The sequence below is a fragment of the Eschrichtius robustus genome, chromosome 10 (assembly GCF_028021215.1).
Source record: "Eschrichtius robustus isolate mEscRob2 chromosome 10, mEscRob2.pri, whole genome shotgun sequence".
NCBI lineage: Eukaryota > Metazoa > Chordata > Mammalia > Artiodactyla > Eschrichtiidae > Eschrichtius > Eschrichtius robustus.
The window spans coordinates 70,819,225-71,107,582 of record NC_090833.1 but is presented as its reverse complement, the minus strand read 5'-3'; the positions used below and the strand labels follow the sequence as shown (position 1 = coordinate 71,107,582).

The window sequence follows — 288,358 nt, the reverse complement described above, 5'->3', positions numbered from 1 at the left end:
TAGGTGCCAAAAGCCTGAGGTGGTTATTAGAAAATGGTTACCGCCTCTGATTGTCTGACTACAGTCTCTTCATCACCAGGAAACTGCTACAGCAGAACCCAGCCAAAGCAATCACTGCTCCCTTAGGAAGCATTCACTGTTCACTGTGAGCTCTTGCTAACATTCCCGCTGTTTGCAAGTGGCTAGATGGGGATATGACAGCAATTCCTTTTGTCAGTGAAAGAGACATTGCCCAACGGGATTTTAACTTTTAACTGGATTTCAGCCATGCTGTTTCCTTTGGTTACCTGTCAGCTGAAACTTCTTTGGTATCCAAGTTCTAGTGCATTTCGTTTCCATGGTCATCAGAGCAGTACAAAGGAAGAAAAACTGGAAAGGGGTCAGGACACCCCAGCTCTGTCCCTAATCAACTGCAAGGCGTTTAGCCTGGCCAAGTTGCTTCCCTTTTCCTTTAATCATAAAATGAGATAATATAAAACCTATCTCAGAGGGTTACAGTCATAGGAGAGAACAGATGAGCAAAATGTTATAGAAGGTTTATTCATATGTAATACTTAAGCGTGTGTGTGTATGTGTGTGTACATACAACTTTTTTAATGTTTTTCCAGTTGCATAAAAGTGAGGTGTAGATCTGGCAAGTACCTGGATAAGAAAAGTGACACAGACAATCTGGATATTTAAGAACAAAAATGCCTCCCTTGATTCTACAGGGAAAAAATAATTGTCTAAATTGTTCAGACCATTTTTCTTCTCCAAGTCCTAGTCATGGAATCTATACAAGACTGAATTTCATGATTGCTGGCAGACAAAATATTTTGAGGAAAAAATAATACTAGCTGTTGATTATTAAATGTTTACTATATGCTGGCCAATCTGTGAAGCACTTTACAATTACTTCACTTCCTCTTCATTACAATCCCATGAAATATGTATTATTTAATAACATTATACACTATGCCTAAGTTTAGGAAAGCAATTATACTCCAATAAAGATGTTAAAAAAATACATTATGTAAAACCTTCCAACACATTATAAATTGAAATGTATTTAAACTCATAGCCCTGGATTTAAAAATCAGGAAATAAAACTGTTTCTCTTGCTGAACTCAAAAAAAAAAAAACAAGAAATTTATTGTTTGAACTAATATTTAAATTCAGGTCTGTCTGACTTCAGGACCCTTGGTCTTAATCAGAGCCATTACAGCTCTGTGAAGGAAATTATGTTTCTCTTTTGCCCCAACTTTTTGCAGTTACTATTAAAAGTTGGCCTGTGTGCTCTGGCTGGCTGGAGGGGCAGTCCTTGTGTGGCCCTTTGTATAAGAGCTGACAGTTACTGGAGGCCCACATAGAGGGAGTGGTATGAGGGAAGAGTTCTAAACGGAGAGGGAAAAGGAACTTCATGGGTAAAGGACCTCTGGGACTTACACTCAGTTCTGAAAAGCTGCATTTCATGGGTAAATGCCACAGAGGTTTGTCTTTAGACAGAACAGGAAAGAGTCCCAGAAATACACCCACACTTATATGATCAATTAACCTGCAACAAAGGAGGCAAAATTACACAATGGGAAAAAAACAGCCTCTTGAATAAGTGGTGTTGGAAAAACTGGACAGTTACATGCAAAAGAATGAAACTGGACTACCTTCTCACAGCATATACAAAAATAAACTCAAAATGGATTAAAGACAAATATAAGAACTGAAACCATAAAACTCCTAGGAGAAAACATAGGCAGTACACTCTTTGGCATTTGTCTTAGCAATATTTTTTTGGATATGTCTCCTCAGGCAAAAGAAACAAAAGCAAAAATAACCAAATAGTACTACATCAAACTAAAAAGCATTTGCTCAGCAAAGGAAAGCATCAATAAAATGAAAAAGCCACCTACTGAATGGGAGAAGATATTTGCAAACAATATGTTCCATATGGGTTTAATATCCAAAATATATTTTTTAAAAAAACTCATACAACTCAATAGCAAAAAAACAAACAACCTGATTAAAATATGGGAAGGGAATCTAAATAAACATTTTTCCAAAAAAGACATACAGATGGCTAACAGACACATGAAAATATGCTCAACATCACTAATCATCAGGGAAATGCAAATCAAAACCACTATGAGATATCACCTCACACCTGTCAGAATGGCTGTTATCAAAAAGACAAAAGATAACAAGTGTTGGTGAGGATGTGGAGAAAAGGGAACCCTTGAGCACTGTTGGTAGGATTGTTAATTGTAACCGCTGTGGAAAACAGTATGGAGATTCTTCAAAAAATTAAAAATAGAACTACCATATGATCCAGCAATTTCAATTCTGGGTATTTACCTAACGAAAACAAAAACACTAATTCAAAAAGATATATGCACCTCTATGTTCATTGCGGCATTATTTACAAAAGCCAAGATATGGATGCAATGTAAGTGTCCACCAATAGAAGAATGGATAAAGAAGATGTGATATACACACACACACACACACACATATATATACACCTTCATACATACATACACACACAGAGAGAGAAATATTACTCAGCCATAAAAAATGAAATCTTGTTATTTGCAACAACAAGGATGGATATATAAGGTATTATGGTAAGAGAAATAAGTCAGAGAAAGACAAATACCCCATGATCTCAGTTATATGTGGAATCTAAAAAACAAACAAGGCAGAGATTGGTTCAAGATGGTGGAGTAGAAAGATGTGCACTCACTCCCTCTCGCGAGAGCACCAGAATCACAACTAACTGCTGAACAATCATCGACAGGAAGACACTGGAACTCACCAAAAAAGATACCCCACACCCAAAGACAAAGGGGAAGCCGCAATGAGATGGTAGGAGGGGCGCAATCACAATAAAATCAAATCCCATAACTGCTGGGTGGGTGACTCACAAACTGGAGGACACTTATACCACAGAAGCCCACCCACTGGAGTGAAGGTTCTGAGCCCCATGTCAGGCTTCCCAACCTGGGGTTCCAGCAAAGGGAGGAGGAATTCCTAGAGAATCACACTTTGAAGGCTAACGGGATTTGATTGCAGGACTTTGACAGGACTGGGGGAAACAGAGACTCCACTCTTGGAGGGCACACACAAAGTACTGTGCGCATCGGGACCCAGGGGAAGGAGCAGTGACCCCATAGGAGACTGAACCAGGCCTGCTAGTGTTGGAGGGCCTCCTGCAGAGGCAGGGGGTAGCTGTAGCTCACCATGGGGACAAAGACACTGGCAGCAGAAGTTCTGGGAAGCACCCCTTGGCATGAGCCCTCCCAGAGTCCGCCATTAGCCCCACCAAAGAGCCGAGTAGGCTCCAGTGCTGGGTCACCTCAGGCCAAACAAACAACAGGGAGGGAACTCAACCACACCCATCAGCAGACAAGCAGATTACAGTTTTACTGAGCTCTGCCCACCAGAGCAACACCCAGCTCTATCCACCACCAGTCCCTCCCATCAGGAAGCTTGCACAAGCTTCTTAGATAGACTCATCCACCAGAGGGCAGACAGCAGAAACAAGAAGAACTACAATTCTGCAGGCTGTGGAAGGAAAACCACATTCAAAGAAAGATAGACAAAATGAAAAGGCAGAGGACTATGTACCAGATGAAGGAACAAGATAAAACCCCAGAAAAACAACTAAATGAAGTGGAGATAGGCAACCTTCCAGAAAAAGAATTCAGAATAATGATAGTGAAGACGATCCAGGACCTCGGAAAAAGAATGGAGGCAAAGATCGAGAAGATGCAAGAAATGTTTAGCAAAGACCTAGAAGAATTAAAGAACAAACACATGGAAGAATTAAAGAATAAACAAACAGAGATGAACAATACAATAACTGAAATGTAAAATACACTAGAAGGAATCAATAGCAGAATAGCTGAGGCAGAAGAATGGATAAGTGACCTGGAAGACAGAATGGTGGAATTCACTGCCGTGGAACAGAATGAAAAGAAATGAAGACAGCCTAAGAGACCTCTGGGACAATATTAAACACAACAACATTCACATTATAGGGGTCCCAGAAGGAGAAGAGAGAGACAAAGGACCCAAGAAAATATTTGAAGAGAGTATAGTCGAAAACTTCCCTAACATGGGAAAGGAAATGGCCACCCAATTCCAGGAAGCACAGAGAGTCTCAGGCAGGATAAACCCAAGGAGAAACATGCCAAGGCACATAGTAATCAAACTGACAAAAATTAAAGACAAAGAAAAATTATTGAAAGCAACAACAGGGGAAAAATGACAAATAACATACAAGGGAACTCCCATAAGTTAACAGCTGATTTCTCAGCAGAAACTCTACAAGCCAGAAGGGAGTGGCATGATATATTTAAAGTGATGAAAGGGAAGAAACTACAACCAAGATTACTCTACCTAGCAAGGATCTCATTCAGATTTGACAGAGAAATCAAAAGCTTTACAGACAAGCAAAAGCTAAGAGAATTCAGCACCACCAAACCAGCTCTACAACAAATGCTAAAGGAACTTCTCTAAGTGGGAAACACAAGAGAAGAAAAGGACCTACAAAAACAAACCCATAACGATTAAGAAAATGGTAATAGGAACATACATATCAATAATTACCTTAAACATGAATGGATTAAATGCTCCAACCAAAAGACACAGGCTTGCTGAATGGATACAAAAACAAGACCCATCTATATGCTGTCTCCAAGAGACCCACTTCAGACCTTGGGACACATACAGACTGAAAGTGAGGGGATGGAAAAAGAGATTCCATGCAAATAGAAATCAAAAGAAAGCTGGACTGGCCATACTCATATCAGATAAAATAGATTTTAAAATAAAGAATGTTACAAGAGACAAGGAAGGACACTACATAATGATCAAGGGATAAATCCAAGAAGAAGATGCAACAATTATAAATATACATGCACCCAACATAGGAGCACCTCAATCGACAGTAACACAATAATAGTGGGGGACTTTAACACCTCACTTACACCAATGGACAGGTCATCTAGACAGAAAATTAATAAGGAAACACAAGCTTTAAAAGACACAATAGACCAGATAGATTTAGTTGATATTTATAGGACATTCCATCCAAAACCAGCAGATTACACTTTCTTCTCAAGTGCACACAGAACATTCTCCAGGATAGATCACATCTTGGGTCACAAATCAAGCCTCGGTAAATTTAAGAAAATTGAAATCATATCAAGCATCTTTTCCAACAACGCTGTGAGATTAGAAATCAATTACAGGGAAAAAAACAAAAAAAACACAAACACATGGAGGCTAAACAATACGTTACTAAATAACAAAGAGATCACTGAAGAAATCAAAGAAGAAATCAAAAAATACCTAGAGACAAATTACAAAGAAAACATGATGATCCAAAACCTATGGGAGGCAGCAAAAGCAGCTCTAAGAGGGAAGTTTATAGCAATACAAGCCTACCTCAAGAAACAAGAAAAATCTCAAATAAACAATCTACCCTTACACCTAAAGGAACTACAGAAAAAAGAACAAAAAAACCCAAAGTTAGTAGAAGGAAAAAAACCATAAAGATCAGAGCAGAAATAAATGAAATAGAAACAATAGCAAAGATCAATAAAACTAAAAGCTGGTTCTTTGAGAAGATAAACAACATGGATAAACCTTTAGCCAGACTCATCAAGAAAAAGAGGGAGAGTACTCAAATCAATAAAAGTAGAAATGAAAAAGGAGAAGTTACAATGGACACCGCAGAAATACAAAGCATCGTAAGAGACTACTACAAGCAACTCTATGCAAATAAAATGGACAACCTGGAAGAAATGGACAAATTCTTAGCAAAGCACAACCTTCTAAGACTGAACCAGGAAGAAGTAGAAAATATGAACAGACCAGTCACAAGTAATGATACTGATACCGTGATTAAAAATCTTTCAGCAAACAAGAGTCCAGGACCATATGGCTTCACAGGTGAATTCTATCAAACATTTAGAGAAGAGCTAACACCCATCCTTCTCAAACTCTTCCAAAAAATAGCAGAGGAAGGAGCACTCCCAAACTCATTCTATGAGGCCACCATCACCCTGATAACAAAACCAGACAAAGATACTACAAAAATATATATTTTTGTAGTATCAATATCAAATATCACTGATGAATATAGATGCAAAATTCCTCAACAAATTACTAGCAAACAGAATCCAACAACACATTAAAAGGATCAAACACCATGATCAAGTGGGATTTATCCCAGGGATGCAAGAATTCTTCAGTATACGCAAATCAGTCAATGTGATACACCATATTAACAAATTGAAGAATAAAAACCATATGATCATCTCAATTGATGCAGAAAAAGCTTTTGACAAAATTCAACACCAATTTATGATAAAAACTCTCCAGAAAGTGGGCATAGAAGGAACCTACCTCAACATAATAAAGGCCATATACGACAAACCCACAGCAAACATCATTCTCAGTGGTAAAAAACTGAAAGCATTTCCTCTAAGATCAGGAGCAAGACAAGGATGTCCACTCTCACCACTATTATTCAACATAGTTTTGGAAATCCTAGCCATGGCAATCAGAGAAGAAAAAGAAATAAAAGGAATACAAATTGGAAAAGAAGAAGTAAAACTGTCACTGTTTGCAGATGATATGGTAGAGAATAGAGAGAATAGAGAATCCTAAAGGTGCCACCAGAAAACTACTAGAGCTAATCAATGACTTTGGTAAAGTAGCAGGATACAAAATTAATGCACAGAAATTTCTTGCATTCCTATACACTAATGCTGAAAAATCTGAAAGAGAATGTAAGGAAACACTCCCATTTACCATTGCAACAAAGAGAATAAAATACCTAGGAATAAACCTACCTAAGGACGTAAAAGACCTGTACTCAGAAAACTATAAGAAACTGTTGAAAGAAATCAAAGATGACACAAACAGATGGAGAGATATACCATGTTCTTGGATTGGAAGAATCAACATTGTGAAAATAACTATACTACCCAAAGCAATCTACAGATTCAATGCAATCCCTATCAAACTACCAATGGCATTTTTTACAGAACTAGAACAAAAAAATCTTAAAATTTGTATGGAGACACAGAAGACCCAGAATAGCCAAAGCATTCTTGAGGGGGAAAAACGGAGCTGGAGGAATCAGACTTGCTGACTTCAGACTATACTACAAAGCTACAGTAATCAAGACAGTATGGTACTCGCACAAAAACAGAAATATAGATCAATGGAACAGGATAGAACGCCCAAAGATAAACCCATGAACCTATGGTCAACTAATCTATGACAAAGGAGGCAAGGATATACACTGGAGAAAAGAGACTCTCTTCAATAAGTGGTGCTGGGAAAACTGGACAGCTACATGTAAAAGAATGAAATTAGACCACTCCCTAACACCATACACAAAAATGAACTCAAAATGGATTAGAGACCTAAATGTAAGACCGGACACTCTAAAACTCTTAGAGGAAAACATGGGAAGAACACTCTTTGACATAAATCACAGCAAGATCTTTTTTGATCCACCTCCTAGAGTAATGGAAATAAAAACAAAAATAAACAAAATGGACCTAATGAAACTTAAAAACTTTTGCAAAGCAAAGGAAACTACAAACAAGATGAAAAGACGACCCTCAGAATGGGAGAAAATATTTGCAAACAAATCAACGGACAAAGGATTAATCTCCAAAATATATAAACAGCTCATGCAGCACAATATTAAAGAAACAAACAACCCAATCGAAAAATGGGCAGAAGACCTAAATAGACATTTCTCCAAAGAAGACATACAGTTGGCCAAGAAGCACATGAAAAGCTGCTCAACATCACTAATTATTAGAGAAATGCAAATCAAAACTACAATGAGGTATCACCTCACACCAGTTAGAATGGGCATCATCAGAAAATCTAGAAACAACAAATGCTGGAGAGGGTGTGGAGAAAAGGGAACCCTCCTGCACTGTTGGTGGGAATGTAAATTGATACAGCCACTATGGAGAAGAGTATGGAGGTTCCTTAAAAAACTAAAAATAGAATTACCATATGACCCAGCAATCCCACTACTGGGCATATACCCTGAGAAAACCACAATTCAAAAAGAGTCATGTACCACAATGTTCATTGCAGCACTATTTACAATAGCCAGGTCATGGAAGCAACCTAAATGCCCATCGACAGACGAATGGATAAAGAAGATGTTGTACATTTATACAATGGAATATTACTCAGTCATAAAAAGGAACGAAATTGGGTCATTTATAGAGACATGGTGGGATCTAGAGACTGTCATACAGAGTGAAGTAAGTCAGAAAGAGAAAAACAAATATCGTATATTAACGCATATACGTGGAACCTAGAAAAATGGTACAGATGAACCGGTTTGCAGGCCAGAAATAGAGACACAGATGTAGAGAACAAACATATGGACACCAACGGGGGAAAGTGGCGGGGGGGGTGGTAGTGGTAGGATGAATTGGGAGACTGGGATTGACATATATACAGTAATATGTATAAAATAGTTAACTAATAAGTACGTGCTGTTTAAAAAATAAATTAAATAAAATTCTTCCCTGGTGGCGCAGTGGTTGAGAGACTGCCTACCAATGCAGGGGACACAGGTTCGAGCCCTGGTCTGGGAGGATCCCACATGCCATGGAGCAACTAAGCCTGTGAGCCACAGCTACTGAGCCTGCGCGTCTGGAGCCCGTGCTCCGCAACAGGAGAGGCCGCGACAGTGAGAGGCCCACGCACCGCGATGAAGAGTGGCCCCCACTTGCCGCAACTGGAGAAAGCCCTCGCACAGAAACGAAGACCCAACACAGCCAAAAATAAATAAATTAATTAATTTTTAAAAAATCTATAAAAAAAATAAAATTTAAAAATTCAAAAACAAAACCAAAAACGATAAAACAAACAAGCAAAATGAAAACAGGCTTATAGATACAGAGAACAAACAGATGGTTGCCAGAGGGGAGGGGGTAGGGGTTGGGCAAAATAGGCACAGGCAAAGAGGATTAAGAGGTACAAATTTTGACTTATAAATGAGCAGGGATGTAATATACAGCATAGGGAATATTGTCAGTAATACTATGATAACTTTGTATGGGGACAGATGGTTACTAGACGTTATGCCAATTACTTCGTAACGTTTGTAAATGTTACATCACTATGTTGTACACCTGAAACTAACATTATATTGTACATCATCTATATTTCAACATATAAAATATTTTTTAAAAGAGCAGGAAGGAACATTTCCTATATTCTCTGGTCATTCTCATTTAGACCCAAACTGTTCTTCAGAAGTGGCAATGAGCTGTTCAGGAATTTTATTCAATTAGGATTAATTCAATTAGGATGTCTAAAAGGTTTTTGTGTCCTATCTCCCACCAGTTACCTCAGACCATTTCTTTGGAGTTAAATACATTCCAAATAGGTATCCCAATTTTTTCCTCAAAAGCAGTACTGACTCAGGAAAGGTTTCTAATATCCTTCACAGTAATGCTTGAACCCTAGAAGAACCACATAGCTTATTAGCCTAGTTATTAGATTTTATTTTAAAACTCCAACTGGGAAAGATTTGAACAATAGGAGTTCAGAATTGAGAGCAGTAATCGTTGTACAGCTGATATTTATTGAGCCCTTATAGAATGGAAAACATAGTGCCACACCTCTTATACAAATTATTTCATTTGAATCTTACAATATCCCTATGAGGTAAACACTGTTATGATTTTCATTTTCAAATAAGACTAGATTTGTCATTAATATTTCTTCAGGTCAAGTGGCCACGAAGGACTTCCCTGGTGGCACAATAGTTAAGAATCCACCTGCCAGTGCAGGGGACACAGGTTCGATCCCTGGTCCAGGAAGATCCCACATGCTGCAGAGCAACTAAGCCCATGCGCCACAACTACTGAGCCTGCTCTCTAGAGCCCGTGAGCCACAACAAGAGAAGCCACCGCAATGAGAAGCCCGTGCACCGCAAGGGGAAGAGTAACCCCCGCTCCCCGCAACTAGAGAAAGCTGCGCCCAGCAACAAAGACCCAACGCAGCCAGAAAAAAATGTCCACCAAAATGACAAAGGGGCAGAGTTAGGGTAAGAGTAATAGAACATTTTTTAATATATCCCCCTCCAATCCCCTCACTTCTCCAATGTTCTCTCAAATATCTTATTCCATCAACCAAGGTGGTTCAAAATTCATTTATTTGTCCTACTGCTTCCCTGACGTGGATTGGTTACTAGATATATCCCTGAAAATTATCCAGGAAAAAAAAAAACAAAACACAGTAAAACCTTAAAAGAGTCAATTAAAGACATTTAACTCTTTAAAGGACCCAAGAATGAAATATGCCTCCAAGAAAAGAGTATATGCAAATTATGAAATTGTGAAAGCTAAAAATCCAACAGAGAACCTAACTGCCAGGCTAGCCCCATGAACAGACTCTTCCATGTAATTCAGTGGAAATGATTCCACTGGAGTTATGCAAAAGAGAAGGAGAAAGAGAGATTTGCTGAGAAATGTAGGATCAATTAGGCCAATATAATGAAGAGCTTTGGTTGATATGCACCCTTTGGCCAGCTCCCTCCCTCAAAGAGAAGGCCACAGCTGAGAGATTTCTTACAGAGGCACGTGACTACCTGGGGCAACGGAGTTAGTACAAAAACACATTTATAAGATGACAGTGACAAGCTAGCTGATGATGAAATCCAGCTCTAAAATACACCCAATGACTTACATCACCCTTGGAGTTTCCAACTTAATATTTTCTCACAGTGTCTAACCGCAGAAAAGCTGGATCTCAAAATCTCCATAAAGGGAGAATACTTAGGAAGCAGTTACATAGTAGATCCTTGTTTCTATTTTTGTTGTTGTTGCTGTCGTCATCATTAGCTATGTTTTACAATATATCTTCTTTAATGGAGACACAATGTTCTTCAACTCACCCGTTCTTAGAAGTATGGAGTTGCAACAGTGGTGCAGGTGTATCTTTTCAGTGCTCAAGTCAGAGGTAAAATAAGTTCTTCTTTCTCACTGCTCCACCAGCATCCAGACTTCCCCTATAAAACTTGTGAGGATGAAACACTTATATCAGCATATAAATGAATGCAAAGAATCAGTTGCATTTATACATAGTTGCAGCAACAGTATACATATACAAAACTCTAGGGCTTGTGAAAAACTGCTGGTACAGAAAAAAATAAGATAAAGAAAAGAAAAGAGAGGAGAGGAGATAGAAAAAGAGGGAGGGAAGGGGAGGGGAGGAGAGAGGGAAGGGGGAGGAGAGAGAGAAAGGAGAGGAGAAGAGAAGAGGGGAGAGGAGAAGGAAAGGGAAAGGAAGAGTTCTGGGCAAATACAAGAGGTGAAAAGACTTCATTTGTTTTATGCTTCTTAATGTCATGAGTTTATCTGTATTACATGCATTATATCTGTATTATAACTCTGGAGGTAATTTGGGTCACCCTCATTTTTCAGAAAGAGAAATCGGTGCTTAAAGAAGTAAAGTAGGCTATGCTACTAAAAAGCATCAACCCCAGGATTTGATCCTAGGTCTCCATGATTTTAAAACTACCCATTCTCTTTCATTTTATCTCATTACCTTTCTTCCCAAGAGAATGCTCCTTTGATGCACACTTTCAATTCTGTAAGTGCAGATAACATATATCCAGTGGCAAGAAGACGGAAGTCTTTTCATTGATTCAGAATGAGGTTATTCTTCTCATCAAAAGAGAGACTGGATGTAGGAGAAAGAGGAGGCAAATATTCATCCTGTGATTTGGCTATGACCTAAACACAGACGATATTTCCTGATCCCTCTTCCTAGGCCCCTTTATCACCTGGACAGTGTGTAGAGTAGAGAAATACATTGAATATGGTATACCTCTACTCAGTAACTAGAATACAATAGTTCCGTCTTCCAATTGTAGCAAATTTAGCAAATAAACCTGTGCTCCAAATCCTCTTGCCTTTTTCCTCTCTTGAAGCAACTGTCTATACACAGTCAAGTCTTTATGACAACCTTAGCAGTTCCTTGAGAGGGTAGGCAGACAGTCCAGTGGTTAAGTCCATGGGATTTGGCATCATATCTAGGTTTAAATTCAGGCTCCATCATGGATGTGGCCCTGGGGCAAATTATTTTACTTCTCTTCTCTTTCTGTGGTTTCTCAATCTCTAAAATGGGGATAATAACATCTCGGAGTTGCTATTAAATTTTTGTAAAATTATGTGCATAATGTTCCTAGCACAGTGCCTAAGACATAGAAAGTCAGCACATTTTTCTTGAATTATTGCTCTGATCTAGCTCAATAAGCTGTCGAGGAGACAAATTACAGTACTTTGAGTTAGCTTTAAGGTCTAGGGAATTATTCTGATGGCTTCCATTTGCTACAGTGAAGTTTATCTGGAGGAAAAGAAGCTGTTCAAAAAGCTTTCTCAAGAGACCTGAGCTATTCAGGTTGTCCCAATTTTTTTCCTATGTTCTAAGTCTAGTGCAAACAAAATTGCAACCTATTAAGTATTTAGTATTTAATATAGCTGATAAATTCATTTTAGGTCCAGTTTGTGATACTGCAGTATGGTATTGTATTATTGTATACATATAATATTGTTTAATGAATGTGCATAGTGATTTATGAGGATTCTAAAGAGCTTTAACCACAATTTTGAGCAATTTACATCATAGTAGAATTTTAAGTGTCATATCTTCACCTTTACAGCATATTGCTCAGTCTATATGGTTTATTTAACAACAAGATCTCGGTGAAGAATACAGCCTCCAAGGATAACATTAGACTTTAAATGATCTGCTTTTGACCTGCATTGTAGGAAAGAGCAGGGACAGCCCATGTATTTTACTACTTCCTCCATCAAAACCACAACTACCGCCAGTACCCAACAATTACTGCTCCTCCAACCTATTCTACTTCTTAAACATTGACGGTTGGAAAAAAATTGACTAATTTAGTGAAGCTAAGTTATTTGTATGTTTGCTGAGATAGTACTGTGAATTACCATAAAAACCTGTGCGAAAAGCAAGATATAGACGTTGTAGTGGTGATCAGAGGGTTCAAAGCCCATTTCCAACACTAATTAACAGTGTGGAGTTGAATAAATTAACCTGTCCAAGCCTCAATTTCTACATCTACAAAATCTAGACAGATTCAAAACAGTGATTATTCCATTAGATTAGACTAGATATTTTGATTAGATAGTGTTAAGTGTTCCATATACAATAAACACTCAACAGGTAGTAGCTACTCTATGCTAGAATACAAACAATTCATTTTCAAATTATAATTCTACCCCTATTTCCCTTTTCCCTTTTTGAAAAATCTACATATTTTTCCTTTCCACTCTTTATCCTACAGTATTATTTGTGTTTATAAAACCTCCTTAAATCCTTTGTGGAGGGAGACTAGGTATTAAGAAAAATGCATACACACAAGTAACTCAATAACATTTTTATCTTTCTTCAGAGAAAAACTTTATAATCTGAGTATTGATCTTGTGATTTCAAGATCTTGTGATTTTTTTGCACAGTGGCAGATCATTTGGTGCTTTCTAACTTGAATACAAAGTGGTGTCTCAGGAGAGGGTCAGGAGGGTTGTGTGAGGACCCTAATGAAGAATACTCAGGCATCTTTGCCTTCAAACCTCTTTTCCCAGCCAAGATGGAAAATGTGAGTTAAACACTTCCACTCTAACTGACTCATTTGGCAGAAAAATATGTCCAAGTGCCAAGAGGAATAGAAAACAAAAACAGAAACTCGTGGGGAAAAAAGCACAGGAAGAAGGAGGAGAAAAGAGAAGCATGTTATATTCCATCAAGCTATTAAAAAAATTTTTTGAGGATTAAAAAGGAAGACGCATTGACCTTCACAGGTGAAAGCAGAGCTCTGGAAATACAACACTTCTTAAAGTACATTTCACACCAAAGTATCTCTCAAATACACTGTCTTTAACCCTTTTATGGGAAAGATAAATAATGGAATGAGGTTTAAGTATCTAGAAAGTTTATGTCAAAGAAGAATTAAAAGACAGGTTTATGGGGTATATTATCCCATTTAATCAAAAAACAATTATTTAGCACCAGCTAAGTACAAGGCATTCTGCTGAAAATGCAGGTGAGAAACAAACAAGGCATGGTTTGTGCTGGGAGTTTACCATATATTAGAAGCAAAATTCAGGTATGCAAATAAAAACATGTGCATGTCATAAACTTTAGGATGGAAATACCAATTATGCAAACACAGGGAAATATTTTCTAATTATTGCCAGGTTTGGACTTTTTTTCCTCTGTAAAGTGAGGGAGTTGTCTTAGGCTCCTCAGGGCTCTTCCAGCTTTAATATTTTGTGACAATATATTTATAAAAATATTTATTTCACTACTTTTTAGCAGAGAGCTAGAAGAATTTTGCCTTTAATAAATTAGGCACTTGTACCAGAGAATGCAGAGGCTTTTGAACAAATGCCTTGGTTCAGTAGGACAAAGATATTCTCACTGATTAGCAACTGGAGAAACAAAAAACAATTAGCCAAAAAAAAAAAAAAAAAAGTATTTTAATCTGATTCCTTCCACTTAATCCTGCATTCTTAGAATGGGTTTAATTGACACTAACATCCTTTTTCTGGGATTATTATTCTGTTTGACTAACAGCAAATATATTTGATAAAAAGTGTTTTAATCTGCCACCATCACACTCCAATTTTTGTAAAATAATCAGGTATGAAATCTTAGCTAACTAAAGAATAAATACTAAAATATTATGGCATGTATTAGTTACAGCTGCTCTAGGCAAAATGAAGTTTCACTTCCACTGTTCCCTCTTTCCTGCCCTTTTGCTTCACATTGTGATAGGCATGCCTGTGAGAGTTGCAGAGATTAAATAAGATAAAATTAAATGACACATGTAAAGCCTTTAATAAATAATAGCTCTTGTTACCGTTGCTATGGTTATTATCATTATTTATGCATTTTATTTTTTTCTGCCATTCCTCACTTTCAAAGGTAACTCCTACATGTAAAGCTTCCCAAAGTATGATATGTGTAGTACTAAGAGCACTTGAGAAGACTTGGGGATGCACACAGACACACACAAAAATATTTAATTTAGAAGTCATATATTTATATTAAAGTATATTTGAAAATTTTACAGCTAGCACATTAACCTAGTGTTTTAACAAATATTATTATTATTAAATAAATGTAATTAAGTTAAAAACAGTATATTTACAGAAGCACAATAGTACAGGTGGTATGTGAATATAGCAAAAATTATGAAGATGGTGCAGCAACAACTGAAGTTTGGGAAACAAATAAAGCATAAACAACTGCTTTCACAATCTAACAAGTAGGGAAGGAGTGCCACATTTTGAAAGAGGCAAATCTCTCCCCTACTAGATTACAAATCTCTTAAGGGAAAATTCAATCTTCATCTGGGTCAGTATGTTAACATGTGCTCAACAACTGAAAGCTACCTAAATTTGAAGGTAATTAAAACTGTGTGTGTGTATGTGTGTGTGTGTGTCTTTAATCAGAACATTCCCCTTATTCAGAGAGCTCTTACTGGAGAAAAATATCTTACAAAGGCAGCAAATATGGACAAGGCTTAAACTGTAATTCATACCTTATTCAACACCAACGATTTCTTACTATTGAGAAAAACCTGTGAATATGAGACAATCTTTACCAATGTTTAAAATGCATGGATTAAAAAACCTTTAGATTTCTAATATATGTGGGGAAACTTTTAACCACTCACTCTTCACAACATTGGAAGAGTCTAAGCACATAGTAGCATTCAATACTGTTTTGTTAAATGAATGATTAATGTGGATATTATACCAACAAATAACCTAAAGCTTCACAATCGTATAAAGTACAGACCTGATAGCCCTTTACAATTGGTTGGGGAGGGAGCTAAAAATTAAAAGAAACAGATGGAATTAAAATTCCTATATAAACAATGTTATAATAGTGTTACAATGACAGCCTATTAATAGGAATGTCATAAAAACTCTATTGTAAATAGATTTTCAAAGCATGTATATATTTCATAAACAAGGCAACACATTACCTAATCATAAATATTATAAATTTAATTGATTAGGAGGGTTTAAGAATATCATTTAGCATCAATCATTCTTGTACGATTATGTAACGAAAGAGACTTCAGAGACTCTTGCTGAAGCATAAGGGCTTTTTGAGAAGTAGTTTCAGTCATACCTGCTTTTCTTTCTTTAACATGATAAGGCCAAGGTGAATATTCTGGTAGAATATTTTAATCTTACTACTGGGTCTGAGTACTTGTGAGACAACATGCTGAAGACACTCAAAGACAATGTGGATTGAGACCCCTGAGAGTGGTGCTTCCAGCAGCGCTGCAGTGGTGGCCTTGTCTAAGACAAAGTTGGGGGGTATGGCAGGGAGGGTGGGGTTTACTCTGGACTCACAGTGAAACAGATGAACAAGTCTTCACACATCTGTGAATTTTATATGTTCAAATCTATAGATACTCTTCCATGCCATACCTTTCCAAAGAGCATTTGAGCACTTTGTTTTTTAAGAGACTTGGATTATTGAGCTCTGCAAATGGTAATATTTTTCACTGAGTACTACAATTATTCATCACAGATCCTCAAAGGCAGGAAATGTCTGGTTCACTATTATATTTCTAGAGCCTAGGTCAGTGCCTGATACATTATAGGTACTAAGTAAATATTTGTTGAATGAATGAATGCATGAGTTTGGAAATGAATGCTTCAGTCCCTAGAGAGTTGGCAGAAGAAAGCATTTGGGAGAGGGAATAGGAAAGAGAATTTCTGAAATCCAAAGTCAGGCCATTTATTTCAGTTCCTCTTCCGCCTACCAGGCCTAGCAATGAGAGAGCCAAGCAGTGATCTCACCTGTAGAACCTGCTGGGCTAGTCCAGTCAGCAAGTGAGGTGAGTCCAACCACTCATCAAACACAGTAAACTTGGCTAATAGATTCCCAGAAGTACAGTGTGACTGCTCTCTCCATCCAAATATGCCCTGCTAAGCTAGATCTAATTATCCACCATGGAATTCGGCCAGTTACACTGAGATTATGGTATGTTGAGAAATTTGAACTTTAACCACACATAAATAAAAGCATGGGGATCAGGGCCACTGCTTCTGTGTGATTTTTGAATTTTTTTCAAACAGAAAACAGTTGCTTTGGAGCCTGTGAGTTTTCAACTAGAAGGAAATATATTGTAAGTCAAATTGATCCAATTTTTTAATGTAAAGTGTCTTCAAATGTCTTTATTAAAATAATTTAAATTTATTGAATAATATCCAGATATAGCTAAATAAAAATATCTAAATAAAATACAGCACCTTTTATTAATCATCAAAAAAAAAAAAAAACCTTTGTTAGGTGCAGAGAAAGAAACAAAGTAAGTAAAATACAGTCTCTGGTGCTGCCTTTTTCAGTCAGATTTCAACTGAACTAGTTCAAAACCCTAAGAAAATGCTCTCCTTCCTCCTCCGGCAATAGATGCAGAAAGGTTAAGTCTTTCCAACTTACAATAGAAGGTCATCATGAGAATGCCACATGTCCCTGCAGTAGAATTAAACAAATTTTACTGTTTCTCTTTAAGCAAATTTTCCTGGTAAACAAAATTTGTCTCAGGGTTATGCTGATGTGATATTCTCAACCTTTTTGGGTATAACTGGGCAAAGTCCTCTCCAGAAACGAACTAGAGGTTGATCAGAGTTTTCTTCACTTTGAAAAATGGTTCCCAGTAGGACCCCAAAGGCTAGACAATTTCCACAGTTACACTTTCGTTCGCCTTATATGCAACTCCTCCGGATGATACCTATTGAAGAGGTTCAGGTGCGCATGTAACATTTGTTCTCCTCACTACTTCAGAACTGACTCCGAAGTTTTCATTTTCTCTCTTTTCCTTTCCTCCCAATGTATCCCTTTTCTCTTTTGCAATAATGGACACCAATTTGCAACATGCCTTCTCCTTATCTCTTTTCTCTCTTACACCGTTAACTCTCTGGTACATTTGTTTTCTGTTTTCATGGGAATTTCTGCCTTGCCTGAGAGTTATTTAATGACAAGGAGGGAATGGTGTAAAACCACAGGAGTGACTAAGAAAAGTCAAAGAAAGCAAAGCTAGTTCTACTGGCAGTGAGAAATGATGGAAAGAATGCTGGATTGACTTCAGAAAACCTAGGGATTGGTTCTGGCACCAAGGATTGCCTGGTGGACTTCGAATTCAGGGAACCTCTTGTATTTCAGTTCCCTCACCTACATGATCAGCATGCTCACACTGGCCCTGTCTACCTGACAGAAATGACAATGAAATTGAATCAGACTGCAGAAGAGTTTTATGTTGCATTCATTTAGAAATTGTATATCTCTGTATTACATGAGATGTGGTTGTTAATGATATTAGATACCCAGCTGCAAAGGGGGCAATCATGCACACCAGCTGCCCCAGCCTGCTGTTTACTCTTACCTAGACTGGACTAACTCAGGGATATTTAGGAGTTCATTCTTCAGGGTACAAGTAATCCATATATATGAGCAATCCTACCATTTTTAGTATACTCTCTCTAGTTGGTTGACTTCATAAAGCTTCTCCCAGCTTGCTTTATTGACAGTCTGATGCTGACCATGATCTCCTTTTCAACCCATAAGCACTGCCCACACCCCCAGATGCAATCTGGTTGTTTGTGAGCATCTGGATTGGACTAGAATTGAGCAGGGTGATGTCGCTCTGGAGTCAGATTGGCTTGAGTTCAGACACTGGCACTATAATGAAATAGCTGTGACACCTTTAACTTGTTATTTAATTTCTCTGAGGCTACATTTCCCAATTTGTACAGAGAAGCTACTAATATCTACACTGTAGATATTACAGTGGGATGAGTAAAAAACAATAAAGATTTATTATAGCCCAAGAGCTAAAAGTAACATACATCACAAATATGGGTATTTGGAATTGTCTAGATATTTGAGTTATAGTCTTAAAAACAAAAGATTTTAGAGAGAAGCAGCTGTGCAATTAGAGTAAGATACACTTTGTGGTTTCTTTGAGCTCATAACTCTTGAGTAGGTTATCAAATCTGTACTGGCACAGTAATTAAGCCTAGTAGGTACTTAATTTTTTTTGATAATTAAATGAGTAAATAATTAAATGAATGAATGAATGAATTCTTCTGAAGTAAATTTGGAGAAATGTTGCATTTCACATCTCTCCTCTAGGTGGCGAAATGATACCTCCTATAGTGTATTGCATTTCCTTGTCTCAACAACTGACCTGAAAATTGTACTTTAAAAATCCCTAACTTTATTTCTGTCCTAGTGTAGAAGTACAGTCATAAATCTATTTTCTTCCAAAGTTATCTCTTTATTTGTACATCTTTAAGATTTTAGTCCAAAAAATTGTTTATAGAAAATCATTCAGAAATATGATTGTGTAAGTACTATAAAGAAATTGAATTGTGCAAGAGACTTTTCAAAGCACTTGTGCAAGATTACTTTGGGTACTTTCAATTTTCACGGAGTACTTACTCTTAGGAAAACATTGTTTTGTCCAAAGTTCATTATTATTTTTCTAGGGAATTCACTTTCCCCTAAATAAGAAAAAAAAAAAAAAAAAGCAATTCTACTAAAAACGATTTTTTAAAACTAAGCCCCAAATATATATTTTTTCTTCTAGATTCATTGTGACAGGAACAGATAAAACTAAGAGCTGAATGCATTATCCTGTAAACTGAATACAGAAGAACAACTAAATGAGATAAATTAACCCAAATACCTCGCTTTAATTTTCCTTTGAGCCAGGATATGAGCTTCCTGAATGATTTAAATAATGTCCCCCAATTTCCACTTCCCTTTATAATGACATAGTCTATATTTTCTTACACAAGAAATACAACTGGAAGATATCTTGGAGTGCCGTGAAAGCTAAAAGGCAAAGCTAAAAGCCACCTGAGAGCACACCAAACAGGAACAGCAGGAACTGAAGACGGGAGGGGATGAGTAAAAAGAACAATGACATGTTATAGCCCAAAAGCTAAAATTAAATGCATGTAAACAGTTCTTGTTGAAACTAGAAGCCAATGTAGATTAGGCAAACCAGGCAAAGAGTTCTTTCCTGCCAAAACATGCCAGCATAAGAATCACCTAGCACTGAGACACGGCTAGTGATAGAAGTGAGGTTAACATTGGAAAACCACAGAGGACTCTGAACTTGTGTGGCAGCTCTTAAATTCTACATAGTAAAGTAGGTACCTAAAACCCATGTTTCTTCTTTATCCCACCCAAAAAGTTGAAAGCCAGTTGTTCAGATACAGAAATATGAATGAGAATTTCTAGTGGTGGTAGAAACTTTCAAAAATACAAAGATGAATAAGGTATGGTCCCTACGCTTAGAGGAGTGAAGAAGCCAGACATGTACACAAATAATTATATGAGAGCAATCAAGAGAAAGGAAGAGAAAGGAAGGAGCTAAGGCCAAATTGGTATGTTGATATGAGAATGTGGAAGAGTCACGTTTGAATCCCATCCCACAGGTGCGTTAGCAGGAACTTGTCTGACCAGAGTCCAACCATAGTATTAGTTTTTGCTGGATTTCCAATTACACCTACACTGCTGGGTCTCTGATGCAGCTAAATCATGGAAATAGACCTGAAGTAGATATAAATATATATAAAACACCTTTCCAAAAGCATCTTGGGCTTGTTTCATGAGATCATTCTTAAAGGCATACAAGAAGCCAGGAGTTATGGAAGAAAACACCACCCATTAAATTAACGTACAATTCCTAACTTTGTCATGAGCACACAAGTGTAAAACCTTTCTAAGTAAAATAAGAAACAAGCTAAATATCCATTAATAGGGGAGTATAAATAAATTATAGAATATCTCATACAGTGATTTTAAAAGAATGAGGTAGCTTAGCATAGAGACATGTCCATATGTATAGAAGTGAAAGAAAACAATCAGGAGGAAACAATCTAGGCTAAAACTTGCTTTGTTATTTGATGCAACTTAAATACTTTTTCTAAAGGTTAAGCAAAAGCAGAAAATGGCACGAATACGTAAATAACGTATGAAGTATTATGCATTCTTTACTTGTCACTATCATGTTTTATCTCCAGGGTTATAATGATTTACAGTGAATTTTTTTTTTTTTTTTAGATTTATTCCAGACTTTTATTTCTTAATTTCTTTTGAGACAGGTATTCCATTGAAATCACTTCCAGAAACCCAGATTTATAGAATTGCCATTACATGATGCTATCTTTTTTTTATTTTTAATTTAATTTAATTTTATTTATTTATTTTTGTCTGTGTTGGGTCTTCGTTTCTGTGCGAGGGCTTTCTCTAGTTGCAGCAAGCGGGGGCCACTCCATCGCGGTGCGCGGGCCTTACACTATCGCGGCCTCTCTTGTTGCGGAGCACAGGCTCCAGACGCGCAGGCTCAGTAATTGTGGCTCACGGGCCTAGTTACTGCGTGGCATGTGGGATCTTCCCAGACCAGGGCTCGAACCCGTGTCCCCTGCATTAGCAGGCAGATTCTCAACCACTGTGCCACCAGGGAAGCCCTACAGTGAATTTTTAATTAAAAATTTTTTGAGTGTTTGGATTAGTTATTTTAACTACCAAAAAAAATATTTTGTCTTAAAGTATTGTCTTAAAGTGCAGTGTGTAAAGGCTTTTAATATTATCCTTAAATATTACTAGGTTGTTTTAGACCCTTTCTCTGGAGCCACTTTTGCAAGCTTTATCTTCATTAATGTTTAAAGCCTTCAATCTAATTAGCCAGTGCACACTATAATTTCAAGTCAAAAAGAGAAAAGTGAACTTTGACCCAGTTTCTGTTATTAAATGGATATCTTGCCTTCATACCAGCCCAAAGCACATTTGTTATCATTTGTCTTTAGTCTTCATTATAAGAAAGGCAAAAGAAAAGGAGAGGAGGGAAAAAAGCTCAAGAAAAAAGAGAAAGGAACTGACCATCTTTTCGATAGTGGGAATTGAAAGTCATCTGTTAAATGTAGCCCCTACATTTATGATAAGTCAACATCCCAGGCCCCATTCTGTGGCTTCTGCCTTACTGTACAATTCTCTCCTCTAACAAAACATTCTCTTTGAGTAAGTTCATGTCTACAATGACTCAAGACCTTCAGATGTGATCATAGCCTTCTTTCCTTCTAGGGAAATTCATAAAGATATAGAACTAGAATCTCACTTTCATGAATCAAATTCACCTCTAGAAATGAGGCTGCATGCCACAGAGAGAAAGCCAGTACAGCATGCACAGTAGGTGAGACTCAGCCCAGCAGCTCAAATCAGCCAGTGAGGTTTCACAAAGAAGAAAAAGGCAAATACACAGAGAAGCAGCCACTACCTTGATGCCCATGTTACACAAGTGAAACAGGTACATCCACCCTCTCCTGGTGCCAGAGCCCAAGCCAGACACGCCCAGACTCTCCCACTCCCAGGGCCACCAGGGCTGGTCTGAATTCAGTCAATAGAAGCTTATAGCATGGGGAGAGGTGAGAGCTATATTTGATGCCAATCAACATATGCATGATTACCCAACAAGGAAAATGAAGAAAAGCAACACCTGTACCCGTTTCTATTAAATTGTTTACAAAGGACTTGAGGTAGAGAACTTAGAACTAAGAGAGAATGGTATTAGCTCAGTAAGTACGAAATAAGCACCAACCCTCTCTAAAGCAACTTTCCAATTCCAGTAGAAGAATTTTCAATGATGAGCCAGCAAAACACAGTTCCAACTGCCCTCAGTAGCACTTATTGGTTTGCTGTAAATACATTAGTTAGACTGCTGAAACAACTGAAAAAGACTGAGAGAAATTAAAATAACAGTACTGTGATGATGATGATAATAATTATAGTTACAATTTATTAAGCACTTATTAGGCACCAGTTTGCTGTATTTAGCTATGTAGCTTAATCTTCATAACAGTCTGTGAAGTAGGTTTTATTGTTCTCATTTTACAGATAAGGAAGCTACATCAAATGTAAATTAAATATCTTTCCCAAGAATAGTAGCTAGAGTTAAAGAGCCATACTCAAACTCCACCTGAACTGTTTCCGCTTATACCAGGGGTCAGCAAACTATGACCCTTGTGTCCAATCTGTCCTGCTGCCTGTTTTTGTAAATAAAGTTGTACTGGAATGCAGACATTCTCATTCATTTATGTATCATCTATGGTTGCTTTGGTGCTATAACAGCAGAATTGAGTGACAGAAACCATATGGCCCACAAAGGGTAAAGAGTTTACTATCTGGCCCTTTAGAGAAAAAGTTTGCCACCTTCTGCAATGCAGTATGCCATTAAGAATTTTTAAAAGGTTGAGTACAATAAATACTTTTAGAGAATTATGAAATTCTAAGAAATGGGAGTACACTGCAATCAATTTCGTTGTTAGGGCATTCTGCCTGTGCATAGGTCTTTCTTCCACTCCTTAAAAACTCTGCTGGGGAAAGAATATTTGTTTCAAAAGTTAGAATCTGAATTTTATCAGGTAATACCAGTCCTGCTTCCAGCTCCTTCTCACTTTAAGTTCTCACAGGACATCTCATCAAACTAGGCACCTAAGAGAGAAAGAGAGGAAATAACACAATGAAAAAATAGTGCTATAGTTTCAGGGAACTTCCATTCCATTCTCAGACCCTGACTGCCTGCCACAGGGGGACTCCAAAGGAACAGCATGCCAAATTGCAGGGTTTACTTAGCTTAGGCTTGTCAGATTGGTGCACCTGGGTGGATGAATTTATAGACTAGGATAATAGAATTTTAATATGGAAGGAACATTAGCTAATAACCAACTGAGATGATAGAGTTTATCAACTTGAAAAACAAAAACCCAGCAAAGCTGGGTAACTTGTCCAAGATTAAAAACATATCAACAGAGAAAAGGCCTCTCTTATCCATTCTACCACACATTCAATAGGATCTATTGAATCCTATTCACCAGTGTCCATATATTCACTAATTTCATGTCCTTTATCAAGGTCACAACTTCGATGGAAAGAGCACCTTTGGGGAATTAGGCAGACTTGGGTCCAAGCCCTGACTTGGTCGCTTACTACTTGTGTAAATTTAGGAAAATCAGTAAACCACTTTAAGCCTTAGTTTTATATAAGTAAAACATAGTTGATTGTTCCCTAACTTTAGAGAAGATAAACTGAGATAGCACATTCAATGCCTAACAATGTTTCTGGCACATAGTAGGAACTTTCTCAATATATGGCAAACACTAGTATTGTTCTTACAAGATGAGTAAAACTGCATCACCTCAGTCTCCTTTTGGACCAAGGTCAGTAGGTATTAGCATTTGGACCAGGTAGCATCTCACTGTTCAAGTATAGATGATAACCTGCTAGCTGCATAAGGTAGAGGTAAAGAATTCACCTGAGAAAGCTAACTTTTACGTTTCTAATCAAGACTTGTACCAGTTGCATATAATTGTTATTATATGTATAATTTATGGACAACCTTGTTTTTAATTACAAGGTTTTTATTGGAGAGACAGGTTTTGGGGTGAGTCTGCCATCTGACTTGCCAGCACTTGTTGGAAGTTTTTACGTGATTCATTTACGTGTGTGTGTATGTGTGTGTGTTTAGGAGTGCTATTATTAAATTTTGCTGGCATATAGTGAGGAATCTGTGATTCAAATTCGTCCATATATACACCTCCCCTACAACCCACTCTATCCCTTCACACACCCCACCCCTCCCCCATTTATCAAGGGCTGGTTTCAGATTATTTTCAAGGTCGTATACAGATAGGCTCACTTGGAATGGTCCTTGCCTAATTCTCTTTAGCTACTTGTACATGGGAGATAGTAGCAAACACTGCTTAAAATTGAAAATCTTTTCAGTAAGATGATGTAAAGCATGCATGTTATTTCTTCATGCTCAGTGTTGTGAATTTTGTAGAAAGAGTACCTGCAGAAAAAACCATCTTCCCATCGAAGTCAGCAAGTGGTACTGATAGATCAGTGCTATAAACTGCCTACAGAGGAAAAGAGAAAACATGATTATACAAAGCCCACAAGGAATAAAGACACCCTCACAAATAGAAAAATGAAAACAAAATGGAATGGACAGCAATGAAGCAACTCCATGATGACTAGATAATACCAACAGCCAAACCTTCGTTAAGTACCTCCTGCATATGTACATGAAGCTTATATATGAAGCCCAGGGCAAGACATTGTGGAAAAGTATACGTGATAATGTTTTGCAGGTGGAGGAGTTATCTTTTGTGTTGCTATTGTCTTTAAGTTTCTAACTGCTCCATTAATTAAAAGCATAGGAAAGAGTAGAAGAAATGAAGAGAAAGAGGGAAAGAGAGAGGGAAAGGAGGAAAGAATGGGAGAATGAGAAAGAAAAAGTGTCCAGTGTTAGATATCACAGTCCATTAGAACTGCAAGCACTTGGGGCCCATGCACAGCCATGTTCACTTGATCCCACCTCACTGAATCACTTCTTAAAATGACCACTGTGGACTTATGTTATATGTTGCTGAATAACAAATTAAATCACCCCCCCTCCTAAAAATGAATGACTTACAATGCCTGTGGGTCAGGATTCTGAGGATGGTGTAACCGGGTCCTCTGCTTCACAGTCTCTCACCAGGCTGCAGTGAAAGTGTCCATCAGGGTTGGGGTCTCATCTGAAGGCTCACCTAGGGAAGGAGCTGCTTCCAAGTTAACACACATGATTGTTGGCAGGGTTCATTTCCTTGAGGGATGTTGAACTAAGGGCTTCAGTTCCCTGCCAGCTTTGGCTGGAGACTGCCCCCAGCTCCTCTCTCCTATGGCAGCTTTGCTTCATCAGAATCAGCAAGAGAGAGAGTCTTCTAGCAAGATAGAAGTGATAATCTTTTGTAAACTAATCAGGGAAGTGATACCTCCTCTAAGTTGCCACATTCTATTGGCTAGAAGTACTAAGTTACTCAAGTGGAGGGAATTACACAGGCATGAATCCTAGGAGGTTGAGCTAATCAAGAGCTATCTGAGAAAATGCCGACCACAACTTGGCAATCTACTCTCAGTATTTTTGTTTGCTAATTTTTTTTTCTGTCTGATCGCTATTCAAATTACCACAAAAATTCCAAAATTGTCATGGCTAAATAAACAAAACTTTACCTTTGGTTCTAAGTTTGTGTTCCTTAGAAGAGGTAGTAGTACGTTAGAAGCATTGGGTTGATATAGAGAAAGCATGCGTACAGGCCCAGTTCTGGAAATTTACTGGCTATAAAATTTTATCCATGAACCTGATTTTCTCATCTTTGAAATGGGAATAATTATACCTTCTCTGTTTGCCTCATATAACTGTTATGAGGACCAAGGAAGATCACGTGTGTCAATGTTTTCCAAAGTACAGTAACATAGCACTGGAGGTGCTTGAGATGATTATAGGTGGTACATGGACTATAGGAGGAAATTTTTTCAAGTATTTGTTTTTAGAGTACATTAGAAAAAACATAACTTGCACAGCAAACCCATGATTTTACAGCTAATGTTGCTTAAATAAGACAAATGAAGTTGGGGAAAAGGTGAGTCAACTTGAAGAAAAATATTAAGAAAATAATATAATAGATAGTCTAAGAATAGGGCAAACATTGTGAAAGTGGTATACAAATGACTGCATAAATTTTAACATGCTCAATAAATGCATCAAATCTTATTCATTAATTTATGCCCCATGATTCTGGTTTAAGAAGGTAACTAGATATATTCTTTGTTACTAATGGAGCAAACCTAACTACACCTGGTTAAAGAGATGACTGCTTGGAAATCCAATTCTAAATTTTTTGACTACAAATAATCCATCACCTTTTTTATTAATAAAACATTTGTTCCCTGTGCATTTTCTTTTCCTAGCAATGTATTAATAATAACTTCCATTTATTAGGAGCTTACTGCATGCTAAAACGTGCGTATAAAATTTCAATTAATACGTATCCTATGAGGAAGATTGTATTATCATGTCTTTTGAATGAGGAAACTGAAGCTTAAAGAGATTAAACAACTTGGCCAAAATAACTCAGGAAGAAAATAGCAAAGCTAGAATTTAAACTCAGGTCTACCTAGCTCCAAAGCCTGTTTTAATTCTACTCTGCCAGTAATGTCTTAAAGGACTGAACTTCTACTCATTATGCCCACACCTCATCTTTTTTTGACTTCTTACACTTTTACATTTCAGCATTCCAATTGTTTTTCCTCTGGAATGTGGGAAAATATATCAACACCAGGGCATTCAAACCAAGGTCAGAGAACGAGTTTTTTTTTTTTTTTTTTTTTGCCAGATACCCAGACAGGACATACACATTAAACAGAATAAAAGAAGCAGTTGCTTCCTGGCCCAAACTCTTTCACCCAACCCACTCCAAAGGGTAGAGGAGCAAACAGAAAGATAAAGTTCAGGCACTTCCTAGGGCTCCTTCCAGGCAGGGATGTTGGTACTCACCACTTCCTCTGTATGTCCTCCCAACCAAGGACAAGTCTACAAGCAAAGAACAAGCACATTACCCATGGGCTCCAAACACCTGGTGAGCTATTTAACTGCAAAGAAGTCTTTCCTCAAGAAAAGACAGCATCTGCCTTTTGCTTTTTCAGTATGACATGTAAGTTCTGACTAAAACCAGATTTTCCAAGTAATAAGGGTAACTAAAATATGTTTAATTCTCTTTTCAAGAAAAGCTTTGAGCTTTATGTCTTTAGATCAAGAAAAATAGACTTGAAAATCTACTTTGAGAAAACTGATTACTAAAGTTACAGCTCATGAACCAGTGGGAATTAGAATTCAGGAGATTGCATAGAGTGGAAGGTCCTAGATGAGAAATATTACTTTCTATACTCAGATTATCCACTATCCATTTTGTAATAGGAAGCAAGTTTTTGCTTATTTGAATCATGGTGTATTAATACCACAATATTCAGACCTTAGTGATCACATACAAGGTAAAATGTACTTGTAAAAAGACAAAGTTAGAAGTAAATACATGAAAATGGAAAATTATAAGTAAATATTTGAAAACAGGCCATTGGAATGTTCTCTAATAATATACAGATTAAATTTAGAAGAGATGTCTTCCCATTGCTCTTCTCTGCCCTCATAGCCCTGGAAGATGACCACCACTAGCAGTAGGTGTGTGCCTCAGTGGCACATACCATACTGACTACCACAGAGTCTTGTGGGTTGGGGTATACACCAGATGGGAGGTGCCATCATAGCATGGCCACCAACATTCTCTCTTCTCTGAATCCTTTAAAGAGTCCTGGCCAGTATTCCTGCAGAACATCCAACAATCTGGATTGGTTAGACTGTCTCCTCTGTGATTGGATTCACATCAAACGTTCCATCAAAAACACCATGTAGATGAACCTCAAACTGTACTAACAAAGTATACATCAAAATCAGTAACATTGTTTTATAAACATTATCTAATACTTCACTGTTAAATTTCAAGTGCTAATTTGAGATTAGGGTGCCAAATTTAAAATCCTAAAATTGCCTTTATATTGCTTATGTTTCTGCTATCTCTTTGCTTGAATTTGTTTTGAAACTTTCATTTCAACACTGCCTTGATTATAACCACATCAAACACAATTTGAGACTAGAGTGTCAAAATTAAAATCCAAAAACTGCCATCATAATGATACTGAATTTTGGCTTATGAGAATTGTTTTAAAACTTTCATTTCAACTACGCCTTGGTTTATAACTGTATCTAGTTCTTCAACACCGAATTATGAGTACTCATTTAATATGGGAATAGCAAAATTAGAAACCCAAACCCAACATGCCTTATTCTGGTACCTAGGTCTGTTTCTTGAAGCTTTTATTTTAACTCTACCAAGGTTTCTCTAAGATGAATAATAATTTTGCCTTCAGTTTATGATTTTTGTGGAAATGGTTTTATTATTGATTCACTCATATAACAAAAATTCTTTTTAAAGTCTTTATATGATGTGGGTATTGATTTCTCATAAGCCAGACCTTGTATGTTTGAGGGTGGAGTATAAAATATGAAGTATATTCAATTTTAAAATAACCTCTTTTAAGTGTTATTTCTATACTTTGATTAACTTTACAACAAAAATTGCTACTCCTGCTAGAATATAAGAGCCATGAAGATGGGGATCTTTTACTATTTTGTCAGTGATGTATCTTAAGAGCCTAGAAGAGTGCCTGGCACATAACACTCAATAAATATTTGTTGAGTGACTATTAGATGAATTCAACAATCAAAACAGACTTGCACACAGAAATGAGCAACCATGAAGAAAAGCATTCCTCATTCAGAAAAGGCATTATTTTTAGATAATTTTCTAATAATATTGCCTTGCTCACTATTTTTTTCACTTAGTAAGAGTGCATATATAAAGAGAAACTGTAGAAGAAACTCGTATCAGGGATATTATGTGGTAAATGCCTTCTCCTGGCATTGTTTCTGAGTGTTTTTTATGTAGTTCTCTGAATTTTCTCAAATAGATTATTCCAAGTTTGAATTCAATAGATTATTCTAATATGAATTACAGGCATACCTCATTTTATTGCACTTCACTTTATTGTGCTTCACAGATATTGTGTTTTTTATAGATTGAAGATTTTTGGCAACCCTGCATCAAGCAAATCTATTGGCACCAGTTTTCCAACAGCATTTGTTCACTTCGTGTCTGTGTGTCATATTGTGGTAATTCTCACAATATTTCAAGCTTTTTTATTATTATTATATTTGTTATGGTGATCTGTGATCAGTTTCTCTGATATTACTGTTGTAATTGTTTGAGGCCACCATGAACTGTACCCACAGAAAGAAGGCAAACTTAATGGATAAATGTGTGTGTTCTGACTGTTCCACTAACCTGCACTTCCCTGTCTCTCTCCCTCTCCTCAGGCCTCCCTATTCACTGAGACATGACAATATTAAATTTAGGCCAACTAATCACCCTACAATAGTATTCAAGTGGAAGGAAGAGTTGCAGTTCTCTCACTTTAAATCAAAAGCTAGAAATGATTAAGCTTAGTGAGGAAGGCAGGTCAAAAGCCAAGACAGGCCAAAAGCTAGGCCTCTGCACCAAACAGTTAATCAATTTGTGAATGAAAAGGAAAAGTTCTTGAAGGAAATTAAAAGCGCTACTCCATTGAACACATGAGTGATAAGAAAGTAAAAGAGCCTTATTGCTGATATGGAGAAAATTTTAGTGGTCTGAACATAAGATCAAACCAGCCACAACATTCCCTTAAGAAGCCTATCCTAGAGCAAAGCCCTAACTCTCTTCAATTCTATGAAGGCTGAGAGAGGTGAGGAAGCTGCAGAAGAAAAGTTTGAAGCTAGCAGAGGTTGGTTCATGAGGTTTATGTCTCCATAACATAAATGTGCAAGGTGAAGCATCAAGTACTGATGTGGAAGCGGCAGCAAAATACCCAGAGATCTGGCTAAGATAGTTAACAAAGGTGGCTGTATTAAACAACAGATTTTCAATTTAGACAAAACAACCTTGTATTAGAAGAAGATGCCATCTTGGACTTTCATAGCTAGAGAATAGAAGTCAATGGATGGCTTCAAACATTCAAAGGATGGGCTGACTCTCTTGTTAGGGGCTAATGCAGCTGATGACTTGAAATTGAAGCCAGTGCTCATCTACCATTCTAAAAATCCTAGGACCCTTAAGAATTATGCTAAATCTACTCTGCCTCTGCTCTATAAATGGAACAACAAAATCTGTATGACAGCACATCTGTTTACACGTGGTTTACTAAATAAATATTTTAAGCCTGCTACCGAGACCTACTGCTCAGAAGATTCTTTTCAAAATATTACTTCTCATTGACAATGCACCTGGTCATCCAAGAGCTCTGATAGAGACGTATAATGAGATTAAGGTTGTTTTCATGCCTTCTAACACAGCATTTATTCTGCAGCCCATGCATCAAGGAGTAATTTTGACTTTAAAGTCTTATTACTTAAGAAATACATTTCATGAGGCTACAGCTACCATAGACAGTCATTCTTCTGATGGATCTGGGTAAAGTAAATTGAAAACCTTCTGGAAAGGATTCACCATTCTAGATGCCATTAAGAACATTCATGATTTATGAGAAGAGGTCCAAATATCAACATTAACAAGAGTTTGGAAGAAATTGATTCCAACCCTCATAGATGACTTTGAGGGGTTCAAGACTTCAGTGGAGGAAGTAACTGCAGATTTGGTGGAAATAGCAAGAGAACTAGAATTAGAAGTGGAGCCTGAAGATGTAACTGAATTGCAGCAATCTCATGATATAACTTTAACAGATGAGGAGTTGCTTTTTATGGATGAGCAAAGAAAGTGGTTTCTTGAGATGGAATCTATTCCTGGTGAAGATGCTGTGAAGAGTGTTGAAATGACAGCAAAGAATTTAGACTATTACATAAACTTAGTTGATAAAGCAGCATCAGGGTTTGAGAAGACTGACTCCAGTCTTGAAAGGAATTCCACTGTGGGTAAAATGGTAGCAAACTCCATTGCATCTACAGAGAAATCTTTCGTGAAAGGAAGAGTCAATGGACACAGCAAACTGCATTGTCGTCTTATTTTAAGGAATTGCCACATCCACTCCAATCTTCAGGAACCAGCACCCTGATCAGTGAGCAGCCATCAATATGGAGGTAAGACCCTCCACCAGCAAAAAGATCATGATTTGCTGAAGACTCAGATGATGGTTAGCATTTTTGAGTAATAAAGTATTTTTTTAATATATTTATTTATTTATTTTTGGCTGCGTTGGGTCTTTGTTGCTGCACACGGGCTTTCTCTAGTTGCGGTGAGCGGAGGCTACTCCTCGTTGTGGTGCACGGGCTTCTCATTATGGTGGTTTCTCTTCTTGCAGAGCACGGGCTCTAGGTGCGTGGGCTTCAGTAGTTGTGGCTCACGGGCTCAGCATTTGTGGCTCGCGGGCTCTAGAGTGCAGGCTCAGTAGTTGTGGCGCACGGGCTTAGCTGCTCCACGGCATGTGGGATTTTCCCGGACCAGGGCTCGAACCCGTGTCCCCTGCATTGGCCGGCAGATTCTTAACCACTGTGCCACCAGGGAAGTCCCTTTAGTAATAAAGTATTTTTAATTAAGGTATGCACTTTATTTTTTTAGACATAATGCAATTTAGCACTTAATAGACTACAGTGTAGTGTAAACATAATTTTTATATGCACTAGGAAACCAAAAACTTTGTGCAACTTGCTTTATTGCGATATTTACTTTATTACAGTGGTCTGGAACTAAACCTACAATATCTCCAAAGTCTGCCTGTATATTTATATCTTGGGAACATGTCCTTATATACAAATAATCAAAGAAAATGTTAAGACTACAATTTTTTAAATAAAAAAGAATTAACAGTGTAAAGAAGTGTAAAAAGATCTTCAGAGTGATTAAGCAAATTTAGGGATGGAAGAGGTGGTATCAACATATTTTATCAAATTTTTTTGCTGGACAAGTTTCAGAATTACTATAACATCTACTATTTTTTTCTGAAAAATAAATGAATCTTCCATGCTAAAATTGTGACATAAAATTTCACTTCTACATTTGTCAGTATAAATTAGTCTATATTTAAAATTTGCACTCCTCTCTGAGCTCTAGACTAATATTGAACATCTTTCAGCTCTTTCTAATATTGAACATCTCCACCCTGGATATATCACCATGTCTCAAGTTCAAGCTCTCTGAACTCAAACTTGTGCTCTTTACCTCAAACTGCATCCTCATCCAGTGTTCCCTGTTTTGGTAACCATGATCACCAACCCCTTCAGTTGTACAAACCTGCATAACATCTTCCTCTCCTTTATCTTCTCTCTCAAGATTATTGCTAAACACTGTTGAAGTTATTCCTTAATTGTTAAATATATCTTAAAGCATTCTACTTCTCTCCATCTTGCATACAGACACTTTAGTTCAAACTACCATAATCTCTCCTCTGAACTCCCAGCCTGCTAGTATCCACTCTCGCTTCTTCTCCAAACCATTTTCCAACGTGCATCTAAAGTGATTTTTTCTTTTTTTATGTAACTGAAAATCTGATCACATCACTTCGATGGCTTCTCCTTTTCTTAAGATAGAGATAAAAATTCTTAACTTGGCCTATACTGCCCTGCAAGATCTTGCTGTGCTTCTTTTTCCAACCACAGTAGCCATACTCTCCTCCTCCATCCCTATGCTTAACCATAACTCCTTCAATATGTCCATGCTTTCTCCCACCTCAGAGCTTGCCAGTTGCCAGTTCTTTCAGCCTGGAATGCAACTACTGCCCCATTCCTTTGATTAGTTAATACCAACATAATCTTGCAGATCTCACCTCAAATATCCCCTTAATTTCCTTGACCACCAGACTAAGTCAGTTCCCTCATTATGCATTCACAGAGCATCCAGGACATTTACCTAATGGCAGTTACCATGTTTTGTAGTTAATACTCTCTGATTTGCTCATCACTTACACCTAGCGCATAGTATCTGATATTTAGTATGGACTCAATATCAAATTTCTTAATGGATAAGTAAAATATTTTACAGATAGCTAATAGCTCAAGATTTTATTTTAGCATTGTTACTGAAAATATGGATGAATTAAATGTGGATTAAGAATGTATTTTTAGGAAGATATGAACATGTTGGTATTATTTACATCACACACATGACATATTGGTAATATATGAGAGGACAGCTTCATGAGAGGCAAGAAAGTTAAAAGCAGCAAGAAAAAAAGAGTCCATCGGGATACAAAGCTGCAGAAAGAAACTACAGTCAGATGAAGACTGAGATTATTGTATCTAGCAACAAGAAAATCATTGATTACCTTGCCAAGTGGTTACCCAGATTCTGAATGAAAGCCAGATTACAAAAGATGGAGGAGTGAATGGAAATAGAGATAACATTCCTTTTCCAAGGAGCTTAAATTCTGAATATGTAGCTTCTCTAGCAATGCATAAGGTAATTATTTGATTGTGTCTGTGCTGTGTGATTAGATCTATAAGAGCAACAATTTCAGATGAGAAAAAAAATCCACTTTTCATTTCACATTAACTCACGAAGATGGAGGCCTGAATGTAGGGCTGGCTCCACAACATATCATATTAATCAAATCTTCAAGCCAATTCATCCTACTGAGATATTTGTATATGTGCTTGTATAGGCACATGCATTTTTTTAAACAAAGAAGCCTCGTAAAATTTTTAAAAACGTTCTAAAAAATTACTACATTTTATAGCGAGGGTTTTATGCCAAGAGCCCTGGGGGGTAAATATACTTCAATAGAAATGTATGAATCATGGATTTCCCTGGTGGCGCAGTGGTTAAGAATCCACCTGCCAATGCAGGGGACACGGGTTCAAGCCCTGGTCCGGGAAGATCCCACATGCCGTGGAGCAGCTAAGCCCGTGTGCCACAACTACTGAGCCTGCACTCTAGAGCCCGTGAGCCACAACTACTGAAGCTTGCCAGCCTGGAGCCCATGCTCCGGAAAAAGAGAAGCCACCGAAATGAGAAGCCCACACACTGCAATGAAGAGTAGCCCCTGCTCGCCCGTGCACAGCAATGAAGACCCAACACAGCCATAAATAAATAAATAAATAAATTTATAAAAATGAAAAAGAAATGTATGCATTATACCTAATGAAAGATTTGTACTAAACATAGCTCAGAAATAACATATCTCTGAGGAAAAAAAACCACAAATTAAATATGTAATTTATGCCAAATAACAATCTTCAAAAGAAAACTAAGATAAAGTAAAATTCTCAATTCACTGATCTTTTTTAACATATTTCAAGAAATTAAGTAACTATCTCTACTTTGAGAAAATGTTTTTCAGGTAACTCAACCTCTCATTCCCCCTCCTGATATTCCATCTACAATAGTAAGAGTTGTGAAATTCACCAGATCCTAACATTAAAACTAGACATCCAATATAAGAGAAAGACATAGAACTTCATGTCACAAGTAATTACTGACTCCTATATTGCTGTATTATTCAACATGTCTAAGTTGAGCAGTAAGTTCTCTGGACATTCATGTAGGTGAAAATGTATGTAAATATTCTGATCTAAGAAACTAATTATGTTTTATTTATAAACACAAAGGCTTAGAAATACTATGACCAACTGGGTAGCAATAAGGGCCCCAGCACTCAGGTTGTGCTTTTTAAATACCATTTCCCACTAAAAAATAATTAGTGCTCCTTTGAGAAATGGTTGATACCATGCGTAGTGCAGGAAATGTACCAGATAAGAGTGGAATATATTGTCATACCAGAAATCCACGATTCTGTCAAAGACTACTGAAGTCATGTTAAAAAGACTCAAGAGCCAACTTGCAGGAGCTCCCAGTGGCCAAAGATAGGGCTTGAGCATCAATAGGAATGATAATTATAGTAAATTGAAACACACCAATTATGTTTAAATGCATATGTTTACAATAATTTAAAAATCAGTAATCACCTTTGGAAGAGGCTAGGGACTCAACTCACCATTTTGAAAACTTGAAAATAAAGTATTCATTCTGTCTCTTATATATACCTGAGGGCAACCAAGTAGATAATAAAGAAAATTTTCTCTTTATAGAAGTATTCCAGCTAGTAGATGAAGAAGTGTTGATAGGATTAAAATATCACCATTTTGCAACCCCTAAGGAAATATTAGATCTAAGAAATAATTATCAGTGGCTGCTGAAGTCATAGAAAAAGAGACAATCGATTATGTGCCTCTTGGTGGAAGTTTATAATTCTCCTTATGAAGTATTTTTGCCAAAATATCAAACCTGAGTCACATCCAAACTCTAGATCTAAATAACAAATGATAAGAAATACAAGTGACAGAGAAAAATGTTAAATGTCATCATGAAGAAGCGTTCTGTAAAGTCCAGACTTCAGAAAACTACAGAATTAACAACTCAATTCCTGCAACAAATCAATTGAAAGGGAGAAGAAGAAGGAGAAGGAGAAGGAGAAGAAGGAGAAGGAGAAGAAGAAGAGGAAGAAGAAGAAGGAGGAGGAGGAGAAGAAGAAGGAGGAAGAAGAAGAAGGAGAAGGAGAAGGAGAAGAAAGAAAGAAAGAGGGGAACTGATAGATTAGAAGAGACACAAGAGACTGGTAAAAATTTCAATCAATTTCAATGTGTTGATTTTATTTTCATCCTTATTCATATAAATAAATTATTAACAACAGTTTTTAAAAAGCAATGAAAAGTGATATGTGTAAAAATTAGAAGAGACTCCATATGGACTGAATTGTGTCCCCCAAGATTCATATGTTAAATCTCTAACCCCCAGTACCTCAGAATGACTGTATTTGAAGGTAGGGCATTAAGGTGATTATGTTAAAATAAGGCTGTTGGGGGGGGGGGTGCCCTAATCCAATCTGACTAGTGTCTTTATAAGGAGAGGAAATTTGGACACACTAAAGAGACACCAGCAGCTTGCATGCTCACAGGGCGACTATGTAAAGCGGCAGCAGGAGAGAGACCATCTGCAAGCCAAGGAGAGAAAACCAAAACTGAAAAAATAAAATTCTGTTGTTAAAGCCACCCAGTCTGTGGAATTTTGTTATGGCAGCCCTAGAAAACTAATACAGATGCTAAGATGATGTATATGTCCATCATTCAATTAGACTTAGAACCATTTATGGAGATATAGAAGGAGCTATACTGTGGATCCTGGAGCAATAAATCTCAAAGGATGAAACGGAGAGAATCAAGCCTCCTGGTGAGATGGGGGTCATACATAGCTTGAAAAAGCCACGAAAATGATTCTGAATTTCTTTCTCTCCCAACTTAGAATCACTGTCTTAGATCCAACCAAAACACACACACACACACACACACACACACACACAAGTGAGGACATGATTATGGAACTACTTCTCTTGGTCACTCAGCTGATTTTATTCACACTTTTATAGTGAGTTCATATATAGTTTCACCAACTAGAATATAAACATTTTCACTAGGGATCTGAATTATTTATAATATTGAAACTGATTCTATCCCTTCTCTTCTATTAACCTCCTAAATTCTATGCCAATTTACCGTTTACTTTCTCTCCCTTCTCACTTGTAAATAATCCGCCCTATTAAAAGGCAGAGCTGTGACTATTCCAAATTTCAATTGCCCACTATGTTCCCAACCATTTCATCTCTTAAATGTGTTTAAAGCATTAACAACAGGTTGTGTTTCACCCTAGAGACAGCTGGGTTTCAGGAAGAGGTAAAACGTTTCATTATCTCACTCTATTGTCCAAGACAAATGTGCTATTGTATTATGTGTGAAAAGTCACCTTTGAAGTCTATTAAGGATGTGTTGTGAGGTGAGCCATCTGGAAAACACAGTGTAGACTGAAAAATAATTATAAACTAGTTTATTGTGTTTTCTTTCCAGTTAAGCCTACAATGACAGCTGCTAAAAACCCTATGTAGTGTAAATGGTAGAGGCTCTGAAGCCACACAGGTTAGACTACACCTCCAGCAATGATTAGCTAGTATGCAAGTGACTTAACTTCTCTTTTGTCTTGCCTGTAAAAGTGAGATATGAGTGCATGTTGCATAAGAGTTTTATGAGGATTAAATAAAATAATACTTTAAAACATTTGGAACAGAGTAGACAAGTGTAATTTCTCCTCTCATCTTTTAAGCATAGAGGATATTTAATACTCTTTACATAGAGAATATTAGAAAATCCAATAATATTTGGAAACCAGGTTGAGCAGGTTGGTTTTGTAAAGAAGTCCACTGAGCTTCCATGTAGTTTCCTTTAAATTTCAGCGGAGAAAAAGGCCTTGGAAAATCAAGTTTGAAGCTTCTTCAGGAATTCTCAGTTTGGAGTGGGTTAGGACCACCCAGATTTTGCTTAATAGAGAAGCGCTGTCCGTGGTGCTAGTAACCACGCATACCCCTGGTAAAGTTTTTCCCTGCCCAAAGTTCTTTTCCAGTCAATTTGTCTAGTGCAGCTCACATATCTGCCTCTGGGAAGATTATCAATATTTCTGCTCTTTGGGTTTTTTCCTATCTTAACATTCTTTGCTATGTCTCCTTCAACAACAACAACCATTCTCTTCCATCTTATCAACTTCAAATAGTTATTATTTTTTAGACACTTTGCCCATACCCACCACTTAAGAAGGTGGCTCAAATATTGGCTCAAGCTATATTTTACTAACCTTTTTGTTACGTTTTAGAGAAATCCAAGGCTCAAAGCAAGAACATAGGAAACAGTTAATTTTCAATGCATTCTTTAAAGACTCTCTTCAGCTGCAACCCTCTAAGGAAATTCCCTGCACTTTTTAAGTTCCCCCTCTTTCTTACTTCCAAGGTACCCTGTAGATGTATCTCTCAGTAAAGTTATCACATTAAATTGAAACTCTTTATTTGTTAATTTTGAGTGTCACTAGAAAGAGTTTCTTAAAACCTAGGAGCCTTTTTTATTTTTTAAGCACTGGCCAGCTTGTACCCACTCCACTCTTCCTCTCTTCTCCACCATGTCATATCTACCTATGCTGATGAAGCATGCAGTTTCAGAAGACTAGGCCAGGAAAATTCATTTCAGTTTAAGGAAAATTTATGATCTTAGCTTTCATGCTCAACTGGATTTGTAATTCATGCAGCCATATTTTTATGCAGTCATACAAGTATTCATTTTAGAGTTGTATACTTATATAGTAGTAGCAATAGTCATAGTAGTAGTAGTATATTCAAGCACTGTTTTCATCCATCCCTACGTCTACCTTTTCAAAAAGCAAATCTGCATATAATCTGTTGTTTTACATCTGAGTTCTTGAGTACCTTGATTATCCATCGCTAGTAGCCTTTCCTTCAGTTCCTCAATCCTAATGCTGTCTTGTCATAGGATAGAACTCTCATAAGAGTAAATTCTATCCTGAACTCATTTTGGTTGGGAAACCTGAAACTTTACCTAGGTTTCCTCTGTTGTTCTGTTCATGAACTAGGATTCTGTTTCATCCTGGATGGCCCTCCTCTGGAACCCAGACATCACTACCTCTCTGACCATTGCCAGGAGTGGCTCTATTTATCATATTTTGTAATCCACATGAGGAATTCATATTTTCCATCCTTACAATTCTAATATCTGTGGCCTGGAAATCTTGGTTCATATAGAGGGAACAATTTTACCATGAGCTGTTGGAAGAGTCCCATTTAAGCTCTAGATGCTGCCCAATCACTTCAGGCTCTTCATGCTAAGAGACCAGTTAGGAAGTAAAGGAGTCATCTCTCCTAAAGAGGATAATTGATCATGTTTATCAGGAAAAGATAGGGCTTCTGAATCTAGAAGCATTCAGGAAAAAAGCATTTGATATCCAGGTAACCCACTGGAATATCTCGATATTTATCTGTCCAATTGTGATAGTAAATGGACAAGTATACCAGCCATGGTCTGAAAAGAGCATGGTTACTAGCTCACAACTCTCAGGAATGGGGGTCTACTTAACCTACTAAGTTAGACACTTAGATAACTAGATGTGCTAAGAGTGAGGGAATCTAGAAAGGGAGTTGAAGAGGGAGACAAGGATTATTAGTAGTGGCTTTGTAACCAGCTGCAGTAGCAAGGGCTGTAGTTGTCTCCCTAACCTTCACAAGTATTCTGACTTGCTGTAGGGGTGAACTAGACTTCAAATTAGAATATACCAAAGGAGAAATTATAGAGCTGAGAAAGAGGAGACTGTTATTACAATAAAAGTGGGAAATACGTTTTCTACATTTATTTAAACTAAAAAAGAGAGAAAGTTCAAACATTTTTCACACACCCCCACCCCCTGCCTCTGGTACCACCAATCTGTTTTCTGTATTAATGAGCTTGATTATTTTTCTTTTGTTTCTTGGGGGGTGGGGGATTGTTTTTGTTTAGATTCCACATATAAAAGAGATCATATGGTATTTGTCTTTCTCTGTCTGACTTATTTCACTTAGCATAGTGCCCTCAAGGTCCATTCACATTGTCATGAATGGGAAGATTTCAGTCTTTTGCGGCTGATATATATATATATATCAAGTTCTTTATCCATTCATCCATCAGTGGACACACAGGTTGTTTCCATATCTTGGCTATTGTAAATAATTTATATGTCTTTCTGAGTTAGTATTTTCATTTTCTTCAGATAAATACACAGAAGTGGAATTGCTGGATCATACAGTAGTTCTATTTTTAATTTTTTGAGGAAACACCAACTTTTTTCCACAGTGGCTGCATCAATTTACATCCCACGAACAGTGCACAGGGGTTGCCTTTTCTCCACATCCTCACCAACACTTATTATTTCTTGTCTTTTTGATAATAGATATTTTAACAGGTGTGAGATATCTTACTGTGGTTTTGATTTGCATGTCCCTGGTGATTAGTGATGTTAAGCATCTTTTCATGTACCTGTTGGCCATCTGTATGTTCTTTGTAAAAATGTCTATTCAGACCTTCTGCCCATTTTCTAATTGGATTGCTTGTTTTTTTGCTACTGAGTTGTATGAGTTCTTTATACGTTTTGGATATTAGTCCCTTATCAGATATATGGTTTGGAAATATTTTCTCCCATTCATAGGTTGCCTTTCATTTTGTTGATGGTTTCCTTTTCTGTGAAGAAGCTTTTTAGTATGATGTAGTCCCACTTACTTATTTTTGCTTTTGTTGTCAAAAGAGTCAAAAAGTCATTGCCAAGTCCTATGTTGAGGAGCTTACTGCCTATGTTTTCTTCTAGGAGTTTTATGGTTTAAGGTTACATTCATGTATTTAATTCATCTTGAGTTAATTTTTGTGTATGGTGTAAGATAGCTGTCAAGGTTCATTATTATGCATGTGGCTGTCCAGTTTTCCCCATACCATTTATTGAAGAGGCTCTCCTTTCCCCATTGTATATTCTTGGCTCCTTGGTCATAAATTAATTGGCCACATAAGTGTGGGTTTATTTCTGGGCTCCCAGTTCTGTTCCATTGATCTATGTATCTGTCTTTATGCCAATACCATACTGTTTTAATAACTGTAGTTTTGTAATGTAGTTTGAAATCAGAAAGTATGATGCCTCCAGCTTTGTTTTTCTTTCTCAAGATTGCTTTGGCTATTTGGGGATTTTTGTGGTTCCATAGAAATTTTAGTACTATTTGTTCTATTTCTTTGAAAAATGCCACTGGAATTTTGATAGGGAGTGCATTGATTCTGAAACTCTATTTGTTGGTTTAAATGCCACTAGGGAGAGTTTCTTAAAATCTAGGACCCATATCTTATCCAACTGTGAACTGCGTTATAGGATATGCTGAACTAAGTTTTGTTGAACTAAATTTAATTACTGAATCCATTAGAGGGAAGATCCAACAATACTCCTTTAAAAGGCAACCTGCCTTGTTGCATTTGGCTGTGCACTAAATTTCACAGTAATCAGGCTGTTCTGATGAAGATATTCTTGACTAAGCCCATTTGCCACCACACCCACCGATATCAGTCTAGTGACTCAGCCCCTCCAGGTAACTGGCAAAGAAGCAATGCCATTCATTTCAAAGACTCTGGCTTTCTACCGTCCATCTTTTCTCTTCCTTCTCCCGTTCAACTGGCACACCTGTAATCCCCAATACACTGTGCATGGGAACTGGCCTCTAAGACTAGACAAAAACAGCTCATCCATGCTTTTCACCCAGCAGTAGACTTCTACTTCTGGCCAGACCAGAATAGAATCATCATCAACAAATAAAAAGACTTTTTTCCTAGATAAGAGTGGAGATTCAAATAAGAGTGAAAGGTAGAGGGAAGAGATATGGGGACATATGCATATGTATAACTGATTCACTTTGTTATAAAGCAGAAACTAACACACCATTGTAAAGCAATTATACGCCAGTAAAGATGTTAAAAAAAAAAAAAGAGTGAAAGGTAGAGGAATTAAGAACCTGAAAACTAAGAAATGTGGTGTGGTGAGAGAGAGAAAAATTGTTATTAATGCTGCCCCCTTCCCTTCCCCATCCAGGTTAATTTCAACTCTGTTGAGGCTCAGTCAGCAAATCTTTAGCCATAACCACCACTTCCATGCCACCCCCTACCCTGTCTGTAAAGAACTCTTCTTTATTCTACAGTGGATTGGGAGGAGGGGAATCCAAGCTAAGATATGCTAAAAGAAACATGTGGAGTCTCTCATTTGTGAGTAAGCAAGCAATTGCCCTCCCTTTAAGATTGTGTTTCTCAGCACTCTAAACCAAAAATGATGTTATAGATAAGAGCTGTTAAATGTTAGGAGCATTCTCATGTAGCTCCTCACCAAAGTTTTCAGGCAACAGATACCTAACTTGTGGTTCTCTTCCTATTTCAGTAGAGCACCACCTGTAATTTTTTTTAACCTTAAAAGCAACGCATATGTTAATACAAACTCACTGAGGAAGATTAGGAAGAAAAGCAAAGCACTTGGCCTTTAAATCTTCAGAAGTGGGTTTAATTACAGGTTCAGCCTGTTTAATGACAGGTCCAGAACCACATCCCTGTTTTATTATGTTTCATTATTACTGCATAATTTCCTTTATTACCCATGATAAATGGAAATCAAATACTTGCTGAGGTGGGTTTAAACAGGTAAGAGTGCAAACAAAAATAGACTGTTCAAATATCATGAAACTGGGATCTCAGATTCTTAAAATATATATTTATATTTTTAAGTGAGGTACCAAGCTATAACTCTCAATCTCAAACTAGCTGTGTGTGAGAGATGTCTTTTCGTTTTTCTTGTTTTGTTTTGTTTTAGGATTGTATCCATAATTCAAAGATGAAAAGAATAAAAAGCACATTCAAAGCAGGATTCTCAGGATTTTTCACTTAGACTGATTTTTGGCTCATTCAAGTAGGAAGATACCCCCGCCACACACACACACACACACACACAAATTGCTAAGGTTGATGCAAGACGTGAAGCTAGTGAAGTTCAAGTACCGCCTGGGGATGAATTTAACCAGCATGACAGGTGCAGAGCTGTCACTTTAAGACATCTTAAGAGAGACGAGGTTATTTTAAATGTCTTTTTCTCAGCCTTTTGATTACACAGGGAGCGACTAACTTCTCCTAGTGAAACCAGCTGGCCCGGACGGAAGGAATAGAAATCCTCTGCTCCGCCTGCTGGAGGGAGGTGATTAAGGGCTGAGTGCACTGATTCGACCTTTCCAAAAAACGTAGCCTAGGATTGCTGGACACCCCGCAGCGAGTTGCGCAGCGGGCTCCGCTCTGCGGTGTCTGGCGCGTGCGGCTGGGCACCTTCTGGGCTGCTCTTCCTGGCCCCTAGCCTCGCGGCTGTAACGTCAGCTGCCTGCCAGGCCTCCAAGCCAACACAGTGGGACATGCCCGAACGGACAGGGGGCGGAGCCTAAGGAGGTGGGAAGCACCCAGCCCGACTGCCCAGCTGGAAACGAACTCAGTCCCTGCCGGCTCTCCACTCCGCCAGAGTGTAGCTCGGCGGTGAGGACGCTGCAACGCGCGCCCACTCTGCGGCCAGAGTGGATTCGCGCGACGTTGCGGCTGCGCGAGGGGCCTTTTCCTGGAAGCCATCCGGGAAAAGCCCGGCTTAACTACGGGCCTTTCGGCCATTGGACGGACCCTCCAAGCCGCAGAAGGACGGCGAAAGGGGACTGAAGCTGAACTGAGCTCTTTCCTAGTGGGGAGAGCCCGCTAGGGCGAGGTGGGAAGGGGGGGGTGGGGCGTGTTGCGAAGCTCACGGCCAGCGGTGGATTATCCGGGACACTTTGCGCCTGGGGGCTACGAAGTGAGCGAGGAGGACAAGGGCATGCTCAGTGGTGGCGGCGGTGATGCGGGCCTTTCCAACGCCGCGGCGCGGGGGCAAGTGGAGGCTGTGCGGCAGCTCCTGGAAGCCGGTGCGGATCCCAACAGACTCAACCGCTTCGGGAGGCGCCCGATCCAGGTAGCTGGGGGCCCCGGGCCTCGCCGGCAGGGGGCGCACAAACACGGCCCCGCGGCCTCCGTGGGCAGCGGCTGGGGACTGAGATCTCCACCGACTTAGACCTTTGTCTCTCTTGCTGGAGTATTGAGCTCAGTTGTACAGCAGGTTTTCACCCACAAAAAAATCTAAAGAAAGGTATTGGAAACCCCACGACTTGTTTGGTTTTCTTTTTAATGAGGGAAAAAAGACCAATATCCCCTCTCCCATTTCATAAGAGATGCAAGGGATAGGTTCAACTGGAGAGGAAAGGGGGAAAAGAGGTTATTTGGGAAGGAAAATTGTTTTGTCTTATCTGTTTGTCTTTCAACAAACAGCGGCCAACTTTCAACGATAGAGATAATTAAATTACAAGGTACACATTTTGGATTGAATTTAAGGAATCATACAAAATCACAGCACGTGAAAAAAAAATCACCCTGAATCTTTAAGCTGTGATGTGAAATTTTGTATTCTTTCCTCATACAGACGAATTGAATACAAAGAAAAAAGACAGGATTCCTCAAGTACAATACTTAATTCTTTTTATGTTAGCAGTGTCTCTTGAGTGTTACATAAGAAAAAAATGTGCTTCTATATATTTTTGTTTAGTTATACTGAATGCTTGGATTACATAAGCATTTGCTGCAGCTTTGTTAAATGGCAAAGGGTCTTCATAAATAATTAGCCTCTTCATTGTTAAAATTCATTTATTCAATATGTTTAACTATTAATCCCACTTTAGTGCTAAATATATTTTTTAATTTCTTTAAAATCTAAAGTAATGTTTTGTGTTTTACTGTTGACTATTATGGTCATATTTCGTATTCACCTCACAATCACCTTCCAGAACCAAGCCGTTATTAAGGAATCTTGTTAATTGTGTAGATTTTAAAGAAAATATGTATTCATTCATTTTGAATTCATAGAAAATATTGGAAGAAATGACGGATTGTTTAAAGCAGCAACAATATGTAAAGTAGCTCTTAAAGACTTCAAATTATATTAATTGTAGAAAGAGGTTTGTCGTTTTTAATTCACCATATTCTGAGATATTAAGAACCACTTTTCCCCCTCTTCTCTATGTATGAAATGCCCTTTACATCACTAATAGAAATCATATCATGGTTTCTAAGCGAGGAAATAGATGTTTTTAATATCCATGAAACAAACAAAAAAATTTTGCGTACTATCTTTTGATTCCGTGATACATTTTAAAACATAAACTCACAAGAACATATAACAACATTTTGTATATTTAATTATCAAAAATTATTTTATTATATATGGAATCTAAAAAAAAAATGGTTCTGAAGAACCTAGGGGCAGGACAGGAATAAAGACGCAGATGTAGAGAATGGACTTGAGGACACGGGGAGGGGGAAGGGGAAGCTGGGACGAAGTGAGAGAGTGGCATGGACATATATACACTACCAAATGTAAAATAGATAGCTAGTGGGAAGCAGCCACATAGCACAGGGAGATCAGCTCAGTGCTTTGGTGCTTTGTGACCACCTGGAGGGGTGGGATAGGGAGGATGGGAGGGAGACGCAAGAGGGAGGAGATATGGGGATATATGTAAATGTATAGCTGATTCACTTTGTTATAAAGCAGAAACTAACACACCATTGTAAAGCAATTATACTCCAATAAAGATGTTTAAAAAAATAAAATAAAGGAAATTGGAAACTTGAATGGATAAACATTTTAAAAATTGTTTTATTGTTAAAATAAGAAAGTAAATACTTGCATAATGTACATGTACACAAATGGATACTATAGGATTACTGCTCCAAAACATCCTTTTTCTAAATTATGCATTGCTCTGATGTGACTGCTAAGATCCAAGCTCTTTTTTAGATAGCGAAATGTTTACTATTCAACATTATAAAATCCTGTACAATGTAAATATAGTGTTTATTTTACATTACCTCAAATATATTATCCTCTAAACTTTAGCCTTTATCTATAATGTTAAATATTAAAAGTGGTGAACCATTCATTAAAAACAAATAATTTGTTTTCATCATCTTATAAAACTATGCATGACTTTACTTTTTGCCTTCTATCTCCAATTTTGGCTCCAATTGTGGGACTGTATTCCCTTTATGAGCAGAGACATATACAACAGTGAAAAGCAAACGCCTTCCACAGGGGATTTACTGCAAGAACTAAACAAAGTAAACCTTGTTTTAGACTTAGTTGTTTCTTATTTTCTCTCCTAAAGCACTGCTCTTAACTTCTAAAATAAATATATCAGCTGACTGCCTAGTAAATTTTTTAGACTGGGATTATGGCTGGGGTAGAGGGAAGAAAAAGGAAAACAATTTAAGACTTTAAAAGTCTTTTAACTCCACCCATAAATCATTTAACAAAATAGACTCCCGTTTCAATGGAAATTTTAAAGAAATCTCCCACAACGGCGATAAGCAGTTTATCATCAGCTCTTTCTTGTCTTCCCACGTTTGGAGAATAAAATGGAACTAATTAGGGCTGAGTAGAGTATAATTGGGGCTGGGGCTGGGGCTGGGGCCGGGGGGGTGGGGGGGATGGTATTGCGTCAGCAAATGAAGCTTAACTAGACTCCTGAGGCTTGTAAGAGCCTCTGGTTCATGAATAGGTATTTCTTTGAGAAGACTCTACCTGCCCCCACCCCGGTCCTGACCGCTCTGCTCTCTCCGGCAGGTCATGATGATGGGCAGCGCCCGCGTGGCCGAGCTGCTGCTGCTCCACGGTGCGGACCCCAACTGCGCGGACCCCGCCACCCTCACCCGACCCGTGCACGACGCGGCCCGGGAGGGCTTCCTGGACACGCTGGCGGCGCTGCACCGAGCCGGGGCGCGGCTGGACGTGCGCGACGCCTGGGGCCGCCTGCCCGTGGACCTGGCTGAGGAGCGGGGCCACCGCGACGTCGCCCGCTACCTGCGCGCGGCCGAGGGAGACTGATGGCGCGTGCACACAGCCGCCCCAAACGACTTTTCTTTTCTCTCCAGTTCCCCACCCCAACTTAGTTCAATGAGGTCTGCAAACATGGAGCGGCGGAAGTCTTCCTGGGCGACCTGATTCCCCGCAGGGAAGGAGGGGCAGACCGGGAAGACATTTTTTTTCTCTTTTTTTCTCTGGGTGGAGCCCTCGACACTCACCGTGAAGTGAAACGCAGAGAGGTGGGGCAAATGGATTTCCAGCGAGATTTTGGAGCCGAATGTGGAATTCCCAGGTTTATTTTTCAGGGTTTTCTGGCGAAAAGTGGCACGTGAAGAAATCCGCGAAGGAACCCAAGTGCTGCGAATCTTCACACAAAAGATGGTGAGGCGGAGTGGGAGGCGGCGGTGACTGGCATTCGGGTGGGAGGCAGGTGATAACGTTCGCCCCACTGACCTTGAAGGAACCCCCCTGTAAGCCCCCACTTCAGGCGTTAGGCCCTGGGGATATGAGGGCAAAGCTGAAGACGGAGGACCAAGCAATGATGACGGTCGTCGTGGGCTCTTTCTTTACAAGCTGCACGGAGCAGAGCAGGTCACGTGCAAAACGCTCCATACTGGAAGCCTTGGGGACTCGCGCCCAGCTCCACCGGATAGTGACGGGGAAGAGAGGACCCGGAAGCCACCTCGAACTTGCCCGCTTATTCTAAAGTCCCCAGGGCAAGGTGGTTCTGAACAGCTCTCCGAGAGGGGCGCTCGTTTGCTGTTGTTAAATCAAGGCGAGATTCTTGCGGCGTTCCAGCAGAGTCCGCGCGCAGAGTGAAGTCGGGGATTGTAGCGAGAGCAACTGTAGGTAGGCCGTTAACTGTAACGATTTGTTTAATCTATAAACGGTAGGATACAGAGAGCCCCCTGTAAGTTGCCACTTGAAAAGATTTCGTGATATTTTGTACTTCTGGGTGGTTCTTCAGTAGCAGTCTTACTTACGGAGACTTTAAATAACAAAGTAACTCGTGGCCCTTGGAAAAGAGGTGAGGAAGAACTACAGTTTTTACGAGAAGCTATGGCAAAGTGGCAACGCCCAGATTACTTTGATCCTTAACCTATTTATTTCTTTGTTAAATTTTCTGTTTCCTTTACTACTGTCTCAGGGGGTCAAACTATGAAATATTACAAATGTATTTCAGAAGATCCATGCACTTACCCAGTAAATTATCTCGGGATATTTCCCAAAGGACTTTGCTAAAAGTGTAGATTGAATATAAAACTGTTGAAAATATATGATGATGGCTCGTGGAATGTCTTAATATCTGCTGAACAAACTAAAGGTGTACCGTTTGGGGATTTAATTTCCAGTGTTGCTTGATACATTACAGCATTGGAATAACTGATATTTCACTGTTTAATGTAAAAAAATTGAGATTGGACTCCAAGATTTTGGCTTAAAACATGATTCCATTCCTAATTTAAAGAAGTTGTGGAATCTGATGACAACCTGATATTAAGGGAAACTAAATCAAGAAAATGTGGTTGGGTAGTATAGGGTTCTGTGAGATCCACAGCCGTATATATATATATATTATATATATATATATATATAATATATATATATATATGGCAAAACCAAAACATCACACATTATTGGAAAATCAAGTACCACCTGGTTGCACTGAAATAGTAATTTATGAATACATGTAAAAGTAAATTCAGATTTCAAATCCACCTGGTAGGCAGATTTGGTCAATGTGCTTTATCAGCAGCACAAGAAGTATATACTGTTAAATCTGTTTAAGATTTCACTTTGAAGGATACATGCAAGCAAATATAGCTCTATATACATGAGCCCTGCTTCTGGCTCTATCTTGCAATTACAGAAAAATATACATGTTAATTTCTGTATCTAAATCTAAAATATTATCAAGGTTTGTACACATCTTACTACCTGACCTTCATTGTAAGATCTGGAAGTGAAATAAATTCAGAATTCAATAATGTATTAATTTGACCTCATTTTTATATTTTTTTCAGCCGAGTGAATGGATGAGAAAACAAGGATGATTTACTGTGAAAGCAAAATCTATTTAAAATTTCCTGTGTTCTAATGGCTAAAATTAGTAATTTCAGATATAAGGAATGAAATAGATTCAAACAGAGAGCTCAAGATCCATACAGCTCCAAATGGCTTTGGGAAAGTGTGTTCATAGGAATGCTTTATGATATTTTATTTCTATATTATGACAAAAGCAATATGAATATGGTGTCCAGGACCAAATTAGTTCATTTTATGAAGCTAGGTAACTGACCTTCAGCAAATAAATAAAACTAATTTTACTTAGACCAACCACATTGAGATTCTATATTGTCCTTCCTTTATGGGAAATGTTAAAAACAAACTACTTGTGTGTTAATATGTAATAATGAATAGGGATTTTTTTTTACCACGTCTGCAAGTATCAATTATTTTAAAAAAACAAAAGAAATGCTTATTTTCCTTTTATGCTTTATCAGAGGCTGATTATTTTTATGATAGGGTGTAATTTTTCCAATGTTCAAGACGTTGCCACTCTACCAAAAAAAAAGAAAAGAAAAAAGATCAAGTAGAATTAGTAATCTTCAAAAATGATAGAAATAATATTGGAAGCACTCTTATGGACTGCCTTCTGAAACAAATGCAAAAGCTGGTGTCATTTACAGTCATCTTCTTAGCAGACTAAGAAGTCTGCTTTGTTATTTATGTCAGCAGCTAATCATAACCAAAATCTGACATGACTACTAAGTTTTCACTATCAACAAACTATTTCATTATCTTGTGAAAACTTGAAGAATAAATTTTAGGTTGGCATAATTTCACAGTGTTCAATTACCAAGCTTAAAAATATGGGAAGGGGGAGAAATACATAAGAAAATAAGAACATTTTAATTTTAAAAATTACTTGAAGGAGCAACAAGAGTTGAATCACAATACTTGCAATATCTTCTCCTGTTCTATTTATAATCCCAGGGAAGAAAGAGGGAATGAAGCAGAGAGAAATTAGGACTTGATTGGAAGGTAGAAAACCTGGGTTCTGGTATTAGTTCTTCAACTAATTCAATATATGACCTATGAAATCATGTGACATGATTAGCCCCAATTTCCTCATCTATAAAAGATGGGAGTTGGACTAGATTACTTCTAAGCTCCCTACCATCACTAAAGTTTTATCGCTTTATAAGTTTGTTGCATACATGACTGTAATGGGGCCTTATATTTTATTAGTAATGATTTTGCCATTTTGCTTGTCTGAGCCAAGAAAAGCTATATAAAGGAATAGAGAGAAGAGATGCATTTTTAAATTCTGGAGCCCTGGGGGGTGGGGGATCTTCATAAGCACCACCTCCACCAGTTAGTTGAGAAGTTACCAACAAGTTTGTGGAAACTAGCACAGAAAAGATGCTTTGCAAAATAAATATGTAGTTTAATTTTAAGCTCTTTCTTACTTCGTCTTACCTCTGATTTTTTTTTTCTGTTGCATTTTGCATTTCTCTCACGTGACTCATAGCCACCAAAAGAATTCACTTCTTTAAGTGAGATAAGCAGGTAGACCCAATAAATTTATTAAAATAATGCTGAAGTAGGTGTTTACAAACTAATGTAAATGCTCTGAAAGAAACAGTGTTTTTTAAGTAAACATATAACAAGTGATACTGACCTAAATGAGGTTGGTATAGGAGTTGGAACCAAGAAAAAATGTTGGGGGTATTGGAAGGAATAGAAAGTGCAAAGGCACGAGAATGCTAAAATATGTAGAAAAGTCATTAGAAGATGAATAACTCTCTGTAAATAGCTGCTGTGGAGTTTACAGACCCATTTCTAAAGGTCCGTTCTTTCTTGTTTGTTTCCATTGGATTCCATGAAGTTTTAGGTCCCTAAATGTTGTCTGGGTGATAGTAGGAACCAGCTGGTCAGGGAAGAGCTCTGTATCACCTCAATATCAATACATGTTGATTTATATTACTGTGCTTAATATGTAATCCATGCCAGTTACATATTATTTCATTAGTAGCACTGGCTTCAAAGCAAAATTTCCTGTATTACATAATTAACAAAGGGATGATATATACAAGTTACCATTTCTATAAAGTATTTTTTTCCTTTATGGAAGGAATGCTATTAAAGTCTGAGTGAGGAATTCAAGAGGCCAAAAAGGACTCCTACCATTTGTAAAAGCTGATCCTGAGAAAAGTTTTATAGAAAATCAAGACAGTAGGGAATGAGCAGATTCCCATTATTTCAGGCCTGGGAATATTTCACAAACCCCACCAGCGTGTAGACCATAAGCAGTTTGTTTTGGTTTTATTTGATTAATTCTGTTAAACTACTGATCCATCTTCCACAAAACACCACGATGCCTCTCCTCCTTCTATTCCTTTTGTTACTTTCTTTTCATCTCATTCTCTGCCCTCCTGAAATGGCCGACTTGTATTATAATTTGAAGTTTGCAATCAATATAAACCAAAGATTTTTCTGGGGAAAAAAAACTATGAAGATGATACACAGACTGTCTCACAGATATCTACGTTTTATTGGAAATTTACAAAGGAACCCCAAACACCTGTTAATGCCCTTCTCATTCAGAAGCCCCTGACATTAGACCTCCAGTAGATCTATAGAGTCAGTGCTGGCACATAAAATGTTTTACAACAGAGTTAAAGTGAAAACTTTAAGAGCAATTACAGTAATTAAACCATGGCTCATTTCCCTTTCAAATTTGGCCTTCTCCCAAAATGCATAAACTATTTGTCTATCTTCTCTTTGGAATACTCTACATTATGAAAGGATTGGTGCTACTTCCTTTGAACCCTTTCTTGTGTGACCTCAGGGTCTCCATTTCATTTTAACCAAACGCCACTCTACCTTCTTCTCACTTTACAAATTTCTTCATCCCCTTGCCTTAGCTGAAAACTGGGTCTCCCTGAGAATTCCACTTTCTTCTGACCAAATAATAGGTACTGAGCTGTGGATAAGAGTGGGAGTCAGAACCAGTCATGAGTGTCTGCTGTTTGGGTGGCTTTCAGTATAGTCCTAAACCAGATAGGTAAAGGTTATTCATTGTTCTTCAGTTTTCACTCATCTCATAGTATAAATAATTGCATTTTGTTTTCCTTATCAAATTAAGTTGTAAATAATTTCAGTGTGTGTCATTATGTATTTTATAATATGTTTATAAGAGATAACATATAAACATAAAACAGTAAACATTTTTTCTGTTCACAAAGCCACAGATAGGTCAACAGATTATGACAACACACAGAGTTTTCTTCTGAAGGGTGAATGTTGGAAATATTTATATCCAATGGCTTCTCATTCTGTCTGTGGGTTATGAGTACTAAGCTCTATCACCTTTCCTAGGGCACAGCAGTACCCTGTACAGTCTCCTATATCTGCTCCCAATATGCCACCTTAGAGTTATAAGCTATAAACTTGCCTAAAATATTTTGTCATCCTCTACTACTCTCTAATGTCTAGACTGCCTTGGACAGTTAGAGATATCATATATGGATCCATTCCAGAGCTGCAGGAGCCTTTTGATCTGTTTAAATCCCACCTTGAACAGAAGAATTTAATGTCATCCCCTTTCTAGGGAAAAATTACATGACATTTCATTTTACATTCACCCCCAGGTATTTATTATATCTGTACAATGATGGTGCTGTCCCCATCAGTCATTTGAGACCAACATATAGGGAAGTTGTTCTCAACCCTGGCTCTCAATCATTCATGTTCTAAATTTTGAATTCACTGACCAACTTCAGGACTACAAAATTAGAATCTCTAGTTTTGGAGCCAAAAATTTCCATAGTTGTTACTCTGAAATTCTTGTTCATGGTAAACTTTCAAACAGTACAGAAAGTAAACAGAATTAATATCTCCTGAAACCTCCCTATCCACCATTCTCACTATCTAGGAGTAACCACTATTTTTAAAAACTTTTAATCAACTTCCCAGAAATATAGGTACACATAATTGTAAACAGCCCTGCCCCAACACACACATTTAGGAAACCATTCTGCAACTTGTTTTTTTTGATAGTAGATCTTTGACAACTTGCATTAGGAAATAAAGGTGCACTTCATTTTTTGTATAGCTGCATAGTTTTGTATTTTATGGATAAACCCAAATTTTTTAAAACCAGTCTCTTATTGACAAACATGTAAATTATTTCTCTTTTTTTTTGCTACTACATGTGCTGCTATAAAGAACCTTTTTTTCATCCTTGTATGAGCAATCTGTAGCAATTTATAGAAGTGATATTGCTGAGGCTAAAGGTACATCTCTCTCTTTTTCTCTCATACAAACACACACATACCATGTATGTCTGCACATATGTGTGTGTGTAAAATCTTTCCATACTTATGCATGTATATATATGTGTGTATGTGTATATCTTCAATAATATATATACATGTATATATGCATATATACTTTTCATACTTAGATGAGTTATAGGAGTGGAACTGCTGAGTCAAAGGGTAATACATATATACATGCATATGTAATATGTATTTCTTTCCATACGTATATACACACTACATAAACAGTATACATATTTCCATACATCTATTTATGTATGTGTATATTTGCATACATAAACTCAGTGGAATTGCTGAGTCAAAGGGTATGTATATGCACATACAGTTTTAATAAATACTGTAAAGTTGCCTTCCAAAATGAATGTACCAAGTTACAATAGTATGTAAGAAGATTGTTTTCTGACAACTTTGCCAATGTTATCACTCTTTTTATTTTTGCCACACCTGTAGGTATATGTCAGTGTTTTTGTTACATTTCTTTACTAACCAGTAAAACTGAATATATTTTCATAATTTTTTGACCATTTGACTATTTGAATATCCTCTAAACTGCCCATTATATTATTCGCTAACTTTTCTACTGGGTTATTTTTTTACTTATTTATGTATTTATATATTCTATAAATTAATATTTTATATGTGTTCAAATAATAGTTTTAAAATCTTCTAGTGTTTTATGTCTTATACCTTTGGGGTTTTTAGTTTGAGCATGTGCAATATTAGGGAAGTTTCTCACAGAATTTTGATAATCAAGAGATACCTGAGGTGGTAAGACGGGAATAAAGACACAGACCTACCAGAGAATGGACTTGAGGATATGGGGAGGCGGAAGGGTAAGCGGTGACAAAGTGAGAGAGTGGCATGGACATATATACACTACCAAACATAAAATAGATAGCTAGTGGGAAGCAGCCGCATAGCACAGGGAGATCAGCTCAGTGCTTTGTGACCACCTAGAGGGGTGGGAGAGGGAGGGTGGGAGGGAGGGAGATGCAAGAGGGAAGAGATATGGGAACATATGTATATGTATAACTGATTCACTTTGTTATAAAGCAGAAACTAACACCACTGTAAAGCAATTATACTCCAATAAAGATGTTAAAAAAAAGAAAAAAAGAGATACCTGAGGGAAAAAGCTAGTGTCCTAGGACATCACGGCTAGGGGGTAGTTGGGTGGCGTGGCACAGACAAGGTATTAGTAAAATGCCCTCTCCTATCTCTGCCTGTGGGATGAATTTGCTGATCGAAAATAAAAAATCATTTTAAAATATAGGAAATAATTTTCCTCCATTCAAAAACTCAGATCTGCCAAGTCAGTTTTTAGGCCAAAGGAAGAGAGCAAAGAAAAGCTCCGACATTCAATGATCCTTTTTCTGCAAAAATGACCCATCAATAGCTCACTTCCTATTGACTCTGTTTAGTACAACAGAAAGGGCACAAGGCTTTTAGTCCAAAGACCTTCTTAATGATTCCAGCCCTGGCACTTGCTGGCTATAAAGTATCTAAGATTTGAGTGCCTCTAGGCCTCAGTCTTCTCACCTGTAAAATAGGGTAGTAATCCCAAATTCAAAGAGCCGCTGTGAAGATAAGTAATACAAGCGAAAGTGTGCACAAATAACACTGCTCAGCTCTTGATCATACTGTTCTTGAAGAACACAAAGCCAAAGTCATCTGGAATTCCAAACGTGTTTGGAATGCCACAAATTAGTTGTGTTGCTAAAGATTCATCTTCATAATTGTATTTTGCTTAGTCTAATATTAAAATTAGATAGAATTCCCCTGCATACCACAACTAACAAAGCACAGGTGTTGGGTAGCAGGGGAAAACCAAGATGGAGTTTAAGTTTTAAATTTTATATTCATTGAACACAGAGATTACTGTATAGTACTCTTACTCAGTGCTCTTACTCAAATGGCATTCCTCTGAAGTGGGTAACTCCCCTTATCCCCAGAACAAGTTTGGGCGGAGAGGAAATGGTTATAGGTTAAGCTATACAGGCCCTATCAATACAGACAGATCCCAGAATTTAAACTTGGTTGGGAAACTGAGGCTCAGCAGACCTTTCAGGCATAATAGGATAATGTGAGGTTTAATTTTATGTGTCAACTTGGCTAGGCTGTGGTACCCAATTGTTTGGTCAAACACCAGTCAAGATATTGCTGTAAAGGTATTTTTTTAGATATAATTAACATTTAAATCCATAGACTTTAAATAAAGCAGATTATCCTCCATAATCTGTGTGGGCCTCATCCAATTAGTTGAAGGCCTTAAGTGAAAAGAGGTTGCCCAAGGAAGAAAGAATTCTATCTCCAGGCTGCCTTCTGACTCAAAACTGCAACATCAACTCCTCCCCGGGTCTCCAGCCTGCCTACTTGTCTTGCAGACTTCAGACTTGCCAGCCCCACAACTGGGTAAGCCAATTCCTTAAAATAAATCATACAAGCGCACACACACACACACACACACACACAATTGGTTTTGTCTCTAGAGAACCCTGACTAATAATTTCAAGAAATGTGTAATACAGGTTTTCTCACCCTCACGCACCATGGTTTACTGCCACAGCTAGTAACTCTGCCTGGGTCCAGGAAACCCTTCTCTCTTCCACTTCTCCAGGGTCCTTAAATGATACTGTGCTGAAACTGGGCAGCATTTCCCCTCCAGGATGCTTTCTCTGATCCCCCACCTCCTAAAGTACCCCTCTTCTGTTTGCCATAAAACGAAATCCCCTCATTATAATTGTATGTTTTTACTAGTCCATCTCTCTCCTATGAAGTTTTTTTTGGGGGGGGGGGAGGGGAATCATAGGTGTGGTGCAAGACCGAGCAAGACTCGCCTTCCACGGAGTTTACATACTAACTACTGACAGACAAACAAGTAAACAATTACTTATGATAACTTCTATATGGTAAGTGCTTTAGGGGAAAAAAAAAATACGGTGCCTGGAGGAAGAGCCTCTGAGGGGGGCGGGGGGGGGGGAATACCTGAGAAGCGACCTGAAGGAGTAGGAGCTAGCCTTGTGAAGAGCCAGAAAGCGCATTCGTTCTGTCACAGAGGAGCGGCAAGCAGCCTCAGCATGGCGCCTGGGTGTTCCGTAAATTCTGAGGGAGTCCTACAGGAGAGGGGAGAGGTGCATTTGTAAATGTTATTTAGAGTGGCTATTTAAGCCTGCTCCCTAAGTCTCACTCCAGCCGGCGGGTCAGGAGGCTACGTCCTGTGCGGAGGTGAGGGGTGGGGAGTGGAAGCAGCCTGCGTGCCGCTGGACCCAGTCTCTCGGTTACAGTTCGGTGGCTTGCACCATCCAAGCCTCACTTGCCTCCTCCAGATAGCGAGAGGCTTGGCGTCTGATTCATAGGACCTGTCGTCTGTCTCGCTACGGATCCACTCCTGCAGCTCGGCCAGTAGGCTCGGCCACAAGTGAAAGAAGCCACTTCGAGGCGGGCCACCTTTCAGGCTCCGAAGGCTGGGCCTAGTCCCACATCCTCTCTTACACGCCGGGCCGGCCAGGCCGCGCCTCCAGCCCGCGAGGCTCTCGGCCCATCGAGACTGACTTCAGGCCCGGGAAGTTGGGGCATCGGGTCAGCACCGCCCGCCTGAAAGAGGCGTCCTGGGCTCGACCACTCGCCTTCGGGGGAGCCGGCGAACCCGCGCCAAAGCTCCATCCAGCCCGACAGCCGGGACCCGTCAGTCTGCGCTCTGGAACCCGGCTCCTGCGTGTCCTCAGGCCGCCTCCGTGTCCTCGACTCACCCCTCCTTTATGCGGCTCTTCCCTTTCCTTCCCCCGCTTTTCCTGTGCCGAGTGGACCCCAGCAGCGCGGGGGGGCGGGGGGTGTCCAGAAAGAAAGGGTCAGTGATGTGGAAGAAAAGAGGGGGAAGAGGGAGGAGGGGAGGAGAGAGGAGAGGGACCACGCTGAAGAGTCAGGCAGCAAGAGGGAAGGGTGTCGGAGCGCCGGGCGGAAGGAGGAGGAGGAGGCTGCGGGAGGAACGACCAGTGGACGCGGGGACAACGGGAGAGCGGGGAGCAGCCGTGGGGGAGGGGAGCACCGTGGCAGGAGGAAAGAGGAAGAAGCGTTCAGATGCTTCGCTGAGCGGGATGTTAAAACCGAAAATAAAAATTGCCTGGTGAATGGACTGCTGGCCTAGCCCAGAGCCCTCCGCAACGCGGGGAGCAGGCAGGGGAAGGGGCGCCCCGATCCAGCAGGGGTTGGGGTTCGGCTCCGCCTACCTGGTCCGGCGCGGGGCCCGCCGCCCCAGCGGCGCCAGCGCCACGCAGTGTCCAGATGTCGCAGCAGTTTCCTTTAATTTCGCTCGTTTCCCAAATCGAGAAGTGGAGCATAGCGCCATTTCTTTTAAAACTGACATCCAGCCTCCTGAATGGCGGATAGACCCATGAGATAAATTTGCTTTTTTTTTTTTTCTTTCTTTTTCTCTTTTAAATAATCCGGTTTGGAGAAAGGAAGAACCCCCAGCGTGGGGAGCGCGGAATAAAGGAAGGGGGACAGGGAAGCAGGGACGCGAGCTGGACCGCGGCGGTTCCTGATATGGCAGGGTCAGGTGACGGATGTTGCGAGGGGGCGGGCTGCCTGGAGATGCGTTGTGGCGTCAGGACCTTGAGCTGTCACCGCGTGGGGCGCCCGCGCGGAGGGTGGGAAGGTGGCGGCGCGGGCGGGGGGGACGCGGACAGGGCGGGAAAGAGGAGGTGGGCGGGAGGGAGAGGAACCTAGGACGCTAGCTGCCCGCGCGCGCGCCTCCAGGCGCCTCAGCCCGCCTTTCCCGCGCGCGCTGGGCGCAGAACGGTTCTGGGCTCTGAGGAGGTGGGGGGCTAGCGGGCGCGCGCAGGGAAGGCGGGTGCGCGCGTGCGGGGCGGGGATGGGCTGGGGGCGGCGCGTGGGTCTCAGTTTGCTATCGGGGGGCGGGCGCCGAGCTGCCTACCTCTGAAGTCAAAAGGCGGCGCAGCGACCGCCGAGCCCGGCGGCGGCAAGAACATGGTGCGCCGACTCTTGATCACAGTGCGGATTCGGCGCGCGTACGGCCCGCCGCGAGTCAGGGCTTTCGTCGTGCAGATCGCGCGGCCAGCGCGTGAGTGGGCAGCGCCGGTTGTGCGGGCCGCTGCGGACCTCGTGCTGATGCTAGTGAGGAGCCAGCGCAGAGCGCAGCAACCGCATCCTAGACCAGGTAGGAAAGGCCTCGAAAATCCCGGGCGCAATCGGCCCTTGGGTGACTTTGATGTAAGCTAATACACAGATAAATCATCTCCGGACGAGGTTGGAGGAGGTTGTTTCGGGGGGGTGGAGGCTCCTTCCACTTTCTCTCCATACGGGTTACAGTTACTTAGAGGTGCTGTTCTCCCATTATGTGGAGCCCGGAGCCGCCTTCACACACCTCCTAAATCCCGTGAAACTCTGGGGGAAACCGGGAGATTCTAAACCCACTTTAGAAGTCAGTCACTCCTGAATTTCCTGAGTGGGAATCAGTAAACACACACACACACACAAGGTGTATTTCTAAGGCACTTTATTGTGCCCTGGAGGAAAGTAGCACTAACGGTCTTAGTTTTCTGGAGGCCGCCTTTTTTCTCCCCAGTCTGCCTGCCTGGTCAACCCTCCCTCCTTCCAGTAGTGGAGGACGTTTGAGGGTGCGGGCTCGCACAGAGTTTGACTTCCCGAAATAGTAACATTGATCTTGATCGAAGGATCAGTAACTGCTAAGAGGAGCAAATCACTTGCTTTTGCAGTCAATGGAGAGTCAGACTTTCGCAGTGAGATGGAGGTTTCTTCTTTAGCGGCCTGGTGTATCTAAGTACTTGGGACAATGCCCGTATGTTTAGCAGAAGACAGAACTACAGTGGGGAGTCTAAGGATCACACCGATCATATTTTAGTCATCTCAGGCCCCAATTAACAGGCCCCAAATGAGGCCTACTTCTTGAAAGACAGAATTCTAGGTAGTTTTGTCCCCACAGAAGATAAATCTTTACATAGTCGATGTAATTTCCTATGACCAGGATAGTTGAAATATATATATAGTTACAATATATAGAGTCCCAGTTAGAACTTGGGTAATGAATCCAAAAACAATTTAATGAGGCTTCATTTTTGTGACCTTCCTCGTGGCATTATTTCCCCATGAATATGTGTTTTGAAAAAGCAAAGGTCAGCAGAGGGGGAATTATTTTTTATTGTAACGTTAATAGACTTTTTGACATGTAAATGTAAAACTGTTAACACTATCAGTGTTTAATCAGGTGCCTCAATTTCTATTGGCAAAAATCTACAAACAATTTATAGGGAAAATACACATTTTCTTTTTCATATTATTATTGAAGTTCAGAGTTTTTTTTGGAATTAGTAGAAGGAGCTTGTAAAGAATTTCAAGGCATGTTGCTGGTCTTGATTTCAGTTCATTTTAAAACATTAACAGGATCCATTTTTTTTAAAACGGTGCTTTATCCGTACCAGCAAGCATTTAGCCACTATGATATGTTTTTGAATATCTTAGTTTTTAATATTATTCCCTATATAAAGTTATTTTATTTAAATTATTAAGTTGCATCCAAAACTCTAGAGTAACAAAGTAGAAAAATTTAATATATGTAAATACTATAATTATGTGTTTTCTATTTTAGGAATACATAATATAATATTTTGCTTATTTTAAGTTAGAGAAATATTCATTTTATAATATATTTATTGTATAAGTGTTAAAAATATAAAAATGATAGATTCATTGAAAATAGCCATTTATTTCTTGTTATTTAGGTATAAATCAATTTTCAGGAATGAAAGTTATTTTTACATGCATTGACTATGTGAAAAGCCCAATTTTCAGCAAATATCTGAAGACAGAACACATGACGTAGATAGAATAGAATATGTTTTGAAAATATGTGCAATTCTCCAACTTCATATATGAAATTTTACACATATACAAACATCTGGAAGTATTAATTATAAGTGACATGTAATTATATATTTCACATTAATATATGTCTATGGTTATACTGATTTAAGAATATATATGGGTGGTAATTATGTTGGGACTCATACAATTCCTTGAGAGCAACAGTGCTAAAAACTAACTTGTATGAATTATTTAATACTAACGCAGACCTGTAAGGTGTTATTATTTTAACATATTTTTAGAGTTTTGCAAACATGTTCATTATGACTTTTTTTATATAACTGGAAACTGTATATAATAAAATTCCACATTACTAGTTTCTTATCCACACGTGCCTGATGAATTACACTAATTGACTCGTTACTTCTACCTTGGTGTGTTTACAGACTAGTCATATTTTTCTGAAATTAAATATTTATTTGTTTACTGTTACGTGGGAACTCTTAGGGTTTTTCCGCTCCTTTAACAGCATAGTGTCCTCTCAAGGTAAGCACTATATGGTTAGCATAAACCATTATTCCCAATGTGTACATGATCCCTAGCTTGTATTATGTTCTAAATGAACAATAATTCTTTCAGACATCAAGACTTAATATTCACTTACTTCTTTGGGGACTCTTGAATTTTAAAAAGTCCATTCTCATCCTAAGGTAACAACAACACAGCCTATTGCTGTCTATGTCCAACAGTATTTTACAGGTCTGCTAATTACATGTTAGTTCATCACAAGTAACTAACACGGTAGGGTTAAGCTAAACCATTTTCCCAACATGTGAATGACACCTGATAGTAAAGTGATCTACATCATCTCAAAAATACCTTCTTAAAGGAAGGCTGAACATTTGGCCCAGTGTTTTTGCTCTTTTAAAACCTTTAGTCCTTTTTGAGAAGCATGACAATCTCACTTGCCCCAGTCCATCCTAAAACACCCTAGGCCAGAGAATCCTTCTCTCTGCTACAAAATCCAACCTCATAAAAAGTTTTTGTGGTGCTTTATTTCTACAGTTTAAATAATATAAACAATGGGTATAGTTCCATTTTCTAAACATATAATTATAATATTGAATAGCTTTAAAAAAAAACTACAGTTTTCTAAATTCTGATTTTCACATACCTGATGACTAATATTGCGTCTGTTTATTGACTGAAGATTAACGCACTTTCCTAAACACCTCACTGGTAAGAACATTTTTACATTATGTATCAAGAACTTGTAAAATATCCATATACTTTTATTCAGTTTTTCTATATGTAGGCATTATTTTAAGGAAAGAAAGATTCTGACAAAGAGCAATACAAACAGATAAATAGTAGCAGGAAATTGAAAATTGCCTAAAATTCTAGCAATCACATTGTTAAATTATGTTCAATTATACCTATATTCTGGAATTATGGTCTGAAATATTTCAGATCTGGAATATAATAGACAATCATCATGTTTTTGAAGAATATTTAATAGAATGTAAAATTATTACATTATAAAGGTAGGTGATTTCCTTTTTTTTAAAAAAAAAAGCAAGATTTAAAGCAATAAACAATTCTTATTCTTGCTTTTCCTATCCGTCTCTCTCTCTCTTTCTCTTGTTCTTTCTCTACACATACACATACATACACACACACACAGAGCAATGTATCAAAATATCTATAGTGGCTTCCTCAGGATGGTTGGTGATCTTTATTTCTTCGTTACACTTTTGTGTCTTCCAAAGTGCTATGACCATCACCAGTTAAAAAAAAAAAAAGGAAAAAAACCGTTATTTTCATACAGTACAGATGAACTAAGAGCTTACTTAGCGTTAGTTGGGGAAGGAGTGAGAAAGGGTGAGGAAAATAAGTTGTACACGTATCCTATACAAGAAGGTGGCTTTAAGGTCTGGAGAAAGCCTGAGAGGGTTCTGACTTCAGACTGTAGGGCACGCTGTGCCTATTCACAACGTAGTTCGTTTTAAAATAAATGATAAATGCGTGGCTATACCTGTTTCCAAGGCACCTGGGTGTTAGGCCTCTCTGGTCCCAGCACTTGCCCCTCCTCGGGATCCCCTTCTCCCAAGTCCTCTCTGGACGACTTCAGGGTGGGGCTCTCCACTTCCCAGAGCTGGGCTGGGGTCGCAGCGGGTGTCCCCAGGACCCCAGAGTAGGAAGTGAGACTCGAAGTTGCTCGGACCTCGCCTCCTTCACCTCTCAACTACAACCACCCTCCTTGACTCATCCCTCACCCTCTCAATTCTTAGAGATGCTTCGGATGCCGGAGATTTTATTGGCCGCTGAGGTAGGACACAGGCCCACTTATCACCGAACTCCGCGAACGCACCCACCCCTTCTATTTTTAGCCTCCTCTGGGCCTCGCCCCTCACCCCAACTATTTCCGCAGGTAATATTTCATTAGAGTAACAGAGCAGAGCAGGGGTTAAACGCAGAGCAGGATGGGGGCTGCCCTGGGTGAGGAAGGGGTGGGGACAGGCGGAGTCTGAGTGGGCTTCGTGGCTTCCAGAGGGGTGCAAGGTATGACAGGGGACATCTCTGGGTCACCTCCCCCAGCGTGAAACTGACTAGGCCTTTTTTTCTGGAAGGGAGGGAGCGGGATGGGACAGGTTCACTCCGAGGGACGGAACGAGAGATCGTGAGGTGCACTTCCAAGCCTAGGCGGCTATTCCATTACCTCCCAGGCTAGGTGGCGACCAGAGTATTGAAAGGCCTTGTTTTCTTTGTTTCTCTGTCTGGGGTGCAAGGTGTAAAGAATGGCCCGTCATATTTTTCTAGTGATGATGTCTCTCAATAGTTTTCTTCTTATACTGAAGCTTTCCTCATGTTTGAAAACTTTCTCCTTTAGTCAAGACATTCAAATAAAATCATTTATTAGAATGAAAAAACATCAGTCAGTATTAAAATAAGGTCAACTTCTATGTCAGTAAGCCAACCGATGGAGAAAACCTTAGGAATAAATAAAGGCTTTGTTCAGTAGGAGAAGGAAGGTCCTTTAAAAGACTGCTCCATCTTAGAAAATGCCCACCAATCTGGGGTCTCCGCAGAGTCACCATATCCTAACTCATGGTATTTCACTGTGTGTTCAGCAATCCCATGTGTATTGACAATTGTTGAATTTACTAAATGTCAATAACATTTGTTTTTTAAAGAAAGGAGGATTGAAGAAAATCTCTGCCTGTCAGTGCAGTTTTATATTTCATAAACCCTGGAATGATTGTTGCAGTTGGGTAGAACTACATAATCAGAAAGAAGTCATAAAGGAGAAAAAATTAAAATGTCAACTACAAGATTTAAAATTACAGTGCCTCAGAGGTCCTTTGAAAAAGAATAAGTTGATTTTTATTTTTTATCACAAATGACTTTTTAATTCTTCTTCAACTAGCTCTCAATTTCCCCCTTTACCTTCAAAAAGAAAATCTCAGAATTTATTTAAATGGTTGCGAAGCCAGTAGGAGTTTTTTCTCAGGGAAAAAAAGTTTTGTAGATTGTAGAGGTTCAGAACTATATGAACAAAGACATGTAATCTCTTAAACAAATTGCAACTAATAAAATTGTGCAATCAGAGTGGTGTTAATAAATATGCCCTCACTTTCTTAATTTAAGCATGAGAATAATGTGACGTCAAAGAAGTAAGGCAAAGGTTATCAGCAGCATCCTTACCTGGACTGCTGTTTAAAATACATATTTCTGGAGCTCACCCTCAGAATATCTGATGCAGCAGATTTGCTGTGGGTCCCAAGAATCTGCATTTTAAAGCATTTAAGGGGGATTCTGTTAGGAGGTGGCTCCTTGGGACAAATATGGCCAACATTGCTTTTTTAAACCTTATTTTTGCTCACTTATTTTTGAATCGAGGTTCAGGCTTTTAGATAAGATTTAAAATTTTAGAATCACACTTTGGGTGTCAGGAAGGACACTGAGAATCTGAATAAATCATTGGAGGAGCTATTTTACCAAATGAAGGAGACCCTTTATTATTATTATGTGATCCTTCATCTGAATTGGAAAAGATTATCTCTTAGATGCCAGATCTCTACAATCAGAACACATTTTGGCGCGAAGAATGTAACAGGATACACTTGTGCATTAAAGCTTGTAGCACCAGCCAGAAAATTTCCACAAAAGACATCACCTTTTTGAAACACTACATACACTTACTGTTGTTTACATAGGATGGAGGGTCCTCGATAGATAGATAGATAGATAGATAGAGTAATAAGTAATAAGGGATTTCTTTTATTTTACTTTATCTTCCAAACCAGAAACCAGGCAGTAAACATAACAACGTAAAATTATGTAAGAGAAGAAAAAGAAAACATAAAAGTATTCCACAGATTTAAATTATATTTATTTATGATCAAGGCAAAATTGCAGTAGAATGTAGCCATAACAGAATAAGGCACTTATAGACAAAATGAGGGGTCTTTGTGTCTATAAAAGCACATTGATGAGGGGGAAATATATAGAATAATGTAAGCTAAAGAATAATTTGCCGTTTAAGTAAAACAAAAATATTATGCCTTCCAACTTATAATTTTTCTGCTTTTAAACTACATTTTTCTAATGTTACACCTATTACTTTGCTGATGTATTAGGGGGAAAAGCTTACGTTTTACTTTCTTTTTTTGAGTGCCACCATTTTCTTGCTCTGAATCTCTCAGGCTGCCAGACCATCTGACTCAGCAATTGTACAACTCTTTCACCCAATTTAAAGAAACAGCAACTATCCAAAAACAATGAATCCCCCCAGTTGCAAATCTTTCCCAACCTGTAGAACTAGCAGTATATTTTAATTCTGAAATAATTGTTAAATGTACATACAACATGGGACACTTGAATTTTACTCCATTCAATTTGCATGCTGAATAATTGAAACTGAATATATTTTATGTAACACAATTTTTAAAAGAAGTTTATTGAAACTTTCTTCTAAAAGCATATGGTCAAGTTTGCTTTCTCTTTTCCCTCAAAATAATTATGAGGAGCTTAACAGTAATAGAGCACATCAACTTACATTATCTTATTTAATTGTCACATTATCCTTATGTTTTAGGGGTTTTATTCTCTCATTTCATAGACTGGAGACTGAGGCTCTGATAGGTTGCATGGTCTGTCAAAAGTCATTGACTAGTAACTCGTGCCAAATTGAACTAGGTGTGCTTCTTGCCCCAAATGCCCTAACTTAGCCCTTTATAACTGCCTCTTGAGTGAATACATGTTTTATATATATATATATATATACACACACACACACATATGTGTATATATATATACACATACACACACACGTGTGTGTGTGTATATATATATATATATATATACATACACATATATATACCTATATGTGTGTGTATATATATATGGTTTCAGTTCCATCTCTTATAGTTAGTTGTTGTTTTGTAAATTGCTTAACTCCCTTGGATCTCTGTTTTACTCAGCATCAGCCACATATGTTCTAGCAAATATTGATTAGGTGAATGAAAAGTTCTGAAAAATAAGGCAGTTTAATAACGGAAGTCCTAAAAGCCATTGAATCTCATAATAAAACAAGAAAATTAACTTCTTTCAGAAATTCATAAAAGTAATAAAAGTAATTGAAAACTCCCTTATAAATTAAGTATAAATTACTTACTTACACTTCGATTTAAGAGCAGTAAATAGGAAACCTATGCACCAGCATAGGAATCACTTGAAGCACGAAGTAGAAATGTCACTTTCTTGGAATATATGATCTGTGATTAGATTCCATTTCCTTTACTTACTGGCTGTGTGGTATTAGGACTAAGTACTTAAAGCTCTCAATGCTTCCACTTTCTTATCTGTAAACCTAAGGTGGTACCCTATAGTACTCATTCATTAAGAACTAGATAAAATAGTATATGCAAAGATATGTTGTAAACTTTCAATTCATCACATACATTTGTCAATTATTGTTAAATTGCCTAATTAAACTAATCCTTAAAAGCACATTAGTTTACTTTTACAGTAAATGCCTTCTTAACTATAATTTAATTATTTAGAGTAGCTAGAAACTCCTCAACTCCATTTTAAAGAATATCATAATAAAAATATATTTATTCAAATCCCTGGCATATTCCAAGGTGTCAGGTAAATTTGTACAAAAAATCAGTGTAAACTTGTACAGAAACCCTATATGATGGCCTTTACAGTGTGATTCTAAACTTTTCTAGTATTCATAATTACTAAATAGCTATTAAACGATAGTCATGAACTTCTGTTTTCTAAGATAAGAAATTAAATTAGTTTTAGAAAACTGAAAAAAGTTATTAACTTGCCTTCAATTTATGAAAAAATTCAATAACTCCAAATAATAATTTCTGGAGGGAACACTGAGATAATGGGCTCTCGATTCCTTCAGAACAGTTGCTGCAGTCTGAATATCTGAATCAATAGTTTCGGCACAGAATTTTCTAAAAATTCTTTAGTGTGAAGAGTGTGCATGCGTGCGTGTGTGTGTGTATGTGTGTGTGGGTGTGTGTGTGTGTCGTGGAAGGAAAGAGGGGAAGAAGCATTAAAGTCATCCTCAAAACCTCCAAAATGTCTGCTTTGGAAGGTGGCCTGCAACTATTCTTATTCACATTTAGTAGGATATCAAAGAGACAAAATATGTTAAATATACTTCCTTAGGCAAAATTGACTTAGGTATATAAAATTAGTGCAGAGAAACATAAAGTATGCTCTGTTATCATTGCCTTTAAAAAATGAAGTCTGGGAGTTATCATCTTAACCAGAAGAAAGAGAAATATAAAACTATACCCTCAACCCAGAGACTCAAAGGAAAACATGAGTGGGAATGTTAAATCTGTAAGTGAAAGATGCTAAAACATGAATAGGAAGCATTTTCTGATTTATTCAGGATTGATGTATATCATCATGAAGTTGATTCCTTCCAGAGGAGTTTAATCCCATATTGGGTGAAGAATGTGACTCCAGGAAGAGTGAACCAACACAGAAAATTTTCTTATGATCTTTTACAATATCAGAGGATAGTTTGGCTTTAGAATTTTCAGAAGTCCAGGAAAGGCAAAAAAAAAAAAAAAAAAAACATGAAGATAACAGACTCTAGAGCCCAAAGAAGGCAGGCTACTCTTAAGGGATAGTTGTGGGGAGGGTGGTAACTAGGTCTCCCTTTGAAGAGGAAAGCTTCAATATAGATGTTTCCCCAAAATTAGAGTATCCTAAATCATTGTTAAACCCAATCAATCAACCATGAACACTCAACTTCCACCAAGAGTGAAAACTGAACACAATATTACTGCTCTGTGAGTTTCACTTTCTCAAGGCAATAATAGCACATACAAGCATCAGCAGGATAGGCAGAAATGGAATACTGTATGTGTTCAAGGTTAGCAATTAAGAGAGCAACACGTGTTTGAAAGGAGAAAATCTGTGCAATCAAGGAGGAAAACGAGGGAGGTTGGGAATAGAGGTTTAGAGAAGGTAAACTTCATAATTTCTCAATTTTGCCTATAGTTTCCCCATTGTACTTTCTACTTGAACTGCACTCCAAGGAATGGTTGTGGGTAGCAATGAATGCAGAGGAAACATTGAACACAGTGACACACTCCATTGTCACTTCCCATGATTTAATGAAAGTTTTTGTGGAAGTACTTTTATTATAACACAGCCAACTTTATTACAAAGAAGCTCTGTTTTCATGGGGTTAGAACTCAAAGAAGACAGAGTTAATCACACCTTCTGGAAGGGAGTTTTCTTGTTCAAACCACAGATACCTGCCAGAATGTATAGTAATGAGAAAAAAATACCCAAGAGGAAATTGACTTTGATGGCCTAAATGAATAAGAAGATAGTAAATGTCATATCCTTAAAAAAAAAAAAAAAGTAAGTTCCATTTATTGAGAGCCCACTGTGTGCCTAGATTTTTCTATATCTGACATTCTTTATTCCTTATAATAACCCTATGAAATATGTTTTATTCCCCACTTTGAGAGGTGAGGATATGGAGGCTCAGAAAGTTTATTCAAGTCTGCAGAACTGGTAAATGAGGGATGAGGGCTACCTGAGTATGAAGACTGAGATTGTCCCATTACCTATGCTGCATTTGTGTCTTCTCCAAGATTATTATTTAAGGCTGTGGTTGACATCCTCACCAACCACATTTGTCGCAGTCAGTGTAAGTAGCTGTGGCCATAGAAAGAACGTGAAGAGAGGACTGGGTTTAAGACCTGCAGGAAACACTTATTTGCTGGGTAACCATGGCAATGCACTACCCCTCCATTTCCTTGTCTATAAATCATAAGGGTAGCTTTTTGAAAAGCAATTTTTCAATATGTGTCACAAGACTTAGACTCTTTGAAAACCTGCAGTACTATTTGTTGTAGCAGTTAGAAGCACCTTAAATATCTGACAACAGGAGCATCAGTAGGTAAACTGGAGCTTTTGTCCCCCCGTGGAGTATGTTGTAGCTTTTAAAAGTAGTGTTTATAAAGCAATTTTGGAGAATTTGGGAAAATGCTCTAATGATGAGTGAAAGGAAAAACTCATTTCAAAATTGTATTATATCCACAAGAACTGAGCAAGGATAGAAGACAGGAAGGAAATACTTCAAAATGTTGTTACTGTTTCTGTGTAGTATAATTTTTCATTTTCTTTATGAAGCTCATTTCTTACATTTTTTACATATGTGAACTATAATCAGGAAAAAGTCATTCAAAAATGAGGGGACTGGATTAAGTCACTCTGAGGGACTTCGAGATCCAAATTTCTATCACTATGTGTATTATTATCCAAGAATAATCACACAGAAGCACAGTAATTCCCAAAGGTGGAAATCCTGTCACCTTGGTCCTGAATTTACAACCTGCCTGATGGCACAGTTCTCATAGAAAAGGAAGCATTGCTGAGTTGTCCACCATGTCCTGTACAAATCAATCAGCAGGGAAACATAGTGGGGAGAGTGTGCACCTCTCAGACAGAACTGGGAACCGTGGGCTTGAACTCCATCTCCTTGCACCTTGTGACTTAAGCACTCTGGGCTTCTTTTTTTCTAATTAATGAAGAAAGGATACTACTCTCTATTCCACAGGACAGTCGTGGGATTACAAATGACATATGTAAAGCTGCTTAATGCTTATCACATAATTGGGGTTCAATAAATGGTAGCCATTATGATTTTGCTGGCAACTTTAAATGAATTTTCTGTTGTTTCTGTTTCTGTCTGTCTCTCTCTCCTCTAATTATATGCTTTACTTATTTTGTCCCTCAGGATGAGGCTAATTCTAATTCTCCATATCTGTGCATGTAAACAAATTATGCACGTATGCACACAAATACATACTGTATCTATTGATATATATATACATACCATATATATATAAAGCAAGAGAGACACACACACACACACACACACACACACAGTGCTAGTCTTTTAGTTTTTTTCAACTGGCCAAGTAGCCACAGATAGGCATAAGTAATTCAACAAAAGAAACTTCTCAACAAACAAAAACAGACATTTACAAAACAATTGAGTTAGGGAGTGATTGTTTTCATGAGCTTCAAAGCTTCCTCATTTCACAAGCCTCCACTCTAGAGACATTTTTAATAGTAAACTCCTTACATAGATTTAAAATTACATTTGTTTTGCACACAATTTAGAAAAGACATCTGCTATATAACAAGTTATCCTCAAAATGATCTTGGGAAGATGATGATAGATACTACAGATTCTATACCCAGTTAATACTTTGGAAAATAAGACTGAAAAATTAGGACTTACCTATAATTATGTATCAGGTTTATAATAAGTTAAAGGGATTTTGAGTTTTGTGCTCTTTGCCCAAGTCCTGTTTGAGCAGGAAGATAAATTTTACAATAATTCTGAGTGAAAGTGAAAAGAGCTATCATAGAGTCCCTAAAAGAGTGCCTTATTCATAGCAGATACTCAATAATTGTGCTGTATTGAATTTAGTTAGAGAATAGTAAAAAGGAAAAGAAAATATCCTCCACCTTGAATTTTCCAAAGATCTAATCCTTGGGGGCACATTCCCTTGTCTTAACTAACCTGTGACAGAGGTCTGCTCTTTTTCTCAGAGGTCTCCCTTTTTGTTAAAGTTACCTTTTATCCTTGCGGAAAAATAAATAATTAAAGGAAAACCTTGCATTCGTTGCCATTTTTCACCCAAGAAAGTCCTTCTTTCCCATTTAAAATACCCAGATTGGACACTGAGCCCTCAGAATTCTTACCCAGGGGCACTTTGAGGGGCACTTTTCTTAGCTGAACAACAATCTCTTGAGGCACAGTTGCTATTATGCCCACTTTGTAGATGCAGATTTCAAAGCCAGAGTAAAGTATTACTTTCTCAAGGTAATAAAGCCGGTGGTGGAGCTAGGCCTGTGGTCTTTACTTTGGTAACTCTTTCTATATTAAAAGGGGTACATGAAATTATTCTTCCGTTGCTTTAGTCTTCAAATAATCCTCTACCGCACCCAGCATTCCACCCTAGAGCCCATCTATTCAGGCTTAACCCAGCTATGTCCAGAAGCTCCATTAACAGAGCATACCTGCTCTGATAAGCTATTTCATAAGGAGGTCTTGTTAATTATCGGATCCTCTCCAGACCCTGAAATACAACATCTTTTTCCTAGTAACACAGGTCTGAAGTGTCAGTTGTCAGAGTGCATCCTCCTTCTCCTATACTGTTAATGTAGGCTCCTCTAAAGCATGCATTCCAATTCCAGACCAACTTCCTCCTCCAGAGAATCAAACATGTCGATGGTTGTTACCAATTTACCCTACCCTTGGCTAAGGACCCTTCTTTTTTTGTATACACAACTGAAAGCCAAGTGCCTGACATATAGTATGAACTCAGTTACTCTTTCTCAAATAAAGTTATGAATGATGGTTTTCAGAAAAGCAATGCTCAATGCTTATTTGTCTAATAAAATGTATTACGTTTACTTAATTAATTATATGGCTAATATATGCATATAGTACAAAATCCAAACAATACAAGTTGTAGAGTGTGACAAGAAAATCACATGCCCATCCCAGTTCCCCATTTCTTCTCCCCACAGTTAACAGACTTTTCTATATCTGTCCAGAGGTATTCTATATATATTTTATTTTTAACCTCAAACTATATTTTGAACAATTCTTTTATAACAATACTAATATTAAATATGGTAAACAGATGTATGCTTTTGTGTGTATTGCCTCACTTGATACAATAACCTCATGAGATATAAAGGTAGAGCAAGATAGAGTCCATTTTAAGGATATGGACATTGAAGCTAAGAATAGCCTCAAAGGATTTCACAATCAAAAAGCATGTTGTTAGATAGTCAAATCAGGACTGTCACTTGGTCCCAATTCAGAGCTGTTTATCCAATACCCTTTATTTTCCTGATAAAATGATGTTAGTTTACATATGATGTATTTGCATATCATGCATATCATACCTTGCCAATCCTGCAGTGCCTTGTAAGAACCAGAACCTAATTTCAGAATACTACCTTCTCAAATATCTTTCTTTCTCTTTCTGGTGATGTGTTGAATTAATGTTCACATCTAGAATTACTATTCTTGGATTTGTAGGGTCACAGGAGCACCATCATTGCAAGGCTTCCTTTAATTTAAAGAGTCAGGTGCTCCTCTAGTGTCACCTACCCTCAGCTGGGTTCTCCAGGCTGATGAAAAGCCTTCTAAGTCCGACTTAGCCCATCCCTCTTTCCTCATAACAGATATCCTAAACCTTCACCACTCTCACTTCCTAACCCACCATCTTATCATCACTGAAAACAAGCCAGCCTCTTTGTTCATGGAAGGAAGTGTTTCAACTTCCTCCCTGCCCTGACCTTTTCTCCCTTCTCAAATCTAGCTGAATCTCCTGCATCCAAATTTGTAATGACTCCCTGTGCCTTATATTCCTTTGCTTCCTTACTTTTTAGGTGCCTCAGGTCCTCAGAAATACCCTATCTTGCCTATGTCCTCAGTTTCTCTTTTTTTTCTCTCCTAACTGTTCTTCCTGTCACCTGGCACTTTTCCTTTAGGGTACGTGTGTGCTCAGGCCTCTTGCACCTTCCCTCTGCCTCCCCTCACCACTCACTGCCTTGAGCTGTCACAGCTAACCTGTGAAAGAGTAGCCTGCACAGAGCGTCCCCACTTCCTCGGCATCCCATTCACTCCTGGTTTTCCTCCTGACAATCTGAGCAGCACTTAGCAGATGCCTTTGCAGGCTTTTCTTCCAGAAGTTTATTTTTCCAGTTTCTCACCATGCATCCCAGTAAATTACTTTCAGTTTTCCCAAACTTCTTTGCTCTCACTTCTGCCTGGAACATCTTTCTTCTTCTTTTCCATCTTTATACTCCTACACTTTTCAAGACTAAGGTGAGCTTTCAGCATCCATGAAGACTTTGCCTAAGCCACCAGAATGAGTTTGGTTCCATTTGCATTTTCTTGTGTCACCCTCTGCTTCCCTTTGCTCTTCTACACACATTACATATAATGCCTCATTTAATCCCTACAACAACTGTTTGAGGCGAGTACTATTATCCCAGTTATACAGATGAAAAAACTGAGGTCCAGGTACATTAAGTTACTTTGTTGTAGAGCAATTAAGTGAAAAGTCTAATCTGAACCCAGGCATTCCAACTCAAGCCCATATGTTTAACATCTTCTACCCACCCCCTGCACTTAATACTCTACCCTTAACCTGTGAGCTTGTTGAATGAACATTCATTTTTTTAAATGAATAATCTTAAAAAACTGATCAGAATTGAGACAGATTTTTATTTCATAGTATAGATTTTCAAAACTGCGAACACAGCACAAACCTAAATAAGGCCATGACATCCTCAGGGAAGAAGAGAAGAAAGAAAGTTTGAGGAGGGTAATGGAAATAACCAACAAACTTTAGAATTTTTGAAGCTTTTTGACATACATCATCTTATTTTATCAATCCATGAAATATATTATGACTCCATTTTACACATGGGGAATCTGAGACTGGCATAACCAGCACCAGGATCCTGGGCTTTATATTTTATTTCTTCTGAGGGTTTTCCCCTCAGGTCTGAGCTGATATACATGAGTAAATTGGGAGTTTGGTAGTTCTTTGAAAGAAAAACTAGGAAAGCTTTCATACTATTATTAACTACTTATTTACACAAGATTTCCAGTGGAGTATGGGATCAACTTCCAGAACAAAGGGGCCATACTCAAGGATACCATAATCTTTGGGGAACTCTACTGTAAGTGCTGGAGCTAATGCATACCTGTCTGAAACCTGCTCTTGAAGAAAGTCAACCTCCATGTCTGTATATAACGCATCCAAGGGATGTTTTTTGGGTTTTTTTGTTTGTTGTTTTTTTAAAATTTATGGCTGTGTTGGGTCTTCGTTTCTGTGCGAGGGCTTTCTCTAGTTGTGGCAAGCGGGGGCCACTCTTCATCGCGGTGCGCGGGCCTCTCACCATCGCGGCCTCTCTTGTTGCAGAGCACAGGCTCCAGACGCACAGGCTCAGTAATTGTGGCTCACGGGCCCAGTTGCTCCGCGGCATGTGGGATCTTCCCAGACCAGGGCTCGAACCCGTGTGCCCTGCATTGGCAGGCAGATTCTCAACCACTGCGCCACCAAGGAAGCCCCAAGGGATGTTTTTATATGATTCCATCACCCATTTCCTCCAGTAACCGTCCAATATACTGCATGAGAGTTTAAAGAGTTCCTGATGTAGGAATCGATAGTTGAGTTTTAGAGGAATTTCTGAATTCCCTAAAAGTTATATGTGCCAGTGAACACAATTTTTAAATAAAATTGCATACTTTATTTTTTGAGGAGAGGATATATAGCTTTCAACAGGTTCTCCAAAGGGCCTACTCTCCCTGCCCTAAGATTAGGAACCATCTTTTTAGTGATGAGAACTAATTTTGATATTAGTCTAAAAAGCCGGACATATTACAAGGGAAATCTGTTCCCTCCATCCCATCACCACAACGGCTATTTTCCCCTCCCCCATGATACAATACCTTAAGCTACATTAAAAGAATTTTATGTTCTCTACCACAGTTTGAATTTTCCACACCATTGTTGCCCTAATAATTGAGAGGTGCCTGGGGGAAAATATAAATGGCACAGTGATGGATTTTTATAATGGATTTGATATCCCATACGTGTTTTAATTGGCATCACTTAAAACTTCATGTGTTGCCTAATCTAACAGCAACTGAAAGTACAGTCAGGTATTCTGGGTCTTCAAGAGGAGTCAAGTCTGTCATACGGAGTGAAGTAAGTCAGAAAGAGAAAAACAAATACCATATGCTAATGCATATATATGGAATCTAAAAAAAAGAAAAAGGTTCTGAAGAACCTAGGGGCAGGACAGGAATAAAGACACAGACGTAGAGGTTGGACTTGAGGACACGGGGAGGGGGAAGGGGAAGCTGGGATGAAGTGAGAGAATGGCATGGACTTATATATACTACCAAATGTAAAATAGATAGCTAGTGGGAAGCAGCCACATAGCACAGGGAGATCAGCTCGGGGCTTTTTGACCACCTAGAGGGGTGGGATAGGGAGGGTGGGAGGGAGAAGCAAGAGGGAGGAGATATGGGGATATATGTATATGTATAGCTGATTCACTTTGTTATAAAGCAGAAACTAACACACCATTGTAAAGCAATTATACTCCAATAAAGATGTTAAAAAAAAAAAAGAGGAGTCAAGCAGGTATTGAAACATAACTTTTAAAATAGAGCTGGGTTATATAGTAGACAGATGAAGCATGTGATTAAGGCATCTGCAAAGCCTGAGCAACCCAGTCTTTTAAAAAAGTATATATGTGTGTGTGGTGTGTGTGTGTGTGTGTATATATATATATATATATATATATACACATATATATGTATATATATATATGTAATAACCACAGGATAAATTAGAACCTTGTTGGATTTTCTTTTGCTTATTATCCTCTTCATTTTGTTTAACTTTTCATTAAACATGTCGGTTTTTGGAGGATGTCTATCATTGTTTCGGTGATTAAGGTCTTCTTGCCTTCCCTTTTATATAATATTGATAATTCTACCCAAAGCATTTTCTTCTTTGTGTCTCATAACAGGATTGCAAAAGAATCCTCAAAATGGATAATTTAAGAGCTAACAGGCATTACCTTAGGATGTGTGACACTGTTCTAAATACTTATGTGTATATCAATTCATTTAAAACTCAGAACAGTCCTATGAAGTAGGGACGACTCAAGACCCCCCATTTTATAACTAAGAAAATTTTAAGGTTTTTCCAGTAGGAAGGAGAGGTGTAGGGGGCGAGACAGAAGCGGCGCCAGGACAGTGTGTGAGCCTGGTCTCTGAATCAACTCTGAATGCAACTCTGCCCCTAAAGCGCTGAGCACTTTTTCTGATCTAGGAGGAATTATTTATTAAGAACGGAGCCTATCAGCCCAGTGACTCCCTTGCCACTTTCCTATCTGCTTATACGCAGAAATCTCCACCATCCCTGTTAAACAGACCTCATCTTCTCGGAGCCAGCCCGTATACTAGGCACTAAGTACCAGGCATTGTGTAAGCCTCGGAAACGCTCTCTCCCGACATCCGTTTTCATGTGTGTGGAGGGAGGGAGGCACAGGCTGGCGGGTGAGCACTCTCCAAAATGAACGTTTGAGCTAGGATTTCTGGCACAGCAGAGCCAGCGCGCGAAATCCAAGTGCAGAGTGTTGGAGGGGGAGTGTGTCGTCTGAAAGAAGGGAAGCCTCATGGTGGGATGGGTGATACCGATCCTCGGCTCTTACCGCGAGGACAGGCTGGCTGTTTCTTCTGATTAAAAGAGGAAGCAATACTTTGCCTAGGACACCAAACACACTGGTTCGAACTTGGCGGTTAGGAATCCCGTGCAACTCTCTAATGCCAGGCGGGGTGTACACGCGAGGAATTTCGCTTTGGTGGAACGAACTCGCTCAGAGCTGCGCGTGCGCCTCTGCTGGGGGTGGGGGCGCAGCGCTGGGAGGAGGGCGCGGGGGACGCGGGGAGGGGGCAGGTGGGAGGGCCCTGGGCGCCCTCCAGCCGGGGCTCCGCCGCGCTCCAGGGGCGGGCCGCTTCCGGCCGGTGCCCCCGGGCGGGCGGGCTGAGGACTCGTGACTGCGGAGGCATGAAGTGGGGCCCCTTCAGAGGTGTCTCATTTGCAGCGCGTTGGGAGCAAAAGGCGCCTCCTGGAAGAACGCGCGGAGGGCGCTCTCTGGAGTGGAAAGAGTCCGCGGGAGGAGTCGAGGAGCCGAGTCTGGGGGCCGCTTCCGCGGGCCCCGGAGGAGGAAAGAGGAGGGGCGGGCTGCTCCCGGGCGGCCGGGGCGGGCCGCCTGCACTCCAGGGAGGGGGGAGCGAGGGAGCGAGGGGTGAGCGTTGGGGAGCAGCATGGAGACCTCGGCTGACTGGCTGGCCACCGCCGCCGCCCGGGGCCGGGCTGACGAGGTGCGGGCGCTGCTCGAGGCGGGGGCGCCGGCCCACGCGCCGAACCGTTACGGTCGGAGCCCGATTCAGGTAGGTCGGCAGGCCTGCCGCGGGAAGGTGGCGGGGGGGGGGGGGGGGGATGGCGGACGACTTAGAAGGACGAGGTTGGCCAGTGGATCGGAACCAGGTAAGCGATTCTTGGTAAAGGGGAGACTTCCTGGGGAGTTTTCAGACCGAGGTCGGAGTCGGAGACCTCCTTTCAGCGACGCCCAGGGGGCTCAGGAAGCCACCGGAGGACTGAAAGGCACATGGGGTTCAGATCTGTAGACTGGTATGAAGATCTAGAGGGGAGAGCCTATTTGTGTTCATATAAACCGAAGTATGTTCTTCATCAGATGCGAAATTGACGAACGTTTGGGGTAAGAGTTTAAAGAAATGGAAGATTTGCTGGACCACTTAACCCCGAACTCACTGAATGGGGAATGGAGCTGATCATCCTCTTTGTTGGGAGTGGGGGGAGGGATTTCAGTGGAAATCTCCTGCTGTGTATGTTGGAATAAAGGTCGATTGAAATTTTTCAGAAGTAACTACACATCGTGTTTATTTTTTTTAACCGAGTAAGGAAAATATATGCTTGTTAGGAAACAGACATATCTGAAGAAAAACGTTAATGTAACCTTGACTGAAATAATGCTGTCAATTTAGTAAACCACTTGGGGAGTATCTCCTATCATTTTGGGTATTTTAAACTTACTTGATGTAGGTTAATTTATTTGAGAGTTTTCAATTCCTCATAGTTTAAAAATGTCATTTCTCCCCTCCCCACTCCAGTTTTGTGTGTGTGAGGGTGTGTTGAGTTCGTTTTTCTGTTGTTTTTCGCCTTCACTAACTTCCTAAATCTGAGGCTAAAGACACAATCTTCCTGGCAGTCACTACCCTTGTTTTACGCCCAGTTTCGACAATGATTTCTGATTCTGAAAAACAAAAGTTATATGAAGCAAATGCGCATTGCAAAAACTCCAGTCTAACAAGACAAAGGAAAAGTAACTGCACTTGGAACTTAACAGGTTTCACAAGTGAATCTTCCTTTCCTGAAACTATGCTACATAGGATAAATTTTACACACTTTTAGATACAGATATAGAAATAAAACTAAAATGCCTTCAAATTTGAGATTATTTGGGATTTGAAATGTGGAGAGATTTGGGGAGAGAAAGGTTGAATGGTTGTAGAAGAGAAGCATTGAGTCCTTTTTAAAAAATGCATGCCTGAGTCATAATTAGATATCTCTAAAATTTTGCCAGCACCTTGCAGACTGGGCGTTCAGCCTTCGAGTTCTAGAAGGTGTTAGATGAGACCTTATTGTTTAAATACAAAAAGAAAGTTGGATAATTAATTTTAAATCATTTTTAAATAAGATAAAAGCATAGACAAAAGGGGGTATGATTTTAGTTTTGAACCCTAACCAAATTTGTGCTTAATAGAAAAATACTTAGTTTATAGAAAAATTTTAATTACTAAATTAAATTTAGGTCATCAGGTTGACTTAGGCACCCTATAAATATTAGTTTGTTTGATTAAGTTTCTTTTTGCTTTGGATTGCTATTATTTAAATATTTAAATGTTATGTTACTTTTCAACCTTTAATACTGTGGCATATAATAAAACATTCAAAACCAGTTTTATGACTAAAATGAAGGACTTTATTTATCCAACCCAACTAATATATTTTCACCTGCATTATATACAGGCATGGAAGTGTACATACATGTACTAGCTCTGGCACTTGCAGTAGAGCTTCCAAAACATTATGACATCATCCTTGGGTGTGGCCCCTTTGTTTTGGAAATTAACCCATAATCTATTAGAAATCTAATAGTGTAAATAAGTAGTTAATAATATTGTGACAGTTTCACCAGTTTTTCTTTTAAAACAATTCTTTCTTCTAATGCACTGCATTAGTTTTTCTTTCTTTTTGTAGCTGTAAGTTGGTTCACTTATATTTTCTCTCTGTCTTTTTGAAAATTAAATCAGTTTCACTTTCTCCAGGACAGGAATCAACAAACGTGCTGTAACTTGTTATGATTCCTTGGTTTGGACAGATTCATTTATGTTTAATACAGAATGTAACTAAAAATAAGTAATTCCTCTTTATAGTCACTATGGTCTTGCTAATATAACCAAATAATGGTTACCCTAAAAAAAGAATAGTCTACCACCACCACCCACCATGTAACACTCAGATTGTAAGGTTGCTGTGATTGTGAACACCATTTCAAAATTCCTCTTTGGTAATGGCTTTGTATCAAAGATTATTTAGGAGCCAAATGAAATGAGCACCCCCTACTTAGTGAACTCTCAGAGTGTAATCTTGGAAAGTGTCTGAGTTTCCTATGTCTGCTATAACAAATTACCACAAATTTAGTATCAACATAAATTTATTATTTTATGGTTCTGGAAGTCAGAAGTCTAAAATGGATCCACAGGGCTGCACTCCTGTTGGGAGTTCTAAGGAAGAATCCATTTCCTTGTCTTTTCCAACGTCTAGTGACAGTCAACTTTCCTTGGCTCTTGGCCCCTGCTTCTTCTCTCTGACCTCTGCTTCCATTCTTATATCTTCTCTCTGACTGTGTCCTTTTTTATAAGGAAACTTGTAATTAAGTTGAGCCCACCCTGACAATACAAGTTAATCTCCCTCAAAATCCTTAATTTAACCACATCTGCAAAGTCCCCTTTGCCATATAAGGTAATATATTCACAGCTTTTGAGTGTTAGGAAGTGGACATCTTCGGGGGGCATTACTTAGTTTACCAGAAGAAGGAACTTTAGGACTGGTTAGACAAACTTTCTCATTTTATTCTTAAATTGAAGTTTAACGTTCAGGGAAACCAAGGGTAGCTTAAAGTTTTGCAAGAATTAAGTTTTTGTCGGTTTTTTTTTTCTTTTTCATTTTTGCTTTTAAACAATTACCACGTTCTGGGCTTGGATATACAGCAGTGAACCATACAAAATCTCCGAGCCTTACATAATTTCATATCAAAATGAGGAAGAAAATACAGGAGGTTAGGCTGTAGTGAAAGCCAGTTTGTTCTTCACCCTTTTGCTGTTGTCTGTGACTCTGGCAGTTTTCTGTGCGTGGCTGGAACCCTGCAAAACGTTGGAGAATATAACAGAATGTGTACAGGAAAATGGAATAGGTAGGAGAACTGGCTAAGCGAGTTGGTAACTGAAAGAAAGTAGTACCTAGACACCTATGGCTTGTAAGGGCGTCTGCAAGTTCTGGGGGCTCCGCAAGTAGTTTCTTTATTCCTGCCCGTGCCCCCACCCCGGTCCTGACCGCTCTGCTCTCTCCGGCAGGTCATGATGATGGGCAGCGCCCGCGTGGCCGAGCTGCTGCTGCTCCACGGTGCGGACCCCAACTGCGCGGACCCCGCCACCCTCACCCGACCCGTGCACGACGCGGCCCGGGAGGGCTTCCTGGACACGCTGGCGGCGCTGCACCGAGCCGGGGCGCGGCTGGACGTGCGCGACGCCTGGGGCCGCCTGCCCGTGGACCTGGCTGAGGAGCGGGGCCACCGCGACGTCGCCCGCTACCTGCGCGCGGCTGCAGGGGGCACCGAAGGCGGGAGCCACGCCCGCGCAGACTCCGCGGAAGGTCCCGCAGGTGAGGTGGCTGATCCACGAGTTTGAACTCAGCTTCCGCAGCCCAGCGCACTCACTTTTCGGAAGAGAAAGTTGGGCCCAGGAGACTAGGGTATTTGGTCCTACCTCAGCTCACCCTGCCAACCCGTGGGACAACTCGTCTCCCGACCGCGCTGCCTCGTTAGGACTGCAGACGGGAAATAGCCCAAGATGGACTGTCGCACGTTAAAGCCCATCCCATAAACCGTGCCTCCCATCCCCTAAACACTTGAGAACCAGACGGTGGAAAATTGAGCACTCCGGAGGCTAGAGGTCTAGTGGCCCCTCTTCCTGCAAATTAGCTGGCTAGCTGCATCCTTTCAACCTTTCAACGGCCCCCAGTTTCCCCATTAGTTTAACAAGGCCGCTGAACGAACCCTGGAATTTCCAAAGCCAACTGCGCGTGGCATCATCTGGCAGAGATCTATCATTCCCGGCTTTATTGCAAAACTCTACTAAATCTGACCTTCCGCTCTATGCGGTGGAGTTTTTCAGAGCTCCCCCAGTGGGTTCTGAGGGCGACTGGGATGGAGACCTCGCCAACTCTCGCAGTCTGCACACTGGGATTCGCTGCACTCTCTGAGAAACAGAGACACTCTCTTAAGCTTTTCCCTCTCTTAAGCATTCTGTTATGATGGATATGCGGACCTCCTTGCCTCTTCCTACGACCACGAAGACTTCTTTTCCCTTGGCCCATTTCCCCCACCTCACTCCTACCTGCTTAAAGCACCAACTTTACTCTGACTTTTTTCTGAAGGGGGAATCATTTTATCTACCTATCTATCTACCTACCTACCTACCTACCTATCTATCTATAGCAATATACGAGATTACGCGAAAATTTAAGGTAAACCATGACTTCGAAGAGACTGAAATCTATCGTATTTTGGCTCAGAACTGGGGCACTAGGCTCCCTGTGCCTTAGGGGAGCCTAGGAGGACGGAGTGGAAAGGCTTGCTCTGGACGTTTGGGAGATGTCTTGAGTGCTAGGCCTTGGGTGTGAGAGGCACCCATACCTCCTTTAGCCTGCCACCCTCTCTCTCCTCCAACTGAAGCTTCCGTATGGAATGCGGCGTAGGACTAGGGGCCAATCACAGGGCTGTTGGGCGGAGCAAGAACTGGGAGGAGCTGAAGAGGAGGAGGATTTAGATGATCGAGTTGGTCCACAGGCAAATGAAAAATCAAACCTAAGATATTTAACCCAGGTACACACGATCCCTCCCTCCTTCCCTCCCTCCCTCCCTCCCTCCCTCCCTTCCTTCCTTCCTTCCTTCCTATTTTTTTTTTTAAGTTCCTACTTGCGTGATCAGCCCCGTTCTAGATAAGACACAAAAGTGAATAGGACAAAACAGGAATCCTGCCCTCATAGAGCTTACATTCTGGGAAGTAGATTTTTAAGCAATATAACAGTGTATTTCGAAGAGTGAGTTTGTAAAACCGATGTGGTGGATAAGAATGAAGTGTGAATAGGCGGGGAGACTGTCTTAAGAGTGGTCAGAGAACCTGAGTCATGAGAAGAGATTAGCCACGGGAGGCAGAGCAACTCGAGTGCAAAAACTTACGTGAAAAAGAACTTGGCAGTTTAAGAGGACCCAAAGGCCAGCTGGAGCGAGTACGCAACGAGAGCAAAGAGGAGGGCAGAGGCCAGATAACGTAGTGGCCCTGTAAGTCCAAAAAAAAGGATGTTAGATCAAAACATGGATTTTGTTCTAGAAACGTTAGGAAACCATTAGCAGGTTTGGGAGACAGGGTCTGGGAAAGAAGATAGGACTGGAATCGAAGGTTCTCACACTGCGGAGCGCCCCTGAGCCTGAGGTGCTCTCTGGTTATGCGAGTTCGCCGAATCGCTGTTACCTGGGGACGTTCGAAGGGCAAGGCGACCCTTTCACCTCCAGTCGCCTGGCATTCTGTGTGGCAAACAACTTGGCACTCGTTATAGACCTGCTTGGTTCTCGCAACCCCGCAGGTTGCGCGGCTGCTCTCTCCCTGCCCTCGTCGAGCGGGTCCCGAGCGCGGGAGCGGCCTGGCGAGCCCGGAGAAGCCCAGCGGGTCAAGCGGACGCGCTGCGAGATCGGGGAGGCTCGGGAGTGCGGCGGCGGCTGGGAGGGTCCAGACTCCCTAGACAGACCCTGTGCTGAGGATGGTGGATGTTAAGAAGAGGTGTCTGCACAGCCCGTGGGGGGCTGCGAGAGAGGAGGGAGGGTCGCACGTCTTTGACTTCTGGTTTCTAATGTCGTTTTTCTTTCTGCCTTCTACAGACAGTCCCGCCCTAAAGAATCATTGAAATTTAGAGACACTTCGACTACGTATTTTGATCTTCAGTCGTCGAAGTTTGAATACAAGAACTACCCCCACCATATCTAAGTCTTCCCTGCTTAGTTCCAATTCATCAAATAACGCTTTTTAAAAATTGGAACTGCCTCCCCCTTCCTTCCCTTAAATTTTGCTATAAAATTAAAAAAACAAAAACCAAAAACCGACACTGTTCTTGTCTTTCCATCGGGTTAGAGTTTTCGGGAGCGAGTACTCAGGCTCTGGGAACACATCTAAGCGGGCACTTCCTCTTTCGAGCCTCGCACCCGCCAGGCGCTGAGGTTATTACAGCCATTTTGTGAACTAGGAAAACGAAGCTTAAATGGATTACGTGACGCTTCTTGTGTCAAACTGCCCGCAAGGGGCGGAGCCCAGGCGCAAAAAAGTTTAAAACAAATAGGGTTCTTTCCTTTCACTCAGTCAACATTTATTGAGCACCTATTATGGCACCTTACCAGGGGTATAGTTGTGTGTGGGGGGGGGGGGCGGGGGGAACAGATGTCCCTGGACAGGGCCAGGGACATCAACTAATAAGCACACAACACATAACTAGAAATTTTAAGGCCTATTTCATTGAATCGCAGATATAGCATTGTTTCCGAGACTCACCATTGTTTCACATACCTCTTAGAAAGAAAAACGCTGCAGGTAAGAGTGCATACCATAGAGTAATAAGACACATTCGGATTTCAGATAATGAAATGTCAAAAGCTGGGACTTTAGATCGATGAAAAGGGGTAAAAAGTGATAAATGGAAACTCCAGGGAGATCTCAGATTGAGACTTCCCTTACTTACCTGGCTCCAGAATCCGAGCCCCGTAAGTAAGGTTTTGGGTATTTTGCACAAAGCGTCACAGTCAATAGTAGGTGGCGGAGCCTGCAGAACGTGACCCACAACCAAGCGCAGAGTTCTGCATCCCGCTGGGGCCTGCGTGAGCTGGCCCTCCAGGCCGGCCCAGCGCTCCGGGATTCGCCAGTGGCGGGCTGTGAGGTTGTGGCTGTGACCGCCACCCAAGCCAAAAGCAGCTCCGCGCTTCTTTGCCAGAGCAGGGATGTTGCAGGAACGTAGCTCCAACTTCAGCTGGGGCTGCCTCAGTCTCCGTTGCTTATTGAGGTGAAATTCACATAAGATTAACAATTTTAAAGGGTATAATTCAGTGGCATTAGTACACTCACAATGTTGTGCAACCATCGCCATTTATCTAGTTCCAACATTTTCATCATCCCCAAAGGCGACCCCATACCCATTAAGCATATTCATTAGATCCTCCCTGTTCCCAGACCCTGGCAACCACTAATCTATTGTCTCTATGGATTTACCTATTCTGGACACTTGATGGTAAGTGGAATCATACAATATGTTGCCTTTTGTATCTGTCTTCTTTCACTTAGCATACTTTTTTTTGAGGCTTATCCATGTTGTAGCATGTAGCACTCCTTCTTATGGCCGAATAATATTCCATTGTTTATCTTGTCATCTGGTAATGAACGTTTGGGTTGTTTCCACCTTTTGGCTTTTGTGAATAGTGCTGTGAACGTTTGTATACCAGTATTTTTTTGAATAGTTTTCAATTTCGGGGGTATATACCTAGGAGTTGAATTGCTAGGTCATATAATAATATGTTTAACTTTTTGTGGAACTGCCAAACTGTTTTCCACAGCAGCTGCACTATTAAACATTCCTACCAGCAATGTACAAGAATTGCAATATCTCCACATCCTCAATAACACTTGTTATTTTCCGGGTTTTTTTAAAATTTATTTATTTATTTTATTATTTATTTTTGGCTGTGTTGGGTCTTCGTTTCTGTGCGAGGGCTTTCTCTAGTTGCGGCAAGTGGGGGCCACTCTTCATTGCGGTGCGCGGGCCTCTCACTGTCGCGGCCTCTCATGTTGCAGGGCACAGGCTCCAGACGCGCAGGCTCAGCAGTTGTGGCTCACGGGCCCAGTTGCTCCGCGGCATGTGGGATCTTCCCAGACCAGGGCTTGAACCCGTGTCCCCTGCATTGGCAGACAGATTCTCAACCACTGCGCCACCAGGGAAGCCCCCGTTGTTCTTTTGTTTTTTTTGGTTTTTTTAAGAAGCCATCCTAGTGGGTATGAAGTGGTAACTCATTGTGGGTTTGACTTACATTTCCTTAATGACTACAGATGTTGAGTATCTTTTCATGTGTTTATTGGTCATTTGTATATTTTCTTAGGAGAAATGTCTCTCCAAGTCCTTTGCCCATTTTAAAACTGGGTTGCTTTTCTTTTTGCTGTTAAGTTGCATGAAATCTTTGTATATTATAGATACTAGATCGTTATCAAATATATGATTTATAAATATTTTCTTTCATTCTATCTGCTGTCATTTCACTTTACTGATAGTGTCTTTTTAAAAAATATATATTTATTTATTTATTTATTTATTTATTTATTTGGTCGTGCCAGGTCTTAATTGCTGCAGGGGGGCTTCTTAGTTGTAGCAGTCCCCTTAGTTGCAGCAGGCAGGCTCCTTACTTGCGGCACATGGGCTCCTTAGTTGTGTCATGCAAACTCTTAGTTGAGGCATGCATGTGGGATCTAGTTCCCTGACCAGTGATCGAACCCAGGCCCCCGGCATTGGGAGCACGGAGTCTTATCCACTGCACCACCAGGGAAGTCCCGACTCTGAGATAGCGCGTATCTCTCTCTTTTCCTCCTCCTTTCCCCCTCTTTCCCTTCTTCCCCCTTTCCCCCCCCCCCTTCCCCCCCCCCCCCCTCCCCCCTTCCCTTCCCTTCCCCTCCCCCCCCCCCTTTTCCCTATGTTTTCTTTTTTTTAACTTTGTACTTTATATTGGAGTAGAGTTGATTAACAATGTTGTGTTAGTTTCAGGTGTATAGCAAAGTGATTCAGTTATACATATACATGTATCTATTCTTTTTCAAATTCTTTTCCTGTTTAGGTTGTTACATAATATTGAGCAGAGTTCCCTTTGCTATACAGTAGGTCCTTGTTGAAGATTTACCTCTATGTTTTCTTCCATGACTTTTAGAGTTTTATAGCTCACACTTAAGTCTTTGATGCATTTTGATGTATTCTTTTGCATATGGTGTAAGGTAGGGTTGTACCTTCCCTTGCAAGTGGACCTCCAGTTGTCCTATCACCATTTGTTAATGAGACTGTTCTTTGTCAATTGAATGGTTTGGGATTCTTGTCAAAAATCAATTGAGTATAGATGTATTGGTTTATTTCTGGATTCTCAATCGTATTCCACTGAGATATATGTGTATTTTTAATGTCTGTTCCACACTGCTTTGATTACTGTAGCTTTGCAGTATGTTTTGAAATTGGGAAGTGTATTCCATTTCTGTTCTTCTTTTCAAAATAATGTTGACCTGTTTCAAGTTTGTATCTGGGTTCCCTTGCAATTCCATGTAAGTTTCAGGATCAGCTTTTTCATTTGTACCAAAGAAAAGGCCATTGGGATTTTCATTAGGATTGCACTGGATATGTAGATTACTTTAGGTACTTTTGCCATCTTGACACTATTAAGTCTTCTAATTCATGAACACAGGATGTCTTTCCATTCATTTAGGTCTTCTTTAATTCAACAATGTTTTGTAGTTTTCAGTGTACAAGTATTGCACCTATTTGGTTAAATTTATTTCTAAGTATTTTACTCTTTTTGATGCTACTGAAAATTGAATTTTCTCAGATTCCTATCTGGATTGTTCATTGCTAGTGTTTAGAAATACAACTAATTTTCATGTGTTGATCTTTTATCCTGCAGTTTCACTGAATTTGTTTATTAGCCCTAATAGTTTTTTGTGGATTCTTTATGATTTCCTATATAAGATCATGTCATCTGCAAAGAGGGGTGGTTTTACTTGTTTCTTTCTAATTTGGATGCCTCTTGTTTCTTTTTTTTTCTTAATATTTATTTATTTATTTATTTAGGCTGCACCAGGTCCCAGTTGTGGCACGTGGGCTCCTTAGTTGTGGCATGTGGACTTCTTACTTGTGGCATGTGGACTTCTTAGTTGTGGCATGTGGGATCTAGTTCCCTGACCAGGGATCAAACCCGGGCCCCCTGCATTGGGAGTGCAGAGTCTTACTCACTGGACCACCAGGGTGCCTCTTATTTCTTTTTTCTTGCCTTATTGCTCAAGTTAGACTTTCAGGACAATGCTGCTTACACAATTTTGAATAGAAGAAGCAAAAGCAGGCATTCTTTTTGTTGTTGTTGTTCCTGATCTTAGGGGGAAATCTTTCAGTCTTTCACTATTGATGTTAGTTGTAGTTTTTTTTTTTTTCATAAATGCCCTTAATCAGATTGAGGGAGTTCTCTTTATTCCCAGTTTGTTGAATGCTTTTATCATGAAAAAGTGTTGGATTTTGTCAAATTATTCTTCTGCATCAGTTGAGATGATCACGTTTTTCCTTCATTCTATTGATATTGTATATTACTTTGATTGATTTTTATATGTTGAATCCCTCTTGAGGTAAATATCATTTAGTCATGGTGTGTAATTCTTTTAACATTTTGCTGGATTCGGTTTGCAAGGATTTTATTGAGGATTTTTTGCATCTATATTCATAAGGGATATTGGTCTGAAAATTTCTTTTCTTGTGATGTCTCTGGTTTTGGCATCAGGTAATGTTGGCCCCATCAAATAAGTTAAGAAGTGTTCAGTGCTTTTCTATTCTTAGAAGAGTTTGAAAAGGATTAGTGTTAATTGTTCCTTAAAAGTTTGATGCAGTTCACTAGTGAAGCCATCTTATCTGGTCCTGGACTTTTCTTTGTCAGAAGGGTTTTTGTTTGTTTGTTTTGTTTTTTAAACTACTGATTCAATCTCTTGTTATAAGCCTGTTCAGATTTCCTTTTTTTTTTTTTTTCTTGAATCAGTTTTGGTGGTCTGTGTGTTTCTAGGAATTTGCCCATTTTATCTAGGTTACCTAACTTGTTAGTGTACACTGTTCAGAGTTTTCTCTCATAATCCTTTTTATTCCCTTAAATTCGCTAGTAATGTCCCCATTATGTTGTGTTTAAGTCATCTTTTTCTTGATTGAGGATTCACTTGGATGCTACAAACGTTCAGCTATTTCCCAGAATTCCCACAAAGTCAATTCTGACACTTATCTTTTTGGGGTTTCTGTGTAGGGACGGGTCCGTGCAGCTTCCTATTCTGCCATTTCCATTGACGTCCCTTCTAATTTTTGTTTTGTTTTGCTTTCGAGCAGAATGGCAAAATGCCTCTGATGTGCCAAGTTCCTTCCTCCATACATGCTCTGTGACTGGGACGCAAGTCTTCCATGCCCCGCCTTCCCACCCTCTGGGTTACCTGTCCCCCACCACTTCTCTGAAGCCCCCTCTAACTCTGTCAGCTACTCCCCTCCAAATTTTCTCCACCGCCCCCCTTTCTCTTTTTTGCACTGTTAAGAGCTGGCCCTTCTTTCCTCAACTTTCTTGCACGCACGCACGCACACCCTGCTTTTCTCCTTTGGAGATTCCTCACACGTAGTAATTCCCCAGCCGCTTACCAGCAGGCTGGAGCGCCTCAGGGGCAGCACGGACGCTCACTTGTAAGCCCCAAGGGCCTCCGGCCAACCAGAGCTCCTCCCGAACCTGCGCTCGCAGAGCAGAGCGTGCACGTGCGCGTCTCCCGAGCACGCAAAGCGCCGGCCCGGCCGGCCGCCGGAGCGACATGGAAGTGAAACGCGCGGGGTTGGGCCGGGGCCACCCGAGAGCGGGCCGAGAAACTCGGCGGCTTTCTCTGGTTTAAAAAACAAACAAACAAAGAAAAGAGAGAGCGAGGAGGGTGAGAGAAAGGGAGCGAGAAAGAGGAAAGAGGGAGCGGTTCTAAGCTAGACGGCTGGGGCCCTGAGGCCGGAGAGGAGGCTGCGGGACCGCAGCTCGGCTCGGAGGCCGGAGGCCGGGGCTTTCCCGTAATAACGGACGAAACTTCGGAGCCAATCAGCCGTGGAGGAAAGAAAAAAAGGTACTGCCGGACTGAGGCATTTTTCTAGCTTCAGTGGGGAGCGCGCCGGGTGCAGCGACCTGGGAGCCCGAGGCCCCAGAGAGTAGCCCGGGATTTGGCCGCGTCTCCCAGGTGCCCGCGTAGGCCGGGCGGCCGGCGGGAAAGGAAGCACCTCCTCCCAGAACTCACATACCGGATTGAAGCAATAACGTTCGCGCAATAAGCAAACATACCTATTTTAAAGTGAATATTATTATTCCATTTTTTTCCTATTTGAACTTTTCTTTGAGTGAACTGTCTTACAATAATTTAGTCTGTTTTCTGAAATCTCAATTGTCTTTTCCTTTAAATAGCTGAGTAAATCATCGGGTGTTGCCCCAGTTCTGTCTGTAGACGGCTTGCTCTTAGAGAATTGTTTCTCTTGAGGGATCGCAGCCAAGGAGCAAGTCTGCATTTACATTTTCTGCCTATGGACTGCTACCTGAAATTATTTAAGTTATCTCCTCTGTTTATTAATATCTTTAAGGTATTTATGAGCAAACAGAATAATCATTCCCTAACCTCTGTCTCCATTCAGGTGGATAATGGAGCTCCCCCCGACCCTGTTTGCACTCCAGTTTACTAGGAAAAGATATGTGAGAGCTGAGGGGGAAGAATGTGAGGAGTTCTTTCTCCGTAAGTAATCTTGTTCATTAATTGACTCAAGAGATAATTATTGAGCACATCTTGTATGCCAGGCACTGTGCCAGGCAGAAGGACTACAGGACTCACCATCTCTAAGGAAAGATAAAAACAAAACAGAAAGTACTGGTATTGTTCATGAATCTACCAATGTTCTCTTCTAGTTACCTTCTGAGAAAATCTTTCCCCTCATACAAAGACAAATTTCTTAATGGACTGAAATCACATCTATTTTCCAACCAAGCCAAATAGCTTTGATTTGGTAAAGATTGCCAGAAAGATTTTTGTGATGAATAAGAGAACAAATCAACATGTTATCTCTACCCAGAAGAAGCTAGTGATAGTATTTTTTCTTTTTTTTTTTTAAATATAAATTTATTTTATTTATTTTTGGCTGCGTTGGGTCTTCGTTGCTGTGCGCGGGCTTTCTTTAGTTGCAGTGAGCGGGGGCTACTCTTCATCACAGTGCGCGGGCCTCTCACTATCGTGGCCTCTCTTGTTGCGGAGCACAGGCTCCAGACGTGCTTGCTCAGTAGTTGTGGCGCACAGGCTTAGTTGCTCCGTGGCATGTGGGATCTTCCCGGACCAGGGCTCGAACCCGTGTCCCCTGCATTGGCAGGCAGATTCTTAACCACTGCGCCACCAGGGAAGCCCAGTATTTTTTCCTAATTGGAGGAGAGAGAGAGAAATAGTGCTCCCCTCACTATAAATCATATAATGAAATGATTTTTGTTGTTGTTGTTGATAATAACTCAGGTGAGAAAACTGTTGTCACAGATGAAATTTGAAGTTAGCAATCCACGAAGTACATCTCAGGATCCTTCTACCTGCTAACCTCTAAGTCACTATTAGTTGCTATATAATTTTAAAGCTATTTTAACATGTAAAAAGTTTTTTTTATCAGTTGCCATATTTTCAAGCTTTGTATAGGAATAGTAAGAAAAAATAGATTTGGCCTTAGAAATCAAGGAGTCTATCTTTGTAGTTGGGGAACTGGGGAAACTAGTTTGCACAAAGCTAAATAGTAATGAAATAAAGTGTTTTCCTAAGGAAAACACTTGAGGTGAGATTGATGAAAGAAGAAAAGAGAGAAGAAAGAAATGGGGACAGTGTGTTTATTTTTTGCCAGGAAAAGTACCTCAAGTAAATAGTTCTCAGGAGGAGGCAGTAGCTACACCACAGAACCAAAGGTGGAAATTTCTGGAAAGTGCCCTCAGAAAGTGACCTAGGATTGTGAGGGGTCGATCAGCTTGAAAGGAGTGATATCTTTTAAATAGAAGAGCAGAATTAATAATTTCCATGCCCAGTCCTACATGAAGTAGATCAATCACGTATAAAGTAAAAGAGAGGGGAATAGTTTTCACAGTTTCAGTTGAAAAGTAGTACAGTTGCAGGAAGTGGGGGGTTAATGGAACTGCAACTTGCCCCTGGGCAAGGTTGAAGAAACTACCTTTGGGTGCCAAATGCAAATGAAATAGATTTTTTCTTTTCTTTTTTCTGTCTTTTCCCTCTTGTATAAGAAAATGTTACCAAGTGTTGGACGTGGGGTACGAATAAACATTGCTTGGGGAGAGTGAAATTATATAACATCTACAGAGGAAAATTATCAATATCCATGAAAAATTTTAAGGGACATCTATTTTATTCAGCAATTGCTCCTCTAGAAATTATTCTGCAGATACATTTGCACATGTGCAAAATGGCCCGTGTATAACAATAGCCACTGTAGCTTTGTAATAACAAGATATGAGACAATTTCAGTGGCCATAAATGAGGAGGGATTAATTAAATTATGAGGCTTCTCTAAAATTAATCATGTACAGCTATGGTCCAGAATGTAGCAGATCTAGCAAATATGTAATGATTTCCAAGATACATTGTTGAGTGAAATAAGAGAGGTACCGGACAATGTATGTAAAATGCTTCAAATTAAACTTTAGAAATATTTGTATGTGTGCTTGTATGTACGTAGAATATTTCTGGAAAGACACACAAAAAGTTGTTGACTATTGTCTCAAGGGAGGGAAGTAGATGTACTGAATACAATTTACTGCCAGTTTTAAAAACAAGTGTATGAACTATCTAATACAAGTAAAACAAATAACTAATAAAGCAAGTCAAGTACTGGTAGAAGGAAGTTGTTTCTTGAACTGACCACATTCTGTTTTGTAAGAATTCTGCAACTGTCAAAATTGCATTTACAGGAAGAGAAAAAAGAAAACTCCAGGGTAAGTCATTCAGTTAGTCCCTTATCTAAGCCTTAGTTTCCTCATTTGTAAAATGGGTATGAGGGTGACTACTTTGCAGGCTTGTTGTCTGGATTAAACATAAAGAATATAAATTATCATACATGCTAGCACGTGCATGCGCGCGCGCGCACGCACGCACGCACACACACACACACACACACACTTCTGGCTCAGGCTTCCAGTTTCCCCAAAGCAGTTCCCAAAGGAAGACCAAGCGGGGCTTGAAGCAGGAAGAATTTAGGTACAACCAGGGCATTTTCTCACCAGCACAGGATTTAGCATTAGCAGTAAGTCCCATCCCTTTGGATTTCATTCACTAAACAAACATTACCTATCAAGTACTGTGCTGGCTGCTTGGATATAGTGATGAGCAAGACAAAACTGTGCTTTAAAAAATATTATGCAGTTTATACATGAATGTGTCTGCATTCAAATGATGTAAAACAAAATTAATGTTCCCCTTTGTGCTGCTGTTTTCCCCAGAGGTAATTGCTGATATCCTCATAAAGTTGGGGGAAATACTTTATGACTTTGTTTGGTGCATGTTGTTTCCCCCCTTACAATAGCATCACACAATACACACTGTTCTATAACTGTCTAGAATATCAATATGTCTTGGAGATTTTTGCAAAGAATCAGAAAGATTCTCCCTCATTCTTTTAAACTGCTGTAGGTAGCCTATTGTATGGATAACTGTACGATTTAGTTAATCATTCCCCTAATGATAAGTCATTTAAGTCACTTAAGTCATTTTCTATTTTTTACTAGTATAAAATGGGCTATTAATGTTTGGTTATATATGTTACAAATGTTCTCTGCCGGCTTGTTGCTTGTATTATTACTTTATATATGGTATTATTTAGCCTACAGAATTTTAAAACTTTGATGGAAGCAAATGTATCAGTTTTTTAAAAAGATGTCTTAACAACTTTGTTGTCTTAAGGCCTTTTACACACCCAAGATTATGAACACATTCTCCTACATTTTCTGTTAATGTTTGACATTGACATATTTTGTTCACCTGGACTTTCACTGTGTGTGAAGTTGTGGTAGGCAGTATAATGCCCTTATGCCCAAGATGTCCATGTCCTAATTCCTGGAAACTGTGACTATATTAAATTCAAAATGGAATGGAAAAATGGAATGAAGATTTCAGATGGAATTAAGGTTGGTAATCAGCAGACCTTGAGATGATGGTATATTAGTTTCCTATTGTTGCTACAAGTTCTGTGGCTTAAAACAACACACATTTATTCTCTTACAGTTCTGGATGTCAGAAAGCCAACATCAGTTTTCACTGGGCTAAAGTCAAAATGTTTTCAGGGCCGATTTTCTTCTGGAGTCTCTGAATGGAAAGTCCCTTTTCTTGTTTTTTTCATCTTCTAGTGGCCACTTGTATTCCTTGGTTTGGGGCCCCTTCCTCTATCTTTGAAGCACATCCCTCTAATCTCTGCTTCTGTCATATCTCCTTCACCTCTCTTTCATGAAATCTCCCTCAATCTCTCTCTTATAAGAACACTTGCAATTAATTTAGAGTTCACCCACATAATCTAGGATAATCTCCCCTTTTCAAAACCCTTAATTTAATTACATATGCAAAAGTCCCTTTTTCCATATATGGTAGCAATCATAGGTTCCAGGAACTCAGGCTTGGATATCTTTGGAGGACATTATTCACTCTGCCATGTGTATAGAGATTATCCTAGAGTATCCAGATGGTCCCAATGTAATTATAATTAATATAAATGGAAGAGAGAGGCATAACAAAGAACCAGAGAGCTGGCAGTGTGAGAAAGACTTAGTCCGATGGTGATGGCTCTGAAGATGAAAAAAGAGGGCAGTAAGCCAAGGAATGTGGAAGGCCTCTAGAGAGTGGAAAAGGCAAGAAACAAATTATCCTACAGAGCTTCAGAAAGGAACACAGTCCTGTTAACACATTGATTTTAACTCAGTGAGACCCATTTCGGAGTTTAATTTTAGTAAGAACACTTGAGATTTATCCTCTTAGTAGTTTTTTAAGTATACAATACAGTATTGTTGACTATAGGGTAGATACAGTGTTGTAGAGCAGATCTCTAGAACTTATTCATCTTGCTTAACTGAAACTTTATGCCTATTGATTAATAATTCACACATCCCCTCTCTCTGGCTCCTGGCAACCACCATTACACATTTTGATTCTATGAATTGGACTATTTTAGGTAGCTGGTATAACTGAAATCGTGCAATATTTGTCTTTCTGTGACTGGTTTATTTCACTTAGTATAATATCTTCAAGGTTCATCCACGTTGCATATTGCAGAGTTTCCTTCTTTTTAAAGGCTAATAATCCATTGTATACCACTATGACTCTATTCATCTGTTGATAGACATTCATGTTTTTTCACATCTTGGCTATCGTGACTGGTGCTGTAATGGAGTGTAATGAACATGGGAGATTTCTTTGAGATCCTAGTTTCAGTTCTTTTGGATAAATACCTAGAACTGGGATTGCTTGGTCATATGGTAGTTCTATTTTTATTTTTATTTTTTGGCCACACTGCACAGCATGCGGGATCTTAGTTCCTCGACCAGGGATCAAACCCGTGCCTCCTGCATTAGAAGCGCAGATTCTTAACCACCAGACCACCAGGGAAGTCCCAGTAGTTCTGTTTTTAATTTTTTGAGGAACCTCTATACTGTTAACCATAGTGGCTACACTATTTTGCTTTCCCACCAACAGTGGACAAGGGTTCCAGTTTCTCCACATCCTAACCAACACTTGTGGTCTTTTTTTTTTTTTTTTTTTTTAAATAATAACCATCCTTACAGGAGTGAGGTGATATTTCATTGTGGCTTTGATTTGATTTGTATTTCCATGATGGTTATAGACTGTGGAGCATTTTTTCATATACCTGATAGCCATTTATATGTCTACTTTGGAGAGATGCCTATTCAAGTCCTTAGCTCATTTTAAAATCAGGTTTTGGTTTTTGGCTGTTGAGTTGTAGGAGTTCCTTACATATTTTGGATATTAACCCCTTATAAGTTATATAGTTTGCAACTATTTTCTCTGAGTCCATAAATTGCCTTTTCACTCTGTTGTTTCTGTTGCTATAAAGGAGCTTTTTAGTTTGATGTAGTCCCAATTGACTGTTTTGCTTTTGTTGCCTGGGCTACTGTTGTCATATACAAAAAAATCATATTCAAGACCAATGAAGCTTTTCCCCAACATTTTCTTCTAGGAGTTTTACACTTTCATATCTCTTCTTTAAAAGTTAATCCATTTTGAGTTGATTTCCGTGTATGGTATAAGATAAGGGTACTATTTCATTCTTTAGCATATAGATATTCAGTTTTCCCAACACCAGTTGTTGAAGAGATTATCCTTTCCCCATTGTGTATTCTTGGCACTTTTGTCAAAGATCAGTTGACCATGTATGCATATGTTTATTTCTGGGCTCTCTAGTCTGTTCCGTTGGTCCAAATCTCTGTCTTTATGCCAGTACAGTACTGTTTTGACTATTGTAGCTCTGTAATATATTTTGAAATCAGGAAGTGGAGTACCTCCAGTTTTGCAAGATTGCTTTATCTATTCGGGTTCTTTGGTGTTTCCATATGAGTTTTAGGATTGCTTTTTCTACTTTTGTGAAAAATGCTGTTGGAATTTGGATAGGGGTTACATAGGATCTGTAGATCACTTTGGGTAGTATGGACATTTTAACAATATTAACTCTTCAATCCATGAATATGGGATATCTTTCCATTTGTTTGTGTCTTTATCAACGTCTTATAGTTTTCAGTGCACGGGTCTTTCACATCCTTGTTTATATTTATTCCTAAATATGCTATTGTTTTTTATGCTGTTATGAATGATATTTCTTTAATTTTCAGATAGTTCAGTGTTAGTATAGAGAAATACAACTGATTTTTGTATGTTGATTTTGTATCCTGCAAATTTACTGAATTTATTAGTTCTAACAGTTTCTTGGTGGAGTCTTTAAGATTTTCTATATATAAGATATTGTCATTTGCAAACATGGACAGTTTTACTTCTTTCTTTCCAATTTGGATGCCTTTTATTTTTTTTTCTTGCCTAAGTGTTCTAGCTATAATTTCTAGTACTATGTTAAATAGAAGTAGCAAGAGCAGTTATCCTTGTCTGTTACTAATATTAAAGGAAAAGCTTTCAATTTTTTACCATTTAGTGTGAGGTTAGCTGTGGGCTTGTCATATATGGCCTTTATTATTTTGAGGTAATTTCCTTATATTCCTTGTTTTTTTAGAGTTTTTATCATAAAAGGGTATTTGAATTTTGTCAAATGCTTTTTGTTCATCTGTTGAGATGATTGTGTAATTTTTATTCTATATTCTGGTATTGTGGTGTATCACATTTACTGATTTGTATATGTTGAACCAACATCCTTGCATCCCAGGGATAAATCCCACTTAGTCATGATCTACAGTCCTTTTAAAAAGCTGTTGAATTTGGTTTGCTAGTATTTTGTTTAGGATTTTGCATTTGTATTCATCTGGGATATTGGTCTGAAGTTTTCTTTTCTTGTAGTGTCTTTTTCTGGCTTTGGTATCAGGATAATGCTGACTTCATAAATGAGTTTGGAAATGTATATACTTCTCTTCAAGTTTTTGGAAGAGCTTGAGACAGATTGGCATTAATTCTTTTAAAATGTTTGGTAGAATTCATTAGTGAAGCCATCTGGTCCTGGGCTTTCCTTGGGAGATTTTTGATTATTGATTCAACCTTCATACAAGTTATAGGTCTTGTTAGACTATAGTTGAGACTTTTTTTTTTTGGGGGGGCTGTGCCATGCAGCTTGTGGGATCTCAGTTCCCTGACCAGGGATTGATCCCAGGCCACAGCAGTGAAAGCCAGGAATCCTAACCACTAGGCCACCAGGGAACTCCCTAGACTTTGTTTTTCTTTATGATTGGGTCTTGGTAGGTTGTATGTTTCTAGGAATTTATCCATTATTTCTAGGTTATCCAGTTCGTTGGTGTATAATTGTTCATACTGGTCACTTATGATCTTTTTAATTTCTATGGCATCTTTTTTTTTTAATTCTTTTTTAAATTAATTAATTAATTTTTTGCTGTGTTGGGTCTTGTTGCTGCACGCGGGCTTTCTCTAGTTGCGGTGCGTGGGCTTCTCATTGTGGTGGCTTCTCTTGTTGCGGAGCATGGCTCTAGGCACAGAGGCTTCAGTAGTTGTGGCACGTGGGCTCAGTAGTTGTGGCTCATGGGCTCTAGAGCTCAGGCTCGGTAGTTGTGGCACACGGGATTAGTTGCTCTGCGGCATGTGGGATCTTCCCGGACCAGGGCTCGAACCCACGTCCCCTGCATTGGCAGGCGGATTCTTAACCACTGCACCACTAGGGAAGCCCCTATGGCATCTTTTTAAATGTCTTCTCTTTCATTTTATTTTGTCATCTCTTTTTTTTCTTAGTCTTTCTAAGAGTTTGTCAATTTTATTTACCTTTTCAAAATATCAGCTCTTAGTTTCATTGGTTTTTTTCACTTGTTTTTCTATTTTCGATTTCACTTACTTATGTTCTAATCTTTCTTATTCCCATCTTTTTGATAACTGTAGGCTTAATTTATTCTTTTTCTCGCTTCTTGGGGTGTAAAGTTAGGTTGTTTGAGATTTTTTTTTCTTTTTTAATTAAGCATTTATGACAATAAACTTCCCTCTTAGTACTGCTTTTGTTGGATCTCATATGTTTTGATATGTTGTGTTTTTATTTATCTCAAGGTATTTTCAAATTTCCTTTTAAATCCAATTGTTGTTCAAGATTATTGTTGTTTAATTTCCACACTTGTTAATTTTTCCAGTTTTTTGTCTACTATTGAGTGCTAGTTTCATTCCATTGTGGTCAGAAAAGATATTTGGTATAATTTCAATCTTCTTAAATTTGTTAAGACTTTGTTTTGTGACCTAAATGTGAGCTATCCTGGAGAATGTTCCATGTGCACTTGAGAAGAATGTGTTCTGCTGCTGTTGGGTGGAATGTTCTATACAGTAAGTCCCCTACATACAAACGAGTTCCGTTCTGAGAGCACATTCATAAGTCCAGTTTGTTCGTAAGTCCAACAAAGTTAGCCTAGGCACCCAGCTAATACAATCGGCTATATAGTACTGTACTGTAATAGGTTTATAATACTTTTCACACATATAATTCATAAACAAAAAATAAAGAAAACATTTTTAATCTTACAGTACAGTACCTTGAAAAGTACAGTGCACAGTACAACAGCTGGCATACAGGGGCTGGCGTTGAGTGAACAGGCAAGAAAAGTTACTGACTGGAGGAGGGAGAGGAGGTGGGAGATGGTAGAGCTGAAGGATCAACAACAATAGGAGACAGAGGGCAAGCTGCAATTTTCACTCACACCTGACGATGGCACAGGTTCTGGTTCCTTGCTGGATTTAATTCTGTCTACCCTCTTGAAAAAACGAACCAGTGATGTCTGGGTAGTAGCTCTTTTTTTCTCATCATAGATGACATGGTAGCACTGGATTGCATTCTGAACGGCTGCTGCAACCTTCGTGTACTGTTCTACATTCTGGTCCTATGCCTCAAAAACTAACAGTGCCTCCTCAAATAAAGAAAATCCCCTTGCCATTTCCTGCATCGTGAATCTCTTCGGTTCTTCAGTTACTTCTTCTTTCTCTTGTCTCTCTTCGTCCTTGCTCTGGGCCTCCAATTCCATCAGGTCTTCATTAATAATCTCCTCATGTTGCACAGCAAGGAGTTCAATGAAGTCGTCCTCTTGCAGATCTAGCTGAAATAAAGATACTATACTACTGTACTCTGTACAGTACTGTACAGTAAAGTACACAGAAGCACAACTACTTGTAGAGGATGCATGCAAGTGACAATATACGCCAGACAAGTGAACTAACTTACGTGATTGGACATGCGAACACACGTTCCTATCTTTGAAAGTTTGCAACTTGAAGGTTCGTATGTAGGGGACTTACTCTGTATGTCTGTTAGGTCCATTTAGTCTATAGTTTTGTTCAAGTCCTCTGTTTCCTTTTTGATCTTCTGTCTGGATGTTCTATCCATTACTGAGAGTGGAGTCTCTTACTATTATTGTCTTGTCTTGTCTTATATTGTTTATTTCTCCCTTCAAACTGTCAATGTTTGCTCTATATATTTAGGTGCTCTGATGTGTGTAATATATATAATTCTTATATCTTGTTGGTAGATTGGCACTTTTATCAGTATAATGTCCTTCTGTCTCTTATGACAATTTTTGACTTATAATCTATTTTGTGTGATATAAGTATAGCCAACCCTGCTCTATTTTGGTTACTATTTCTGTGGAATGTCTTTTTCCATCCCTTCACTTTCAACCTGTGTGTCCTTTTTAGACAGCATATAGTTGAGTCTTGTTTTTTTAATTTGTTCAGCCACTCTTTGTCTTTTAACTAAAGAGTTTAATATTTTTTCATTTAATGTTAATTACTGACAGAAAAAGATTTACTGTTACCATTGAGTTCACTGTCTTCTGTTAGGTTTTTTGTTTTTTGTTTTTGTTTGTTTTGTTTGTTTGCTTTTTTCTCTGAAAGATCCTTTTATGAATCATGGTGGAATTACCTGTACCAGATATTTTAAATATGCAGAACTTTATAATCATGAGGTGATTTCAGTGAACAAGAAAAGCTTTCCAAAGTGAACTTAGCCAAAATTGTATTTAATCTTCCTTAAATATAGACACATTTTAGTTATTGGGGAGAAAGTCTGTTGAAATATAACAGGAAGTATTCGGATCCCTCTCTACTACTCCTCCGCCCTGCCCCCTGTAGCTTCACATAGCCCAGAATCCATTTACTTTTTTTTTTTTTTAATAAATTTATTTATTTTATTTTTGGCTGCGTTGGGTCTTTGTTGCTGTGCACGGGCTTTCTCTAGTTGCGATGAGCGGGGGCTACTCTTCACTGCAGTGCGCGGGCTTCTCATTGCGGTGGCTTCTCTTGTTTCAGAGTACGGGCTCTAGGCGCGGGCTTCAGTAGTTGTGCACAGGCTTAGTTGCTCCGCGGCATGTGGGATCTTCCCGGACCAGGGCTCGAACTCGTGTCCCCTGCATTGGCAGACAGATTCTTAACCACTGCGCCACCAGGGAAGCCCTCCATTTACTTTTGTTCCAATAACCATTATACTTTATATTCTTTTAAAGTGGAAACTTTGAAGTTGTAATAAATGGATTGTATCATACTACTCAGTTTGTTCAATTCAGTAAGCATTCATAGAGCATTAGGCATCCCTCTAGTTTAGGTACCAGAGAGCAGTAGCTTTCAAACATTTTATACCATGAAAAACAACATTTTATACCATGACTCACAGTAACAAGTATCAATATGGTTAACATTGTAACCCACCATGTCATTTGTGTGCACCTATACTCATAACTGAAACAAGTCTCATGAAATAACACTTATTGGTATTATGGGAGATATACTTTGATATTTTCTGTTCTACTTTTTTTCTTTTTAAAAACTTTTTATTGAAGTATAGTTGATTTACAGTGTTAATTTCTGCTATACAGCATTGTGACTCAGTTATAAATATATATAATATTTTTCATATTTTTTTCCATTATGGTTTAATCACAGGATATTGAATATAGTTCCCTGTGCTATACAGTAGGACCTTGTTGTTTATCCATCCTGTATATAATAGTTTGCATCTGCTAATCCCAAACTCCCAGTACTTCCCTCCCACATCCCCACTCCCTCTTGCCAACCACAAGTCTGTTCTCTATGTCTGAGTCTCTTTTTGTTCCATAGATATGTTCATTTGTGTCCTGTTTTAGATTCCACATATAAGTGATATAATACGGTATTTGTCTTTCTCTTTCTGACTTACTTCACTTAGTATGATAATCTCTAGGTCCATCCATGTTGCTGCAGATGGCATTATTTCATTTTTTTTAATGGTTGAGTAATATTCCATTGTGTGTATATATACATATATACACACATATCACATCTTCTTTATCCATTCATCTGTCGATGGACATTTAGGTTGTTTCCATGTCTTGGCTATTGTACATAGTGCTGCTATGAACATAGTTTCCAGAGGAGGCCCTCCACCGGTGGGTGTTTGAGGTGGTGGAGGCTCTGCAGGAACATCCTTGGGACCCTGACCAGATCCTCATTGGCTGCAGCTTGGGCCTCATCGTCTTCTGGGACCTGCAGGGCAGCCGCGTGCTCTGTCATTTCCTCGGCAGCTAGCAACTGGAGAATATCTGCTGGCAGCGGGATGGTCATCTGATAGCTGCCATTCTGACAGCAGCTACTGCCAGTGGCCCGTGTCCGGTGATACCCAGCAACCAGAGCCCCTGCACAGCTGTGTGCCTTATGGTCCTTTTCCTTGCAAAGCTATTACCAACATCTTCTGGCTGACCACCAAGCAGGGGTTGCCCTTCACCATCTTTAAGGGTGGCATGCTGTGGGCCGGCTATGGGGACTGCCACTGCATCTCGGTGGCCCACAACAGCCAGCAGACAGCCTCTGACTTCACCTCCCGAGTCATCGACTTTACTCTTCTCGTTGAGATGGACCGTGCGGCTGCCTTTGATGACCCCTACGCTCAGGTGGTGCTGGCTGAGGAGGAGCTGGTGGTGATTGACCTGCAGACGGCCGGTTGGCTGCAGATTTAGCCTCCCTACCTGGCCTCCCTGAATTTCTCTGCCATCACCTGCTCCCACCAAGTCTCCAACATCCCCCTGAAGCTGTGGGAGCACATCATCGCTGCTGGCAGCTGGCAGAACACACACTTCTCCACCGTGGAGTGGCCCATAACTCATAGGGCATGAGGACAGCATGGTGAGGTTCTGGGATGCCTCTGGCATGTGCTTGCTGCTGCTCTACAAACTCAGCACTGTACAGGTGTTCCTCACCAACACAGACCCCAGTGAGAGCCTCACTGCCCAGGGCCAGGATGAGTGGTCCCTGCTCTGCAAGGTGGGCTCCTTCGACCCCCACAGTGACGATCCTCAGCTGGGCATCCAAAAGATTTTCCTCTGCAAATACAGTGGCTACCTGGTTGTGGCCACCACGGCAGGGCAGGTGAGGTTGCTGGAGCTAAATGACGAGGAGGTGGAGCACTCCGTGGAGCAGGTGGAGGCTGACCTGCTGCAGGACCAGGAAGGCTACCTCTGGAAGGGGCAGGAATGCCTGTGTGCCTGCCCGGGGCCTGTGCGCTTTGAGCCTGGCTTTCAGCCCTTCGTATTGGTGCAGTGCCAGCCCCTGGCTGTGGTCACCTTCTTGGCCCTGCACTCCCAGTGGCACCTCGTGGCCTTCGGCACCAGCCATGGCTTCAGCCTCTTTGACCACCAGCAGTAGCAGCAGGTCTTTGTCAAGTGCACACGCCTCAATGATCAGCTAGCCTTGGAGGGCCCGCTGTCCCACGTGAAGTTCCTAAAGACATCTCTGTGCCAGTCCTTCCGCTGGACACGTCGCAGCCGGGTGTCCAAAAGGTAGCAGTGGCCCACTGGCCCTCCAGGAGATGTGCAGGAGGGGAGCACCAGGGCAGAGCAGACCCACATGCAGAACATGGAGCTGGCACCCGTGCAGTGCAAGATGGAGGCCCATTTGGCAGCAGACACCTTCATGGGCTTAGTCCAGACCCTCTACTTCACTGACATCTACCTGAGGAACAACTCTCGCCTCTGCCCCTTGCTGTGGGCTGGCACCAATGGTAGTACCGTCTATGCCTTTGCCTTGTGCATGACACCTGAGGAGCAGAGAATAGATGAGCCGGTGCGAGCGGAGCAGGCCAGGGAGATCCAGCTGTTGCCTGGTGGGCATCCTGGTGCTGGACGGACACAGTGTGCCCCTTCTCAAGTCCCTGGAAGTGGCCCATGACCTGTCAAAGAGCCTGGACATTCAGGGAAGCCACCAGCTACTCACTGTGTCAGAAGAGCAGTTCAAGGTGTTTCACGCTGCCCAAGATCAGTGCCAGGCTGAAGCTGAAGCTAACCACCCTAGAGGGCTTGCGGGTGCAGTGAGTCACTGCGGCCTGCTTCCGCAGCTGTCGAGCTGAGGACTATAGGGAACATCACCTGGCTGTCCTCACCAACGTGGGTGATGTCCAGGTGGTCTCACTGCCCCTGCTCAAGCCCCAGGTTCACTATAACTACTTCTGCTGGGTGGATGTCAGCAGCATTGCTTTCTGCATCTTCACCAAATATGGCCAAGGTTTCTACCTGATCTCACCCTCCGAATTTGAGCACTTCTCTCTCTCCACCAAGTGGCTGGTTGAGCCCCAGTGTCTGGTGGATTCAGCAGAAACGAAGAACTACAGCCGCCCCCGCAATGGATCGGGCCCTGAGAAGGCCTTGGGCGGAGCCAGGAACTAAGCCAAAGTGATGGAGAGGAGAGGAGAGGAGGTCGGCCCGAGATGGAGCATGCTCTGCTCAGTGACGAGAGGGTCCTGAAGGAGATCCAGAGCACGCTGGAGCGAGACCAAGGGCACTGTGGCAATTGGCCATTCTTAGCAAGTGGGTTACAGCCTCAGCAATGGGGGAGGATGCTCCTGAGTTGCTATCACTCTATCTCCTTCTGCGGCAGAGTGAGTGGTAGGGGCATCCAGGCTGCATGATGAGCACACACTACTGAGGCCTCTTCCTTGGGTTACCACCCCACCTGGAGAGGCCCATGCACTGGGCCATGCAGGGGCTAGGGGGACCCCCAGTTTCCACCCTGCTGCTGCTCCTGGCCTCGGGAGAGGAGACACCCCAGGTCCTTGGGGCTATCCCTTCCTGGGCCTTGACTATCTTGGTCCTTTTGTCAATGTTGCACAGTTTTTAAACCCCCCACTCCCCCCTTTTTGCTAGTCTTTTAATTAGTTTGTCTTCCTTTTCCTCTCTTGATGTCTTCCTTTGTGTTTTGTTGTTTTTTTGTATAGCTGTGCTTTGATTCCTCTCTTTCTTCTGTGTAGTTTCTGTAGGTCCTTCCTTCCTTCCTTCCTTCCTTCTTTCATTGGGTCTTCTTTGCTGCGTGCGGGCTTCCTCTAGTTGTGGCGAGCAGTGGCTACTCTTCATTGTGGTGCGTGGGCTTCTCATTGAGGTGGCTTCTCCTGTTGCAGAACATGGGGTCTAGGTGCGCGGGCTTCAGTAGTTGTGGCTCGCAGGCTCTAGAGCACAGGCTCAGTAGTTGAGGCACAGGGGCTTAGTTGCTCTGCGGCATGTGAGATTTTCTCAGACCAGGGCTCAAACCCGTGTCCCCTGCATTGGCATGAAGATTCTTAACCACTCCGCCACCAGGGAAGTCTGTGTTTTTCTTTTTTATTGTGGTAAAATATACATAACGTGATATTTACCATCTTAACCATTTTTTAGTACAGTTCAGTGGTGTTAAAGACATTCACATAACTTTTTCATCATGTAAAACTGAACTTCTGTACCCTTTAAACAATGACTCCCCATTCTCCCCTCCCCTCAGCCCCTGGCAACCACCTTTCTACTTTCTGTCTGTATAATATTGACTGCTCTAAGTACCTCATATAAATGGAATCATACAGTATTTGTCTTTTTGTGACTGGCTTATTTCACTTAGCGTAATGTCCTCAAGGTTCATCCATATTACAGTATATTGTAGAATTTCCTTCAAGACTGAATAATGTTCCATTGTATGTATATACCACATTTTGCTTACTCATCTATCCATGGACACGTGGGTTGCTTTCACATTTTAGCTATTGTGAATAATGGTGCTATGAACATGGGTGTACAGATACCTCTTTGAGACCCTACTTTCCATTCTTTTGGGTATATACTCAGAAGTGAAATTGTTGGAGCATATGGTATTTCTATTTTTAATTTTTTTAGGAACTGCCATGCAATTTTCCACAGCCACTGTGCCAATTTACATTCTTATTGGTAGTGCATAAGGGTTCCAATTTTTCCACATCCTCACTGACACTTGTTTTCTGTGTTTTGATAGTAGCAATCCTAATGGGTATAAGGCTGTAGGTATTTTTTTACATGGTTACGTTGAGGCTTACATACAATATCTTAGAGCTGTAACAGTCTATTTTCAGACTGATAATAACTTAAGTTCAGTCACCTACAAAACCTCTACATTTTAAGTCCCCCACACACTTTATATTATTGTTGTCACATTTTACATCTGTTCATATTTGTACCTTTTAACATTTTAAAATTATAGTTTTTTTAATACTTTTTTCCTTTAACTTTTATACTGGAATTAAAAGTGACTTACTCATCATGATTAAAATATTACAGTATTCAGTATTTGTCTACATGTTTACCTTTAAACAACAAATTTCATATTACCAGCCGAAGGCACCATCTTGACTCTCCTCCACGTGGCTAGATAGTGTTGGACCTGCCAGAGCTCCAACATGAGCAAGAGAGAAGCCAGTCCTTTCAGGAGCCCCATCAGAAAAGCTGGGGAGGGTGAAATAGGTAAAGGGGATTAACTGAATGGTGATGGAGGGAAACTAAATTTTTGGTAGTATGCATGCTGTAGTGTATACAGAATTAGAAATATAATGTTGTACACGTGAAACTTATATAATGTTATAAATCAGTGTTACCCCAATAAAATAAATTTTAAAATATATCAGTCCATCAATTACAGAAAATGTATTAGAGCAATGCAAGTTGTTAATAATAGGGGGAACTGTGTGTGTGTGGCAGGAAATAGGAGGAAGTATATGAGAACTTGGTAATTTTTGCTTTTTTTCCCATGAACTTAAAACGGTTCTAAAAAATAGTCTATAATTTAAAAAATATTTTAAATTATGAGCATCTGCTACTTTTGTAATCAGCAAAGAATCAGCAAGAAAAGAATACGTACTGTTTTTTTGAAAGAGTCAGTATTATGTGTGTTTGGAATTTAGGAATGCGTAAATAGGGAGCTCTGGGACACCACCTTTAGTCATGTACGCAGGGAACTAAGAAATGCCAGTTTCCGGAGAGAGAGACTACATCATTTATGTTTAGTAATCAAAGGCGAATGGCCATGTGGCTCAGAGAAAGAGAGAGAGCCTGAGAGAATGGCTGCTTTTGTTCTGATGGCTTTCTTTTTCCTAGTTTTAGTATCCTTTTAATTAACTTTACTTTTTGCCTAATCTCTAAAGCATCACCCTGCCCCTGAAAATGTCTTTTTTTGAGAATCTTCCCAAAGGGACAAGAAAGCCAGCTTAGTCATCCCCAGCATCTGTAAAATGGAGGCATGAGCTTTATATACGCAGTCATTGTAATAAAACTCCACCATCACGTAAATAGCTGTGGGATCCGCTCCCGCTGAAGTTGATCTATAGTAAAAATGAGGAAGCGTGCCCTGTCTTTAAGGCAACTACAATCTGGTAGGGGAGACAACGCATGAATTCTTGAGAAGTCTATGCAGGCAACAAGTCACCATCTATAACCAACTGACAGCTGTGTACTACATGCTGAGTAACTGATATAGATGACAGTGCTACATACTTCGAGGAAGGAAATAGCACTCAGTTTTGAGTCATGGTGACAGTACTGAATATGAGGGAGAGCTGTAATCACTAAAACTAAATTTAAGTTATGAGTAAATGATTCTACGCAGCAAACTACACAGAAACATCCACTGCATTTGTCGATTATTGTTTTAATTAATTCTTAGTGAGAAACTGAAACCAACATCAATCTGTCTACAAGTAACTTAGGTATTTTAACATGTTCACTAAGTTCTTGTTCTTTTTATTTTTTTTAATTCTGAAGTCTAACATACATACAGCAAAATGCATAAAATATAAACATTCAGTTTCACAAATAATTACAGAGCAAACACCTGTATTCCAACCAACTAGGTCAAGAGATAGGCTATTTTAAGTTCCACAAGTCTCCAGAATGTCTTTTCTTGATCACAAGCTCTCCCTTTTCCCAAAATGTAACCTCTGTATTGACCTTTGTAATAGTTACTTCCTTGTTTTTCTTTATAGTTTTCCATCTATATATTGATCCCTAAAAATGTTGTTTTATTTTTCCGATTTTTATCTTTATATATATACAGAATCATGCTATATGTATTTTTTGTTTTCCCTTTTGCCCAACATTATGGTTTTTTTGAGATGCATCATGCTGTTTTCACTCTTCAATAGTGTTCCATTGTATGGATATACTAAAATTTATCCTTGCAGAGTCAAGATAGCGTAATAGGAGGATGCAGAATTCACGTCTCCACACAACTAGGGCACATGCCAGGCACCAGTGGGGGACCACGGACACCTAAGGGGACAGGAGGAACCCCCAGTTACTGGCTTGCAGGATCTTGGTTCGCAGGCTGGAGGTTGGGCCCAAGCTCCTGTGGTGGGAACTCCGAGTCCAAAGTGCTGGAATAACAGAGAAACTCAGACCCCAGGGAATATTAATCAGAGTGAGGCATCCCGGAGGTTCTCATCTCAGTACCAAGACCCGACTCTATCCAACTGCCTGCAAACTCCAGTGCTGGGTGTCTCAGGCCAAACAACCAGTAAGACAGGAATACAGCAACACCAGTCACCAAAAAAAAAAAAATGACAAAAAAAATGTTACAGACGAAGGAGCAAGGTAAAAACCTACAAGACCAAATAAATGAAGACAAAATAGGCAACCTACCTGAAAAAGAATTCAGAGTAATGATAGTAAGGATGATACAAAATCTCAGAAACAGAATGGAGAAAATACAACAAACATTTAACAAGGATCTAGAAGAACTAAAGAGCAAACAAACAGTGATGACCAACACAGTTACTGAAGTTAAAAATACTCTAGAAGGAAGCAATAGCAGAATAACTGAGGCAGAAGAACAGACAAGTGACCTGGAAGATAAAATAGTGGAAATAACTACCGCAGAGCAGAATAAAGAAAAAAGAATGAAAAGAATTGAGGACAGTCTCAGAGACATCTGGGACAATGTTAAATGCACCAATATTCAAATTATAGGGGTTGCAGAAGAAGAAGAGAAAAAGAAAGGGTCTGAGAAAATATTTGAAGAGATTATAGTCGAAAACTTCCCTAATATGGGAAAGGAAATAGTCAAGTCCAAGAAGCACAGAGAGTACCATACAGGATAAACCCAAAGAGAAACACACCAAGACACATATTAATCAAATTAATAAAAATTAAATACAAAGAAAAAATATTAAAAGCACCATGGGAAAAGCAACAAATAACATGCAAGGGAATCCCCATAAGGTTAACAGCTGATCTTTCAGCAGAAACTCTGCAAGCCAGAAGGGAGTGGCAGGACATATTTAAAGTGATGAAAGGGAAAAACTTACAACCAAGATTACCAAGCAAGGATCTCATTCACATTCGATGGAGAAAATAAAACCTTTACAGATAAGCCAAAGTTAAGAGAATTTAGCACCACCAAACCAGCTTTTCAACAAATACTAAAGGAACTTATCTAGGCAGGAAACACAAGAGAAGGAAAAGACCTACAAAAACCCAAAACAATTAAGAAAATGGTAATAGGAACATACATATCAATAATTACCTTAAATATAAATGGATTAAATGCTCCAACTAAAAGACATAGAGGGGCTGAATGGATACAAAAACAAGACCCATATATATATGCTGTCTAGAAGAGACCCACTTCAGACCTAGGGACACATACAGACTGAAAGTGAGGGGATGGAAAAAGATATTCCATGCAAACGGAAATCAGAAGAAAGCTGGAGTAGCAATTCTCATATCAGACAAAATAGACTTTAAAGACTATTACAAGAGACAGAGAAGGACACTACATAATGATCGAGGGATCAATCCAAGAAGAAGATATAACAATTATAAATATTTATGCACCCAACATAGGAGCACCTCAATACATAAGGCAAATGCTAACAGCCATGAAAGGGGAAATCGACAGTAACACAATCATAGTAGGGGACTTTAACACCCCACTTTCACCAATGGACAGATCATCCGAAATGAAAATAAATAAGGAAACACAAGCTTTAAATGATACATTAAACAAGATGGACTTAATTGATATTTATAGGACATTCTACCCAAAAACAACAGAATACACATTTTTCTCAAGTGCTCATGGAACATTCTCCAGGATAGACCATATCTTGGGTCACAAATCAAGCCTTGGTAAATGTAAGAAACTTGAAATCATATCAAGTATCTTTTCCGACCACAATGCTATGAGACTAGATATTAGTTACAGGAAAAAAACTGTAAAAAATACAAACACATGGAAGCTAAACAATACACTACTAAATAACCAAGAGATCACTGAAGAAATCAAAGAGTAAATCAGAAAATACCTAGAAGCAAATGGCAATGAAAACCTGATGACCCAAATCCTATGGGATGCAGCAAAAGCAGTTCTAAGAGGGAAGTTTATAGCAATGCAATCCTACCTCAGGAAACAAGAAAAATCTCAAATAAACAACCTAACCTTACACCTAAAGCAATTAGAGAAAAAAGAATAAAAAAACTCCAAAGTTGAAAGAAGGAAAGAAATCATATAGATTAGATCAGAAATAAATGAAAAAAAAAAATGAAGAAAACAATAGCAAAGATCAATAAAACTAAAAGCTGGTTCTTTGAGAAGATAAACAAAATTGATAAACCATTAGCCAGACTCATCAAGAAAAAAAAGGAGAAGACTCAAATCAACAGAATTAGAAATGAAAAAGGAGAAGTAACAACTGACACTGCAGAAATACAAAGGATCATGAGTGATTACTACAGGCAACCATATGCCAATAAAATGGACAACCTGGAAGAAATGGACAAATTCTTAGAAAAGCACAACCTTCCAAGACTGAACCAGAAAGAAATAGAAAATATAAACAGACCAATCACAAGCACTGAAATTGAAACTGTGATTAAAAACCTTCCAACAAACAAAAGCCCAGGACCAGATGGCTTCACAGGTGAATTCTATCAAACATTTAGAGAAGAGCTAACACCTATCCTTCTCATACTCTTCCAAAATATAGCAGAGGAACACTCCCAAACTCATTCTACGAGGCCACCATCACCCTGATACCAAAACCAGACAAAGATGGCACAAAGAAAGAAAACTACAGGCCAATATCACTGATGAACATAGATGCAAAAATCCTCAACAAAATACTAGCAAACAGAAGCCAGCAGCACATTAAAAGGGTCATACACTCTGATCAAGTGGGGTTTATCCCAGGAATGCAAGGATTCTTCAATATATGCAAATCAATCAATGTGATACATCATATTAACAAGTTGAAGGATAAAAACCATGTGATAATCTCAATAGATGCAGAAAAATCTTTTGACAAAATTCAGTACCCATTTATGATAAAAACTCTCCAGAAGGTAGGCATAGAGGGAACCTACCTCAACATAATAAAGGCCATATATGACACACCCACAGCCAACATTGTTCTCAATGGTGAAAAACAAAAACCATTTCCACTAAGATCAGGAACAAGACAAGGTTTCTCACTCTCACCACTATTCAACATAGTTTTGGAAATTTTAGCCACAGCAATCACAATAAAAAGAAATAAAAGGAATCCAAATCAGAAAAGAAGAAGTAAAACTGTCACTGTTTGCAGATGACATGATACTATACATAGAGAATCCTAAAGATGCTACCAGAAAACTACTAGAGCTAATCAATGAATTTGGTAAAGTAGCAGGATACAAAATTAATGCACTGAAATCTCTTGCATTCCTATACACTAATGATGAAAAATCTGAAAGAGAAATTAAGGAAACACTCCCATTTACCATTGCAACAAAACGAGTAAAATACCTAGGAATAAACCTACCTAAGGAGACAAAAGACCTGTCTGCAGAAAACTATAAGACACTGATGAAAGACATTAAAGATGATACAAACAGATGGAGAGATATACCGTGTTCTTGGATTGGAAGAATCAACATTGTGAAAATGACGATACTAACTAAGGCAATCTACAGATTCAGTGCAATCCCTATCAAACTACCAATGGCATTTTTCACACAACTAGAACAAAAAATTGCACAATTTGTATGGAGACACAAAAGACCCTGAATAGCCAAAGCAATCTTCAGAAAGAAGAACGGAGCTGGAGGAATCAGGCTCCTGGACTTCAGACTATACTACAAAAGCTACAGTAATCAAGACAGTATGGTACTGGCACAAAAACAGAAATCAATGGAACAGGATAGATCAATGGAACAGGATAGAAAGCCCAGAGGTAAACCCACGCACCTATGGTCAACTAATCTATGACAAAGGAAGCAAGGATATACACTGGAGAAAAGAGACTCTCTTCAATAAGTGGTGCTGGGAAAACTGGACAGCTACATGTAAAAGAATGAAATTAGAACACTCCCTAACACCATACACAAAAATAAACTCAAAATGGATTAAAGATCTAAATGTAAGGCCAGACACTGTAAAACTCTTTAGAGGAAAACGTAGGCAGAGCACTCTATGACATAAATCACAGCAAGATCCTTTCTGACCCACCTCCTAGAGAAATGGAAATAAAAACAAAAATAAACAAATGGGACCTAATGAAACTTAAAAGCTTTTGCACTGCAAATGAAACCATAAACAAGATGGAGAGACAACCTTCAGAATGAGAGAAGATATTTGCAAACAAAGCAAGTGACAAAGGATTAATCTCCAAAATATAGAAGCAGCTCATGCAGCTCAATATCAAAAAAACAAACAACACAATGTAAAAATGGGCAGAAGACCTAAATAGACATTTCTCCAAAGAAGATATACACATTGCCAACAAACACATGAAAAGATGAATGCAAATCAAAACTTCAATGAGGTGTCACCTCACACTGGTCAGAATGGCCATCATCAAAAAATCTACAAACAATAAATGCTGGAGAGGGTGTGGAGAAAAGGGAACCCTCTTGCACTGTTGGTGGGAATGTAAATTGATACAGCTACTGTGGAGAACAGTATGGAGGTTCCTTAAAAAACTAAAAATAGAACTACCATACGACCCAGCTGTCCCACTACTGGGCATATACCTTGAGAAAACCATAATTCAAAAAGAGTCGTGTACCACAATGTTCACTGCAACTCTATTTACAATAGCCAAGACATGGAAGCAACCTAAGTGTCCATCGACAGATGAATGGATAAAGAAGATGTGGCACATATATGCATTGGAATATTACTCAGCCATAAAAAGAAGCGAAGTTGAGTTATTTGTAGTGAGGTGGATGGACCTAGAGTCTGTCATACAGAGTGAAGTAAGTCAGAAAGAGAAAAACAAATACAGTATGCTAACACATATATATGGAATCTAAAAAAAAAAAGGTTCTGATGAACCTAGGGGCAGGACAGGAATAAAGACACAGACGTAGAAAATAGACTTGAGGACACGGGGAGGGGGAAGTGTAAGCTGGGACAAAATGAGAGAGTAACATTGACATATATACACTACCAAATGTAAAATAGATAGCTAGTGGGAAGCAGCTGCATAGCACAGGGAGATGAGCTTGGTGCTTTGTGACCACCTAGAGGGGTGGAATAAGGGGGGTGGGAGGGAGATGCAAGAGGGAGGGGATATGGGGATATACGTATGCATATAGCTGATTCACTTTGTTATACAGCAGAAACTAACACACCATTGTAAAGCAATTATACTCCAATAAAGATGTTAAAAAAAATAAATAAATATTTAAACAAAAATTTATCCTTTTGCATTTTGATGTGCATTTGCGTTTTTCTTCAGTTTTGGACTTTACACCCATTGTTGCTAGAAGACATTCTTGTGAATATATCCTGGAACACGAGTACCCAAGCTTATAATATCTGAAGTCTTTGTGATTCTCTTTCTGTGTCTCTAGTTTCTGACTCTTACATAGAATCTTTCTTTATCTCTGTACTTACTTATCTTTGTAAACTGATTATCCTCCTTGAAAATCATTTGTAAAAATAATTTGAGTTCTGGTATTAAGGTGCTTGCCTCCAGGGAAGGCTTGTATTTACTTTTCCAGGCAACATTGGACAGTTTAGTACAGAACTAACTTAAACCAAATTTCTGGCTTGAGTTCCATGGCCAGTTCAGGCAATGTGACCCTAGGTTGCAAATCTCTGGACAGGTCAGTTTATTTCTAGTTCCTCTGTACCTTGAAAGTGTAACCTCTTGAGTACTCTAAAACTGGAGAAACATGGAGAAAGTCTCCTGTTAGACACTGGAACTTGAGGAGGTCTTGGCTTTTATTTCTAGTCCCCTAATTTTGCAGGGGCATTAAGACAACAGTGAATTTTCTCTGATCAGCAAGTGTCCTCAGGAAAAAAGAAGCTTTTGTGGTGGCTTATCTCTCTGGGTTCCTACTTTCCCGTTAGTCTTTGTCCGGTAATTCCCTACTAGCTTGTTAGCTCTCCAATGCGTTTTAAATGGTTTTAAATCTTTTAATTCAGACTTCTTAGCTGCTTTTTTGTAGGAGCATTACTTCAAGTTACCCAGCTCACACTCTCTGGAAACAAAAGTTCCAGGCTAAGTCATTATGAGGTAATTCTAGAGCCTGCTACAGAGGATAGGGTAAAACTGGATTTGGCTTTCTGCAATCTTGGCATGTAGTACACAACTTTACTAGCCAATGTTCTTGCCTTTTGTTAGATTCTGGTCTTATTCTGCCCATATTGGTCTACAGACATACCCCAAATCCTTCTAGCTGGAAAAGCATTGTCTTGACCTCTAACAGTATGTTCTGTATTTCTTTCTCTCAGAGTTGCCATTACATCTTAATTCTCTTCATTCTTTTCTAAAAAGCCAGACTTTAGACTGGGCCAGAGACCAAAACCATGCTACACAAATGTCTGTGTCTTTAACCATCTTTTTCTTGGTTTTTAATCTGTTAAATATTAGTGTTTTCTGGCTCTCTAGCATATTTATGATCATCCTTCATTTTAATAACAGAAAATTTGGACTATTTCTGTATGAAGACAGTGCCTGGTGAGGCAATTTCTCATTCTTTAGTTTGCATACAGACATCTTTGCTTTCTCTCAGTTCTCTTAAAACTTAAAAACATCTAGTTGTTCTTGAAAAATTCTAGAGATCAATATGGCCTGTTACCAGTTACTTTACAGTTTTTCATTGTGTAGTAGAAACATATAGGGCTGGGGAGGAAGACTACAGAGGTAAAGTGCCATGTTCACCGTATCATAAAAAGAGTACATACTATCAGCATGACTTATCAGTGTTGATGATGACCCTGATCACCTTGCTGAGGTAGTGCTTGTCAGGTATTTTTCCACCACTCTTTTATTTCCCCTTTCCACACTGTGCTTTTCGGAAAAGAGTCACCATGCACGGCCCACACTTAAAGAGTGGGGAGTCATGCTTCATCCCCTTTAGGGTGGAAAAGCTGCATACATTATTTGGAATTCTTCTGCATGGAAAATTGTCTCTTCTCCCCCATTTTTTTGTTTATTCCATCGTTTATTCGGATTAATATAAACTCATGGGTATTTATTTTAGAGCTTGGATTGTAAGCCAATGTTACTTTATTTTATTGCTCAAATGGTTCCATATTTGACCATTGGGAGCTTTTTCAGTTGGCTCTTTCAGTGTAAGTCCCTTTGACATAACTCCATCTTTTGGGTTTGTTGTTGTCAGCATATCTTTACTTTCTGACACTACAAGATACTCCAGGCTCATCCTGCATATTTCCTGCTCTAGTTCCAGAACTAGCATTTTTTCCTAAAGAGCAATAGTTCCTTTTATTGGAGAATGGTATTATAAACCAAGAATTGGATGCAGATGTGCTCATTGTTCCTGGGGTATTGTTGCTTCTAGACCTTCTCAGCTGACAGTGCAAGGAAATATATGTGTATACTAATCCATGTATATGTACATATCTATAAGTCTTTTTATATGTAATCATTTGTATCTACATTAAACTTAAAGCAATTTCATATTAATGTCTCCAAATGTAACCTGTTATCAGAAAGAGCATTCTAGCTTCCTTCCCTTATCTGTAAACTCCCACTCCAACAGTGAGAAATCTGCCTTGCACCATCCCTAATTTACTGTAATTTACTTAATTGTTCAAGTCTGGTAATCTGTATAGAGTATTAGAGTTGTTAGCCTGAATCTCTGTGGAAAACAAGAGTCTGGCCCTTATGGACAGTTTCTTTTGCCTTTTGTCTTACAGACTCCACTCATTTCTGGAAGTTAATTAGGTCAGCAATTCCCCCATTCCCTACGGTAAGGTAATTTCATATATTTGTAAATCAGTTAGATTATTTTGTCACGTTCTGCACTTTTTCCTGGAGTTTCCTGATCTCCTAAATGATTTTTTTTAACTGCATACATTAAGGTTCACTCTTTGTATCGTAAAATTCTGTGGTTTTAAAAAATGCAGTGTCATGCATACACAATTACAGTATCATACAGAATAATTTTACTGCTCGAAAAAAATCCCCTGTGCTTCACCTATTCCACCCTTCTCTCCTTTTCTTGAATCCCTGGCAGGCACTGATCTTTTTACCATCACTATAGTTTTTCCTTTACCAGGATGTCATATGCCTGGAATCACACAGTATGTAGGCTTTTCAAAGTAACTTACTTCACTTAGCAACTTACATTTAAGATTCATGCATGTCTTTTTGAGGCTTGATAGCTCACTTCTTTTTTTTAATCACTGAGTGATATTCTATTGTCTGGATGTACCACAGTTTATCTATTCACCTATTGTAGGACATCTTGGTTGCTTCCAGTTTTGCTGAATATGAATAAATCTGCTATAAATATTTGTATGTTTTCAGATCAGTTGAGTAAATACTTAGGAGAATGATTACTGGATTGTATGGTAATACTGTGTTTAGCTTTATCAGAAGAATTGCCCAGCAGTCTTCCAAAGTGGTTGTACCATTTTGGAGTCCCACCAGCATGAATAAATCCTGTTCTCCACATCCTTGCTAGCAGTTGGTATTCTCAGGTTTTTTGGGTTTTGTTTTGTTTTTTGGTATATTAGCCGTTCTGATATGTAGTAACATCTCACTGTTGTTTTAATTTTCAATTCTTAATGATAAATTATGTTGAGAATCTTTTCATATGTTTATTTACCATATGTATATATCCTTTAGAGAGGTGTCTCTTCAGATCTTCCGCACATTTTTGTTTTTGCACATTTTTTATTGGGTTGTTTTCTTATTGCGAAGTTGTTTTTGGTTTTTTTTAAATCTGTGCTTTTTAATTATTTTATTTTTATTTATTTTTGGCTGTGTTGGGTCTTTGTTTCTGTGCAAGGGCTTTTCTCTAGTTGCGGCAAGCGGGGGCCACTCTTCATCGCGGTGCGCGGGCCTCTCACTATTGCGGCCTCTCTTGTTGCGGAGCACAGGCTCCAGATGCGCAGGCTCAGTAGTTGTGGCTCATGGACCCAGCCACTCCGCGGCATGTGGGATCTTCCCAGACCAGGGCTCGAACCCGTGTCCCCTGCATTGGCAGGCAGATTCTCAACCACTGCGCCACCAGGGAAGCCCTTATTGCTAAGTTTTAAGAGTCCTTTGTGTATTTTGGATACCAGTCTTTCATTGTTATGTGTTTTGCATATATTTTCGCCTGGTCTGTAGCTTGTGTTTTTATTATCTTACCAGTGTCTTTTTCAGAGCAGAAGCTTTTAATTTCAGTGAAGTCCAGCTTACCTTATTTTTCCTTTCATGGATCAAGCTTTTGAGGTTCTGTGTAAAAACTCACAAGACCCAAGGTCAACTAGGTTTTCTCCTGTATTATCTTTTAGAAGTTTTATAGTTTTGCATTTTACATTTGGGTCTATGATAAACTTTGAATTAATTTTTGTGGAAGGTATTAAGTCTCTGTCTAGGATTATTTTTTTGCATGTGGATGTCCAACTGTCCCAGCGACATGTGTTGAAGAGACTGTCCTTTTTCCATTGAATTGCCTCTGGAGCTAATATTTTAAAAATAGGCACAGGCATCCATTCTGGTGAGGATGGATTTTGGGTCTATAAATATAGGAATATAGAAAGATTCTCAAGACTTATTGAGAGAGGAAAAAGGAAATTGCATAATAGTACATAATATTCCGTTCATCTTTAAACATACATACAACAAAATTATACATTGTATATGTGTTTATAAACTTATAGAGAAGGATCTAAAAGGCTATACATCAAACTTTCAACAGTGTTTCTTCCAAGGAGAAGTGATTTGAAGTGGCAATAAAGAAGGATTTTAGGCAAAGAAGTATTTCTAAAAATCTTAAGGAATATTCTATAATGATAAAAATGGCATTTAAAAATATTAAAATATGGACTCAAAATATATAAAATAAAAAATGTCAGAACTTATAAAGTATATAGATAATTTATAATCATATTTGGAGATTTTAACATAGCTCTCTTAGTAACTAATAGAAAAAGCAGACAAAAATTAGTGAGAACATAAAAGATTTGAATATCATGAATAACAAACTTTATAGGCATAAGGTATTCTGTGATATACATTCTTTCAAGTCCATATGGAACATTTACCAAAATAGGTCTTATATTGAATCATATAAGTCTAAAAAAATTTCAAATAATTTAAATCATGGAGTATGTTTCCTGATCACAGTGGAATTAAGCTAAGGATATTTACAGTAAGATAACTAGAAAAATCATCATTTGGTATTTAAGTTGTTTATTTTGAAACAATCTATGGGTCAAAAGAGAAATCACAACAGAAATTTTATTAAGATTTGTTTGATGTGGACCGTTTTCAAAGTCTTTATTGAATTTGTTACAGTATTGCTTCTGTTTTATGTTTTTTGGGTTTTTGGCCATGAGGCACGTAGCCAAAAAACTACATGCTCCCCAACCAGGGATTGAACCCACACCCCCTGCATTGGAAGGCAAAGTCTTAACCAACTGGACCGCCAGGGAAGTCTGACAACAGAAATTTTAAAATATTTTTGTTTGAATGATAATGTAAATACAACATATCAAAACCTGTGGTTTGCAATTAAAGCAGTGCTTCGAGGATAATTTTTCCCCAGTTTTATTGAGATACAATCGACATACAGCACTATATAAGTTAAAGGTATACAGGATAGTGATTTGACTTACATATATCTGAAATGATTACCACAGTAAGTTTAGTTATCATCAGCATCTCATTAAATACAAGAAAAAAAGAGAAAAAGAAAAAACTTAGAGGAAAAAGAAAAAACTCTTAGAGAATAATTTTTTTTTAGCTTTAAATGTAAATATTAGAAAAGAAGGGCTTCCCTGGTGGTGCAGTGGTTGGGAATCCTCCTGCCAGTGCAGGGGACACGGGTTCGAGCCCTGATCCGGGAGGATCCCACATGCCGCGGAGCAACTGGGCCCGCATGCCGCAGCTGCTGAGCCCACGTGTCACAACTACTGAAGCCCACACACCTAGAGCCCGTGCTGCACAACAAGAGAAGCCACCATGGTGAGAGGCCCGCACACCACAACTGAAGAGTAACCCCCTCTCACTGCAACTAGAGAAAGCCCACACGCAGCAACTAGAGAAAGCCCGCGCGCAGCAACTAGAGAAAGCCCGCGCGCAGCCACGAGGACCCAACACAGCCAAAAATAAATAAATAAATGTATAAAAAAAAAAGGAAAAGAAGGCAGACTGAAAATCACTGATCTAAACATTATCTCAAATGGCTAGAAAAAGAGCAGTAAATTAATTGTAAAGAAAGTAGAAGGAAGGAAAAATTGAAGAGGAGAAATCAGTAAAAAAATCAAATAGCCAAAAGAGAAAAAAATCAATATAAAAGTTAAATCTTGAAAAAATTAATAAAATTGATACCCCACCCCCAGCTCCACAGCAAGACTGATAAGTGTCTTGTACATTTGCACACAACTAGGACATCAAAGAGTTAGGTGCAGAACAGACTCAGGTGTTAAGAAGAATAAATTGCATGAAAGGGCTAGCACCATGTATGGCACAAAACAAGTGTTTAGAAAACTTTTCTTGAGTTTGAAACATGCCTATATTAGTTTCCTGAGTCTTCCATAAAAATTACCACAAATTGAGTGGCTTGAAACAATAGAAATATATTCTCCCACAGTTCTGGAGGCCAGAAGTCGAAAATCAAGGTGTTGGCAGGATTGGTTCCTCCTGGAGTCTCTGAGGGAGAATCTCTTCCATGGCCTGTCTCCTGGTTCTAGTGGTTGTCAGAAATCCTTGGTATTCCTTGGCTTGTAGCTGAATCACTCCAGTCTCTGACTGAATATTCACATGGCCTTTTCCTCTGGGTCTCTCTGTGTTGTCAAATATTCCTCTCCTTTCTCTTATAAGGACGTTGGTTATTGGATTTAGTGCCTCTCTAAATCCAGCATAATCTCATGCTGAGATCCTTAATTTAATTACATCTGCAACACCCTATTTCCAAATCAATAGGGGGTAGGACTTGGACATACCTTTGGGGAAGATGCTATTCAACTTACTATACTGTCTAATTATTCTAGACTCTAGAGAAGAAAAGAGGCATACAGGACCAGAAAGAGATTTTTTCAGAGACTAAACCCAAAGATGAAAACTCTTACAAGATCAGTTTAAGACATCCAGGATCTCTGGGGAATAAAATTGGGGCTCTGACTGGATATGCATTTTTAGAGTAAGCCCAAAGAGGATAAGGATTTCCCCTCCTCCATGAACTAGAGTGAGGACACTAGGAATGATCTCTTAATAGGACCAGGTAGATTAAGGAAGATAAATTGGCACACAGGTTTAACTTATACTGGGTAAGAGGAGAAAAGTAGAATGGAGTGGAGCTGCTTTCCTTATGCAGAGTGGAGGCTGCCTTCTTTATGCACCCTCCTGTGGTGCATTCAGACGCAGTCACAGGACACAATCTTGGCTCAGTATAACTAGGAAAATTGACATTATTTTTCTGTTTTCAAATCACTTTAATAAACAAGATTTCCACAAATTTTTGCAACCCCTTATAAGGCATTGCTATTCCAACTTTAAAATCAGGAAATAGAGAATCTGAGAGATCATACAATTCGCTGAGGGCATGAGAATCCTCCAGGCCTTCAGTAGTGATATTGAGATTTACTGCACAAGCTTCCTCAACTAAGAGTTATTGCGATACCCATCTTGTAAATGAGGAAGCTGAGGCTTAGAGAGGTGCTGTACCTGGCCCAACCACATACGTCTAGTGAATGGGAGAGCCAGTATTTGATCCCAGTTCTGTCCAGGAGACCATGGACTATGACCCTTGAGCCTGATATTGCTCTAGACTGGGAGGTCTTTTGGCCTTTCTCAAAAAGGCATTTGAGATTAAAGCTATCTTGCTTCTTATTCCTGTTTTCATCACACAGAGACCTCAGTATAAGTAAGTACTCCTGACCAATTTCCTCTACCTGCCCTTCATGCTCATAATTGTCTATAGTCCCTTGTCCTTAACCCAAACCTCTCCCACCTCCCAAACTTTCCACTGTGTTCCCTCGTATTCCTACTCCATAATCAGCTAATGCCCTGTAGCCTCAATTTCTTCTTAGTTTCTGCCTCCTTCTTAGTATAAATGCAGTCCAACTCTCCCTTGAGGACACGGAATTTCCTGAAGGTCTCTGAAGTGAAAATTTTTATTCTCATTAGCAACCCATCTGAAGTCAAGAGGTGAATTTGAGACCCTTTTTACTTTCCACTGTAACTTCCCCAGCTGTTACGGATTGAATTTTATACCTGCAAAATACATATGTTGAAGTCCTACCCTCAAAATGTGACCTTGTTTGGAAATAGGGTCATTGCAGATATAGTCAATTAAGATGAGGATTAAGGTGAACCCCTAATTTAATATGACTGGCGTCCTTATAAAAAGGGGAAATTTAGGCACAGATATGCGCACAGGGCGAATGCCATATGAAGATGAAGCAGAAAATCTACAAGCCAAGGAGCACCGAAGATTGCCAGCAAACTGCCAGAATCTGGGAGAGAGGAATGGAACAGATTCTCCCTCACCACTCTCAGAAGGAACCAATTTTCCTGACACCTTGACTTCTAGCTTTTAGAACTGAGACAATAAATTTCTGTTGTTTAAGCCACCTAGTTTGTGATACTTTGTTATGGCAGCCCTAACAAAGTAATACACCAGCTCTTCGGTAAAAATCCTGTTTCACTTTAAGGCTCAGACCATTCAACCCAACTCATCCTTCAGATCTCAGTTTAATGGTTATTTCTTCCAGGATACTTCCTTGATTTAGATTCTTTGGTATAAACTCTCACAAAATGATTTTCCTTCTTTTTGGAACACTTATTTACCTCAGCTTGTAATTGCACAGATGTTAGTGTTGTTTGATTGATATTTGACTTTACCTCTAGCTCCTAAACTCCATGACCCCAGCAAAAGTTTCCCTTGTGCTCACCATCATATCCCCAGTAGGTGCTTAGCAAATATTTGTTGAATGAATTAAAGCATTCCATTGTTTCAGAAGTTAATTTCTTTTTGAAATACAAATAACCTTTGGCAAATATAATCCACCAAGCCTTATCAGTTAACTGATATTTAATATGTACATGAAGGTTAAGTCCAAGAGGGCTCTGAGTTTTATGTTATCAGATAATTGCTTCCTAAATGACACTTGGCTTCTTTTTGAGTCCTATCTCTTGCTCTTGTCTACTTTGACAACTATTTCACTGACTTTTTTTTTCTGGCTTCTTTGAATTTTTTGTTGACAATCCCATGGTCTCCAGAATCTTCTTTATCATCTTTTAGCATCAGTTGCCTCAGGTACTTTTGGGGGATTTCTTGGCAGCTGTTGTGACATTTTAATTTGTTGTAGCCATTACATGGCATCTTGGCCGTACTCCTAGATTTGGCCATGTTTGTCTTCTCGTCAAGATTTTAGAACATTAAAGAGGTAGATGGCCTACCGTTATTTTTAGCCCCAGATGTAGGAAACTTGCTCTTTTTCAAATGGTAGTAACAAATAGCTAGTGCTGTCTTGAAATTAGCCAAGGATGCACCAGTATACAACTTGGGGCAGACAATGCCTTGGTGATAAGTGTGAATGCAAGAGAATGACAACCCATGAGGTGTTTCTTGGATTTTTTTAAATAGGTGTCTCTTCCCAATTGGAGCTGGGATGGCAGATGTTGTTCAGGTGTTTCAGAAATGATGGTGGATTAAAATACTAGACAAAATACTAGACAAAATCAGAGGGGAGAATATCAGAATTCAGCTGCATAACTGGTACATTCTAAAATTTTAGTACCTATTCTACTTCTGGGGTTCAAAAATCAAATATTACTACATGGTATTGTGGCATAATAAGAAATATATTTGGTCTTTGCTGGCCCCACCTCCTTCTCGGCACAGAGCTGCTAAAACCCTAGGAATCTCCTGAGAGATAAGAGCGTTTTTTATATGCTAATGAGATGACTCCTGACTGGGACTCCTACATAGCTTCAGATTCGGGGCTAGAAAAGATCAAGCCAGAATAAGAGGGTTTGATCTTTCAGTCCCCCATCCCCACCTCAGAGGAGGAGAGGGGAGCTGTAGATTGAGTTCAGTCACCAATGGCCAATAATTTAATGAATCATGTCTGTGCAATGAAATGTGCGTACAAACTCCTGATCAGTGGGGTTTAGAGAACTCAGTTGGTGAATATGTTGAGGTCCTGGGAGGTGTGCCTGGAGAGGGCATGGAAGCTTTATGCAGCACCTCAACAAATACTCCTCATTCACCACCAGCACCTGCCAGTACCTTTCCCTATGCATCGCTTCCATTTGTCTATTCCTGAGTTGTATCCTTTATAATATACCAGCAAACATATTTGTCAGTTGTGTAGCCCAGTGCCAAATTGATATACAAAATGTGGTATCATTCAGCCCTAAAAAGTAACAAAGTACTGATACATGCTACAGTGTGGCTGAACCTTGAAAGTGTTACGCCAAGCAGAAGAATCCAGACACAGAAGGCCACGTATTGTGTGATTCTTTTTATATGAAATGTCCAGAATAGGCAATTCCATAGAGACAGGAAGTAAATTAGTGGTTTCCAGGGGTTAGGGGAAGGGTAAAATGAGGAAAAGCTGCTAAGTATGGGGATTCTTTAGTGGGTGATGAAAATACTCTGGAGTTGGATTGTGATAATGGTATCACAGCTCTGAATATACTATAAACTACTGAATTGTACACTTCATTAGTGTGAACTTTATGGTATGTGAATTGTAATACAATAAAGCTGTTATTAAAAACAAAGGAAAAACCCACAAAGACACCACTGTCCCTCAAAAAAAATCCCAAAACTTTTCAGTGACTTTCATGCCTATATATGTCTCTTTACCTCATCTACTGCTACTCTTCCACTAGATCATTTTGCTTTAGCCACACCAGCCTCCTGGCCATTCTTCAAACATGCCAGGCCCTCCCCAACTTTGGGTCTTAGAACTGTCCTTTCTACCTGGACTCCTCTTCCCCCAAAACTAATTCTCTCATCATCAGGTGTCATTTTCTTATGCTGACTGTTCTATTTAGTGTTGCTTACAGCCTGCACACTCCTCTGCTGATCCTTCTTACCTACACTAGTTTTTCTTTTTCCCTAACACCTCCACTTTCCCTAAAACCTTATGGATTTGATCCTGGTTATGCCACTGTTAACTGTGTGTGACTTGGGCAAGTTACCTAACATTCTTGAGCCTTAGTTTCCTCATCTACATAATGGGGAGTTTAATAGTATCTGCCTCATGGATGTGTTGTGAGAATCAAAATATTTAATACTTGTTAAATGAATAGCATACTGTCTGGCACACGGAAAGTGTAGAATGAATGTTAGCTATTGTTACGCTTATCACATAGTATTTTTATGCTTATCATAGATCCTTCTCCCCGTTGTAAGGGGGAAGGTGACTGATCAGTTACTCACAAATATAGAAGAAGCCATTTATATTGCTGATGTTGGTGAATAATGAGGATGTCCAAAGTTCAGAGAGAGTGCAAGAGAATGAAAATAATCCACAGTAGAATTAACTTTATGTTATAATGGAGTATTCTATGATGGTTTGCTATTAAGTATAAAACTTGGAATTCTCAGGTTTGTTTTAAAAGGGCAATGTGAAAAATTCTTGTGGTGAAGGAAATGTTGTGTTTTGACTGTATTAATGTTAATATCCTGGCTATGATATTGTACTATAGTTTTACAAGATGTTACTGTTGGGGGAAACTGGATGGAGGCTTCCCAGTATCTGTCTGTATTATTTCCTAGAATTGCATGTGAATCTGTAAGTCTCTCAAAATAAAAATTTTAATTAAAAAATAATAAAATAGGGTATACTTGGAATATTCTAAAAAGCTGATAAATGTTTTCTTTGGGTGATGAGATTAGAGGAAATACAAATATTTTTTCTCGTGACTTGTGTATATTTTAAAAATTTTCTACAACACACAGGAATTACTTTTGTAGTAAAAAAAAAAAAAAAGTATCATTTATGAGAAAGAATAGCCCTGAAAATCTAATCAAACCATTTGAAATACATTGATAGCTTTATTTTATTACATATAAACTATTAAGCATTAAGAATATTATGTGACAGGCTTTACAGGTCAGTGCATTAGAACTTTATGTAAATTAAACACTGCTGACCACCATTGTGTCTCTCTTGTCTAAATAGCCAAAATCTAGGTTAGTTGACCCCAACATCTGGCATTGTACTTAGATATCACATGCTGTTTCTTCAATAAGCTTTTTTCACTTGACCATTAACCCAGGCACATTCCTTCATAGAATCACATAGCCTTAATTAGTGGAAAATACCTGTGATTTAACATTTGTTTCAATTGCTGGGTTCAGTTTTCAGTTGCCAGGCTATTCTTCTGATTTACAGAATTACTGCCAAGCAATCTTTGACAGGAAAAGAGATGACTCAACTTCTTTTTTTCTTCTCAAAAAGAATTCACTTTTAAAATCATAGGGCATAGTTCAGTGTATATTCTGGTAATTCTTTCCACTGATTTATGACTTCTATTGCTGATGATTACAAATCTGCTAGTATACTGATGAGTGTTCTTTTGTAGGTAATCTTTTATCTTTAGTTGTTTTTAAGAATTTTCTGCATTTTCAACAGTATTTGTCTAGGTATGAATTTAATTTCTCTATCTTGGAACTTATTTTGTTTCCTGAATCTAAATATTTATATTTCTCTGTAATTTTGGTAAACATTTCAGTCTTTGTATTTTTCTCAAACATTGCCTGTCAGTCCTCTAGTCTCTCATTTTCTCTGTTCTTTCCACCTGGCACTTCTATTAGATTTTATGTTAGTCTTCCTTTACTCTGTGTCTCTTAACATCTCTTGCATATTCATTCTCTTGCTGTCTCTTGCTCTTTCGCGCTCTCTCTCTCTCTCTCTCATTTTGGGTAATTTCTTCAGGTCTATTATACAGTTGACCAACTCTTTCTCCTCAGTTGTGTTCACCTGCTGTTTAACCCTTCCAATGAGTTTTATTTTTAATGACTATATTTTTATATCTTTCATTTCTATAATTCTACTTTGTTTTCTAAAGTATATTTAAAAACACTTCTTTATTTTTATTTTTAAATTGTCATACAGCAAAATTGATTTTTTGTGGGTGCACAGTGCCATGAATTCAAACACCTATACAGATTCATGTATCCACAACCACAATCAGGAAACAGAACAGTTCCATCACTCCAAAAAACTCTCTTTGTAGTTATACCCTCCCCTTACCTCTAACCCATGGCAACCCACTGATCTGTTTTCCATCACTACAGTCTTTTATTTTCTGCCCAATCACTGTTGGTTATACAACTCGTTTTGGTATTCAAAGTCCCTTATGCTATTTATTAGACCTACATAATTAGTTTCTTTACAATATAGCTCCAGAAAAAATTTCTCTCTCTATATATGTTAGCATATTTTCCATTATGCTCAAAATTACTTGTGTAATAGGATTTATGTAATTAAGTTCTCCATTATCTCACATTCTTATGAATATAATCTGGCTCTCTCTTTATCTTTGCTGGCATTTCTTTATGGAAGATTGTTCCCTTTTGAGTTTTGTATTTTGGAAAATGAGTTCATTTTAAGTGGGGCTTTATCCATAAAAATCCTATGTAGCCTGGGTTTTAGGTGAATCCTTCCAAAGCATTTTGCTTCTGTTTCTTTTTATTTATTTATTTTATTAAAAAAATTTTTTTGGCCACGCTGTGTGGCCTGTGGGATCCTAGTTACCCAACCAGGGATCGAACCCATGCCCCCTGCAGTGGAAGTGTGGGAGTCCCAACCACTGGGCTGCCAGGGAATTCCCAACTTCTGTCTGTTTCTATCAGGCCTCACAAAAATATTACCAGTCTGTAATTTGTTAATTTCTTGACTTGGAGTACCCAGACCATGCAACTAAAATAAATACCAAACCAACCTGAAGGCAGACTTTCTCACAAGATGTTTCTCCTGACCCAAAGCCACTTATGGCAGCAAATGGCACCATCTTATGCATTCTCATATCCCCCTGTAATATTTTCTAGGACCTCCTGGCCATTGGTTTATAGCTCTTTAAGAGATCCAATTCTGTGTGGGAATTTTGATTCCGATGTCTTGCTTTCTTGGTTTCAAAGTTTTATCTCCGTCAGTGAGTGGCTATTACAACCCAAATCTTGATTCCTGATATCAGAAGCTCCCCTTCCCATCCTATTACTGCTTTGTTTTTCTGTTCCCTCTTGTTTTGGGGCCCTTGGAAATTCACTTTATTGACATCTCGCCTATACACTTAACAGAGTGCTGTATTTGTCAGCATTTTTAACTTTCTGTGGTAAAAGATTTTCACATCTTTTAGTCTTCCATATTCTTGGAAAAGAGAGAGAGTGTGTGTGTGTGTTGTAATTAGGAATACTAACAGAAAATTGGGGGAAAAAATATCACCAGCCTAAACCGATACCTTTTTTTGAAGGTATGTTGACTTTATTGGCTTCTATTAACTAAGAAATAATAAGTAGATCAAAATCTCGTAATGTTAGCTCTAAGCAGTTTTCCATTTTTCACAGTAAAATGACAACCTCTGAATAGTGTTAACCCCAGTGTTGTTCTAAATGGGTTGAGAAAATTATATGTTGAAAATCTGGTATTAAAAATAAATCCTTATTAATCAGCAGCAATATCAACCAAAACAATCTCATGCATTATCAGATAACTCTCTTTCTGCCCTGAATTTTTTTCTCTGCTTCAATCTGGCTATTATGTTTAATGTATATTTTTTTCTTTTTAGTGAGTCAGGATTGTTTGTTCATGATGTTCAACAGTTACCGAGGCCTGTCTGTATTGCTGGTAAAAGTGACTCACATACAGCGCTTGGGTTTGTTAAGCAAGAGCAGTAGAGAAGCGGTTTTGATGAAGGTATGGAGAGAAGCCCAGACTGCCCCTGGGACAGACAGCATCTCTGTGAGCAGCTGAAAAGGGCTTTCTTCTCTCAGCAACTCAGATTCATATTTTCCATCTCTTCCCTTTCCAGGAGCATTTCCTTCTAATTCCACATATTATGTTATCAGTAGAGGACATTTTAGATACTGGTTAAGCGTTGGACCTGGAGATTTCTGAGGGGTAGTCTTAGGTTACATGTTTCAGGCTGATTTGTCCATATAATCCAAGGATCATCATCTTGCAGCAAGCCTAAGCATGCCTCACCCATCCTCACTGGCAGCCATACTCTAAATAATATACTGTCCCTGTATCCACCTTTTGAAATAGCCTGCAATTGAAGTCATCTAGCAAAGCAGGCTCCACTCAGTGCCACAGAGAGAAGCAAGCAGTTATGGAATCTTCCTTCTCATCTGCAGTCACTACTCAGTCACTACAACAGAGCACACTTTGTCTTTTGAGATGGTTGTGCATGTAGTTGATTTAATCTTCTCCCCAGTAGCTTTTTTATTATTTTAGTTTTCAATTCTTCGTATGCACCTCTGTCACTTTTGAAATTTATCGTTTGGTGGGAATTTCAGTTTCTGTTCAAATAGTGGCTAATTTCATTTTAAAGTAAACAAATGTTTATTACATGTTGATATTTCTGCTCTTAACCTAATCATTTGCTTTTTTAACTGATGGATTCAGTTTTATTAAGAGCCCTTTGAGATAATAAGAAGGATTTGCTAGTCTAGCCACTCCTTCAGGCATTCCGGGTTCTACTCTTGGATCAAGTTAAATTGATCCAATAAAACTACATACATGGATGTATTAAGAGCCTCTACTGAAAACAGTAAATAAATGCAGGATTATAATACATCATTGGATTGAGAAGAGTTAGGTCAGTAAGTCAGTATGGAACAAGGAACAAGTTGCTATCTTAGTTAAGCCCCTCCCAGGATGGACTTCATTTATTATAGAGCAAACTCAGAAGACAGTTATGGTTATTGTCAGGAAATTTATCATCTGTTTTGGCTGCCCGCAGCAGAACCACTTTTTATGTTTGTGGAATTCCTAACCCCAAAATTATTTGGTTCGTATGGTAGGGTATACTATAGGAGCTAAAAGTGCCAGATACTTACTTTCCCTTCCTCTTTTGCAGCTGGGGCACAGACATGTGACCTAGGCTCTACCAATCAGATGCTGCCAGATGCACTGCACAGCTGCACTAGTAGCTGGAAGTGGCAGTATCCAGTGACACTGAAGGGAGTGATTTTATCTCCACATCAATTCTGAAACATGCTTCCATGTATTTTTTGTTTTGTGGTTTGGTTTTGAGGCTGTATATAAGTCCCTTTTAGTAGATTCTGTGAGCTATCCCACTATCTGTTTAGTGACTTAGCTGGAGATGGCATCTGTTTCTTGCATGTAAGAATCCAGACTGACAGTGATTTCTTATACACTTTACTTAGGGATTTATTGTGAACTTAACGTGTTGCCTCATTTCTAGTAATGATCACTGTAACACTTGTCATACTTTTGTTTTTATTATTCCTGGCAGCTATAAATCGCGGAATCAAATTTGGAACTTGACTATAGTACAGAGAGTAATTCAACTCTTACAATTAGTACAATTGGCTCATTTTCCTTTGCTTCCCACCCACCCTCCGCAGTTTTTCAAATTAATTCAGTTTGTATTGTGGTGTCACTGGTTGTAAGCAGCCTACCAGAAAACTCCACAGGTCTTTTCAGGCCCACATGGGTTCCCCAAATTCTCATTTCTTCCTGGTGGCAGGCCTCTATGTCCTGGTTTTCTTTCCTTCCCCTTGTAGCTGTAATAACCCTTCTTTTCCCCCTTCACACAGCTGGCAAAGGAGGGTGATGTAGTCTCTCCAGCCCCTCACTCTCTTCTCCCTGACTCCTAATAAAAGCTCATTTAAGGATTTCATAGTTAATAACAATAGAAAAAATTATAGCAAAATATGAACATCCAGGATTCTAAAATCTGGCAATTTTGTGTGATGTATGATTCTTTCTGAGATGGTTAGTAAAAGTGCTATTAGGACTCTGCCTCCCTTTTAATTTTCAAGCTTCACTAAACGCCCTCCTACTCTATTAAACTTAAAATTGTTTTGTTATGAAATCGTGCAAAAATTTTTTGAAACTCAACTCTGTCCATTATTTTTAAAATTGGAATTGCATTGGATAGTTTACCTTGAGGAAAACTGTTTTACTAACAGTCATTCCATCCATGAGGACCTCTCTATTTATTTAGGTTTTCTTTAGTGTATTTCAATAAACTTTTATATTTTCTCCATAAATCTATTATACATGCTTTCTTAGATTTTTTCTGAGCAACCTTATTTTTGTTGCTATTATAAATATGATCTTTAAAAAGTATATTTCTAAATGTTATTGATTGTATATAGAGATACAATAGATTTTTAAATATTAACCTTTTTTATTGAAGTAAAGTTGGTTTATAATATTGTGTTAGTTTCAGGTATTCAGTACTTTTGCAGATTATACGCCACTATACGGTATTACAAGATACTGAGTATAATTCTCTGTGCTATACAGTATATCCTTGTTCCTTTTTTAATATCTAGTAGTTTGTATCCGTTAATCCCATACCCCTAACTTTTTGCTCCCCCTTTCCCTCTCCCCTTTGGTGGCCACAAGTTTGTTTTCGATATCCGTGAGTCTGTTTCTGTTTTGCATATACATTCATTTGTATTATTTTTTAGATTCCACATATAAGTGATATCATACAGTATTTGTCTTTCTCTTTCTGACTTATTTCACTAACCACAATATTCTCTAGGTTCATTCATTTTGCTGCAGAATGCAATACTTCATTCTTTTTTATGGCTGAGTTATGTTCCATTGTGTGTGGGAATACACACACACACACACACACACACACACACACACGTATTTCGCATATCTTCTTAATCCAGTGTCTGGTAATGGACATTTGAGTTGCTTCCATGTCTTGGCTATTTTAAATAGTGGCGCTATGAACATTGGGGTGCAGGTATCTTCTTGACTTGGTGTTTTTGTTCTTTTTCAGATAAATACCCAGGAGTGGAATTGCTGGATCATATGGTAGGTCTATTTTTAGTTTTTTAAGCATCCTCTATACTGTTTTCCATAGTGGCTGCACCAATTTACATTCCCACCAGCAGTGTACGAGGGTTCCCTTTTCTCCACACCCTTCCCAACATTTGTTATTTATAGATTTTTTGATGATAGCCATTCTGACAGGTGTGAGGTGATACCTCATTGCGGTTTTGATTTGCATTTTTCTAATAAGTAGTGATGTTGAGCATCTTTTCATGTTAGTCATCTGTATTTCTTCTTTGGAAAAAATTTCATTCAGGTTTTCTGTCAGCTCTTTGATTGGGTTGGGTTTTTTTGATATTGCATTGTATGAGCGGTTTGTATATTTCAAATGGTAACCCCTTGTCAGTCACTTTATTTGCAAATATTTTCTCCCATTTGGTAGGTTGCTTTCCTCTTTGTTGATGGTTTCCTTGTTGTGCAAAAGCTTTTAAGTTTAATTAGGTCTCATTTGTTTATTTTTGTGTTTATTTCTTTTGCCTCAGGAGACTGATCTGCCAAATATTGCTATGATTTATGTCAAAGGGTGTTTTGCATATGTTTTTTTCTAGGAGTTTTATGGTGTCATGTCTTATTATATTTAGGTCTTTAAATCACTTTGAATTTATTTTTGTGTATGGTGTGAGGGAACATTCTAATCTCATTGTTTTGCAATTGGCTGTCCAGTTTCCCCAACATCACTTGTTGAAGAGACTGTCTTTTCTCCATTATATATTCTTGCCTCCTTTGTCGAAGATTAATTGACTGTAGGTGTATGGGTTTATTTCTGGGCTCTCTCTTCTGTTCCATTGAACTATGTGTCTGTTTTTGTGCCAGTACCACACTGTTTTGATTACTCTAACTTTGTAGTATTGTCTGAAGTCTGGGAGGGTTATACCTCCAGCTTTGTTCTTTGTTCTCAGGATTGCTTTGACAATTCTGGGTCTTTTGTGGTTCCATATAAATTTTAGGATTATTTATTCTAATTCTGTGAAAAATGTCATGGGTGTTTTGATAGGGATTGCATTAAATCTGTAGATTGCTTTGAGTAGTATTGCCATTTTAATAATATTAATTCTTCCAATCCAAGAGCATGGAGTATCTTTACATTTCTTTGTATCATTGTCAATTTCCTTCATCGGTGCTTTATAGTTTTCAGAGTATAGGTCTTTCACCTCCTTGGTTAAGTTTATTCTTAGTTATTTTTTTTGGATGCAGTTTTAAATGGGATTGTTTTAAAACTTTCTGATATTTCATTATTAGTGTGTAGAAACACAACAGATTTCTGTATATTAATCTTATATCCTGCAGCCTTGCTGAATTCTTTTATCAGTTCTAATAGTTTTTCGGTGGAGACTTTTAAGGTTCTCTATATAGAGTATCATGTCATCTGGAAATAGTGACATTTTTACCTCTTCCCTTCCAATTTGGATACCTTTTATTTCTCTTTTTTGTCTGATTGCTGTGGCTAGGACTTCCAATACTATATTAAATAAAAGCAGCAAGAGTTGGTATCCTCGTCTTGTTCCTAAATTTACCAGGAAGGCTTTCAGATTTTCACCATTGAGTATTATGTTGGCTGTGAGTTTGTCGTAAATGGCCTTTATTATGTTGAGGTATGTTCCCTCTATAGCCACTTTGATGAGAGGTTTTTTTTATCATGAATGGATGTTGAATTTTGTCAAATGCTTTTTCAGTGTCTATGAGATGATCATGTGGTTTTTGTTTTTCCTTCTGTTAATGTGTTGTATCACATTGATTCATTTGTGTGTGTTGAACCATCCTGTGACCCTGGGATAAATCCAACTTAATCATAGTGTATGATCCTTTTTATGTATTGTTGGATTGAGCTTGCTAATATTTTGTTGAGGATTTATATTCATATAAATATATTCATCAAAAATGTTGGCCAAATGTAAAATAGATAGCTAGTGGGAAACAGCCGCATAGCACAGGGAGATAAGCTAGGTGCTTTGTGACCACCTAGAGGGGTGGGATAGGGAGGGTGGGAGGGAGGGAGACGCAAGAGGGAAGAGATTTGGGGATATATGTATATGTATAACTGATTCACTTTGTTATAAAGCAGAAACTAACACACCATTGTAAAGCAGTTATACTCCAATAAAGATGTTAAAAAAAAATGTTGGCCTGCAACTTTCTCATTTTTTGGTAGTATCTTGGTCTGCTTTTGGTATCAGGGTAATGGTGGCCTCATCGAATGAATTTGGAGTGTTCCTTCCTCTTTAGGTTTTTGGAATAATTTGAAAAGAACAGGTGTAAGTTCTTCATATGTTTGGTATTCCCCAGTCAGTTTATCTGGTTCTGGACTTTTGTTTGCAGGAATTATTTTTAAATTACAGATTCTATATCATATTCAGCAATTGGTCTATTCAAGTTTTCTGTTTCTTCTTGACTAAGTCTTGGTAGGCTATATGTTTCTGGAAATTTGTTCATTTCTTCTAGGTTGTCCAATTTGTTGGCATATAACTCTTCATAGTATTCTCTTACTTTTTTTGTATGTCTATTTTATGTAATGTGTTGTCCTATCAATTGTTATTTCTCCTCTTTCATTTCTTGTTTTATTTGGTTCCTCTTTCGTTTCTTCTTGGTGAGCCTAGCTAAAGATTTGTCAATTTGCTTTATGTTTTCAGAAAACTACCTCTTGGTTTCATTGATCTTTTCTATTTTTTTTGATCTCTATTTTATTTATTTCCTCTTTGATCCTTATTATTTCCTTCCTTCTGCTGACTTTGGACTTTGTTTGTTCTTTTCCTAATTCTTTTGGGTAGTAGGTTAGGTTGTTTATTTGCCATTTTTCTTGTTTCTTGAGGAGGGCCTGTATCTTTATGAACTTTCCTCTTAGAACTGCTTTTGCTGCCTCCTATAGATTTTATAAAGTTGTGTTTTCATTTTCATTTTCATTTGTCTTGAGGTATTTTCTGATTTCCTCCTTGATTTTATCATTGACCCATTGGCTTTTTAATAGCAGCTGGTCATGTTTTTGAGACTCTATGTGTTTGTTCTTTTCCCCTTTTTCTTTCTGTAGTTGACTTCTAGTTTTATACTTTGTGGTTGGGAAAAAAATGCTTGATATAATTTCTATCCTCTTAACTTTGTTGAGGCTTGTTTTATGACCTAGTATGTGATCTATCCTGGAGAACATTTTATATGCGCTTGAAAAGAAGGTGTATTCTGGTTTTTTAAGATGTAATGTCCTATAGATATTAATTAAGTCCAGCTGGTTTATTGTGTCATTAGAGACTTCTGTTGCCTTATTGGTTTTCTGTCTGGATGATCTGTTCATTGATGTCAGTGTAGTGTTAAAGTCTTCTACTATTATTGTACTATTGTCAGTCTCTCCCTTTATGTCCGTTAGTGTTTGCTTTATCTGTTTAGGTGCTCCTGTTTTGGGTGTATTTGTTAACAAGTATAATGCCCTGTTTTTGTATTGATCCCTTTATCATTATATAATGCCCTTCTTTGTCTTTCGTTAAAGGCTTTGTTTTAAAGTCTGCTTTTCCTGATATGAGAATTGCTACCCCTGATTTCTTGTCATTTCCGCTTGCATGACATATCTTTTTCTGTCCCCTCATTTTCAGTATGTGTGTGCCTTTTGCACTGAAGTGAGTCTTTTATAGGCAGCATGTTGAAGGGTCTTGTTCTTTTATGCAGTCAGCCAGCCTGTGTCTTCTGACTGGAGCATTTACTCCATTGACATTTAAAGTAATTATTGATAGGTATGCACTTATTCCATTAAACATCAATCTTATATCCAGTAAACTTGCTGAACTCACATAATAGTTCTAATAATTTGTCCTTAAATCATGGATTTTCTACTTACATAGTCATTACTTCTGTTAATAATAATTTTGATTCTTTTTTCAATCTTTACACCATTGATTGATTGACTGCACTTACAATTTTTTTTATTTCTGAGTATAATCATTTAAAGGTTATAAAATTCCTCTAAACATAAGATTTAGCTACACCTCACAGTTTGATAGGTAACTCACAATTTGACAGGTAATTGAGTTTTCCAAGTACACTTTATTCTTTCACATATTATTATTTAGAAATGTGTTTTTAAACTTACAAATGATAATATTTACTTAAGATTTTTAATTTTTATTAAACTTTACTTTTGTATTGTGATCAGAGGGTTATGCCTCTGATACAGGTACTTAAAAATCTGTTGAGATATGATTTGTGTACTAAAATGTCATCAATGTAATGTGCTTTTGAAAACAATGCATATTTTCTGTCATATAGAATATACTTAATCAAGTTTGATAATTATGTTCAAAACTTCTATATTTAAATTAAAGCTTTTTTTTTTTTAATCTGCTTGATGCATCAATTACTGGGAGAGAAAAATAAAAATCTCTTACTCTGGTGGATTTGTAAATTTCTCCATATAATTCTGTGTTGAATCTGTAGATCATTTTGGGGAGTATTGCCATCTTATAATATTAAGTCTTTTGATCTATAAGCATAGGATGTTTTTCCATTTATTTATATCTTTAGTTCTTTTCAACAGTATTTTGTAGTTTTGAGAGTATAAGTGTTTTTTTTTTTTGGTTGTGGTAAAAACACATTACATAAAATTTACCATCTCAACCATTGTTAAGTGTACACTTTTAGTAGAGTTAAGCATGTTCAAATTATTATGCCATAGATCTCTATAATTTTTTCATCTTGCAAAGCTAAAGCTTGTACCCATTAAACAACAGCTCTTCCATTCCCCTTTCCCCAGCCCCTGGCAACCACTATTCTACTTTCTGTTTCTATAAATTTGACTACCTTAGGAAGTTCATATAAGTGGAATCATATACTATTTGTCTTGCTGTGATGGGCTTATTTCACTTAGCATGATGTCCTCAAGGTTCTTCCATGTTGTAGCCTGTGACAAGATTTCCTTCCTTTTTAAGGCTGAATAATATTTCATTGTATATATATACAATTTTATCTGTTCATGCCTTGATTAACAGATAAAATTGTTCCATATTTTATCTGTTCATCCTTTGATAGACATTTGGGTTGTATCCACCTTTTGGCTCTTGTGAATAAAGATGCTATGACCATGGGTATGTGAATATCTCTTCCAAGATCCGGCTTTCAGTTCCTTTGGTTATATACCCAGAAGTGGTTTGCTGAACAGTAGGGCAACATTGGTTATTTTCTTTCTTTCTTTCTTTCTTTTTTAATAGTAGCCAACTAATGGGTGTGAGATGATTTCTCAGTTGTGGTTTTGTTTTGCATTTCTAATGATTAGTAACATTGAGCACTTTTTATTATGTTTGCTGGCCATTTTATATATCATCTTTGAAGAAATGTCTATTCAAGTCTTTGTTCATATTTTAATTGGGTTATTTGTTTATTTGTTGTTGAATTTTAGGGGTTCTTTATATATGCTGGATATTAACCCCTTATTACATATGTGGTTTGGAAATACGTTCTCCCATTCATATGTTACATAAGTTTAAAAGTTTGATGTGGTCTCATTTGTCTATTTTTACTTTTGTTGCCTGTGCTTTTAGTGTCATATTCAAGGAATAATTGCCAAATTCAATGTCAAGAAGATTTTCCCCTATATTTTCTTTAAGTATTATAGTTTTAGGTCTTATGTTTAGGTCTTTAATCCATTTAGAGATAATTTTCATATATTGTGTAAGATAAGGGTCGAACTTTATTCTTTTCCATGTGGATATCCAGTTTTCCCATCACCACTTATTTAAGAGACTGTCTTTTTCCCATTGTATATTCTTGACACCTTTATTGAAGATGAGTTGACTGTATGTGTGTGGGTTTATTTCTGGGCTCTCTATTTTGTTCGGTTGGTTTGTCTTCATGCCAGCACCACACTGTTTTAATTACTGTAGCTTTGTAATATATTTAAATTCAGGAAGTGTGATAGCTCCAGCTTTGTTCTTCTTCCTCAAGATTTTTTTGGCTATTCTGTGTCCTTTGTGGTTCCATATGAATTTTAGGACATTTTTTCTAAGTCTGAAAATATGCCATTGGGATTTTGATAAGGATTGCTCAGAATTGGTAGATCACTTTGAGTAGTAGGGATATCTTAACCGTATTAATTCTTCCAATCTATGAACACTATGAATGGTTGAATCTATGAATGGATGTCTTTCCATTAATTCGTGTCTTCTTTAATTTCATTCATAAATGTTTTGAAGTTTCCAGTATACAAGTCTTTCACCTCATTAGTTGAGTTTACTCCTAAGCAGTTTATTCTTTTTAGTGCTATTGCAAGTGGGATTTTATTTTTAGGGTAGTTCACTGTTAGTGTATAGAGATACAACTGATTTTTTAATATTTATTTTGTATCCTGCAACTTTTCATTTTTTTAAAATCTCCTCATATTCCTTGTTTATTGAACAGAACCATTCCATTTGTCATTATTTTATATAATATGCATTTTTTTGAACATCTTTATTTATTTATTTTTTATACAGCAGGTACTTATTAGTTATCTGTTTTATACATATTAGTGTATATATGTCAATCCCAATCTCCCAATTCGTCCCACCACCACCACCCCTCCTCACCTTCCCCCCTTGGTGTCCATACGTTTGTTCTCTACATCTGTGTCTCTATTTCTGCTTTGCAAACTGGTTCATCTGTACCATTTTTCTAGATTCCACATATATGCATTAATACACGATATTTGTTTTTCCCTTTCTGACTTACTTCACTCTGTATGACAGTCTCTAGGTCCATCCAGGTCTCTACAAATGACCCAATTTTGTTCCTTTCTGTGGCTGAGTAATATTCCGTTGTATATATGTACCACAACTTCTTTATCCATTTGTCTGTTGATGGGTACTTAGGTTGCTTCCATGACCTGGTTATTGTAAATAGTGATGCAGTGAACACTGGGGTGCATGTGTCTTTTTTTTTTTTTTTTTCCCAAGGACAAATCTGTATTTAAAAGGGATTTGACTTTAGCCAGGTAGCCCTCCTACAGCAGGAAAGGATAATTTAAGTAGCAGTGAATGTCAACAAGTGGCCATGAGAGAATAAGGAAACACATGCGCTTCCTTTATAACTATCAGGTAACAGGGAGAGGTGGGATGATCCTGCCTCCCTGGTCACAGACAAGTTACACGGGAGGAAACGTTTTCTAGCTGCCAGGATGCTGATGACTTAACCTCTGATAATTCTTCTTTATGCCATTTGGTTTCCAAGTCACATAACTGATTCTTTATTTCTGTCTGCAGAAATTCAGGCAAGAGATTCCATTTCTCCTTCACGCATTCCTTTTCTGTTAAACTATCTCTTTCCAAATCTTTGAGCCTCTGACTTAGCACTCCTTACACCTGGAGAACTTTTTGGATAACTGCTTTCATCACAGAATGATCAACAAGTGGATTTTTTTCTTATATCCAAAACGACCAGAGTTCTGTTGCTTTCAAGGGCCTTTAGTAAAGCCTTTGCTCCTTCACTGGTGAGGCCACACTGCTGCAGGTCAAGTGCTCTAAGCCATAAATCCTCACTAAGAGATTCTGCCAAAGCACTTGCACCCAGGTCACCAATGAACGTGTTGCAGTTCAGAGTGATGCGCCTCAAACCAGCCGTACAGTCAAGATCAGGTCTCCTGGAATGAAGACTCTCAGCCCAGGTTTCTTCATGCCTTCCGGTAGCCTGATACTTTAAGATCTTGGCCATGTGATCTGCTCCCTGCCATGTCAGATTACACCCCGTGAAGTTTACTGTCTTAAGAGTGGTAGAGTTCTTTACACCTCGACAAATAACACTCCAGACCACTACTGGACACAGGGAAGAAGTCGGCTGCACTGTCGCAGCGCAGCTTCACTGGTCATCATGGCCCGAGTGCGGCCTCGGGGACGCTGGCTGTGGACACGGTGCCCACACCCGCCTGGGGGCCCCGGCTCGCCTCCCAGCGTGTGCAGGACCCGCGTCGCAGCCAGAAGACACAGGGCCATGGGCCCCAGTTAGGCAGGCCCCTCCATGCTGCGCTCACTTTGGCGCCGGCCTCGTCGCCCTGCGTGCTGGGGGGCTGCTGTTCCAACCGGCAGGCGACCCCGTGGGGGTGGGGCTCGAGGACATCAGTCGCATGTGTCTTTTTGAATTATGGTTTTCTCTGGGTATGTGCCCAATAGTGGGATTGCTGGGTCATATGGTAATTCTATATTTAGTTTTTTAAGGAACCTCCATACTGTTCTCCAATATATCTGTATATTGGCTGTATCAATATACATTCCCACAAACAGTGCAAGAGGGTTCCCTTTTCTCCACACCCTCTCCAGCATTCGTTGTTTGTAGATTTTCTGATGATGCTCATTCTAACCGATGTGAGGTGATACCTCATTGTAGTTTTGATTTGCATTTCTCTAATAATTAGTGATGTTGAGCAGCTTTTCATGTGCCTCTTGGCCATCTGTATGTCTTCTTTGGAGAGATGTCTATTTAAGTCTTCTGCCCATTTTTCGATTGGGTTCTTTGTTTTTTTAATATTGAGCTTCATGAGCTGTTTATATATTTTGGAGATTAATCCTTTGTCCATTGATTCCTTTGAAAATATTTTCTCCCATTCTGAGCGCTGTCTTTTTGTCTTATTTATAGTTTCCTTTGCTGTGCAAAAGGTTTTAAGTTTCATTAGGTCCCATTTGTCTATTTTTGTTTTTATTTCCATTACTCTAGGATGTGGGTCAAAAAAGATCTTGCTGTGATTTATGTCAAAGAGTGTTCTTCCTATGTTTTCCTCTAAGAGTTTTATAGTGTCTGGTCTTACACTTAGGTCTTTAATCCATTTTGAGTTTATTTTTGTGTATGGTGTTAGGGAGTGTTCTAATTTCATTCTTTTACACGTAGCTGTCCAGTTTTCCCAGCACCACTTATTGAAGAGACTCTCTTTTCTCCAGTGAATATCCTTGCCTCCTTTTTCATAGATTAGTTGACCATAGGTGCATGGGTTTATCTCTGGGCTTTCTATCCTGTTCCATTGATCTATATTTCTGTTTTTGTGCCAGTACCATTCTGTCTTGGTTACTGTAGCTTTGTAGTATATTCTGAAGTCCAGGAGCCTGATTCCTCCAGCTCCATTTTTCTTTCTCAAGATAGCTTTGGCTATTTGGGGTCTTTTGTGTCTCCATACAGATTTTAAGATTTTTTGTTCTAGTTCTGTGAAAAAATGCCACTGGTAATTTGATAAGGATTGCATTGAATCTGTAGATTGCTTTGGGTAGTATAGTCATTTTCACAATATTGATTTTTCCAATCCAAGAACACAGTATATCTCTCCATCTGTTTGTGTCATCTTTGATTTCTTTCATCAGTGTCTTGTAGTTTTCTGAGTACAGGTCTTTTACTTCCTTAGGTAGGTTTATTCCTAGGTGTTTTATTCTTTTTGTTGCAATGGTGAATGGGATTGTTTCCTTAATTTCTCTTTCTGATCTTTCGTTCTTAGTGTATAGGAATAAAGGAAATTTCTGTGCATTAATTTTGTATTCTGTAACTTTACCAAATTCATTGATTAGCTCTAGTTTTCTGGTGGCATCTTTAGGATTATCTATATATAGTATCATGTCATCTGCAAAGAGTGACAGCTTTACTTCTTCTTTTCCAATTTGTATTCCTTTTATTTCTTTCCCTTCTCTGATTGCCATGGCTAGGACTTCCAAAACTATGTTGAATAATAGAGGTGAGAGTGGACATCCTTGTCTTGTTCCTGATCTTAGAGGAAATGCTTACGGTTTTTCACCATTGAGAATGATGTTTGCTGTGGGTTTGTCATATATCGCCTTTATTATGTTGAGGTAGGTTCCCTCTATGCCCACTTTCTGGAGAGTTTTTATCTTAAATGGGTGTTGAATTTTGTCAAAAGCTTTTTCTGCATCTGTTGAGATGATCATATGGTTTTTATTCATCAATTTGTTAATATGGTGTATCACATTGATTGATTTGTGTATGTTGAAGAATCCTTGCATCCCTGGGATAAATCCCACTTGATCATGGTGTTTGATCCTTTTAATGTGTTGTTGGAGTCTGTTTGCTAGTATTTTGTTGAGGATTTTTGCATCTATATTCATCATGATATTGGTCTGTAATTTTCTTTTTTTGTCGTGTCTTTGTCAGGTTTTGGTATCAGGGTGATGGTGGCCTCATAAAATGAGTTCGGGAGTGTTCCTTCCTCTGCAGTTTTTTGGGAGAGTTTAAGAAGGATGGGTGTTAGCTCTTCTCTAAATGTTTGATAGAATTCACCTGTGAAGCCATCTGGTCCTGGACTTATGTTTGTTGGAAGATTTTTAATCACAGTTTCAATTTCATTACTTGTGATTGGTCTGTTCATATTTTCTGTTTCTTCCTGGTTCAGTCTTGGAAGGTTATACCTTTCTAAGAATTTGTCCATTTCTTGCAGGTTTTCCATTTTTTTGGCATAGAGTTGCTTGTAGGAGTCTTTTATGGTGCTTTATATTTCTGTGGTGTCTGTTGTAACTTCTCCTTTTTCATTTCTAATTTTATTGATTTGAGTCCTCTCCCTCTTTTTCTTGATGAGTCTGGCTAAAGGTTTATCAATTTTGTTTATCTTCTCAAAGAACCAGCTTTTAGTTTTATTGATCTTTGCTATTGTTTTCTTTGTTTCCATTTCATTTACTTCTGCTCTGATCTTTATGATTTCTTTCCTTCTACTAACTTTGGGTTTTGTTTGTTCTTATTTCTGTAGTTCCTTTAGGTGTAAGGTTAGATTGTTTATTTGAGATTTTTCTTCTTTTTTTGTGCTGGGATTGTATTGCAATAACCTTCCCTCTTAGAACTGCTTATGCTGCATCCCATAGGTTTTGGATTTTTGTGTTTTCATTGTCATTTGCCTCTAGATAATTTCTGATTTCCACTTTGTTTTCTTCAGTGATCTCTTGGTTATTTAGTAACATATTGTTTAGCCTCCATGTGTTTGTGTTTTTTACGTTTTCTCCCTGTAATTGATTTCTAATCTCATAGCGTTGTGGTCGGAAAAGATACTTGATATGATTTCAATTTTCTTAAATTTACTGAGGCGTGATTTGTGACCCAAGATGTGATCTGTCCTAGAGAATGTTCTGTGTGCACTTGAGAAGAAAGTGTAATCTGCTCTTTTCGGATGGACTATCCTATATATATCAATTAAATCTATCTGGTCTACTGTGTCATTTAAAGCTTGTTTTTCCTTATTAATTTCTTTCTGGATGATCTGTCCATTGGTGTAAGTGAGGTGTTAATGTCCTCCACTATTGTGTTACTTTCAATTTCCTCTTTTATAGCTGTTAGCAGTTGCCTTATGTATTGAGGTGCTCCTATATTGGGTGCATATATATTTATAATTGTTATATCTTCTTGGATTGATCCCTTGATCATTATATAGTGTCCTTCCTTGTCTCTTCTAACAGTCTTTATTTTAAAGTCTATTTTATCTGATATGAGTATTGCTACTCCAGCTTTCTTTTGATTTCCATTTGCATGGAATATCTTTTTCCATCCCCTCACTTTCAGTCTGTATGTGTCCCTAGGTCTGAAGTGTGTCTCTTGTAGACAGCATATATATACGGGTCTTGTTTTTATATCCATGCAGCCAGTCTTTGTCTTTCGGTTGGAGCATTTAATCCATTCACATTTAAGGTGATTATAGATATGTATGTTCCTATTACCATTTTCTTAATTATTTTGGGTTTGTTTTTGTAGGTCCTTTTCTTCTCTTGTGTTTCCACCTTAGAGAATTTCCTTTACCATTTACTGTAGAGCTGGTTTGGTGGTGCTGAATTCTCTTAGCTTTTCCTTGTCTGTAAAGCTTCTGATTTCTCTTGTTGAATTGGAATGAGATCCATGCTGGGTAGAATAATCTTGGTTGTAGCTTCTTCCCTTTCATCAGTTTAAATATATTGTGCCACTCCCTTCTGGCTTGTAGAGTTTCCACTGAGAAATCAGCTGTTAACCTTATGGGAGTTCCCTTGTATGTTATTTGTCATTTTTCCTTTGTTGCTTTTAATTTTTTTTTCTTTGTATTTAATTTTTGTCAATTTGATTACTATGTGTCTTGGCATGTTTCTCCTTGCCTTTATCCTTTGTGGGACTCTCTGCGCTTCCTGGACTTGGGTGGCTATTTCCTTTCCCAAAGGAAATAAAACTTTTCCCAAAGTTTTTGACTATAATCTCTTCAAATATTTTCTTGGGTCCTTTCTCTCTCTCTTCTCCTTCTGGGTCCCCAATAATGCGAATATTGGTGTGTTTAATGTTGTCCCAGAGGTCTCTTAGGCTGTCTTCATTTCTTTTTATTCTCTTTTGTTTATTCTGTTCCATGGCAGTGAATTCCACCATTCTGTCTTCCAGGTCACTTATCCATTCTTCTGCCTCAGTTATTCTGCTATTGGTTCCTTCTAGTGTATTTTTTATTTCAGTTATTGTATTGTTCATATCTGTTTGTTTGTTCTTTAATTCTTCTAGATCCTTAATAAACATTTCTTGCATCTTCTCGATCTTGGCCTCCATTCTTTTTCCGAGGTCCTGGATCATCTTCACTATCATTATTCTGAATTCTTTTTCTGGAAGGTTGCCTATCTTCACTTCATTTAGTTGTTTTTCTGGGGTTTTATCTTGTTCCTTCATCTGGTACATAGTCCTTTGCCTTTTCATTTTGTCCGTGTTTCTGTGAATGTGGTTTTCCTTCCACAGCCTGCAGGATTGTAGTTCTTCTTGCTTCTGCTGTCTGCCCTCTGGTGGATGAGGCTGTCTAAGAGGCTTGTGCAAGTTTCCTGATGGGAGGGACTGGTGGTGGGTAGAGCTGGCTGTTGCTCTGGTGGACAGAGCTCAGTAAAACTTTAATCTGCTTGTCTGCTGATGGGTGGGGCTGAGTTCTCTCCCTGTTGGTTGTTTGGCCTGAGGCGACCCAGCTCTGGAGCCTACCCTGCTCTTTGGTGGTGCTAATGTCAGACTCCGGGAGGGGTCATGCCAAAGAGTACTTCCCAGAACTTCTGCTGCCAGTGTCCTTGTCCCCATATTGAGCCACAGCCATCCCTCGCCCCTGCAGGAGACCTTCCAACTCTAGCAGGTAGGTCTGGTTCAGTCTCCTGTGGGGTCACTGCTCCTTCCCCTGGGTCCTGATGCGCACACTACTTTGTGTGTGCCCACCAAGAGTGGAGTCTCTGTTTCCCCCAGTCCTGTCAAAGTCCTGCAATCAAATCCCGCTAGCCTTCAAAGTCTGATTCTCTGGGACTTCCTCCTCCTGTTGCCAGATCCCCAGGTTGGGAAGCCTGACGTGGGGCTCAGAACCTTCACTCCAGTGGGTGGACTTCTGTGGTATAAGTGTTCTCCAGTTTGTGAGTCACCCACCTAGCAATGATGGGATTTGATTTTATTGTGTTTTTGCCCCTCCTACCATTTCATTGTGGCTTCTCCTTTGTCCTTGGATGTGGGGTATCTTTTTTGGTGAGTTCCAGTGTCTTCCTGTCGATGGCTGTTCAGCAGTTAGTTGTGATTCCGGTCCTCGTGCAAGAGGGAGTGAGCGCTTATCCTTCTACTCCACCATCTTGAACCAATCTCCAACTTTTCTGAATTAATTTATTCTAGCAGATTTTTTTTTCTTTTTGGTTTTGTGTGTGTGTGTGTGTGTGTGTGTGTGTTTGTGTGTGTATTTTTTAGTCTAAGGTTTTCTACATATCAGATAGTCTCATCTGCAAACAGAAATAATTTTACCTCTTTCTGTCCAATTTGGATGCCCTCCCTTTCTCTCTCTCTCTCTCTATTTGTGTAATTGCTGTGGCTAGGACTCATAGTACAATGTTGTGTAGAAGTAAGAAAAATGGGTATCTTGCCTTTTTCCTGATCTTTTAGTTTCAGGGAAAGCTGTCCGGTTTTCACTGTTCAGTATGATGTTAAATGTGGGCTTTTTGTGTATGGTCTTTATTATGTTAATGTATTTTCTGTCTATTCCTAATTTGTTGAGAATTTTATCATAAAATGTTATTGAATATTTTCAAAGCTTCTTCTGCATCTGTTGAAATGATCATTTTGGGTAGTGTTTTGATTTGTAATTTAATATCTTCATTTGTTATAGGTGTATTCAGATTGTCTTTTTCTTTTTGAGTTCATTTTCGTAGTTTGTATGTTTCTAGTACTTCGCCTGTTTTAGCTAGGTTATCAAATTTGTTAGCATACTGTTGTTTTTAGTGTTTTTTTAACAGTCCTTATTATTTCTGTAAGATCATTAGGAGTGTCCCTTCTTTCATTTCATTTCTAATTCTGGTAATTTGAGACTCATCTCTTTTGTGTTGATTAATGAAGCTAAAGTTTTGTCAGTTTTTTTAGAGAATCAGCCTTCTAAGTGATTTTCTTTATTATTTTTCTATCCTCTATTTCATTAATTTCCACTCTAAGCTGCTATTTCTTTTCTTCTTGCTTTAGGTTTATTTCGCTCTTCTTTTTCCAGTATCTTAAAGTAGAAGGTTAGGTTATTGATTTGAAATGTTATTTTTTTCACAAAATAAGTATTTACAGCTATAAATGTCTTTATGAGCACTGCTGTTGCTGCATCCCTTAAGTTTTGGTATGTGTCTTCATTTTTATTCATTTCAGAGTACTTTTAGAGTTCCTTTTTGATTTCTTCTTTGATGCATTGATTATTTAGGAGTATATTGTTTAATTCCCATATGTTTCTGAATTTTCCAGTTCTTGTTGCTATTGATTTCTAGTGTTGGAAAGCATATTTTAGTATCATGTCTATCCTTTTAATCTTTTAATTATTTGTATCCTGTATTCTTCATTAAGACAATCTTTTAATTATTTCTGTCTTCTGCACTTTAAATTCATTGAGGTTTGTTTTATGGTCTATGGTCTGTCCTAGAGAATGTCCCATGTACACTTGGAAAGAATGTATATTCTGTTCCTGTTTTGTGGAGTGTTGTATGAATGTTCTATAAATGGTTGGTTTACAGTGTTGTCCAAATCTTCTATTTCCTTGTTGATCTTCTAGCTCATTGTCCTATCTTTTATTGAAAGTATAGTGGTGAAATCTTAAACTATTGTTGCTTTTTAAAAAATATTTATTTATTTTTTAATTTTGGCTGTGTCAGGTCTTAGTTGTTGTATGCGGATCTTTGTTGTGGCATGTGGGATCCTCCACTGTGGTGCGCGGGATCCTCGCTGCAGTGCGTGGGCTCTGTAGTTGTGGCACACAGGCTCTCTAGTTGTGGCCCGTGTGCTCAGTAGTTGCGGTGCACTGGTTTAGTTGCCCCGCAGCATTTGGGATCTTAGCTCCCCCACCAGGGATCGAGCCTACGTCCCCTGCATTGGGAGGTGGATTTTTAACCCCTGGACCACCAGGGAAGTCCCAAACAATTATTATTGACTTATCTATTTCTCCCTTTATTTTTCAGTTTTGCTTCATATGTTTTTATGTTCTGTTAGGTGCACATTTGCTTATAATTGTTATGTCTTCCTCATGGATTGACTCTTTAATCATTATAAAATGTCACTCTATGTCTGGCAGCATTTTTTTAATGTGTATTTTTTCTGACATTAGTATAGCCACTCCAGGTTTCTTGTGGTTACTATTTGCATAATATATCTTTTTCCATCCCTTTACTTAGAATCTATTTGTATTTTGAATCTAATATGTCTCTTCTGTAGATAGCATGTAGTTGGATCTTGTTGTTTTTAATCCAGTCTGACTATGTCTGCCTTTGAATTGTTTAATGTAGTTACATTTAATGTGATTATTGATATAGGCATAATTGGTTTTATTGTGCTTCACTTTATTGCACTTTGCAGATATTGTGTTTTTTTACAAAGGAAGGTTTGTGGCATTGAGCAAATCTCTTGGCGCCGTTTTTCCAACGGCATTTGCTCACTTCATGTCTCTGTGTCACATTTTGGTTATTTTTGTAATATTTCTAACTTTTTCATTATTATTATATTTCTTATGGTGAGCTATGGTGAGTGACCTTTGATGTTACTACAACTTGCTGAAGGCTCAGGTGATGGTTAGCATTTTTTAGCAACAAAGTATTTTTATTTTTATTTATTTATTTATTAAGAAAACACACATTCGCTTTATTATTTATTTATGTATTTACTTATTTGGTTGTGTGGGGTCTTAGTTGCGGCAGGCAGGCTCCTTAGTTGCAGCTTGCCAGCTCCTTAGTTGGCGGCATGTGAACTGTTAGTTGCAGCATGCACGTGGGATCTAGTTCCCTGACCAGGGATCGAACCCGGGCCCCTTGCATTGGGAGCGCGGAGTCTTATCCACTGTGCCACCAGGGAAGTCCCTACTTATTTTTTAAAAATTTATTGGAGTATAGTTGACTTACAATGTTGTGTGCAATAAATTATTTTAAGATTAAGGTTGTGCATTGTTTTTTCAGACATAATGCTATTGCACACTTAATAGAGTACATTATAGTGTAAATATAACTTTTATATACAATGGGAAACCAAAAAATCCTTGTGACTTGCTTTGTTGTGATGTTTGTTTTATTATGGTGGTCTAGAACCAAACCTGCAATATCTTCTAGGTATGCCTGTACTTGGATTTATATTTGCCATTTTACTTTGTGTTTTCTGTGTGTCTTGTGTCTTTTTTGTTCTTCTGTTCCTCCTTTACTGCTTTCTTTTACATTGAATTAATATTATCTAATCTAGCATTTTAATTTCAAAACCCATTGTTTTTGCACTATATGTTTTTAAAGTAACTTTCTTAATGGTTGCTCTACGGCTTACAATATACATCTTAACTTATCAGAATCCACTTCACATTTATATTAACTTAATTCTGGTGAGATTTAGAAAAGTTACTCTTACCTAGCTCTATTCCCTTTCCTATGTTTTCTGTTAATATTGCTATACATATTACATCTATAAATGTTACAAACCCAATAATACATCATTAAAATTATTACTTTATATAATTTTATGTCTTTTAGACTAGCTGAGAGAAGGAGAGAAAGTATATATTTATAATTTTTGTTATATTAACCTCTTTATTTATCATTTCTGGTTCTTTTCATTTATTCTTGCAGATTCAGGGTATCATCTGGAGTTATTTCCTTATTTAGCCCAATACAGCTTTGCTACCATGTACTTCCTTTGTGCTGTTATCAGCAAATATATTACAATTTTATATGTTATAGGCCCAAGAATACATTATATACATAATGTTTTATACAATTGCTTTTTAAATTGGGTAGGAGAAGAAAGGAGTAAAATATGCATTTATGCTGTTTTTATAATTTCATAATTACCTTTACTGGTGCTCTTTGCTTTTTCATAAGAATTGAATTATGACCATTTGGGGTCACTTACTTTCAGTCTGATTAATTTCCTTTAAAATTTCTTGTAAGGAGGGTCTGCTGCTAGTAACAGGTTCTCTGTTTTTATTTATCTGGGAGTATCTTTAATTTGCTTTTATTTTTTAAAGATAGATTTGCTGAATACAGCATTCTTAGTTAATAGTTTCTTTGAACACTTTGAATATATTATTCCACTGCCTTCTGGCCTCCATTGTTTCTGCTGAGAAGTCAGATTTTAATCCTATTGGGATTCCCTTGTAGTGATAAGTCATTTTTTTTTTCTTCTGTAAAGATTTTCTGCTTATCTTTGGCTTTCACTGTTTTTACTATGATGTTTCAGTTTGTGGATCTCTTTGTGTTTTCCTACCTGGAGTTGGTTGAGCTTCCTGGATGTGTAGATTATTATTTTTCAATAGATTTGAGAAGTTGTCAGCCATTATTTCTTCAAATATTGAGGCACTTAATAGTGTCCCACATTTCTTTGAAGTTTTGTTCATTTTTCTTCATTCTTTTTTCTCTCTATTCTTCAGGTTGCATAATCTTTTTTGCTCTTACTTTAGATCTGCTTATTATTACTTCTGCTAATTCAAATCTCCTATTGGCCCTTTTAGTGAATTTTTCACTTCAGTTATTGTAATTTTCAACTCTAGAATTTCCATTCTGTTCTTTTTTATAATTCCTGTCTCTTTATTGATGGTCTCTACTTGCTGCCACATTTCATAATGCCTTTTTTGCTCTTTAATCATGGTTTCCTTTAGTTCTTTGAACATATTTATAATGGCTGCTTTGAAGATTTTGTTAAATTTGATATCTAGTTGTTCTCACAGGCAGTTTCTGTTGCCTGATTTTTTCCCCAGTGTATGGGTTATACTCTCCTGTTTCCTTGCATGACTAATTTTTGTTGGAAATTAGATATTTTAGATAATATATTGTAGCAACTTTGGGTACTGGTGCCTCCCTCTGGTGCTTGTTATTGTTATTTGCTAGTTTATTGGTCAAGTAACTGGCTGTACTCTTTTAGTAGAGTCTATTTCTCTCTTGCACTGGTAAGTTCTGATATTGCTCCTCAGGGAGCATATTCTTGGGTTATGTCTACAGTCACCCTGGGTTAACAGTGGTTCTTTTGGGGTTCTCTTTGGCTGACTCTGTCCCTGACCTTAACCAGATGTTGAACTCTACTAATTGCTAGGTGATTGTTTAATTACTTTCAACAATGCCCTGGTGCATAAATTGCTCACCAGCTGAACCAGTGAAATTCGGAATCCTTTGAAGGGATAGTTCTGGAAGTCTGTTGAGATTTTTTTCTGACTTCAGGCAGTCTCCGCCCAGCTGTGTCCTTCCCAGATTCTGTCACACAAACTAGCCAGCTTACAGTTTAGCTTATATGTCCAATGATTCTACCAATACCCCAATTGCCCTTACCACAACCTCTACTAAATTTGAGAGCACCAGTAGGCTTGGACTTCTCCACACTCTGTTGCAAATGAAGTCAGTTCCTTTTGGAAGAGAATAGCTCCCTGGTTTATGACCTGCTCTCCCTCAAGGCAAAATCTCTGAGTTACGGCTGTGGAGCTGGAAGAGGGGACAATGGCAAGCTTCTCTGTCAGTGACACTCCCAATTTAGGAGCTGAGTGCTCAGTGGTGGTAGGGAGGGGACAATACCTTCAGCTCTTTTTGTTCGACTCTTGTAGCACAGAATCACTGCCTTACAAACCAGGAGAAAGATGACTGGGGCTCAATATTCTCATCAGCACCACACCCAGGGTACAGCCTTCTTGGGGGCTGGGCAGAAGAAGAGAGAGCCACCTCTCACCTACACTTGCCTGTAACTTAGCCTCAGTAACAGATAGGTGGGGGTAGGATAAGAAATACTAACATACTGCCTGTCCTGGGATTGTAGCCCTCAAACTGGGAGCTGGATCCCTGTGTTCTTGGCTGTACCCAGTCTGGAGTAAAGTTTCCATCTTGCTGAGTTAGGAGGGAGGAAGGAGGAAGCAGATCTCAGTTCAAATACCACAGACTCTCAATATTCTTAAATTGTAGAAAATTTTCTTGAATGTGTTTCTCTATTTGCTGTATATGTCCTTCAACCATGTCCAGAGATTTTAACTGGTTGTTTTAAAATAATTTTGACTAGTTTCACTGGTGAGTGAATCCACAGAGTTCCTCATGCTGTAAAGCTGGAGATCAGAGTCACACCACCCACTCTCTTTATTTCCTCTTTCTGGAAAACGAATTCTCTTTAATAAGATCTTTGTTAGAATTTCTGCTACACTTTATGTTTCACGCTGTCATATTTTCCATCTCTTTCTCCGTACATCCTGGGTTTCCCCTTTAGTTCATAATCCAGCTCACGAATTATCTCTAAAACTCTGTCTATATAACTCTCTTTTGAGTTTCTAACTTTATTGATTATATTTCAAATTTCCTTCAGTACTATTTAGTATTTTTTAATTAAATCTGCCTAGTATGTTAAGGTAGTCATTTTTTTCTTGTTTTCTTTTCCTATGGCTTTGTTCTTAATCATTTATCCAATGCATATTTTATAGTGTATATCTGACCCATTCTTAAATTCTAAGGAATTTTGATTTCTTGCTTACTAAGCTTGTTTGGCATGAATGACTGTTAAATTTTATGAAATGCTCTTTCTGTGTAAATTAAGATGTTTTTAGTCTTAAAATAAGGAGGCTGTCATCTGACTTTTCATGTATTTAAATGGAGGTAACTTTGAATTAGAATATCATTTTTTTAGAAACTCATATTAAATTGATGGATAGAGGCATTAAAAGCTGAGGGTGCTAAATCCAAGACAGATGAGACGTTATGTGGCCCTTGATGGAAAAGCACGCCACCTCCTCTGAAATAGCTTTGAAAAAAAATCTGTCTAGATTCAACGTAGCAATTTAGAGGAAGTACAGAGGATAGAGGATTATATTAAATTATGCTATGGGGATGCAGTTACAAAAATCTGGATTATATAAATCTCTCAAGGACAAACAACTGGGTTTCTTCAAATAAACTGTAAGGAGAAAGAGTGCATATGAAAGATTGGGAGAGGGGAGAAAGGAAGAGTGAAAGGACCAGGAAGAGAGGGAGAGTGAACACAGCGATTAAAAGAAACATAAACTACATATCAACTGATTGCAATGTGTGGACTTTAACTGCCTCCTGATTCAAATAAACAATGTGTAAAAAAATGGCATTTATGAAACATTTGAACTTTTGAGTATTCTGTGCATAGTTGACATTAAGGAATTTTTATTCATTTTAATGTGTACTAGTGGTGTTGTGGCTATCTTCAAAATATTTATCCTTTAGAAGTAACAGTGAAATATTCAGGGATGAAATTATATATGTGAAATGCTTCAAAAGAACATGGGAGGAGAATAGTGGGTAGGAGTGTAGAATAAACAAATTGTCTATGAGATGATAATTCTTGAAGATGGGTGATGGATAAGGTTAATTACTGTTTTTTGTATTTTTGCATATATTTGGAATTGACTTTCCTATTACTTACTGCTTTGGCTTTGTAATTTTGATTCTTACAAGGAGGGAATTTGTAAAGTGAGGCCAAAAAGAGTAGTTAACGAGTGCATCATCACTTTCTGATGTGTAGACTTTTTAAGTTTGGATCATCTGTGAAACTGAGGGCATGGTTTGAAAACACTGACAATTTCCTGTTCATTTTCCCTTATATGAAAGCATTCAAATGCTTTTTTTTTATTGTGAAGAAATGTGCTCTGCAACAAAATACCTGTGAAATCAAGCATATCTTTTTTTCAGTTATATGCTGAATTCTGAAACACTTATATGTTTCAGTGTTTGTTCTTTTTCAAAAACCATTTTTTCAGGATCTTATTGATATGATTAGTTGTTCAATTTCCATGTCTGTTCAGTTTAAACTACTGATTGAGGTAAAACCAATAACAATTTATCGGTTGCTCATTAAGTGTAAGGCATGTGCCAGGCTTTTGGGAGTGGCACCTAAATCACTCCACAATTTATAGAAACCTACAATGTCCTTGGGAAGACAAATTACATGACAAGATGAACAACCCCTGAAAGATGTAAATAATTGTCAGGGCAACAGAATGTTATATAATTTTTTTGCCAACTCAAAATTCAATACCCAGAATTCCTAATTCCCTCCACCCTAATTGTTTTTCAACTATATTATACCCTGATTAATCCCCACCTCTGCTAAGATAACAAGGGGGCATTAGTTGGGAAAATAGGAGAGAATGGGAAAAAGGGCTCTATTAACACTAATTAAGGCACCAAAATAAGATACGTACATTCATTCATTCTCCTGGAAAATGTGGACTTTTGGCTTCTGTCATGCCAGAACACCATGATCGTTATCATCAATGGAACAATTACAGGGAGTGGGTATCCAGGCTCATATCTACCCACAGGCAGGTCCCGCTTTGCCTGGGGGGTTCTTAATTAGGACTATGTTGATAAAACATGTGAGACGCTGAGAAGCTCTGATTTATTTATGATAACTGAACCCACTCATCTTTCTTCTCTCCTCCAATCTGGTAGAGAAACAGAAGAGATTTTTAATGCTTGCAGTAAATCACATAGAACACATTTGGCAGCAGTTTTACAGTCTGGTTTGCTCTTTTCCCCTTTAGCCTGATGACTGAAGGATACCTTTTTGCAAAAGGGAGAAATAAGCTTTGTTCTTAATTATTTAGGATCTAGCTTATCACTGATAAATGAAATGAACAAGGTTGTTATATAACAACATTTTGATGAATGATTGATTACTTTTATCTTCAGAGAAATGGACACATACCCTGTACTGATAGACTAGACAACGAATCAGATCTGACCAATTCCAGATAAATGAAGAAGTTTGGGAGACAAGTGACATTTTCATGAATGATTTACTACAAATACATGAAGATAGATGGAGTCGTTCAGAAAGTAGTTTTTCTTTATGAAATATTGCTTTTAAAATCCAGTCAAAAGATTGAAAGAAAGTAGGTTTTTTTTTTTTTAATTAATTAATTAATTTGGCTGCGTCAGGTCTTAGTTGTGGCTCTCGGGATCTGCGATCTTCATTGCGGCATGTGAGATCTTTTAGTTGCAGCATGCAAACTCTTAGTTGCAGCATGTGGGATCTAGTTACCTGACCAGAGGTTGAACCCAGGCCCCCTGCATTGGGAACGCAGAGTCTTAGCCACTGGACCACCAGGGAAGTCCCTGAAAGAAAGTAGGTTTTAACATCATAGTTAAAACAAGAAAAAAAAGTTACATTGGATTATCCAGGAAAATGCAATTACCAGACACAAGATTCAAACCAGGCAATACATTTAATAATTTTTTGAACACCTAATATGTAGGTAATATTCTTTCCCAGGATTCCTGCTCTTCCAGTGTTCGTTATCTAATTGGGGGAGTAGAATTTGTACATAAGTAAAATCATTCTAATAAATGGTCTGTGAGTAATATGGACTTCAAGTAGTTTGGGAGTACAAAGGAGAGACTGTTTACTGTGGGCTGGTCTGCCTAGGGTTCCTAGGGAGAAGTGATTTGAACTAGAAATGAAAGGATGACTGAAATTTCAGTAGGCAGAAATGTCATGGGCTTATACATTTATTTAACAATTATACATAGTAACTCTCATGTGTAAGTCGCTATGCTAAATAGACAATGAATCAGACAGTTATATTGGGTTGGCCACAAAGTTCGTTTGGGCTTTTCCATCAGATGTTAAGGAAAAACCCGAATGAACTTTGTGGCCAATCCATATTAACTGTGTGACAACGTACTGTAATAGAACAGGGTGTTTGTGGAACACAGAGGAGAGACAGCAAATGAGCCAAATGAAGAGGGGTGGTGATGGAGCAAAGAGGACCCTCTTCCAGGTGGAGAGACTGCAGTTAAAAAGGGCCAGAGGCAAGAGGGGGCCCAGACTGCTTGGGAGCTGCAAGCCGAAGACTGCTCTGTCCACTATGGTAGCCCTTTGTCACATGCAGCTGTTGAACACTTGAAATATAGCAAATGCGACTGAGACACTGAATTTTAGTTTTATTTAATTTTAATTAACTTAAGCTTAAAAATTAACATCTGCTTCAGTATACTTGGAACAACTAACAACGTGAACCTACTTTCTGAAAGTAAATTTTATTAAATTTAAATACAGATCAAATATTTCTGATGACAGTTTAGAATCCAAGTTGAGGTGTAAAATTGGTATAAAATACAACCAGATTCCAAAGGTTTAGTATTTGTAAAAGAATGTGTAAAATATCATAACTTTTTAATATTAATTATATGTTGACATAATATTTTGGATATATTAGGTTAAGTAAGTTAATTTCACCTGTTTCTTTTTACTTTTTAAAAAAATTTTATTTTATATTGGAGTATAGTTGATTAACAATGTTGTGTTAGTTTGTGTACAGCGAAGTGATTGTTATACATATACGGGTATCTATTCTTTTTCAAATTCTCCCATTTAGGTTATTACAGAGTATTGAGCAGAGTTCCCTGTACTATACAGTAGGTCCTTGTTGGTTATCTATTTTAAATATAGCAGTGTGTACATGTCAATCGCAAACTCCCAATCTATCCCTCCCTCCACACCCTCCCCACCCCAGTAACCATAAGTTCTATCACTAAGCCTGTGAGTCTGTTTCAGTTTTGTAATAAGTTCATTTGTGTCATTTTTATTTAGATTCTGCATATAAGCGATATCATATACTATTTGTCTTTCTCACTTAATATGATAGTCTCCACGTGCATCCATGTTGCTGCAAATGGCATTATTTCCTTCTTTTTAATGGCCGAGTAATAATACATTGTATATATGTACCACTTCTTCCTTATCCATTCATCTGTCAATGGACATTTAGGTTGCTTCCATGTCTTGGCTGTTGTAAACAGTGCTGCAATGAACACTGGGGTGCATGTATCCTTTCAAACCGTATTTTTCTCTGGATATATGCCCAGGAGTGGGATTGCTGTATCATATGGTAGCTCTATTTTTAGTTTCTTAAGGAGCCTCCATACTGTTCTTCATAGTGGCTGTACCAATTTACTTTCCCACCAACAGTGTAGGAGGGGTTCCCTTTCTCCACACCCTCTCCAGCATTTGTTGTTTCTAGACTTTATGATGATGGCCATTCTGACTGGTGTGAGGTGACATCTCATTGTAGTTTTGATTTGCATTTCTCTAATAATTAGTGATGTTGAGCAGCTTTTCATGTGCCTCTTGGCCATCTGTATGTCTTCTTTGGAGAAATGTCTATTTAGGTCTTCTGCCCATTTTTTGATTGCATGGTTTCTTTTTTTGATATTGGGCCCAATGAGTTGTTTGTAAATTTTGGAGATTAATCCCCTGTTGGTAGCACTGTTTGTAAATATTTTCTCCCATTCTGTGGGTTGTCTTTTCATTTTGTTTATGGTTTCCTTTGCTGTGCAAAAGCTTTTGAGTTTAATTAGGTCCCATTTGTTTATTTTTGTTTTTATTTCTATTACTCCAGTAGACGGATCAAAAAAGATATTGCTGTGATTTATGTCAAAGAGTGTTCTGCCTACGTTTTCCTCGAAGGGTTTTAGAGTATCAGGTCTAACACTTAGGTCTTTAATCCATTTTGAGTTTATTTTTGGGTATGGTGTTAAAGAATGTTCAAATTTCATTTTTGTATATGTAGCTGTCCAGTTTTCCCAGCACCATTTATTGAAGAAACTGTCTTTTCTCCATTGTTTAGACTTGCCTCCTTTGTTGTACGTTAATTGACCATAGGTGCGTGGGTTTATTTCTGGGCTTTCTATCTGTTCCATTGATCTATATTTCTGTTTTTGTGCCAGGACCATACTGTTTTGATGACTGTAGCTTTGTAGTATAGTTTGCAGTCAGCAAGCCTGATTCCTCCAGGTCTGTTTTTCTTTCTCAAGATTGCTTTGGTTCTTTGGGGTCTTGAGTGTCTCCGTACAAATTAAAAAATTTTTTGTTCTAGTTCTATGAAAAATGCCATTGGTAATTTGATAGGGATTGCATTGAATCTGTAGATTGCTTTGGGTAGTATAGTCATTTAGACAATATTGATTCTCCCAATCCAAGAACAAGGTATATTTTTCTATCTGTTTGTGTCATCTTTGATTTCTTTCATCAGAATCGTAATAGTTTTTGGAGTATAGGTCTTTTACCTCCTCAGGTAGGTTTATTCCTAGGTGTTTTATTCTTTTTGATGCAGTGGTAAATGGGATTGTTTCTTTAATTTCCCTTTCTGATCTTTTGTTGTTAGTGTATAGAAATGCAACATTTCTGTGTATCAATTTTGTATCCTACAGCTTTACCAAATTCATTGATGAGCTCTAGTAGTTTTCTGGTAGCATCTTTAGGATTTTCTATGTATAGTATCATGTCATCTGCAAACGGTGACAGTTTTACATCTTCTTTTCCAATGTGGATTCCCTTTATCTCTTTTTCTTCTCTGATTGCCGTGGCTAGGACTTCCAAACTATGTTGAATAAAAGTGGCAAGAGTGGACATCCTTGTCTTGTTCCTGATTTTAATCCTACTTGATCATGGTGTGTGATCCTTTTAATGTATTGTTGGATTCAGTTTGCTAGCATTTTGTTGAGGATTTTTGTGTCTATGTTTCATCAGTGATATTGGCCTGTAATTTTCTTTTTTTTGTGATATCTTTGTCTGGCTTTGTTATCAGGGTGATGGTTCCCTCATAGAATGGGTTTGGGAGTGTTCCTTCCTCTGCAAATTTTTGGAAGAGTTTCAGAAATATAGGTGTTAACTCTTCTCTAAGTGTTTGATAGAATTTGCCTATGAAGCCATCTGGTCCTGGACTTCTGTTTATTGAGAATTTTAAAATCACAGTTTCAATGTCAGTACTTGTGATTGGTCTGTTCATATTTTCTATTTATTCCTGGTTCAGTCTTAGGAGATTGTACCTGTCTAAGAATTTGTCCATTTCTTCTAGGTTCATTTTATTGGTATTTAGTTGCTTGTAGTAGTCTCTTATGGTCCTTTGTATTCTGTGGTGACAGTTGTAACTTCTTTTTCAGTTCTAATTTTATTGATTTGAGCCCTCTCCCTCTTTTTCTTGATGAGTCTGGCTAAAGGTTTATCAATTTTGTTTATCTTTTCAAAGAACCAGCTTTTAGTTTCGTTCATCTTTTGTATTGTTTTCTTTGCCTCTATTTCATTTATTTCTGCTGATTTTTATGATTTTTTTCCTTCTGCTAACTTTGGGTTTTGTTTGTTCTTCTTTCTCTAGTTGATTTAGGTGTAAGTTTCGGTTGTTTTAGGTTTTTCTTGTTTCCTGAGGTAAGATTATACTGCTGTAAACTTTCCTCTTAGAACTGCTTTTGCTGCATCCCATAGGTTTTGGATTGTTGTGCTTTCATTTTCATTTGTCTCTAGGTATTTTTTGATTTCCTCTTTGATTTCTTCAGTGATCCATTGGTTGTTTAGTAGCGTATTGTTTAGCCTCCACGTGTTTTGTGTATTTTAGTTTTTTTCTTGTAGTTGATTTCTAACCTCATATCATTGTGGTTGGAAAAGATGCTTGATACGATTTCAGTTTTCTTAAATTGACCAAGGCTCACTTCGTGGCCCAGCATGTGATCAATCCTGGAGAATATTCCATGTGCACTTGAGAAGAATGTGTATTCTGCTGCTTTTGGATGGAAAGCTCTATAAATATCAATTAAGTCCATCTGGTCTAATATGTAATTTAAGGCCTGTGTTTCCTTATTGATTTTCTGTCTGGATATTTGTCCACTGATAATAGTGGGGTGTTAAAAGTCCCCCACTATTATTGTGTTACTGTCGATTTCTTCTTTTTTAGCTGTTAGTTTTTGCCTTATATATTGAGGTGCTCCTATGTTGGGTACATATATGTTTACAATTGTTGTATCTTCTTCTTGGATTAATCCCTTGATCATTATGTAGTGTCCTTCTTTGTCTCTTGTAACAGTCTCTTGTAACAGTATTTTAAAGTCTATTTGTCTGATATGAGTATTGCTATTCCAGCTTTCTTTTGATTTCCATTTGCATGGAATAACTTTTTGCATCCCCTCACTTTCAGTCTGTATGTGTCCCTAGATCTGAAGTGGGTCTCTTTTAGACAGACTATATATGGGTCTTGTTTTTGTATCCATTCAGCCAGTCTGTGTCCTTTGGTTGGAGCATTTAATTCATTTACATTTAATGTAACTATTGATATGTGTGTTCTTACTGTCATGTTGTTAACTGTTTTGGATTTGTTTTTATAGGTCTTTTTTCTTCCCATCCTCTTTTGTTCTCTTATGATTTGACTATCTTTAGTGTTGTGTTTGGATTCCTTTTTCTTTTCTGTGTGTGTATCTACTGTAGATTTTCGGTTTGCAGTTACCATGAGGTTTTGATACAGCAGTCTGCATATGAACAAGATTGTCTTAAGTTGCTGGTGTTTTAATTTCAAATGCATTTCCAGTTTATTGCATTTGTGCTCCCCTCACAATTGCTGATTTTGATATCATATTTGTCTGCAGATGATTTCCTGTCTGTACTGTAAGTTTGCCATTACTGGTGAGCTTTTCCATTCATAATTTTGTTTCTAGTTTTGGCCTTTTCTTTTCTGCCTAGAGAAGTCCCTTTAGCATTTATTGCAAAGCTGGTCTGGTATGCTGAATTCTCTTAGGTTTTGCTTGACTGTAAAGCTTTTGATTTTTCTGTGGAATCTGAATGAGAGCCTTGCTGGGTATTCTTGGTTGTAGTTTCTTCGCTTTCTTCACTTTAAATATATTGTGCCATTCCCTTCTGGCCTGCAGTTTCTGCTGAGAAATCAGCCAATAACCTTACGGGAGTTCCCTTGTACGTTATTTGTTGATTTTAATATTTTTTTTGTCTTTAAACTTGGTCAATTTGATTACCACGTGTTTCGACATGTTCCTTCCTGGTTTCTCCTGCCTGGGACTCTCTGCACTTCCTAAACTGGGTGAGTGTTTCCTTTCCTGTGTTGGGGAAGTTTTCAGCTACTGTTTCTTCAAATATTTTCTCAGGTCCTTTATCTGTTCTCCTTCTGGGACGCCTATAATGCAAACGTTGGTGCATTTATTGTTGTCCCAGAGGCCTCTTAGACTGTTTTCATTTCTTTTCATTCTTTTTTCTTTACTCTGTTCCACAGCAGAATAAAGACACCACTTTGTCTCCCAGATCACTTATCCGTTCTTCTGTCTCAGTTATTCTATTGATTCCTTCTAGTGTAGTTTTCATTTCAGTTGTTGTATTATTCATCTCTATTTGTTTCTTCTTTAGTTCTTCTGGGTCTTTGTTAAACATTTCTTGTATCTTCTCGATCTGTGCCTCCATTCTATTTCCGAGATCCTGGATCATCTTTACTATCATTACTCGGAATTCTTTTTCAGGTAGATTGCGTATCTCCATTTCACTTAGTTGTCCTTTTGGGGTTTTATCTTGTTCCTTTATCTGGGACATATTCCTCTGCCATCTCATTTTGTCTAACTTTCTGTGATTGCAGATTCTGTTCCACAGGCTGCAGGGTTGTAGTTCTTCTTTCTTTTGCTGGCTGTTCCCTGGTGGGTGAGGCTGTCTGAGAGGCTTGTGCAGGCTTCCTAATGGGAGGCACAGGTTCCTGCTCACTGGTGGGTGGAGCAGGGCTGTGTCAGGGAGTGTGTTTAGCAGGAAGCTGTGTGCTCAGGAAGACTTTAAGCAGCCTGTCTGCTGATGGGTTGGGCTGTATTCCCATCCTGTTGGTTCTTTGGCCTGAGGCATCCCAGCACTAGAGCCTAGAGGCTGTTGGGTGGGGCCCAGTCTTGGTGAGAAAATGGCGGCCTCCAAGAGGGCTCACGCCAATGAGTACTCCCCAGAACTACTGCTGCCAGTGTCCTCGTCCCTGCAGCGAGCCACCGCTGCCCTCCACCTACACAGGAGACCCCCTAATACTAGCAGGTAAGTCTGGCCCATTCTCTTATGAGGTTACCGCTTTTTTCCCTTGGTCCTGGTGTGCACGTGACTGTGTGTGCACCCTACAAGAGTGGAGTTTCTGTTTCCCCCAGTCCTGTGGAATCCTGTGATTAAACCTCACTGGCCTTCAAAGCCAGATTCTCTGGGAGCTCCTCCTCCCATTGCTAGAGCCCCAGGCTGGGGAGGCTGATGTGGGGGCTCAGAACTCTCACTCCTGTGGAAGAACTTCTGTGGTATAATTATTTTCCAGTTTGTGGGTCACCCACCCAGTGTGTAGGGATTTGATTTTATCGCAGTTGCACCCTGTCTGCCATCTTGTTGTGGCTTCTTCTTTGTCTTTGGATGTAGAGTATTTTTTTGGGTGGGTTCCAGCATTTTTTTGGTCAGTGGTTGTTCAGCAGTTAGTTGTGATTTTGGTGTTTCCATAAGAAGAGGTGAGCTCACTTCCTTCTACTCCACCTTCTTGTCTCCTCTCAAAAGGGATTTTTCTTTCCAGTGAGGCATGGTTTTCAGAATCGTTGGGCTGGATGCAGTGAACTAGCTGCCGGGGCTGATGGCTGGCTGTCCACACTTACAGTGCCAGGGTCTGTCTCTTCTGCTATGATGTGGGGTGGCAGTGGCAAAGGAAGGCAGGAGGCAGCAGCTGCTGCCAAACAGCTCCTCAGTTATCTCTTTTTACTTTTTATATGTGACTCCTAGAAGATTTACAATTATATATCAGTGCACATTACATTTCTATAGGATAGCTCTGATCTAGAGTGCCATGAGATATGGGAAGTGAGAGAAGAGGCTGGAGTAAGCCATAACATGTTAGAACATGCCAGGCTTGTGATAAGGAAGGGGAAACTGTACATTCAAAAAGTATTGGCTGAAAGGCTACTAAGTGCCAGACACTGTTCCGGCCATGTGGGATGTGTATCAGTGAATGACAAAATTCCTGCAGAGTTTACATTTTAGAGAAAGCAGGAGGGTCAACAAAGAAGCAAACACAAATGACATACTAGAGTATGCTGGGAACGTTAAGAGCTATGGGGAAAAAAAAAAAAAAAGTTGAGCCAGGTAATTGTCCTCAGGAGTGCTGGGGGTGTAGAGTGAGGATTCTTGCTTTCCTTTAAAGTAGGATGGTTGGGGTTGACCCACTGAGGCTTATTTTGAACAGAGATTTGAAGAAGGTGCTAGTGTGAGCCATGTGGTTATCTGGGGCAAGAGTTTTCCAGGAAGAAGGGACACCAAGCAAGTACTCAAGGAGGAGGCCTGGTGTGTTGTAGGAAAAGCAAGTTTGGTGGTATGGAGCAGAGTGAGTTAGAGGGTGTTAGTAAGAGAGGAAGTCAGAGAGAGAAAGGACAGGTGCTGCTCCCATGGAAAAGAGTAGAAGCTGGAAGACTAGTCAGAAGGTTATTTCAGTATTCAGGTGAGAAATGAGAGCAGCTCAGACCAGAGTAAAAGTAGTAGATATTGTGAGGAATAGTCAGTTTCTGGATATGTTTTGATGGTAGAGTGAATAAAGTTTTCCTGGTGTGAATGTGGGTTTTGAAGAGGCCAGGATGACTCCATGTTTTTGGTCTGAGGAACTGGATGAATGGAACTGCCAACAACTGTGCTGGGAGAGCAGATGTGGGGGGAAGATGAGAAATGGTCACCAAGGAATGAGTGAAGATAGAAAATCCAAAGATTGAGATTAGGGAGAAGAGGAGGAACCAGCAAAGGAGACTGAATAGCAGCTGTTGAGGTAGAAGAAAAACGGAGTGTGGTGTCTTTGGAAGCCACATGAAGAAAGTTTATTAAAGAGCAGGAAGGGATAAACTATCAAATGCTGCTGATAGGAAAAGGGTGAAGTCTGAGAATTGACCAATAGCTTTAATACAAGTGACCTTGAGAATAATTTTTGTGGTATTGGAAGTGAGATGCTGGCAAAATTTGATTTGGAGTGGGCTGAAGAAACAATGAAGATGGGACTTCCCTGGTGGCGCAGTGGTTAAAATCCACCTGCCAATGCAGGGGACATGGGTTCGATCCCTGGTCTGGGAAGATCCCACATGCCACGGATCAACTAAGCCCGTGCACCTAGAGCCCATGCTCTGCAACAAGAGAAGCCGCTGCAATGAGAAGCCAGTGCACCACAATGAAGACTAGCCCCCGCTCGCCGCAACTAGAGAAAGACTGTGCGCAGCAACGAAGACATAATGCGGCCAAAAATAAATAATAAATAAATTTATTAAAAAAAAAAGAATGACGATGAATTGGAGGCAGTGCAAATAGATAGCTCTTCAAGAGGTTATATTTCAATGAAAGTCAAAGCATTAAGACAAACAGTAAAGAGAATTGTGGTCAAGAAGTATTTTTTTAATAGGAGAAATAACAGCATATTTGTGCATTGAGATGCAGTGATCCAGTAATGAGGGACAGTTTGATTACGGAGAAAGGGGCAAGTGCCAGAGTGATGTCTTTGACTAGGTGAGAGTTACAAGATCCAGTAAGTGGATGAGCAGGGAAAAACATCTATGATAGCAGTTTTCAAAGTGTGGTCACCTGGAACTTATTAGAAATGTAAATTATTAGGCCCTATCCCAGACCTCTTGAATCAGAAACTCTGAAGCCCTATTTTATACCTACACCACTCACAAAAATTAAATTGAAATGAATTAAAGACCTAAATGTAAGACCTGAAACCATAAAACTCCTAGAAGAAAACATAGGAAAGACACTTGTTGACATGGGTCTTGGCAATGATTTTTTCAATATGACAGTTAAAACACAAGCAACAAAATGAACAATAAACAAGTGGGACCACATCCAAGTTAAAAGCTTCTGAAAGTCAAAAGAGACAATCAACAAAATAAAACGGTAGCTTACAGAACGGCAGAAAATATTTGCAAATCATGTATCTGATAAGGGGTTAACATTCAAAATATATAAAAACCCGTACAACTGAATAGCAAATAATAATAATCATCTAACTGAAAAATTGGCAACGGACCTGAATAGACGTTTTCCCAAGATATTCAGATGACCAAAAGGTACATGAAAAGGTCCTCAACATTAGGGCAGTGCAAAACCACAATGAGATAACACATCAGGCTTGTCAGAATGGCTATCAGAAAGAAAAAAAAAAAAAAGAGAGAGATAAGAAATGCTGGCAAGGATGTGGAGAGAAGAGAACCTTTGTGCAAGGTTGGTGGGAATGTAATTTGGTATATAGCCACTATGGAAAACAGTATGGAGGTTCTCAAAAAAATTAAAATTACTATTAAATAATAATAGTAATTACTATTACTATTAAAATTAAAATTACTATGCACCCCCATGTTCATTGCAGTATTATTCATAACAGCCAAGACATGGAAACAAACTATGTACCCATTGATGGATGAATAAAGAAAATGTGGTATGTATATAAACAGTGGAATATGGTATAGCCATAAAAAGAAGGAAATCCTGCCATTTGTAACAACACTGATGGACCTTGAGGGCATTATGGTAAGTGAAATAAGTCAGATAGAGAAAGACGAATACTATTCATCTCATTTATATGTGGAATCTAAAATAAAACAGAACACTAAACTCATAGAAACAGATATCGGATTTGTGGTTGCCAGAGGCAGGTGGTGGAGGGTAGGGGAATTAGGTGGAGATGGTTAAATGTACAAACTTCCAGTTATAAGTTAGTACCGGGGATGTAATGTACAACATGATGACTATAGTTAATAATGCTTTATGGTATATTTGAAAGATGCTAAGGGAGCAGATCCTAAAAGTTCCTGTCACAAGGAAAAACACTTTTTTTCTGTAATTGTATGAAGTGATGGATGTTAACTAATCAGTTTGCAATATATACATATGTCATTATGCTATCTTAAACTTACAGTATTGAATGTCAGTTATATCTCAATAACACTGGAAAAGAAAAAGGACTAAAGATGTTCAGGCAAAAGATCTCTTGGAAGGACAGGCTGCCATCCAATATTAGAATTGTGTTGTGTGGAAGAGATTAGATGGCTCCCTAGTAGTTCCAGAGAGGGACAAATGAAAGTTACAGGTAGATTAACTTCAATTCACAAAATTTAAGAAAAAGAATTCTTTCTAACCATCCCCTGTCTACCAGTGGAATGGGTTATGTTGGGAGCAGCCATCAACAAGCTCAGCAGAGGCTGGAAGATGCAAAGACACAGAAAGGGGGACTGAGACACCAGTACTGAAATGTGTGCACAATTTCAAGATGGCTGCAAACCCCAGATTATGATGTCCCAGACTGATGACTTCTAAAAAAGAAACTCTAGGGTGGGATCATGCAGTCTGGTTTAAGAAGCCCTCCAGGTGCTGCTAATATGTATATTGTCAGAAAAGACAACAGAGGGGAAAAGAGCTTGGGGGAGGGTAATGGGGGTATGCCTGGAAGTTGTTTGCTGATGCTTCAGTTTTGTCAGTGAAGAGGGAACTGAAGTCACTTGCTGAAAGTGAAGACGGAGGAGGAGGTGTATGAAGAGCTGATGAAGGTTTTATGTAGGAAAAATAGGATCAGATTTTCACTTAACGCAGATATTCATTGATCTTGTGCTAAGTACAAGGAACAAAGGATCCCATAATAAGTAAAAAAAGATGTTTCCTGCTTTTATGGAGGCTTATCAGTAGTGAGAGAGGTTAGTCCACAACTGAACAGCCCTTTAAATATTCGAAATGCTCACATAAGATTTTCTCTTAAACGGTTAGACACATTCAGTCCCTTTAACCATTACGTACATGGCATGGTCTTCCCAGTTCCCATACGCTTCTTTCGGTGCTTTTCAGGTGGTCAGAGTTCCCCTGAAACTGTTGTGCCCAGAAGTAGACACACTGTCCCGGACATGACCTCACAGAATTCAGTGTCAGGTTAAAGAGGTTATTTTATATAAACTGCTATAGAGCAAGGCCTCCCCTATTCTCCATTCCTCAAAATGAATAAACCAAGAGTAGATGCTTATGGTAAAAAGTCCAAAGAGTACAGAAAGGTACGAGGTAGACAGCAGGTCTCTTGGCTTGTACCTCAGAGGTTATCACTCAGCTTCTTTCCAGAAACTCTGTGGACATAAAGCATAAATATGCTATCCACACACCCACACAAACTGCATTATTTTACTTTACGTATTTCTCTGGTTTCCACTTTTATCACTGACATTGTTTTATACCGGCACATAAAGACGTTATTTATTTGAATCAATGCACTTTATTTAGACCCCCCCCCCCCCGCACCACTGAGAATTTTAGCCATTCTTAAGCTTTGGCCTATTATGAACAAGTCCAGGATGCACTGAAGCTAATTGGCGAAGTATTTTCAGGTCTCAAATGTAAGCCTGCTGTTCCAGCCTTCTCCACTCTTTTTGGTTAACACTGAATATGAACTATTCTGGTTATCTAATTGTCAAAATCATGAACAACAATGCAGAACAAAAATAAGCAGCTCACAATGCCAATACACATTTCTAAGTAGATGCAGATGTACTAATTAGTAACTCAGCGCTCTTCCAAGGGGCTGTCACTAAGCTAGAACTTTTCCATTATGCCCATAATCCACTGGGGAAACTTCAAAATGCTCAAAACTGATCACAGTGTTCACTTATTTTTGTAGCTAAGAAAAGGAGTGAAGTATCATAGAAGTGGGAAGTGTTCTGGGAAGAAATGGTCAGCAAAGTCCTCAAGAATGAGGTAGAAGGAAAATTGTATTATTGGCTTTGTTTAAGGAGTAAATGATGGGTAACAAAACAAGAATACCATGTACTCCACTTGAGAAGTCTAAAAATGAGGCTGCAAGAAAAGGCTACTGGATCAAGAAAATAACTTCTTTAACTTGGGAAGCACTGTACTTGGGGAAGGCAACAAGAAAAATGCCTGCATTTTGGCCTTGACATCCTCAGACACCTACCAAAAATGAAGGAAAGTAAGGCATAGCATATATTACAGGGTAGTAAAAACAATCATGGGGTATAGAGCCAGAGAACCTTAGGTTCAGACCCATCAGGTCCTCTGTGGCTCCCTCATATGCAGAGTTGAAACCACTGCATCAGAGAATCCAAGAGCCATACTCACATGTAACCCAAACAGCTTAGTATTAATGCTGAAGGGTAACTAGTTTATTGTTTACAATTAGCAGCTCATTATCTTGAAGACAGTTTCTTAGACACAAACACATTCATTCTACAATCTCTTTAAACAGACGAGATACATCACTAAAGGACCCAGTAACAGACCATAGTGAGAAGGAGTAATTCTGAGGGAAGAATGATCTCCCTGTGATAAGAAAACAAACCACATTCCTAAAAAATTGACAATAAAAAACAGTAAGAAGCAAGCTTCCATTTTCTTTATTAAAAAACAAAAATCACCAACTCATGTAAAATAATTCATCAGATCATAAAAAGGAGTAGAAACAAAAAGTCAAATGTCAATTTAAAGAATATCTGACACACTAGAATGTGTGTATACAGTCTCTTAAATAATTTAAGATTAGCTCCATATTAAACACCCAGCTTTTCTCACATTGTTGCAAACCCAAGTATTGTTCTGACTATAGTCATTAATTATCTTTTTTAACAAAAATAAAGATTTAACTCAAACAGAACTCCTCTTAGTATTGCCATTTTAACTTTTGCTGCATTACCAGAAACAGTGTGTTTTCAAGAACTGGATCTTTCTAAGCCCATTTTTATTTTTAAAACTTCACTATTTGATTATATTCATTGTAGAAAAATGTGAAGATAAGGAAAAATATAAAGAAAATTAAAAATTTATCCAGTGTCCCTCCCCCCAAATACAATAACAAGAGAGTATATATATTTCTTTCTATTCATTGTACATATTTAAAACAAAATTAGTACTGTAAAATGCTTACATATCCCCATTTCATATTATACAGCAACAATTTCCTTAGTACATTAAATATTATGTGAAACCATGATGTTCAGTTGGCTGCTTCACAATCTAATTAGAGCTTAACCGTGATTACCTCCAGTTGTTGGATATTCAGATTGTTTTGAATATTTGCTATTAAAACTATGTTCTACATCCTTCTTTATACATAATTATTTGTATGTATCTCTGATAATTTCTTAAAGATAAATTCCTAGGAGTAAAGTAACCAGCACAAAGGGTATTTTTTAAGCCTTTTGATACATTTTACCAAAATGCCCTCCAAAAAGATTGTCCCAATTTACAGTCACATCAGTAAATAGTCTAAAAGCTATTTCTTCACATTCCTTGGCAACATAGGAATGTTACTGCTTACCTTTACTGTTACAAATTTGGGGGAATGGTGAAAGGTGTCTTCTTTTTTTCTAATGTGTAAATATTTCCCCACATGTTTACTGGTTATTTGCTTTCCTTCTGTTATTTGAAGCAGTCCAAGTCTTTTAGAAGGCATCTCTGATGTGAGCAATGTCTTATCACTTGTTCTTCCTTAGGGGGCAAGGACACAGAAGCTGCATGTCTCTTCTGTGTTTTCTCAAGCAGGAATTCCCCAAATGATTGGAATTAGAAGGTTACCTTGTCTTCTGAGCAGCCATGCTATTTTAATGTCTTGGTAACAAAACAGAAGACTGGGCCATTTTCTGAAAGAAAGCAGGCACAGATTATGGGACTTTTTGAGTGTAACTCCTAACTTTTAGTTCTTCATTCTCCTTTCATGTAAGGTGAGGTTCAGAATGTTTATCTCAGAGGACTGTTCTGATTCTCACTTATCTCCACCCGCCTTTACATCCACTAGGACATAGTTTATACACCATCCTCCAGCCTGGATTGTTGTTTATGCAACCTCCCTCATTCGCCTTATTCCACTGAAAAACGTCATTGAAATTTCAACGTTAGTATTGCCAAATAGAATAGGAGCTTCTTCATTACAGCGTCTTACATATCTTGACATATAGTGGGTGCTCACTAAGTGTAGTGAATTAATGATGCACACTTCAGTGCTGAGAGAGCTGAAAATAATGCCCTGGAATAAGGGATTATTAGTATGGTGTTCCTTAATGCTATAGAATGGAGGCCATAATTCTCAATTTTGTCTAGAGCAGCAATTCTTCATTTTCTCTTTTCTACACATATTAACCCTCTTAAAAAATGCATATGGGCTTCCCTGGTGGCGCAGTGGTTGAGAGTCTGCCTCCCAATTCAGGAGACACGGGTTCGAACCCTGGTCTGGGAAGATCCCACATGCCGCGGAGCAACTAAGCCCGTGAGCCACAACTACTGAGCCTGCGCGTCTGGAGCCTGTGCTCCGCAACGGGAGAGGCCACGACAGTGAGAGGCCCGCGCACCGCGATGAAGAGTGGCCCCTGCTCGCCGCAATTGGAGAAAGCCCTCGCACAGAAACGAAGACCCAACACAGCCAAAAATAAATAAACAAATAAATTTAAAAAAAAATGCATACATACAGAAACACACAATTTTACACACACTTTCAGAAGCTTCACAGAAAGAAAGGAGAATACCGATTTCTACTATCCAAACATCTTTACTTAAAAATGCAGCTGAAATAATAAATTTATTGCTTGACAAATTATCTTTAAGTTCAAGGGACTATGGTCAAAATGGGGTCAGAAACCTAAAAAAAAAAACAAAAACAAAAAAAACAAACCCAAAACACACCATCCCATCTTGCAGGTTATACCCTCAGCAGCAGCAAAAGTATGAGTCACATTTCCTGCCAATCAACAGTGTGTTTATTTAGACAAGCCAAAGTCATGCTGCTCTATCACATTACACTCATTATGTTTAGCTAAATGTAACTGTTTCTAGTTTAAAGTGACATTCTCCAATTCTTAGAATTTGTTTTCTGTTCCCCTTTTCTTTATCCTTATAATAAGGACTGCCTGTATTTCAATTATGATGAAATACTTCATGGGGGGAAGGGCCTAACATTTACTCATTAAAGAACATTTATCTCCTGGGTATATAGGCTGAAACCAATGGATGTGTTTCCTGCTCCTTATGGATTTAAAGTCTAGTAGGGAAGATAGATTACAAATGCCAATATTCCTGACTTCGCCAGTCCTCAAGGCTGAGAGGCATATTATTACAGTGATGTGCTGGAGCCTGCTTGTACCAGCTTATAAAAACCTGATTATGTACATCACTTCCCAGCTTACCAGTGGCTTCATGTTAGTAGCTTGAAGTCGGCTGTGCAAGAGCATTTATACCACAGCAATCAGCAAACACTACAAATCATGGCACCTCCATGCCCAGCAATTGGCAATCATTTACTACCACATAGTGTCCTTGTCACACTAAAACAGTGGCTCTCATTCCAGGGCTCCTCGGTGGTAATTCAGGTAGAGAGGGCTTTTATCAACTTTTCGAATCTTCTCTCAACTACTTTTCTTAAGACCTAAGAGTACAGATGTGTTCTAGGATATACTTAGGACCTTAGGATATACTGGCTACTAGGTGAATGTAACATCTGATCAATTTCAGGCAACTCCTTATCCAAGGTGGTTAATCAAGAGAGTCTCAAGATGTCCAGATAAAAACCACACATCTCTGAGCTCAGCAGTCAGTTCAAATTATATTCTGGGAATTAATACTAGAGTTGAAGAGCTACCGATCTGCAACCCATCACTTGTTTATCATTAATTACTATCTTAGTTTGACGCAACATTAACTGTAAGTAGACATTCCCTGGCACCATTTCAGTATTGCTGTTGTCAGTGTTTTGGCTTTAAAGGCTGCCAACACTTTGCATGGATCTGCCAAAGAGAAAACAGCCTTGTCTGCAGCATAATCCATGTACAGAGCAAACATTACCAATCTTCTGAAGTAAAACTTAGGGATATACTGCAAAGCAGGACAATGTTAAGAACCTGGTAGACTAGATAATAAAACTCTCCCCACCTTAACTTCCAGTGCTCTTGCATTACCAGCCAAAATGTATATCTATTCCATTTATGGTTAGTAGTAGTAAATGGCATGAAAACTTGTAGAAAACATCTAGCCTAGTATAAAATACATAAGGAGATGGGCCAAGGGTGAAATGCAAATTAGAGAAAAAGGCAGCTGAGGGTCTATGGAATTGTCTGCTTACAGATGGCTGAGGATACTTACCCTAATGTTATGGAGGGTTTCTGACCATTCCATGGATCCTATCTGAGGTATGGTAGTGAGAAGTAAACTTTTGGCTTTATTGGCATTTTCTTTCAGGGTCTTTAAGACCCGGTCCACAGAAACCTAGAGAAACAATAGCACGGGATGTTAACAGCAATTTAAAATTCCACTGCTTTTCACAGAACATTTTCTTGAGTTCCTACCTGATCTGTTAAAGTCAGTTTACCCCAGTTTCAATCCCCTGGACCCAAGCTTTGCATGTATCAGGGAGAGCTCTTGGAGAAACCCAATGACATCTCTGAAAAGCACTGCTCGTTTTCAGTATGGCATCCGAGAAAGTTTCTCAGATGTATAATGTGTTAGCATGGCCTAGAAAGATTGTGGCTCTTCTCCTCATGTCCACAGAATGGATTCCAGTTTTAAAAACTGTTGCTATACTGGATAAATCAGAAGATAAGCACATTTCTCTTTAGAGAAGTCTTCCAGCTAATAAAGAAAAACGATGGGATCAAAGCATCAACCATTTTACAGTCCCAGTGAATTAATGGATGGGCTGTTAACATCACAGAACCAAAAAACCCAAACCAAACAAAGAAACAGTCCACTTTAATGAGCTTCCTTGTGGATTATGATGACCGAATATGATCAAATCTCTAGATCCTGCTGCCAATTTACAGAAAATAACAGAGCACTGAGAAATTGGATAAACCACCCTAAGGAGATGATTTCACCAATTCGGACTGTGGGAAACTACAGGACAAATGACCTGGTTTCTTTTAAAAACACCTGGAAGAAAAAAATCACTTACGCTATTTGAGATAACTAGAAAATTGAACTTTGCCTGGATATATTAAGCAATTATTGTTGGAATGCGATAACGGTAATGTGGTTATGTTAAATGTTTCCTAAAATGTTTATGGATAAAATTATGGATCAGAGTATAGATGAAATATGATTGGCCTTAAGTTGTTATGTTTATGATTGAAGCTGGATGTTGGATTCTTGGACGTTCATTACCATTGTCTGCTTCTGTGTATGACTGAAGTTGCTTCATAAGGAAGCTGAAGAAAGTTGAGTATAAAACAGATGATCAGACAGAGTAATTTTCATGTTTCACTATGCTTAGAAGAAACCCAAGATTCAGGGGCACAATGATTACACCTTTCTATTTCCTGGAGTATCAAGTCCAGACCCCTCCCACAACACTGAGATGTGTTTAGAACAAAATGATGAGCACTGTAGCAGAGGGGAGTCCCATCACTGTGCGAGGGGATCACAGCACAAGGTGGTGACCAGCTTGCTGGGTGCCTGCCAGCTATGAATCTTCAAATGCAGGGTCATGAAACATCCAAGAGATTTACCTTGTATTTTACTCTTTTCCTCACACTTTGTGACTAATACAGATTCTGATCTCCTTTTTCTCTTTGTTTCTGCTGTTGTGCTTCACCCAAAACGTCCTTTCTACTAACTTCCTCACAATAAATTCTAACCTGTTCAACATCCAGCTTAAATCTCAGAAGTTTTCTTCAGAAACTATCCCTCTCCCCCATTCCATCACACCTACCATCTGATGACCACCCTCTTAGGAGCCAGCACTATACTAGATGCTCTACATTTATCATATGGTTTAATCCTCCTAATAATCCTGCAAGGTCAGAAATGTAACTACACAACCCCCACCCACGTGAACGGGTTAAATAACTCACCCAGTATTACAAGTAAAAAGAACAACAGGAATTTGAGCAAGTGTTTAGGCAACTCTAAAACCTTTTTGCCATGCCAGGCTACACATCTGGTTTAAAGCACAATGACACACATAGCTGACTGAGATGATGCCATCTTTGTCTATGTTTTCCTGGTGGCATTTAATATTATTTGCTTTTGTGCCTTACCACTTACACAGAGCTTAGGTTTTTTGTTTTTTTTTTTTCTTTTAACTGAAGTAGCTCCAACTGACTGTTTTCCAAACCTCATGTGGGCTACTAAACGAAAGTACCATTCGCTCTGCATGGGAGACAAATGTTACTAGACCGAGCAGAAAGCCACAGGCAGGAAGCAATCTGCTCTTGGGGAGTGGCAGAGGCTGGAGTCTCCTATTAATTGGAAGCAGCTTCTCAACATCATGAGGCTGAGCTGTCCCTTAGATGACCAAAGCTGCCAAGTCAGGGACTTTTTTGGGTCAGGATTTGCAAATCTCTTACATAATGAACATCCTAGTAGTCAGCAACAGTTTATTACACTGCAGAGTGAGGATAAGACATTCATTCAAAGAATCTGGGTTCATCTACGACCCAAACTCCATACCCACGGATGGACAGGCAGCTAGAATATCTTACTCCATTTTACATGAAATTGGATGGTGAAACAAGCAGCCTGAGATGGTGGTAAGGTCCCTTTGGAGAAGATGTCACCTCCCCTAAGTGTGTTCAGAACCGCCACTCCAGCACTTCTTCCTTCAAAATTTCTTGGCTGGCTGTAGTTTTATCACTTTCTCTTTTTAAAATGAGATAAATGACAAGACAAATGATCTGGTTTTTTCAAGTAAAATGCAAGGAATGAAAAGGGAGGAGAATATTAGAGTAAAAGATTTAAGAGGCATATCGTTAAAATGCAATGTGTGGATTATAAGGGATCCTGATTTGAACAGTTAAAAATTATGAAATGAGGGAAAATGTGACAAATCTGGGCATTTGATTATATTAAGGAATTAATATCAATATTTTTTCATACAACAATGGTGTTGTGGTTTTAAAAAATTATTTTAAAAGAGAGGCCTTTTAGAAAAATTTACTTCAAAATAATTAGGGTAGGGGAGAGAAAAGTGGGTAGGGGCATATAAATAAAACAAGACTTGACATGGCTGATAACTCTGGAAAGCTTGGTGATGGGTAACTGGGGGTTCATTTTACTAGACTCTACTTTTGTAGATGTTCAGAGTTTTCCACAAAGAAAATATTTGTTTTGGAAGCCTGACCTCTGTGGCCCAGTGTCCTCAAATACCAGCTGGATCTTGCTGTCTTTCCTGCCAAAAACCCTCATTGACCTCCCATCTGAAATCCTTACACAGCCTACGTGGCCCTGCCTGCCTCTTCTCCCTCCTCTCCTCTCCACTCCACTCAGGCACGGCCATCTTTCCCATCACACTTAAACCAGGAAGGCTTCCTGGATTTGAAGTATTTGGTTGGGCCAATTTGATATGTACTTCTGTACCTTATCACACTATTTCTTTATAACCCTGCGCCTTCTCACATTGGTTTGCTTGGCCTCTACCCAGCCCCACAAAACCCAGAATGTTGGCTCCTTATGGACTTGTCTGTCTGCTATCATATTATTATACCAAGCACAGTACCCAGCCATGGTAGGTGAGACAGACATGAATACAGACAGACATGAATACAGAGTCCTCTTACCAGGTTGAGGTACATAATAGTAGGGTTTTCCCCCTACATAATAAACAGTAGCACAACATAAAGAACTTATAACCAAGTCTTTATCCTTAAAGTAAGGGCCAAGTCTCAATATAATTCCCAACACACCTACATGTTTACAGTGTACTGTTCCCCTGTTGATCCTTGGATAAAAGTGTCTTTTTATTCTCTATGAAGATTTCTGTTCTTCCAGTGGGAACTACAGAAAAAATCTGTTAATACCTAATGACAGTGTATGAAAAGCTGACTTTAAAACCTGGTAGAATGGCACTTTCTGGAACTAATGTAATATAAACAAAGAGTTAAGACACTCTCTTACTGGCTCACACGGCACGTGGAAGCCCAGGCCATATATGTTCCAAAGAGAATTTCACCTACCACTTCCTCATGCTCCTTCCAGCAATCATAATCTGTTGCCATGGCGATACTTGCGTAGCAAATTCCAGCCTCCTTAGCAAGAATCACCTCTGGAACTGTGGTCATGTTGATAACATCCGCCCCCCAGGTTTGGAACATGACGCTTTCTGCCCGGGAGCTAAAACGAGGTCCCTCAATTGTGATCACTGTCCCTTTTGAGTGGCACCGGAGTCCTAGCTTCTTAGCGGTCTCTATGAGGACCTAGAATGCAAAGAACCAAACTCAAAACATACAAACAGAAGTTCAGCTTAATTTATTTTTCCTCTGATACTTTAAAAGATTGTTACTATAAATACCTAGTACCTGTAGGCCCTCGAAGAGAACCTAGGAGATCACAGAAGGGTGTTTCCTAGACCCTTACCCACTTACATAGTGCTCTGTCCTGCCCCAGCCCCTAGCTCACAGGTACAAGAGCAAACAGTGAGGTTTTTCTACACACCAGGCATTTGTTTACATGCTTTAATCTCACTTCTTAACAACTTTAAGAGACTATCATGGATTGTGAAAGGGGGCTTGAGCCTGAGCTCTTAACCTCCAAGGCTACACTAAGATGCCTTCCTCATTCACATCTCAGAGATGTGCAGAGTGAACTGTTTTCCAGCTCCTGAGAAACTCATTCTCACTGCTCTTTTATACAAAACCTGAGGGCTTTTGTGAAAGCTTTTTGGGGGTAGAAAGTTATTTCATAATCTCTTTTGCCTGTTGCCTCTCTAAAGACATACAGTAAAAAACAGAATGGGGCTGTGCTGATTTCTTCTATCCAGAGAGAAACTTATCTTGGCATCCCTTTAGAGGCAAGGTGACACATGAGTTTAGAAACATTATTTAAAAGTTTGATCACTTTTTCTAGTGTCTAATAATGTACATCTAATCTAATTTCATTTTTTTCTTAGCCTGTGCTTAAACATTCCTTTTTAATTAAAAAAAAAATTAGTCTTTTAAACTTAACTGTTAAAGCACTGCCAAGAATTCACTTACCCTTATGTACGTCCTAGTTATTTCATCTGTAAAATGGGAATAATAATATTATATAACTCAGAGATACTGTGAAGTTGTGTGTTTGTTTGTTTTTTTTTTATAGAATTTATTTATTTATTTATTTATTTATTTATTTATTGGCTGTTTTGGGTCTTTGTTGCTGCATGTGGGCTTTCTCTAGTTGCAGCGAGCGGGGGCTAATCTTTGCTACGGTGCATGGGCTTCTCATTGCAGTGGCTTCTCCTGTTGCGGAGCATGGGCTGTAGGCGCGGGGGCTTCAGTAGTTGTGGCTCGCAGGCTCAGTAGTTGTGGCGCACGGGCTTAGTTGCTCCGCAGCATGTGGGATCTTCCCAGACCAGGGCTCGAACCTGTGTCCCCTGCACTGGCAGGCGGATTCTTAACCACTGTGCCACCAGGGAAGCCCCAATACTGTGAATATTAAAAGAGCTAAGGAATATATATAGCAAGGAATCTAAATGCTTAACTGGTCTTCTAATTATTAACACTGGCAGCCTCTACACATTTCCCAAATAATTTGTCAAGTTTCCTATGATACCAATATATAAAATGGAGTGACTCAAGGTCAATAGAAGGCTCCAATCTAGGCCAAGGTCTTGCCTGCACATGTCTGAACCACATAAGCAAATTAACCTATTTCCTTAAAAATAACACATTATGCTATGGCAAGAGGAGAAAGAATTTTAACAAGAGCCTCGGCAACTCCAAATTTAGAACCACGACAAGCCCTAGATGATTAGCTGATGCTACATCATGTTTATTTATCCTATACATGCTGAAAATAAGATTATGCTAAATCAAAACTTTTCCTTAAGGAGTATAGGTATAAATACAAGGGCTTATTAAATCACTCTTTCCCCTGCTGTCCCCCCTACTTTCAAAATTAAGATATATACAGCCCAGTCCTGTCTTCATTAAATGTCTTTAAAAATCCCAAATAACTGAGCTGTATGTCTCGGCCAAACTTCAGAGTGCTTCTAGAGATGTGTGAAGGAAGATCACAACTATCGCAGGCCAGTGGCAATGTGGCTTGTAAGTCTTCACCATCACCCTGGGCGGTGGGTGCCACGTTGGGGAGGAGGAAGTAGAGGCTTATGGGCCTGGGTGGGCCAGCCAGTGACAGATCCTGGGCCCTTGCCACCTGGACCAGTACTCTGCACTCCCACACGAACAGACAACGCCACCGTAAGGTGCCAGAAATATAAACTACAGGCTTAGAGGTCTCTTTACTGTGTCAGGATTTAGAAGAATTTGTTTCAGATTACCTTTCGACTAGAAGTACTATTTTTGGAATAGGTAATACTTGCACATGGTACAAAAATGTAAACAGTACGAAAGGATATTATTCTGTGACAAGTATTTCTTCTACCTGTGTACTAGCGACCCAGTTTCCCCATGGGAAACCACTGTTAGCAGTTCTTTGGTCAACTTTCCAGAAACACTTTATTTGCATATAAATATTTTCATATTTATCTCTTTTACATACACATATTTCAACACAAATGGTAAGATATAGTACAACCATAGTGTACCTTGCTTGCCACTTGACAATCTGTCGTCGGTACATGAAAGGTCACAATGATGTTGAAAGTTAAAGTCATAATTACGAAGGGGCAACACCACCCACTCTTTACATTTTTTGGACAATATTTTAAAATCTCTTTTAGGGTATATAAGAATAAAGTAATATTCTGAAGGCCTTATTTTCCCATGTTCTTAAACTGCCCTCCCCAGCACTCTTTTAAAGTCTTTATGTGAGGGTCCTTAGCTTGACTAGACAAAATAATAGCTGCATTAATTCGGTCTCAAGGGAGGCCAAACTGCATTACTGGAAACTATCACCCAGCCACCACATTTACATGTGCTCTGCATACATCATTAGCACTTCCCTTACCCACCTCTACTCCTAGTACCCAAATCACTGGGGCAGTACCTCTGATTTCCTACTATCATGCATATTCTCTCCCTAGTCTATTTCTTCTCAAGCTGCCCCCATTTTGAAGTGGACAAAAATGTTATTGCACACATCTAACTTCCCCTGGAGAGCAGATTTATTCTGTGGACAGATCTGAGTTTCAGACATACATTGTTCTGATATTCTGCTGATAACTACCCAGGAACATACACAGTGGATCCTTGAACAACACAGGTTTGAACTGTGCAGTCCACTCATACATGGATTTTTTCCAATAAATTCATACTACAATATTATACAATCTGTGGTTGGCTGAATCCTTGGATGCAGAACTGCAGATAAGGAGGGCCAACTGTAAAGTTATACTCAGATTTTCAACTGCATGGTAGGTCAGTGCCCCAACCCCTCACGTTGTTCAAGGGTCAAATGTATTCTAAACTCACACTTAAAACTTAACCTGCCTTTTTTTTGTTTTAAAGAAGTAAAAAAGGTGCTTTCACAGAAGTCACAGAGAATCAACAATGCAGTGATATATCTGAAATGGCTCCCTCCAACGCCTGGCTTTGGATTCTAGATTTCTGAGACCAGAGTGAGGTTAAGGTGCCCTAGCTCTTAACTGTAAGGAAGCTAGTTTTACATGATTATACAAGGCTGAACATGTACTACTTTCCACATTCAGGTGTTAGAATCACCTGAATGATTAACATGTTTAGGTATATGTATTGTCTAAGTTATTTTATAAAGTAGATTTTACTAGGCAGTTTGTCTCTGACAATAACTTCTGACCTACTGGGTTGCACCTGACTTTCAAATCTTGAGTTATAAGAAAAGTACCATGGATGGACTTTTGAATTGTGGTAGCCATTTTTATTCTCTGAAAGCTAAGGCTGTGATTCCTCACTTTATATCACCATTGGCTTTTGTAGGGCTGCCCCTTTAGTCCTGAGATCTTACTATAATCCTGGAGAGGCAGCTGGAGAGTAACAGCCAAACTCAGCTCAAAGGCAAATGATGCCAATCTGACAATTTACAGATTATTAATAACTTAATTCATAAAAGCAGTTAACAGTCACTGGATGTCTTATAACTAACAGGCATCACTCAAAGCACTTTATAAGTAAATAACTCTTTTATCCCTCACAGTCCTATGAGGTACATGTTATCATCACCTTATTTTATAAACGAGGAAACCAAATCCGAGGTTTTGGTCCAAAGACACACAACAATTAAGCTGAAGCGTAAAGACCTGATCATAAGAAATCTGGTTCCAGATTGTATACTCTGGACATATTATGCTACTCTAAATTATTTTAAAAGGTATCCTGACAGCAAAATCAAAACTTACTTAAGAAAAAAAAAAAAAAAATAGGTTGCAACTTTGAGTGATTCAGCTTACCAATGACTGAGAGTAGTGGAGGCATTATTAGCAAAGGGAAACAACTCTTCATAAAACCTTGAGTAAGCAGCAAGCTAGAGAGGGGAAGAGAGACCACATGCTTGGCCAGTTAATCTACGTCTAGATGCCACCCCAAGCCCTCATGATTTATTCTGGTGCACCTTCCAGAAATATTACGAACCTCTCTCGTTTTAGGGCAGAACGGCTCAGCCATTGGAATATGACACACTCCTCTGGCACAGGAATGACTTCCGTCATAGAAGGTCTGAAGCCTTCTGGTAGTCCTACAAAATAAAATAAAAAAGGGTAGTTTTTAAAAAGCCACCTTTCCTCCCTCTGGGGGCTGGTAATCAGTTGTATCTAGGTCGATATCTTGGTCCTCACTCCAGAATCAATAGTTCTGGATAAGCTGAAGGAAACTGGTTTTTTTTGTTCTGTTTTTTGTTTTTTAAAAACAACAACAACAACAAGAAAAAGAGCTTCTGGATGGTATTTGGCTTTTCTGGCTCTGGGTTGGTGGCAACGTGCTTCCCAACAGGAATTAAAGTGTCTGTGGTCTGGTGGCTGTGATAGGATAACCACACTGAACTGTAGATGCAACTCAACTGTGGGCTCAGGAGGCCAGGTAAAACACTTAAGAAGTCAATATGAAAATTTTCCATCATCTTAGATGTAGAGGATTGTATAATGAACCCCATATATATCTATCACTTAGATTCAACAATTTCCTAAATTTTCTCAAACTTGCTTCATCTGTTGCAAATCCCAGACTTTGTCACTTCACCCCTACTTCAGAAGGACCAAAATATGTGGATTATTCTCCACGGCAATGTCATTATCACAGCTGATAAAAATGACATTAATTCCTCAGTATCACCTAATACATAGACCATGTGCAAATTTCCCTGGTGTCCTCAAAAAAAAAAAAAAACAAAAAAACTTTTTTTAAACCGTTGCTTGATTAGTTTCATGTTCCAAACACGGTCCAAACTTTGCATTTGATTGCCCTGTCACTAAATTGAGAGTAATTCCTGCCCTCTGCCCTCAACCTTATTTTTTCATGCCTTTGACCCACTGAAGAAAGCAGCCATTCATCCAGCTCCACATTTCAGAATCATCTGTCTCTTAGCTCCCTTACTTAAGCTTATGCGTCTACCCGCCAGAATTAATTCTAAAGTCTCATGAAAGTTCTAAAGTTAACTTTCTGATAAAACATTTTTGAATCTGTAGGAGAGAGGGTAAAATTAAGCCAGTGGCAAGTCACCCAGCAACTTCTCTCTCAAAGTTTTCAGAATAAAGCACTTCCTATATCCATTATATTGTTCTAAACTTGAACTCATGAGTAATATAGAAAAGAAAGTCCTCATTTTCCTAGAGAGGGGAGAGCAGGGGAGGGACGGGGCAAGGGAAAACCAACAGGTGAAGGCAAATCACTTCATTTCTGCTTCCGGGGGTGGGAGGGTAGGGAACGGCATGGAGAAATATTCTGGTTCAGTTTACACAGCTGGCGTGTCCACTTATCAAAGTTAACCTGTTACTTCCTCCCCATCACATATTAAACAGTGACACTAGCTGGCACCAAAGCCACCTTGCTCAGAGATTAGGCCTCAGAGATTGGGGGGAATGAAAACCCAGTCTGTGCTCCTCTCAACCCCTTATCATACGTGTCTTAAGGGAAAGGCTAAGTTAACCCCAAAGCAATTTCAGATGGCATTGAAGAACAGGTCAAACGACTCTTCCAGCCTGTATAAACAGAGGCTTTTCTCTTTTTGTAAAACTAACTAATAAAATGGTGCCACATAGTCCAGCTTTGGCTTGGTTTCAGCCTTCAATGAGTCAAGTATTAGCAAAATTCCTATTTACAACCATGATTAAGTGTGAAAACAGGGTCACAAAACCCTTCAGTGGCTATACCCCAATAGACATCTATGCAGTAACACCCCCATCTTATCTATCTCCGTCCCTTCTTTGCCTAATTACTCCTCTCTGTTCTGAACATTTACCTTAAGACATAATATGTATTAGTCATTCCTTATGTTATGCTATATACATGTGATACTAACTGCCTACAGTTTTAATTCCCTCTCAACTGGAACATTTTACATTTTTCTCTTTAAACAAAGCTCCCTAAATCCCACCTCTAAGGCTTATAGCAAACCACCATATCTTCTTCTTTTTTTTTTTTTTTAATTTTTAAAAATTTATTTATTTATTTGTTTATTTATTTTGGCTGTGTTGGGTCTTCGTTTCTGTGCGAGGGCTTTCTCTAGTTGTGGCAAGCGGGGGCCACTCTTCATCGCGGTGCGTGGGCCTCTCACTGTTGCGGCCTCTCTTGTTGTGGAGCACAGGCTCCAGACGCGCACGCTCAGTAGTTGTGGCTCATGGACCCAGCCACTCCGCGGCATGTGGGATCTTCCCAGACCAGGGCTCGAACCCGTGTCCCCTGCATTGGCAGGCAGATTCTCAACCACTGCGCCACCAGGGAAGCCCCCACCATATCTTCTTGATTCTTCATTTTCCAATTACAAAATGTAGTGCTCATCCACCCATTTATAAGAGTGTTATAAGGATTAAGTCAGCCCTGATGCCCAGATATCCCACGGCAGCTCAGAACTGAGGTCTGGGCTAGAGACTGAATTGGGAGTCAGCACCAAGGAGAAGCTGTAGCTGAGAATGGGGCCTCAGAGCACCCAACCTTTCAGGAGGGGTAGCCCCGAGGAAGAAATGGGGACTTTAATACCAGTATTTCTAATAGGTTCAGGGTTATGCTGTTAAGATCCCAGGAGGGAAAGTGCCGATAAGAAACATCTCTTCACGCAGACTGCCCACCTACTTGTGGTGTTCTGCATAACTCAAACAGTGACATATTCAAGGAAAAGTAATGATCTAATTTAAATCACTATAAATACTCCTGTGCTGCATAAAATAATGAGGTAGGATTATGCTGACTGAAATTCAGACCAAGAGCAATGGGGTTTGCAATCACAAGTGAAGTGACTGAAGGACACCACGCAAGTGAAATTCTAAAATGAAAATATATGTGATTTTAAGATCTCCTGTCCTCCCCCTGAGAGTTTTTAAGTAGAAGTGAGAGCTTCCGTAACGCAGCAAGAAGCAAGGGACGTCCCACACGGTGGGGACTGTTACCTCATTGAGCCTGTGTTGAAGGGGGTTCCTGCCTGTTCACTCCCAATTTCCAGTCAAAAGAGCTCTTCTATAAACGAAATAGTAGTTCACCCTCAGGTGGAGTTTTCTGACGGATATGGAGAAAATATAGGAAATGTAGTTTTGTACCTGGATTTCAATCTTGTTACTGATTTTTCGTGTGGCCTTGAGCAAATTACTTAACCTCCCTGAGTTCTTTCTTCATAACGTATTAGCAACATCCACTTACACCCTTGTTTAAAACAGGGCCGCAAAACACCTCCGGTAGCTACATCCCAATAGGCTGATGCAGTAACTCCTCCATTTATATGTCAAATGTGTGTTTGGGGATAAATAGTAATTGTTGCAAAGTGCTACTACTATTGCCTGAGGATCAGTGAGGGAACAGACGCAGCATCCGGCCCACAGTATTCACCCAAGTCACATTACCAATGGACACAGGTGCAGCAGAAGCAAGCACATGGAGGAGCTCATCGGTGGAAGACACTTGCAGATTTTTCTTGAGGGCAGAAACTAGGTGTGCAGCCGTGCCTAGGTGAGCACCTTTCCCTGATAAAGGGGGCCCTTAATGAGATCTCTTCTTCCTTCCATCAAGAGAGAATTGGAATCTCTTCCTGGGCCACAGGAAACAATTAGCCTAGACAACGTCAGACTGGCTGGATCCATTGGGAAGCTGTGTTTTAAGCTGTGGGTGAGAAGAACAGGAAGGATCACACACCTTCCAGAAGCAACCTAGACCAAGGATGAGAGTTTGGGGGTGGCGGCTCTGTCCTACCACGCTGTGAAAGTGGCATGTGGTAGCAAACAAAATAATGCCCCCCTGCACCCCTGAATATCCACACCCTAATGCCCAGAACATATGAATATGTTACCTTACATGGCAGAGGGGAACAGAGGTTACAGGTGGAATTAAGACTGATAACCAGCTGGACTTAGAAAGATTATCCTGGATTAACCAGGTAGGCCCAGTACAATCACAGGAGTCCTGACATGTGGAAGAAGGCAGAAGAGTCAGTACTAGTGATGAAAAGGACTTGACCCGCCATTGCTGGCTTTGAAGATGGAAGGGGGCCAGGAGCCAAGGAATGAAGGTGGCAAAGAGCAAGGAAAGGGATTCTCCCGAGCCTCCAGAAAGGAATGCAGCCCTTGATTTTAGCCTACTGAGACCCATGTTAGACTCCTAACCTGCAGAATTAGATAATAAATTTGTGTTGTTTAAGCCACTAAGTTTGTGGTAATTTGTTACAGCAGCAGTAGGAAGCTAATACATGTGCTCATGTGGTTTAACATAGTTAACGCAATGCAACTCTGCCCCTAACTCTTGCTTCAATTGGTGAAGCCTCCTAGCGAGGCAAAGGGACTGCTAATTTCACCCCCCTCTCCACCATCAGCCTGGGATATCCACTGGAAGTAGACTTCAGGGACTGCCCAACTGACTGGCTTTACTGCTCCCTGGCTGTCTCTGTGCCTCCAGGAGAGAGTCACTCTGACCTGTGTTCACCTTATCAGTCTTCTCATATTTTAAATGGGGAAGTATGAAGGGTAAATACAGTCAGTGTGAAGACTGAATGAGAACACATGAAGCAAGTGCTCAGTCCGAGTAACTACTGCTGGTAGAAAATCTGCTTCTGTACTTCTCGTCTGCCAACTTCAGAGCAGACGTACTCGGGTCTCAAGTCAAGGGTACCCCCAAAACGGGGATATGTGATGAGAAAAGTTAGCAAAACAAACAACAAACTGCGTATGGAAGAGTGAAGAAGACAAAATGATGTTGTGTACTGGCAAGAGAAATGAGTTCAAGGCCATCAGGGAGAGAATACCGGGCACTTTCAGACACAGTGGGGGAACAAAGCCCAGAGAAAGACTGACCAGTAGGTTCTTTCTGGATCAAGATCCTTGAATTGGCACAAAGACAGCCATCTGTTAATAGTTTTCCTTTGAGGAAATGCTGAGTTGCAAACAAGATGAGGGAAAACACTTTTCCCACAGCAGAAGCAAACACACCCGCACATTTCCAAGGTGCTTCTGGAGCACAGCACATGTCCACGAGCCTCAGCACACAGGAACACGAGGCGGTTAATTTACTGGCAAAGCGAGGCCAAGGGCTGCTCATATGCAGCTTGGTTTCGGGGAAATGATTCTACCCACATCACTTAAAGTCTATCCAAACAGTCTATATCATGAGTGCCCCTAAGTGAAAAATGCATTGTTTGGTGCATTTACTCTTAGCACTGCAAGCTGCAAAAGGGAAAGGCTGGTTGGAAAGGCATGCATATTGAAAACTTTAGTAATGTGTCAGATTGCCTTCTATTACGATTCTAACCATCTCTACCAGTAATAGGTATGTGCGTTAATTATCCAGGGCCTAACAGCATCTCACAAGTGGGAAGAACTTAATATTTTCTTTCCCTTCATAATTATCCAGAAATAACTTGACTTCATGTTCAAAAGGCCAGAGATGACCAGATAATAAACAGTAATACTTCATTGGGGAGAGGGAAATGAGCAAGGATGCAAAGTACAAAAGCAGTGAAGAAACCACCACAAAGGGGACAAGATAGTTTTAAGTACACATCAAAGATCATTACCATCAATGACAAAAGGAACTAGGAAAAAATTACATCAAATTACAGGAAGAGCTGAGTAGCTGAGGTCTTCTACACAGGGACAGCCCTTCTCTAGACTGTGCTGCTTATTCAGAAGTCTGCATACGAGCTGATGCTCGGTAACAGATTCCGGGGCAAGGCCTCCCAGAGGGTAGCAGTTGTTTGAGCTTGGTTTCCAGCACTCTTGTGACTGTGTCTTCCTTCCTGTTTTATTTTCCGGGAGTAGTATGGCAACCAGCTTTGAGGGGAGTCAAGCTGGGAGAAGTAAAAATGTTAAGAACTAACCCAGATGAGGGCAGTGGTGACAGACGACAGGGTGGATTCAAGGCACACATGGGCACGACTTAGAGACTGACTGGATGTAGGGGTGACAGATCCACAGCAGCGGTCACCTGGTAGATGGCAGTGCGACGGTATTACCAACTTAGCAACTTACCAAGTGGAGAAGAGGGAGCTCGAGACGGGGGAAGGTGTGGGGTTAGAAGACAACCAAGGGGGAAAATTAATGAAGTGTGAATTACAAAGTGTGAGGTGTCTTTGGGACCTAGTCCTGTATCTAGGAGCCAGTGTGGATCTCGAGGGGGGAGGGCAGAGCTGGAAGTCCATGTGTCAGGAGTGGTTGAGGTCATAGGGTTTGCAGATGAACCTAATTCAAACCCCATAGGTCCCACTTACTAGCAAATGACCAATATTTCTGAGCTTAAGTTCCCTCAATTTAAACTGAGGAAACGACCCGTGTATGTGGTAAATAGGGTTAATTGATTTGTGGCACTTGGTAGGAACTCAAACATTGGGAGCTTACAGCATTTTTTAAGTAACAGTAAGGATATAAGGTAAGAAGGTAGTTTGCAGAACAGAGAGTTAACCTCACACAGGGAACAGCTGCCCCCACTTCAAGGACAGCAGCAAGATGACAAGAACAGGGATGCAAGTAACTGGTGAAAGGGAGGGTGAAGGAAGATGGCGCGTTTGTGCCGAATAGCATCTGTTTTCTTGTAAAGAGGCAATGTTCTCAACCAAGAGCGAAGGATATGGGCAGGAAGCTGTGAGAGAACAGAAAGGGTTCAAAATAGCTGCTGACAGGAATGGGAGAAAGAGCTGAGCAAAGGCTTCCTGTATAATTCTTTATCATAAACCTCCATTTCTATTGTTCTATTGGTAAGAACAAACCCCGTGCCCAAGAGGCTGAAAGACTGAGAAACTGACATCATTACACACCTCAACCTCTAGGCCAACCTTCCAAGGGTGGGTAAGAAGAACTTTGCACTGTTAAACCCCAGGGGAAGCCCAAGGCAGGGCTATGTCTTTGGGAGAGGGAAATAAACTGACATCATCCCTTACCCCTGTGGTTACAGCGGGACTTTCCTGATGAGTAAGTGTGCATCACCAGCCAAAGCTCATCCCAACCCCCAGCCTCTCCTGATTCTAGCGAGAAAATAATTCTCTTAAGAGGGTGGACATCAGAACTCTTAGGAATCAATCCAACACCCTCATTTAGCAGATGAGGACATTAAGTGACACAGGAATTTGGGGGCAGAGCCAGGATACAATTTTGGATGTCCTCACTTCCAAGCTGGGGCTTCTTCCACCACATTCTTTTAGTAGAACCTAACCAGGGGCCTCAGGCCAGTGTGTTAACAGCATTTTGCAGAAAACACCTGGCATTAGGAATTACATCCTGCCTTTTTTTAATCTTAATTTTTTGGTCATACTTTTCTCATTGTTAAAAAAACAAAAACCAAAAAACACCTTGAACATTCCTAATAGAGGCCGCTATTAAAAAGAAAGAATCTTATTCTCATCCTTACAGATGTTACCCAGCCTCACCTTGAGATATTTCTGGTAGTGACAGAAGCAGTTTAAGTGACCCTACTAGTATGCATCTTTTTTTTTTTTTAAACTTAATGTAATGTGGGCATCTTTCCAAACACTCTGCATATCTAATTGTTCCTTTCATAAATATGGTGAGGGACTTCCCTGTTGGCACAGTGGTTAAGAATCTGCCTGCCAATGCAGGGGACACAAGTTCGACCCCTGGTCTGGGAAGATCCCACACGCCGCGGAGCAGCTAAGCCCATGTGCCACAACTACTGAAGCCTGTGCGCCTAGAGCCTGTGCTCCACAACAAGAGAAGCCACCACGATGAGAAGCCCGCGCGCTGCAACGGAGAATAGCCCCTGCTTGACGCAACTAGAGAAAGCCTGTGCGCAGCAACGAAGACCCAACGCAACCAAAAATAAATATATAAATAAAACTAATTCTTTAAAAATAAACAAATGATTTGATAAACAAATTCTTTAAAAATAAACAAACAAATGATAAATAAGGTGAGTTGAATTCCCTTCAATGATGATAATCAGGATTGATGGTGAAAGGAGAAAGGTCATATGTGGAAGTTGCTAGAATCCCCTGCCCATGTGTACCTTCCATGGCATGGAAAGTTACTAGTCTGGGGTGGAAGAGAGGCCATATAATCAGTCCCCACCCCCCACAGACAAATGAATTTCTAGGAGTATCTAACAATAACTGGGTCAACAATGGACGGTATGTGCAACAGAAGGAAAACAGGAAGAGACAACAAAATGCCTCATGCTTTGAAAAAAGCATCTAGGGGAAACAGTGTTGCCTGCTCTATAATAGCAAAAATCTCACTAGAAATCACTTCTATACTCCACTTTATAATGTATCATCAAAGTCAGGCTTTAAAAGTGGGGTGGGATGCGAGGGATGGTTATGTCTTTACCTGCAAGGCTGAAAAGCAAAAACAAAACAAAACAAAAGCCAAGTAAATGCATAGTTATGCCTCTAAATTTCTAAGTCTTGTCTCAGAATTTGGTTAGTCTTATATGGAGCCCTCACCAAACCACAGGCAGGGAGGATCCAGCTTCATAAAACACCTACCACTGATCCTGCTGGGCTCAAAGGAGGGAGGTGCTTCTACCAGCAGGAAGGGAGGTAACAGCAGAACCACTGAGCAAGTAAAGCCGCTGGCTGTCCCAGCTGCTTCCTGGACAGTGGCAAATAGATACAGGAGATCAGAAGACACAAGGATGCAGGCAGGTATAAAGCACAGTAGAGAAACAATCTGAAAAGCCTTAGTGGAACCCTGAGAGTAGCTAAGCTTTCAGATTTCTGTCTCAGTTTCATGTGCAAAGCCAGATTCTGGGGAGGGGGATCAACTTGGATTCCCTATGAGGTCTTTTCTCTCCATCACTCAGACAGTCTTGCTTCCCCACCAGAGACACTGTGAGAGCCAGATGTACCCTGCACGGGCAGAGGTTTGTACCACAGGAGAACTACCCCAAATTATGAATCTTGGGAGTGTCTCCCTTATAAGATCCTTTTAAAGTAGAAATAGCCTCACAATCCTAAAACAGATGAAAGGTCAGACACATTCTCTCCCCAGTTCACATGGACTGTTTAATAATGGTCAAGAAGCAGAACAAGCCCCATTCTTAACCATGTTTTATCATGAATTGCCAAATGACTTATGGCTCTGATGGTGGGGACCTCCACCAAGTAGAAGAAAGGGATTAATCAAACCCAGTACATCAGGAGGCCCAAGGCAGGCACTGAGGACACTTACTGTGGGCGAGCCTCTTACAAGTTCTTGGTATGAATTACTATTTTAAATGTTTGGTTTGTGAAGAATATTGCACATGGGATCCAGGATAAGGGAAGAGTCAGGAAACCTGTCACTGTGCAATACACATGGGAAAATGACCAGAGAACACATTCTTTCAGCATTTAAGTTCTAGATCCACATACATTTTCCTTTCTACAGCAGCCCTAATCACAAATGAAAGATTACTTTCACTTTAAATATCAGCAAAGGTTATTTCCTTGCATGTTTGAGAAACAGATGCAAGGACTGAGTACACACACCCAAAAATACTGGAACCAACTCCTCTCCCCACCTGTCCGCTGTCCTGATTTCTCCAGGTCAGCCACACCCAGGATTCCCCTTTTCTCACGCCGAGGCTTTCAAGTTTTCACAGGCTGGGATGTAGCATGAGCAAACCCAATGATTTTCAGAAGAGAATGATCTTATTTTCTTAAAAGAGCTTTCAGCCTGTCAGACACCTTCAAGGGTATTTTTCATTTTCAGCTTATAGAAATCTAATGATTTTTAAAACAACCATAAAAATCAAAGCTACCTGTCACTCTTAAATCTTAATGACTTCTAAGGTATGCACGGCATGGTTGACAAGCCAGGTTGGTGTTTTTTTCCCCTATGCTGAGCACTGAGGGCAGAGAAAGCAAGATGCTCTAGTTCTGCCATCTGTTAAAAAAGAATAGCCATACTATTCCATTTTGATTCTTTATCACAAATGTATGTCAGGGAGATTAAAACAGTCCCTCTAGTCTTTGAAGACACTTTAGGATAGGATATTTTTTCTACGATGATGTGCTGGCAAAGTTATAGCAGTAGTAAGCAAATACGTGTTTCCAGATCAATCCCTGGAGAAGAACCCATGGACAGTGCAAGGAAAAGGAGCTTAAGTGATGGAGTTCAACCTGTAATTTTGAAGAGAGGACCAAGGCCCACATAGGTAAAGTGATCTGCCTGAGGCCAAACAGAGCCAAGATGACCCTTCTAGAGTTCAGTGCTCCTGCTCCCACAGTTCTAATCCTCTGTGCACCTCTGCAGGATGCTGCAGTCCTATCAAACATTCTGGGGCTGTGGTTACAGCTATGGGCACTGAGGCTGCAAACAGCATAGCCTGCAGCTCACCATTCATGTCTGATGACAGCACTAAGTGGAGGTTCAGATGCCTGCCTCAACACACCAGGATTTACTCTGTTAAAATAAAAAAGTGCTGTCAGTACAACACATGTAGGGCATTTCTCACAAGGCAAAAAGTTCTGATTCTCCTCTCCTGTAAGACATTCTCAAGCCTGGTTAACAGAAACCACACAGCTCAACACAGCAGCAGTAACACTTAGAAGATGCTCTCCAATAGCAAAATAATGCAAGGCACATACGTAATTTAAAATGTTCTAGCAGCCACATCAAAACAGTATAAGAGAAACAGGTAAAATGAGCTTTAGTACCTTATGTAACTTAATATATCAAAAATGTTATTGTTGCAATATGTAACTGATACAAAATTTGAGATTTCATTCTAAATGTTATTTACTTAGGGGATCCTCCTTTTAACAGACCTTTTTTTCTGTTTTTACCAAGTGATGTTAACTAGCAGACATACTCCAGCCCAGACTCACACTAAAGGCATTTATTGGACAGGTACCACATGCTAGATCCATAAAAGGCACTCGCTAGGAACTCAGAACTCCCAAGGCGAGACTAAGGAGGCAGGTTATAGACATGGCACATAGAAAAAAACAGATACCAGAAGATTTTAAGGTCACACAGCTAATAAGTGCCAAGGCAGAAAGAAACCAGATCTGATGGCAACGCCTGTTCTCTTTCTATTCTCTTTGTGCCCCACCTGCTTTCTTGAGAGCCAGTATGTGAAACATCTACATTTACTACATGTGAGAAAAAGATCTGGGAAATGCAACAGTGTACAGTTACACCACGTAAGTAACAAATTAATCCCAGGCTTAGTATCCAAGCCTAACTTTTCTTTCCAGTACCATCTATCATACTTTATAAATCCACATCATTCTAGAGTTTTGTGCACTGCATTATTAAAAAAACCACATTGCACCCATTTTCTTAGGTCATTACCTCCAAACACATGTCTTTGACGGCCATAGAGATTTTGATCAAGATGTCCCCTAAACACAAACGCCAGCCTCCCTCTCCCTTCGAACAATCATGTTCATTCAGTCACTCAAAAAATACTGACTGAGCAACCACGGGCCAGGTAGTATTGTGGGTGTTGGGGATAAAGTGGCAAACAGGACATATGGGGTCTGTGCCCTCACACGGTTTACATTCCAGAGGGGAAGATGAAAAACATATAGTGTCAGGTGCAGAAAAATGATAGGAAGAATGAAAGGGGAGGGGCATGTAATGATTTTAGTCTACCCTCATTATTTATTAGGTTGAACCACATGAAATTACTGATATTCAACCATTTCTAACTTAGAACAGGCAATTTCATTTGGTTCAAGCTAATAGCTTCATTTCATCAGGAAACATTCAGTGCTTCTGATGGACTACGGAATATTTAAATACCTGAAAAGCAGAAGACACACAGACGAGGTAGGAGAGGCGTTGGGTACAGCGAGCCCAGAGTTAACAGACTGGAAGAGCAGGATGGACTGAGGTGATGGTCTGGGTGAATGGATGGGGAATGCTGATAGGAGCTACCAAGTGGTTTACTCTCTGTGGTACTTCTCCCCACCGCTCTGGCTCAAGTAGCAGACTGCAGTTACCTGTCTCCATCCAGAGCATTCTGGGAAGTGGTTACTTCCCCCAGGAATGGGAGGTGGGAGCAGCATGAGGATGGGGTCCCTAGGAGACCACCCATTTTCTTGTGACTTCTTCAACTACTTCTAAATGCAGAGAAAGCCCAGGATCTTGGCAGTCCATTATTGTTGGCAGTCCAATATTTTGGTAAAGGAACATTATAGATTCCTTGTGCAGTTAAGTAACAGAAAATCCCTAGCTCAGGAACCAACTATTGATCTTAACATCACGAAAAGACAACCAGACATTACGTGCCTCCTGATATGATGCAGAAAGATTCTCACCAAGAATTCAAACCTGGTTCCGATCAGGCCTCTAGAGTTAAGCACTGGTTTACGGTAAACACAGGGGACAGGGGAAGACACTAAATGAGACTTAAGGATGCAATCAGTAAAATCCAGCATGTGGGGAGACTATAGGACAAAAAAGAAAAAAAGGCTTCTCTGGACCCTCATTTCAACAAACCAACTACAAAAAAAAAAGTCTGTGAGACAATAGGGAAAAAGAGAACACTGCCTAGACATCTAATACTAAGGAAATATTAAGTAATTTGTTTTTTAAAGAGTTCTTTTAAAGTTACAAACTGATAAATGTTGAAGCTGGGAATTAGGAACTTGAGCGTTCATGATGATTCTTCTATTTTGTATCTGTGGGCCTGTGTCCCCTTTCCCCCAAGTCCCCACACATAGTCCACTTGAGCTGGGAACGATCGTACAGGAGGAGCCTGAGCATTTTAGATGACTGCTCACCTGTCAATGAACTGATCAATAATGACGATATCACCAGGCTGAATCTCTTCCTTCAAGGAACCGCAAGCTGTGGTCACTATGACATGTGTACAGCCCTCCTCCTTCAGAGCCCAGATGTTTGCCTGATAGTTGACTTTCGAAGGCATGATGGTATGCTGCCTCCCATGCCTAAGGAAAGAGAGTAAATATATTAAATATGGTAGAGGAGTGAGCAGGGCATTTTTAATACTCTTGGAAAAGAAAACTCATTTACAGCAGTGCCTTCCAGCCCTTCCCACCAAAATGCTTTCCTTGGCAGAGGAAGAGTGAGAACAGGCCAGGCAATAACCAGCCTACTTTAAGTATAAACTATTTGGTTTTCAAGTGCAGACTCGGGACTTCCCTGGTGGTGCAGTGGTTAAGAATCTGCCTGCCAGTGCAGGGGACACGGGTTCGAGCCCTGGTCCGGGAAGACCCCACATGCCACGGAGCACCTAAGCCCGTGCGCCACAACTACTGAGCCTGCGCTCTAGAGCCCGAGAGCCAAAACTACCGAGCCCACGTGCCACAACTACTGAAGCCCACGCGCCTAGAGCCCGTGCTCCGCAACAAGAGAAGCCACCGCAATGAGAAGCCCGTGCACCGCAAAGAAGAGTAGCCCCTGCTCGCCGCAACTAGAGAAAGCCTGCACACGGCAATGGAGACCCAACGCAGCTGAAAATAAAAATAAATAAAGTGCAGACTCAATTTACATTTCATATTTTACTTTCCTATCAAGAGTAGGTAACAGCTTACTTAGAATTCACTCTCCAGTAAAATGTGCCATGTCTATCCTGTGGGGCACCAACACCCCAGAATCTGAGGCATCTGGTCTCTCATAAGCCATGACACGGAAAACAAGAGGTGCCAAGGAAGAAACACCCAAAATAGAAACTCAAGTTTCCAGTCTAATCTCTCTATTCTTTTCTGCCCGATCACCCAAATAAATTAATGAAACATTTAAAATATTAGATTTCCCAGTTGTTTATGTTGACATCAGCAGCTATGGTCCAAGAATGGATCACCTCACGCATCATTACTGTTATGGGCTGAATTATGTCCCCTCCAAATTCTTAGGCTGAAATCCTAACTCCCAGTACATCAGAATGTGACCGTATTTGGAGACAGGGTCTTTAATGAGGTAATTAAGTTAAAATGAAGTCATTAGGGTGAGTCCTAATCCAACACGAATGGCGTCCTTATAAAAGGACACAGACATACACAGAGAAGAACATGTGAAGATATAGGGAGAAGACAGTCAGGTACAAGCCAAAGAGAGGGGCCCGGAACAGATCCTTCCCTCCCAACCTCAGAAGGAACCAACCCTGCTGACCCCTTGATCTCCGACCTCTACCCTCCAGAACTGTGAGGAAACAAATTTCTGTTTCCACTCAGTCTGTGGCACCTTGTTATGGCAGCCCCACCACACTTAACACAACCGCTGATGATTTCGTGTCACGCTTCAAACAAAATCCAAATACTCTGCCATGGCGCTCGTATCATCTGGGCCCAGCCTACAAACGGCAACGTCAGTCCTTACCTTTATCCCTTCCCACTGGGGCTCAGCCTCACTGGCCTCGCTGCTTAGCTACACTCATTCCTGCTCAGCCTTGGCTCGCACATCACCTCGCCAGAGGAGTGCTTTCCACGACCACTGCATCTCCATCACATCACTACCCCCTGACCTTATTTTTCTTTCTGGCACCTGTTGGCCACTCAAACTATATATTTCCTTCTCAGTGTCCATCTTTCCCACTAGCATCTGCCCTGAGACGGTGAGGCCCTTATCTGTCTTCCCTGCTGGTACCTAGAACTGGACTTGCTATATGAGTAGTTCAATCTGTTGGACGAAAAACTGAGTACTTACACACACACTCTTTCCCCCTATCTTTCTCACACATACCCCCCCACACCCACCCACCCAGTGTGCCAGTAAACAGCCAGTAACGGGAACTTGATTTCTAAAATTATTTTAAAAAATTCACACGTTAGAGAGTATACTTATAAAAGCAGTATTTCACAGAGAGTTAAAATTATCCTGAGCTGCTTGAAAAAGTACGAACATCACAGGTAATGTTCTGACACAGGAAGGCTAAGTGTCAAGAGACCAGTGGTCTTCACATGTGATAATGCAGAAACAGGCTTTCAAGGAAGTAACAACACACAAAAATCTCACTTTGTACGATAATGATTAAAAGTTTGGGCTTTGAAGTAAAACTGCCTGGGTTCAAATCCTAGCTCTGCCACATACCAGCTGTGTGACCTCATCAAAATCACTCAGCTCTCTCAGCCCCCAGTGTTTTTTTTTTTGATCTGTAAAATGGATAATAAAAACCTGCACCACAGGGTTGCTATCCAATATCCCTTGTATCATTCCATACTGATATTTTGAAATAAACTTTAATGTCTCTTCTGATCACCAACAACAGAATTAAGAATATGGAAATAATTTGTACGTAATTGCAGACAAGCATTAGCATATCAGGGTTTTTACCCCAAGGTCATAAACGACCTCTCAGAAGGTGGAAGTCCATGAATGCCCAGAAAGTATGGTAGTCCCCGCTTATCCACAGGAAATGCGTTACAAGACCCCTCTGTGGCTGCTTAAAACTGCGTATAGTACTGACCTCTATATACGCTATGTTTTTTTCCTATACTAACAGGTGGGTAGTGTACACAGTGTGGATACGCTGGACAAAGGGATGACTCCTGACCCGAGCAGAGGGGGTGGGACGGCACAAGATTTAAAACTTATGAATTGTTTATTTCTAGACTTTTCCATTTAATGCTTTTGGACCACAGTTGACTATGGGTAACTGAAACCGTGGATAAGAGGGGACTCCTGTACATGCATTTTTCTAAGGCTGGTCTCCAAATCTCTGATTAGATTTTCAAAAGAAATTCACATATCAAAAGGAGTTAAGAACCACTGCATAGAGTGGTTCACAGTCCGACACACTTCAGTTCAGCTGGCAAGAGTATAAAACCTTCACCATGGGGCTACAACACGAACCATTTTCTCTTACAGTCTGGAAAAAATTAAGCGTTTATCCAGCAATGACCACAGACCAACAAAGAAGGTTGCCTGAAATCAACCCTATGCGACCATCTAGAACTAAAATTTAGTTTTACTGGACTCAGCAAAGCCACTTCCGTTTCAAAAATGCAGTGTGGCAGACAGACCCTAGGGTGGTCTTCATTTTCATGCTCTGAATAATTCCTTCCTTCTCGACTGTGGGTGGACCTGAGATGCTTCCAACCAACAGAACACAGCGGAAGGTGCTGGGAGTCACTCCCATGACCAGGCCCCAGCCTGCCAGCATGCGCTACCTGGCCCTCCTGCTGGCCTTGCAGCAGCAAGCTGCTGTCTCGTGAACTGCCCACGGGGAGGGCCACAAAGCAGGGAACATGGACAGCCTCTAGGAACTGACAGCCTCAGTCCTTCAACCCTGAGGAACTGAGTTCTGCCAACTCCTACGTGAGCTTGAACGAGGACCTGGAGCTCCAGATAAGAACAAGCACTTAAATATACCCATGTGACACAATATATACTTGTGTGACCCTGAAGAGGACCCAGATGAGCTGTGCCCACACTCCGGTTACCTGGAAACTGGGGGATAATGTATGCTGTTTCAGGCTGCTAAATTTGTGGTCATTTGTTATGCAGCAATAGAAAGCTAATACATGCAGTCTGACTAATTTCTAACTGTGTGATAAAATGACTTGCTCTTGTCTTTAGGGAACAGCACGAGCCTTGTCAAGGCAATAAGGGTGTAGACACCACAGAGAACCCACTTCAGCGACCTGAAACCCACTCCCCACAAATCTAGAACTATTACTACACAAGGGGTCATGAATGAAGCAGTTTCTCTTGATCTTGTTAACTAGAAGATAAAAGACAGAAAAGAACAAAAGAAAACATTTCCTCTTGCAGCTAGAACTGAAAGCAGAGCTTCAAGTTTAGTCAAATCATTGCATCACTCATTGGATTGTTCTAAACATTTTCCCAACCTAAGGGGGGATGGGCAAGATCTTTAATCTCCAAAGTCAGTAAAACCTACCCCGAAACCATAAGCGATAAAGATGACTCAGATGCTATGGCTCCACCAACACATTAAAAACTCATACCTGCATCATTACTCTTTTCAGAATTTAAGTTAAATTTAAAATGTCCTTTGGTAGTAACATTCAAAAGCTTGAAATACGTTACCTTGCAAGGAGGACGCAATCAACATTCTTTATCTTCCCCAAAATTAAGGCATCAGAAGGCTGCACATAGTGAAAAATGGTTACAAGTCAGTGATTTAAAAACACATATAGAAACAATCAAAAAGCTGCCATTTCAATTGTTCACTTGTAGTAGGATTCATAGGAACTTGGGGTCTGAGGGTATATTTCAAAGAAGTAAAAGAGTCTAGATTTGATGGATCAACTTAGTCACTCAATGTTTACTGAGCCCTCTCTACCAGTACAGAGATTCGTAAGACTTAGAAGCATGCGTGGGTAGGTACCATTTAGTAAGATCTATTTGTAGCAAGCACCCCTGGGGACTCTGACACCACACTGATCATACACAGATGTGTCAAGGCTATTTGGCAGGTTCAAGAACAGGTGTGGGTGAAATGCGAAAGGAATAGGAGGCCACTATCAGGGAATTTAAGAACTCAGCACTGGAACCATTTGCTGTGTTAACCAGGTCTAAGATGGCCACAAGATGACCTCAGGTAATGGAGGAAAAGGTCTGAGAACCTAGGAGGTTAAGAAAACATGAGGCTAAGAAGTGAGCAAGCTGACGGCAGGACTTGGAGGATACGGGATCAAATCTAAGGACTTGGCTGAAAAGGAGGGTTTGGTTGGGATTGCCAAATACAGGGATCTTCGCAGGAGGATCAGAGGAACCACAGCATTTGGAAGTAGCCCTACGGAGTTAGGAGAAGGCAGACACCCTCACCCTGGCTGGATGACACAAGGGCTGGGAGAACTAAACAGCCTCCTTTTATTTTTATTTTTTATTTTTTTAAAATTTTATTTATTTATTTATTTATGGCTGTGTTGGGTCTTCGTTTCTGTGCGAGGGCTTTCTCTAGTTGCGGCAAGTGGGGGCCACTCTTCATCGCGGTGCGCGGGCCTCTCACTATCGCGGCCTCTCTTGTTGCGGAGCACAGGCTCCAGATGCGCAGGCTCAGCAATTGTGGCTCATGGGCCTAGTCGCTCCACGGCATGTGGGATCTTCCCAGACCAGGGCTCGAACTCGTGTCCCCTGCATTGGCAGGCGGATTCTCAACCACTGCGCCACCAGGGAAGCCCCAGCCTCCTTTTAATAGAAAAGGAGTGTTTTATTTCCAATTCAGTTATGCAGTTGTGTTCTCAGTCCCCCCAAAATCCCCCTTTGGGCCAGGGTGTACTAAGAAAAGGCCATTAGATATTTCCTCCCATTTGTTAAAGACTGTGGTATGACCGATAGGCCCCAAATTAGAAGCTGATTTGAATGCAGTGATCTGGAGAGTACAGTTCCTGTGTTTGAAATGAGCATCTGGCTTCTAGGGGTATAATTAAGAAATTATTTGTACACATTTAAAAGCCATGTTCTCAGTAGTCAAGTCCAAGGCAATCTCAGGGATACTGTCTCAGTTGGCAGAACCCAATAACAGAACTCCTGGCCTCTCTCAGCCTGGGGCAGGCAGCCCTGTGCTGCCAAGACAAAAGCAATTAAAAAAATTTTTTTAACTTAAAAATCAAGGCAGCAGGGAGAAAGAAAAAAGCTAGTATGTCTCCACTAACTGGATATTAACCTTGCCAAATGGAGTGTCCACATATTTTTCGGTTCTTCCTTCTAAGATTTCTGGATCATCCAGGCCTGTCCCACCAATTATTCCAATCTGAAGGAGACAATAAAAAGATATCACATTTGATCAGTTTGCAGTAGAAACAAAATGATTATTTTAAGCAAATTCGTTTATCCATACTCATATGCTCTTCTCCATTCCTGCTAAGCCCTAGTTGTTTTAAAAATCTGAACATTCCTGAAAAGCAGTCATTTATTCAGCAAACATTCGAAAGCCTTCTATATTCCAGAAATAACCAAAGCATGAGTCATCTTTTTGGACTAAATCACATTTTTGCTGACTATTTGAATAACAAATTAGCATGGAAACGTACTTCAACTAGTTTAAATCATAAAGCCAAACCTAAAAATAGGTAAATATGGTTGGAGAAAGTACTTTCTAACCAATTTTATTATCTCTACTAAATGCGTGATGGAATAAATGTTCAAAAAACAACTAGGATAGAAAATATTCAGCATTTCCATTTGGTAAGGATTTCTCCTCATTACCGTACTTGATAAAGAAACGAGAGATTTTCTTTCCTATGCCACTAAAATCAGAGCTGTAAGGGATCACAGATAGAGGAATCTGGAATAGCGTGAAATTTAGCCTCATTTATATTTATGAAATCCAACTGTCATTCATATACATGTAAATGTAAGTAAGTAATTCAAAGGCCTGTAGTTCCAAATTATTTTTAAGTGTCATATTGCATTTTCTAGACATTAACTTAATTGTCCTCATCTTCAGGAAGTAATTTGAGTTTAAAAACCCTGATATTACCCTATAGAGTTAATCTAATTTGATGATTAAGACACCTGAACAAAAACAATTACAGAGATAACTAAATATATTAATAAACTGTTAACTAAAAATGAAATAACTGAAATCATTAGGAAGGTTTCCCTGGGTTGATACTTCCTAAAGGAAAAATACTATTTAAATTGTCAGCAACAGGCTACAGAGATGACTCTTTACTAGAAACCTAATAAAAAGTCACGTGAGCATGTTTTTTTCAATGAACAGCTTTAAATCTATTGTCACTTGAGTAAAATTTCTACTCAAAGAAAGTAGCTCCTTGAGAACAAAACTCCAATGTTAAAAATTAACTGAACATCTGAATTAAATAATTTTGAGATCAGGTTACACAGTTGATTTATACTAGTATGTGGGAAAATAGTTACCTCTCTGGCCCTATTTCCTAGAAAAATAAATCAACAAAATAAGAAAAAGGGCGACTGAGTAAGATTTGTACAAAGAACTGCAGGTACATGATTTAGTACTTGGAAAGCATCCCACGACTTCCTCAAGTGGCTAAACCAGTTTTTGAAGTTGCTGCCACCTTGTGGTACATTGTTGAAACCACAGCAGGTTACATATTCTACAGCAAGTCAACATTTTTCTTTGTTACAACTTAACATCGTAGGTAGAGACTAACCAATACAGGACTGCAGTTTTCAAATCAACAGAAGTGTTCACTTAAGTCAGTGGGTTTAAATTCATTTCAGTTCAGTAGAAATTTTTAAAATCACACTATTTTATGAAATCCTAACCCTTCCTGTAGCTGGTGTCTTTATCATTTCATGTAAGGCCGAAGCACCACAGATCATAGTTGGGATGGGGTAGGGGGTGTAATGAACTGTCCAGCCCATGTCATCACCTCAGACCACCGAACTGAGCTGCTGACTTTGAAATTACTCTCAGCCTACCCTCTGGGGACTCTTCTACTCATGGAAATGTTTGGTGTTTTTTTGCTTCCTTTTTTTTTTTTAAATACTACCACTCTGACTTGGCTGTTTCTGGCCGTTCCCCTGGGCCACGGCATCTCGCATTCTGGATTTAACACTGGATTCACACTCGTATATACAAAACAAACCAGACTTGGTTTTGAAACCACCCTCTGTTTAGGCAAGCCAGCCCAGCCTCACGGCAGTGAATAAGAAATGCCAGTTGGGGTCTTTCTGAAGTTCAGTGCCCTGGAGCCCACCCTCAGCAGCCCCAAGCTTCAGCCCAAACCACGCTGGCTGCATGATGACCATGCACTGGGTAGCTGTTAACTCAGCCCTCAGTGAGGAATATTTAGTACTGGGTGTGAAAACAAGAGCCATTACAGCTCGTCAGAAAGGCCAGGATGTGTTCTCTGGCACTGGAATTATCTGCAGGAGAGCCCGTCCAGTCAAACTGGCTCAAGTTGTTTCTCAAAACCCATATCTTGGAAGGGACACAGGACAAGTGTAGCAACTGAGTACAGCCACACTAGGGAACTCCATCGCTAACCTTTTTCTTGCTGCAGACGGAGGCCAGCAGTGCCAAGATGTGGCAATGTCGCCACCTGCTGGCTCCATGGTAAAGTATAACTATGGGACGAAACTCCCAAGCACTAGTGGCCTAACTGTCATTCCCCTCCAGCGTCTAAATTCAAATGGTCAGCTCAGTACCTGCCTTGATAAAGTAACTGTGTCTTCGCATTTACATGTCACAGGCACTGTGGCCAAGTTCTCCAGGGGCCTTACCTCATTTAATTTTCACATCCACCCTGTAAGATGGGCCCTATAGTGTAACACCCATTTTATAAAAGAGGAAAGAGAAACACAAAACTTAAAAGAAATTTGTCCAAAGAGCAAATTATAAAGAGCAAAGCTGGGATTGGAACCCAGGTCTTTCATACTCAACCACTATGATGTACTACCTCCCAGTATCCCCTGGAATCCTTGATAAACACCACAACCTATTAGAAATTTGTCTCCATGTTATGAAGAAACTGATCCTCAGAGTTCAAGTTCTGGACGAAGGTCACAGAGCAAGCATGGAAACAGCAACTCGGCAGCTGAGTGACCCACCTTGTAAGGGAGGGGGCTGTCCATGCAAGACCTCATGCGTACTTACCAGGCTTTCTAGGCCAGAGGCATCGCCCTCAGTCCAAGCAGTCCTAGAAATGCTTAGGAAAAGTGTTCAAGGTCTGAGATGGAATTTCTGGGCCAATTCTGCCCAGCCAGGACTTCTTCACTACACAAGATAAAGTTCTGAAATAAGGACCCCCTGGTCCATCAAGGCCATTGCTAGATTTTAACAGCAAGTTGATTCATCCCACACTTTTCCACTTGCAGACCACAAAGCCAAACTCCTCAAAAAGAAGAGATGGTTTGACTTCCTCTCTGAGACTGTGTAAGCATTTTATCTAAATGTTGTCTTACCCGGCCAGAATGGTTACTTCCAACGATACCAAAAGGGTTCACACCAACCCCTACCCTGTGTCCACTTCCCCTGGTACCAGCCACAGGAGATTTCACATACCCCACTTGGTTTAAACAGCCGCTCACCATCACTTTATACTACATGGAGGAACCTAGCACTCCATGAAGTGGAGAATTTCATTCTTTTCTTATGGCTAATATTCCATTGTGTATATATATACCACACCTTTATCCTTTCATCTGCTCATGGGCACTTAGGTTGCTTCCATCAACATTTGTTATTTGTAGACTTTTTGATGATAGCCATTTTGACAGGTGTGAGATGATCTCATTGTGGTTTTGATTTGCCTTTCTTTGATGATTAGCGATCATCAAAGAGCAGGATTTGACTATGTTTGGAAATAGGGTCTTTGAAGAGGTAATTAAAGTTAAATGAGGTCTTGTTGGGGGGAGTGCTAATCCAAAATAACTTCAGGTTCAGAACATCCGTGGTTTTTATTTAACCAACCTCTCCTTGCAAAGTCAAGATATTATTCTAATGGGTAGACACCCTCTTTGAAGATACAATTCACCTCCTGAAGTGGTCAGTGACTTTTTGAGGAGGATTTTCCTCCAAGCTTACTGTACTCTGTAGCACTCTCCTTCACTTGTGGAAGGACATAGGATTCTTCCTGGTGCTCCTCCTGGGTCAGCTGCTGGATACTAGAATCCCCAGGGGAGCTTTCAGTACCAAAGCCCAGGTCCCAGATTCCAGATATTGTAATTGAGCAAGACAGAGTTGTTATTTTTCTTAAAGCTCCTCAGGTGGTTCTAACGTGTAGCCATAATTGAGCACCCTTGCGCTAGGGCCCAGATCATAATTTCTAAAATCTGGGCTAGCTGAGCATCATAGGCTGAATAAGGGCTCCTGCAAGAGAGCCTCTCAGCATTCTAATTATGAGAACCTGTGCATGTTACCTGTGTGATTAATGATTTTGAGATGGGGAGATGATTCTGGATTATCTGGGTGGACCCTAAATGTAATCACAAGGGTCCTTTGAAGAAGGTCAAATGAGGAAGAAGGCGATGTGATGATGGAAGCAGGGAGAGAAAAGGCGATGTAATGTAGGGCCCAGAGCCAAGGAACGCTGGTGATCTCTAGAAGCCGGAAAAAGCAAGGAAACAGATACTCCCTTAGATCCTCCAAGAGGACCTGCCCTACTGACATCTTGATTTTAGCTCCATAGGACTCATTCTGGACTTCTGACTGCTAGAATTGTTAAGTGACTACACCTGTGTTGTTCTATGCCATCCAGTTTGTGGTGGTTGTGACAGCAGCCAAGGAAACTAGTTCACTAAGAAACACCTGAGGAGCTTGTTAAAAATGCAGATGCCCAGCCTTTTCAAAGCTCCACGGCCAATGGTTATCACATTTTAGCGGGCACCTGAATATACTGAGGCTCTTGAAAATCCAATTTGCTGCCCACCTCCCCATTTCAGATTCAGCAGGATTGGGGAAGGGCCAAAGAATCTGCATTTCTAACAAATTCCCAGGAGGGTGCAGATGCAGCACAGGCTTTGAGAACTACTGCTTTAGATGCTTTTGAGACACAGACTAGAATACCATGATTATAATCACAATCAAAAAACCTTCCTCAGGGATTTCCCTGGTGGTGCAGGGGATAGGAATCCGCCTGCCAATGCAGGGGACACAGCTTCAATCCCTGGTCTCGGAAGATCCCACATGCCGCGGGGCAACTAAGCCTGTGCGCCACAACTACTGAGCCTGAGCTCTAGAGCCCGTGAGCCACAATTACTGAGCCCACGTGCTACAACTACTGAAACCTGTGTGCCTAGAGCCCGTGCTCCACAAGAGGAGCCACCTCAAGATGAAGCCCACGCGCTGCAATGAAGACCCAAAGCAGCCACACACACATGCACGCACGCACGCACACACACACACACACCTTTCTCAAAGCAACAGCAAAAAAGCCCCCATCTCTGTTTTTCTCTGCTGCTCAGGACACCAACCTGGCTGCTTCTTCATCTCCTCACCAGGCGGTCTCTGTCTCAGGGATTTATAGCCCAGGGGTCCTCAACCAAGTGCTGAGGCTCTCCTGGGAGGTGCCTGGAAATCCACGGGGAAATTTCTGGCTGCCACAATGACTGGAGGGAGTGCTACCAGCATTTTTTGGGGAGAGGGGACCCAGGATGTGTTCTATGTCCTACAATGCTCAGGACAGTTATACTAAGGGAGGAATTGTCATGCCCCAAATGGCATTGTGTCTCTAGGCAAAAAATGAAGGCTCATTGGTCATTTGGTTTCTAACTGGGGCCTGTGGGTTGTCCACCAGTTTCTCAAGGTCACTCAAGGACTTTCAGTGTGAAGGCCTTTGCTGGCCGCACTCAGCCATCGAAAAAGAGAGCTTCAAAGGCCTGTTCTCCAGTCTAGACTTGACCGTCCCCCTTAATATTGATACCATTTTGTTTATAGCCTACTACCCAACTATGATGGGACCATATCCCCTCCTTGTCATAGCAACCATGTAAACAAGACTTATTTTTAATCCCTCAGAGTAAAAGCTGGGCAGCTGCCTAGGGGAGCCATGGCCCATTACAGGAGCCCTCCAGAACGCCAGAGATCGGTTCAGCCCTCTACATGGCCAAGCATGCCACTGCCCGTGGCTGTTGCGGGAGGACACTGTCTCCCTGAGGTCCTCCCAGACAGTGGCTGCTACTAATACTATGGGAGAGTGTCCACTGGGCACTTGGCAGGCAGCTTGCTTCATGCAAACACTCTACACTCCCTTTTCCTTAAGGCTGCATGACCTTTGTCAACAGAATAAAACAGGGCACAGGGACCACGTGTCAGATTTCAGAAATGGCTCACAACATCTAGTTGGTGGAATGCCAGGCTCTAAGCCAATTCTATCACTATCTAGGTCCAACTATAATTCTGGACTCCTTAGGTGACCTTTCTGGGCCTCAGCTTTATGTCCACAAAAAGAGGTTTGTGTGGTTATATGGTCTTAAGGAACACTCCAGCTCTATATTTTATGATCTGGGGATAGGATACGGTTTTCATTAGCTTATTTTGCGCTGGACACTAGCATTTCATGTTTTCTATATAGGATGTTGCCTCAGCAGTCTGGCAGAAATGGTGTAGGAATCATGGATTTGCAACAGCAAAATTTTCACCTGTTCTAACCCCAAAGAGAAAAATCAGCAGGCAGGCCTAGCACTATTTGTACCTATTAATTTTATATTCTGCAGCTGGCCAAGAACAAAAATATACATCATTCAATATTTACATCAGGGCTGTAATCACAGCGCCCATTCTGCACTTAAATGCACTGCACTAATTTTACAGGGAAACTGTGTGGTAGGGAGAATGCGAAACCAGGTTAAAGTGAGACTGTTTTAAATACCACTGCTCTCTATTTTTAATGTCACTCTAAGTGTATTCTTGTAAGGGAAAGGCGATAGTTTCCTGCTTGTCCACTGAAAGCTGTGGCCTATCATAATTTAATTTTTGGAGAAAAGATGTTCAAAATTAATCTCAGCTCCCTCACTTAGAAGCACTACCATTTAATAAGTTTCAGCCATGTGCTAGAAAGACAATACAATTCTAACGTCTCAGCAAACCCTGCAGTAATGTTCCCATTTTACTGAAATGAAAAAGAGCTTCATAAAAATTCTGCTTTGTTTTCCATGACTGATAAGGAAGAGGCATTCTACAATATTTGTTTAATGCAAGATTCTTTTCAAAATGGCAAAGGGAATATAGTATCTAAATGTGACTGCAACTCTCCCCAACCCACCCCCTGACATCAAGTGTCTGAAAGCTGCAAGGGCCTACTAAGCTAATCACTCTGGTTGATTACATACTGATCTCAGAGATTTGCCTTCTCCAGGGGGAACTGAACACAAAACGCGGAGTCAAGAGAGATACTTGAAGGAGACGGACCTTCCTATCTCACGGCCAAGAATTTCTAAAGCCAAACAAGTCAACTGAGTTTTTAGCTGATCATAAACAGCCTGGAAGAGATCTTAACTTTGATCCTGTTTATTTCTGTGTACTGTAATTCTACAGTCTCTCCCTGCGATGCATCAACCAGGAAGAAGTGCGTCAAAGCCCCAGGGAAACTTGTTGCAATCCTCGGAACTCGTGCCCTCCTCCGGCCAAAGCTCCCACCGCACAATGATGCCTTGTACCGAGACCTCTGAGGACCAAGGGCACAAGGAAACTGATCCCTAACTTTCAAGGTTGCCAACAAAGCAGTTTAAAGCCAGAGGCCTCCAAACAGAGAGTGGCCCAGTATTCCCATACTCCATTTCGGTGTTCTAAAAAACTCTCAAGAGTTCTCAAAGCAGAGAAGGCCTAAGTTTAGAACACACAAAAAAGCCGGAAGCTTGCAAAAGATCAAGCATGCAGTTTTCCCACGTGGGCCGCGGGCAGAGAGCCAAGTCAGAGCGGAAGCGTTGAAGTCGGTCAGGGCTCAAGGAGCCCGTCTCAACGGCTGCAGGTGCCCACCCACCTGGCACACCCGCTAGCCCCGGCCAGACGCATCTGCCCAGAAAGGTGCTCGGGAAGGGTTGGGCGCGGGCGCAGCACCAGTCCGCTGTCCCTCTCTGAAGGGCTTGCGTACCTACTGCGCGCTGCGGATGCAGCTGAGACCAAAGGCTGGGGGACGACGCTGCAATTGTTCTCTCTCCCCCGCCCGCTGCCCCTGGGCTAACCGGCCTCAGATCCTCCCCGCCGCAGCGGGGGCGCACTGGCTGGGCGCACGGCCCAGAGGCGCTGTCTCCCCCGGTGGGAGCGGGATCGTACAGGGCACGGAGGACCGCAGCAGCCGGGACGACTAATCTCACCTTCACGGCCGCGGGAGTGGCACCTGAGGCCATGGCTGCGCGAGGAAGGAGCGACGGCCTCGGGCGGGGTGGAGACGTGGAGCGGCGGAGCGGAGCGGTTTCAGGCGCTCGGCCCGGGGCTGAGCAGCGAGGTCCCGGGGGCGGTTGTGGCTCCTCCTCTTCCTCCCCGGGACAGCTGGATTGGCTGCTGGTGTGGGCTCTCCCCCGCCACCCCCCACCTCAATTCGAGGTTCCAGTGTCCCGCCCCGTTTGCAGACCTTTCCGGTTCTCCGTTGATTTTTTTTCGACCCCCAGTTATAACTAACGGGCTCATGATAGTGAGAATAATGGAGACCGTTGATTGAGTACTTATGTTGTTCCAGACTCTGTGCCTTGCACTTTAATCAGCTCCGTTAACCATCACAAGAACGCTACAAAGAAGGAAGAGCAGCACTCCCGACAGCGCTTCGTCTCAGCTGCAAGCTCGGCCTTATCTGTAAAACCAGGCCCATTCTCGGTGCAGAAGTTCTCGCGGGAGGGAAAATCGTGGAGAGGAGGGAACAGGCTCTTCGCTGAGGTTACCTCCAGCTGCTAACGCGGGGCGGGGCGGGGCGGGGAGCGGCTGGCTCTTCTTATCACCGTGACTCAACCGGGGGTTTGCTCCTTTCTGTTAATTCGTGGGGGACAGAGCAGGGGTGGGGTTGACCCAAGACTCAGGGATGACAAAAAGAAAATAAACAGAGTAACGTGGTGGTGGATAACCTTTCTGACCTACACACTCTGGCTGTTTGAGGGCAGGCTTTCAAGGGGATAAAACATTACCTAACTCCCAGCCTGGGTCCACAGGGCCGGGGCCATCTTTAACCTTACGCACACCAGGCAAAGTCCAAGACAACTAGATTCAGAATCCAGACTCATGTCTTCATCACTCATCACTGGCTGGTCACTCCCCCCCCCCCCCCCCCCCGTTATACCAGCCCTTCACTGGGATAATCCCTTACTCTCAAAATGCCCATCCCTTTCCTACTGGGATAATCCAATTTAAACTCCCTGGATGGATTAAACTCTCTTCAACAAAATGCTGGGTGACAGTGATGTTCTGATATACAGAAACTTTGCAGATTACTCTGTGGGTGGGAGAATGGCTGTGGAAGGGTAGACTTTCCTCTTTCCCTATAGCAGTAAAACACTGAAACAAGACGGAAGCATAATTTCATTCAAAACATCACTGTCTGGGTGCTCCCTGTATACTGTTCACTTAAACAGTAAAGACTTTCACTCTCTCATTATTTGCTCTAGGTTTAAATTTTCTTGCAATGTAATTTTTCTTCTATTTCTTTTAAGTCATAAAATGAAATAGCAAAGAATAAAAGTAGAAGATTAGGGTGCTCCTTTGAAAGAGCAGGAGGCTGGGAGTTCCTCCCGAATGTAGTTTCCTAGGAGCCTGTCTGCTGCTTGTCCTATTGTTGATAGCCCACTACTCAGAGGGGAACCATTGCAGGGACACAGATACTTGGGTTTTATGGCTGCTTCACAATTAGGGGATCTTGACCAACTTATGTGCTTTAATGTGACCGGCAAGTCCAGTTTCTACTCAGCACTGCCTCCCTGCGGAAACTTAGACCCTGTTAACAAGTTAAATCCTGTAAGCATTAGAAGACCCCTAGACAAAGAAGGAGTTGGAAACCTGGAAGGGTTAAAAACAAAATTCAACTGAGTAAATTGGAAGGTCTGATTGGCTTTATTAGGCAATTCATGAGGGCAGCATCCACCTAGCTAGAACTAGAGGGCTCTCAGAAGTGTTGTACACAATGGAAGGTTTTTATAGGAAGAAGGATGGGGCAGGGAGCTATTAACAAAAGAAAAGAAATGATTATTTTTAGGCCAGGACATCTTTTTGGATGGAAAGGACCAGCAAGGGTTTTATCATGCATATTGCCTCTTCTTCCTCTGTAGTGGGGGAGGGGAGAAGGGAGAGGTGGATGGAGAGGACCCTTGTGACAGATTATCTCATTGGTGCTGATCAGAAAATTTCAAACTATTTCTGAGGAAGGTCGAAACTGCGGTTAGGTTAGGTATTGAGTCTAAGTTTGGTTTCATGGGCTTTTAGCACAAGCAAGTGATGCCATTTTGGGCTTGTGGTTTTCTTTTTAACAGGGCTAAACTGGACTTCTGGACTTTCCTACTTTAAATTTCAGGACAGGGCTCAAGCATTTGCTCTTGAACTTGTGATGTCTGTGAAGGGAACATTGTCCCAAGTCTGGTCTGGTTTTTTGAGTGATGTAATTTATAAGCCATTTCTGGGAAGAAATTAGCATTTCTAGACAAAATTTAAACAATTTTTTAACTTCTCAGAAACCAGACACCCACCCACCAGCTGACTGTAAGGCACTATTTTGTTCTTTGTGTATGGGGCATGGAGTTCAAGACAAATTGATACCCCTTCCAAGGGGACTCTAGCAGTTCTCATCATTATGCATTATGAGAAAAGAGCATACAAATATTAGAAGCATGGGACTGGCCTGCTATATAGGTAATTTGAACTGACAACAACCACTGCAGAGTTTTCTTAATAAAAGAATCGATTTTAGAAGAACATGTCAAAATAAGTTTTCAGAAAGTTAAAAACATTCAAACAAATAAGTAGTTGGCACAAGTCAGAGATGTATTTAACTCATTAATAAAGGAACCAGCAGGATGACAAAGCTGATTCAAAGGAGGATGTAAGATGCTGCAACAGCAGAAAAGAGAATGTTAGAATAAGATGGAAAAATTAGATACAAAACTGGTATATATTTTACAAGGCAATAAAACTCTAGCCTTCGGGGTTATCTTGCCTGTGAACAGATACCACTTGCATCTTCAACTTCGAAAAAAGATTGTAACTTATCGATCTTAACAAGCAAGATATCTACCACCAGAGTCTGAACCCTTATCAATAAGAAACAATAAAACAAAGTTACAGCCCTTAGGTAAAGGGTCTGCAAACCTTTCCTACAAAGAGGCAAAAACTGAGGAGTGTGTGAAGCTCAAAAACATAGACAATATCTGATTGAATGAGCCTGGCTATATTCCAGTACAACCTTATGGACGCTTAAATTTGAATTTCATATACTTTTCACATGTGACAAAATATTAATCTTCTTTAGATATTTTCCCAATCACTTAAGATTGTAAAAACCATTCTTCATTTGAAGCTATGCAAAAACAGGTGGAGAGCTAGTTTGGCTGAGGAGGGCTGGGGCTATTGTTTGCCATTCCCCTCCCAGAAGCAGATGACCTTTGGGCAGACTTGTTGAACAATGCTTTAATATGTCTTTGAAAAGGCAGACAGTAATCCTTTTGGCTTACTTCCAAGTTTTAGATAATTTTTTCTTAACAATCCCCAGAATCAAAGTAGGACAAAATTTCTAATAATCAGTGGTCTCCATTTTTGATTGGTATAAAGAATCTTCAACAAGACAATAGGAGTCTCAAGCGTCTGTCTATGAAAGTAGCATCTTGCCCTACTCTTCTTGCCTATAAATTCCTACTGTTTACCTGTACCCTTGTCTTTCTGAAGACAATTCTAAAAAAGTACCCATGCCACCTTAACAACAATTCTGATTATGGCACTACATGGATATTTCAATAGCTTTCTCTTTTTTCCTGTAATCCCTCATACATACCTTGACAGCTTCTATCACCTAGCCAACAAGGTACTGAGATGGTGTTGCCAGTAGCTGTCCACACCAGGTCTTGAGCAATGGTCCTTCCATGTCCCACGTTCCCTTGTTGGGGAAAAACCTACAATGATTTATGTCTTTAAATATGACTAAATTACATGCTAATTTAAAAGACTTCTCTAAATCATTCCAGGAGCATCAAATATTCAAGAAGAAATGTTCACACAAATGCATGAAATATATCATCTCAGCCGACCATATCAGCTTTCCCACTGAAGGTCACATCTCTGCTACTGACCAGTGTGTCAGTGCTGGATGGGTACTACAAAATAGACCCAGGCTGGTGGTAACCCTTCCTCAACTGGGCATGTTAAAGCTGTCAAGTTGTCATGGCTGAAGCAACTCACATAACTCCCCACCACCTTGTAGAAATTTGCTGAAATAAAAATTCTGAACAACCTGAGTGTGTCCTTGCAGATCCCCAATTCTGTGTGACTCAGATCTTTTTACAGTGTTCCTGTGTCACAGATATTATGGGTAGGGACATTTTGGCCACCACTTTTGTCAGTGGATTAGAGTTTGGCATTGGAAGCTTAGGGAAAAAGGTGAAATTGTATTAACAAGCAGCCACTTTGGATGTAGCAGAACATTGATAACAAAATATCTTAAGAGGACAATAAGAAAATCAATAGTAATAATAATAAATTTTTAAAATTGTTGCCCCTTCAAATCCCAGTCAGACAAGCCCATGCAGACATGAAGACCCCAGAGATGTCTCAACTGGTATAAATTCAGATTCAAAGACTGCAATGTCATCATTGCATACAGTATAGTCATTGGAAAAAAAAAAGAAATCTCAAATAGACACAACAAACCTTAACAAAATTGTGTTCAGAGAAATTTTTCCATAGGCAGTTCTCCAAATACTTAAATTCTTTTTCCCCTGCCACGAGAAGAAAAAACAGTTCTTAAAAGGAAACAGTGCCTGGTATTTATTAGGATAAGAAGTAAAAGATATGCAAATATGTACTAGGCCAGCCTTAAGGTAACATTCTATTTTTTAAAAATTAGTATTGCTTGGTAAGTATATAAAAGATTTATCTGCCCCCCAAGTTCTTTAACACTCCTGGTTGTGGTAAATAACTGAATGAATTAAACTATTTTATTAGTTTTTAAAAACTAAAGCTATGTATCTTCTCTCTGACACCATACAGTATAGTCCATAATATCATATAACATTAACGTTTTAGTAACTAGAGACTTGAATTTATTTTGTCACAGAAAGCCTGATTAATCTGACCTTTCTAAATTTCTTATACTTGTCTTATAGGCCAGTAAGTAATCATTACTTAAACTAAAACTTTAAGAAAACAAGAAGAAAAATGGGACTTCCCTGGTGGTCCAGTGGTTAAGACTCTGTGCTCCCAATGCAGGGGCCCCAGGTTTGATCCCTGGTCAGGGAACTAGATCCCACATGCATGCCACAACTAAGAGTTTGCATGCCACTACTATGAGCCTGCGTGCCTTAATGAAGATCCTGCACAAGGCCATGAAGATCCCATGGGCCACAACTAAGACCCAGTGCAGCCAAATAAATAAATAAATAAATAAACAAACAAAATAAGTCTCTAATGGGACTTCCCTGGGAAAAAAAAAAGAAAAGAACAGTAAACAAGAAGAAAAAAAAAGCTCCATTCTCCTGTTATCAGAGTGAAGAAGTGTCACATGAAAAGAAAATATTATTTAAGTCTAATTTTTATAGTACATTTATTGCAGGGCACTTTGTAAAGGGAGTTAGAAGTTAACTTCCTCAAAAAATATTTACAGCAAATTTTAGGTGGCAATCCTTTATACTGGCCTTTAATAAAAATGGAGTGTCCAACAATAATATATAACTTGTATCTTTGGTTGAGGGAGGAACCACGTGCTTTGTGATGAGATAAGCAGGGTCAGTTGTGACCATCTGTTCTGAACTTGGTGTGCTCCAGATAGTTGGAGATTCACCTATTTTAATTGTCTGATTTCATCCAATCAAGTTCTACTTCTTTAGTTTTCTCCATTTCTTTCTTCTATCCTAAGTCCATTTGAACCTAAAATACCTAGAAATAGCCTCCATTGCAAGTCATCTTGTCTCTTCTTCAGTTTTCACTTCAAATTGTATCTATCCTTTCATTTCTGGAGACTCCACTGAAGATGAAACAAGTCAGTTACATATGGATCTATTAAAGGAAAATCTCGACCAGTCTTCCACTCTACCTAGAATAATGCTGCACACTAAAAACATATTCTGGTCGACAGAATGACCATCTATCCTGGAATTCCAGAATCCCAGAATCCTCACATTCTCTGAGTTAGATATTATTATTTCTATTGTAAGAAAATAAATAGCAAGATGAAACCCTAAACCCTATATACTTCCCTTGGTGAAGAAAAGAATGTTCAATCTTGTTATAAGCAGAGGTGGAACAGACTTAGAGAATGAACTTATGGTCATGCGGTGGGGGAAGGGTGGGAGGGAGGGATAGATTGGGAGTTTGGGATTGACGTGTACAACACTGCTATATTTAAAAAGATAACCAACAAGGACCTACTGTAAAAATCAATAACTTTAAAAAATAAAAGATAAAAAAATGACATTACTTGAAAGTGCTTTAAAAAAAATACGTGAGGAGCAGTCAAGATGGTGGAATAGGAGGATGCGGAATTCATCACTCCTCACAAGTACATCAAGAAGACATCTACAAATGGAACAGTTCTCATAGAGCACATGCTGAACATTAGCGGAAGACTTTTGGACACCTAATAGGGCAAGAAAAATCCCCTCACAACCGAGTAGGACAAAAGAAAGAAAAAAATGAGTATCAAAAAAGGGACCAGCAACCTGGCAGGAAGCTGAAGGTGAAGGGAGGTCCCCACACTCAGAAAAACTCCCTCACGGTGGGGAAATCAACTGGGACAGAAAAGGACCTTCAGGGGATCAATGGAGAACGCAGGGGAAGGTCTGTGGAAGGCAGGACAAAGTAAGAATGGCAGGCAGGGTCTACATCTCAGCTCTGTGCATTCCAGCCTGAGTTGTGAGTCACCTGTTGTGAAGGGGGGCTGGGTGCTGGAAAGTGGGGTTTGGAGTGCAGACCCAGGGAGGGGACAGCTATTGGCTGTGAAAAGACAGCCTGAAGGGACAGGAGTAAGGAGCTCCACAAAGGGGAAAGTCTGCAGAAAAAGCCAGGGACACCACAGAAGCAAGGCATCATTGTTGAGTGGCGTGCAAGGGGCGCAGCCGCCATTACAACCCCTTCCCCCACCGGCCGGCTTCTTTGGCATCCACTGGCACTGGGAGGGGCTCCCTTCTGAGCCTTCCCGCCCGCCTGTGACGGCTCCGGGGGTCTGAGCGCTGCCCACCCCAAAGCCTCCTTGGGAATCAGCCCTAGACGCCCCTGCCTGGGATGAGAGTCCACCGATGCTGGAGGGGGCTGAATGCTAAAGTGTGGGGTTGGGAGAACTGATCCAGGGAGAGGAACGCTGTTGGCTGTGTGGATACAGCAGAGGTGACGGGAGAGAGGGGATGCGAAGCTGGGAGTGCCCCTAGAGGAAGCGTGGTCTGCCTGAAAACGGAGGTGCCACTGTTGAGAGGCACGCAGGGAGGCAGGGCCGCCGCCCCCCCCCCCACACACACACCACCCCTACACTCCAGCTCCTGCCTCCATGGCCACTGGGAGGGACTCCCACCAGAGCGAACCGCCACAGTTGGTTACAACTGCCTGCCGGCCCCCGCCACTGCAGGCCACTCGTGCACACCCAGGTCTGAGTGAGCAAGTGTGCCCCAAGCAGCTGCTGCTTTCGCTTCCTCTCACCTGGGCAGGGAACAAATGCCTGAGGGTGGCACACATGCAGAGGTGGGGTCAAAACCAAAGCTGAGCCCCAGGGGTGGTGCGACTAAGGAAGAGGAACGGAACTCTTTCTGTGCAGCTGCACAAGCCTTGGATTAAATCCCCGAGATTGGCTTGGTAAATCCTGCATCTGTGGAATACCTGCATAGACAGCAAGTGTTCCCACAACTGAGTTCAGTGTAGCCTTCCCAGCAGTGAACTTAGGGGACAAATACAAGTGAGAATTGGGCCAGGTCAGGGTATGAGCTGGCCCCACAGTGCTCACAGCAGGTCCAGAGACCCACCTAGAGGTATTGGAAGGCCTCCCGGGGAGGCGGGATCGGCTCTGGCTCACTGTGGGAGCAAGGACACTGACAGCGGAGGCCCCAGGAAAATATTCATACTACTATTATTCTTTTTTTTGTTTGTCTCGTTTTGTTCAATTGTTGGTGCTGTTGCTTTTATTATTTTTTATCTTTTATTTTCTTAGTTTTCTTAATATATATTTTTATTTTTATTTATTTTTTATTTTTCTATTTTTACTTTATTTTTTGTTGTTTTGGAAGTTTTTTTCTTGTTTTTGTTCTTTGTTTTTTATTTTATTTTTGTATTTTTTTGATTGGTTTGTATGTGTATATTTTATGTTTGCTTCTTTTGTTGTTTGTTTACTTTCTGTTTTTGTTTTAGTTTTCATTTTCTGTTTTTGTTAGTTTAGTGCTTATTGACTGTTCTCATTTTTGAATTCTTTGCTTGTTCTTGTTGCTGTTTTGTTTTTTGTTTTTTTTCCTCTCTTTGTGTGTTTGTTGTGTTGTTGTTGCTGCTGTTTGCTGTTGTTTTTGCTATTTATCCCGGGTGTTGTTTATCTGTCTCTTTTTCTTTTCTCTTTCTCTGGCCACACGGTGTGGTTTGTGGGCTCTTGGTTCCCCAGTAAGGGGTGAGGCCTGGGCCTCTGGGGTGGGAGCGCAGAGTCCAGGACACTGGACTGCCAGAGAATTCCTGGGCCTAGGGAATATTAATCAGCGTGTGCGCTCCCGGAGGTATCCATATCAACACCAAGACCTGGCCCCACACAACTGACCACAGGCTCCAGTGCTGGACACCTCATGCCAAACAACCAGCAAGACAGGAACACAGCCCCACCCATCAGCAGATAGGCTGCCTAAAGTTGTATTAAGCTCACAGACACCCCAAAACACACCACCTGATGTGGCCCCGCCCTGCAGAGAGGAAAGACTCAGCTCCACCCACCAGAGCACAGGCACCAGCCCCTCCCACCAGGAAACCATCACAAGCCCCAGGACCAACCTCACTCACCAGGAGGCAGACAATAGAAGTAAGAGGAACGATTACCCTACAGCCTGCAGAAAGGAGACCATAAACAAAGCAGGTTAGACAAAATGAGATGACAGAAAAATATGTTGCAGATGAAGGGGCAAGGTAAAATCCCACAAGACCAAATAAATGAAGAGGACATAGGCAATCTACCTGAAAAAGAATTCAGAGTAATGATAATAAAGATGATCCAAGATCTCGGGAATAGAATGGAGACATGGATCGAGAAGATAAAAGAAATATTTAACAAGGACCTAGAAGAACTAAAGAACAAACAATCAGTGATGAACAACACAATAACTGAAATGAAGAATATGCTAGAAGGAATCAATAGCAGAATAACTGAGGCAGAAGAATGGATATGTGAGCTGGAAGATAGAATGGTGGAAATAACTGCTGAGGAGCAGAATAACGAAAAAAGAATGGAAAGAAATGAGGACAGTCTCAGAGACCTCTGGGACAATATTAAACACACCAACATTCGAATTATAGGGGTCCCAGAAGAAGAAGAGAAAGGGAAAGGGCCTGAGAAAACATTTGAAGAGATTATAGTAGAAAACTTCCCTAACATGGGAAAGGAAATAGTCAATCAAGTCCAGGAAGCACAGAGAGTTCCATAGAGGATAAACCCAAGGAGAAACATGTTGAGACACATATTAATCATATTAACAAAAATTAAATACAAAGAAAAAATATTAAAAGCAGCAAGGGAAAATCAACAAATAACCTACAAGGGAACCCCCATAAGGTTAACAGCTGATTTTTCAGCAGAAACTCTGCAAAACAGAAGGGAGTGGCAGGACATATTTAAAGTGATGAAAGGGAAAAACCTACAACCAGATTACCTTACCCAGCAAGGATCTCATTCGGATTTGATGGAGAAATCAAAAGCTTTACAGAGAAGCAAAAGCTAAGAGAATTCAGCACCACCAAACCAGCTTTTCAACAAATGCTAAAGGAACTTCTCTAGGCAGGAAACACAAGAGAAGAGAAAGACCTACAAAAACAAATCCAAAACAATTAAGAAAATGGTAATAGGAACATACATATTGATAATTACCTTAAATGTAAATAGATTAAATGCTCCAACCAAAAGACACATATGAAGACAAGACCCGTATATATGCTGTCTATAAGAGACCCACTTCAGCCATAGGGGCACATACAGACTGAAAGTGAGGGGATGGAAAAAGATATTCCATGCAAATGAAAATCAAAAGAAAGCTGGAGTAGCAATACTCATATCAGACAAGATACACCTTAAAATAAGGTCTATTACAAGAGACAAGGAAGGACACTACATAATGATCAAGGGGTCAATCCAAGAAGAAGATACAACAATGGTAAATATTTATGCACCCAAAATAGGAGCACCTCAATACATAAGGCAAATACTAACAGCCATAAAGTGGGAAATCAATGGTAACACAATCATAGTTGGGGACTTTAACACCCCACTTACACCAATGGACAGATCATGCAGTCAGAAAATAAATAAGGAAACACGAGCTTTAAATGACACAATAGACCAAATAGACTTAATTGATATTTGTAAGACATTCCACCCGAAAGCAGCAGAATACACTTTCTTCTCAAGTACTCATGGAACATTCTCCAGGATAGATCACATCTTGGGTCACAAATCACGCCTCGATAAGTTTAAGAAAATTGAAATTGTATCAAGCATCTTTTCTGACCACAATGCTATGAGATTAGAAATCAATTACAGGAAAAAAAACTAAAAAACACAAACACATGGAGGCTACACAATACGCTACTAACTAACCAAGAGATCACTGAAGAAATCAAAGAGGATATCAAAAAAATACATAGAAACAGATGACAATGAAAACACTATGACCCAAAACCTATGGGATGCAGCAAAAGCAGTTCTAAGAGGGAAGTTTGTAGCAATACAATTCTACCTCAAGAAACAAGAAATATCTCAAATAAAAATCTACCCTTACACCTAAAGCAGCTAGAGAAAGAACAAAGAAAACCCAACGTTAGTAGAAGGAAAGAAATCATAAAGATCAGATCAGAAATAAATGAAATAGAGGTGAAGAAAACAAGAGCAAAGATCAATAAAACTAAAAGCTGGTTCTTTGAGGAGATAAACAAAATTGATAAACCTTTAGCCAGACTCATCACGAAAAAAAGGGAGAGGACTTAAATCAGTAAAATTAGAAATGAGAAAGGAGAAATTACAACGAACACCGCAGAAATACAAAGTATCATAAAAGACTACTACAAGCAACTATATGCCAATGAAATGGACAACCTGGAAGAAATGGACAAATTCTTAGAAAAGTACAACCTTCCAAGACTGAACCAGGAAGAAATAGGTAATATGAACAGACCAATCACAAGCACTGAAATTGAAACTGTGATTAAAAATCTTCCAACAAACAAAAGCCCAGGACCAGATGGCTTCACAGGTGAATTCTATCAAACATTTAGAGAAGAGCTAACACCTATCTTTCTCAAACTCTTCCCAAAAATTGCAGAGGGTAGAACACTCCCAAACTCATTCTACAAGGCTACCATTACCCTGATACCAAACCCAGACAATGATATCAAGCAAAAAAGAAAATTACAGGCCAATATCTCTGATGAACATAGATGCAAAAATCCTCAACAAAATACTAGCAAACCAAAACCAAGAGCACATTAAAAGGATCATACACCGTGATCAAGTGGGATTTATCCAGGGATGGAAAGATTCTTCAATAAATGCAAATCAATGTGATACACTGTATGAATAAATTGAAGAATAAAAACCATATGATTATCTCAGTAGATGCAGAAAAAGGTTTTGACAAAATTCAACACCCATTTATGATAAAAACCCTCCAGAAAGTGAGCATAGAGGGAACCTACCTCCACATAATAAAGGCCATATATGACAAACCCACAGCAAACATCATTCTCAATGGTGAAAAACTGAAAGCATTTCCTCTAAGATCAGGAACAAGACCAGGTTGTCCGCTCTTGCCACTGTTATTCAACATAGTCTTGGAAGTCCTAGCCACACCAGTCAGAGAAGAAAAAGAAATAAAAGGAATCCAAATTGGAAAAGAAGTAAAACTGTCACTGTTTGCAGATGACATGATACTACACATAGAAAATCCTAAAGATGCCCTCAGAAAACTACTAGAGCTAATCAATGAATTTAGTAAAGTTGCAGGATAGAAAATTAATGCACAGAAATCTCTTGCATTCCTATGCACTAACAACGAAAGATCAGAAAGAGAAATTAAGGAAACAATCCCAGTTACCACTGCAACAAAAATAATAAAATACCTAGAAATAAACCTACCTAAGGAGCCTAGAAATAAACCTATCCAAAAGACCTGTACACAGAAAACTATAAAACACTGTTGAAAGAAATCAAAGACACACTAACAGATGGAGAGATATTCCATGTTCTTGGATTGGAAGAATCAATATTGTCAAAATGATTTTACTACCCAAAGTAATCTACAGATTCAATGCAATCCCTATCAAATTACCAACGGCATTTTTCACAGAACTAGAACAAAATATTTTACAATTTCTATGAAAACACAAAAGACCCCGAATAGCCAAAGCAGTCTTGAGAAAGAAAAACAGAGCTGGAGGAGTTAGGCTCCCTGACTTCAGACTATACTCTACAAAGCTACAGTAATTAAGACAGTATGGCACTGGCACAAAAACAGAAATATAGACCAATGGAACAGGATAGAAAGCCCAGGGATAAACCCATGAACCTATGGTCACCTAATCTATGACAAAGGAGGCAAGAATATACGATGGAGAAAAGATAGTCTCTTCAATAAGTGGTGCTGAAAAAACTGGACAGCTACATGTAAAAGAATGAAATTAGAACACTCCCTAACACCATACACAAAAATAAACTCAATGGATTAAAGACCTAAATGTAAGACCGGACACTATAAAACTTAGAGGAAAACATAGGCAGAACACTCTTTGACATAAATCACAGCAAGATCTTTTTTGACTCACCTCCTAGAGTAATGAAAATAAAAACAAAAATAAACAAATGGGACCTAATGAAACTTAAAAGCTTTTGCAGAGCAAAGGAAACCATAAACAAGATGAAAAGACAACCCTCAGAATGGGAGAAAATATTTGCAAACGAAGCAACTGACAAAGGATTAATCTCCAGGATATACAAGCAGCTCTTGCAGCTCAATATCAAAAAAACAAACAACCCAATCAAAAAATGGGTGGAAGGCCTAAAAAGACATTTTTCCAAAGAAGGCATACAGATGGCCACAAACACATGAAAAGATGCTCAACCTAACTAATTGTTAGAGAAATGCAAATCAAAACTACAATGAGGTATCACCTCACACCGGTCAGAATGGTCATCATCAAAAAAAATCTACAAACAATAAATGCTGGAGAGGGTGTGGAGAAAAGGGAACCCTCCTGCCCTGTTGGTCGGAGTGTGAATTGATACAGCCACTATAGAGAACAGTATGGAGGTTCCTTAAAAAACTAAAAATAGAACTACCATATGACCCAACAATCCCACTACTGGGGATATACCCAGAGAAAACCATCAATAGAGGAATGGATAAAGAACATGTGGTACATATGTACAATGGAATATTACTCAGCCTTAAAAAGGAATGAAATTGGGTCATTTGTAGAGACGTGGATGGACCTAGAGAGTGTCATACAGAGTGAAGTAAGGCGGAGAAAAACAAATATCGTATATTAATACACATATGTGGAATCTAGAAAAATGGTATAGATGATCCTATTTGCAAAGCAGAAATAGAGACACAGAAGTAGAGAACAAATGTATGGATAACAAGGGGTAAAGGGGGAGGGGTGGGAAGAATTAGGAGATTGGGATTGACATATATACACTATTGATACTATGTATAAAATAGATAACTAATAAGAACCTGCTGTATAGCACAGGGAACTCTACTTAATGCACTGTGGTGACATGAATGGGAAGGAAACCCAAAAGGGAGGGGATATATGTATATGTATGGCTGATTCATTTTTCTGTAGAGTAGAAACTAACTCAACGTTGTGAAGCAACTATACTCCAATAAAGGTTAATTAAAAAAATATGTGCCACAGAGTATCCATGTAATTAAATTGTTCTCTGTATCTCCTCCTTATTGTGAAACATAAAGACATCATGAATTCTCAGAAAAGAAAAAGAGACATGGGCATTTCTGTGCTCTGGGTATAAAAGGACCAGGATGTTATAGGTGCTCAGCTATATTTTAATATACAGTTGTGACGTAATCTGCTCTGTTCAGTATGTCAGTATCTGAGCTCTGACAAATGTGCTGAATGTTTGTGTCCCTCCAAAATTCGTATTTTGAAATCCTAACCCCCAATGTGGACTCCCTCTTGCGAGAACACCAGAATCACAACTAGCTGCTGGACAATCATCGATAGGAAGACACTGGAACTCACCAAAAAAAGATACCCCACATCCAAAGACAAAGGAGAAGCCACAATGAGACGGTAGGAGGGGCGCAATCAGAGTAAAATCAAATCCCATAACTGGTGGGTGGGTGACTCACAGACTGGCAAACACTTATACCACAGAAGTCCACCCACTGGAGTGAAGGTTCTGAGCCCCACATCAGGCTTCCCAAGCTGGGGTTCTGGCAACGGGAGGAGGAATTCACAGAGAATCAGACTTTGAAGCCTAGTGGGAATTGATTGCAGGACTTCGACAGGACTGGAGGAAACAGAGACCCCACTCTTGGAGGGCACACACAAAATAGTGTGCGCATCGGGACCCAGGGGAAGGAGCAGTGACCCCGGGGGAGACTGAACCAGACCTACCTGATACTGTTGGAGGGTCTCCTGCAGAGGCGGGCGGTGGCTCTGTTTCACCATGGGGACAAGAACACTGGCGGCAGAAGTTCTGGGAAGTGCTCCTTGGCGTGAGCCCTCCCAGAGTCTGTCATTAGCCCCACCAAAGAGCCCAGGTAGGCTCCAGTGTTGGGTTGCCTCAGGCAAAACAACCAACAGGGAGGGAACCCAGCCCCACCCATCAACAGTTAAGTTGATTAAAGTTTTACTGAGCTCTGACCACCACAGCAACAGCCAGCTCTACCCACCACCAGAGCCTCCCATCAAGCCTCTTAGATAGCCTCAACCACCAGAGGGCAGACAGCAGAAGCGAGAAAAACTATAATCCTGCAGCCTGTGGAAGAAAAACCACATTCACAGAGAGACAGACAAGATGAAAAGGCAGAGGGCTATATACCAGATGAAGGAACAAGATAAAACCCCAGAAAAACAACTAAATGAAGTGGAGATAGGCAACCTTCCAGAAAAAGAATTCAGAATAATGATAGTGAAGATGATCCAGGACCTCGGAATAAGAATGGAGGCAAAGGTGGAGAAGATGCAAGAAATGTTTAACAAAGACCTAGAAGAATTAAAGAAGAAACAAACAGAGATGAACAATACAATAACTGAAATGAAAACAACACTAGAAGGAATCAACAGAAGAATAACTGAGGCAGAAGAACGGATAAGTGACCTGGAAGACAGAATGGTGGAATTCACTGCTGTGGAACAGACTAAAGAAAAAAGAATGAAAAGAAATGAAGACACCCTAAGAGACCTCTGGGACAACATTAAACGCAACAACATTCGCATTATAGGGGTCCCAGAAGGAGAAGAGAGAGAGAAAGGACCCGAGAAAATATTTGAAGAGAGTATAGTCGAAAACTTCCCTAACATGGGAAAGGAAATAGCCACCCAAGTCCAGGAAGCGCAGCGAGTCCCATACAGGATAAATCCAAGGAGAAACACGCCGAGACACATAGTAATCAAATTGGCAAAAATTAAAGACAAATTAATGAAAGCAGCAAGGGAAAAATGACAAATAACATACAAGGGAACTCCCAGAAGGTTAACAGCTGATTTCTCAGCAGAAACTCTACAAGCCAGAAGGGAGTGGCATGATATACTTAAAGTGATGAAAGGGAAGAAACTACAACCAAGATTACTGTACCCAGCAAGGATCTCATTTAGATTTGATGGAGAAATCAAAAGCTTTACAGACAAGCAAAAGCTAAGAGAATTCAGCACCACCAAACCAGCTCTACAACAAATGCTAAAGGAACTTCTCTAAGTGGGAAACACAAGAGAAGAAAAGGACCTACAAAAACAAACCCAAAACAATTAAGAAAATGGTCATAGGAACATACATATCAATAATCACCTTAAACGTGAATGGATTAAATGCTCCAACGAAAAGACACAGGCTTGCTGAATGGATACAAAAACAAGACCCATCTATATGCTATCTAACCCCCAATGTGATGGTATTAAGAGGTGTGGCCTTTGGGAGGTGATTAGGTCATGAGCGTGGAGCCCTCATGAATGGGATTAATGCTGTTATAAAAGAGACCCCAAAGAGCTCCCTTACCCTTTCTGCCCTGTGAGGACAAAGTGAGAGGATGGCCACCTATGAACTAGGAAACAGGCCCTTACTAGACACCGAGTCTGTAGGCACTTTGATCTTAGACTTGCCAGCCTCCAGAACTGTACAAAATGTTTGCTGTTTAAGCCATCCAGTCTATGGTATTTTTGGTATAGCAACCTGAACTAAGACAACGAGAAACTCATATGGGGGGTCCTTGTGTGGCTTCTGCTCTTCATTCTGCTTTTAAAACTTGAGGCACACCTGTGGGCAGTGAAAAAAAATTAAAATATAGGAAATAACTCTAATAGCATTCATTTCTTTCCCTGCTAAATCCATGTGTTGTCTGGAAATAAATTCTTAAAAATAAATTGGGAATGGGGTCATGTTTGTCTTCTGAGAATCTTCAAGAGCAACCGTAAAAATAGCTAATATTTCTTGAAAACCATATATTCTTCATTTAATCCTTACAGCCACCCTTTGACCTGGATGCTGTTATAATCCCCATTTTACAGATGAGACTGAGAGAAGTTGACTCACCCTCTCCCCTCTTTTTTTGCTGATTTGCCCTTTTCAAATGCTTCCTTGTCTCTTTGGAGCCTTCAGTCTTCCCTCCCCCATCCCCACACCCCATCAAAAAGTCCATCAAATCTATCATTCATGTTAAGTTTTTTTTTTTTTTATAAATTTATTTATTTATTTATTTATTTTTGGCTGCGTTCGGTCTTCGTTGCTGTGTGCGACCTTTCTCTAGTTGCGGCAAGTGGGGGCTACTCTTCGTTGCAGTGCGTGGGCTTCTCATTGCGATGGCTTCTCTTGCTGTGGAGCATGGGCTCTAGGCGCGTGGGCTTCAGTAGTTATGGTGCGTGGGCTCAGTAGTTGTGGCTCGCGGGGTTAGTTGCTCCGTGGCATGTGGGATCGTCCCAGACCAGGGCTCGAACCCGTGTCCCCTGCACTGGCAGACGGATTCTTAACCACTGTGCCACCGGGGAAACCCCCTGTTAAGTTTTTTTTTTTAAATTAATTAATTTATTTATTTTTGGTTGTGTTGGGTCTTCGTTTCTGTGCGAGGGCTTTCTCTAGTTGTGGCAAGCGGGGGCCACTCTTCATCGCGGTGCGCGGGCCTCTCACTATCGTGGGCTCTCTTGTTGGGAGCACAGGCTCCAGACGCACAGGCTCAGTAGTTGTGGCTCACGGGCCTAGTTGCTCCGCGGCATGTGGGATCTTCCCAGACCAGGGCCCGAACCTGTGTTCCCCGCATTGGCAGGCAGACTCTCAACCACTGTGCCACCAGGGAAGCCCCCCCTGTTAAGTTTTAAATGCCCAATCGCAGTTTAAAATACTACCTTTTCTTGGGGTCTGGGACTTTTACAGAGATTAAAACAAACTAAGATAATAAAAGTCTAGGTGGAATGTGATGTTTGAGAAAGCACACGCGTAGGTGTTATTATCACAGTTATCACATGAGGTTCAGTACGTTTAAGAAGTCTTCTCAAATTTATATAACTAGGGTATTTGGGATTCAGTCCTCGATCTGTCTTACCTGCAAAGTCTGAATGCTTAACTACTATATTATTCTTCCCACCATGTGCTGGGCCTTAAGCCAAGAGCTGAAGAGAGAAAGATGTACAACTTCTCAGCCCTTAAGGAACTCCCTGTCTGGTAAGAGGAGTCAGAAAGAAAAGTCAGATATTATGAAACAGTGTGGTTAGGGTGAGGGTGGAGACTGCCACTAGGTTCTGTGAAAGGACAGAGCAGAGCACATTTCCTGGTCTTCCTGGAGAAAGTTAAAACGTTAGACACAGATCTTGCTCCAGAAGGAATGTACTCCCGTTAAACTCATCTAGCTCCTTATTAAAAAGTTTTATGCTTATAATGGACTTAAAGAGGAAGCAGCAAGTTGTCATGACTGGATTACATCATGTTCACTGTGCCTACTTACACCCTCCTTTTCCCTCTCCCACTTCTTACCTGTCCTCCCCTTCCATTCTCTCTCCCTCTCTTCCTCAGACTTTTTTTTTTTTTTTAACATCTTTATTGGAGTATAATTGCTTTACAGTGTTGTGTTAGTTTCTGCTGTATAACAAAGTGAATCAGCTGTATGCATACGTATATCCCCGTATCCCCTCCCTCTCGAGTCTCCCTCCCACCCTCCCTATCCCACCCCTCTAGGTGGTCACAGAGCACCGAGCTGATCTCCCTGTGCTATGCGGCTGCTTCCCACTAGCTATCTGTTTTACATTTGGGAGTGTATGTATGTCCATGCCACTCTCTCACTTCGTCCCAGCTTCCCCTTCCCCCTCCCCGTGTCCTCAAGTCCATTCTCTATGCCTCAGACTGTTATTAAGCCCAGGCATCACAGATTTTGTACAACTGAATTGATGGATTCTAGGGACATTTAAAAACAGACTTCATGTAATTTTGCCTTGAAATTCTTCTTTGTTCTTTGTCACATTGGTCAGTTTTGTGTCCCAGTCATCTGCATACGTCATGGTTTGTAGGTGCATAGGATGGCTTATATTCATTCATTGAATGAATAACTGAGTGAACGGCTATATGAGTGAATGAATGGAGGAACAAATGCATTAATTATTATGTTTTTAGTTTCAGCAAGAGAGAAAAGCTCGGAAATGCTAAGGAATTTGAACAGCAGGGGGCAGCAAACATTACCTTTTGTTTGTTTTTAACCTGCAAGTCAACATACGAGAAAGAGAGTGAGAGAGTGAGAGAGGTGTTATAATTTAAAGGGCAATTCTAAAGTGACAAGTGTACTCAGCTTCAGTTGCTGGTAGAACAACGCACGGAGTTTTTCGGAGTTCTTTCCTCAAGGACCCCAAACTGCTTATATAGAGTTATATATCAATGGCCAGCAGATGGCAGCACTTTTCATGGGTCAGGAATATAGAACAACATTTTTTGGGGGAAAAAAAGATATACAGGGCATGAAATCTTTATTTTAAAAATTACAGAAGTAAAATCAATACTAACTAGAGGACTGAACTTTCTAGGTCACAAATATCTTGATGAAAGGAAGGTAGAATTTTAACCATGGGTACATTGTTCATTTTGAAGCAAGGTGATAACTAAAATGTTTTAAAATGTCAAGTTTGAGCCTTACAAAAGGTGAGCTGTAATTGATGGCAATCATTTGGATTTTACTGGGTACTTTTACAATGTTCCTTTATGAGATTTTTCAATGATAATTTCACAGATGTTAGCCAAGAGAAAGACACATGCACCTAGACACAATGCTTTTAGATTACTGATTAATAGCACTAAATGACTTCCTACGTTGTCCTTGGCTACATTATTTAAGTGTCAACAGAGTACCTCAGTCTCTTAGTTTTACCAGGTCTTCACCTTTTCTAAACATTTAACTACTTTAGTTGGAATATTTATAATCAGATTAAAAACAGTAACAATGTCTGTAGTTTGAGTACTTGAACTGCAAAGGAAAATGCAGACCTACTGGTTTTTGAGAGTGACAGCACTTACCCTGAAACTTCAGACAGGCCTGTGAAATTTCCATCTGGGTAAAAGAGCAGAGGCCAGTCTAGCACTTAGTTTCTTTTTAGATCTTCCACTCCTTAGCTGTGCAGGTAAATAATAAGTGCTTGAATGGGAATAAAAAGCATTTCATTGCATTTCTGCGTATAATGAAAAGTCGCCTTCTTTGGTTTTTTGATTTCCCACATGAAACTCAACTTGGATTTTACTACAATAACAAAGAGCACTAGAAAAAACAGAAGGGCATATTTGCTTAAATTGCTGTTTGCACCAAAAGAAACTCCCTAATGGGGTTATCACCAGGTCAGGCTGCACTCTGTTTTTCACCAAGGCTGAAGCAAGGGCAGATGAATTCAGAAGTCTAGGTGAGTTTAGATTCCTTAAACACCATTATTTTAATTAAGCTTTGCCTTCTTGGCAAAATAGCCTCTCAGCTTTTCTATTTGACTGGCAACTGAAAGATACATAAGAAAGGGATTAGAAATACTAAAGAGTGGTCAACTATTAGGAAATGACACTTAGATTTAATTTGATTTCCAGCAAATAACACTGCTCCATATGGGAGGAAATATGGTCTAGAAGTGTGGCCTCTTAACTCCAGACTATTTGGTGTTGAATCTTGTCACACTCTGTGCTTCAGTTTCCTCATGTGTTAAATGAGGAGGATAATACCAGTCCGGTGTGAGAGTTCACGTTAATACGTGTCAGGCATTAGGAATGCAGTTAAGTACTATATGTGTTAGTGATGATGGTGATGTACCAGGCACTGCATTAGGTACTGAGAATACAGAGATTGATACAATACTGTCCCTGTCTTTGGGGAGCTTAGAGTCTCTTAGGACGAGTCAGGTAAATAAAAAAGAGCAGTAAATTACAGATGTAATTGAGAAGTTATATAGAGTTTGGAGAGAGGGGTATAAGGCACAGTGTGGTGAGTATGGCCTAAGTAGGGGTGAGGGATGTCTTGAGGAAAGGCCAATGAGCTGAATCATGAAATATGACTTCCATGTTCGCAGGCAAGAAAAGGGCGCAAGAAGAGGCTTGCGAACATGGGACTGAAGGCAGTGCATTTACAGAGCTGCCCTTCTCACCTTCTCAGACTATGACCAGAGGACAGGGTATGTGCTTAAGGGATGGGGTGAGAGATGAAGCCCTACAGGTGGCAGACATCAGAGTCCAGCCTTGCAAAGAGGGCCCTGCGGCCTGAATTTGGAAATTAGATTGGTTTTGTTTGGCTCATTCAGTATTTTTCTTAAATAAGGTGTCAACATTTAAAATTTAGAATATTTTACATGGAAAAATATGGATTCCAGGCTTTCTAGAAAATCTAGAGGGTCTGGCAATGCTGTTTAAGTTCCAGCACAGCACCATACATGATGTGTGTACTGCCCAGTTTGCCTCAGGCCTCTCCTCCCTCAGTACAGTCATCAACCTCCAGCCCATCAGCATTTATGTTTTTGATCTTTATATTATATGCTAAGGAGTTCTGATTCTATTCTGTAGGGCATTCAGAGCATTAAAATGTTTTACGTAGGAGATTATACTGTGATCTAATTGCATTTTCATGTGGAGGATAAAACAAAAGTTTCATCATGAGAAGTGACTGGACACACAACAGGGCAATTGAATATCACTGGCTTTTACTATAAAATTTTATTAGTAAATAGAATCCATTCTCTGAAAACTGGGACCTTTAATCTTGTTATGGAGGAGTGATCAATCTTCCAGTCACCTCTGTGTTATTTTTATTTTTAAAGGTATGCACGAGGTCTAGGATTTTAACAGGAGAACTCAATCTAGTTTGACAGCTCCTTTAAGGATCAGTAGATGGTCCCTTTAGAATTGATAATGAAATAAAATCATATCTTAGCTCATCTGGAAAGGGCTAAAGGGAATGTATACATTTCAGCAGGGGAGGGGGATGGTACAAAACAACAGATACTGAGAAGCAGCAAAGTAGTTCTAAAGGGTGGGTTTCACTATCTAAAAGACACTCTTACTGTAAAGACAACTCTTCATCTTCAGATAATCTGTGACTTCCTGGGGAAAAGTCACATGACTTAAACTGAGGTGTTAGATACAAATAAACCCAGGAAAAGAGCCATTAGTAGAATCTTACAGTTGGACGGGACCAACTAGATGTAAATATATTCTAACCTTCCACTCTGTATAGAAGTTAAATCCTGGCAAAACTACCATAGCTTTAAAGAAGTAAAATTCCTATGCCAGACAGCAGACACTATCCTCCATTTCACTTCACAGTCACTTTAAGAAAAACCGAAAGCACTGACTGAAAAAAAAATGCACTTTAAGATGTTGAAATTGAGGTCTGTGAGATCCTTCCTATACTTTTGTTCAAATTGTTAGGAATTTCACACTGAACCGTATTTTATTTACAAAACATCCTCCACCTCAATGAATCTTTATGCCCTAAGCAGACTCACTTTCTTAAAGATAAGTTTAAGACACTATGGTTTTTTTTAAGGGAAGTCTCAATTGGCATCAAATAATATGTCATGCATATTATATATAAATTTTCTCCCTCAACACAGCCTCTTTAACTATATTAAATTTGTTATATTATAAATTATGTGTGTGTGTGTGTGTGTGTATATATATATATATATATATATATATATATATATATATATATATATATATATATATATATATATAAACTTTCCCCCTCGGCATAGCATTAAAGATGGTTAATGTAATTTAGTATTTTGTACTTTGTAGAAAAAATTCCATTAGGAGACTCTCAAAAATGTTTTATAAATATGCATGGAGTAGATTTTTTTAAAAAATAGGTTTATTTATTTATTTATTTATTTATTTATTTATTTATTTTTGACTGCCCTGGGTTTTCGTTGCTGCACGTGGGCTTTCTTTAGTTGCATCGAGCGGGGGTTACTCTTCATTGCGGTGCGCGGGCTTCTCATTGCAGTGGCTTCTCCTGTTGTGGAGCGCGGGTGGGCTCAGTAGTTGTGGCACGCGGGCTCAGTAGTTGTGGCTCACGGGCTCTAGAGCGCAGGTTCAGTAGTTGTGGCGCATGGGCTTAGTTGCTCCACAGCATGTGGGATCTTCCCGGACTAGGGCTTAAACCCGTGTCCCCTGCATTGGTAGGCGGATTCTTAACCACTGTGCCACCAGGGAAGCCCCATGGAGTAGATTTTAATCATTGTCTTTTTCCTCCCCTGGACACTAAGAGAAAGCAAGACAGACGGTTGAAATGACTTATGCAAAGTTGAGAAACATTAGCAAAGTTTAGCCCTGACAGGCTGCTGACATCATCCTGTCCCAGAATCCACATTGTCTAACTGCTGGTCAGTCACGTAGAAGGCATTTCTGCAGCTTCACCTCTAAGTGGATTTGCTTGGTAGTCAGTAAAGTAGGGAGGATAAATTAGTGACTTGCTCCTACCTACTGAACAACTTGCTGAACATCTTATACGCTATCCAGGTCACCCCGATGAGAATCGAAGGGAAAAAAATCAGCGAAATCCAAACAGTCACAAGTACTCCCAGAGAATGAAAGCAATTTATAACCCAAAGTTCGTTCAATGAAGCTTGTTTTAGCTGAAAGTTAATCTTTATGTGTTTGTTGTTTCCTTCTTCTTCTGTCTCAGATTTCTTTCATCACTGCTGGAGACTTGTAGGAAAACTCCCTGAAATATTGAAACCATAATATATTAAAAATTAAAAAAGAGCTCCCTCTCTTCTCCTTTCCTCAGTCTTCCCCTGGCTTGCCTCACTCTCTTTCTTCTGATCTTCTCTTTCTTTGTCTTCCCGTCCGCTTTCCTTCCACCCATCCTTTCTGTCCCCTCCCTGCCCCCTTCATCTCTCCCTTTAGGCTGAGTCCTGGGCTTCTCCTCGGAGCCTGACTCCTCAGATGAAAAGAGAGAGTGGAGGGTGAGAAGGAGGGCGAGGGGAGGCTTTGTGAAGCGGCAGCCGGGACAGAGCAGGAGTGGGCAGTGCTGACTCCTTATACAACTCCGTTTACCTGTTGTGCTCCTGCAGATGCCATTCGCATAGGACATTTTCAGTGGTGTCCGCCTGGTGTTGGGGTGATAATTGGTTGGCAAGTGGGGTCAGTGGAGCTGCAGTGACGGACTTGACTTTCTTCCTCCAGCAGCACAGTCCATCCCTGGGAGGTCAGGTAGAGCCCTCGGTGCCCAAGTGCAGACCCTGCGCCTAGAGGCGTATATGCCTCCTCCCAGGGGTAAGCCAAGCACCAAAAATCACACCAGCCTTCAGCACGTTCATCAGGCGGTGAGTCTTTCCAGTGTCGAGTCAACACCAGTGGGGTTTGCGAGACTGGAGAAAGCTTCTGCCAGACTCCAGGCAGACAGCAGCGCTTTCTCAGGAAGGTCTACGAAGGTGACACTGTTTCCTGTGGATGCCAGGGTTGTAGCAGCCTATGTGTTCCTATGAAGCTCTTTAATCTCAATGTTACTGTGAATTTTAGATGCTGCTGTGACTCACCTCTCTTAAACAAGTTCTAAAGTTCTAAAGACAGGGACCAGCTTTTGCCCTAATCTGGTGGATGAAGCTAATTCAGGATCCCTCTCAACTACCACAATCTCCAAGACTCTATGATCTGAATCCGAGTCCCCTGTTGAGAGGCAGTCTCAGACTTGTTCTGTTTTCAGGCCCCCTTTCCTTTCCTCTCCTTCATTGAGGGGTGCCCCTGGGATAGCCTTTGAAATCAAATTGGGCTGAAGATTGGTGGACATAGCTAGGTCCAAGGGTACCTTCCCCCTTTTCAGGCCCTAATCAGCAGTCACATTGATTGCTGCTTAAAAAGGCAGAGCCTGTGGAAGACTGAATTTGTGATTCTTTGTGTCCTGGAGGCAGGAGCTGAAGGAGGCGGGAGAGGCCTCCAAGGCCGAGAACAGTGGCTGTGGGAGGGGCCATAAATGATGGGTTAGTTGAGTGTACTAGGCGGTGTAACACAAATCTCTTAAGTATCAGTGCCTTACATCAATTAACAATGGGGTCACTTTTGTCAAAGTGATCTAAGATGGAGCTGGGAGGAAGTAGAACTTAACACATGTCCACCCCTGAACACAGCATAGAATTTGGACGCAGCCACCCTCAGACCACCTGGAACTTGTCTTTTTTACTCCTTAGAGACCACGGCTTAGCAACCAATCTGCTGCCAGCAGGTGAAAATGCCTGCCAGCAGCAATGGTAGTTCTGTAAAGATAACCTATGTAATTTCTCTGGAATATCTTTGTTGACTTTATAAGCCCCCACTATTTTCTACTTACCCCGGAGCACATTTGAGTTGCCATTCGAATCGGTGCCTCTGGAAATGCAATTCTTAGGACTCTAAATAAACTCTTTTTCTTATTTGTAAATAAAATAAAATAAAATAGAATGTTGATTCTTAGGAATGAGCTAGAAAAGAGGACTAGTTTGGAGTGATGACCCAGTATTCTGGGTCTGCTGAAAATGTTACCACAACCCTCTGGTCTCAGGCTATGCGAGAGAAATCAGTGGATTGTTCCTCTAAAAGGAATCTGAACTGCTTATGTCTGCTGAATGACACTCAGATTTACCTTTGTTTTTGAGTGAAAGCAAAAAAAGAATGCTATGACAATGGGCAAAAATGCTCAAGGAGGGATTTCCTACAGGCTTTTATTTATGAAAGGGGAAAAAAACCCAATCATTGTAACGTATCTTTTTAAAAAAATTTTATTGAAGTATAGTTGATTTACAAGGTTGTGTTAATTCCTTCTGTACAGCGAAGTGACTCAGTTATACATATATATGTTCTTTTTCATATTCTTTTCCATTATGGTTTGTCACAGGATATTGAATATAGTTCCCTGTGCTATACAGCAGGACCTTGTTGTTTATCCATCCTGTATATAATAGTTTGCCTCTGCTAATCCAAATCTCCCAGTCCTTCCCTCTCCTACCCTCCCTCCCCCTTGGCAACCACAAATCTCTTCTCTATATCTGTCAGTCTGTTTCTGTTTCGTAGATATGTTGATTTGTATCATATTTTAGATTCCACATATAAGTGATATCATATGGTATTGTAACATATCTTTTTTTAGCCTGTGTCTTTGCATTTATTCACCCAGGAAACATGATTTCCTATGATTTGATTGTAGTTTTTCTACAGTTGAATTGTAGCAGTATTCACCAGATAGATGAGAACACATGAACCTTATCTTTACCTCAGTGTGCACGATAGAGCTGATTGTCCCTGAGAGCTGGCTGTATTAACTTTCCCTGAAGCAGTTATAGTGGAGACTGGTTTATTAGGAACTATAGTAGGAATGGAGAAACAAGGAATTGTCCTTGTTTTCCAAGCTCCTTTTAAATAAATAATTCTTAAGAGTTAGAGAAAACCCCATGGAATTTGGCAAAGAATTAAAGAGATCTATTTTCCACACCTTTAGCTTTGTCTGAGTAGAAAAGTTTGCAGAAAATTCCTTCTTTGTTAATCATTTAAGCAATATCTCAACCATAGTATAGAGCAGCTTGAAAAAGAAGAATAATTCATTGTTATGTCATCATGAGGCCAGATTGCCAGGGGTTGAATTCTGACTCTGTGCCTTCTGACCATAGCTGAGTGACCTTGAAAAAAGTTATTAAACCTCTTTGAACTCCAATTTTCTCATCTATAAAATGGAGATATTAATAATACCTACTTGTCTTTTTTTTTTTTTTAAACATCTTTATTGAAGTATAATTGCCTTACAATGGTGTGTTAGCTTCTGCTTTATAACAAAGTGAATCAGTTATACATATACAATATGTTCCCATTTCTCTTCCCTCTTGCATCTCCCTCCCTCCCACCCCTCTAGGTGGTCACAAAGCACCGAGCTGATCTCCCTGTGCTATGCGGCTGCTTCCCACTAGTTATCTATTTTACATTTGGTAGTGTATATATGTCCATGACACTCTCTTACCCTGTCACATCTCACCCCACCCCCTCCCCATATCCTCAAGTCCATTCTCTAGTAGGTCTGTGTCTTTATTCCCGTCTTGCCACTAGGTTCTTCATGGCCTTTTTTTTTTTTTTTTCCTTAGATTCCGTATATATGTGTTAGCATACTGTATTTGTTTTTCTCTTTCTGACTTACTTCACTCTGTATGACAGACTCTAACTCCATCCACCTCATTACAAATACCTCCATTTCATTTCTTTTTATGGCTGAGTAATATTCCATTGTATATATGTGCCACATCTTCTTTATCCATTCATCTGTCAATGGACATTTAGGTTGCTTCCATGTCCTGGCTATTGTAAATAGAGCAGCAATGAACATTTTGGTACATGACTCTTTTTGACCTATGGTTTTCTCAGGGTATATGCCCAGTATTGGGATTGCTGGGTCGTATGGTAGTTCTATTTGTAGTTTTTTCAGGAACCTCCATACTGTTCTCCATAGTGGCTGTATCAATTTACATTCCCACCAACAGTGCAAGAGTGTTCCCTTTCCTCCACACCCTCTCCAGCATTTATTGTTTCTAGATTTTTTGATGATGGCCATTCTGACCGGTGTGAGATGATATCTCATTGTAGTTTTGATTTGCATTTCTCTAATGATTAATGATGTTGAGCATTCTTTCATGTGTCTGTAGGCCATCTGTATATCTTCTTTGGAGAAATGTCTATTTAGGTCTTCTGCCCATTTTTGGATTGGGTTGTTGGTTTTTTTGTTATTGAGCTGCATGAGCTGCTTGTAAATCTTGGAGATTAATCCTTTGTCAGTTGCTTCATTTGCAAATATTTTCTCCCATTCTGATGGTTGTCTTTTGGTCTTGTTTATGGTTTCCTTTACTGTGCAAAAGCTTTTAAGTTTCATTAGGTCCCATTTGTTTATTTGTGTTCTTATTTCCATTTCTCTGGGAGCTGGGTCAAAAAGAATCTTGCTGTGATGTATGTCATAGAGTGTTCTGCCTATGTTTTCCTCTAAGAGTTTGATAGTGTCTGCCCTTACACTTAGGTCTTTAATCCATTTTGAGTTTATTTTTGTGCATGGTGTCAGGGAGTGTTCTAATTTCATACTTTTACATGTACCTGTCCAATTTTCCCAGCACCACTTATTGAAGAGGCTGTCTTTTCTCCACTGTATATTCTTGCCTCCTTTATCAAAGATAAGGTGACCATATGTGTGTGGGTTTATCTCTGGGCTTTCTATCCTGTTCCATTGATCTATATTTCTGTTTTTGTGCCAGTACCAAACTGTCTTGATTACTGAAGCTTTGTAATATAGTCTGAAGTCAGGGAGCCTGATTCCCCCAGCTCCATTTTTCGTTCTCAAGATTGCTTTGGCTATTCGGGGTCTTTTGTGTTTCCATACAAATTGTGAAATTTTTTGTTCTAGTTCTGTGAAAAATGCCAGTGGTAGTTTGATAGGGATTGCATTGAATCTGTAGATTGCTTTGGGTAGTAGAGTCATTTTCACAATGTTGATTCTTCCAATCCAGGAACATGGTATATCTCTCCATCTATTTGTATCATCTTTAATTTCTTTCATCAGTGTCTTATAATTTTCTGCATACAGGTCTTTTGTCTCCTTAGGCAGGTTTATTCCTAGATATTTTATTCTTTTTGTTGCAATGGTAAATGGGAGTGTTTTCTTAATTTCACTTTCAGATTTTTCGTCATTAGTGTATAGAAATGCAAGAGATTTCTGTGCATTAATTTTGTATCCTGCTACTTTACCAAATTCATTGATTAGCTCTAGGAGTTTTCTGGTAGCATCTTTAGGATTCTCTATGTATAGTATCATGTCATCTGCAAACAGTGACAGCTTTACTTCTTCTTTTCCCATTTGGATTCCTTTTATTTCTTTGTCTTCTCTGATTGCTGTGGCTAACACTTCCAAAACTATGTTGAATAATAGTGGTGAGAGTGGGCAACCTTGTCTTGTTCCTGATCTTAGTGGAAATGGTTTCAGTTTTTCACCATTGAGGACAATGTTGGCTGTGGGTTTGTCATATATGGCCTTTATTATGTTGAGGAAAGTTCCCTCTATGCCTCCTTTCTGCAGGGCTTTTATCATAAATGGGTGTTGAATTTTGTCGAAAGCTTTCTCTGCATCTATTGAGATGATCATATGGTTTTTCTCCTTCAATTTGTTAATATGGTGTATCACATTGATTGATTTGCGTATGTTGAAGAATCCTTGCATTCCTGGGATAAACCCCACTTGATCATGGTGTATGATCCTTTTAATGTGCTGTTGGATTCTGTTTGCTAGTATTTTGTTGAGGATTTTTGCATCTATGTTCGTCAGTGATATTGGCCTGTGGTTTTCTTTCTTTGTGACATCTTTGTCTGGTTTTGGTATCAGGGTGATGGTGGCCTCGTAGAATGAGTTTGGGAGTGTTCCTCCCTCTGCAATATTTTGGAAGAGTTTGAGAAGGATAGGTGTTAGCTCGTCTCTAAATGTTTGATAGAATTCACCTGTGAAGCCATCTGGTCCTGGGCTTTTGTTTGTTGGAAGGTTTTTAATCACAGTTTCAATTTCAGTGCTTGTGATTGGTCTGTTCATATTTTCTATTTCTTCCTGGTTCAGTCTCGGCAGGTTGTGCATTTCTAAGAATCTGTCCATTTCTTCCAGGTTGTCCATTTTATTGGCATAGAGTTGCTTGTAGTAATCTCTCATGATCCTTTGTATTTCTGCAGTGTCAGTTGTTACTTCTCCTTTTTCATTTCTAATTCTATTGATCTGAGTCTTCTCCCTTTTTCTCTTGATGAGTCTGGCTAATGGTTTATCAATTTTGTTTATCTTCTCAAAGAACCAGCTTTTAGTTTCATTGATTTTTGCTATTGTTTCCTTCATTTCTTTTTCATTTATTTCTGACCTGATCTTTATAATTTCTTTCCTTCTGCTGGCTTTGGGGTTTTTTTGTTCTTCTTTCTCTAATTGCTTCAGGTGCAAGGTTAGGTTGTTTATTCGAGATGTTTCCTGTTTCTTGAGGTAGGCTTGTATTGCTATAAACTTCCCTCTTAGCACTGCTTTTGCTGCGTCCCATAGGTTTTGGGTCGTCGTATCTCCATTGTCATTTGTTTCTAGGTATTTTTTGATTTCCCCTTTGATTTCTTCAGTAATCACTTCGTTATTAAGTAGTGTATTGTGTAGCCTCCATGTGTTTGTATTTTTTACAGATCTTTTCCTGTAATTGATATCTAGTCTCATAGCGTTGTGGTCGGAAAAGATACTTGATACGATTTCAATTTTCTTAAATTTACCAAGGCTTGATTTGTGACCCAAGATATGATCTATCCTGGAGAATGTTCCATGAGCACTTGAGAAAAATGTGTATTCTGTTGTTTTTGGGTAGAATGTCCTATAAATATCAATTAAGTCCATCTTGTTTAATGTATCATTTAAAGCTTGTGTTTCCTTATTTATTTTCATTTTGGATGATCTGTCCATTGGTGAAAGTGGGGTGTTAAAGTCCCCTACTATGATTGTGTTGCTGTCGATTTCCCCTTTTATGGCTGTTAGTATTTGCCTTATGTATTGAGGTGCTCCTATGTTGGGTGCATAAATATTTACAGTTGTTATAGCTTCCTCTTGGATCGATCCCTTGATCATTATATAGTGTCCTTCTTTGTCTCTTGTAATAGTCTTTATTTTAAAGTCTATTTTGTCTGATATGAGAATTGCTACTCCAGCTTTCTTTTGATTTCCATTTGCATGGAATATCTTTTTCCATCCCCTCACTTTCAGTCTGTATGTGTCTCTAGGTCTGAAGTGGGTCTCTTGTAGACAGCATATATATGGGTCTTGTTTTTGTATCCATTCAGCCAGCCTGTGTCTTTTGGTGGGAGCATTTAATCCATTTACATTCAAGGTAATTATCGATATGTATGTTCCTATTCCCATTTTCTTAAATGTTTTGGGTTTGTTATTGTAGGTGTTTTCCTTCTCTTGTGTTTCTTGCCTAGAGAAGTTCCTTTAGCATTTGTTGTAAAGCTGGTTTGGTGGTGCTGAACTCTCTCAGCTTTTGCTTGTCTGTAAAGGTTTTAATTTCTCCATCGAATCTGAATGAGATCCTTGCTGGGTAGAGTAATCTTGGTTGTAGGTTTTTCTCCTTCATCACTTTAAGTATATCCTGCCACTCCCTTCTGGCTTGCAGGGTTTCTGCTGAAAGATCAGATGTTAACCTTATGGGGATTCCCTTGTGTGTTATTTGTTGTTTTTCCCTTGCTGCCTTTAATATGTTTTCCTTATATTTAATTTTTGACAGTTTGATTAATATGTGTCTTGGCGTGTTTCTCCTTGGGTTTATCCTGTATGGGACTCTCTGTGCTTCCAGGACTTGATTAACTATTTCCTTTCCCATATTAGGGAAGTTTTCAACTATAATCTCTTCAAATATTTTCTCAGTCCCTTTCTTTTTCTCTTCTTCTTCTGGGACCCCTATAATTCGAATGTTGGTGCGTTTAATGTTGTCCCAGAGGTCTCTGAGACTGTCCTCAGTTCTTTTCATTCTTTTTTCTTTATCCTGCTGTGTAGTAGTTATTTCCACCATTTTATCTTCCAGGTCACTTATCCTTTCTTCTGCCTCAGTTATTCTGCTATTGATCCCATCTAGGGTATTTTTAATTTCATTTATTGTGTTTTTCATCATTGCTTGGTTCCTCTTTAGTTCTTCTATGTCCTTGTTAAATGTTTCTTGCATTTTGTCTATTCTATTTCCAAGATTTTGGATCATCCTTACTATCATTATTCTGAATTCTTTTTCAGGTAGACTACCTATTTCCTCTTCATTTGTTAAGTCTGGTGTGTTTTGACCCTGCTCCTTCATCTGCTGTGTGTTTTTCTGTCGTCTCATTTTGCTTATCTTACTGTGTTTGGGGTCTCCTTTTCACAGACTGCAGGTTTGTAGTTCCCGTTGTTTTTGGTATCTGTCCCCAGTGGCTAAGGTTGGTTCAGTGGGTTGTGTAGGCTTCCTGGTGTAGGGAACTAGTGCCTGAGCTCTGGTGGATGAGGCTGGATCTTGTCTTTCTGGTGGGCACATCCACGTCTGGTGGTGTATTTTGGGGTGTCTGTGGCCTTATTATGATTTTAGGCAGCCTCTCTGCTAATGGATGGGGCTGTGTTCCTGTCTTGCTAGTTGTTTAGCATAAGGTGTTCAGCACTTTAGCTTGCTGGTCATTGAGTGATGCTGGGTCTTGATGTTGAGATGGAGATCTCTGAGAGATTTTTACCGTTTGGTATTACGTGGAGCTGGGAGGTCTCTTGTGGACCAGTGTCCTGAAGTTGGCTCTCCCACCTCAGAGGCATGGCCCTGATGCCTGGCTGGAGCACCAAGAGCCTTTCGTCCACACGGCTCAGAGTAAAAGGGAGAAAAAATAGAAAGAAAGAAAGAAAGAAAGAAAGAAAGAAAGAAAGAAAGAAAGAAAGAAAGAAAGAAAGAAAGAGGCTATAATATAGTGAAGCAAAATAAAGCTATTGTAAAGCAAAGCTATACAGACAAAATCTCACCCAGAAGCATATACATATACACTCACAAAAAAAAAGGAACAGGGGAAAAATTAATATATCCTGCTCCCAAAGTCCACCTCCTGAATTTGGGATGATTCGTTGTCTATTCAGGTATTCAACAGATGCAGGCACATCAAGTTGTTTGTGGAGTTTTAATCCGCTGCTTCTGAGGCTGCTGGGAGAGATTTCCCCTTCTCTTCCCTGTTCACACAGCTCCTGTGGTTCAGCTTTGGATTTGGACCCGCCTCTGCGTGTAGGTCGCCTGAGGGCGTCTATTCCCCGCCCAGACAGAACGGGGTTAAAGGAGCAGCTGCTTCGGGGGCGCTGGCTCACTCAGGCCGCGGGGAGGGAGGGGTACGGAGGAGGCGGGGCGAGCCTGCGGCAGCAGAGGCCGGCGTGACGTTTCACCAGCCTGAGGCGCGCAGTGCGTTCTCCCGGGGAATTTGTCCGGGGATCACGGGACCCTGGCAGTGGCGGGCTGCACCGGCTCCCGGGAGGGGCGGTGTGGAGAGTGACCTGTGCTCACACACAGGCTTTTTGGAGGCGGCAGCAGCAGCCCCAGCGTCTCACGCCCGTCTCTGGGGTCCGCACTGATCGCCGCGGCTCGCGCCCTTCTCTGGAGTTCGTTTAGGCGGCGCTCTGAATCCCCTCTCCTTGTGCGCAGCGAAACAAAGAAGCAAGAAAAAGTCTCTTGCCTCTGCGGCAGCTGCAGACCTTTTCCCGGTCTCCCTCCCAGCCAGCTGTGGTGCGCTAACCCCTTCAGGCTGTGTTCACGCCGCCAGCCCCAGTCCTCTCCCTGCGATCCTACCGAAGCCCGAGCCTCAGCTCCCAGCCCCGCCTGCCCCGGCGGGGGAGCAGACAAGCCTCTCGGGCTGGTGAGCGCTGCTCGGCGCCAAGCCTCTGTGCGGGAGTCTCTCCGCTTTTTCCTCTGCGCCCCTGTTGCTGTGGGATCCGCGCTGTTAGCTGCGGCTCGCGCCCGTCTCTGAAGTTCGTTTAGGCGGCGCTCTGAATCCCCTCTCCTCGCGCACCAGGAAACAAAGAGGGAAGAAAAAGTCTCCTGCCTCTTCGGCAGCTGCAGACTTTTTCTCGGACTCCCTCCCGGCTAGCTGTGGTGCGCTAACCCCTTCAGGCTGTGTTCACGCCGCCAATCCCAGTCCTCTCCCTGTGATCCTACCGAAGCCCGAGCCTCAGCTCCCAGCCCCCGCCCGCCCCGGCGGGGGAGCAGACAAGCCTCTCGGGCTGGTGAGTGCTGGTCGGCACCGCTCCTCCGTGCGGGAGCCTCTCCGCTTTGCCCTCCGCACCCCTGTGGCTGCGCTCTCCTCCGTGGCTCCAAAGCTTCCCCCCCTCTGCCACCCGCAGTCTCTGCCCGCGAAGGGGCTTCCTAGTGCGTGGAAATCTTTCCTCCTTCACAGCTCCCTCCCACTGGTGCAGGTGCCATCCCTATTCTTTTGTCTCTGTTATTTCTTTTTTCTTTTGCCCTACCCAAGTACGGGGGGAGTTTCTTGCCTTTTTGGAGGTCGGACGTTTTCTGCCAGCGTTCAGTGGGTGTTCTGTAGGAGCAGTTCCACGTGTAGATGTATTTCTACTGTATCTGTGGGAAGGAAGGTGATCTCCGCGTCTTACTCTTCCGCCATCTTCTCTCCTCCCCCTCTACTTAATTGTCTTGTTTGAGGATTATGTTAGGTAAAATACATAGAGTACTGAGAACAGTGCTTGGCACTAGTAAATGCTTAGTAAATATTAGCTACTACTATTATTAATTTTGAAATAATTATATTAAAAATGTTAGTCCCTTTTAATCTTAATCCAAATTCCACATATTTTTATTGAGTATAATCTCAGTGCACATACAGGTTTAAATTTACTCATTTTTTCATTGATCTGCCTAAGTATTTTTTCATGTGGTTACATAGACTTCATAAGTTTACTTTTAATAGCTCCATGACATTGTTCCACTGTCATGTACTGCAGTAGTCCCTTATGGGGAATACATTCCAACACTCTCACTGGATGCCTGAAACCATGGATAGTACCGAACCCTATATATACTATGTTTTTTTTTGTACATAGAAACTTTATCCTATGATAAAGTTTAGTTTATAAATTTGGTACAGTAAGAGATTAACAATAATAATTAATAATAAAATAGAACAATTATAACAATACACTATAATTAAAGTTATGTGAATGTGGTCTCTCTCTCTCAAAAATATCTTATGGTATAAATTTAATATCTTTTCCATCTTAACTAAGCATTTATCACACACTGTGGCCATAACTTTTGTAGTTTGAGGTGCAACAGCAAAACTAGCATGAATTTCTTTTTCTTTCTTCAAAATTTCACAGAGAGAAGATTAGTTCTTACCTAGATTTTAGCAACCTCTGCATACATTTTTTTCCTTTCCTTATTAAGTCAAGAACTTTCACCTTTTCACTTAAAGGAGTCTCTTTACAGCTTCTCTTTGGCACATTCGAATTGCCAGCATCACTACTCTTGTGCTTTGGGGCCATCATTAAGTAAAATAAGGGTTATTTGAACACAAACACTGCGACTGCAATAGTTGATCTGATAACTAAGATGGCTGCTAGGTGACTAAGAGGTAGGATAGCTGGACAAAAGGATGATTCACATCCTGGGCGGGATAGAGTGAGATAGCGTGAGATTTTACCTTACTACTCAGAATGGTGTGCAACTTAAAACTTATGAATTGTTTATTTCTGAAATTTTCCATTTAATACTTTCGGACTACGGTTGACCATAGGTAATTGAAAGTGAAACCACAGATAAGGGGGGTACTTCTGCAGAGTAGTCCAAGGATTCCATATACCTTTCATAATACTATAACTATCCCTTTGTTATAATTTGTACAGATTGTTCCTATTATGATTTTACAATTGTAAATAATATACAATGAACATCTTGGAAAATTTTGTATTCACTATATTGATTTTTTTTTTTACTGAGGAGCTAGAAGTATTAAATATAAAGGTATGAGTGTTAAACAATAACATTTCAATGTAAGTTTTTAAAATGATTACCCTAAATTACAGTATTACATGTTTTGTGCAAATATTTTGCACCACACTTTCACTAGAATTTGGATTATTATTAATCTAGTTTGGCTCATTTAATAAGTGTAATCTAATATTTTAATTGTTATCTTAAGTTTATTTCCTTTGCAATTTATATCTCTCTTTGTGTGAAGTTGTTGTTCATATCCTTTGACTATTTAACTATTGGGGTTATTTTTCTTATACACTTTAATATGGAAATTAACCTTTTTTCACTTTTGATGAAAATATTTTTTCTTTCAATTGTTGTTTTGTGATTTACATATTTGTGATTTTATAAATTTTTGTATATTTGAATATTTTCCTTTGAATATTTTTATTGCATTTGGGTTGCATCCAAATAGGATGATCTTGTCCTATTTTCCTTCTTTTTTTCCCCATAAATAAGTTCTTGACTTTATTTTGATATACAGCATAAAAAAGATTTTAAAAAAATAATATTCTAGCAAATCACCATGTTAGATTAAACACTTGGTATTTGGGTTCTCGAGACACATTATTATAAATACAGAAGAAATACAACAGGGTTCTACCACAAGAGATTGAGAGCAGACAGCTGATTTTTTGAGCAGAGAGTCTCTTCTGTTTGCTTTTGCTTTGTGTTAGATTGCCCCAATTCCAAACGACAAATTCCAAAGAAAGGGAAAAACCTGCGCCCCAAATAGAGCAAAAAGTCTAGAACTAAAGACAACGTCGAGGTCTCATTGGGTCCTTGAGTTAGCGGATCTAATTTTTCTTTTTGTGAAATGAATCTTAAGCGCATACGCTGTTCATGCTTCTAAATTAAGGGATGCTTAACGTACTTAGTGCAAGCTAGAAATATTGATTTCTTAATGTGCTACTTAACGACATACATTGTGGCACCAATTCCTGGCAGAAACTATTTTAATTTAATTATTTTAACAAGTAAAAAAATGCTCTTTGTGGTTAGAAATGTAAGTGTACTTAGCAATAGGTGCAGCCTGGTAAGATTACAATCCAGAATTGCTAACAAAATATTGTGCCTCACTTGGATACTTAACTCCAGACACAATAAAACCTTGTCTTTAGCTTTTTAAGCATTTCATTTCAGTACATCAGGCATTTATTAAGCACTTCCTTTGTAGCTAGCACTATGCTAGGTGCAGGGGGTAAACGATAAATAAAAAAAGATTCTGCTAGGGCAATTTAAAGCCTAATGGCAGACAGGCACATAAATAGATAATGCAACATAACTCGTTAAGTTCTGAGATTCAGACCATTTAACTGCTTATATCAAAGATTTTAAGGAAGGCTCATAGTTTACACCTTGTAGGACTATTCTCCTACCCCTTTTGACACTGTTCTTGGTCCAACTTAAAAGGGCTTGAGACTCACAGGCTCCCACTCCACCTACCCAGTTCCTCCACTTGCTTCGTCACCACATGCTACCTAGGCAACCTATCCCAAGAAGGAAGGTATACTTAGAATTAATTTTTCCACCTTTCCCTGAGAGGACATGGGACTAATTACCACAAGTCCAAGCCTCTCAGATCAACATAGAGACTCTCATCCATACACTTCTGTGTATCCCTTTATCTGACCCACTCTCTCATTCCTTCCCAAACTGCAATCCCTGCCAGTGCAGCCTTTGGAACTCAGAGCTTGAACCTCTTTTACCTTCAAACTCTTCCCTAAATTGTCTTCTCTGAATTCTCTTCTCAATTATTCTCTGAATACCATCACCTTCTAAGACCTGACTCTCTCTGCTGCATCCTGCTTACCTGCTGCCCTTTCAAATGATGGCTGTTTTTTGCTTCCACACTCCACGTTTCCAGATCCTGGAGGTAGGCATAGAAAAATAGGTATTCTCCTTGCTTCTCGTCATTACTTTTCTTTCAGAAACCCTAGTTCCCTTGAGATTATGTTAGACTGCTTTCATTTCCTATCCACTCAGTCATTCTGTTTCATGCATGAACGATTTTAGCAGCTGGCTCACTGCATTTCCCTTCACCACTACTACTCTTGAAATCGAGTGCCCCTAAAACCAAGTTCCCCTGCCAAGTTTATGATTAACCTCTCTATCCAAAACTTTATTCCCTTTCTCGTCCCACCCCCTTTCCCCTCAGGATTGAGGAGTATCAAAGAGAAGGGGGGATTGAAACCAAGCAAGACCCTGTGGGGTCTTCTTGGGTACAAAAACCCCTCCATGTCCCCTATTTCTTATTTGTAGAAGAAAGCTTTAGTCTCCTAGACCTTCCCTGAGTTCCAAAGAGCAGACTCAAGCAGTTACTAATTAGGGAAGATGGGGAACACAGAAAGGAAAAGTAGTCAAGCAAGAAAAGTAATGACAATACTTCAGATTGTAAAACAGAGTTCTAGTTCCTTCTCAAAGCATATACATAACAATCTGTCACATATCTTTGAGTTGTTCTGCAGAAACTAAGACCCCCACCCAGATGGAGGATGGTGACTACATGCTGACCACAAGCAAGTAGACCCCAGACTGCTTGGAACCAGAAGGTTGATGATTAAGATTCCTGAAACATCACCCTGTTACCTCACCACTAGCCAATCAGAAGAAAGTCCACAAACTGCAAACCTCACCCCAAATGTTGCCTTTAAAAACCCTTCCCTGAAAGCTATCAGGAAGTTTGAGTCTTTTAAGAATGAGCTACCCATTTTCCTTGCTTGGCAGGCTGTAAATTAACACTGTACTTTCCTTCATCACAACCCAGTGTCAGTAGATTGGCTTTGCTGCACTGTGGATGAGTGGACCCAAGTTTGGTTCAGTAACACTCTTGACATCATTTCTGGTGACTTCAACATCTGTGTACATCTTTGGTCCTTAAAACTGGCTGCACATTTGAATCAGCTGGGGTTGTTTTAAACGATTACCTGGGCTCAAGCCTTCCACAAACCCCAGAGATACTGATTTAATTAGTCAAGATGGCATTGAGGTATTAGGGTTTTTGTTTCTGTTTTTTAACTCTCAGGTTGATCTGAATGAACAGGTAGGATTCAGCACCACTAACTTAGGAGATCAGTTCTAGTTCTTTGACCTCCTCACTCCAATATCTCTTCCTCCCTTCCACCGTCCCCCTGACCATGTTCACCTACTCCCACAGTCATAACCTAGATTTTATCACTATCAATAACCTCCAAGTTCTTCTTTCCATCATCCAACTTTCTGATATCCAGAGCATCTCTTCCTGCCTCCTCAAGGACACCACCATCCCAATAATTCATTGATCTACCCCATACCTCTTCTCTGTCCACTTCTCCCCTTTGTCCTTACTTCTTTAATTACTCAGCTTAGATTCCATGGATTGTCACCGTAACTCCCTTTCATGTGCCCTCAATTCTTTTGTCCTTCTCTGTCTCCATTGTGCTTTTTTGGCAAAATCCAAACCCTGGTTATATTCGACTCTGCCTACTCGACATCTGCATTCAAGCAGCTAAGTGTATTGCCACAAATCTCAACACTATAGGATAATTTTACTAGAATTCTCTGGTCAGTTTCCTGTCTACTTTTTCAAATGACTGCTTTATATCTTCTCTTTTTTCAAACCTCCAACACTCCCTCCCAGTCCTCACTCTCATCTGATAACCTTGACTTTAAAAAATTTCACTAAGAAAATAAAAGCAAGAACAAGAGAATTGCTTCCTTTCCCCTTTACCAAATCTACCAGTCTCCTTGTCCTACCCTCATGCTCTGTCTTCCCTCTAGATACAAAGGATGAGTAGGTCCTGCTCTTCTGAAGGACAGTCCCTCCACTCTTGTGGCACCCTCTGAACATCCACTCCCCCCCAATACTAGATCATTCTCATCAGCCTACAGGTAGACCTCCCATCTCAATAAAACAAAAGTGAACCTCCTAGACTTATTATCACACTCTGGCTCCAGCAGCTTTTCTGGGCTTCCCTTTATAGCAAGACTTCTTAAGAGTTTTCTGTACTCACTGTCACACTTTCATATTTTCATCTTGCTAACTCTTTAACTTACTTCAGTTGGGATTTTGTGCTCACTCCTCCCCTGAAATTGCTCTGTGAAAATCACCAGCAATCTCCATATTTCTAAAAGCAGCAGTCAATTTTCAATCTTCATTTTATGCAACCTCCCAGCAATTCATCATCTACTCTGAAGCAATTTTGTCTCGGCTGTCCTGCCTTCCATACTCTCCTGGTTGTCCTCTCATCTCACAGTTTCTGCTTCCCAGTTTCCACTGCACCTTCCCCCCATCTCTCCAGATCTTACAGTGTTAGAGTGCTCCAGCCTGAAGCTCTTGGTCCTGCCCTCTCACTGACTGTAATCACTCCCTAGGTGATCTCATCCAGGCACATGGCTTTAAATAACATCTTCATGCTGATTTTAATCCCCTTCCATCCTCTCCTCTAAACTCCAGTGTCTACTGGATACTTCCACTTGTATGTCTAGAAAGCATCATATGTTAAAACCAAAATTATTAATTTTTCCTTCTCAAACCTGCCCTTTACACAGATTCTCTTTTTTAGTATATGGCATCAAGTTACACAATTACTGAGTTACATAATCAAATATCTAGGTGTCATCCTTTATTCTCTCAAACTTTACTTCCCTTTTGTCAACCAATCTGGTCAGCTGTACCTTCAAAACATACCTTGAGTCTGACAATTCTCATCATATCCATCTGTCATTTTGGTCCATGTTATTATATCTGGCTGTGGTATTCATTAAATTCCTAGTTTGTCTTCCTATTTTTGTTCCTGCACTCCTCCAGTCATTCTCCACACAGCAGCAGATGTTATTTTCAAAATATTAATTTGTTCAGTAAACCCGCTTAAAACCATCCTGTGGCTTGCTATTACACTTTGAACAAAGTAAATCCTTATCAAGTCTTATAAGGCCCTCTGTGATCTGGCTCCTGAATCACCCTCCTGACTTCATCTTTAACAGCTCCCCCTTGCTTAGTCTGCTTGAGTCAAGCAGGCTGGTTTTGCTTCGTGGAATGCACCAAGCTTATTCTCTTTCAAGTCTTTGTCCTTGTTGCTCACTCTGCTGAGAATGCTACTCCCCTAGATCTTCACATGGCTCATTCCTTCACTTAATAGAAGGGGTACCTTCTATGAAAAGAAATACTCAGACCTCTCTATCTAAAATTAAGCCAAGGCTACCAAGTCATATTCTGTTCTCTTTATTTCCTCCTGAACTTAAATTAAATATTTATTTGTTTACTTTTAATTATCGTTTCTCTTGCTAGAATATAAGCCTCCTAAAGGTAGAAATCTTATCTGTCTTGTTTACAGTGGCATCCCCAATGCTTAAAAACAGAGCCTAGGATCTAGAAGATTCTCAGTGAATTATTTGTTGAATGAATGAATGAAAGGCATAAATCATCACTAAAACTGACCCAAGTATTCATGCAAAGAGGTTATGTTATTGGTATTACTTTATTACTCATTGAAAGCAGACATATAACTACTAATGTGTTCCCGTACCACCTAAAACCATCTTGCCTACCTTTGAATACCGTCGCAGTTACCACACTTTGATTAGCATAATTCTCGACACTGTGAACATATGATCTCTGCTGACCCCGACTAGCTCAACTGGGGGTGGGTGCTCAGCAAAGAATCACCAATCTATTGTTTGATAACTGACCAACCAGTTGTCCTGGTTTGAAAATCTGGCCAAACGGGGCATTACTACTTCGTTAGGGTGAAGCCTGCTTCTGGGTAGAACAGAGTAGTTGGCAGCAGGCCATAATTACTGTCTCATTTATAACATTAGAAAATTTAAAATACCGTAAGTGCCCAACATTAGAGGATTGGGTAAATACATAATATAGAATGTTATACAGTCATTAAAATGATGCAAATAAAGACCTTTGAAAGGTATGCTTACTATATAGTATGTATTGTTGAGTGAAAGAAGCAGAAAGCAAAGTTGTTTACGCAGTATGACTTTGATTTTGTTATTCCCCCACCCCATATATATATCCTCACAAGAAAAAAAGAGAAATATACCAAAAATGTAATAGGGCTTTTTTCCCTGGATGGTGCCAATGAAGAGTGTAGGAATATCCCCATTATATGTGATTTTATTTTTTCTTATAGTTTTATGAATTTTTTCAAATTAAGTTAATGTAATTAAAATAGAAAACCATGTTACTTAGAAACCTTTCCACAAAATCTTCCACTCTAAGATTTAATGCACTGTTTGAAACTATATTTAAACTTTTGCATTATAGGTACATTAAAATAAAATAAAATATTACCTATGATTATGCATTACATATGTTTCTATCAATTAGTGGATTAGAATATATTACATATGTCTACACACACGTGTGTGTGCACACACATGCACACTCACATAACTTCATCCTTTACTCAATTCCTTGGCGGCTCTTGAATTGCTGCTTCAGTTCAAATTCTGAAGTGTGATTTTATGATAATTCCTTTAAATGATTGCCAAGCATTTGCTTGATTCTAAAGCATGTACAATATGATAAATAAGTCTAAGTGCAAGACTTCTTTTAATTCATGAGAATTAAAAAGTTAAAGTCCAGTTGTCTAAAGATCAAACTATGGAATAATGAGAGCTTCATTTTAACATTATTATTCATTTTATAAATTCAAATATATCCCTGCTTGGATTATAATGACCTCCTCTTTAACCCCTAAATGCTGCATGCATACAAGGTAGAAAACTGAGGTATTACACAGTAAATCTCAAAGAGTAGTTTATTACAATTCAAATATTAAGGCCTAGGACTGACAATTATTTGAAATAATAGCTTAAAGTCAATAGAAGAGAGTAATAAAAATGCATTTTGAGTTGAGAAATGAAAATAATGGGCTTAGTTTGTATTTAATTAGGAAGTTCTATAGTTTGTTTAAAATTTAGGTTTAGTCATTAATTCTTTTATTTATTTATTTGACAAGTATTTATAGAGCATCTGCTATGCCGAAGTGCTAAGAATACAGTGGTGAAAAAGAGAGATGAATCCTACCTTCTTGAAATAGACTGTGATTTCTTGAAATAGACTGATTTGTCAATTGATTGTACAGTTTATTGGTAAATTACAATTATAACACATATTAGGAAGTTGAAGTGGGGTTAAACATTAAATTTGAGATGGAGTATAGGATCTCAAGGAATCTTTTCTGATAAAGGAATATCTAAAGCTTCTAAACCCCATTGGCCTAAAGTGCCCTGGCAGGGAGTGGGATCACTTTTTCTTTGTTGCTTAGTTGAAAACTGATTGTACAGTTAGACACTGACATGCTTGAAATTCTATACTTACGTTTACCCCAAGATATTCCACAGGAATGAGAGCAAAGCCAGGGACTTGCCGACTTGTGAGAAAGTTCTCCAGATGGTGTGCTCCTGATAACCCCAAATGGCTTGGCTCCAAAGTATTATTTGTCTACAAACAAATGGTCAAAATGGACAAATGGTCAGATGTCCACTGACTATTCTGAACCAACAAACAAATTTCTGTGGTGAAAGGACAGAGAGAAGGACAAATTATAAGAAAATAAGTTCCTATTTTGGACCCCTACTATATGCCAGAACTATTACATGTGTTATGACTAATCCTTGCAAGAACTCAGCAGCATAAATTTAAGGATAAGGAACCTTAAGCCACGAAACACACAAGGACTTACTCAGGGTTACTTTATAAATACATGGTGGATCTGTGATTAAAATTCAGGCTTTTCAAACTCCAGAGCAAGCACTATTTTTAAATACGTCAATGCTAGTAGCAGAATGTCTACACAGGTAGAAAATGGGAGCGTAACTATAAAAGAAGGTGTGGATGAATTATAATTATGCTAAAATGCAAGGATTAAGGATGTTAGCAAATAAAACCTAATGTACAACTGCCTAATTTGATTTATTGCTGGAAACTCATAGCTATTCTAACTGCAGTTTGCTTTTCTTTTTTTCCTTTTTTTTTTTTTTTTTTTAACCCTCCTCTACTCATCTCCTTCCAAGAGTTGGTTCATTAGGATATCCTATGGATATGGACCAGTGTGGTAGATTGAATTTTTGGTCTCAATTCTCCATTCTCCCATGAGAGATTTATGTCATTCCCTCCCTTGCCTTGCTCTTATGTGTGTGAACTGCATTTTTCCTATTCTTTGACTTTGGGCTTGGACATGTAACTTGCTTTGGTAACGAGATGTGGGTGACACAGCAGAGACCAGAAACATTCCTGAATGGTCCCGCTTGCCTTCTTATGCTCCAGTGCTCCAGTGCCATGAGAAGAACATGCCGTGGATAGCTGTTCCCCCATCAGCCTAGCCCCAGAACAAAGATACTTGAGACAGACTTGAGACCAAACCTGCAGCCAAGGGCCAAGGCCAGCCAACCCACAGCCTGAAAGAAAGCCTAGACTAGCCAAACCATAGTATGTACAGATTCACAAGGGTAAGAATAAATGCTTATTACTGCAGGCCACTGAGTTTTAGGGCTCATTTGTTATGCAGCAATATTGTGCCTCTAGGTGACTAATATAGCCACGATGTGTACATAAGATAATCGGAGATGCATAAGATGAAAAATAGTCTTCCTGATCTTTAGTCTATTTGAGTCAGCCAAGACAGAAAGTCAGAAATGAAGGGCCATGACTATAAGGGACTTGAATACATGGCCCAAGCACATGTGAGAACTTGTCCTGAGTGTTCATTTGCTGGACCTAGGGAGAGCTTGAAGGCACAGGGTGGAGGAGAGCCCCACCTGTGTGAAAGCTCTTTCCTAGGCAGATCCTAAGCTTGGCCCTAGGAACCACCCAAATGCTGCCTGTCAGTGGGTGGAAATAGGATAAGGAACAAAAGATTAAGGCAATTGTTGTCTTGGCTCTCTGCTCTGCAGCCTTACAAATGAAATTAATAAATTGTTAAACATAGTTTTTATGTTACTAGCTGACTTCATATCAGTAACCACATTTCAATTCCCTAGAGAATGGTATTTTAAGCCAAATAGGGTTTAGGACCCATTAGATATATCAGCGTATACTTTGCTCATGAAGTAAGCTGTAGATTAAAGTCACTGGAACAAAGTGCTAAAAATGAAGGTGCTTGAGGCATTTTTCACCTCAGTATAGATCACTGCCTGGTGAAGGATTTACCATAGAAATATGTTATTCAGAGTTATGCAGGTGAGGATTTACTGTGATATTTAATAAAAACACACATAGGGCTTACATGAAATATGCTCCTGTGATATGTCTGACACCCCTAAGGAATTTACAAACACTAAAGCTCTGCTATATACCAGAGACACTAATATGAGCTGGTTGATTTCAAGAGATATAACTATTTGATTTATACAGTTGACAACAGAAAATGGCATTTTAGCTCGGGTAAAACAATCCAGACGCTGTTCCTAGTTTTAAACCATTTTCTGATAGATTTCTTTGCTTGGCTAACTCTCACTTACTGACTTTTTTTAGTTCTTGGAATTCTTACATGGAAATTGTACTGGATCTGGGAGGATGCTTTTGTCACTTGCCTTACGTGAAATATTCATCCCATGATTGTGAGATGAGATTTTTCAGAAAAATTACTTTATTATGTGCAGGCCAGTTTATAGTTTTGAAAGCCATATGCTAGATGACTATAAGTGCAGTCAACCACAGCTTCACATCCATTTTTAGGGGCAGGAGTAGCAGAAATAATAATGTCATTAAAGAAAATAAACAAAAATTTCACCTTCTTCATAATCCAAACTATGAGACTGTCTCATTACAAAGTATTTGTCCATTGAGGTAATTAACTCCCCTTATTTGGGACTCAAAATTTCTCACCTTCAGAGGAATAATGGTACTTCCCTGTATTAGTTTCCTATTGCTGCTGCACAAATGATCACAAACTTAGTGGCTTGAAACAACACACAACCATCTTTCAGTTTTGTAGGTCAGAAGTCTGCTGTGGGTCTCACTGGACTAAAATCAAGATGTTGGCAGGGCTGCATTCCTTCTGGAGACCCCAAGGGGGAGTCTGTTTCTTGCCTTTTCTTTAGAGGCTGTCCACATTCTTCGGCTAGTGATCCCTTTCCATCTTCAAAGCCAGCAATGGCCATTTAAGTCTTTCTCACATTGCATCACTCTGACACTGACTCTCCTGCCTCTGCCTTCCACGTTTAAGAACTCTTGTGATTACCTTGGGCCCACTCAGATGACCCACAACATTCTCCCTATTTTAAGGTCAGTTGATTAGCAACCTTAATTTCATCTGCTACTTTACTTCTCCTTTGCATTGTAACGTAGCATTTTCATAGGTTTTGGAGATTACGGTGTGGACATCTTTTGGAGACCATTATTCTGCCTACCACACTCCTCTTTTATGGTTGTTTTGAGGACTAAGTGAGATAATACATGTATAAATCTGGCCCATACAAATACTCAATACATGTTAGTTAATATTATTATTGTTACTTTGTAAATGCAAGGTTTTCAGGTGTGCTACCTTCGATTGAATGCTCACTAATGATCACAAATTTTACCACTCTTCACTTTCAGATAAATATTCATGGGGATTGGACTTTGAAAACTCTAAAATCTTTTTTTTTGGGGGGGTGGACTGGTTCTTTATTTCAAAAAGACATTTATCAGTGTTCAGTATCATAACAGTAGTGCTATTGGTTTTTCTTTCTCCCAATCGGCCCCCAAAGAGACCACACCAAAGGAGAGCACATTTTAAGCCAATTAAGCTGTAGGATGCACACCTAACTGACCTCACTGAAACCTCACCAAAAAGGGGGGATTGGGTAGGGAAAGAAACTTTAAAAGATCAGCATACTGCCAGCCCAGACTGTAGAGAGCTCTCACAGCCAGATGGGGTGACCAGTGTGTCCCAACCCCAAAGAAGCAAAGGAAAACTCTAAAATCTTAAGCAGGCTCTGCTGCTAGGCATTTGGGAACCCTGTGTCTATCTGGTGCATAAAAGATGGAATCAGGTAATTGAGAAATGCTATCTGTGATTTTCAGGATATGACTTTCATTGATAGTACGATCATCATAGACATGTATAACAGAACATATTTCGGTACCCATATGACCAAGAAGTAGACTGGTACTCAGTCTAGGCTGGTGTTTGATAGCCATGGGAGACAGAGAATTTTCCGAGTCATTAGTGTGGCTCCAAATAGCCAATTTGGTTTGGATCAGGGTCCCTGCCAGTGCATAAAGAAGATAGGGTCCACTTATATTGAAGGGTAGGCATCTTGATGACTGGGCTCCAGCCAAGAGCAGCCCCAGGCCTAAGTGGGCAAATGGAATACATAATAGGAAACTAAAATATGAGTTCAGTACTGATCCAGAAAACAAATCAACCAGATTCTGGGCGAAGAAAGCAGCCTGGTGGGATGCTTTGGTACACTAACTACTCTGTTTAGGGAAATAAGACTAATTATAGATTGAATCAGTGGATGAGTCTGAAGCTGTAAATACTTAACTGTTTGGCCAGGTTTGGCTCAGGGTGTGGGCAGAGCTTTACTTGCTGGTTGTAGGACATATCTGACCAAATCTAGGGAATGACAGTGAGTGACATGTCACTGGATTCATATAATAGTTTAACATTCGTCATTCAATTAGCAAAATTGAACTGTGTATGTATATGTATATTTTGAAGGTGTCTAAGGTAAAGGTGGTAGAAAGAGTACAGGTTTCATTTATAGACGAAATTATACTTAAATTCTGCTTCTAAGAGTTACAAGGTTATATGACCTGGAGCAAGTTACAAACCTCTGTGAGCCTTAGGTTCTATAAAATTATACATAAATTTGTGTGGGTTAAATGACATAGCATGTTAAAACACCCAAATGGCCTAGCACATAGTGGCAACTTGATAAATGATAGATGTATACAAATTTGGCAACTGAGAATAAAGTTCATTTTTTACTTTCCCAACTACTCTAACCAGGAACCAAGACTTTGTCCTTGTCGAGAGGTGAACACGCTTTGTAGAGCTATAGACAAACTCTGTGAAGTGAACCTCCAACTTCAAGGGTTCCCTACACCTTTCTCTAAAGCAAACTGAAAGTATAACATTTGTGTTTATCCTGTTTGGAATTCACTGAGCTTTCTGGATCTTTGGATTATAGTTTTTAAACAAACTTAGAAGGTTTTTTCAATTAATCTGTGTGTATAGGTATAGATATACATATTTTTTTAACCCATTGTCTCTCTTCTCTGCTGGAATTCTAATTACCCACATGTTAGACTGCTTGATACTGTCCTATAGATCACTGAATCTTTTTTATTTCTATGTGCTTAAGTTTGGAGGGTTTTTATTATGAAGTCTTCATGCTTATCGATCCTCTTTTTCTGTTGTAGGCAACCTAAAAATAATCCCATCCAATGAATTTTTTATTTCAAATATTGAGTCTTCAGTTCTAGGATTTCCATTTGTGCTTTTGTATTTTCAGTTTACAAAGTGCTCCTGGAACTTCTCCTCTCTTCACCTGTGCAAACTGTATATTTATTATGATTATTTTAAGATTTTTTTTATGGACCGGCATTGTGGATCTATTTCCATTAATGGATTTTTCTTTTGACTTTGAGACTTATTTACCTGTTTCTTTACATTACTAGTAATTTTAATGGCATATGGGACACAATGGATGATACATTGTAAATAGAAACTCCGGATTATGCTAGGTTCTTTTCTTTATGAGTAGGAAAATAGGTGTTTTCATACTACCCTAGGAATGGATACAATCCTTATGGAAGATATTTTTATCAGTATCAAAATTTGAAACATGTAACATTTTGGACCCATATTCCTAACCTAGAAATTTATTCTATGAATATGTTTCCCACTGAAACACATGTTAGGACTGTCAAGACATATTTCCATAATAACAACAAAAAGTTGGAAACAAACTAGATATTCACTTATAGGGAACTGATTAAATAAGTCATGGTACATGTATACAGTGGATTTCTAAGCAGCAGTTGAAATGAGTTATGTGTGTTAATATGGAAAATAGCCAGAATATGTTATTAATTATTAAGAAGCCAGTTGAGAATAGTATATACTATAAATATATACCATAATCCAATCTGTAGTAATATTTTATGAGGTACGTGTGTGACTATATGGATAGAGAAGAAACTGTCAGTAATGAAGTAGAAACTTTGGGAAGTGGAAATGGGGACATGGGGAGTTTTTATTTTTTACTTTATAGTACAATTGAAATGTTTAAGCATCTCTGTACAAATGCTAAACTATGCGATGTTCTTTGGAGGCATGCTATGAGTTGGCAAACTGTTTCTGTAAAGGGAAAGATAGTAAGCAATTTAGGCTTTGTGGGCCACTTATGGTTTTTGTTTCTTCTGCTGCTGCTACTTCTGCCTCTGCTTCTTCTTCCTCGTCTTCTTTAACCCATCAAGAATGTAAAAACCATTTTTGTCTTGAGGATCATAAAAAACAAGCCATAGGCTGTAGTTTGATAACCCTCACTCAGAGTTAAGTTTTATTCTGGTAGACGGTTAAATTATAGACAGAACATTTTGAACTTAATGGCATTTGGTTTGACGATTTGCTAAATCAGGCCTATTTTAGTTTTGTCCTTAGTTCGGGAGAAAATCCCTTAGTCCTAGAATGTCGTCTTTATTTTCAATGTGTGACCTTTCTGGAATTCAATGGAAAACCCCAAATGTTTACCAAGCCCCTCCAATTTGATTGGACTTGAACTCTAAACTGCTTCTGTGCAGCAGGTAGCAGCTAAAATATTTGATTAGTTCTTTTGGCCTTTCAGTGTTTTCCCTCTGGCTTCTTTGGAATCTCTTCCCCATGCACATGAAGCTGGGGAGACGGGCGGAGATTTGAGGGGATATTTGTATGCAACTTTTAAGACATCCCTTTCTGTGACTTCATCTTTTCTTGGAGGGATATACTTAATTTCATTTCTCAGGCCAATAAGACTGCAGACTTTTTTCGAGCTCTATATTCCAAACACCAGAGAGACTGAGAGGGCCTCAGGGGAAAAACTACATAAATCCAATGTGATCCTGTAATTTCAAGGGTCAAGTCACCTCCAGTTTCTACCTGCTTTTGGCCATTCTCCAGTGCTTTTAAAGTGTTGTTTTTAAAGTATTTTGTGCAGAGTTTATAATTGTTTCCTGAGGCACTGTTAGTCTAATGCAAGATGTCCTGTCATTGTCAGGCTGGAAGTCTGCAAGATCACAATGTTTGAAATTCCATTAGAACCCTTCAAAAAAGGAATAAAAGCTATATACCGAAAGGAGCACTGGAAAGGTGATGAAGGAGTTTAGACAGAGTGTGACCTGGTCTGATCTATGTTTTAGATAAATCTCTCTGGTGGAAGTATAGATGATGGATTTGAAAGAAAAGAAAGGACTTGAAGGAGGGGAACCCAGTTAGGAAAATTTTGCAATAATTCAGGTGAGAGACATCAAGGGGTAGAGGTGATTCTAGAGAACAAAAGATGAATTTGAAAAATATTTAAGAAATACAATTGGCTGAAATCAGAGACATAGTAAATGTCAGTGGTGAGGTCTAGCGTGCTCCCCAGATTTTTATTTTGGTGCCTAGTAGCAAGAGCAAACCATCATTGAGACAGGGACCATAGGAAGATAAGCAGATTTAGGGACAGAGGAGGTAAGGATTTCGTTATTATTGACACATACATACCCAGGATAGGCTTCCAGACCTTTTACTTATTGTAGGAATGTAATGGATATTTTTGGGGGGGGGGGGTGGAAATCCTAAAAATCTCAGTATTTCACAATGATGTATTGATTACTAGGACTTCAGTGTGTTCCCCTCTATTAATGTTGGGTTTCTAAAATATATTCCCAACATGTTGATACGGAGCAGGACAAAATTCCAACATTTATTTTCAGTATTTTTATTTCACTCAATCTTCTATAACATTCATTATACTTTTTATAGGAACTGCTGGTAGGCTGTTTTCCAGCATCTTTTTCTCATCAATAATTTCTGTAGATATAGACCATGTAATAAATGTTTTTAAAAGAACCACATATAAATATTGAAAATTCCCCATGCCATGAATAGATTAATATTCTGTATTCTTTTAATAATCCTTTAAAATGGAATCTAACTGGGAATTCATTAAGATTTTGTTTTTTTCAGTTATTTTTATGTAAAGAATATGTTAATTCTTCATCACTTAGAGAATACATACTGTCATGTAGAAAATATACTTTATTGCTTTATTCAAACTACTTTGCATCAAAATTTTCCCAATCTATACTTTCTCAAATTATTCTAAGTAGATCAATATTTACACACATATTTTATAGTGTTAAAAGTGTGAAAATTGGATTTCTTTCTACATGTGGGGATGGCTAATTGAAGTCTGAACGATGATGGTTGTTTCACAGATTATACTGTGGATTTAACTGAGAGCTGCAGATGACTTGAAAAATTAAATTTTCTCTTAGCACCAAATGACTAGGAGATACATACCTATAGAATCATTGAACAAGAAAGACTCTGAATCACTTAAACTGTTTTTAGTCTTTGATGAAAACAGAACTCTATTCTTAAATTCCTGGAATCATATTTTTGAGTTCAGTAGTAACCTCACTTTCAAGCTATCATCATGATTCTTCCTTATCTATTTCCCATCTTTCTTCTCCCTTCCCTTCCCCTCTTCCCTTCCTACCAGTCTATTTGACTTTGTAAAAATCTCCAGACTCCATTCATTTCTTTCTGTCCCCTCTGCCATTATCCAAATCCAAGTCACCATTACCTTTCACAGCCTTTTACCTGGTCTCTCCTACAACCTAACTTGCCCCTAATCTGTTGACTGCATTGTTGCCGTCGACACTTTTTCTAAAACAAAAATTGCTTCAATAACTTCCTGTATTTCTTGGGGGGAAAATTCCTTAACATGGCTTGCAGTTGTCACCTCTCTCTCAGCCTTGGGTTTCAACTTCATCTCATGTCACTCTACCCTCTCCTTTGAATTCCAGCCATTCTGAATTTCTGTCAGTTCCATGTCTTCACTGTACTTTCATTTGCACAAACAAATAAATGCTTTGGAGAATGTTTCAAACATCCTTCCACCCCCACTCCTTCTTTTCTAACTCCAACTCACCTACTCCTCGGTATCTCTTTTAGGTAGCACTTCTTTCAGAAGATCTTTTCTTGACTTTTCCTTGACGTCAGAGTGTCTGAATTTCCTCTGTCATAACACACATCAAACTTTGCCATAACTTCTTATTTAGTTAGCTGCCTTGATTCTATACTGCAAGCTGCATGGGAACTAGGACAGTGACTTTCTGGTTTTTGTTGCCTGGTATTTAGTAGATTCTCAATAAGTATTTATACAAAAATAGTCTATTCTAAAACCTCTTAAAAAAGAAGACATGCTATTAACTATTCTACTAGATTTAAAGCCTTAAAGTCAGGAATTAGATCCATAGATTTAAATTGAATCCCATTTGTACCAGTCTTAGACTTCTGAATTCCCCTGGCTTTAGCAGAAAAAAAAGCTTTCTGACATCCCACTAACATTATCTGTTTTAATTATATCCAAAGGTGCTTAGAAACTTGGGAAAAGTTTGTTGAGTAAGTTGGAGTATGTAGATTACTTTCCTCATTAAACAGTTAATCAGCACCTTTCAGAAATGTCCATTGAGGACTAAGAGCTGGTTAAGAAGCCAAGTCATGGTACACTAATCTGAGATTCACATCAAGAATGTGTCTTACAATGTTCTATGTCAACTATATCTCAATAAAGCTGGAAAAAAGTAATAAGTAATAAATAATAACAATATTAATAATAAAACAATCCCATTTGGAATTCCACACTGAGGGCAACTTTGAGGACAGTGCTTGAGTGAGAGCAGGGTTTATTCATTCTGAAAGCCACAATAGTGTTCCAACACCTCCGCTCATGGTGATTCAGGCAAGAAGGCTTAGAGCATTTGACATTAGTCACATAAAAGTGTCATCTCTACTTCTTGCATAAGGACTTATAGAAGAGCAATTCAGAACAGAAACAGAAATAACAAGAGCAATAGAAAAGTGGTTGATGAGGTTTCCATGGCTGAGATGGAAAGCCTGTATTTGCAGCTCTAAATTTAGAACTGTTGCAAAGTGCACAAAACTCTTCACCTTTAGTGTGTTGTCCTGTTACCTGAAAGTGACTAAGGTGGAATAGTGCACTGTGAGGATGTAGAAAAAAATTAACAAGGGTTAGAAATACAAATTTAGGACAGGGGAGAGGCAAATCCACACTAAATACTGACACAGCTGCTTAGGTACATCACCTATACTCTGGTGAAGAAGAATTGGAGTTAACATCAGAGTATACTGCAGTCATATGTTATGTTATTTGTGACTTATTTTATATTTGTATTGTTCAGAGAATCTTAGAACAACTTAAAAGACTCTATCAAAAGATTTCCAATTGTCTGGGAGAAAATTAAACACTCCAGTCGTTAAGTTATTGTGTTCAATGCATCTAGTTATTTCCAAAACTTTCTGAGATTGATGGAATGTTTTGGTTTTCTTTCAGATGTTTGGATTTAAATTGATAGTGTATCAAGTATTTCAAACAAATGGATAGGTTCAGCATTTGCACTTTAAACCCATTTTCTATAAAATATAAAAGTGAGAACAGATCTTGAAAAAATGGACATGGAAATAAAAGTTTAAAGCAATAGCCATGGTTCCCACACTCTCCTTCCCTCTTTCCATCACTGTCCTCTTATTTCTGTACCATCTCCCTGATAGGTGGTGGTACAATGGAATCAAAGATAAAATTTATGGAAAATTTAAGAACATTTATTTCTGTTTTATTCACAGCCCTTCCAACACTCAAGAAAATTAAATCCTGAAATAATCAAGTTAAGGCAATGTGTTACAATTTTTTCCAACTGACGGACAAAATTCAGTCCTTATGGAGAAATAAAAGGTCTAAAGTATTTTAGGGAAGTGCTCCATAAACTATGTAAATGAGTGTGTTTATTTCCTCTAATACATGGGCATATTACTGCTCTGTACAAGGAAATGCTAGTATATGTAGTACTTCAGTTGAAAATCCTTTAAGTCAGTGAAAAAGGTAGCTATCTGCTTGGGAAAATGGAGCATTTAGGAAGCAGTGACTCCTTTTTTGTTGTTAAACTCATTCTTGACTTAGGGAGCTTTTTGATGGTACTAGTAACGGTGACGACTGACAGACAACTTGATCAGAGGCAATTATCCTTCTGAACCTATCTGGAGGTGACATCCCAACCTCACCTTTTTGCAGTGCAAACAAGTTTTTTTTAAGAGTTGGAGACTAGTGCAGAAGCAAGTCCTGAGGCTAGAAATAAAATAACTCTGTCAGCTTTTTATATTTTAGGAGCATTTGTTCTACTTTCTTATTTTCAGCAGATTTCCTTTTACCGTGGAGTCTATTTATCTTGATAGGGAACAGCTGAAAGTAGTATATTCATTAATGGGAGAGAAACTGCTCACCTTGATGTTCAAATGAGCTTTTCTTTTTCTTTTTTATTTATTTATTGCTTCTTTTAAAATTTTTATTTATTTTTGACAAATTAAAATTGTAGATATTTAGGGTGTACAACATGATGTTTTGATATATGTATACATTGTGAATTGATTACTGTCACCACCTATAGTTACCTTTTGTGTGTGTGTGTGTGTATGGTGAGAACACTTGAGATCTACTCTCTCAGCAAATTTTAAATATACAATACATTATTACTAACTATAGTCACTATGCTATACATTAGGTCTCCAGATCTTATTCATCTTATAACTGAAAGTTTGTACCCTTTGATCAATATCTCCCCTTTTCCCCTACCTCCCAGCCTCTGGTAATCGCCATTTTAGTCTGTTACTAGGATATGACCATTTTTTTAGATTCCATATGTATATGAGATCATGCAATATTTGGCTTTCTGTGTCTGGCTTATTTCACTTAGCATAACATCCTTCAGGTTCATCCATGTTTTTGGAGGTTGTAGAATTTCCTTCTTTTTTAAGGCTGAATAATATTCCATTTATAACATTTTCTTTATTCATCTGTTGACAGACACTTGGGTTGTTTCCATATCTTGGCTACTGTGGATAATAATGCAATGAACATGGGAGTGCAGATATCTCTTTGAGATAGTTACTTTTTTGCCTTTGCATATATACTCAGAGGTGGGATTGCTGGATTGTATAGTAGTTCTGTTCTTAATTTTTTGAGGAACCTCTATACTAGTTTATATGATGACTGTACCAATTTACATTCCCACCGATGGTGCACAAGGATTTGCTTTTCTCCACATCCTCACCAGCACTTGGTATATCTTTTGACTTTTGATAATAGCCATCCTAACAGGTGTGAAGTGAGGTCTCATTGTGGTTTTGATTTGCATTTCCTTATGATTAGTGATGTTGAGCATCATATATCTGTTTTGTATGTTTTCTTTGAAAAAATGTCTATTCAGGTCCTTTGCCAATTTTTAATTGGATTTTTTTTTTTTTTTTTTTGCTATTAGATGTATGAGTTCCTTATATATTTTGAATATTAACCCCTTATAAGATATATGGTTTGCAAGTATTTTCTCTCATTCTCTAGGCTGTCTTTTTCATTTTGCTGATTTTGTCCATTTACACTTAAAGTAATTATTGATAGTTAAGGACTCAATATTGCCATTTTGTTAATTATTTTCTGGCTGTCTTGTGGATCCTTTGTTCCTCCTTTGCTGTTTTCTTTGTGATTTGATAGTTTTCTATAGTTGTAGGCTTTGATTCCTTTCTCTTTATCGTTTGTGTATCTGCCATACATTTTTTGCTTTGTGGTTACCATAAGGCTTACATAAAACATCTTATAAACCATCTGTTTTAGGTTTTTAAAAAATATTTATTTATTTATTTGGCTGCCCCGGGTCTTAGTTGCGGCATGCGGGATCTAGTTCCCTGACCAGGGATCAAACCCTGGCCCCTGCATTGGGAACGTGGAGTCTTAACCACTGGACCACCAGGGAAGTCCCTGTTTTAGGCTGATAACAACTTAATTTTGTTCACATACCAAAGCTCAACACTTTACCTCCCCTCCCCCACATTTTATGTTTTTGATGTCACAATTTAGAACTTTTTATATTGTGTATCCATTAACAAATTGTTATAGCCATAGTTATTTTTACTAATTTTGTCTTTTAACCTTTATGCCAGAGTTATAGGTGATTTAAATATTGCCATTACAATATTAGTATATTTCGAATTTGACTATATATTTACCTTCACCAATGAATTTTATACTTTCATATGATTTCATGGTACTAGTTAGCATCCTTTCTTTTCAGTTTGAAGAACTTCCTTTTTTGGTTCCTCTCTTCACCAATTATGGATGCTAAATGCTTATGGTGTCCCAGAAATCATTGTTTTACTTAGTCACTTATTCATTCACTCACTTCTTCCATGAACAAAGACTTGTTGAGCACCTACTATGTATGAGGGATTGTACTGAGGGGATGTGGCATGATGACTATAAAGACGAATAAAAACATCTAGTATTAGAGACAAAGATATAAACAAATATTCATAAGACGTTATGACAAGAGTAATAACTGAAACAGTGATTGACTGGAATTGGGAATTGGGGATGGATAAACCAGAATTTTTGATGGGGTGGGAGTGGGGCAGGGGAACTGTATTTCAAATTACATTCATACCCTGGAAATTTCAACCCTGTAGGAGAGAGGCATTGTCTCCAACCCCTCACCCTGCCACTCCTTTCTCTATAGCATCCCACTGAGCTGCCATTACTAACAAGATCATGCCAGATCCCAGGGGTGCCTATTGCAAAGAAGGTTGAGGGACACTGAGCTAAGAGGATATACAAATTGCTATGGGGCACTGAGGGTTTCCTGGAGGACTTTATTGGCAAGGTGGTATTTTTGCTGCCTTTTGAAGGATAAGAAGTTTGTCAATTCAAAGAAGGATATCCTGGGCAAAGGATGTAATGTGCAGAGACTTGGAAACAGCAAAGAGGGAATTTGTTCTATTTAGGAAGCATCAGGGATTTGTATAACTGCAGCAAGGTGTGTGTGTGTGTGTGTGTGTAAAAATGGGGTGGACATGGTTGATAATATATTTTGGGACTATATTTCGATGAGTGGTTTTTACTCCACTGGAAAGTTTTCATTCTGCCTTTTAGAGGAAGTATCAATTGTCTCCATAATCAATACCTTCTCCTTGGTCAAATTCAAATTTCAGGAATAGCCTGGATTAGAATTGTCTCTCTGGCTCTCTCCTGCCCCTATCTCTTCTTTTCTAGACAACTGAATTTGCAGATTTGATATGAACCAGTGGCTGAAGAAAATTCCCTCTGTCAACCAGTTTATCTTGTTACTGACATGAATAATCAAATTCAGTTGGATTAAATAAGCTGTAACACACCGTCAAAAGCCATTAGCAGTGACAGAGCATCCAGCCATAAAGAACTCTTTTTGTGTATCTTAGAGTTTTCCTTATGAAAGGAAAAACTCAACTAAAGGAAACAGTGTGTTTCATTTACAAGCTCTGAGTCCTCTAGTGTCTTCTCATAAGCTCTGTGGTTTGGTTTTTTTTTTCTGGAAATAGCAGCAGCACTGTCTTCTTGATAATCTCACATGTATAATGTTTTCTTGAAAGGATTAAAAAACCTGGGTATATGGAAGTTTGCATATTATCCAGATTTTCAAAAGGAAAAAAAATGAGGAGGTGTGATCAAAACCAAGGCAGAGGAACCTGGTACTCCTTCTGTCTTTTCAGAGATTATTTTATCCACCTTCTGGAGATGCTGTTGTATTTTCCCTGACCCAATGGCACAATACATCTCCTAAATTCACATGCTTGCCAATTCCCTGTATATACACAGGTAGAGAGGTTGGCTTTTGTAATTGACATGATGCCAGTGACTCACTGGACCATCAGAAGTGGAACACATTGGCAGAGCTACATAAAAAACTTAAATGAGTTGCAAATGGACCCACATTAAAACAATCCTAGTGCCACTTTCCACTGATTGTTTTCCTTTAAAGAAAATAACCATTGCAGGCAAAAATGATATCTGATGGCTTCTGTTTAGTAACTTTATTAAATTGCCAAGAGAATAGAGATTACTTACACCTTCCCGATGCATTTTCAAATATACATACTGTCCCTGCTGAAGTGATCAATCAAGCCAGATACACAAGAGGAAACTGAAATCCACACCACCATTTTCCCTTTTCTTTTGGCCCTAATCATCTCAGTCATGTGTTGACCCTGGGTTGAAGTAAATAAAATGAAAAGAGAGAGAGAGAAAACAAAAAACAAAAAAACCCAAACAGAGGGAGTTTTAATGCTTCCTATGGATTCATTTTCACAAAGTGCTAGAGGACAGTATTATAAATAACATTTGTGCATCAGGTATCTTGCTCCCCAGTGCCTCGGACAGATTTTCTCTCTTATGCGATTTAGGAAGGAAGAGGCAAACTCCAATCTTAACTGAATCCTATTGTATTAGAGATTTAGCTAAATCCTTCAAGCTTAATCTTGACCTTTGTTTAGAAAAATAAATGGTTGACCTCCAATGGTAAGCTCTGAGAGTTCTGTCTGCAGAGTGCTGCCACGGATCCTTAAACACTATTTATGTTCTTCTTGTGAGAAAATGCCTTAAAGCGTTACTTGAAGTACAAGGGAAATAGGTTGCTGGTAGGCATCCTGATTCCAACCTCTGTCATAGGAACAGCCCCAGATAGGAATCAGGCCTGCTAAGAGGGCTCTGTTTATCTTCCCCGCCCTACTGGGTAGCAGAATCTTAACTGCAGTGCTTAGCTGGGGTTCCCCCAACCTGGTTTCTCGTCTTTAGTATATCTAGTGGGGTCTTTTCTCTCTAGACTTTATGAGAAAAATGAAGGATTAGTTAAAATAATTCAAACTAGGTAGAGTTTACAGTACATTAACTTAAGCATAATTATTTATCCGTTCTAAATAAAATTTGTAGGTTTCTGCCAAAATTTCAAATCCTTCCTGTCCAGGGTAAGCCTAGTGTGTGCTGGCTGATTGTCTCTGGTTTGTTCTGCTCTTATTCGGATTTCTTTTCCTTTGTTATCTAGATTCCTCTTACTCTCATCTGTATGACCTTGCTGCCCCCAGGTGACCTTCACTAAGATGGTTGTTTCTTTGTATGCCAGTGTTTATTAGTAGTAGCAAAAATTCTTTTTTTTTTTTTTTAAAGGGAACCCTTGTGCACTGTTGGCATATAGTTAGTTCTTTTCTTTTCTTTTCTTTTCTTTTTTTTAATTATTAGCACCTTTAATTATTATTTATTTATTTATTTATTTTTTGGCTGTGTTGGGTCTTCGTTTCTGTGCGAGGGCTTCCCCTAGTTACGGCAAGCGGGGGCCACTCTTCATCGCGGTGCGCAGGCCTCTCACTATCGTGGGCTCTCTTGTTGTGGAGCACAGGCTCCAGACGCGCAGGCTCAGTATTTGTGGCTCACGGGCCTAGTTGCTCCACGGCATGTGGGATCCTCCCAGACCAGGGCTCGATCCCGTGTCCCCTGCATTAGCAGGCAGATTCTCAACCACTGTGCCACCAGGGAAGCCCAAAAAATTCTTTTTTTTAATTAAAAAAATTTAACTGAAGTATAGTTGTACAATATTATATAAGTTACAGGTACACAACATAGTGATCCATAATTTTTAAAGGTTATACTCCATTTATAGTTATTATAAAATATTGGCTACATTCCCTGTGTTGTACAATATGTCCTTGTTCCTTTTTTATTTATGCATAATAGTTTGTACCTCTTAATCCCCTACCCCTTCTCGTCCCTTCCCCCTTCCCTGTCTCCACTGGTATCCACTAGTTTGTTCCTTATATCTGTAAACCACTAATCTGTTTCTTTTTTGTTATATTCACTAGTTTGTTTATTTTCTAGATTCCACATATAAGTGATATATTATAGTATTTATCTTTCTCTGACTTATTTCATTTAGTATAATGCCCTCCAAGTCCGTCCATGTCGTCGCAAAAAAAATTCTTGCTCCTTGAATTATTTCATTTTTGGTCTTTATCAAGTGTATTGAAAGATGGTAATATTTCCCCACACTGCTGGTCTCTGGTAATCCCTGGAACGACTTCTCTTTCTATTTGCTTGGATCTACTGCTTTCTGTCACTCTTGTGCACTGTCTGACTGTTCTCTCTCATTCAGTCTGTTCCCTCCACATTCTCCATAGTAGAAGAACTGTGGGGAATTGTTACATTTTGCTCCCTTCAGAATGAAGAATAACTTTCAGACTGAATTTGAATTGAAAATGGATCCTTCTCTTGGTGGAAAGATGGGTGCTATGACATTTCCCGTGTAAACATTACTGAATTTCCTCCTTAGCTGCAGAGGTTTTGGGGTATTATTCTTTAAAATTCATTCTTAGCCTTATATGTGATATTCCATGATGATACAAATAGTTCTCAGAAATAACCTGAAATATTTCCCAAATGCTCTTAAAACATAAAAAAGCATGTAATAGACATCTTCTGATACTTTAGTAAGAAATGGATCATGAAACCAAAGTTCAGTAATCAACCAGCAAACATTTGTTGAATACTTATATCCCACCCCCACTGGCTTGTTTACATTCTATTAGCAATGATGGATTATGTACAAATCATATTATTTTTGCTGTCTGTTTTATCATTGTTTGTGATATAAGGCAACTTTCATGTAGTTATAAAATACACTTTAACAATGCTTACTGTGCAGATTCTATCAAGTAAATATGACATAATAAAGAGGAAGAGTTGTGAACACTGATAGCATAGCCTATATGTTGAAGATAAATTATGTGCAAGTGTGTGTGGGTATGTACACGTGGACCAAGATAGCTTTATGTTTCCCTCAGCATGACTAAATTTTGGACAGTCTTCTTCCTGACTCTAGGCTCTGACTTCCTTTTTTCTAAAGCATTTACATAAGAAAACTTATAATTGTACCTTCTTTTTCTGCTCCTTTGAGTTGTCATTCTTTTAAAAATCCTCCTTCCAGTTTTACAACCCAGGAATGTCTTTCTCAGGGACCTCAGAGCCATCACTTTGAAATGTAATTATCATGGAAGCTAGCACCCTCATCTCCCAGTCTCTGAGGAAAGGTAGGAGCCCATAGGCACTACTAATTAGCAAACACAGATGGCTTGTTCACAGAGAAAAACATGTGCAAACTCAATGTGCTCCACACATCCCACTGATCAATCATTCCCCATGCCCCAGTATCCTCCAGTACTTTTCCACTAGTCATCTCAGCCCTTAAAGACTCTTCCACCCTTTGTTTCAGTGGAGTTCAGTTCAGACTGAGTTCTGGCCTCTTATTGTTATTATTCATATTATATTCTATTTATTTATCTAGGAATTATAAAAGCTAGCCCAGGATTGAGCCAGAATGCCACAGACTACTTCAGCGTGGGTTCTTCCCAGGATTACTTTACACAGTTATATTCTGGTGTGTTATCATTAGTCTACACTAAGGGAAAAATGTATGCATTGCTAGAATATTGTTGAGGATACTACTCATTACTTTTGTAATGTCCTCTGTGTGCAGACCAACAGAGAAATTTCTCTCTGCTATCAGTGTCAGGATTATTTGAGCAACTGGTTAATTTTCAATTTGTGGGCGCTAGGAATCCAATAACTGATGATGTTTCCTTCCTTTTGTTGGTTCCAGAAAGCATACAAAATATGTATTCCACCACTAGCAAAGATAGATAGCATTTATGCCACGCATAGATCTTGTTCCTAAACCTATTTGCTTGGCAACTTTTCCCTTTGCCTTATTCTTATTGATTATTTTAAATTTGCATTATCTTGTTATATTCTAGTGTCTTCAAAAGTCTACCTTAGCCCTTTTTTTGGAGATGTAAAAAACTGATATAAATTTTCATAATATTTAGTAAGCCTTTTGTTAATAGAATTACTCTTATTGAGATAGCAGTAATAATTCAGTATTTAGAAATGTTTTAATGGATATGACTGTTCTTACAAAAGTCATGTGAAGCAGGCAGTTTAGGGATAATACATTCATGTTATAGCTAGCAAATGGGTACAGAGTGGTTATGTGATTTATCCAAATTCAAATAGCTAACTAAACTGAGGAAGCCAGAGGGAATCCAGACCTCCCAAGTATTCCTCCAAGGCCTCTGGATGATCTTCCTTCACTTGATTCAAATTTTATAATTAGATAAATATTTCTCATATTATGTCTGACTCAGCAGTACTCCCTTGGATGATATGTGGCAGTCTTTTTGCCAGTGGAATTGGCAATATATATACATTTAACCGTAAAAACAGACTTGATAACCAAACCCAACTAAGATACAGCATAGGGCCTTGTCTCTAAAGTCAAACCATCTGTGTTTCAAATCCTAGATCTGTCAATTACTAGCTATAGAACTTTGTGAAAGATCCTTAATATTTCTGTATCCCAGTTTCTCACCTGTAAAACAGAAATGACAATATTAAGGATATTTATGTCATTGAGTTGTTGTGAGAATATATTTAAAGCTCCTAGAACAGTGCTGGACACACAGTTATCATGGAATAATAAACTAGTTTCTCAGCTCAGGTCCAGGAAAACAAGCTTGAAGCTAAAACTGTATTTGGAACTGTGATTCCAGGGCAGCAAGAGAGAAGAACAAAAAGGAAATGAGATAAGGATGGAGGGAAAGCAAATGCAAGGTAGTGTGTTTTTGTGCTGACCACAGTGTCACAAGAAAACACAGATGGGAACTCAGTGGGACTTCATGCAGATAGGGTATGTGGATACTCTGCATCCTGGGATAGTCCATTGAAGGGGAGGAAGTACAAGAGATTTCTTGTACTTGATCCTTTTAATCTTCTGTTTCTCATTGGTCAGAGTTCAGCCCATGGGGCATTAATTCTTCTGCACTTCAAGTGGGTTGGGTTACCCGGCCAGATCCATGTCCTGTGGCATGGGGCCTCATGTGAGTTCAGAAGTTAAGGGGCCAGAGCCTCCATGGGTCTAGTTGACTGAGGTAAACATCAGAGCTCTGCAATTCCTACCATGGTGGATGCATTGAAGGCCAAATGCAAACCTGACCCGCATCCCAGGGGAGGCTGAAGCAGCTGCTGGTGTAGGAGATAAAGGGATATTGGGGGTTGGCTGGGGCTCTTTCTTGGGAAACTGGCTGAAGTCCGGGGACAGGTAGGGCCTAAGAAAACGTGGGGAAGTACATAAACTGGGTCTGCTATACACTGAATATTTGTGTTTCCCCAAAGTCCACATTTTGTAATCTAATCCCCAATGTGATAATATTTGGAGGGGGGCTTTCGGGAGGTGATTAGGTCATGAAAGCAGAGCCTTCATAAATGGGATTAGTGCCTTTATAAAAGAGACTTTAGAGAACTCCCTTGCCCCTTCTGCCATGTGAGAACACAAGAAGATGGCCATCTGTGAACCAGGGAAGCTGATTCTTACCAGACACTGAATTTGCCAGTGCCTTGATCTTGGACTTCCCTACCTCCTGAATTGTGAGAAATGAATTTCTGTTGTTTATTAGCCACCTGGTCTATGGTATGCTGTTATAGCAACCTGAACAGTCTGAGACAGGTTCCATTATTGCCATCATAATCTCCTGAAATTTTCCGGTAGCAGACACAGACATGCACTCCTCAGATGTTCCTCCAAGAAGGGACTTGCTGCCTAGCTATGAGGAATTCCACTAGCTGCAGGCCTCCAGCTATCTCCTTCACAATCCATCTCAGCTTTCAAGCTGAGGGCATACCTGTCTTGAAGTACTCTGGAATACAACTAAGGCAAGCTAAGGTTATGTGCTTCTCAGGATGGCTCTGACTAATAATTGGTCAAGGCAGGATATGAGCGCCCAACACTTCCCCCCAAGCTCATGATGACACTAATGAGCAAGTCTTGCTCTGGGCTCTCCTTTGGCCTGGCAGAGACCTTGTCAGTCTGCAACGAGTCTGAAGGCTGTCCCTGCCTAATCCTGGCTACTTTCCTTCAATTTTACTCCCAATAAACCCGTCACATTCCTCACATTCCCAGGCAAACCAACCCCAACACTTCCCCAAAACAAACATATGTATCAATAGATATTAAAGCTATAAAGGCTAAATATTAAAACAGAGGTGAGGCGATGCTGTTGGCAAGCAGGAAGTCCCCAGGAAATTTTTAATTTCTAGTTATCGAAGTATTTGCCCTGTACAAAAGGGCCAACCACAGGCTTTTATTAAATATCCAGAATGTATTCAAAATTATCTTACCCCAAAAATTAACTTTTAAAAGTTTACAAAATATGACTACTGAGAACATGTAAATTTTTCTTTAGTATGATTTACATAATACTAATAATAACAAGAGATGTTATTTTTGAGTACCTACTATGTGCCAGATGTTGTGGTTATCACTTTACGTATACTTTTTTTCCCCTCAATATATCTTTTTTCCAGTTTAACTGAGATATAGTTCTCTTATTTAATCTTCACAATAACTCTATGTTATTGTCTTGTTTATAAATGAGGAAACCAAAGTTTAGAAACTAAGTAAATTGCTAAAGAATGTACAGGGGCAGGATTCAGATTCAGATGAGAACAGAAGGACAGTCAAGAGTCTTCACCACTTCTCTGCAATAGCAGCTCACATGTACCCAATATTGTACAGGTGCCAGACTGAATACTTTACATTCGGTATTTTATTTAATTCTCACAATAGCCCCTAAGGCAAGTACAACTGTATCCACATTTTACGGATAAAATAATTGAGGCCAAGTGAGTTTGTGTGGTTCAGAAAGAATAAACCTAGTAGGTAGAAGGGTTGGGATTTAGAACAAGGCAATCTGATTTCAGAACTTATCACTAACCTGTGATGCTTCTGTCAGGTTTGAACAGTTTGTCCTTGACCTGTAGTAATTCAACTTACATAGGTTCATGAGAAGAACATTGCCAGTTATTTCCAGGTTAAAGTCATCACAGAAAATTGGAGGACTACCTAGTGTCAGCTCTGCTAAAGGACAAACTGTACTTACACCTTAGTCTCTACTTAGTGTTGACAAAGCAAGATCCTATCAATCAACGCTATTTGCCTGTTAAACTTGTCCTCTGCTTTTAGAGAAACTGAAGCTGAATATGTGGTAAGCTCCAGAAAGTTGAGCATACTTTGATATGCTTAGAGACCTTCCAGGTATTCAATTGAGGAATGACAGACTGGTCTTAACTTCTCACTGAAGTGTTTAACTGGAACAGTCTCTGGATCTGAGCCTTTCGTCTTCGGGAGATGACAGAGAAAAGAATACAGAGAATGTCTGCCTACTTGTCTTTCCTCCAAACACTACCTTCATGCCTTTGGGCCATTCCTCAGGCTATTCCCTCCAAGTAGAATTCCCTTCACTTCCTTCACTATCTGCCCAAATGCTTTTAACCCATAAGAGCTGGCTCAAAGCTCACTTTCTCTGTGAAAACTCCCCAGCCCTTTTCCTGTGCACAACCACCAACCATATTCTTTGAAAGAATGAGGACTTCTGTGCTCCCACTTTTTTTATACCTCTGTTCTAGAATCTTCCATCATGTATATGGTGTATGTACATCCTATGGTTTATGGTATTGCACATGTATAAGCACATCCTAGATTGTTAGTTCTTTGAAGGCAAGGACCATATATTTTAGTTATTCTTGAACTTGCTGTGCCTAGCATTGTGTCTGGCAAATATAGGTGCTCAGTTGTTAGACTGATATTTAAGAATCTAAGAATATTCATAGGCATAAGAGAGATATTACTTATCTAACCAGATTCTACAGGACTAAAATATCCAGTAGATGTGTCAGGAACAATCCAATAATCCACAAATCAGTGAATAACCTTGTCTGGGACAGTGTGAGGCAAGGACCATGCTCATCTTATTTCACAACAGCGCATCTGGCGTGTAGCATGATGTCTGGCACATAGTAAGTGCTCTGCTTATTACATAGTTGCTGAACCAACATTGCGAGACCATTATTCTTACAAGCCTGCCACAGAGACACAATGTACACTCCCACCTGTATACTGTTACTGTGAGAATTGCCTTATTTTAAAAACTGTATTCCCATGCCAAAAAAAGGGGAACTTTAGTTAAAACAGGGACTTGGTGACCTGCTCCATCTGTGTTCCCATAAATTTCTTCTTTCAGGCTCTCCATGATATAATTTAGCAACAATCAAGATCCTGTGACTTCCCCACTGCTTATTGGCTCATATTACAACTAATGGTTAAATAGGATTCTGATAAATTACATCTTTATGTGAGCACTGAAGAACAGCCTGATGAGCTAATGAGCCAGGTGCACCTCATCTAACTCAGATGGCTCTCCTTTTCTGGCAGAGCTTCAACAACTGCATTTCAGTCTGACATGATTTGGCGGGGCCCTTCCACACCTGGGGAGACCTCTAATGCTTCTGAACACAAATATAGCTCCATACCCACCCACTCACTCACCCACATGTCTTTTCCCGGGCTGAGCTTCTAATGGTCCTGATGCTCCATTTACAATGACACTTTCATTCTCCCCTGAGGGTTCTGTATATTCTTCAGTAAACTGGATGCCATGCAATTGTTGAACAAATCGACCATGAATCAGCCTGTGAGAGTGGATGATGACAGTTTGTTTAAAATAAGAATGATGAGCAGGCCTGAGAGAAAATAAGAAAGGTGGAAATTTGCCAGAAATCAACTCAAGGGACTAGTGAGGAGTTTTTGTCCATTTAGAACAGGTTTTAGCTCCCCCCAAACACAAGGTTTTTCCCTTTACAAAATTTGTTTCTACACAAATGTTTATAGTTGCATTATTCATAATACCCCAAAGGTGGAAACAACCCAAATGTCCATCAGCTGATTCATGGATAAACAAATGAGGTATATCCATGTAATGGAGTATCATTTGGCCATAAAAAGGAATGCATTACTGATGCACAATGATGAATCTTGAAAACATTTAAAATAAAAGAAGCCATTCACAAAACACTGCACATTACATGATTCCATTTATTTGAAATGTTCAGAATAGGCAGATCTATAGAGATAGAAAGTAGATTAGTACTAGAGGGATAGAGTGATAGGGTGTTGATAGTTTTTTGAAAAAAATTTTAAATTGCTGTGGCGATGGTTGCACATATTTGTGAATATGCTAAAATCCATTTAAATGGGTGAATTGTATGATGTAGTAATTTGCTAGGGCTACCATAACAAAATACCATAGACTGGGTAGCTTAAACGACAGCAATTTATCTTCTCACAGTTCTGAAGTCTAGAACTTCAAGATCCAGGTATTAGTAGGGTTGGTTCTTTCTGAGGATCATGAGGGAAAGATCTGTTCCACACCTATCCCTTTGACTTGTAGATCACTGTCTTCTATTGTGGTGTCTTCATATGTTCTTCTCTCTGTTTATATCTGTGTCCACATTTTCTCTTCTTATAAGGACACTACTCATTGGGTTAGGGCCCAGTGTAATGACCTCATTTTAACTTAATTACCTCGATAAAGATCCTATCTTCAGATACGGTCACATTCTGGGGCACGAAGGTTAGGACTTCAACATATGTATTTTGAGGGAATACAGCTCAACCTATAACATATGGTATGTGAATTATATCTCAATAAAAGTGCTTTTAAAAAAAGATTTCCCCTAGACACTGAGCCTGCTTCTTAGATAGGGTTGACCTAGGTAAGAGGAGGTTAAGAAACACACTTGTTTTCCACAGAGTCGTCCTTTGCTGCTTTTTGATTGGTCTGGGCTCATTCTACCCCTAAATCCACAAGTGTGCAGTATAGGAATGTAGTAGGAATAGACCAAAGTTCATAAAACTTGAATCCAATAACTGACATGTTTTATTTAGCCTGCACAGTGTTTTCAAAATTTTTTAAATTCAAGGCATATACACATGCTGCAGTTTGCTGTAGTCCTCACCACTCCCTATCTTCTCACACATGGCATGCTTCAATAATTTGTTAACTGCTTGAACATTTGAGTTCGAGGCCTCAGGAAGAAGCACACTGACAGGCCACAGCATCTCTTGGCACATCTAACACATAGCATTATTATTTAAAAAATAGCTGTTTTATGACCTCCTGATTAAAAGTCACAGTGCAGAGGGACACTTACATGAGAGTTTGGATTTGAACTTACTGTATAGGCTATGCTTTGCTGGCCTGTGCACAGCTGTTATAAATATAGGCAAAATCTAAATCTGTAACAAATTCAATGAAGGGAGGATTGAGTAGATAGAAGTTTCAGACACAGCTAATAAATTACATTTAAAATTTAAAGCCAAGGTCTTGAAAATCAGAAACTAGCATACATTCAAAACATTTTCCTTCTTAGTTTAATAATACAAATATATAGGCAAGTAGTCCAAGACTCTGTTATGGTATAGTTACATATATTTGGAGATACCACAGGTTCCATTCTTTTCTTTCTTAAGAGTAATTTCATATGACAGACTCATGACTTAGGGTTAACTCACACCAGTGTTTTTCAAGGCTAAGAGTGCATCAGTATCATCTGGAAGGCTTGTTAAAACAGATTCCTGAACGTCATCTCCAGGGTTTCTGATTCAGTTGGTTTTAAGTGAGGCCCAAGAATTTGCATTTTTTATGTTTCCAGATGATGCCGCTGGTCCAGAGACCGCACTTTGAGAATCACTGGCCTACACGATGAATGTGAGCCCCGCCTCTTGATTTCAGCTTAAATATACCTCACCCCAATTTTGAAAACTTTTGAAAAATTCTGGGGAATGAGTCTAACTCACCAGTTTGTAAGTAGCCAGCCCTCCAATCAGTGAGGCAGGTGGAGCCTGTTTGTAGAAAGATATAGGGAAGGCATGCTGAGCAAGGTAAAACAATCAATGTTCACCACACTCTTTCTTTGATTAGGGAAGAATGGAGTTTTTAGAAACTTTCTCTTGAGTATTATAGAATCACCAGCTTTTTTATTTTTTAATTTTAAAAATTTTTAAATTTCTGGCTGTGTTGTGTCTTTGTTGCTGCACATGGGCTTTCTCTAGTTGCAGCGAGCAGGGGCTACTCCGTTACGGTGCGCAGGCTTCTCATTGCGGTGACTTCTCTTGTTGCAGAGCAGAGGCTTTAGGCGCATGGGCTTCAGTAGTTGTGGCATACAGTCTCAGTAGTTGTGGCTCACAGGCTTAGTTGCTCCACGGCATGTGGGATCTTCCCGGACCAGGGCTCGAACCCATGTCCCCTGTATTGGCAGGCGGATTCTTAACCACTGCACCACGAGGGAAGTCCCCAGCTTATTTTTTAATGATATTTTGAGATTGTGAAATTCAAGAGCTTGAACAATTGATTAGTGGCCACTAGACTTTTGTGTTTGAAATCATGAACTAGCAAATAAAATACAGACAGGTCATGTATGTGAAACATACGATGCCCTTTATGACTCATAAAAATGAGGGGAAAAACAAGAGATATAGAATAGTGGTCACTCATTTGTTCTTGAAAGACAGGCCTTATTTTATGATAGAGTAAAATATCTTTTTATCAACTTGTGCTAAACTCAAAATTGTATTTCTCCAAAAACGTGGCCATGCTCACTGAGATTTTGTTTTTATATTTACCGAAAATGCTGACAGTAATAATTGTTCTTATTAAATCCATATTTTTTACATAGGTGCTTTATACATGTTAATTAATTTGAACTTTACAACAACCCTATCAAATTTTATTATCCATTAATATTATCCATTATTATATTTTACAGAAATTGAGAATTAGAGTATTTTAATCACTTCCCCATGGTCATACTTCCACAGTCTGTTTTGCTCCAGGGCCTGGGTTTTTCCACTTTCAAAACCTCTTCTACATGACTTCAAAAGTACTGCGTCAGATATTCACATCAAGAAACTGACTGAGGACATGAAAATAGTAAACCAAAATGGTGACTCTTCTTTTTTTAAAAATTTTTGGCTGCGTTGGGTCTTTGTTGCTGCGCACGGGCTTTCTCTAGTTGTGGCAAACAGGGGCTACTCTTCGTTGCAGTGCGTGGGCTTCTCATTGTGGTGGCTTCTCTTGCTGTAGAGCACGGGCTCTAGGTGCGTGGGCTTCCGTAGTTGCAGCATGCGGGCTCAGTAGTTGTGGCTTGCGGGCTCTAGAGTGCAGGCTCAGTAGTTGTGGCACAGGGGCTTCATTGCTCCGCAGCATGTGGGATCTTCCCAGACCAGGGCTGGAATCTGTGTCCCCTGCATTGGCAGGCGGATTCTTAACTGCTGTGCCACCAGGGAAGTCCCCAAAATGGTGATTCTTGAGGTTCCCCTAGATTTTATTTTCTTGAAAATCAAATTAAAAATTGGGATTGTCTTTGGAAAGTATGATCTAATGGTTGAAAAAAGGATAACAATTTATATATTTTGTTACTTTTGCCCAATTTTTTTAAACAAATTTTTGTTACCTTACCCAAATTTTGAAGGCAAAAAAGTGCTAAGAACTATGGGGAAGAAAGGAAAATATAATGTTAAAGAAAAGATATGACTGAAATTTTCAGTAGGATAAACGTACTTTGGTACTGTCTTCAACTTTATAGTATTCTGCTATATTATTTCATTTATGTTCCCACATCCAAGCTTGCATTTTCTCTTTCATATATCATGATTTTAGATTAGGTAAAAGCCCACATTATTTTCTTAAGGCTTGGAAAACTCAGTAGCATTCTCCCTGCAAGACTCAACCACAGGCCGACTGAGGGTGATGTCAACTCCCTATTAACGAGACAGGAATAGTATTGTATTTACCGTTATGAAACTTAAATGTGTGCAGACCATATCCTGTCCTTTAAATGATACACCTCAGTAGTTAATTCATGCTGATTTATGAAAGACATAAGAAAATAGCCACACATTAGCTTCCTTTTGCCTGTGGGCATTAAACATATAAATCCAGCTTGTACCTGGCTTGGTTTCTTTGCCAGGTGACTCTATTGTTACACACTCAAGTCCAGCCTTCCAGCTGCTCACTGATATCCAGCTTGACTCCTCTCATTTTCTCCCACTCCATATCCTATTCATCAGCAAATCCTGTCAGTGTTAGCTGCAAAATATATTAGAAATCTGACCATTTCTCACCACTCCCACTGCTTTTACCCTGGCCCAAGCCATCATCGCCTCTCATTTGGATCAGTGCAATGACCTCTGGACTAGGTTCCCTGCTTCCACCTTTGCTCCCCTGCAGTCATCTCCAAAAAAGCAGCCAGAGAGAGTCTAACAGAGTGATCACACACACACACTATATATATATATATATATATATATATATATATATATGTTTCTCATTGCTACACAGGGTAAAAGCCATAGGGGCTTGCAATGCCCTGCACCATGGCTCCTCTCTTTTTCTCTGAGCTCATCTCTCTGCTCCAGTCAAACCAGCCTCCCCTGATTCCATGTGGCCTCACACTCACCTTCTCCACGTCCTTGCTCAAATGTTGACTTCTCTTCTGCAAAGCCTTCCTTGACTACCTTATTTAAAACTGACCCCTGCCTTCTTCTCTGACACCCCTCTTCCTACTTTATTTCTGTTACTCTCATCATCATCTTACATACCTTATACATTTTATGTATTTTTAATTTTATTTATTTTTTTAACATCTTTATTGGAGTATAATTTCATTACAATGGTGTGTTAGTTTCTGCTTTATAACAAAGTGAATCAGCTATACATATACATATGTCCCCATATCTCTTCCCTCTTGCATCTCCCTCCCTCCCACACTCCCTATCCTACCCCTCTAGGTGGTCACAAAGCACCGAGCTGACCTCCCTGTGCTATGCAGCTGCTTCCCACTAGCTATCGGTTTTATATTTGTAGTGTATATATGTCCATGCCACTCTCTCACTTTGTCCCAGCTTACCCTTCCCCCTCTCCGTGTCCTCAAGTCCATTCTCTAGTAGGTCTGCATCTTTATTCTTGTCCTGCCCCTAGGTTCTTCCTGACCTTTTTTTTTTTTTTTTTTAGATTCCATATATATGTGTTACCATATGGTATTTGTTTTTCTCTTTCTGACTTACTTCACTCTGTATGACAGACTCTAGGTCCATCCACCTCACTACAAATAACTCAATTTCGTTTCTCTTTATGGCTGAGTAATACTCCATTGTGTATATGTGCCACATCTTCTTTATCCATTCATCTGTTGATGGACACTTAGGTTGCTTCCATGTCCTGGCTATTGTAAATAGAGCTGCAGTGAATATTGTGGTACATGACTCTTTTTCAATTATGGTTTTTTCAGGGTATATGCCCAGTAGTGGGATTGCTGGGTCGTATGGTAGTTCTATTTTTAGTTTTTTAAGGAACCTCCATACTGTTCTCCATAGTGGCTGTATCAATTTACATTCCCACCAACAGTGCAAGAGGGTTCCCTTTTCTCCACACCCTCTCCAGCATTTATTGTTTGTAGATTTTTTGATGATGGCCATTTGGACTGGTGTGAGGTGATACCTCATTGTAGTTTTGATTTTCATTTCTCTAATGATTAGTGATGTTGAGCACTCTTTCATGTGTTTGTTGGCTGTCTGTATATCTTCTTTGGAGAAATGTCTGTTTAGGTCTTCTGCCCATTTTTGGATGGAGTTGTTTGTTTTTTTGATATTGAGCTGCATGTGCTGCTTGTATATTTTGGAGATTAATCGTTTGTCAGTTGCTTCATTTGCAAATATTTTCTCCCATTCTGAGGGTTGTCTTTTCGTCTTGTTTATGGTTTCCTTTCTTGTGCAAAAGCTTTTAAGTTTCATTAGGTCCCATTTGTTTATTTTTGTTTTTATTTCCATTTCTCTAGAAGGTGGGTCAAAAAAGGATCTTGATGTGATTTATGTCATAGAGTGTTCTGCCTATGTTTTCCTCTAAGAGTTTTATAGTGTCTGGCCCTACATTTAGGTCTTTAATCCATTTTGAGTTTATTTTTGTGTATGGTGTTAGGGAGTGTTCTAATTTCATTCTTTTACATGTAGCTGTCCAGTTTTCCCAGCACCACCTACTGAAGAGGCTGTCTTTTCTCCACTCTATATTCTTGCCTCCTTTATCAAAAATAAGGTGACCATATGTGTGTGGGTTTATCTCTGGGCTTTCTATCCTGTTCCATTGATCTATATTTCTATTTTTGTGCCAATACCATACTGTCTTGATTACTGTAGCTTTGTAGTATAGTCTGAAGTCAGGGAGCCTGATTCCTCCAGCTCCATTTTTCGTTCTCAAGATTGCTTTGGCTATTTGGGGTCTTTTGTGTTTCCATACAAATTGTGAAATTTTTTGTTCTAGTTCTGTGAAAAATGCCATTGGTGGTTTGATAGGGATTGCATTGAATCTGTAGATTGCTTTGGGTAGTAGAGTCATTTTCACAATGTTGATTCTTCCAATCCAAGAACATGGTATATCTCTCCATCTGTTTGTATCATCTTTAATTTCTTTCATCAGTGTCTTATAGTTTTCTGCGTACAGGTCTTTTGTCTCCTTAGGTAGGTTTATTCCTAGGTATTTTATTCTTTTTGTTGCAGTGGTAAATGGGAGTGTTTCCTTAATTTCTCTTTCAGATTTTTCATCATTAGTGTATAGGAATGCAATAGATTTCTGTGCATTAATTTTGTATCCTGCAACTTTACCAGGTTCATTGATTAGCTCTAGTAGTTTTCTGGTAGCATCTTTAGGATTCTCTATGTATAGTATCATGTCATCGGCAAACAGTGACAGCTTTACTTCTTCTTTTCCAATTTGGATTCCTTTTACTTCTTTTTCTTCTCTGACTGCTGTGGCAAAAACTTCCAAAACTATGTTGAATAATAGTGGTGAGAGTGGGCAACCTTGTCTTGTTCCTGATCTTAATGGAAATGGTTTCAGTTTTTCACCATTAAGAATGATGTTGGCTGTGGGTTTGTCATATATGACCTTTATTATGTTGAGGTAAGTTCCCTCGATGCCTACTTTCTGGAGGGTTTTTTATCATAAATGGGTGTTGAATTTTGTCAAAAGCTTTTTCTGCATCTATTGAGATTATCATATGATTTTTCTCCTTCAATTTGTTGATATGGTGTATCACATTGATTGATTTGCATATATTGCAGAATCCTTGCATTCCTGGGATAAACCCCACTTGATCATGGTGTATGATCCTTTTAATGTGCTGTTGGATTCTGTTTGCTAGTGTTTTGTTGAGGATTTTTGCATCTATATTCATCAGTGATATTGGCCTGTAGTTTTCTTTCTTTTTGACATTTTTATATGGTTTTGGTATCAGGGTGATGGTGGTCTCTTAGAATGAGTTTGGGAATGTTCCTCCCTCTACTATATTTTGAAAGAGTTTGAGAAAGAAAGGTGTTAGCTCTTCTCTAAATGTTTGATAGAATTCACTTGTGAAGCCGTCTGGTCCTGGGCTTTTGTTTGTTGGAAGATTTTTAATCACAGGCTCAATTTCAGTGCTTGTGATTGGTCTGTTTATATTTCTGTTTCTTCCTGGTTCAGTCTCGGAAGGTTGTACTTTTCTAAGAATTTGTCCATTTCTTCCAGGTTGTCCGTTTTATTGGCATATAGTTGCTTGTAGTAATCTCTCATGACCCTTTGTATTTCTGCGGTGTCTGTTGTAACTTCTCCTTTTCCATTTCTTAATTTTATTGATTTGAGTCCTGTCCCTCTTTTTCTTGATGAGTCTGGCTAAAGGTTTATCAGTTTTGTTTATCTCCTCAAAGAACCAGCTTTTAGTTTTATTGACCTTTGCTATTGTTTCCTTCATTTCTTTTTCATTTATTTCAGATCTGATCTTTATTTCTTTCCTTCTGCTAACTTTGGGGTTTTTTTTTTCTTCTTTCTCTAATTGCTTAAGGTGTAAGGTTAGGTTGTTTATTTGAGATGTTTCTTGTTTCTAAAGGTAGGATTGTATTGCTATAAACTTACCTCTTAGAACTGCTTTTGCTGCATCCCATAGGTTTTGGGTAGTCATGTTTTCATTGTCCTTTGTTTCTAGGTATTTTTTGATTTCCTCTTTGATTTCTTCTATGATCTCTTGGTTATTAAGTAGTGTATTGTTTAGCCTCCATGTGTTTGTATTTTTTACAGATTTTTTCCTGTAATTGATATCTAGTCTTATAGCCTTGTAGTCAGAAAAGATACTTGATACTGTTTCAATTTTCTTAAATTTACCAAGGCTTGATTTGTTTCCCAAGATATGATCTATCCTGGAGAATGTTCCATGAGCACTTGAGAAGAAAGTGTATTCTGTTGTTTTTGGGTGGAATGTCCTATAAATATCAATGAAGTCCATCTTGTTTAATGTATCATTTAAAGCTTGTGTTTCCTTATTTATTTTCATTTTGCATGATCTGTCCATTGGTGAAAGTGGGATGTTACAGTCCCCTACTATGATTGTGTTACTGTCGATTTCCCCTTTTATGGCTGTTAGCATTTGCCTTATGTATTGAGATGCTCCTATGTTGGGTGCATAAATATTTACAATTGTTATATCTTCTTCTTGGATTGATCCCTTGATCATTATGTAGTGTCCTTCTTTGTCTCTTGTAATAGTCTCTTTTTTAAAGTCTATTTTGTCTGATATGAGAATTGCTACTCCAGCTTTCTTTGGATTTCCATTTGCATGGAATATCTTTTTCCATCCCCTCACTTTCAGTCTGTATGTGTCCCTAGGTCTGAAGTGGGTCTCTTGTAGACAGCATATATATGGGTCTTGTTTTTGTATCCATTCAGCCTGTCTATGTGTTTTGGTTGGAGCATTTAATCCATTTACATTTAAGGTAATTATCAATATGTATGTTCTTACCATTTTTTAAATTGCTTTTGGTTTGTTATTGTGGTCTTTTCCTTCTCTGTGTTTCTTGCCTAGTGAAGTTCCTTTAGCATTTGTTGTAAAGCTAGTTTGGTGGTGCTGAATTCTCTTAGGTTTTGCTTGTCTGTAAACTTTTTAATTTCTCCATCGAATCTGAATGACATCCTTGCTGGGTAGAGTAATCTTGGTTGTAGGTTTTTCCCCTTCAGCACTTTAAATATGTCCTGCCAGTCCTTTCTGGCTTGCAGAGTTCCTGCTGAAAGATCAGCTGTTAACCTTATGGGGATACCTTTGTATAGTATTTGTTGTTTTTCCCTTGCTGGTTTTAATATTTTTTCTTTGTATTTAATTTTTGATAGTTTGAGTAATATATTTCTTGGCATGTTTCTCCTTGGATTTATCCTGTATGGGACTCTCTGCGCTTCCTGGACTTGATTAACTATTTCCTTTTCCATATTAGGGTAGTTTTGAACTATAATCTCTTCAAATATTTTCTCAGTCTCTTTCTTTTTCTCTTCGTCTTCTGGGACCCCTATAATTCGAATGTTTGTGGGTTTAATGTTGCCCCAGAGGTCCCTGAGACTGTCCTCAATTCTTTTCATTCTTTTTTCTTTATTTTGCTCTGCAGTAGTTATTTCCACTATTTTATCTTCCAGGTCACTTATCCGTTCTTCTGCTATTGATTCCTTCTAGAGAATTTTTAATTTCATTTATTGTGCTGTTCATCATTGTTTGTTTGCTCTTTTGTTGTTTCAGGTCCTTGTTAAACGTTTCTTGTATTTTCTCCATTCTATTTCCAAGATTTTGGATCATCTTTACTATCATTATTCTGAATTCTTTTTCAGGTAGACTGCCTGTTTCCTCTTCATTTTTTTGGTCTGGTGGGTTTTCACCTTGCTCCTTCATCTGCTGTGTGTTTCTCTGTCTTCTCATTTTGCTTAACGTACTGTGTTTGGGGTCTTCTTTTTGCAGGCTGCATGTTCATAGTTCCCATTGTTTTTGGTGTCTGCCCCCAGTGGGTAATGTTGGCTCAGTGGGTTGTGTAGGCTTCCTGGTGGAGGGGACTAGTGCCTGAGTTCTGGTGGATGAGGCTGGATCTTGTCTTTCTGGTGGACAGGTCCGTGTCCGGTGGTGTGTTTTGTGGTGTCTGTGACCTTATTATGATTTTAGGCAGCCTCTCTGCTAATGGGTGGGGTTGTGTTCCTGTCTTGCTAGTTGTTTGGCATAGGGTGTCCAGCACTGTAGCTTGCTGGTCGTTGAGTGGAGCTGGGTCTTAGCGTTGAGATGGAGATCTCTGGGAGATTTTCGCCATTTGATATTACATGGAGCTGGGAGGTCTCTGGTGGACCAATGCCCTGAACTCGGCTCTCCCACCTCAGAGGCACAGGCCTGAGGCCCAGCCAGAGCACCAAGACCCTGTCATCCACACAGCTCAGAATAAAAGGGCGAAAGAAAGAAAGAATGAAAAAAAATAAAATTAAGTTATTAATATAAAAAATAATTATTAAAAATAAAATTTTTTAAAGTAATAAAAAAAAGGAAGAAAGAAATAAAGAAGAGTGCAACCAAACCAAAAAAACAAATCCACCAATGATAACAAGTGCTAAAAACTATACTAAAAAAAAAACAACAAAAAAACCCAGACAGACAGAACCCTAGGACAAATGGTAAAAGCAAAGCTATACAGACAAAATCACACACAGAAGCATACACATACACACTCACAAAAAGAGAAAAAGGAAAAAAATATATATATTGTTGCTCCCAAAATCCACCTCCTCAATTTGGGATGATTCGTTGTCTATTCAGGTATTCCACAGGTGCAGGGTACATCAAGTTGATTGTGGAGATTTAATCCGCTGCTCCTGAGGCTGCTGGGAGAGATTTCCCTTTCTCTTCTTTGTTCGCACAGCTCCTGGGGTTTAGCTTTGGATTTGGACCCGCCTCTGCATGTAGGTCGCCTGAGGGCGTCTGTTCTTCGCTCAGACAGGACAGGGTTAAAGGAGCAGCAGCTTCGGGGGCTCTGGCTCACTCAGGGCGGGGGGGGGAGGGAGGGGTATGAGGCGGGGCGAGCCTGCAGGCGGCGGAGGCCAGGAGACTTTGTGCCGTGTGACGTAGCGCCAGCGTGATGTTGCGCCGGCGTGACGTTGCCCCGGCGTGACGTTGCCCCAGCGTGATGTTGCCCCAGCGTGAGGCGCGCTATGTGTTCTCCCGGGGAAGTTGTCCCTGGATTACGGTACCCTGGCAGTGGCCGGCTGCACAGGCTCCCGGGAGGGGAGGTGTGGATAGTGACCTGTGCTCGCACACAGGCTTCTTGGTGGTGGCAGCAGCAGCGTTAGCGTCCCATGCCCATCTCTGGGGTCCGTGCTGACAGCCGCAGCTCGCGCCCGTCTCTGAAGCTCCTTTAAGCGGCGCTCTTAATCCCCTCTCCTCGCGCACCAGGAAACAAAAAGGCCAGAAAAAGTGTCTTTCCTCTTCGGCAGCCCCAGACTTTTTCCTGGACCCCCTCCCGGCTAGCTGTGGCGCACTAGCCCCCTTTAGGCTGTTCTCACGCCACCAACCCCAGTCCTCTCCCTGGGATCTGACCTCTGAAGCCCGAGCCTCAGCTCCCAGCCCCCGCTCGTCCCGGCGGGTGAGCAGACAAGCCTCTCGGGATGGTGAGTGCTGGCCGGCACCAATCCTCTGTGCGGGAATCTCTCCGCTTTGCCCTCCGCACCCCTGTGGCTGCACTCTCCTCCGTGCCTCCGAAGCTTCCCCCCTCTGCCACCCACAGTCTCTGCCCGCGAAGGGGCTTCCTAGTGTGTGGAAACCTTTTCTCCTTCACAGCTCCCTCCCACTGGTGCAGGTCCCGTCCCTATTCTTTTGTCTCTTTTTTTCTTTTTTCTTTTGCCCTACCCAGGTACGTGGGGAGTTTCTTGCCTTTTGGGAGGTCTGAGGTCTTCTGCCAGCGTTCAGTAGGTGTTCTGCAGGAGTTGTTCCACATGTAGATGTATTTCTGATGTATTTGTGGGGAGGAAGGTGATCTCCACTTCTTACTCGTCCACCATCTTGAAGCTCCCAGACTCTATTTTTTAATATATTTCCTTCCTCTGGAATGTAGGCTTCAGGAGGGTAGGAATTTGTTTATGTTCATTGTATCTACAGTGCCTAGAACAGTGCTGGATGTATAGTAGGTTCTCAACAAATGCTTGTGAAATTGAATGCTTTCCAGGCAAAATTATATCTGACTGCGATTAAGACACCTCAGGGAATATCAATTTGGGGGTAAAGCCAAGCTAGTGATTAAAGCTCTACCTTCCTCCCCTCTTCTCTTGACTAGCCAGGAAATTTGACAGGATGTAATATGGAATGGTAAGGCCTGGTATGGTATGCAGTGTTTTATAGTAGGGAACACTTTCCGGAGGACTTATACTCCTCCAACTGCATACTTATGCCCTATCTCTGCAATTCACTTGTGAATTGGATGGTTGGGTTATGGCTTTAATTAGGATCGTGAAAGATAGCAAGTTTAAAATTTAGAAGAACTGAGCCATATCCCTGTTTTTGGAGAACATTTTTTTTTTTTCACTGATCATGTCAACTGACCACTTATACTGTGGATTTCTAGGTGGTGCTAAACACTGGCATCTAATCCTGATCTAGAGAAGCCAAGAAGGAACCATCCCCAGCAAGGCAATGGCATGTGAGTAGAGTAGAACTGTGATTTCCCTAAGTAGAGGTCTGCATGTTAGCATCATGGGAACACCTGGGCTCTGAAATCTCTACTCCCACCTTCCAAGGTCCTGAGCTGCCAGCTTTGGCCAATGACTGCTAAGTGCCAGGCTTCTTAATCTTGTCAGTTGTCACAATCACTAAATAGGCTCTTTTCTCTTTTAAAAAAGACATGAGATTTTGTGCTTCATAATCCCTAACAAACATGCCAAGCAGCTCAAGAAATTATGCTGAATCAGAAGTAATACAGGCTGCCAGTTCACACATGTCAAAGGTTTCTTAGCACCACTCAAAGTTTGCTTTGACTACCAAAGCCCATAATGGTAGCTCTGAGTTTCCAGCAAGTCTGAAATGAAGGATCTGGCAGAAATCTTTATGGTTTTGTTTTTCTTTTCATTGACAAATTTCCTCCTACATTTTCCTGATTCTCCTGACACCTATTATGTCATGCCCCGTCATGTTAGGCCAAGCAGCATCCCACAACATGGTGGAAAACAATTTTAAGAAAACTAGGGGATTAGGTATTTGTGTGGAGCTTGTCCTAGAGCCTCAAATAAATAGCTCCTGGGTATACAGTTTTTGTGGTCATGGGTACTAACACCTGAGACTTCTGCAGAGACTTCTGCAGTGGTCGCTCTATGGGGCTATTAATCTAGTGGTGAAACCAAACATTAAATCAAATTGATATGATATTGATGAAACACAGGCCAAAAGCTAGAACTATAGCAAAAAAGAAGCAGATGTTAGAAAGAACATATATATATGACCGAACAAATGCAAAGTCCTTAATATAAATAAGTTTTCAAAGGGTTAGGTTTCCATGGATTTCAGTATTTATCTTCTTTAACTTTTGCAAAGCTTAATACAACTGCATAAAGGAGTTCTTGAAATAAAGTTAGTAATAATCCCTGTTTTGGGTTATAGACCCTTTTTAAACATCCTATCTCATCAACCCTCGCTGTCCCCCCAACTTCATTATCCATCTTCTTTGCCCTGCTTTGTGCCTTGTTCTTTTGCTAGAACTCAGAAAACAGACCTTCTGGAGGGGACTCTAAAACTAGGGTTGCTCACATATTTTATGAACACATGAATGACCTCCTTGTTAAGTAGAAATTGAACCCTGGTAATGGGTGGCATGTAATAGTGTCATGATTCCTCAAATTATAACTGGTGACAGTGTGAGATGGTGAGCTGATGGAGAATAAGGTTCTGAGTGATCAAGTAGAGGTTACATGATGATTAGAAAAATTATGGAGTGTGTTAACTGCACTTGATTGTGTTAGAGACCTTATAAAAAGAAAACAATAAGTTTAGAGTCTTGAACTCCCAACTCAAAGTGGGAGTGAAGAACCACAGAACTTCTATAATAGTAGGAATATGGCTATGTATGACCTCAACAACATAGAATTCACATCACCAAGGCTGATCTGGCTATGGCCATTGTTGTAGCACAGAGGCCAACAGTAAGCCCCTGATATATCATTATTTCTAGGGAAAATAGCTAGCCACTTGGAGAAGGCAGAGATATGGCCTCATGGAATAGATACGAATTCCAGATTCAGATTTGCTTTTCACGCTTGCAGTGCTTTTGCCAAGATCACCATTCCTATCTGGGGCCGGGGTTTTCAAAAAGTTTTTACTATAGAGTATCCCTCCCTTCATGGAACAGTCTCTGACATTCTTCTACATTCTGAAGTATAAAGCTTTACCTATGTACCTGAAAACTATACTTGAAAAAAAGTCAATTAGAGTGTAAGCATCATATTATAAAAAGGATCTTTGTATCTCTTGAGTTGGATTTAGATCATTAAATAAGAGAGAACACTTGAGGCTAAATATTGGAAACCATTGTTGAGTAAGAACCAATCAGAAAATAAGATGGGCAAATATGAAATTATAACAATGAAATTAGATGAATCATTGAAAAAATTGTTCCTTTCATTTTACCAGATAGGATGCTAAAACACTCTTCTGCTCTGTTTAATTCTGGAGACATAACGGATTCCTTAAGTGTACCAGACACCATGAACAACGCTTAGGTCTTGGGCTAAAGGAAGAAAGGAGAACATAAAGATGGGGTTAGATTGGACAGAGGAAGGGGGAGACTTCTTGGCAGACCTATGATATGCCAGAAGCCATCTGGATTTCAAGGCTTATTTCATGTTTTAGGTGCTCCAGGCATGGTGCTTGTGATCTTTTCAAAGCCTGTTGTGCCGGACACTGTTTTTCCTGGCCAGATGCCCCTCTCCCCAATCCATTTCACCAGCACTGTGCTCCTGTCCCCCAGCCACTGTATTCTTTGCTGCTAAAGGCTCTGTTGTTTCTGTCAGAGGACTGTCCTTGGGCACATAGCTGCCTTACCAGTAAGGGAAGTGCATGGGAATATTCCTATTCACTGGCCGCCAGCCAATAACTGACTGATGTGAGGTTGTACCCTCACATCAGGAGCCCAGCTCCTTTGCCTCAAAACGTAGGACAAACCTTGCTGTGTGATGTTCCAGAGCTCCCCACAGGATCAGGCTGAGGCTGGGACTTCATCTGAAATCACACCCCTGCTTGGCTTCTTTCTCTTTCCTGTTTTGTCCCCACCTACTTCTTGTAACTCCTGGAAGTATTTCCATAATAAAACACCCATACCTGATTCCTCATCTCAGATTCTGCTTCTGAGGAACCTGGGCCAAGACAACTAATACAAATATTTGAGAGCTAAAAACAAATTGACACCAAAACAAGAAAGCTACCAAACTGAAATAAATAAGTAAAAACATATATTTATATATAACGTGTATACAAACATTTAAATAAATAAAACTACCAAATGAAATAAATTCCTACAAAATTTGAAAGTGTATCAATGAGTCTGTTGCAACTGAATTTAGTTGACATAATTACATATGATATATTTAATCTATAATGTGAATATATTTTAATATATTAACTATGATGAGGAATTTCATCTTCAAAGGCAAGAGGGCCACAGCCATGCCTGGTTCCAGAAGCTGGTGAGGAAGGACACTGCCCTTTTACCTGCATCACTTAAAGCATGGATTCCATTCAGGAAGCAGAGGTCCATCTGGGAGACTACAGATTTTCCTCAAATGAGATAAACCTAGTGTGACTTGCAGTTGTCCAACGTCTACAATTATAACCAAAGTCAGAAAGTAGAGATGCAAATACTCCTTGAGTAGTATATAGACTGACAGTCACACTAAAGTGTAATTGGTTAATCTATCAACTTGGGTAGATAAATCACATCAGATCCTCCCCGTTTTGGTTGGAGTTAAGATCAAGTCTGGCAGACACATTGAAGGAATTTGGGTCCTTGAAGAAGTGGTGAAGTAAGGAGCAGAGAAAAAAGGCTCTCGCAGAGAAGCTGTGGGACATAATACAATCTCAAGACAATTATGTTCAAGCACAATTTAGCTTTTCTTCAATTGGGTGGTGACAAAGGAACTTGTATTAGGTTGGCCAAAAAGTTTGTTCCGGTTTTTCTGTTAAGATCTTATGGAAAAACCCAAATGAACTTTTTGGCCAACCCAGTATTTTGGAAACTAACTCCAAGGAGATTCAACATTATGTCTAAGGTAGTTCAGTATGATGAGAAATCACTGTAGCTTTCTCCTGTTTCCCAATTTAGGTCTTACTTTGTTAGAGTAATGATGTTAGGTTAGTTTTTAGAGATCCTTTCAGCAGGATGCTCAGCCAGAAACTTAATTAAATATTAATAGTAATAATACTCACCCACTTAAAGCCAGCACTGCTTCAGGCATCCCAGCTTGTGCACGCTTTCTCTAGGGAACAGCATTCAATTTATGTTGTTCACATGTGGTCTACAAATTCTTTTCATTGGTCTTTAGACTGGAAAAGATCGAGACCCAATTGCAAAGTGTACTTGAATGCTGATGGTTTGCTGGAGATTTTCTTCTCTTGCAAAGAACAGGAGCACATAGGACGCATTATATTGATTGCTTATTTGGGCTTTTTTAAGATTATGAAAAACATTCTTTTCAGATTTTCTTGAAATAGAGTCATTCTCCAACCAACCCTTTTTACATCAGCAACCTCAGGATAACATTTCCTTTGATATATCTTCTCCTTATCCTGTAGATCACATTGCTCTGGGGTTTCTTACTCCTTGAAACAATGGGTTTCAGTGCTTTAGGTGAAGGGTATCAGAACACCATCCCCAACAGAACACAGGGAATCTGCTCAGCTTTGACTATCAAATTAGATTTTAGTTCGCATCTACAAATTAAAATAAGCACAAAAGCTAGGCTTTGTCAAGAAAAACGATGTCATAAATCTCTTTAGCATATCCAGGCTCAAGTCTGGTGGACTCATCTCATATTTCTCACACAGCATAGAGAGGATGCCCTTTCCATGATTCTAGGCATGAAACTTGCTTCATAAAAGTACATATGATGAGTTTTAGTACCTCTCAAATTCACCATGAGGAAGAACCACATTTTAAAATTTTCCAATACACCTTGCACCTATAATTTTAAAAAACATAATAAAAATGAATTATGAGAAATAACAAATAGAAAAACAAAGCCCTACATTTTTATTAGATTTAATAGATATAAAATTACTCTGCCAAATTGCTATTAAGAGTGTCAGAAACTTTACTCTCAATTTCTGTGCATGTCTTGGTGTGGGCCATTAACGGTCCATAGCTTGGCATCTGTTTGAGTAGCACTGGTGTAGAGGAATTGGAAAGCCAGAGATTTGAGAGAAGAGGAGAGAGAAGCAGAGGGAGAAGACAGAACACAAGGCTTTTGTGTTCTTTCCATACCTGTCCTCTATGTCAGCTTTGTAGAATTCTGTCCCCACTAGCATCTACTTCCATCATGGCCAAGGGCAATGGCATATCTCATTGGCAGATGGTAGCAAGGGAGGCAGATAAGGAACTCAACGGGTACCTGCACGTCCCTTGGCAGATGCTGAAGAAAGCTGAATTGTGGGTAGTGGGTCTACCATAGGTCCCTGAGGCAAGACATCCAGTGACTGTGATAGAGGATGTGGGTTGGGTAGACTAGGCCAAGACATATATGGAGAACATGCCAGAGCCTTAGAGGGGTCTGCTCTACTAGGGTGACCCATGGTAGGGCCAAATCACTCAGGAATAGTAGAATGTGACTAAACTGAGAGAGGGACTCCAGGCTATGTCTGCTGCAAAGTTTAGCAACAGATACCTGCAAGCTCAGGGATGGAACCAGTCACACCTGGTGGTTCCTGAGAGACACCAGACAGTATCCACTCCTCAGAAAAGAAAGGCGAGGACAACACAAAGTATGCATCCATTCATCCAGGGCCTTCTTGAAGAGGGCCTGGGTAGAGGCAGAACATGCAGGACCAAGCCTTTTATTTGAAAGAGATTAAGCATTTAACTTAATACACTATTTATTGTGTCAGACTTAATTTATGAGGTTGAACTAAAGCCTCCCTCTGATAGATATAAAGGAAAATCCAATAGGTTACAGAGAAAATAAAGAAACGGTATTTCTCTGCACATCTGGCTGTAATGTTAAAAACTGCAACCACTCTGCCCAAGGAATG

General features: G+C 39.5%; 3 protein-coding genes, 1 long non-coding RNA gene and 1 pseudogene across 6 annotated transcripts; 4 read left to right on the top strand and 1 right to left on the bottom strand.

The window, feature by feature from the left end:
- Positions 1-43,754: 43,754 nt before the first annotated feature.
- Positions 43,755-46,922, top strand: CDKN2B (cyclin dependent kinase inhibitor 2B). The gene is made up of 2 exons (XM_068552959.1): positions 43,755-43,925; positions 46,626-46,922. Exons 1-2 carry the CDS (start codon positions 43,791-43,793, stop codon positions 46,884-46,886), a joined length of 396 nt encoding a protein of 131 aa, XP_068409060.1. The 5' UTR covers positions 43,755-43,790; the 3' UTR covers positions 46,887-46,922.
- Positions 46,923-58,099: 11,177 nt separating this feature from the next.
- On the top strand, positions 58,100-82,686 carry CDKN2A (cyclin dependent kinase inhibitor 2A). 3 transcript variants are annotated; one of them, XM_068552421.1, is made up of 3 exons: positions 58,299-58,388; positions 79,887-80,193; positions 82,469-82,686. In XM_068552421.1, exons 2-3 carry the CDS (start codon positions 79,890-79,892, stop codon positions 82,492-82,494), a joined length of 330 nt encoding a protein of 109 aa, XP_068408522.1. In that variant the 5' UTR covers positions 58,299-58,388; positions 79,887-79,889; the 3' UTR covers positions 82,495-82,686. The 3 variants fall into 3 exon arrangements, with proteins under 3 accessions (XP_068408523.1, XP_068408522.1, XP_068408521.1); XM_068552420.1 differs by lacking the exon at positions 58,299-58,388 and adding an exon at positions 76,131-76,619; XM_068552422.1 differs by lacking the exon at positions 82,469-82,686 and having other exon boundaries at positions 58,100-58,388; positions 79,887-80,187.
- Positions 82,687-89,090: 6,404 nt separating this feature from the next.
- Positions 89,091-162,402, top strand: LOC137770488 (uncharacterized). The gene is made up of 3 exons (XR_011075180.1): positions 89,091-89,141; positions 129,760-129,794; positions 162,337-162,402. It is a non-coding gene; the product is annotated as an uncharacterized lncRNA (long non-coding RNA).
- On the top strand, positions 97,898-102,943 carry LOC137770443 (LLGL scribble cell polarity complex component 2 pseudogene; annotated as a pseudogene).
- Positions 162,403-165,359: 2,957 nt separating the features above from the next.
- On the bottom strand, positions 165,360-204,179 carry MTAP (methylthioadenosine phosphorylase). Its single transcript, XM_068553195.1, has 8 exons — positions 204,028-204,179; positions 195,950-196,036; positions 194,368-194,426; positions 190,140-190,307; positions 177,419-177,521; positions 172,892-173,131; positions 169,086-169,208; positions 165,360-166,597 (listed from the first exon to the last, which is right to left on the bottom strand). Exons 1-8 carry the CDS (start codon positions 204,058-204,060, stop codon positions 166,559-166,561), a joined length of 852 nt encoding a protein of 283 aa, XP_068409296.1. The 5' UTR covers positions 204,061-204,179; the 3' UTR covers positions 165,360-166,558.
- Positions 204,180-288,358: the final 84,179 nt, after the last annotated feature.

Excerpts from the sequence above, each read along its gene's own strand:
- CDKN2B (XM_068552959.1), top strand. The coding sequence starts at position 43,791 with ATGCTCAGTGGTGGCGGCGGTGATGCGGGCCTTTCCAACGCCGCGGCG. Across the intron at positions 43,926-46,625 it reads TCGGGAGGCGCCCGATCCAG|GTCATGATGATGGGCAGCGC; the intron begins GTAGCTGGGGGC and ends TCTCTCCGGCAG.
- CDKN2A (XM_068552420.1), top strand. The coding sequence starts at position 76,494 with ATGGAGACCTCGGCTGACTGGCTGGCCACCGCCGCCGCCCGGGGCCGG. Across the intron at positions 76,620-79,886 it reads ACGGTCGGAGCCCGATTCAG|GTCATGATGATGGGCAGCGC; the intron begins GTAGGTCGGCAG and ends TCTCTCCGGCAG. Across the intron at positions 80,194-82,468 it reads CTCCGCGGAAGGTCCCGCAG|ACAGTCCCGCCCTAAAGAAT; the intron begins GTGAGGTGGCTG and ends TGCCTTCTACAG.
- MTAP (XM_068553195.1), bottom strand. The coding sequence starts at position 204,060 with ATGGCCTCAGGTGCCACTCCCGCGGCCGTGAAG. Across the intron at positions 196,037-204,027 it reads CCACTCCCGCGGCCGTGAAG|ATTGGAATAATTGGTGGGAC; the intron begins GTGAGATTAGTC and ends TGTCTCCTTCAG. Across the intron at positions 194,427-195,949 it reads TGGACACTCCATTTGGCAAG|CCTTCTGATGCCTTAATTTT; the intron begins GTTAATATCCAG and ends CACTATGTGCAG.